This window comes from Sinohyriopsis cumingii, chromosome 5, assembly GCF_028554795.1.
Source record: "Sinohyriopsis cumingii isolate HCF-2022 chromosome 5, ASM2855479v2, whole genome shotgun sequence".
Taxonomy (NCBI): Eukaryota; Metazoa; Mollusca; class Bivalvia; order Unionida; family Unionidae; genus Sinohyriopsis; species Sinohyriopsis cumingii.
The window spans coordinates 34,924,910-35,146,849 of record NC_142965.1 but is presented as its reverse complement, the minus strand read 5'-3'; the positions used below and the strand labels follow the sequence as shown (position 1 = coordinate 35,146,849).

Below are 221,940 nucleotides of genomic sequence, written 5' to 3'. Positions count from 1 at the left end.
ATCAATTTTAGACTTGATTTGCCCTAATACACAGCAGTTTCTTATAATTCTATAGTATTTATTTTAGCTGAACAAAATTACTCAAATCACACTGTTTGAAAACTTAGGAAAGAAACAACTTATAGTTTACAAGATGAAAGCCAAAATTGTTCTTTACTTTAGAATGCTATAGCTCAAAGATGAAATGCAACTTATTTAAGAAGGAATAATAGCAATATCTACTGTAAATTTTTTTTCTTTATTTAAAATTTTTGTGAAAAAACTACACGCATTTCAAAATAATTTTACATAAAAATCAAGATATACAACATTCATAAAACATTCACATTTTTTATCTATGTAATAATAACATGTCATTAGTTGTACTGTAATAACATCTGTTGTGATTCTAATCATGCCTTATATATATATATATCCTCAAAACTGAAAACCCTTGGATCACCCTGAATAGTTTGGTTTTGAAAGTTTTTCAGTTTCCTAAGGGTTTTACAGATGTGATTTTTCTGAGTTATTTTTGATGAAAGAATGCAATTATGAGATAATATCAGAGTCTGTGTGTGTAAGACTGCACAAAATAAAAAAACTGTTTTTTCCAGAAATAATATTTATTCATCAATTACATGAAATCAGAACAACATATGTTCCTTCAGAAAATAAGCTAAGGATAACATACATTTACTTCTGAAAATTACATCTGTCACAGGAATAAATAGTTTGAAGTATAATTGTTAATCCATAATGTCTTTACTCGCAAATTCTATACCTATGAAGACAAAAGATAGTTTAAGTAGGCTACTTAAATACATATGTGTAATGAAAAGACAGTTAGAGCTACTTAAACATATGTGTAATCAAAAGACAGTTAGGGCTATTTAAATACATATGTGTAATGAAAAGACAGTTAAGGCTACTTAAATACATATGTGTAATGAAAAGACAGTTAGGGCTACTTAAATACATATGTGTAATGAAAAGACAGTTAGGGATAATTAAATACATATGTGTAATGACAAAAGACAGTTAGGGATACTTAAATACATATGTGTAATGACAAAAGACAGTTAGGGATACTTAAATACATATGTGTAATGACAAAAGACGGTTAGAGCTAATTAAATACGTATGTGTAATGATTTTTCTCCAACAAAAAATCATATGAGTAACTCTGACTTTTAGAAAACTATTTTGTCAGTCTCCGTTGGCAAAGCATCAAACATAAAGCCACAAGCCTGGTTAATAAAGCCCTTATCTTTTATTTAAAAAAAGTATATTGATCATGTATACAAATGATTAGCATCAATAACACTTAAATAATAAGCAGATAAGCATACCCTTTATTAAATGGCTTATCTGCAAGCATTTGGTTAAAAATTATTATTATTGGTTCCTTTTAATGGTGCAAAGACATCAAGTATTATTTTAACCTCACATGCCCTTGAGATATTTTTGGGTTTTTTTATCACAGATATGACTACTATAGTACTTGCTAACTGTAATTAAACTGTTCCAAAGTGTTTTCACTGTATATGAGACTTGAATACATCTCAGATACTCTCAATTCACTAAAGATTCATTTTTGCTATAAATTATGAATTTAAAGATGCAACAAGAAAGGTAGAACTGTTTTATTAAATATCAACAAGAATGCTGTAAATTTTGCACAGCCACAAAAACTAATACCCAGAAAAATAAATAAATTCACAGCAGTTGATGAGCTATGCTAATTACCGTTAACTACATCAATAAAGTGGAAGATAGTTAAGGTGATTACAATATGTCTTTAGTGTGAACAGTGGTTGTTTTTCTGCTATAATTATTTTGCTTTTCTGCTATAATTAAGATAAAAGTCTCTTGAACGGGCTTGCACTTTTCAGGCTTAAAAGATATTTTTGGAATTCATGATAAGACCATTTCAGTTTTTTACCTGCTGAGTATTTAAACCATTTCTGATAATCTTGTGCAGAATTTTAAATATGACCTTAGCAGTGGTCATAGTGATTGATTTAAGATTGGGCACTACATTCATTCAGGACATAACAAGTTTGTTGAGGTGACCATCCATTCAAAAGGATTTTCAGGATGGCCATCACAGCTGCTATATTGGATGCAGTATCATTACCATTTTTATTTAGAACCAACCTGTCATCAAAAATGTTTTCTGATGGAACCCTATGTCAATATGACTCTATTTTGGATTAGTAATAAGATTTTCAAGATGGTTGCCAAGGTGGCATTTACAGACTGGCATATTTTTATCTAAGTTCAATCAGACATTGTAAAATGTATTTTAGTGTAAAATGTATTCAATATGACCATCCATACTGGATGTTAGATTGACACCGTTTTCATAAAATACCTACTAGTAACCATAACAGGTCTTCTAGTGATAACCCCATGTTCATATGACCATTTGTGCAGGAAGATCACCTATTAACAAGATTTTCAAAATGGCTACTATGGCTGCCATACTGGATGTCAGAGCTGGACCATATTCCTTTAGGACCAACTAGACCTAGGATGAATGTGTGCAGTTTAATGACACTCTTCACAGTAGTTTAGGCTAAGTGGCAATAAACTTTGCTAACAGACAGATGATGGACAACAGGCTATCACATAAACTCCTCTGGCCTCTGACCAACAGAGTTAACATCAATAATGTTTTGCACTATAAAAACAGTCAAACAAAATTATCATCACGGCTGAAAATGAACAAATTCTTAGAAACACTAAGCAGACTTCTCTGAATCATCACAAAGTCGCAAGTAATCTTGTGAATGAGACACTTACACATACAACAGTTTGCCCAAGGCCCCATAACAGGGCATAGAATGGTGCCATTACAAAGTCTGAGGCCCTGTAACAGCCAGCTATAGCTGCGCTAGTTACCACACCTCCTGTTAGTGGAGATAAAACTCCCATGATGAAAATCCCTAGTGGAATCCAGCGCCCAATGCTGTGCTTTCGGAGTCTACATAGAGCAATCAGTGCTGCAACAGTATGTACAACCATTGAGGAGAAGAGAACCCAGAGAAAAACCTGATACCACATTTCTCCAAATCCATTCAATGGATCATTAGGGTTTAATCCTATGACATTAACAATTGAGTCCAATTCCTCAGCTTGAAAGTCACTCCCAGCAATTTCACTCATGATGACTCTTGGTATACCTGTGCCACCGATTTATGCTACATTGCAAACACGCTCAGCAAATGACATCATATGTCCATTAACATCTGTGGTCCAAATTTTTTAAATTAGGAAAACAAACTGCATGGTTAAGTCTTCCTGCATTATCAACCATTAGTCTGACTTCAAACATCGAATGTAAAATAAAAATTAACCATGGATATGAAGTAAAATACTAGCATCACTATCTTTTTGGGAGAATAAAAATTTGGAAAACCTTCCGGCAAAGTATCTCATAGCTTGTACATAAGTCTTCCATAAAATCATCTGAGGTAAACAAAAACAAAACAAAAACACGACTGTTCACTAAGTCTCCAGTGGCAAGTTAGGGCCTAGTCAAATATTTTCCCCCAAAATATTCACATTTCATACATAATACTGCATTAAAGAAGTCAAACCCACTATCCTGACTGTGAATAACTTTTGGAATGGATACCAGAACAACACTTTGAATCTGAATGGAAGCTTTCACAACATTTCCTCATTGCTTCTAGAACAACTTTGCAGGCAGATTCCTTGTAATTATGTGCTGGAAAAAAAAAGATGATTCTTCCAAATAATTACCAGAAATAACTAAAGTAAATTCATCAATGATAGTTTGATTATTTATCTTCATGCCAAATCATTTAGAAGCATAACCTCACTCATTTACACTATTCTGTAACATTTGTTTCTTTACTACTATTGTCTCCAATTTACTAACAGTGTTGATGTCAGAAACAACAATGATATATACTTATATTTGTGCAACATAAACTATATGTGTATGGTGGTGTGTAATAATTATCTAACGTAAAGATAAATAATTAGTATAGTGGCCTCTGCAAGTCTCATATTTCCATGTATCATTGGTTAAGAATATAGGCCACCAAATGCCACCCCCATGGTTTGGGACAGCAAACTTTACACTTTTCAACAGGCAATTGGCTAACATTACATATCACTTTAGTGATATCAAACTCTTTTGACGCATATTTACTGAGACTGATGACAATGTGCAAACTAGAACAATCCTGATTGTGCAAAAACCGCATGTCCACATGATTTTTGGTGCATGTTTCATAAAATCCTATCAGGAAAATAAGTTCTTTCCATTGTTTAAAATCTGACATATTAATCCTCAATGGGACTTCAGAAGTTATACCATGTGCCATAATTGTTTTGGTAATTATTTAATGTCACAATGTCATTTTCGCTCTGATAATGACATAACATAATAATTAATAAGCTTACTTTAATCTGACTATATTCTCATTAGTTTGCAATACGATCTTTTGACAGTAGTACTTGTCTACAGCACTTTCATGATGACTGATACAGTTTTAAGTGTTAAAAGTTAGCTGTCTCAGCATCAAAGTCTGTCAGAAGCTGACCTATTCTTTTCATACAACTGTAGTCCATTTCATCATCAATTGACAATAACAGTACAACACCAGAAGAAAAGTTGGCTTATCTCTTTCATGGATTAGGGTGTTGTAAAGGTATATATATATATATATGCCATATAATTCTGCCTCCCTATTCCATTTAAATGGACAACTTGCAATTAGGGCTCAATCTCCTGAGGTTATCAAATTACTGAAACACAGTATTGATTGATGTTGCAGCATAACAAGTGATGAAGCCTAGAAGCCATTTATATCATCTGAAGTTGATGTCAAAACAATGCCTGAAGCAATCAAAGAGATAAGCTAACTCTCCATCTGGTGCTGTTGTGTGTGACTAAATGCTGTGCACGAAATAATAAAAATTAAATCACCCGTTTTTTGTTTCATAAATATTATTACAAACTTTTACATTTTTGTTAAAAATATAGTTTTTTGGGGTGTAAAAACTAATTTTATGTATGCAGTCATTATCTGCCGCTATTGTGTAGCAATCCAATTTTCGTGTTGAAAACTAACCATCTGTTCAATGTGAATACATCCTCCCAAAGAGTGGAGAAAAAGTCAGAATGACCTTTTCCACTACACTCTCTTCTTTTGCACACCACTCTATATGTCACTTGGTTATATGCAGAAGGTAGATATCATGTGTCACCTTTTCATTGATGACAATTGTGCAAGACATCAGACTGGGGTGAGAGAAGGGCTTTCGGCAATAGTGGCAGGTAAGTATTGCATAAATAAAATTAGTTTTACCAAAAGAAAATACATTTTAATAGCAGCAATTACATATCCTGCCACTACTGCATAGCTGAATTTGTCAGTTAGGTGGGTAGGCTAATGCTCTAGTCAAATTGATCAAAACAGCATTCACCATAGAGGGATAGGTCCATCTGTAGAAGGTTGATGTTGATGTCTGAGCCCCATTTTGTGTTGTAACAATGGGCTCCACAGAGAAACACAAATATGAGATGTGTTGCAGTGCTCTTCCTCCCTAATGAGAAGGTGCAACCAATGGTTACAGTATTCCACCTCTCAACATGGTCTCATAATGTTCCACCTCCCTAAGAGAAGGGTGCAACCTGCCTTTGCCATGCACAACCTATCTAATGGGAAGGTGCAACCCACTAGAAACCAGAGGCAGCCAGTGTCAATAGACAAGGCATGAATCTCCCATCTTTGTCTTGCAGAAGGAAGCTTCACTCGGTGGTTCACACTGGGCTTGGTTAATGACCTTAAGAAACAAGAATCCATGTGGACGTAAGAAAGAGGGAGACAGGTCTCTGGAACCCAAAACACTAGATGAGTATCAAGGTGAGGGAAGCTCGATAACCCATGAGAGTGGATACTGAACATATTTTGGTCTTAAAAAAGATATGGATACTGAAAATCTTTTGGTCTTAAAAAGGAACAAAAGGAAATTAGCAATGAAATTAAGGTTGGCAGAGAGGATCAATGTGTTCCTACTGCAACAAATGCAGAAGATTCTCCGCCAGGCATCACAGACCTTGGAGGTAGAAGCTCTCTTGGTCTGAATGATGCAACTGGCAACTCTGCCCAAAAACCTGTTCTGGCAGAGAGAACGCTGGAGATGAGCCAGGCAGGAAGGTGGAGAATGTGTACTGTTTTGGAGGAGGGATCTTTGGTGTAGCAAAAAAGATCCCTCCAGTGAGGTAGAGACCTGGGTTGATCAATCAACAGGCTGAGGAGATCGATGGACCATGATTGCTGGGGCCACAAAGTGGTGATGAGAATGATCTGAGCAGAGAAATTTGGACTCATTGCAGAACTTGTGGTAGCAGTTGGAAGGGTGGGAAGGCATATGAGAATTGGCAATCCCACTGGAGGTCTTCCTCAGAATTAAAACAGGGAGTGGTGAAGAGACCATTCAGTTCAGGAATGCTCAATCCGTTCTGGATAGACTGTCCACTAACATGTTTATCTTGCCCGGAATATGGAGAACTTTGATTGTGACATTCTCTGAGGCTGCCCAGATGGTGAGATTCCAGACCTACATACAAAGAGAAAGAGCATGTGTGCCTCCTTGACAATGTAGATATGCTAAGACAGACTTATTGTCTGAGGATATTACGACACATCGGCCCCTTATGCTGATGCACCCTTGCAGTGCTAGAAATACTGCTTTCATTCTTAGGTTGTTGATGTGGAGGGACAATTCTGCCAGAGTCCAAAATCTGTGGAGAATTAGGCCCTCAAGCTCTAAATGAGCCCCCCCCAATTGGAATTTGATGCATCAGTGAACAGGTAGAGTGGGAATCGGGTGCATACATGGGAACCCCCATCAGGAATCTGTCTCAATTCATCCCACCAAGCAAATGGTGGTGAAAAACCTGTCCTAAGTGTATTGAGGTTGATGAGAATTTCTGTGAGGCTTCCAACCTGCGAAGCAAGAAATGTAGAGGACACAAGTGGCATTCAATGTTCAGAGTAGGGAAAGATAAAGGTGAGCAGACAATAAAGTTTGCTCGTAGCATCTCTAGGAGAACCAGGATTCAATCTACCCAATCCAGAGTTACCCAGACCAATTTTAAGTTGTGAGGAAGTCATCCCCACATCACAGAGACTTGTGATGGAACAAGTTCCGACTTCAAGGTAGGGTAGGACCCAACTGAGTTAAGGTGGTCCAAGATCAGAAAAGATCCCGATGAAGGGACTGAACTTTAACACTATTGATCAGCCAGACATCAAAATACTGGAGAATCCATGTTCCCTGTATTCAGAGGTAGTCCACTACCATTCCCATGATCTGGGTGAAGACAGTGCAAAGAGATTCCAAACAGCAGAACAACAAACCGAAAAACTTCCTGGTCAAGGCAAAAATGAAATAGTGGCAGTTTACAATGGAGAGGACCCACCCACTGTCTAGTAATGTTTGACCAAGCACCTAAAAGACCTGGGCATGCACCTTCTGGGATGTGTGAAGGGGATGCACAGCAGGAGAGGGGTTCATTTGTTAGGGCTGCCCCCTTCCCTTTCCTGCCAGTAGGAAAGTCACGAGGAAGTGGTCTAGCAGGAGTTAAGGACTGAACTGGGCTTGCACCTGCTTTGAAAATTTGCAGATGGCCCCTGATGGTAAATTGCCTGGTCTCATTTCCTGGTTGACTGTGATGGACCAAGAGTGGAGAGAAAAATCGATGTTGATGATCCAACAAGGCTAGATAAACCAAGGCAGGAATGATCTCAGCGTCTAGAGGAGCAGCCCTTAGGTCTTTACTATGTTTAAGCAAGACCTTCGAGGAGTCCAATGCATCATCTTAAAAGGACCAGCACTCCTCTTCCTCATCCATCTTAGCTGAAGGGAAGAGGCATCCAAAAGCGCTTAAATGAGAATGGAGTAGAGGCATTCAAAGGCACTTACATGAGGTAAAGGGTTAAGAGGAAAAGTCTTCAATAGATTTTTCTAGAAAATGGAACAGACAGTTATAACACTGAGACTAATTAAAAAACTGCTTAAGAAGACTGCTGTTTGCAGTAAGTTGCTACAGATGTAATTTCTCTGGTGACAGTTTTGGTAGATGCCTTATCTGTATGGCATCTATGAAACAAATGACAGACAATAGTAGCTACTGTATATAACCACGTGACATATAGTACTGTGCAAAATAAGAAAGTGGAGTGCACTAAAACTAAACACTTTATGCAGAAAATGTGAACACTGTAACTATTTACTTTATAAGTGAAGTCTGAACCAATGTTATTATATATATATATATATATATATATATATATATATATATATATATATATATATATATATATATATATTGTGTTTCTTGCTTTGCTCCTGCTTCTCCCTGTTCAACTCACTTCTACCTACTCTGTCCAAAAGAAGAAGTCAAATCTCCCTAAAACTGAATTCTAGCTTGAACCCTGTAGGTTCAGAGGTTCCTTTAGTCATGTGCCTTGCCATGCAATTGGTAAGCACCAAGTCAAATGTGTTCAATGCTGTAATTTTCGTCACTGGACTAAAGACAATCAATATTATAATCATTTATTTGGAGAAAATAAACCATATTCCTACCAATTTCATGCAGATATGGCTCAACCTAATGTCATTTCAGTTTGCTAGATCCACTAGTTAGCAGCTACTCAATGTAATTCGAACTTCTTTTAGACAGGCAATTGGCTTAGACCCCCCACCCCAACAATGTTAGAAAAATATCTAAAATGGTGTATTCAGGTCAGAGAAAACTTGTATGAGGGTTTACACTATTGTCATGGTGTTGATTTGTGATATCTTCTGCTATCAACACAGCTCTTGAAAAGGTCAGAAATGCATTTATTTTCTTTCACTAAAAGCTTCTTGCGGGTCGGTGGTACTTTCCGGGGTTTTCCCCGGGTTCTTCTCCACCATTAATACTGGCCACCATGTATAGCCTATCGTGTGCTGAAAAATGGCGTTAAACCCCACAACAACAACAACTTTCACTAAAGTATTGCTTACAATACAATTTTCCCCAATTTATGCAAAAGATAAACCATGCATTGATGATGGTGGCTTATAAGCATTTGTACCAATAAAATTTGGGCTTGTACTGACTTTTTCTGCCCTTCCCGTTAGATTTCATAATCAGTTCTTTGGAAAAATCCAAGCAAATGCAAATGTCACTGAATATTTTCTTAAATATGCTTTGAGGCACAGATATATCATACAAATTTGCTATTGCAGCAAGAACTTCTTACTGTTCACTCTTAAAATCTGTTAAATTTTCTTTCTGTCCTGTTTTGTGACAACTGACTCTTTCAAAGTGATGTTTGCCTTCTGCGTAACATGTCAAAGGAAGTCATTTAAAAAATATGAGAACTGTAGAGGGATGAATTCCTAGTAGTTGTATAACTTGTACAGATTTATGTACCCCCTGAATCACAGATACAATTACTTTCCATGACCTGCCATATTGAAATATACAACTGCCATGCTAAAATATACAACTGCTAACATATTGCAAATGACAATCTGACTTTTGGAATAGAGTGTAAGGCAATTTCAGCAAGGGAAGCATTGTACCATCTTGACAGTGAAACAACTTTGGCACTGGAGTGTACTTCTTTTTATTGTTATCATGATATTTACCAATTTCCATGCATCCATCAGATCCGAGGGAGATATGGTTACAGACAAATTGATGCACAGAGACAAAATTATGGATGGACAACAAAGTATTGGGTTAATAAAAACAGGTGAAGATGTGTCCTCAAGCAGATGCCAGTTAAAGAAGAATCAGAACATGTGACTCAAGGGTTAAATTTTATGACATATTTAGAAAGCAAGAAAATCTTATACATCTGAGATCATCTAATACCAGCCTTGGAACTACTGATGAATTCCTGCATCAGCATTTTAAAACTAACTCAATTTTATTACAAGTGGGGGGGGGCAGGCTAAAAATAGTGAGTAGAATCACCATGATAAAAAAATAACATTACAGAACTGAATAAAAGAAATCATTTGTTGCTGTTGTAGGGTTTAACGCCATTTTTCAGCACAAGATAGGCTATACATGGCGGCCAGTATAAATGGTGGAGGAAAAACCCCGAGAAAACCCTGGAAAGAACCACTGACCCATAAGAAGCTACTGGCAAGTTTTCTCACATAACCACATTAGCCGAATCCAAGACTTGAACCCACACAGACAGGTGAGATAGCAATGATCCGTAACAGTGAGCGCTTTTAGACCACTCTGCCACTTGAGGCCCCAAAATCATTTGTTAACATCTTAAGAAGGTTGGATTATACATATGTACTTAGGACCCATCAACCATGGAAATGTTCAAAGAAATTAGAAATCTATAATGATGTCGTTCTGCAAAGTCTTTTTCCTGTTAGTCTTATTATGTCAGTTTTGAATTGCTCTAAACAATAAGAACATTATTATCTGAATACCTTGAAGACATTTCTGGATTTCACATGCTTCTTTCTGACATGGATCTAATTCTGAACCTTTCTTTACCATTGCAAAGACTTTATTATAACCTGAAATAAAAAAATAAAACAAAACCTCAAATGAATTTGAATATCATTTTTCCATACCAAACCAATGAGTTTGAAAATCTTGCAAAGCAAAAAAACATGAAATCTTGTATTTCTCCCACACCTACATCCATTCAAACAAGGAGCAATATTTATTAAGAAAGTATAGATTTTAAAATAAATGTCTATTAAGTAGCCTTTCTTTGTCACCAGTACTGGAGAAGAATATTTTTGAGTAAGTGATCATATTCTTTTTATGTGCACTTAAAAACAGTGAATCTACCATGACACAAATACTTTTAAAGTTTGGATGTTTCTTATCATCATAAAATTCACAACATTACATAAAGATTTTGGATTAAAGTATAGAAAAAGTGTAAGAGAAATGAAATCAATCAATTCTTGCATTAATCAATTAACAAATATCAAAATAGTCGAGTCAGCAGATAGACAAATATTTTGATTTGTGTACTTGTGTTGTCATGTACAAACATATATACACTTAAATATGCTACAAAAACAATGGATTGTCTGTCAGTATATGCTAAGTTTTAGTATGCATATATTATCCTGATTTCACAGCATTAATCCAGTGTCTCTCTAAAATAGGCATACACATGGGTTGATTCAGCTAATTACTTGCCAGCCAGTGGCCTATGGGTTTTGAGGAGAATTGGATTTGGATTTGGATTTTTTTTTTTTTATGTAGCTTTAACAATTTTCCAGTCATATCGCTACGATGTCTGCAATGTGGCAGTTTATAGTGATGTCTAGCACTGGGGCATCATGCCACAGACATGTAGCATGATGTCCCACCCAGTCACATTATCCTGACACTGGGCCCACCAGTCCTAACACTAACTTCTTAATGCTGAGCGCCAAGCGAAGCAGCTGTTAGTACCATTTTTGTAAGTCTTTGGTATGACTCGGCCAGGGATCGAACCCATGACCTCCCGCATCCAAGGCGGGCGCTTGAGGAGAATTGGCTAATTCTGAAAGCCACAAGATTAAAGTGTCAGTTTTGATATTACATTTTATTAGGAAGGCCAGCTGATTTCCTTGTGATCTGGTCCTGTTGGCAAATGGGAAAATGTGCATTAAGCCATCTCCTGCAAACAGTAGTATCTATACCATTTTTCTTTAATAATCAATATGTCAGGTTTCTTTGTTTCTTTACAGACTTGCAAAAACAGTATTATGTATAGTAGTCTGTAGCATCTGTACTGTCATAACGTCAAAACTGTTAAAAAGCTGACGACACCATTCATATTCCAGACTGGCTGGTCAACTGAAAATGAGCATATCAACTTTTACTGTTATATAGTACACAAAACAAATTGCAAAACTTCACATTAGGTATTTAAAGATTGACTCTCTTTCCCTCTCTACACCCGCCGTGTCAGCCAATACTGCATGTCAGGTAGTTCTGTGCAATGATACAACATTCCTGTAAACATTGGATCACATTTTGTTTTTGGTCAAATATCCAATTTGTATCAAGAAAGAATGATCATCATATTCATAAAGTGTACACAAATATCCTACATTCCTATGCTAACTGCACATGAAAATGTGATTTCTAAATCTCAACATGAAGACCCACTCCACAACCTTCTTGAGCTTGTAATCCAGAAAATTCTATTTACTATGTATCTTTTAGAATCATACAAATAAATACATTACATAAAAGATAGAAATGTATACCTTAAAACAATACTGCCTTTTAATCCAAGTTACCAATTCTGCAAGAAGCTGTCCCACACATACAAAATTGTCTGCTATCCAAAATGTCAACTTGCCACTAGAACAGGATTCTCAAGAAATTACCTGGCATATAGTCTCTTTCTAAATTCTTTAGTAAATTTTTTACCCATAAACAAGATGTTGTAAACACATTGCATCATAATCACTGTTGGTTCTCTTCAACATAATAGCTTATTTTTTAAATAAAATGTTGAACTTTAAATTTAATAAGTTTTTACAAGATCAGTTTAGTTTGCTTAATATCTCTTGCCATTTATTGGCATTGTTACGTTGAATTTTGTAAAACCATCTATAAACCTGACCTAATTACTCAACCGAAATGCTGACAGAAACAATTTAAAGTAATGTATTTCATTTCCATAGCCAGATTAATAAACATTACATCTTTTCAAAGCTATGCGCATAATAGGTCGACATGTTGTGAGTCAAGAAAACACCGGGGTGTATCCCATGTGTGCAAAATTAATATTATTTTGAAGAGAATATTCTGGTAACAGCTGCCTCTTTTCAAATTGTAAGCACTGCAGTATCTTATTTTCGTCAATCGATCGAATTCGTTATTCGTTTTGCTTCAATATTGGCGAACGGAAACCTTGGATGCGCAGAAACCTTTGATGTGCAAAACTGTCCGACAGCATTGTATATAGAATGATATACGCAACATTCATTGAGCTCATTTCATATTTCATTCCACAGGGGTTCGTTACAAAGAAAATTAGGAGTATCCGTTTATGAATCAAGGGATGAGGGTCTGTTACAGGGTAGCCCCCCCCCCCCCCACGCTTGATTCATTGACGGATACTCCTAATTTTCTGTCACGATCCCCCGTGTGACTAAATGTTAGTATTCTTTTCGGTGATTTTAATTCAGTTTTGCTGAATTCCAAAATCGTTTTGGTGATTTCCAAATAAGACAGAGCGACGGCAACCAGAACAATATTAATTTTCCGTTTAACTCACCATCGTTGTAGACAAGACACGGTACTAATAATACTAAAAAAATGGGAACCAGCCTGGAAATGGATGAACATAAAAAAAAAGAGTAATTATGAGTATATATGGGTTTGGCTGACCAGGATTAGTTAATAATGTAAGTCATGTTTTAGGTAAAGGAATCTTTTGAGAGCTTAACCTAGTTGTAAGTGGAAAAAAACAAAATTGTTTTATTGATGGGATTTCAGTTCTTTAACAGTCGAGAGTTTGGAACACTCATTACTAAAATTAGAACCTGACTCTTTGGTGCGGAATTGAAAGCACATGTTTCAAACACACGCAGGTCCAGAAAATGTCGCGGCTTATATCCTTTCCTCTACACAAAAGCTGACATCCAGGTTTCAGTCTTACTGATAAATGTAGGTTCGATCATGAGCACTCAGAAATTTGAAGTTATTGAATTTTTAATATCATGGTGTTTGCATGGGTTTACTATGGAAACTGAACTTTAACACCTTAAATCGTTGGGTCTCCCTAAACGCAGTAATGTACAGTAATGGGCTGTAATGGACAGTAATGTGGACAAAAATACAATATTGCTTACAAAATTATAGTAATGTACACTAAATATTATAATTTCTATTGTACGGACTTAAATACATAGATCATAAATAGCAAATGTGGTTGTCATATTGCTATATTAGTGTTCATAATATGCTTTAATTAAAATAATACCAAAAATTGGAATAACTCTGTCTGCGCGCGTGTGTGTGTGTGTGTGTATATATATATATATATATATATATATATATATATATATATATATATATATATATATATATATATATATATTCTTAACTTAGACTGTCCACCTTTATTTAATTTTCTTCTCGTCTGACTCTAGTCACCTCTCATCCTTTTTCTCTGGTGACGTTTTTTCCCTCCTAAAGGTGTTTTGTGGTATAGTAATTTTACCATTTGTCGACCTTACTGTTAGCTTATTTGTATCCTTGTCTTTGAGAAACTTTCTAAATAACGCTTCACGTTCAATTTCTGTTCCTTGACACCACACGTCAATATACGACAGATGTATCCCTCATCAGTGGAAGACCAGGTCTTAAAGTGATAACCAGCAAGTAATCACCTTTGCCTCCGAACGAACGACACTGACAACAAATGTATCCCTCATCAATGAAAGACTAGGTCTTAAAGTCTTTGCTTGTCATCACTTCGCATGTAGAGTGGAGCCAATAATCACGTACCTGAATGAAAATGTATGGAGTCTACATTTCTCATAAGATGCAAACTGCCGGCAGTCGCAAATTGAAATGGGTAAACCAGTAACATTTATTTGTATGTAAAATAATAATAATAATAATATTAAATATTATAATAATAATAATAACTTTATTGTATAATAATAATACAGTTAGTTCTAGGATTGTGGTGGGTATATCTAATTTAGGTATATCAGATTGTTTTAGATTTGACATAAACATAATAAATTAATTTGTGAAGTGGGCTCTTAAAAGAATCGAGTATGTTGAAAATAATATATATATAATCTAGATATACATAAAGAATAAATGAGAAGATAGATAACCTTTTCTTGTAATATTTCCAACGGATAATTTTGGGAGTAGAAATATAAAACTCCATGAGAAAGATAAAAAATATGATTTATTTAACGGCCTCATTGAAAACAACAATTCAACATTAGTTCTAGGGAGCCTATTACCGACATCATTTTATTTTTTCAAAATTGAGTCGTTACAACATGGATGATTTGCAAAAAAAATACAGACATAGCATAATACATTAATACAGTAAAATACAGACACAGCAAAATATATTAATACAGTAAAATACAGACACAGCATAATACACTAATACAGCAAAATACAGACAAAGCAAAATACATTAATACAATAAAATACAGACACATGATAATACAATAATACAATAAAATACACGCACAGCATAATACATTAATACAGTAAAATACAGACACATGATAATACATTAATACAGTAAAATACTGACACAGCATAATACATTAATACAGACACAGCATAATGCATTAATACAGTAAAATACAGACACAGCATAATGCATTAATACAGTAAAATACAGAACAGCATAATACATTAATACAGTAAAATACAGACACATGATAATACATTAATACAGTAAAATACAGAACAGCATAATGCATTAATACAGTAAAATACAGACACATGATAATACATTAATACAGTAAAATACAGAACAGCATAATGCATTAATACAGTAAAATACAGAACAGCATAATGTATTAATACAGTAAAATACATACACAGCATACAACATTAATAAAGTAAAACACCTAATATGCTTATCATGCATCATCTGACAATAACGTTGCTGAGATGTATGAATGCTATTATGAGAGAGAGAGAGAGAGAGAGAGAGAGAGAGAGAGAGAGAGAACATGTATTATTGAGATAATGGAATTCATCACCCAAAATCTTATCATGACATTTAGTACATTTTCTTCCTTTAAATTGATTTTACTGCATTTCATTTACCATTTTCAAGATAAATATCGGTATGCAATCGGCAACAAATAACATCGAATTGGTCAAGTTTTCTTATCAAAGCCTCAGTTATAAGACGGGAAGATAGAATGCTAATTTAAAGACTTAAAATCATCATTTTGCGAAAAGTGACATACATTAATCAATCGGATAATAAAGCTAATGATAATTGCAATTAATATTGAAAAACATCTACTTTACCAATTTTAACTGAATTTAAGAAAGGTACTGTTATTAATTATATTTTTACATGTTTTAAGGGCCATGGTGTCACGCTTAATTTGGTTTTCGTTATCTAGGGGTTGACCGCCCTCGATGTTATTGCCCGGTTCGAGTAAATATAAATAGAAGTGGTGAAACTTATAGGTGGAATATATATAGATCAGAGCAGATATATAGAACAAACCAACACGAGCTCCCGTACATGTAAACAAACAATTTAATCAATTACATAAAACAACTGTGATAATTCATTACATCAGGAATATACTCTGTTTTTAGATATAAAATTTTCACCGAATTACAGTAAAGAAAATAAACACAAATATATTTAAATAAAAATAGCCGATATATTTACTGATAGATTTAGTTCATCATTGGACGAGTGAACAAGCGAAGTCAATGCCTTGTGCAATTGCATAACCTGTTTATTCGTTCACTCCACTTCCACTGTAGCTGTTCTTTCGATTCTGTCGGTCTTGCCTCTCTCGGTCCTCACTCTGTGCTTAGCACATATATTCACAGATACGTCACAGGATACGTCTCAGAATTCGTCTCAGAATTAACATGTCGTACCATACGTCGCAGAATTAATCCGTCGCACCATACGTCGCAGGAGCTATTTTCTCCCTTTGAGCTTTCAGTGTTCCTCGCTTCTACCGCCAAATTTGTTCGTCGTATTTTTCTCGACAACAGTTCTACGAGAGAATTTCTTCCAAATTCTCTCGGGGTCCTCTCGACTTGTTTTCTCTTGCAGAAAAGCTTAGACTGATTCAAATTTTCGATGTGGCGATATTAAAACTAGGAAATTTAGTGTGGGAAACACGCCCCTTATTTAGCGTAACCAATCCAAATCAAATATATCTGCCACCCGTTTATCCAGAGGCGCAAAAGTCTGGGGTCAACTTGACCTTCTACGTTGCGACTATGGGTCACTGGAAATTTTCAATTTGTGACAGTTTTACCATGAAATAAAAGTTTACCGTGTCCCTAATAGTCCGTCTGGCTGCTGTACAAACAAATGCTTAATTAAGAATAAAATTCCCCCCTCGAAAAGACATTACCGATCATGGCAGTATGGCGATTTAATACGCGCCTGTCCCCATAAATCTAATTAACTGTTCTCTGGTCTCGACTAATGGGTTCTTCATAGATCGCCAGAAAAATTTGCCCCTTCACACATGTGATGTTGTTAACATTACACAAACAGGACAAATATATACTTATTTATTTATTAAAATAATCGCTTCTTTCATCTGTCCTTTTCACATTTGATAGCAAATTATTAAAGCAGTGTGTTTATTATAAATGGCAACAATTAATACATTTTATTGGCAATTATGAATTTTGTGTGTGTGTGTGTGTGTGTGTGTGTGTGTGTAATTAGGATTTTGACATAGCTTTAACAATTTTTCAGTCATATTGCTACGATGTCTGCAGTGTAACAGTTTATAGTGATGTTTAGCACTCTGATATCATGCTGCATGCATGTAGCATGATGTCGAACCCAGTCACATTATCCTGACACCAGTTCGACCAGTCCTAACACTAACCTTTTAATGCTGAGCGCCTAGCGAGGCAGCTGTTAGTACCATTTTTATAAGTCTTTTGTATGACTCGGCCGGAATTCGAACCCACGACCTACTGCTTCAGAGGCTGACTCTCTAACCACTAGACCACGGACCGGTCTGAATTTTATGTAGATACTGTTTAATGTTAAACACAGATAACAGAGGGTTTGCATATTTAAACGAATGTTTGTACTGACAGCACAAAGAATTTGCAGGGAGAATATATTAATAATGGTAAAAATTAAAAATCGGTAAATAAAAACTTAACAATATTTTTAAGACAGATCCCCTCCCCCAATTTCCCCAAAAATTAAAAGTGTTGTTATATGTTTGTGTATCCCCCAAAGATATGTATGTTTGTATATTTTATTATGGGATTTTGATCAAAAATGTTTAAATTTAGAATTTTGGATGGGGTATTTGTATCCCAAGTGTGAACTATAGGGTTGTTCATCCGACTCGGGGGTGGGGTGGGGTGGGGTGGGGGGAGTGGCTGAGTGGTCTAAAGCGCTCTCAGTTACGGATCACTGCCATCTCACCTCTGTCTGAGTGGGTTCGAGTCTCGGATTCGGCTAATGTGGTTATGTGAGGAAGCTTGCCAGTAGCTTCTCGAGGGTCGGTGGTTCTTCCCGGAGTTTTCCCGGGTTCTTCCTCCACCATTAATACTGGCCGCCATGCATAGCCTGTCGTGTGCTGAAAAATGGCGTTAAAACCCACAACAACAACAACCAACTCTGGGTTTTAGTCCCCAGTGTCGGAGTTCCTTCCCCTTTTTGTTTGGTGATCTTTGCCAGAGATCTCCTTAGTCTCGTGTTTACTATATATGTTTGCTATATTGTGTGTGTGCTATATATTTCTATGTTGAGACGGCAGACATTATCAAAATATTCCCAGTTGTCTTATCATATAGTTATAGTTTTAGTTATTTGGAAATTATTTCCCAATTATTGACGTTTGTTTGGATTTTTAAATAGTTTAATTTAATTTACAAAGTTTTAATTTTGTAGAGAAAACGGTGTAATATATAGATTTAAAAAGAAACATTGTTTTAGATGAGTGATAATTGTGTGTCGTTTTCTCGCTATGTCTTAAGTACTTCAGACTGAGAGGCTACATCTGAATAACGATCCACATTGTTCTTTATTTGTTAATGTTTCTCCTTTTGCAGAATATAGCCTTCTTTATTCATAGAAAGGTTATAAAATTTCCAAAAGTATATTTTTATTTTTCTTCTTTTTATGGTGTTAGTCCATACAGGTTAATTTGGGTAGGTACTTATTTATTGTGATTTTTTTTTACTCCCCTTGTTATTTGTTCTGTTTGTCCATTTCCACCGTATGGGTTTTTATGTTGCTCTTTCGCAGGTCTGTTTACTTCGCGTAGCGCCTTGTAACATAGTCCTGCGACGTCTGTGCAACTTACATCACCCATATGGTGGTTCCCTGTTACCCTTACTTTATGTTATTTAGTGGAGAGAGTTGGGGGCTGGGCTCCAGCTCGCTTTTGCGCTACTCATCCCTAGCGAGCGGTATTACCGAAAATCCTCCCCCATCTCTCCTTCCGTATCGAAGCTTCACCTTATATAAAAAGTCCTTTAGACAAAAAAAGTTTTTAATAGTATTCATTGTTTGATAATTTTTATCACCTGGTTACAGGAAAGCATTGTTGTTATTATATAATCAATTATTTTTAAAACCACTTTATTTTCATAATCCACATCTATATATAATATATTGTTCCTCTGATATTTGTATTATTATTATTTTTAATACATATTTCCATTATCAGTAGTATCCTATTATTTTTTGTTTTATCACAATATATAAGCAATCCAAAAGAAGACAAATCTCATATAAAAGACAGCCCGACTCTCTAGCTTTCTTAAAGTCACCGCAAAAAAAATGTTTCTTGCTCTTTCCTTTTACCATTCTGATATTACAAATGTCCACAAAATTGAGAATTTTATCACAGTAAATAGAATTTGTTTTTGTTTTGTTTTTTTGATTTGACTACAACCTTCTTATACATATAAGGAATATATGTCTATTGGAGCCTTCTCATTCTTTTCATCTTGACACCAATTATTTACATTAAAAATCACTGTTTAAACATTAGCGAAAGTTGTCAACAAGCACTGTTGTTCATATATCAATTCAAGTCTGTAACAAATAATATTGTTGATGCCTCTATTAATGTTCATTGACCATTACATCTCAGTATGTCGTTAAACGATAATTATGTTATTTTAGGCCATACATGACACTGCCGACTCAACTTATTGGATTCTATGTGCAGCTAATGTGGACGTCAAAGACACCAAAGACACTTGCGACAGGTGTGAGTTTGGCATTTTATGAAAGCACACTATACTAGTTTTAGGTGAATATGCCATTGAAATGTCTCAGCCATTAGTCCTAAAATAGAAATCAGTTAACTATTTTTGTAAGGAAGTTTTAAAGAAACGAACACTTAAATGGAGTCTCTTTAAATGAAAACAGAAATAAAATCATAAATATATCAAGTTCCATAGCTATGCAACTCTGTGTTATTATTTGATAACATAGATTAGTATATACCGTTCACAAGTGCCAACATATATATTTTGTTTTGTTATACACATTTTATTCCCCAGAAGATCACGTGTGTGTATACAGAGCAAACGGATTGGACATACGTTTTTCAACTTACAAGTTTTACTCCATTATAAACATAATTAATGAACACACGGGCTTGAGGTCTCGAAAAAGAACCTAGACAGTTGACATACATACATAGAATTAAATGAGAGAGATGAAAGGATGATAAAGTCAGAGGGATAGTGATTCATGTCGTCTGGAATGTAAAATTTTAATTAACAATGGTGATGGAACAAAACGTAAATATGTTTCTGAATCTTTTTCTGTTAATAGTACATTTCTGCAGATAAATCTTATAAAACTAGTTCCATGAATTTACTCCATTCCTGTAACTTATCTTACGTTACAGTATTTTCATCTACATTACTGTCCATTACAGACCATTACTGTCCATCACAGTGTTTAGTGAGACCGAAACCGCTACACGCAGGGAGCATACTAATCTGGGAACCAGACTATTGGTTATGTCGTTATGTAGTCTGGTTCCCTGCTTAGAATGCTCCCTAGGTTGCCATCCCCTATGGCAATGCAGGGAGCATAATAAGCAGGGAACCAGACTAGTCGTTATGACGAAGAGTAAAGGAGTGGAGAAAGGTCAGGGAACCAGACTAGGCGCAATTGTTCTCGCCAGAGGTCGCGAGAGCCAGCGAGATTTGTTCGAACGTTTGGCGGCAGCGGTCCAAATTAAAGAAATATAGACATGTCCTCAAAGAAAAAGAATCCATTGAATGATGCCGTTAGTTATTTAGTAACGGGTATGGTTCTTGATTTGCGATGTACATATGTAAGCCTAAAACCATCTTGCTTCGGTGAACGGTGGGCGCGAGGGAATTCCCAACTGTCATAATATCGTAAATATTCGTTGGAAAACAGTCGCGGGGAGTTGTATAGCTGCGATTTACTCGTCACACACACACACACACACACACACACACACACACAGGTGCTCGACGCGAACGCGATGTTGATGAAAAAAAACAAACAAAAAAAAACCAATAATATGAAGGAAAGAAATCATACAGAGTGACAGATACCTTAGATTACCCCCATGACCCGTTCTGACACAGGACCCTCTCTATCATACTAAATAAGATCGAAGGTACGTAACTTTCAAATACTTCGTTCCACCCATGACCCTCGACTTCCTAATGCTATTTCCGTCTTTAAAGGCACACGACCATACTATATGGTTGTTTTACTCCTGAGATATTTTTCTATTCATCAAGCCATCATTGACCTCTCTGGGTTGTACCAAACTGAAGTTACGTGCACCGAAACGTGTGATTTTCGCGAATTTATACTGCCGAGAAAAATACATATACTGTATATAAAACTTCGGGAGCCACACCACCACCTTGTTATATCCCAATTTGTGTTATAATGGAGTATGCTATAGCAGGGTCACTCTGTACTTGTTGGTTAAAGAAAAAAAAACTTGTTCGAACTATTGATAAGTTGGGACGAATCGTCTTTGTTCCAGATTGACTATAATCCAGCATAAATGAAAAAGAATGAACTCTTTTGTCCTGGGATGGATTATCCAAAGGGCAAAGTGCCCAGTGCCCCCAAGGCTCAGTGGACCCCATGTATTATCTAATGATTTGAAAGTGTTGTTAATAGTACTGTAACCATCTTTAGGGACAAGACAGGATAGCTATGGGTCCCTATGTTGGCTATACCCAGGGCCCCCAAAAGCCTTAATCTGGCCCTGCTTTTGTCACATCATCACTCTTTTGGTTACATCCATATGCAACACAATGCACCATATTTGCTGTACAAAAGCATGATCATACAATATATCAGGGATTGTCCTGGGCTTCGCCAATGTCGCAAATTGCGATTTTTTTTCCTTATTGGCGACAAAAATATCCCATCTGGCGATGTTTTTGGCGACATACTTTTTGGTTATTTAATTTGTACATACAATCATGGATTTGGACTGGATAAATTAAAAGGGAGAACGAAAGGAAGCCACAAACTTGACTAAGCAATGCATTGGAATCAATCTGTTACGCAAACGATCCTTTGTTCTTATTGACAACCCCATCTTTACAGTGCATTGTTACATCATAATCTGCTTATGCTGACATCTGGGCTGAGTACTGTATGCTGCGATACAGTCAATCATGCTACCGCACAATACCTACAACTGACTGACTTCTGAAGACGCGAATAGAACAGATACATGGCTAATCCTTCTGGGTATTTTTTATACATACACCAATACAATAGTTTTGCTGAACCTTCATAGAAAACTGATAACCTTTGAAGTACCGACTACTGTGTATAAATACAAAGCAAATGGAAAAAATCTCAATCACAATTACATCTGTCGCCAGTGCAGCATTTTACTCATTGATCTTTTCCTTTTGCCATCAGTCCCGTGTTACGGCTGCAGAGACTTAAACTCCGCAACAAGAAATAGCAAAAAAAAAACAGTTTTGCATAATTAATAATAATTATTTATTTCTCAAAATACAGGAGTGAAAGAATCCCTAAATTGGGTGTGAATTTATGCTTATATATACGGTCCAATATTGCCAGGTGTTGACTAGTGTCAGTTTCATTGGTGGGAATGGAGATCCTATTTTTCTTGTCGAGAAAATTTATACAGCATTCAGTGATCATTCTTGGGATTTAGGAAGCAATTCGCTACAAGCTTTGTGAAGCTAGCCATAAAGGGGGAGGGGGCTGCTGAGAGACTACTGGTGTCACCTGTCAGCACTGAGGACTGTGAACGTGGATTCAGTAAGATGAACCTCATAAAAACTGACATCAGAAATAAGCTCTGCATCTCATCTCTCGAGAATTTAATGAGAATCAGCATGTACAGATGTGAAAAATTAGACTTTGAAATTGCATTCAACAAGTGGGCAGCCCTAAAATCGCGACGGATCTTCATGTAACACTTTGTAACATTTTGTTAATGCTTGTTGTAATTAAAGTATTAACTAATCCATCTTTTGTAATTTTCATTGCCTGTTACATTATAGACTAAATTAACACTTGGAAAAATGTACACTACTTTTTTGGCGACACTTTTGAAAATTGGCGACAAAATATTGAGGTTGGCGATTCTTTTGGCGACAGCTTTTTAAAAGCCAGGACCATCCCTGATATATCACATAGATATTTACATGGGGAAATTAAAAAACTTGAATGGGTAGGTTGAATAGAAGTGATAAATGTATGTCATATCCATATTTGGCATGCTGAAACTACTGATTGTTTACGGAGATTGTTGAATATTTTTTTCATTTTAAAAAGTGGATTTTTAAATCTAGTTAAACATTTGTAAGGTGTGCATACATAACAAATGCGTTTGTTTATAACTATAAAGATATCACACATTTGTACAATATAGGTGGCCAGTCCCTTTAAATCATTTGGACCAACCTACAGTAATTTATTTCCCAATGTAACCAGAACCACATATTTTTTTAATTTGACCTTATGGCTCATCCTCCTGAATGGAAAGTCATATCAACTTAAGGTTTACAGTATTATCTATGTGGTCAGAAATGGTGCAAATCTGACATCTGGACTGACTACCACAGCTGTCATCTTGAAAATCTTGTTATCGCTACTCCTGAACAGAAAGTCATATGGGGATTGGGTTTTCACCACAAGACACCTTAAGGTGGCGCTCTACAGTTTCGCATTTTGCAGAGGGTTAGAATTTTAAAGAAAAAGATTTTCCTCAGCTTTCCTCACAGGTTATACTGGCTATTTAAAAATGACCATGTATATCTTAGGTATAATTGAAAGGACCTTTAATTCCCTTTATTTTGGTGTATGACTGATGGGTGTAATATGGGTTATAGAGTATACAGTTTGGCCTTACGCCAGCTGTGCACCTTTCAAAAAAGTGCTAGCTCCACTTGGTCATTTTCACTTCCTGAACTTCAGAGGTAAATTGTAAAAAAAAGAGCCGATAACATTTTTTTGCATTTTATATATTTGGTAATTCATTCATTGCACTTTCATAAGCTGGTATTGTCTAGTCTGGCAAAATTCATTTTCCCTATTTTAATAGCTGCTATCTTGTACTTTAGACTAATTCAGGCTAATTATTTTAGCACAAGGGAGCAGTCATTTTAGTGAGCAGTGTGCTTAGATCATGTACATTTTCCAAAAGTAAAATATCCAAAGAAATATCATCCACATTACATTAATGTAGCATAGAGGTGTGCCAACATTCTCTCCATTGTGCATGTTTTAAATGCAAACAACTTCATCTTACATATGTCACTCCCTCAAAAGTACATAAGAACTGGTGAGCGCCCCCTAAGTTGTCTAGATGGCCCTAAATGAAAATGGTGCCTCTCAGAGATCAGTCCCCATAGCAGCCATCTTGATAGTCTTGTTATTACAACTTCAGAACTGGGAGCAATACCAGCATGAGGTTTTCAATGGACTACTTCTTAGTGTCTAGTTGGGTTTAAATAACAATTGTCCTGATATCCAGGATGGCCACAGTGGCCATCATGAAAAGTCCTGATATCCAGTATGGCCACAGTGGCCATCATGAAAAGTCCTGATATCCAGTATGGCCACAGTGGCCATCATGAAAAGTCCTGATATCCAGTATGGCCACAGTGGCCATCATGAAAATTTTATTGCTAATTTTTTTTTTATGAGAAGTCTTATCAACACTAGATTTTCACGAGAAGATCTTGTGATGTCTAGTTGGTACTAAGTGAAAATGATGCCAAACTGAAATCCAGTATGACCACAATGACAGCCATCTTAAAAATCTTGCTTTTCTTACTCTTCCTAAATGGAATGTCATAGCAGCATAGGGTTTTAACCAGGAGAATAATTGTGAAATCTAGTTGGTCCTAAATGAAAATAGTGCCAGAGTTTGACTTCAAGGACATAATCAAAGTCTACCACTAATTCTCATGATGGTCATATCAACATGGGTTTTTAAGAAAAGTATTCTAATGGTGGCTGTCTTGTTTTAAATGACACTGGTGCCAATTTTTCATCCAATATGTCTGCCACAGTTGCCATTTTGAAAATCTTATTGCTTAAGAATGTCAAAGATGGTTTTAAGTCTAAGAATATTTCTTCTTCCAACTACTAATAGACTGCTTTAGTGGCTCGAGCATCTGTCTCAGATGTGGGAGGTCGTGGGATCGATCCCTGGCCGAGTCATACCAAAGACTTGCAAAAATGGTACTAACACAGGGCTGAGCAAAATTTTTTTAACCACTAGTCCAGGACAAGTGGTTTCAGAAAATTCACTAGTCCCACCTTTCTCTTCACTAGTCCCACCTTACTTTTTTCACTGGTCCCAAAATGGTAATCATTTGCCGAGATTAGATGAGACGTATGTACTTAATCCATAGAAAAAAAAGTAATAATATACAACATAATTATTTCTTAAAAGAATTTAATTTTTCAAAAACATTGGTTGTTATACATTTGGCTTCTTCAGGTTCATGTATATATGTTTTAGCTGATGGATTTTAAAATATGTCCGTGTATATGTCTGCCACCTGCACCAGCACTAAGCCAGCAGTTGATAGCTGTGTCTGGGTTAAAGTCCTCAAGCTCTGGTCCATTTGCACAAATGTTCATTAGCATTTGTAAACTCTTTTGGCTTAAGGAATTCTTTAAAGAAGTCTTGATTAAGTTCATTGAACTAAATCCTCGTTCACACTCAGAAATAGCTACCGCACACTCAGTATCCGTCTTACGTTTTATCCCTCCATTTTCAAACAAATTTACCTTCGCCAAATCGCCGTTATTACCTTCCTTGCGAAAATAATTTAGCAAACTCATTTTATCCACAGAGTAACTATCAGCTTGCTTGACAACTACTTGTAAAGTGATCATAACATCAATTTTCTCTTTTAAATACATCAGTATAATCAGTTATAAATTAAAGAATCATTACTGTCATTTAATCAGTTCATAAAGGAAACCAACACTGATATCGGTAAGGTAACTTTCATTAATTTAATTACACTGACTCGCTGGATTAAAATCACAGTGAGCCGCTCGTTATGATCTAGATTGAGTAAACTCATTGCAACAAAACTGCTTACAACACTGCTAATTGATCATACTGGCTTTCTTTTGTTTGACATGTTTTGATTTGCCGATAATTTGGTCGCTTAGCCCAGTATGCAGTCAAGCATTAACAGGATGTAAATGTATACACGAAGAGAGGTAGAATCAAGTATTCAGTACACCCAGAGGGCATGATTGGCCAAATAAAGGTAGATATAGTGATTAAAGCACGAAAATAAGGACTAGCCCGACTTTTTTAAAAAGCACTTGTCCCGGACTAGCGACTTGGAAAATTTTACTTGTCCGACTTCAAACATGACTAGTCTGGGATGTTGGGCTATGGGATTTGCTCAGCCCTGTAACATCTCCCTTGCTTGGCGCTCTGTATTAAGAGGTTAGTGTTAGGACTGGTCAGCCTGGTGTCAGGGTAATGTGAATGGGTTCAACGTCATGCTACATGTCTGCGGCATGATGCCCCAATGCTGGACATCACTATAAACTGCCACATTGCTGACATCGTAGCAATATGACTGAAAAATTGTTTAAGCTGCATTAAAAATCCAGATCACACACAGTCACTCAAAAATGGTTTCAACTCATTGGTTGAGCATCGGGCTCGATGAAGTCAATCCTGCTCTACTCTTCGCTGATGAGTCCGATACAAGATGCGCATGTCCTGGAGCAGTGTTTACAAGGTTAAGTTAAAAGGTAGGAATGCTTCTATCTTGAATTCTTGGAAATTCTTTTTGGACAGTTGAGCATCAATTCTATTGAGGGACTCTTGTTATTTCATTCTTAATCTGTTTAAATTGATTATGGAAGGTCTGAGTCCTACATCTAAAATCTATGTATTTTTAAAAATAAAATTATGATATTGTGCTTAAGCAAAATTTCTCACCCCCTCCTGGCTTTTTACTCTCGAAAATTACAAAGTTGATCACACAAAATAATTGGTCCTCTGTAAGAATAATCTTGAAACTGTTGCAAAATGTTGCAAAAAAAATTGAAATGGGGGAGGCAATACATATATATTTAGGAACAAGTGTCTCACCAGTGTATCCCCCAGGGGGGTAAAATTGAGGGTAAAAAATACCCCTTGGTGTCAGAACTGGGGGTCAAATAAAAAATGTGGGGGTCAAAAATGTACTGACAAATATTCCTCTGACTCTTATTTTTTTTATAGCTTGAAGTAGGATAATGCAACTTGCGTAGCATACTCTCTCTCTCTCTCACTCTCTAAACATACAAATAAACCAACATGCACAATTAACAAACAAATGCATTGTCCATTCAAAGAATAATTTTATTGGTTCATTTTTCTTTTAAAGTCATACTTTTAACAGTGTCTTTATAATCTTTTTGAAGCAATATTATAGACCAACACATTACATACAAGCCTAATAAATCTTTTGTAACCAGATGGCAGTTAATTTACTGCCTGTCATAAAATGTGTGCTATCATTGGTTTCATTGTATTTCGTCTTTGAACAAATTTAGCAAGAAATCAAGGAGGCGAATGATTCATCTTGTTTCTAATAAGTTACACTTGAACTTTAAGATCTCTATTTTATTGCAGCAGAGTTAAAAACCAACAAAATCTGCACTGACCCCCTGACTTTATAATCCAAATAAACGCATTTTTCTCAGCAAGTTTACTGATTTCTTTTTTGTGAAAGAATGTCTTGGGTTATAATGTGTTCTCCAGATATCTTGTGGTGAATGAAGGCAGATTTTTTAAAATTTTTAAACCCTGTCATGAAAGGATTATTCACTTTTGCAGTCCTTGCAATGATGCGATCATAAGTCACACCGGTAATCCTAACAGATGTGCCATATTACAGTCAAGGGAATTATTTTCTCTATTTTTGATTAAAGTTAGATTCACAGTTATTCTTTTGTCTTCTGCTTCTTTCACTTCTTTGCTAATGATTCTTAGTGCACGATGTTTTAATCTGGAGGTCACTTTCTCGTCCAACAAACATTGAGATTATACATAAGGACGACATTTTGCTGAACTCGATGGAAATCACGCGAGAGCTCGTGAAAGTAGGGGAAGCTACTCCGTCATAACATTGCCTGTGCTAGTCTGGTTCCTTATTTCGAATGTGCCCTGCGTTGCACTTCACTTTATGAATAGAGGAGCGCAATGCAGGCAGTAAACAAAGCGGGGAACCAGTCAGTGCCTATGCTGGAAGTACACACGATGCCACCCTTGTCCAATGCATTGGATATTAAATAAATCCTGATTGCATTATGCAAATCCTTTGCGTCAAAAAAGCGCACGGCAAAAAAATGTGCGTCAATTTTCTCTAGCATGCGTCCCTGACGCACAAATGTGCGTAAAGGGAAACAGTCTCACAAAACAAACTGACTACATATATGATGTTCTTGTTTTGTATGCCAATCATGATAAACAGGCCATTTTTTGCTAGTGACCCACTGCTTTTACAGGTAACAGTAATGAAAGTATATTTTTCAGGAATATCTCACACAACTGGCAACCAATAATGATGCTTTTCTACAAAGTAAAGTTGGAAAGACTTTACTTACTCTGGTGCCTTTTCTTTAATAAATTCAAATTCTCACAAAAGAAATGGACATGGTTTAAAGTTTTGTTGGTCTAAATTTCATTTAGCTGGAAAGCAGTAAAAGCCAGGAATGTCAAAATGGGGTTCAGTTTAAATATTATTCTTTAATGAAACGATTAAAAGTATATTATGCCTATTGGAACTGTAAGCAACGTTTCGCTTCATTCAAGAAACGTATACCCCATATGAAACTACTTGAACGTACATCGGCATACCTTGACTACCGTAGCATTTCATCAAATTCAAATGTATGTCAGCATAACATGAAAAGGCATCCATTTACTAGTGTCAGATTTTGATTCCACCAGGATAAAAACAGCACAGTAAGTATATTAATTACATATCAATGTGTGGAAGCATGTCCATATCGGCTACCAAGTGTGTGAGATATTCCTGAAACTTTCACTACTCATTTCGATGTCAACCGACATCGGAACATGTTATACAAGGCCATTATTTGGGTTGTAAGACGCAACACTAAAACATAAATAACATGTGATATGTCTTACATTGTAAGACTAAGAAACAGCATGTGCATGAGTTGCATGAAATGGGCACCCAGATGGAATAGTGTGCCCAGTCAGAAGGTGCAAGAGTGCAGCACATGCATCTTTGACATTAAATACTTAAGTAAGGCAGGGATCGTCCTGGGCTTCGCCAATGTCGCAAATTGCAATTTTTTTTCCTTATTGGCGACAAAAATATCCCATCTGGCGATGTTTTTGGCGACATACTTTTTGGTTATTTAATTTGTACATACAATCATGGATTTGGACTGAATAAATTTAAAGCCAGAACGAAAGGAAGCCATAAACTTGACTAAGCAATGCATTGGAATCAATCTGTTACACAAACGATCCTTTGTTCTTATTGACAACCCTATCTTTACAGTGCATTGTTACATCATAATCTGCTTATGCTGACATCTGGGCTGAGTACTGTATGCTGCGATACAGTCAATCATGCTACCGCACTATACCTACAACTGACCGACTTCTGAAGACGCGAATAGAACAGATACAATTAATTGTATGGCTAATCCTTCTGTTTTTTTTTATACATATACCAATACAATAGTTTTGCTGAACCTTCATAGAAAACTGATAACCTTTGAAGTACCGACTACTGTGTATAAATACAAAGCAAATGGAAAAAATCTCAATCACAATTACATCTATCGCCAGTGCAGCATTTTACTCATTGATCTTTTTCTTTTGTCATCAGTCCCGTGTTACGGCTGCAGAGACTTAAACTCCGCAACAAGAAATAGCAACAAAAAAAAAACAGTTTTGCATAATTAATAATAATTATTTATTTCTCAAAATACAGGAGTGAAAGAATCCCTAAATTGGGTGTGAATTTACGCTTATATATACGGTCCTATGTTGCCAGGTGTTGACTTGTGTAAGTTTCATTCGTGGGAATGGAGATCCTATTTTTCTTGTCAAGAAAATTTATACAGCATTCAGTGATCATTCTTGGGATTTAGGAAGCAATTCGCTACAAGCTTTGTGAAGCTAGCCATGGGGGGGGGCTGCTGAGAGACTACTGGTGTCACCTGTCAGCACTGAGGACTGTGAACGTGGATTCAGTAAGATGAACCTCATAAAAACTGACATCAGAAATAAGCTCTGCATCTCATCTCTCGAGAATTTAATGAGAATCAGCATGTACAGATGTGAAAAATTAGACTTGGAAACTGCATTCAACAAGTGGGCAGCCCTAAAATCGCGACGGATCTTCATGTAACACTTTGTAACATTTTGTTAATGCTTGTTGTAATTAAAGTATTAACTAATCCATCTTTTGTAATTTTCATTGCCTGTTACATTAATAGACTAAATTAACACTTGGAAAAATGTACACTACTTTTTTTGGCGACACTTTTTGAAAATTGGCGACAAAATATTGAGGTTGGCGATTATTTTGGCAACAGCTTTTTAAAAGCCAGGACCATCCCTGAGTAAGGTATTGTCCAACTTTGGTGATTGTTGTAGATGTTGTAAATAGTTACATATGCATTAAAATGTTTTAAATCGGTATTTGTTCCTGAAAATCAGTACTTTTTTCATAATCAGTCAGTATTTTTATACTTAGGGGTTGGCAGCTATGATGGTTAAACTAAAAAATACAGATCTGGAAGAGGATGGCACCTGGAAAAAAGGCAGGGTCTCTGCTAGGCTTCGCAGTTGTTGCCTAATGCGAAAGAATTTTGGAAGTGGTGCTACTTTTTACTGGCTGGCAAAAGTTTCTAGCAACAAATTTTTATAAAGTAATTTTATTGTTTTATTGATATAAGCGACTCAGGCCACTTAATACTTGTTTTCACTATCTGCGTCAGTCACTGGATCATGTCGGTAGGTGATAAATAAGACGTTATTAGAACTTGATTGCAGCTAACTGCAAGTTATGTCAGTTTTGAGAAGCAGTTAAGTGTGATTGCTGTAGTAGCTAGTAAGGAATGACTAAGGGATATAATCCATTGTTGAACAGGTTGGTAAAAAGATATTATGTCATTTGTACATGTTGTTCATTCAGGTTTATTGAAAACTGAGTGTGAGACGCACTTGGGGCTGCTTAGTTTTTATGGGATTATTTATTTAGATAACACGTTTTTGTGGTCTGAACTTAATTGAGTAATGCAGAATGTCACTACAAGGATGAAGAATGTAAAATTTACTTTAAGAAACAAGTCTGTATCAGGTTCAAAGAATATGACTAATCTAGCTCTGAAAAATAGATTTACATCCAGCTGCATCTGAGACAGCTGCCAGGTTTCTTGTTGACCCTATTTCTACAGTAGACTGTGAGGGGGGTTGGTTCAATCAGCAGAATCTGGTCAAAACAAACTTTCAAAATTCTATTGATATATCTATGATGAAAAATTTAATGAGACTTTCTATAGATGGGCCCAGTGTTGCAGATTTTGATTTCTGGAAGACATTTAAGAAATGGTTTGGGGAAAAAATGAGGCGGATACTGATGAAGTGTCAGTCACATTGTTCATAAAGACAAGCAGTATTTTGTATTATCAATTATAAATAAACATTCTTATTCATTCTTGCTTTTCATATGCTGTACATTCAACTTCACGTGTATATAATGGTATTGTTATATTTATTAATAATTATTCTTGTGCTTTGAAATGTAATAAAAACATGTAAAAACTGTTATTGTCATGTTAAGTTGTTTATATAGATTAAAAATAGGGTGAATATAATGTTATGTATGTATTTAAGTCCCTGCATCATGGCATAAAATGACTCCTATGGCTGAAAAGTGGCTCCAGATTTTTTAATTTGATGAATTTCATAGCACAAAAATTTTTTTTTCAAGGGAGACCCTGAAAAGGCAGTACTTAAATCTTTTTAATGAAATTGGGATAAAACTTTTATCAGCAGGCACTTGTAGAGATGAAAAATATAATAGTCTGGGCATTTGACACTTTTTTAGGGAGAAGTGACTTCTTTTGGACAGAAATAGGGGGAAGTGGGAGCAAAGCAAGAAATTATATATATTTGTGTGTGTGTGTGTGTGTATGAGTGTTTTCTTTCTCTCTTTTTAATTTTAATTACGTCCTCTGTTTCTCAGTTTGCATTTAACTAAAATCTGTGTTTTATATTTCATACTCATTGTATTCATACGTGTATGTTTGGATTGAGATACATGCAGTGTATTTTGGCCATATGACTTAAGAAGTGCACAGCAGAATCTATACATTGTAATTAAATTTAACCGATAGGAATAACAAGATATGAGTCTTGTTATTTCTAGTTGGTAACAATGCTTAATGAACTAACTTTTTTTTCTAAAAGTTTTTAAAAAAATAAATAAAATCGCAGTAAAAAAAGATTTCTGAACTACTTTAAAATAACCCCTGTAATATTTACATTGGTGCAAATACACAAGTCACTTCATACCATGCTGTTCATCATAATTTCATTGTTATTGATAAAACATTGCTATAACTTTTCCGAGATAGCACAATGAAGCATTTAAGTCGATATATGACTGAATTAGACCCTTCTTTCCAACTGAATTGACATAGCCAAAAACACGTATTGCACTATGTGAATGCACTTATTTTCTTAATATTACCATCCACTCTCTAGCTTTGTTACAGTAATCCATGGATAGAACTGCATAAACTAACATCAGACTTCCGCATAAACTACAGTCTTCTAAAAAAAATCGCAAAGCAAATTTATTTTCACTTTCCTTATAGAAGAAAGTGAAGTTTACATTTTTCAGGTGATTTAGTCCCCCACTTTGCTGGCAGCACAATCCCTCATGAATACACAGAAGGAACTGAATATCACTGTAAATTTGTAAAGTTTGTTCAATAAAAGTGAGCTTCTGAATATTAATTAAATTAAAATTAAACTATGTCACACAACAGTTACTGTTTTATTTCTTTGTTTGTATGGACAAGCAGTACATTCTGCAGGACCTGTGATTTATCTGTCCTTTTTGGTTAAAAAAATCTTTGACGAACGTATATGTAAATAAAGACATTGATCCCCCCACCACCTAAGACTACATGGGAGGGATGAAAATTAATACTACAAGGGCGTATTGAATAATTGCACTGTTGTGAAATTTCACCTAGATTTGTATCATGGGGATAGGATAACTGATGATAAACAGAGGGTATCACAGTAATGGTGAAATTTGACCCATTAGTTATAAAGGATCCAGTAAAAGTGATGAACAGACAGAGTGTATGAAAACATCCCTAGCGTTATTTACAAATGTATGACAATGATTAACTATAGTCCCTAATTTTCAGCTGACAGTAAGCTGAGAATAAAAGGAAATGAAGCTCTACATATATCCCTAGAGGTGATAGAGAAGACTGCTACCAGTTTGGGCCTCTCCCCAGAACAAATATTACAACTAGTGGATGTAGCAGCCAGTGGGAAGCAAGGTACATAAAATTAAAGCTCTCTATAATTCATGCTTTTGGACTTGCACCTGGTACTGGTTAAAAATTTAGTCTAAAGTTTTCACTATTGTTTTTTTGGGAAAATGTGGACATGGATTTAGAGTTTAAAATTTTTATAGTTCTGTATGATAAGCCAACTGTAATTTTTTAGTTGGAGAATTCTTTATGGCATTCTGAAAATGAAAAGCTAGTATCACATTTTCAGCATGTCTCCATCCACAACATTTTCATTGAAAGTCTTTAGAAACTGATAGGCCAAATTTCGAAAATAGAATCAGGAATCAGGAATTGCAGGCCCTGAAATTAGGGACTGTCATTGTAGAACTATGTTCTTGAAAATGAAGACTATGGATCATGAATTGCCCATTTCATCTCACTTTTATCAAGATATTTATAGCTGCTTTCAAAGTCATTGGTATTTATCCTTTGAATATGTTCCCCAATCACATTTTGTTATAATTTTAGCAAGCTAACTTGCAGATCTACTAAAAGATAAAAATTGTTGTATCCTGTCTATTTCAAATAGACAAATGGCAGTAACTCTTGCCCTTTGCACCACCAGGTATTGCCTGTTTTTAGCTGTATGGAGCACATGTCGTTCAGTTCATCCTCAGATAAACATTTTTTATGTTTGTGTAGGCCCATCCAACATTCTTTTAGGATTTATTGTGTGGATTTATTGATCCACTGCAGGTTGTATACATTATTTCACAATTTCTACCAATTTTGAGTGATTTGTCATCTTTTGGGACTTTGTCTTTTAAGACCCCATCCCACCACGCTGCTTTTGACTTTGTTCGCTTACTCCGTCTGTTATGGAGGTCTTAATAGTGAAATTCTAAAGTGCTGCTTGATATCTTTGATAAAATGGTATTTCGTGCTGTTTTGATAGAATTATGGTTTGGTTATTAACTAAGCACAGAGGGCTCGGAAACGCTTAATCACGTGTATCTGGACGTAATTTTATAATCTGGGACGAAGAAAATCACTTAGAATGGAGTTTGTATGCTTGTAATAAATAGATGGGCAGCAAAATTCAAAGACTCGCCAGACTTGCTTTAGCCACCTGCTGAGTGGGGAAAATATGTTGATCATTTAACTGTGCTGATATTTACAATGACAGAATTCAGTGGTTGACAAACTCCCTGATGAGCATGCAGCCATTATAAGAGTATATCGAAAAAACATGAAGCATTAGCTGGGTGGGAAGTTCAAAGACCTTGGCTGCTGTGTGGGAAAATGTGCTGATATTTACAATGATTGTATTCAGATGTTGAAAGACCCAGAGATGTACATGTGGTCATTTATAAGAGTGCATAAAAAAAACATGATGCAATACTTGTGCAGCAAGTTCAGCAACTTTGTCTTGGTTGCTGGGTGGGAAAATGGGTTGATATTTACAGTGTTTGAAGTCAGAGACAGAAAGACCCAGATATGTACATGTGGTTATTTATAAAAGCACATCAAATAAACACTTTAGCTTTCATCATTGTGTTAAATTCCGAGTCTAGCTGATTAAATAGTACTTGTGACCTTGAAATCAAGACATATGAGACTTAGACAAAATGCCATTTGCAAATTAACTATTCTGGGGTTAAACAACAAACTGACGAAGACTGTAATGAAATTCAGAAGAGTGCTTAAGTTGCTGGAACTGATAGTTCAGACAGGACAGTAGCCAAGTATAAGGAAGTGTGTGATGCCTGGCTTAGTGTTTGGAATAAAACCTTTCCTTGGATTGATAAAACTGACAAAATTCAGTCTCACACTGATGGACAAACAAGAGCTATTTGTCAGTGTTATAAAGAATGTAGAAATTAAAGTCCATGGCAACCAGTAGTTCTTCTAATATGCAAAGTTCACATCTTTTGGGAGGGGACTTCAACTTTTGCTGGTGGGACTCCTATTGTTACCAAAATGGGAGTCCTGTACTCCTAGTTATACAATCCTAGTAAGACTTCTGAAGCATTGTGCATAAGTTCATAACAGTTACTGATATGACACTTTTACTTCTCTGTTAGTTATGACTGTTTTAGCAACTTAGTAATTTCAAAAACATTATTTGTTTCCACTTTAAATTTTCGTTTCCATTGTTCCCCCAGCAGAATGTCATTTAAATTCTATACATTAGGGCATAACCGATTAGCATTTTTCTACTGATTTCCGATTCCGGATTTTGGGCATGAAATTTTTCCGATTCCGGATATGATTCAATTAATCGGAAATGCTAAATTAAAAGGTTTTTCAAATTAACTTTTTAAACTGTGTTACACACGTTTTGCATATCACACCGATGTCACAAGGGGAAGGATATGGCAGGACTATAGCAAAATGCAACGAAGTTCAAAGCCACAAAGAATCCATGAAATTTTTTATTTTTTTGCCAGTTCCGACCCATTCTTTGTTCAACAATTAGTTGATCTTGCCGCCAGGCTTTTATTTTCCCGCCTTAATCATTTATGTCAGCAAGCGGCCAGTTCCATCCTGTACTTTATTCAACAATTAGTTGATCTTGCCGCCATGCTTTAATGTCGCGGTCAAATAAAAATAAAACAGGCTTTTGTTTGGTCCTATAAAGTTGGCCTCTTGCGGAATCATTTTCTTTTAATATCTCATTAGCATGTGTCAATGTATTCAATATTATGCCTTCATTATTGAGGATGTTGACATAAATGGGTAGGACTGTATTATATATTTTAATAAATTTAAATCTTTCGGTCTAACTCAAGTATTATCGTTTCACCCCGTTGTGTTGACCATATTGGACTTTTCTGACTTCTTATTTAACTTTATTAATGCACTATCGAATGACACGCAGTGTTAGACACGGTGCTGTAGAAATTCAACTTTATTATTTTTATTATCCGAATCGGTCGTTCCTGCCTTGTCCGACTCCGATTAATCGGAAGTTCATACTATCCGGTGGAATCCGATTTCCGGATCAAAAGTCGGTTATGCCCTACTATACATGCAACTTCAGAGCATGGAAGTCTACTGTAAATCTGGTTTATACTAAGTATACATAGCCTATGATATGTAGTATCTGTAATATGTAGTCAGAGGAAGTTACTCACCTACTAATTTGCTAATCTATGCAATGTTTCCTCATTGCAAGAAAGGCATGTTCAAAACAATAGTCCTTTTGTCATTGAAGAGAAGGAAAGATGAAATAAAAGGAGATATCCTATGGTTCATTGTTGGCAATATTGATTCATTGGGGAGTTTTCCCCATGTGGGCGTATGTCTCCCCCCCCCCCCCCCCCCCATGTACAAGCATGGCCTTTGGGCCAGTAAGTCAGGGCACATGGGGTTTATGCCAGATCCGTTGGAACCAACTCATAATGTATTACCATTACTGACCATCCCAACATCACCAATAGTCCATCTGTCCCAGCATGGTGATTGTTTTGTTTGAAATGGTCAAGCCAAATACTTCATACAGGGATTTTAATGGTAGATCTATCCATCTGGCTGTGCCATCAGCATCTTATCACTACTATATAGGGGATTTAAATGAAAAATCGTTTTGTTCATTTAAGCCTTCAGAGTGGCTAGTACCGGACATTGCTGGACTGTCATATATACCACCAGCACCTGGGCTGACCACACACCATTCACACCATGTCAGACTTTCGATTACTCACTTCCCACCCTCAAGAGAGAGCTACTGACATTGTCTGCAATTTTGTGGAGGAGGAAGAGACACTGGGTCGTTTCCCAATCAGCAAAGATTAAAGAGATTCACAATCAGCTTTCATGTTTGATTGGTGACGTGTGCAACTCTTTCCAGAAAACCCGGTTCCAGTGATTACCTTCACTAGAGTTATCACGTACACTCCATCACCATAACTGTGGACCTTGTGGTTCTTGACAGGAATTTTTTGCAGCCATCCACTTGTTGGCTCGATTGTACTACAAAGTGAATAAGAACGCGTTCCTTGCCATATCTAGTTCAGAACATCATGGCATTTAGATTTGGCCTCATTGGTGATCTTCTGTCTCACATAACAAATAATAGTCACACCCAGGACACAATGGCTAGGATTGCTTGGGTCCTAACTGAGCAGCTCACCATATTATGGTCAATGCCTTGACAGATTTAGCTAATTTAGACCTAATCTAACAGGATGCATGTCTGAGGTCATCGTCACTTAAACTGCACCATACTCTTGCAGTACAGATGACCCCATTTGAGTTTCCTCTGCTTTTTGGATGAAGGATCGATGAAGCTTGGAGGCAGGTACATCGGTAACTGCCCCTCCAACTTGCACACAAGCATTTGGACCCCCTCGGCTCCTACCAGTGGGGATGCTAAGTAGCCCTGAGACAGGATTTCCTCAGTCCAATATACACCAATAACCACAGCCGAAACAACATAGGTGATCATACAGACGACGTAAGAAACAGACTTTCTTTGCCTTCAAGCCTCTAAACCATATGCATTGATATACCCTCTCTACAGCATACCTGGATGACATCCTCCAGAAACACAGGGTAAGTTCTATCCTACTCTAAGGCAGGAAAAATTTCCTTTCTCTTTTAGATTATCTGGGGTTTTTAGTGAACTGGGAAAAGTCAGACCTCCCTCCATCCCAGAACTTTGTCCATCTGAGTATGGTGTTTTTACCCAACCGGAATCTGGTGTGGCTTCCTCAGGTTCACATAACCAGATTGTCAAACTTGTCGAGTCCGTTCCCAGCAGGACTTGGATTTCAGCGAGACAGTTCTTGTAACTACTCGGTTTATTCAATACATCTGATCCCACTTGGCCATCTTTTTGCCAACCGCTTTCAGATGACACTGTTGGCACTTATTTTCAAGTCCCCTCAATCAAGCAATCATGACCCCACATATTTGATCATTCCTGTGTCAGTAGAGCAAACCATGTTGACTGACCATGGGAATCCAACTGTAGAAGCCCCAAGCAGAAATAATGGTATTCACTGATGCCATTGTGTGCAGTTGGGGTACTCACCTGTTGCCATACTTCATTACTGTCAGCAACACTTGGGGGCCACGGGAACAGCCTCTGCACATCAGCGTCCTTAAAATGAAGGCTGTCATCAATGCCTTTCACTTCTGGAAAGATTGACTCTCAGGGAAAATGGTTGTTATATCCAGCAACATGGTTGTAATGCCATATGTCCTAAAATGGGGGCATCAAATAACCCGACCCTTGTGTTCTGGTTTGGCAGTTTCTACATTGGGGCGACAAAAAAAAATCTCCATATCAACATACAAATCATACATATTTCCAGCAGACTCAGTGTCTTGGCCAATATTCTGTCCAGGAGAGGTCAAGTCAGTCATATGGAATGGTCTCTCATTCAAGCTGTCTTGACTCGTATCTGCACTGCACACTATTGGGGACATCTGATGACTGACCTTTTTGTGACGAGGTGGAATCATGAGTTATCCCCCTTTGTCTCTCCCATTCCTGATCCAGAATCTTGGGCCATGGATGCTTTGTCAGTCAGTTGGGAGGGGTTGTGGGCCTTTGCCTACCCTTGAATGGATCTGATAATGAAAATAATCCAGAAGTTACAGGGTCAGAATTGCAAGATGCTTCTTATAGCTCCTCATAGATAGGACAAGTCCTGGTCCTAGTTTGCCAGTCTACTTGATCTAGCAACGGATCTGCCCATGAAGATTCCGCCCAACCCATATCTTCTCAAACAACAAACTGTTGCAGGTGTTCCATTCCTGCCCAGACTGTCTTCTGCATGCTTGGCTCTTATCTGGACAGTCTTGTGGGATGAACAATTTAAACCTTTGATTGTGCAGAGAATCTAGAGAGCAAGAAAACCTTCCACTTTGAAGGCTTACAAGGTTTTATCAATATAACTTGTGCATGTTATATGAGTGAAATGCTAACGGAGAGGGATCTTTTTAAACTTCAAAATGTGTTAGATCAGAAAAAAGACAAATCAGTCATGTTTTACACAGATAAAGAGAAACCTTTAAGAGTGATGTAATACAGCACTCAGTTTGGTCACATCATCAGCTTTTTGTAAAATTTGTGGATGTGACTTCAATCATCTAGAGAAAGTAAGACCTGTAGACAAGTTAATGTGAGTGTTGTATATAATTTCTTGATGTGCTTTGTGTTTGTATTCTTGTACTAGTCCATATGGATTTTGCCCATTTGTGTTTGTATTCTTGTACTAGTCCATATGGATTTTACCCATTTGTGTTTGTATTCTTGTACTAGTCCATATGGATTTTACCCATTTGTTTGTATTCTTGTACTATTCCATATGGATTTTGCCCGTTTGTGTTTGTGTTCTTGTACTAGTCCATATGGATTTTGCCCATTTGTGTTTGTATACTTGTACTAGTCCATGTGGATTTTGCCCATTTGTGTTTGTGTTCTTGTACTAGTCCATGTGGATTTTGCCCATTTGTGTTTGTATTCTTGTACTAGTCCATGTGGATTTTGCCCATTTGTGTTTGTATTCTTGTACTAGTCCATGTGGATTTTGCCCATTTGTGTTTGTATTCTTGTATTAGTCCATATGGATTTTGCCCATTTGTGTTTGTATTCTTGTACTAGTCCATGTGGATTTTGCCCATTTGTGTTTGTATTCTTGTACTAGTCCATATGGATTTTGTCCATTTGTGTTTGTATTCTTGTACTAGTCCATATGGATTTTGCCCATTTGTGTTTGTATTCTTGTACTAGTCCATATGGATTTTACCCATTTGTGTTTGTATTCTTGTACTAGTCCATATGGATTTTGCCCGTTTGTGTTTGTGTTCTTGTACTAGTCCATGTGGATTTTGCCCATGTGTTTGTATACTTGTACTAGTCCATGTGGATTTTGTCCATTTGTGTTTGTGTTCTTGTACTAGTCCATGTGGATTTTGCCCATTTGTGTTTGTATTCTTGTACTAGTCCATGTGGATTTTGCCCATTTGTGTTTGTATTCTTGTACTAGTCCATGTGGATTTTGCCCATTTGTGTTTGTATTCTTGTATTAGTCCATATGGATTTTGCCCATTTGTGTTTGTATTCTTGTACTAGTCCATGTGGATTTTGCCCATTTGTGTTTGTATTCTTGTACTAGTCCATATGGATTTTACCCATTTGTTTGTATTCTTGTACTAGTCCATATGGATTTTGCCCATTTGTGTTTGTATTCTTGTACTAGTCCGTATGGATTTTGCCCATTTGTGTTTGTATTCTTGTACCAGTCCATATGGATTTTGCCCATTTGTGTTTGTATTCTTGTACTAGTCCATATGGATTTTACCCATTTGTGTTTGTATTCTTGTACTAGTCCATATGGATTTTACCCATTTGTTTGTATTCTTGTACTAGTCCATATGGATTTTGCCCATTTGTGTTTGTATTCTTGTACTAGTCCGTATGGATTTTGCCCATTTGTGTTTGTATTCTTGTACCAGTCCATATGGATTTTGCCCATTTGTGTTTGTATTCTTGTACTAGTCCATATGGATTTTACCCATTTGTGTTTGTATTCTTGTACTAGTCAATATGGATTTTACCCATTTGTTTGTATTCTTGTACTAGTCCATATGGATTTTGCCCATTTGTGTTTGTATTCTTGTACTAGTCCGTATGGATTTTGCCCATTTGTGTTTGTATTCTTGTACTAGTCCATATGGATTTTGCCCATTTGTGTTTGTATACTTGTACTAGTCCATATGGATTTTGCCCATTTGTGTTTGTATTCTTGTACTAGTCCATGTGGATTTTGCCCATTTGTGTTTGTATTCTTGTACTAGTCCATATGGATTTTGTCTATTTGTGTTTGTATTCTTGTACTAGTCCATGTGGATTTTGCCCATTTGTGTTTGTATTTTTGTACTAGTCCATATGGATTTAGCCCATTTGTGATTAGAATTTTAAGCAGCTGTGGATTTAGGTTAGTGGCATAACTGAATGTACATTTTTCATACAGTTTATTGTTATTATGGCATGTAACATATAGATTACTTTTTATACTCTGATTACGCTTCTTGCCACTATGCTCTTGAAGCCTTTAAATGTTGCATTCATCTTGGTAAGGACTGTTCCATTAAAACATGCATGGGACCCAGAGAAGGCATTTTGAAGAAGAAAAAATCTTTGGGGTAGTTGGGGCAAAATGAATTTATGACCTTGAAAGTCATTTCTTTAGAGCTATGTTTGGAAGTTGAAAGAAGTGTAAGCTCTTTTTCGTTAGAGTGGTTTTGACTGAATTAAATATTTTAAAGTTGCTATACGTTTCACAGATTTGTTATTTCTAGTTAGATTAGTCATTTTATTCCTCTGTGGAGAAAAATAAATGTAAACATGTGTCTACTAAAGTTAAGTGTTCATCCAGTCATTGTTTCGGTCCTTATTTATTTAAAATTCTGTATGTTACTACAGTTAAGGAACTTGTGTTTGTAATCTATAACAAAGATATAAAAAAAGTTTAGGGTACAGTTTTGAAGTACATGTATACAGACATGATAATTTGCACAGTTGAAAGAATTTGAGGTAGAACGTGTCAATTTGTACTAGATACCCTGGATATATTTCAACTTGTACAGTTTGCTAAAGATTTAAAACAAAATAACATTACTACATTTACGTTTGTTTACTACAGTCCAGGCTCATTTGTATATGTATTTGTGATGTGTATCAAAGATCTAGAAAGAAGGACAAGATATTCTGCATCTTCTCTTTTGTGTTGGGTTTGTTTTAGCATTACTTTTGACCACTAAGATTTTTCAATAGGCCTATATCTACAATTACGTATTATGTCAGTGCATGTAGGGTGACCTAACCTATAAACAGGGTCCATTATAGACTAAACGTTTTGGGTGAAGTGATTACCCTGCCAGGAAAGGGTTGGATATTGTGGATAAGTGAGTGTAGAGAGATAAAATTTACAATGCTTAAAACAGACCTTTTTTGTTTCAGCCATGTGATGTAATTGAAGTTTATTAAAATTTAAACTTGTCCCTTAGTTTGCATCAGAATAATTCTTGTGTTACTGTTTTTTTGAAGACATTAGTATTGAAAATATTTACTGTATGAAATTGGTAACTGATGTCAAGGCACATGTCATCTCTTCATTCTTTACAGGAGAAATTATGAAATGAAACTTAAAATTATCTGTACTTGCAAATGGCTTCTAAACCGCCACAGTAATAACTTGCTCATGAGTGGGCTATAGGTCATACTTCATAACTTCATTTTCAAATTATTAGTGGCAGTAGTGTAGATTGACCTGTAATTGAAGACAAAGTCTCCTTCACTTGACACAAAAGTTTATCTAAACTCATGAAGATTACTATGTTGAAAACGTTTAGTGGTCAGAAAGAAGGGGATGGGTTTTGAACTTGACTTGAAACTTGATGAAAGTCACCATTTCTTTCTATGCTTATGTAGATGAAATGAGGGAACTATTTTGCCGTATATCGTACCCAGGTGTGGATAGTGTATAAGACAACACCTTTACAGCTTCTGCATACAGTAGTATTGTGAGTGATTAGTATACTACTGAAGACATAGTAAGTGTTTAGAGCAGTATTGAGAACTTCGTGAGAGATTAGTATCGAGGAGATTGTATTAAGGACATAGTAATTACTATTGAGGACATAACAGTGGCTGTCAATCATAATCAGCATGCAGAAGAAAAACAGATGTAAAGAAAGAAGGAAAGAACAAAGTATGATGCAGATTGAAATGTTTGTGTTTTTTGTCATATCATTTCATCTCTTGTTATTGCAGTACAAAATGTTGACACCTTGGCATGTTAAAGACTGTTTCTTGGCAACACTTACAGGTCATCACCCACTCAAAATGGGCACATGAATACCAACAAACTCATTTTTTTCATGACAAATTGTACCATAAAAAATACCAGTATATATCTGTGACTTTTCTGTTTTGCCTATGGCTTGTAACAATAAAAACTAAAAAGATCAAAGTATAACACAATCCAATTTCTTTTACGTTGAAACATCATCTTTTTTCTCCAGCAGAGACAGTCAGTAAGAAGTTGATAAAACTCCTGATCCCTGCCACCAAAGTGCCAGAATCGGCTGTCTTGAAAGCCATATCTTGGATATGCACCAGCAGACCTAGTATGACTATCCAGGTAAAATGTTGCAGACTTGTAGTAAATACTAATAGCTTTTATGTAGCGTAAAAAAGGCCATATGGTCAACAAAAAGGAAATTTTAAAATTTGTACAATGTACTTAACATGTGTAAATGTTTTCAGAGATCTCGGAAATGCTTAATTATGCTTATTTGGATGCCATTTTTTTTTTTCTGGGATGCAGAAAATCATGGAGGCGGGAGTCCTCTGTATGCATGTAATAGGTGTGCAGCAGAATTCAAAGACTTGTCAGTCCTGCTTCAGCCACCTGCTTTGTGGGAAAATGTGTTGATCAGTTAGCTGTGCTGATATTTACAATGACAGAATTCAATGACTGAAAGACCCCTTGATACCTGCATGTTGCCATTTTATAAGAGTACATAAAAAAGATAATGATGCAATAGTTTTGGCCCAAAACTTTCTTCTTGGACACTCACTAAATGAGATCGACAATATTCATTAAGACAATTTTTTCCACATGTGTGTCAATCCAATCATAAACCATTTACAAGTATTCTTTACTTGTGACATTAATATTTCAGGATAATGTTCAGTTTGAGAAAAATTTACCTTAATTATATAATGGGTAGGTTGACTGTAGCAAAACAATTGCAAGAACAGTATTATAATCTCAGTGGTGTTAGACAAGCCCTTTTTCAGTCAAATATTGACCTGGAAAATTTGTGAAATCAGATAAAATCGTTTGAAACCATGAGAGAAGAAATTGCTAGATTTTTCCAGCCTTGACCAGGTTTGATTTTGATAGAGCAGATAATATGAAAAAACATCCACTGTTTGATTTACAATTACACCAACATCAGAATGGCTAAGGAGGAGTTAAAGTGAAACATTGCAGTTCTTGTTTGGTCAACATTCTGTACAGATCACGACAGTATTTTCATTGATGCTACATTGAATGACCAACACTTGGGGACGATTATTGATCGTTTAGCTCATGATAAAAAGTACTTTTTAGAATTTATTGTTGAACACGATGGTGGGGATGGCCCAACATGGATTATCTGGGATAAACTAGACCCTGTTCAACAATCACAAGCACATGGCCTGCGAATTGCCGTTGCATATTATGAAAATTCATATCCTGCAACTGCTGTTTACATGCTTTATCGTTTATAAAAGCCCAATATTAATGCTATTCAACTGATGTGAACTGGTATCTTAAATTATGTAGTTGAGCTGGACACAGAATATTTTATGAGTGCCTGACAAGGAAAAGGATTAACAGAATCATGAATAAAAAAATAAACAAATGGGCAAAGCGTGTTAACAACAATGGAGCCCACATGGAAGACATTGCTGTGTTTGAAAAGTGATTGAAGTTTCCCATAGTTGTAAAACCCATAGTGAAAGTCGACCACAACTTTCATGCGTGGACCTCAAGTGTAACAAAATTTCCATCCCCCATAAAACAACTAGATTTTACCATGGTAATATTTTTGAAGAACTTTATGATATTAGCAGAGATATAAAAAAAATTCTGGTTGTTGTTGGAAATCTGGATTCTAATGCAGACCAATTTTCTTTTTTTTTTTGTAAAATTTCCAGTGCTATTTTTCCAGTTGCTTCAGTGGTCAGTTCCAGTGATGGAAGAGGACCTTTAGTAGCCCCTGTGACTGGTTTAAACAATTCTGCTGTGCCTTCTGTAAATTCCACTTGAGCTTCGTAATGTTGTAGTTGATATTTAATAGAATCATAGACAGGGGGATGTTTCTTAATAACCTCTAGTTATTGATCTGCTAGTTTAGATTCCATAGTTAGCACAGATTATTAGTACAACGACAACTTAATTACACATTGCTTCTCAGTGGATAGACAAGATTTTAGTATGTATTTTGATGTGCCATATACTTATTTTACCTACTAAACGACCCACCAGAAAGAGAGCTAAAAATAACAAATGATATTGGCAGCATAGTGTTATAGTCTGATACAAATGTACTGATAAAAGCCAGGTTGTATTTGAAAACAGTAATAAATCATAGTACACATGCATTTTGAGTAACATTGATATCTTAAGTGAATCACATTTGAAACGTGCTTGTTGTGTTGTTGATGCTGTGGATAGTTTTATATCTCAGTTTTAAAATATATTTCTTAATACTAGCTCAGTAGTCTAGAGGTTAACACAGTTGGAAGTTTGTTCAGTTGGTTATGAAGTGGAAATTTGTTCGGGTTCAAATCATGCGATGGACAATTTGTCTGTGTTTGCAGTCAGCTGAGAATATATTGAAATACCAATGAACAGGTAATTGTACAGAACATTACTTAACCCATGTAAAACTTGCCTTGGCCCCTCCCAACCCCCAAACCTACTAGGGTGTTTATTTTGCATCCTGGGTTCACCATGGAGTGTGCCTGATTTCAAATTAACAGTTATAACTATCAAAATTTGGCCTGGACAACCCTCTGAACCTTTAGGATTTTGTGTTGCACCTAGGGGTCCATCGTGTGTGTGTTCATGCACAGGGGAAGTTACCCATGTAATAGTATATAAAACATTCAGCTGGATGTGGTTATCTTGTTTTGGTAAAAAAAAAAATTGTGCCAACCAGGCTTATATACAAGATTCAGAATGGCTTTTGGCATTTAAAAAATCAACATTTTCCAAGGCCCGGATTGTGGAGGGGTTGTCATCCCCAAACAGATCAGCTGAACCCCCTTGCTGCCACAGTAATTTTATGGAGGAAGAAAGACGGAAATTTTATGGGGAAAAAATGGCTATTACAAACTTCTATACTGTAATTGTATGGGGGAAGAATGACAATGCAAACTTAATTTTAATTCATATCATTATTGCTTAATGTAATTGCCCCTTGACAGACATTGCTAGTTTTCCTGTTGTGGCTAAATGTCCAGATGAGAAGAACCAGTGGTTGTCATTAAGTTTAATTTTTCAAATTCTTTACACCACTGACATATAGCTTGTGTTTGTCCATTTTGTTCATTTGATGTATCCTTATAATGACCTCATGTACATCTTTGGGTCTTTCTGCCTCTGAATTCAGTCATTGTAAATACAGGGTTCCCACGCTACTGGGAAAAAGTCGGGAGAAATAATTTTTTTCCCGACTTTGAAAAGTCCTTGAATTTTGCAAATATTGATGAAAGTCAGGGAAAACCCCAGGAATTTTCCTCCACAATTTGACACCCAAAACAATTACCTAATTGAGTCGTAGCTGAACTGATTGTGAGTTAAATTTATCAAGTTCTAACCACTTGTGGTAGTGGAGTGATGGTACCTTCCACGCATGAGTCAGAAATTTAAAAAATGGTCAACGGGTGATAGAGATGCAGGTGCTCTGGTCTGATGACAGGAATTACTACAGAAAATGTGAGAGTTCAGATGGATTTAATTCAGAGTGAAAAGAAGAGGAATTTTACTTACCATCCACATACAAATCTCAGTCTATGTAAATATATTAATTACTAGTGTGCAGCCAAAAATCATATGAAAGATAGATTATGAGATAATGCCTCGTCTGGTTTTTCTCCGCTACCAGAAGTGTAAACAGCAAAAAAAGCTGATATCTCACAACATAGTTTGTCAATATGGACAAAGAATTTGTTTATGTAACAATAGATAAATTTCAGTACATTTTATATCAAGTTTTGCTGCTTCCTTTCATAGCGCCTCTGAATTTATTCACTCCAAACCAATGCTTGTATATGCAAGTTTAAATAGCCAACAATGTTGCCAGTAAAAAAAATCGCCAGATGGTATATTTTGCTGCCAATAAGGGGGAAAAAAATCACAATTTGCGACATTGGCCAAGGCCTGCGCGATCCCTGAATAAACTTTTACACGTTATTTTTCATACTTTTAAGAAGAAAAACTGTTTTTTATGTACAAGAAAAAAACAAAATTTCAGGAGCCATGGGACGTTCATCTTGTATTATTCATAGGCGATCTTTTCCCCAAAATGATAATAAACTTTTTTTTCTATTCTTCGTACTTTTAAGAAAGAATTGTTTTCATGTACGAGAAAAACACAAGTATTTGACATTTTGGGAGTCACGCTATGATCGTGTTAAATCCGAATTCATGTTATAATGGAACGTGCTATAGACCATTTCACTGTTATTATCTCCTTTGGAAACACCAGAGGGCATTTCCATACAACCCACTTCTTGATAGTTCAGTCAATAAAGATGGCTGATGTAGATCAAGAATATGTGACAGACCGCTCACATTCCGCAAGCAAGATCGATATCTCACTGTCTTAAAAAGAAATTCTATCAATATTTGATCAATTGTTTTTACATTCTTTTTTTCTCTTTACTAACTTGTGCTGTTCCCAGCTTTCAAATAAATCATTATCTTTCCAATACTACCTCATGCTCATATTATTTAATTGTGCGAAGGTGTATAACTGCATAAAAAGATTGTTATTGCAATTTATCTCGCTTGAAGAATAATGAAAATATGTTTATTTATTTACAGCTTTAATCATTGCAGTTAATGGAGGTTGACCAACAATGAGAAAAAAAATTCTTAAGGTTCTTTTATTATTCATTTAGACTTGCATTTCTATTAATGTTCATTATAATTTTCTTGAAATATCTTGAGTTATATCTAGAAAGGATATATTTTTTTCATAATGCACAAATGTCATCACGCCCGAATAACTCGCAATCCCACTTCTCAAGCGAAAGGCATACTCAGTGACTGAAAAACTGTGCATCATAGTTAGAGTTCATAATGGTGAAGCGAGAGCCAAAGTTTGTAATGAACTAAAAATTGCCAAGTCGACACTTCGAGGTTGGCTTAATGATGAGCAGAAACTTTGGTATTACTTATATGATGGGATTAAATGAAAACAAGCATGGACTGCACAAGATACCAAATTAGATTATGCTGTGTACATATGGTTCACACGGTAATGTGAACAAGATGTTCCCATCTCTGGAACAATTCTCAAGGCCCAAGCAGAGAAAATGGCAAAAATTATGGACAATGAATCTCATTTTAGGGCAAGTCAGTGATGGCTTTGGAGATTCCAGCGCCCACATGGAATTAAACAAAATTCGTTGTTGGGATAGATTCGCTTTGCGAATTTGGAAGCCACATGTAATTATCCAAACCAGCTCAGAGAGATAATCATCTGTGAACAATACACAGATGACCAAATCTTTTAATATGGCCATACGGTGGCTGGAGACCCAAAATGTTGACTATGTAAAAATCAAAGATCATACAGTTGAGAAATCTGTGGGATTTTGCTTGGTGTCAGAGAAATCAAGGAGTAACACACAAAAAATTCACTGATTTTTTTCAAAATGTGAAGTTATATTTGTCAAGCGTGTTACAATCTGCAGGTATTATCGTGTTCAAATTTACGTCATTTAAAATGTTTAGACCCATTAAATTCACGTTGGTAATGATTAACCCTTGTGATTTTTTTTTTCATTTTACTTCTACCACAATCAAATCTATCAATATCTATCGTTTGTTCGTTTGTTTTTTCCTTGAAAAGACTGTCGGTCATTTGTATTTTAAAAAAACCGTCTCAGTTGGATCAAACAATAAAACTAGAATGTATCCAATTCAACACACTGTAATTTATCCTGAAATTAATGTTGCTGTATGAGGAAAAAATAAACAAAGTACATCGTTATGAAGAGATATTTATTCACAGTTAATCTCAGCTCAATTATAAATTGAGTATTCAACACTATAACCTGCCAACCCACCCACCCTCCTTTTGCTGTTACATTGATCCCTTTACTGGTTTGGGCTTTTTTTTATAGGTCCCTTGATAACTCGCGCCTCACTTATAGTGTGGTCGAGGGAGAGGTGTACTATGTTCTATTTTTTTAAAAAAAATCTGGCTTAAAATATTCGGCATTTCAGGTCAGCTGACATATTGAACTCATGTTCTAATTTTCTTATCAGACTTTTCGTTAAAGTTATGTAGCCAAAATTGTGCAATAAATGTTTAAAATCAGAGAGCAAAGTGAAATGTTCCTACAAATGTATCTGAAATTATGGATAATGAATCTCTATTTCCTGGTATATTATAAATTCGGACAGTGTATTTAATTATTTGATATCATTTAAGTTTGAACAGTAAATATTATTTATTTGATATATTGTAAGTATGGACACCGAATCTAATTATCTGATGTAATGTCTATAATTATTCTCCTAATATGAACAAAAGATGTTAGACATATAATACTTTATTAATTGGTTTAATCATAATGAACTGTTTTCAGGGTTCTCACGCTATCGGGAAACGTTGGGAGAAATGATAATTTTTTTTTCGACCAGGAAGAGTGCTGGAATTTTGCTAATATTGATGAAAGTCAGGGAAAAACCTGGGAATTTTCTGCCACCACTTGATGCCCGAAACAATGACATAACTGAGTCATAATTAAACTGATCGTGAGTTTAAATTTGAATACTCAGAGGGTGCAGTATGTATCATTTGGTTGTTTGCAATAAATATATGCTGAGTCAGTCCAAATTTTCAGTGGATTAGATTCATCTAGTAGACTTTTATTTTCAAAGTTAGCTTGATATCCATATCTTACCTTACATGGAAGCTATGAAAGCCCCTCTAGCATCACAAGAAGCGAACATCGTGTTGGCAAAGCGTAGCCACTTACCAGATGGCCTAGCAAACTTTAAATGAAAATTACTTATTGTCTCTGAAATTTTGAATATTAAAATTGGAATTAATAAAATGTGACCTGGTACTCACATTTGGCATTGCTAGTCACATGAGTACACAAATCTTGCAACCCACATTTTCAAATGTTGTAGAGAAAAAATAAATATTACATGAAAGTCGTATAATGGTTGTTATCAAAATACAAAAAGGAAAGAACACTAAGTTTCCCATATTTATATACTCCGAGAACAACTTCTGGAGTTTGTTGCATCATGGGAATACCAGACTGGCCAGATTGCTGGTTTTTACAAAAAGTATCTGACTTTCATTTAATATAATTGAATTTCTTTACAGCATCATTAAAATGGTTGTTGTTGTTGATATAACGTGACTAATGGAAATCCGATGTTGTAATATGAGGTTCATGAAGTGACTAGTAATGCAAATGGCAAGTACCTGGTCAGGTTTCATCAATGCCGTAGTTTGGTCTAGTCTGTCGGCAAAATAAAGACATAACAAGAAAATACATAATTTTTCTATCGATTTCGTGCAGGTATAAGTCAATATAACACAAGTTTAAATTTTCTAGGCCCACTGGTAACTGACTACCATATGTCACTACCACACTGCACCAGCAAATTCCAAATTTTTTATATGCAATAGCAACTACCCCACACCCCAACCTAAATGTCCAAATATGAAAAATGGGGTGAGAATATTCAGAGGAAACCCGGATTAGAAAACGGACTGCTATTCGTTTTAATCCAGATTAGTAGTCCAAAATGTTGAATCTCAGAGCTGAAATGAGAAATTGTCATCCCTTGTATAATATATTAAAAAACTAAAAGTTTTCAGAAGAGAAATTTTCTTTCTGATGAAAATGCTATGCTAATTGGTAGGTATGGCTATTTTTGATTTTGCAAATCTGTGCCAATTTTAAAATCATTGGTTGCTTTCTTAGATTAATGTTTTCATTTTTGATAATCTGCTTTTCTAATTTTCTTTACAGTGTCTGTTGATTCGTTGGATAATTGTAGTTTATGATTACATAGACAGAAGAGACCGACTCCACGGATTGTATGGCTTACTTTTTCGCTTCCTTCACTTTCACTCACTGGTAAGTAGTTGTGCTTTACATATTCAGCAACTATTCAACAGAATTTTGCCAAATCCTGAAATGAAGTGCTTTAAATTTTGTACAAGTGATGCTCACCCTCCATCAGATGTCATTACTAAAAATAATGTGAAATAAACAGAATTTACCCAAATTTTTCAGAAAGCCTCTTGGCATTTTGGGCTTTCAGGTTCTGTACAGATGATGCTGATTTGTCATCGCATGTGGCCATCGTTACTGAAAATAGAAAAAGTATGAAACCACTCAAAACAGAACTTGACTGAAAGCATCATAGCATCAAGGGCTTTCAAGTTTAAACAACTGATGCAGATCTAGCATTAAATATGATTAGAAAAACCTTCAACAGCTTCCCAAAAACTGCTTAACATGCTAGTAGGGCATTTAAGTATTGTAAAATTATGGTGATTTGATATCAGATATGGCCATTATTATTAAAACAGAAAAACCTTTTAACTATTTGTCACAAAAAAACCAAAACAGAATTTAGCAACATTTTACAAAAAGCATCCTAGTTTGATGCCTTTTAAATTTATGCAGATGAAGTGGTTTTCCCTTTCAGGGGACCACGTAGTACTATTTGACCAACAGCATCCTGTCATATTGGACTCAGTAATGGACCTTGTGCCATTCCATATGGATGAAAATAAAACAGAAATTGAATCAATATTGAAAGTTTTCATAATGCAGGGGACATTATTAGGAAAACATCTATATAGTAAGCATACCACTCACCCAGGTTTCTTCTAGAACTACCTTGGCTATTGGGCAAATGACATCCAGGTGGTCAACCTCAGGTCCAGTTGAACATCATGTTCGTGTGGATGCATCTTGGTGACTAACACTCCAGCCCAACAAAAAGTCAGTTGTAAGATTTCCATTAAGATTTATAATCCTTTATTTAATTTTAAATTTGTGTAAGACAAATGTTTTGTTCCAAATGAGACACATCAGTCACTTTTTCAACAGTGGTAGCAACATCAACTATGTGTTAATATTTTGGTTAAAGTCATTTTCATTAGTATACATTTCCAAAATTCTTTCATAGGTTTTTGTCATACATGTGTGAATCATTATAAAGCTAAACCAACTCATTCTCCAACAGGTGTGCTTGCTCTTGAAGGTCACGGTCATAGAAATTTGCATAAAGGTGTGATTAAAATGTCTTCAGCTGATTTAATTTCCTAAACCTAACAGGTTTTCTTCATTGAGATGAACCATTGCTATGACAATTCATTCTGGGACATGCTGGCTCACCCCTTATTACTTTGGGGTCATTTTCACAGTTCGAGAAAATTTTCATTGAGGTTTTGAATAAAGTTGTGTATTTACCCGTTTCATAAATCCATGGATAGATTTTTATCATACTTTGTTTGAAACGTTATAAAGCTAAGACAATTCATTCTTTGAATACGTTCACCCTTTTGACCTTTAGGTCAAGGTCAAAGTCCTAGAAAAATTTGTTTAAGTTTTGATTAGTTTGTTTTGTTTGCTTATATATTCCATAAGTTAAAAACTCCTTGATAAATTTCTTCTTACATGAGATAAATTATGAACCGAAGACATTTTATTTTGAAACACTTTTTTTACCCCCATTTACCTTGGGTCAAGGTTGGTCTTTCAAAATTTAGCTTCAAGTGTTACGTTTTAGGCTCTTTGAAACAGTAACAAGAAAAGAGTGAAGACAACAAGCTTTGTAAAATTTAGCAAATAATTTGTTTCCCTAGAAAAACAAGGTAACAGTGAGAAAAAGAACTTAGTTTTACTCATGAAATCCAAAAATAATCCAAGAATTGAAAATAGAAGTCCTAGAAATAAAAGTTCCTAAATGAATCTGAGTTGGAGTTCTGAAAAAAAAATCCAAGATGGAGGACAATGACGTATGCAATAGTTGTCCTGATGTGTCAACAGTTCCTTGTTGAACCACTGAAAATAATATTCCAGTTTTGAATTCCCAATAAAATTTTAATAAATGACTTTGTCCAAGAATCCTGTATGAGCACTTAAAATTTCCAGGGAAAAGAATTAATAATTCCATAAAATAGTTTTTCAACTCAAACTGGTCACAACAAAACACCTTAAAGTGTCTATGGTTTATAGTCCAACTAAATTTTCTATAGAAAAAGGTTATACACTAATTTAAGATGCAAAACATATTCACTTATGAGGGTCACATGATCATGTTTCTAGAACAAAGTAGAAGCTTTTTACATGGCTAACATCACATATTTCCAGTATGGCCTTGACTAAAACCAATGTTTTTGCTCTGAGAAAGAATTATTTTAAAAAAAGTTGTTTACTTCATCTCTTACTGATTCTGAATCAGGGTCAGGAACTAGGTCACCATTAGATACAAAGTTTCTATTATTGGTGTTTACGAAAAAATGGTCAGATCAAACTAATTTCTGGAAATGACAAATCCAGTAAATAAAATTACAATACAATAGCATGTAATGGAATAAAAAAAATTTTAAACTAACAAATAGACAATTAAATTAAATGAAATATAAATTAAATCAAATATACATAACACTTTCCCCCATAAAGAAAATGAAAGATTTATATAATAAAGCTTTCTTTTTACCATAGATTTATTATATACAAGTTTTTTTTCTATCACTAAAACATGAGAAGAACTCTTATGAATTATACAAAGTGTACATGAAATAACATTACTATTCACGGGAAAGTGCATCTGCTATTAAATTCTCTTTTCCCTTGGTGTGCCTGATGTCAATATTAACTTCCTGTAACAACAAACTCCATCTTAGTAGTCTTTGATTTTTATTTTTTTATCTTGCTGATGAATGTAAGGGGGTTGTGATCACTAAACACAATAATCGAAGTAGCTGAACTAATGCAAACTTCAAAATGTTGTAATGCCAATATCAAAGCCAAACATTCCTTCTCGATTGTTGAGTAACTTTGGTGCTTATTTAGTTTCTTAGAAAAATAGCACACTGGATGATCAACACCATTTTTGTCTTCTTGAACCAATACTGCTCCAACCCTAACATCACTTACATCAAGAGACAGTTTAAATAATTGGCTGAAATCTGGAGCTGTAATAACTGGTGTGCTTTTAAGTATGGCTTTTAATTTATCGAAAGCCACTTGACATTTTTTCAGTCCAAAGGAACTTGTTTTTCTTGCTCAATAAATTTGTCAGGGGTTCAGCAAATCCAGTAAATAAAATTACATTACAATAGCATGTAATGGAATTTAAAAAAAGTTAAACTAACAAATAAACAATTAAATTAAATCAAAATAAATTAAATATACATAACAAGTTTTGGTGTTAGATTTTCACTGTTTTGAAAGTTTCTAAACCTTTTTATGAATTTTTTGTATGTATTGTTATGATGATACAATTCATTATATAGGATACTTTCTCAACTGTTGACCTTGGCCTCAAGGTCACATTTGATAGCGTGGTTTTGATCATGGGTTTGATATGTAAGCCCAGGTCCTTTGTTTTATACATTCTTTTATTCTTTTCTTTATTTTTTTATCATGACTGTTACAATGGTTCCCTATCCCCAGTATACTGATTCTCATTGTTTTCAGTAATTTGTAGATAGAGTGTGTATACAAATGTTTCTTTACATTAACTACTATGTAAAACAAATCTTAATTTTCAAAAGCAGCATATTTCAGCTATAAGATGGTAGATGGCCTTAAAAACAGTATTTTTGTCCTACTGCCAGTAGAATCACATATATGTTAAAGTCCGATGATCACTATAATTATAGCTATTCCTGATAATATTTAACCCATTCATAGGTTACATGCAGTGCATTGTACACAAAGCATAATGATTTTCATTGAAATACAGCAACTGGATGATCTTCATAAAATGGGAATAAATATTAATAATTTACTAGACTTTCCACAACTTGCAAATTTATGTTTCGTCAACACTGTTTTCTCAGGTAAATTAGACTTTTATTTTGGACAGACCTGGTGAACACTTCAATTCAGATTTTGAAAGCACTATGTGTGGCAAAGATATAATATGATCAGCTAATGTATTATTGGAAGAATCACTTGATGCAGACACTTGATATGTTTTTTTATTGTTTCAGTTGCCAAATATGTGTCAGCTGCTGTACTTTCTGACCAGAAGGGAAGATGTCAAGTTGTACAGAGTTAGGCAGCTTCTAGAACTGCAAAAGAATCTGGTATTGCTATTGAAGAAACTTTCTTCAGTTGATTTTGATGGCACATGCACAATTGTGCGCACGCCACTATAATTAAACTCAACAACAGTTGATTTTGATTTTAAGATCTTGAGTATTTTTGCACTTTTATTTATCCCCTTCGTATTTAATGCCCATCTCTCAATAATCCATCTGTTTGTTGGTAAACATGATTGTTTCTGGAGCACAGCTCAGAAGTGGTTCTAGATATCCTGGTGAAGCTTGATACACATTTTCAACTAGTGACCAGAATATTTATTTTGCTGTTCACAGTTCTGCAGTTTCAGTATCTTTTGTTTTTGTTAGTGTCCATCCATGCTTAGTTCCATGGAGAAAATTCCAAAACCTTTTAAGATATCTCTCTGAAACTTTTGTACACAGAATTTAGTTTTAAAATTGTTTGATATCACTATAATTTGGTACACATATTAAACTAGTAGTCCAAATGCGCCTTTTCCTTTTCACAGTTCATCAGTTTCAGTATTTTTTATGTTTTTGACCATCCATCAGTCCATCCTCACTTTTGTTTCTGATGCAAAACTAAAATACAGTTAACCCTTAAAGTGCTAGTCGCGACATTAGTTTTACAAATACTTGCTTTTGAGCACATGGTACCTAGAAAAATTAAAATGGCTGACGCTGAATATGATAGGGATTGCTTGCAACAAATACTGACTTCTGATAGTGATGATGACAGTGATTTTGAAGGATTTGAGGAGGATGAAATTATTGGAGCTGGCAAGTGTTGATGAAAATACCCATGAGTGATTTTGAGCCAGGAATTGACATGGAAATGGAGTCTGATGTACATGCTGGCTGAACAAGAAAAGATGGCATGCCTGTCAGCCCCCCCCCCCCCTTCACTGGTAATTCAAAATTAAATGTCGAGATGGCGAATACTGAACCTATGGACTATTTAAGACTTTTTTTATGATGAGTTATTGCTTATGATAGTAGATCAAACAAATCGTTATGCAGATCAGAGAGTTCATGAGGCAGACTTGAAGGAGAACAGTCACATGAAGAAATGGCAGCCTGTCACACCTGAGCAGCTAAAACTCTTTTTCGCATTGATTCTAACAACGGATTTGGTACATAAATCTGATCTCTATTCCTACTGGGCTACTGGATGCCCCGAGTGGTCTAAAGCGTTCTCTGTTACGAATCACTGCCATCTCACCCCTGTCTGCATATTTCGAGTCTAGGATTCGGCCAATGTGGGTATGTGAGGAAGCTTGCCAGTTGCATTTCATGGGTTGGTGGTTCTTCCTGGGGGGTTCCGGGTTCTTCCTCCACCATTAATACTGGCTGCCATGCATAGCCTATCGTGTGCTGAAAAATGGCGTGAAACCCCACAGCATCAACAACTGGGCTACTGATCATGTGATATCAACCCCAATACCTCAGCAAAAATTATGAGTATGGGATAGATTTCTAGCTATCCTAAGCAATTTACACCTGGCAGACGAGAACAATCAAGGTGACCCTTTACACAAGATCCGCCCAAACGATTGAAAAAAAATAAAGCATTTGCTGAGGTCTATATACCAGATGTGAACCTCAGTTTTGATGATAATAGAATAAATAACAAGTGAAAAGTTTTCATGAACATTTATTGCTGACTCTGGGGGCCTAAACTTACCTATGAGATTCAGGGAGTGGATGTTTACAAAACTGTTACCTTTTCTTTACCTGTGATTTTCACAATTTAGATATAACATTGTGACAGACATTACATGTACATGGTTGAACTACTAAAGAATATATATTTCTTAGATATATTTGAACATTTCATTAAAAAACAAAAATATAGATGAAATATAATTGTAACTTGTCATTTTACCTGTATTTGCACCTGTACATGCAAATATGTTAACTTACACATGTGCCTTGATGCTAATCTTAAAGTTTAGACATCCACCATCATTTTTCATATAGGGTTTTTGTATCTGTTGTGTATATTTATTGAAATACATGCAGTTTAAAAACTGCAGTTTTCTTTTTTTATTTCAAACAATTCAGCAATGAGGGATCTTGAACTGCAAAACAATATAGCACTTTAAGGGTTAAGGTATCTCTTTGGAATTTGGTACACAATAGGAACATGATATACATCAGTCTTCCCAGTCACATAAAAATTTATATGAATTACGCATTAACAGCACTTGGCACATACAAAACATCAGCATAATATATGCAGTTAAATAAAGTAATTAAAGCCTGATACATGTACAGAATTAAGCCTGATACATGTACAGAATTAAGCCTGATACATGTACAGAATTAAGCCTGATACATGTACAGAATTAAGTCGTTGAAACCATTATTAGTAGCTGTGTGTCAGTGTTACTCAAATTCTACCAGCTCCTTGGCAGTACCTAAAAATGCCAGATCATTTTGAGGAAAATTTAAAAAACTGGAAAACATTTATATTTCGAGCTATTTAAAAAAAAATATTACTAAAAATCCATTTGTCTGTGCATCATTCAACCACCATTTGTACATTCCTTTCTGGAATAAAACTCGTGATGTATATCACTTTCCTTTATACTTTGTAAACACTAACTTCCTATATGTATAAAATATTTGAGGAATCATTCTGTCTCACATCACTTCTTTTGGTCTCATGTCAGATCTTTTGGTCTCACATCACATCTTTTGGTCTCGTGTCAGATCTTTTGGTCTCGTATCACATATTTTGGTCTCATGTCAGATCTTTTGGTGGGGCATGGAGATAGAGATGACTCCTAGTTTTGTCCTCCACTACTGTTAACATCTGCTTGTCTGGTTCTTGTTTTGTTTATTTCTTCCATCCTCCACTACTGTCTGTTAACATTTACTTGTCTGGTCCTTGTTTTGTTTATTTCTTCCATCCTCCACTACTGTCTGTTAACATTTGTTTGTCTGGTCCTTAGCTTTATAATAGGTGAAGAGATTTCATGAAACTTTGCTAAAATATATATCCTGACTAGCTGGTATGCCATATATCATAGCCACTCTTTATGATAAGGTCATGGTCAAGACGGGGAAAATGTAATTCTTTGGTTAGTATCCTCGTTCAGAGTATAACATTTGGATCACTGAAGATGTTGTCCTCTGAAACTGACTGAATGTTATAGCTAAAATAAGCCATTCAAATACAGTTCTGCCATTGTGTACTGATCATTCACTTTTGAGCAATGATCTTATCTGGAACACTTCAGCTCTTTTGCTTATTCACCATTACAGACATTACCACTGGACCTGTAAATGGAAAAGTATGACTTTGAGAGTATTGTTGGATTAAGTGATACAGTTGTCAATATCATTATATGAGTCTTCTGAGGTTTCATAGTGATATTGTGTTTCCTTGGCCTCCCAATTTGTGTGGGGTGACTCTCAAACTTTCAAAGGAAAATAAAAATATTAAATAGTACTCAAAGCATTGGTAGTGGTTTAAAATGAAATGATATTCTGTGCCAGTTTTGCCACCTGACTTCTCTTGTCTGCGCTGCACTGTCATGTTTTCCTTTGACACTGATATTGTTATAACCTTTTGGCAAGTAAACAAACAATTGTATGTTTTAACAAAGGAACAAAGATTGCTTTCCATTGATAATATAAGAAGATAACATTGTTAATGGGAGACAATTGAAATCAACATGAATTTTTAACTAATCTGTTTTGGAACATCAGAGATTTCAGCTATTCTGAAGTTTTACAGAATCATTCCGATTTTTAACATTAAGATATGCCATTTATGTATGTTTAATTTAATGGATTGTTATGTTTTATTTTTTTTTACATACTATTGTTATGTGACATTGTATGTTGGACTTGACCTTGTCAAATTTGAGTTCATTTCTGCTTCACCTGATTGACCTTTTTTTACATTTAATTTTATGTAAACAACTAATACATAGTTAAATTATTCTCTCTGTGTATGGGCTTGATATCAGGATCATTATATAGTCTTGTGACTGTGAGGACCTGGTCATTTGTCCTTTAACATCTAACACTTTCAAGTTGTATTATGTTGTGACCAGTTGTACTGAATTTTATTTTCCTCAAAGTTTTTGAATTCATGTGTTTATTTTCTCTGGAAATACAGAATTGCTCTGATAAAATTCTTACATATGACATTTGCTGGAATTTATACTGAATTCAAACCTGGAATTATATTACTGTGATTCAACAAAGACTGTTGACACATCAACACTTTATAAGTTATAACAGACTCGTCATTGCTTTCAGATTTCTTCAGGACTTGTACTGAGTTTTATTCAGGACTTCAAATTACTAGGACTTGTGTCTGTAATTCTTAGATTTTGGGGGGATTTAATTTGCAATACTAGTGATTCTTTTTTCTCATTTTCACTTCGTATTCTAGGGAAATAAATTACATTAAGTTTTACAAAGCTTGTTGTCTTTCACACTTTTCAGTTACTTATTTTAAGAGCATTGACTTTCAGGTATTATTTCACATTTTAGAAATCTTTAGTGAAATATGAAAGCCTTTTACAATGTCACCTAAAGTGGAGATCTTTATTTCAAATCCTACCCAGGAACAGTTAGACTTCTTGAAAAAAGATGAATTGCTTCAGCTTGCCAGAAAATATGATATTTCTGAGGCAAAAATTTCTTTAACAAAGCAAGAAATAAAAAATATTTTGGTCCAATATTTGGTAGAAAAGAGTGTTTTGGATAAAACTGCTTTGGATTTAATTAAGAAGTCTGTATCAGACTCTAACATAAAAGTAAAGGAATTAAAATTAAAATACAAGATGTAATTCGTGTTAAGAAAGCTTGAGCTTCAGAAAGAGAAAGAAGAGAAACCATTGCAATTAGATAAAGAGGAAAGAGAGGAGAAAGCAATTGGAAAAAGAGGAGAAATGAATGCAAATGCAATTTCAGAAAGAGGAGAGATAAATGCAGTTAGAGAAAGAAGAAAAACATGCAAATGCAGTTGGAGAAAGAGGAGAGAAAGACAAATGCTTAAAGAAAAGGAAAAAAGTTGTATGGTTTAATGCCATTTTTCAGCACAAGATAGGCTATACATGGCAGCCAGTATAAATAGTAGAGGAAAATCCCAGAAAGAACCACAAGCCACAAGAAGCTACTGGCAAGCATTCTTACATTCCCACATTGGCCAAATCCGAGACTCAAACCCACACAGACAGAGATGAGAGGGCAGTGATCTGTAATGGTGAGCACTTTAGACCACTTGGCCACTTGGGGTAAGGAAAAAAGAATTTCAGTTCAGATTAAAAGAATTAGAGCTGGCAAGTGAAAAGCACATCCCCACTTTACATACAAATTCTAGTTTTGATGTTACTAAGAATATTTGGTTAGTGCCCCCTTTTAAAGAAAAAGAAGTAGAAAAATATTTTTCTCATTTTGAAAAAATTGCTGAAAATTCAAAATGGACAAGAGAGCATTGGACTCTATTATTACAGAGTGCACTTTTTGGAAAAGCCTGAGATATCTGTACTTCCCTGTCAGTACAGCAAAGTGCTGACTGATCTGGTTAAGGTTTATCAGAAGTCCTTATCTCTTCCTACATGTACCGATTGCAAAAAGAAAGGACATGTTATTTCTGATTGCTACAAATTTAAAAATAAGCATCAGAATCAAGACAGACCTATTCCAAAGGCTCTTATTTCTAAGAGGTCAAGGTCATGGTCATGTATTGAAAGCAATACATTTGGTGAGTCTAGTAAACCCCCATCTGATTTTATTAGGGAGAGTTATGAACCGTTCATATCGAAGAGTTCTATATCACTGAGTGATTCAGCCAATCCTATCCCTATTAAAATTTTACAAAGTTGTTTACTTCTTACTGAAATCATTTGTTTTACAGGGTCCACAGCCATACCTTACTGGACTGTTACTAATATACAAACATTATCAGCCGGGACTCCTGTCAGTTGTTATCAACAGGAATTACAAGGTAATTTAATTTGTAGTTGCATGAAAGTTTTGTCTTAATGATTATGAAATAGTATTTGCAGTCATATATGTATCAGTGGAAAACTGTCTTCTGTCCGAACAAATACATGCCAACCATTATGCTTTTGGCTTAATCACTATTTTTGACTAAATTATGTCTTATACTTGCTCATCTATGGATTACGCTTTTTCGGTGGATCCACTCCCCACCCCCAAAAAAAGTTGTTTTCTCATTTGCATTAACAGCCCATTAATTCCACAGATCATATTCTAGAAAAGACAGCTTCTTCATAACTTCGGCATAAGAGTACACTTATCCATTGACTTGCATGCACTTTCCTTACATTATTAATATGTTTCATTTATAGTAGCAGTGCTGTTTCCAAGAAACACTGGTTTTCTTTTTTCAAACCTTTGACCTTGGATTCATTGTTATGATTTCATATTTGTTAGAGAACCATTCTGTAGTGAGCCAAAGCAGTCATGTCTGATGGATTTTGTACAAGATTACAATAGACCTGCATGTATATACACTTTTCTGACAGTCTCATATTCTTAACTGATTCGGCCCCAATCCTGTCTGTAGGCGTGATGAGGCTGTACCTTATTTCCGAGCACTGCAGCGTCAAGGTCATTTAAGATACACCAGCGTGGGTGGTATTACAGAAAAGCAGACAGATATTATAGCTCTAAAATGATACCAAATAATGTGGAAGTTCTAGTTGCACTACAAAATACAGAGGGAAAAGCCTCATTTTTTGGACCCGTTGTTTTCTTCACCCAAAATTCGCTCGTGGTTGGAATGCGAGTTTGTGTCCGGATTTTAGACCTTTTGGTTCAGATCTTTCAGTTGATGCCACTAAAACACTTGTGTGTTCATTAGTACTTTCAAGACTGGACTATTGTAACTCATTTCTGTCTGGTTCATCTCAATATCTACTCCAGAAACTTCAAAAAGTTCAAAAACACAGCTGCTCGGATCATACTTAGAGTACCACGATCAGAGCACACCTCCCCGCTGCTCTGTACCCTACACTGGCTATCCATTCGATCCAGATTCAAACACAAAATTTGTTTTGTGTGCTACATTTCACTGACGGACTCCAGTACAACATACCTATCCAACCTCACCCATGTGTACACACCAGCACGATACTTATGCTCCTCTTCTGGTAATCGTATACTCATTACTCCCACTATGAAAACAAAGTCATATGGACAGCGTTCTTTTGCATACCAGGGCTCAGCAACGTGGAATGAATTGCCCACTGAACTTGGACTCAAAGACACAGTGATCCTATTCAAGAGTGCTCTCAAAACTCACTTATTTCGACTGCAAGAACAAACTTAAAGACCTAATAATGTTTCCTACCTTAAATATTCTCAGCATGTTTTTTATGTTTTCTAATTTCTTGGTGTTTGTTTTTGTAATCATATCATTATATGTTTTTTATCTTATATGTGTTGTCTAATGTTGTAAAGTGCTTAGAGCTTCTAAAGATAGGCGCTATACAAAGTCCTCATTATTATTATTATTATTATTATTATTATCTACCAATGACTGTAAAGAGCAAAAGACCAACAAGTTGATATGCATATCAATAATGTGTAGAATTGTAGGCTGTGTATTGTGAATCATATCAATATGTGGCACTTTTTTATCGTTTCACACTTAATAATAGTGAATATGTATTACCAACCATATAATATATATTTGTGTTTTGCAGTCCTTTTTTCCAACTTACGACAGAAAATGGAGTGCTATGGTACGCCTGATTCAGGAGAAGAGCAATCCACTGGAAAGAAGTCAGAATGATACTGTATTGGAAAGACTTCAACCAAAATTGGATACATCATACATGGCAGCTGTGAGTAACCATCTGGACATATTTACTTTAAAGAATGAGACAAATATTGTTCACATTAAAGAACTTTTTTCATTTTCTTTTAGACCGCTCTTACGAAAATTATCCTTAAAATATGGACTTGTGGCATACTAGCAAAAACTACGGAAAAATGATCGTTGTGAAAAAGTCTGGATAATTGGTTCATCTGTGTTTTATTTCGATCCAGGTTTCATCTTAGAATTAGTGAAATTAGTCAGGGAACCAGACTAACTTCTATAGCAGAACCCCAGATGCTTGAAACTGCACCTATTTCTTCATGCGAAGCATCTGCATGATCAAACTGTTGATTATATAATTTTTAAAAATGGCGTCCAGAAAGCGATGCATTGTTAAGACAAAAGGGAAAATAAGCTTCTAGAAAAGTGTTAATAATCAACACATAAGAATAAAAAAGAGTATTTAGATTCTTGTGAATAAAAGCTGGAAAGGACACAATTACGCTTATTGGACAGCATGTGCCAATTTGAGTATGTCTCGTGGCAGGAAATATGATTGTTGTCATCTTGAAATGGAAAAGAATTTCCAAGAATTATGTCAAGTTGAGAGATAGCAACAAGCCATTGAGCTGCATAGGGCTTGGAACTAGAGTTTGTGCAGCTGTACTAGTGGTAAATAAAATACGCATACTTTACAAACTTTTCAGTTGAACATAATGTTTATCATTGATGTGTCAAACTTTTAATTACATTTTCCAGCTTTACAATAGCAGTTATTGATCTTTTGTTACACCTTGCTGAAAACTGGTCAATCTTACGGAAAAAATCAACTGCCTCACTGAGACAGACTCGTCAGGGTTGGCAGGTCTGGGTTGTGGATTTGAACCCTGGCCAAGTCATACCAAAGACTTATAAAAATGGTACTGTCATCTGTCTTGCTTGGTGCTCAGTATTAAGAGGTTAGTGCTTGGACTGGTCAGCCTGGTGTTAGGATAATTTGATTGGATGGGACATGATGCTACATGTCTGCAGCATGATGCCCCAGTTCTAGACATCATTATTAACTGCCTCAATGCAGACATCGTAGCAATATGACTGAAAAATTGTTAAAGCTACGTTAATATCCAAATCACAGACACCTTTTTCATTATTATAAGTTTTCTATAATACCTAAAAATTTTATGACATTCATTTCCCGTTCAAATGAAGAAACGAAAAAGAATATTATATATAATCCGTTTGATTACTGAAAGATAGATCCAGATATTCAAATCAGTTTTAAAAACAAATGCAAAATAATACCATTTATTAAAGTTTTTGGACATCAACAAGAGATTACTATCCTAACTATCTAGGTATTTTATTGTGCAAATGAAAATCAGTTTTTTTTTAGAAGATGTTTTCTGATAAAGTAATATCTCTTGTGTTAAGGTGCACACATTAAGTTGAAGGCTGATGGAAATGGGCTTATTAATCTAGATTATTTTGTATCCTTGCTTGCAAATGAAAAACAACTAAAGTGTTCCAGATTATAAGAATCACCACATCTTTTTGAATTTTTTTCAGTCTTGTGCATAATTTCCTATTCAAAGAATTTATTCAACATAAAACACATCCAGTAAAAAAATTGGTTTGGATCATAGACTTATGTCATGTACAGTTAACTATGTATACATTAGATCAAAAAGAATGTTCTTAGTTTGCCAACTGTCCCTGTTTATCATTGCTGACCTTAGCACCTTTTGCCCCATGGTTACCCCCCCCATAAAAAAAACGGAGCTACCTACCCTAATTTTAGAACCAGTACAGTATGAAACACACCTAATTGGTGGGGGGGCCTTAAAGGAGACAGAACTATTGCTTATATCATCGCATTTTAAGAAAGTCTTCTTGAAGTAAGAGCCAAGCCAAACATATAAAGTGTCAGCCCAGATTTATTTTTCAAAACCACAGTAAACTGTGGAACACTGTTTCTACTATGTACATGTTTTCATCCTTATTTTTATGTTCTCCCAGCATTTGGCATAATATTGCTTGAAATTTCTGATCCAGCTGAATGTCTTAAATGGAATAGTGTCAGATGTATTAAGATTACTGGCTAAAGGATTAAACACTTGCGGTCATCTGTAAATATTATATCAACATTAATATTGAATGAAGTTCTTTTGTTTACCATTATATATGCAAACCTGGCAACTGATACGATTTGACCCTTAAAATATAGACCTTAAGAATGAAAGAAACAATTATGGAGATATGATTGTTGCAGTAAAATCCAGAAAATGGCTCGTCCATGTTCAGTGGAGTAAATCCGGGAACCAGACTATCATTACATGAATACTTCAGATACTTGAAATTGCATAAATTTTTTCTTGCGAAATGTCTACATGATCAAGCTGTTGCTCATAGAATTTTTAAAAAAGGAGTTTAAACAAGTTATACATGTTCAAGATGAAATGGAAAAGAAACCTAAAAAAGTTTTAATAGTACAGAAAAATAATAAGGAATATTCAGATTTTTGTAGAAAAAAATAAAAGACAAGAATTTGTTTTTTGAAGATCATAAAATTGAAGAAAAAAAACATGGATTGCATGAAGCTGGGAGATAGCAAAAATACATTGAGCTTCAAAGGCTTTTAGAAGCACATTTTGGGAAATTTTATTGTAGGTTGTTATGGTCTAAGTATACTTTACAAACCTTTCGTTGAACATGATGTTTATTGTCAGTGCATCAATCTCGAATCATACTTTGAACTTTTAAAATGTGTGTTTTCCATCTTGACAATAGTGGCAAATGATATATTGTTACCTTACTGAAAACCTTAAAAATTTGAATTCAGGAGGAACTCAGAGCTGTTTGTTCTGATTGGAATGATTTTGTATTAAAAAGGCAGTTTGGCACCCATGCAGCTGAGAAATGGTCAGTGTGTTTAATATGACAATGTGCAAAATCAAAATCAAACACGCACGTGGAATGACAAACCCCTCCTCATTTGCGATCCACCATTGCTGCACTGCATGATATAAACCCATGCAATACAACTGAAGGTTCCAGTAAAGACATGAATGTTTCAGATCGACAACCAACAATTGTGAGTACACTAGTTGAGAACTATCACTTGTGTCATTGCAAGTTTCATCGTTCATGACTTGCAGCCATACAATATTGTTGAAAAAATGTGATTCTTATACATGGCATCAATGGTTGATCAGCGATATATTGTTGTTCTAGTGTTTAACGCCATTTTTCAGCACAAGATAGGCTATACATGGCGGCCAGTGTAACTGGTGGAGGAAGAACCTTGGAAAACCCAGGGAAGAACCACCGGCCCACAGGAAGCTACTGGCAGGCATTCCCACGTACCCACGCTAGCCGAGCCTGAGACTCGGATCAGCGATATGTTGTGCCATTATTGGTGTTCTTAAAATTCTATAAACAACTAGTAAGTGAGTATGTGTTTAGTATTAGGATCATAATTAATTGAACTAAACATATTTATCTTGGTTAAGGACATTGTGTTTTCCACATTCTTTATTATAATTGTAGTGACTGACCTTCTAATTATAGACATCACTATGAACTGCCACATTGCAGACATCATAGCGATATGACTAAAAAATTGTTAAAGCTATGTTAAAAATCCAAATCACACACACAAACACACACTCTAATTAAAGCTGAGATTTTATATTTTAAACATTTGGAACTTTCCAGAATGATATTTTCCATTATGTAATAGGCCTTTTTAAAAAAAATAGAATATGCTAATTGTAACTAGATGTCAGGTAGAGGATTATATAGTCTTGTTACTGGATAAAATTATTTATTCATGCTGTAAGAATTGAGCAGAATCAGGGTATTATTGTTGTGTCCAGTATTTAATTTGGGCTGAAATTTATTTAATTCAAACATTTTATTCACTGGAAATGCAAAAGGGTCATCACTGATACATTTTTGGAAATAGAAACATGGTTTTATAGTGAAACCCAAATATGGATATATTCTTGAATTGTATTACTGTGATTAAACAAAAGACTATCTCAGGCACATCAACACTTCCAGCATTGTATTTATTTTGGATACCACAAAAAAGTTTATTTAGAACTGTAGTCATCATAGCTGGTGTTAGGAATTCTGTGATTATTTGGGATATAATTTGCAATACCATAATTTTTTTTTTTTGTTGTTGACATTTTCACTTTGTAATCTAGGGATATAAATGATTGAATTTTAGAAAGCTCACTATTCTATTGCTTATTTTAAGACCATATATCTATATATATATATATATATATATATATATATATATATATATATATATATATATATATATATATATATATATATATATTTTCATTCATTTTTAAAATCAAAGCAAGACATTCATTAATGTGAAAATTTATGAATGAAATGCAGCTTTACTTATTTTTTTCCCTGTCTTGATTGTACTGCAGCATATGAGCATTTTAATCATTTTAAACTCTTCTGCAAATTTTTTTATGTATCTGGTAGAAGCTTTCACTCATAAATGTTGTTAACGGCCAATTGTATTGATATGTCTTGAAGTATAAACATGCTATATTGCAATATGTTTTTTACTGGCATTACTCAACCCAGTTAAAATGTCCTAGTAAATGGGCATTGTTTAAAAACCTTACATTATGTTTCTTAATTGTAATATTTAGGAAGAATTCAGAATAGTCTTGATTCTCAACCTATTATCAGTCATTATCTTAGAGAATAAATTAATATAGTTTTTAATAATAACTACTAATTCTTGGACAGAGCATTTATATTTTAATGCTTTTTTAAAATTTGTTTCTTTACAGGCCTGTAAGAGGAGGAAGTTGGATTGTATTCCAGATATTTACTCCAATGCATCAAGGGCTGACTTTGTCAAAGGAGGCCTAAGTAAATTGAATTTACTCAATGGGACTGTTATACCATTTGTTCATATCTCCACTTTTGGAAAGTTGCTTGAAAGCATTGATAATATAGAAGTAGGTGTCCAAGTTATACTTGAATACTTGTATTATTTTGACTTTATATTTTAGCCTGCCTTGGCATAAACTTGCCATAGCAATTACTTGTGAATGCACATGCATGTCCTTTGATCTATACTTACATGTGCCTTTCCATTAATATCAGACCTGCCAACCCTTACAATTTTGCCATAAGTCTTATGAAAATGACCCTAAAATTACAGACTTACGTCATAAAAGCAAAAACTACGAAGAAATGATTGTTCCAGAAAAATCCAGACAATTGGTTCATCCATGTTTGATTTGGATCTGGTTTCATATTAGAAATTGTAGAATAAGTCAGGGAACCAGACTAACTTTACACCAGTACCTCAGATACTTTAAACTGCACATATTTTTCATGCATAGTGTCTGTATGATCAAACTGTTGATTATAGAATTTTTTAAAATGGCATCCAAGTGATGCATGTTGAAGACAAAAGAGAAAATAAGTCTCATAACAAGTGTTAATAATCAACATAGAAGAATAAAAAGGAATATTCAGGTTCTTGTGAAGGGACACAATTACATTTATTGCACATCACATACCAGTTTGAGTATGTTTTGTAGCAGGAGATATGATTGCCGTCATCATGTGGAATGGAAAAGAAATTCCAAGAGTTACATCAGGTTGAGAGATAGCAACAAGCCATTGAGTTGATTAGGGTTTGGAACTGAAGTTTGTGCAACTATACTAGTGGTAAATAAGGTCTCTGTGTACTTTACAAATTTTTCAGTTGATAATAATGTTTACTGTTGCTGCATGTGTTGAATACTGAGCTTTTAAATACTTTTTCCAGTGTTACAATAGCAGTTTATGATATTTTGTTACACCTACTGAAAACTTGTCAAACTTATGGAAAAAATTGAACTGCTTTACTGAGACAGTGTCATCAGGGTTGGCAGGTCTGTAATACACATGACCATCCGGTCACATGTCCACACATTAGATTAACCTTTTCTTTTGTTGCCATTTTGTCCTACCCTCTAGATTTGGAATGTAGTTTTAGTATACACTTATCTTTATCCAGCAGAGCTTTTTACTGCTATGATTTCACTATAGTTTCTATGGACTATTTCAGAAAAATATGGGCTACTGTTCAGTATATCGATTTTACTGGCAGTCTTCTCCAGCAGAGATGCTTATTCCAGTGTTATGATTATTTATGAAGCTTTTTAGGTCTATCACTTGTGGACTTAAGAATCTTATAGTGCACTCAAATCAAGCATTCTTGATTATGAGTTAGACTTTAAAATGTGAATCCTGTGAGTTAGATGTTGTGACTAGTGATGCTAGAAATAGCTACAGATGTAATTATTAATTTCTCTGGCACAATACATTACCTGATCACATTACATTAGGATTACTTCTTTTGCTATCTGCGAATCCCACCCTCCTGGGAAGATGGAAAAATGTCTTTCGGTCTATATCTCAAAGTACTGGCTTAGCCACTGGGCAAAATTGCCTCATAACCCAAGCTTTTTTCAGGGTTTAAACGATTAACTGGCCTTGATTGCTGTTGGGAAACAAATGACAAATCTGCCAATTATTAGCAACGGAGATGGCAAAACAGCCAGCTCCATTGTATGGAAAATTGTGATTTTGTTTGGCCAAAACACAAAACTAAAAAAGATCAGTGATGATCTTTTGTCAGTCTCTGTTCAAAATTTTAACCTTTAATATTATCATTCTTTGATGAACATGTAACAGTTATGTTAATTCACTCTGGCTATGTGCCTCATGCAGTTAAAAGTGTGTACCTTTCATAATTGTAGGATTGCTTATATCATTGATAAAGAGTAACTCATGAGCACATAGGTCAAAGTATCTATGTTCCTCTAGCTGAAATGTAATATGGAAGAATGTGATTTGGTAAACACAATGAATAAAGAAAAGTCTGCGTTGCCCTCACGTTTTTGGCGTGAATTTCACAACTCTTGATAGCAATTCACAGATTCATGCCGAACGCACACAAAAAAATCATGAATTCCCCAATTCTGAAGCATTTAAATCAGGAATAAAATAACTTTTACCACGTTAAGTGCTATTCAAATCAGCATGCCAATAACGTTCCTGTATTGCTAGCCGCAGAGTTAGTAGAACTATATCCAGTTGTTAGTTTGCCCTGTAGCAAGCATTGCAGAGTATATAATCTATATTTAAAGTAGAAGTTTTACAAATGCTCATTGAGAAAACTGGAACCTGACTGTTTTTTTATATAAAAATGGCACATGTACATATTCATAGCAACTTTGTAGTGTTTTTTTTAAAACATAAAAATGGGGAGTTTTTTCAAGTGTAGGAATTTTTGAGATATTGAAAGATTAGCATACATCATAATTTGCTTGAGTTCATATATTTCTGTGAATGCACTGACACTACTAACCATTAACCATTCGACATTTCATCTTCTGGATTGGTACCATTTTGTAATTAAGCTATACTAATGTTTTCCTTCAACAGAAAAATATATGATTGTATTCGACAGAAAGTGAAATATAGATTGGAGTACACCAAAACTTGGCCTTGCATTCAGCCACCAAACATTGATGTATATTATCCTTTTTGCACAGTAGTGTGCCACGAATTTTATAATTGGGAATGTACACAGGGGCTTGTGTTGTTGTATCTGTCTTACATGTACTATATAATAATATTATTAATATTAGGCAGTGATAATAATATTATATATGCAAGTATGATAGGTAAATTGTAAGCAACAATACGAGCATGCAGCAGAATGATATGAAAAATCAAACTGCTAGCAAAAGGCATATAGAAAATTAAGAGCATCCCATTTCAGCTCTGGAATACTTTAAGTCTTGACCACTCCAGTGGCCTAGTGATTAGTGCATCCGCCTTGAATGCAGGAGGTTGTGGGTTTGAACCCCGGCCGAATCATACCAAAGACTTATAAAAATGGTACTAACAGCTGCCTCCATTGGCACTCAGCATTAAGAGGTTAGTGTTGGGACTGGTCGGCCTGGTGTCAGGATAATGTGTCTGAGTGGGACATGATGATACATATCTGCAGCATGATGCCCCAGTGCTAGACATCACTATAAACTTTCACTCTGTAGACATTGCAGCGATATGGCAGAAATGTTTTAAAAGCTACATTAAAAATCCAAATCACACATGCACACTTTAAGTCTCCTACTCAAGTTCTCCAAACTACCAATGTTGAAACATCGTTTGTGAGTTTTCTTGTTGAACTTAACCTACCTTTCTCAGTTGGAGATCAGCATAATAATGTGTTGTTTTTTTTATTTTGGGATTTTAATATAATACAGTACTGACCATCAGAGTGGATGGAACTTGTGTTGTGGTATAATGTTTCACTAATTGTGTTAAATATTCACTAATTATGAGTCTTTAGGGTTGACAGCTCTGAATAAGCAAGGCTATAAGTGACACTGCACAGTTTGCATTGGTAAGTACTGTACATTATATTACAGCCTAGTCTACCGGGTAAACTCTAATGAATATTATCAAGTCTCTATATACCTTTATTTAATTTCAAGATAGAGAAATCAGAAAATATGCACATATAAAATAATAACAAAAACAATTTTAGAAGTTTATAACAGTTATTGAAGTTATTATTGAAAGAGCTTGACTGTAATTTGAGCAGGTAATGTATATACCAGAGAAAGTACATATTTTAGTAAATTCTGTTTTATTTATTATACTTAACTGTGTTACAACTCAAAGTCTTAAAACATGTAACAAAAGTGAAACCGACAAGTTCAGTAAAATTCAACAAACATTTTATTTCCCACGAATACAAAGTGAAAATTAAAAGACACTTAGTATTGTGAATTAAATTGCAAATAATCCAAAATGTCCAATTGCAGTCCAAAGTATTGGATGTTCTGAATGGATTCCAATAGTCTTGAATGCCTTGATGTACAAAGAGTCTACACTGTTCTGATGTACCAATACTTTTGACTGTTCTGTTATACCAACGCTGCAGTCTAGAATGTCTTTGAATGAATTCACAAAAATAATGTTGCATAATAAATCACGGTCAGTGAGCACTTAAAAATTCGAAAGAATGGTTTAAATAAATAATCTGTCTAGAATTATATATGAAGACAATTATTAACTCTGATAACAGATGGAAAATGGATTCCAGATACAGATCTTAAGATGGGAATAAATTATTTGTCAACCCCTTTATATACATAAATCCCCACTTGACCTACACCATAACATGATATTCTACATAATTTCAGTGTTAAATTCCACTAACTTTTAAACAAGTTCATGCCTTGAAATGAAATTTTAGTAAACATCATGTTTTCTTCTTACCAATCTGATTAAAATCAGATCTCCGCTATTATACATGATCTGACAGCAACTGCTTAGAGGTCATATTCTGGTAACCTATGTTATTACCATCATTGCTAATTTTATCAGCCAATCAGACAGTCTTATAACTTCATGATTGGAGACAGAGCACTGTGGATGAAGAGGTTGAATGTGTGTCAAACGATTTGATTCACTTTCAGCTTTTTGAAAGCTGCATTTCTATTGGCTAATTCAAAGGTTACCAGGATATGACCCTTAAGTGGTTGTCATCAGATCTTCACGTAAGACAGGTGTGCAGAATCTCAATCCACAACCTTCAGCCATGGAAAAAAAAATTAAGCATGCAGTATAGATGTATATAGCACCTGATCACAATAAAAATTATCCATCCCACCATTGCACATAATGTGAACATCCTTTTGGCTGTCACTCAAGTAAATGGTCTAAATTGGGTATGATATATGGACAGATGGATGTTTTTCTGTCTTTCTGGGAGAGCTGGATTTGAGGTAGCAAAGAAAATGATAATATTGTAATGTGATCAGGTATTTTAGGAAAAACATAATTCACCCAAAACTTTGATTAAAAGCTATTGATGTTAACTTAGCAAACATTTTTGGTATTGATATGTATATTCAGTTTGTATTGTTTGTTGTGTTTTTTATAATTCATTATATGCTAAATTGACCTTATGCCAGAAGGTAGATTGCTCCGCCTACCGAACACGTGACTTGACAAACTCTTAACCTCCAACAAACATTCTGTGAAAATGGCGGGTGTGATAACATTAAAAGATATACCAGACGATATTGGTGAGTAATATTTGCCATATGAAACAACATTGAGACAGAGACAGAAAGCGAGAGCATTTAGCCATCGCTTGCACTTCTCTAAGTTACGTCGGTATGCGGAGAACACGCCCCATGGAGAACTCGCCCCCACGTATCTGGAGAAGTCGCCCCAGAGTGGTTGGAGAAGTCGCCCCAAATTGGTTGGAGAAGTCATCCCAAAACTTGTCACCCAAATAACCTTTTTATAACAGAATTAAGTCATCTTTTATGTGATTCATATATATATATATTTTATATATACGCGATCACAAAAGAGATATTAACTAAATTAAAGCAATATCATAGTAATATTTATAAGGAGGAAATTAAATCTGTATATAATCTAATGAATGACGACAGTATAGTGATTAAAAAGGATGATAAGTCAAACACTATTATTATTGTGAATCAAGATGATTATGTTAAAGAAATTGAACGTCAATTAGAAATTAAATAAAAAAATTCAACATGCATTAATGAGATCGCTAAAAATAATAATTCCGTATGTGAGGAATTTGATATTTTCCCTCTTTAACATACGTACACCTCAAAAATAATAATTCTGTATATGAGGAATTTGATACTTTCCCTCTTAACATGCGTACACCTCAGTTCTACATATTACCCAAAACTCGTACAAATCCTGACCATAATTTACCATAAATTTTCCAGGACGACCCATTATATCAGGTTGTAATTCATATACTGAAAACCTATCCAAATGTATTGATAGTGTTTTACAACCTTTAATGAAATCACTTCCTTCATACATTAAAGATACAACTACTTTCATTAAAAAGTCGAAGTCTATTCCACATCTGATAATTTCAATCCTGGTATCATTAGAAGTAACATCACTATATACCAACATTCTGACTGCAGATGGTATTGAAGCATGCAAATATTTTCATGATAACAATCCTAATAATAACACACCATCTTGCAAAGATATTTGTAAAATAATAATAACTTATCTTGGAAAATAATTATTTTCAATTTAATAATACGAATTACATACAGATAATGGGTACTAATATGGCTCCTATATACTCTTCCCTTTCATGGGTAAATTAGAAAAGGATTTTATTCAAAAAGAAAAGTTTAATCCATCTCTTTGGTTCAGATTTTTAGATGACATAGTTATGATCTGGAAGCATTCAACTGAAGAACTGAAAAAATTATTGATCACCTAAATCATTTTCACCAGACGATTAAATTTACTTATATTGCATCTAGTATGCATGTTTCATTTTTAGATGTAAATGTAATAAAAAATATAGTTAATACTATCTCTACAAGTATTATTAAAGCCCCCACTGACACCTCTTCACCATTGTGAATCGAAAAATTGCAGAACCGTTGCAAAATTAGTAAATATATACAATATCCGAGTTGATATCGACAGAAGCAGCTTGTCGGAGGAAAGTGGCAGACGTAAACAGTGCCTGGAGGTGTGTATAATAGCGCTCGCTGATTGGTCAGTCGAGCAGAATGATTGACAACTGGCGATAGGTCAATTGTTTCTAAAATTGTACTTTATAGCTGACCCTGTCCAAAATCAAGTTCATTTTATACCAGACCAGAATCATTGATTTTGGTTTTGTAAACAACATGTTTATCTCAATCTGAGTCCAGAACATTGGAATTTTCCCATGAAATTCTGGATCTAACTAATGTTTGCCACATTCTTTATTTTAATTTTAGTAACAGACCATGTCTAACTATTGTTCTGGATATGAACTTTTGTACCGCATCCTGGCTTCTCTTTTGTGTCTTAGCTTTTTTATATAATCTTGTTTATCTAGAAATTATTTATTTGTGCTACATCCATTCATTCTACAGGCAGAATCATTTGCTGTGTTCAGTGCTTGAAATTTATATTATTCTTCTCTGGCAATACAAAGTGCTCTGTAATATGCTTTGAAGAGACATTAACTGGGAATTTTTGTGAATTCAAACAAGGAAATCTTGGATTATATTATTGTGATTCAACAAAAGACTGTTGGCACATCAGTACAATTCATGTTATTGGTACATTATTAGTACATTAGAGACTACTGGCCACTAAAGGCACATCAACACCTTCAACATTGGAATTTATTTGGAATACCACACTTAAGTTTAGTCAGAACTTTATTCGTTAGGACTTATGTTACTAATTCTAGCATTATTTGGGATTTGATTTTGCAATGATGTAAATGATTTTTACATTTTCACTTTGTATTCTAGGAAGATAAATTATGGGTTGAATTTTACTAAACTTGTTGGTTTTCGCTCTACTCTATTACTTATTTTAAGACTATAGAGTCATAATAGTATGGCAGACATTTGACAGGCAGATAAAATTACTGACTGGGCTTCAGGGAACTGCTGATTTACATATTTTAGGTATTACTGAACAGGTTTGATCTTGCTAAATAAATACCCATATTATCAATTCTCAGGCAATGGGTCTGTTTGTCACCATGACTAACTTCTCATTTTTTGCTCATCTGGTTATAGTTCAAAAGAACTTATGGATAGTCTGTTTGTTATCCATTGTCAGCCTGTCTGTTAGCTCAAGTTTATTATCGCGACTTCACCAAAACTACTTTCAAATTGTGTTGAAACTGTACAGACATTTATCCCGTAGTCTCTTGGGTCTCTTATGAAAATTGTGCTGCTCAGATATACACCATAGCTGCTGTCTTGTAAATCTTGTTATAACTTATTCCTCCTGAATTGATGGTACTATGAACATGGTTTTTTTTTTGGAAAAGACTTCTTACAATGTGTAGTTGATCCTTAATGAAAATGGTACCAATCTGAAGTCCAATAAGGACACCATGACAGCTGTCTTGAAAATCTTATCACTACTTCCGAATTAATGGTCATATCAACATGGGAGCTTTCACTGAAAGACTTCTATATGATGTGCAGTGGATGCTAAATAAACGCGACACTGATTTGACATCTAATTTAGACACCACAATTGGTGATATTAAAAATCTCCTGCTTGCTGAATGGCTGGTCATATAAGCATTGGATTTCTACTCAAAGACTAAATAAACATGGGATTTCCAATGTTTATTTATTAAACATGGGATTTCAACTCAAAGACTTCCTATGGTATCAACACCACCCATGATAACTTGCACACATCAGGGTCCAAAACAAACACTAAGCAAGGGTGCAAGTTACCAAGGGACCTCCAAAAAAATAAAAAGTGATGCCATCCCTGCTGGACATGAAGAAAAACAGGAGGGAATGCAACTGCGCTGTTTATTGGCTGAATAATCATGTTATGAATATTTGTCTGTGGAGTGTTTTTCTAACAAATACGTCAGCTTTTCTTTAAAAATTACCTTTATTTTCAAGATGCCCAACCCATGAAAGATCGTTAACATTATTCCAACTGGTTTTAATAGCCTTCACTTCTACATGAAAACATTGTGTATCACATCAATGCTTTTTTGTTGTTGTTTGATTCACAGCTAAATGATTTCCTCTTTTAAAAATTAGGGACATTTATTTTGTGAAAAAACTGTCAATGTCAAAATATTTTTACTAGGAATTTTGTTTGGAAATTTTAAAAAATTTGTCACTTATTAAAAGTTGAGGGTGTCATAATATTAATTTTTCAAGTACTGTCTGCCTTTTTTGACAGTAAAACTAGTGATATATCAAGGTGCCAGTTATCAGTTTTGATTACACTTTTCGATATGTTCAACAAATTGGGGTCAGTTTTAGGGAATTTTCTAGTTGAAAAAATGGGATCCATGCCAGACCCTGCATTTTAAGCTGCTTCATGAGTTATTGTGAGAATAGTGTAGTTGTTGCTATATAAAGGGTGCCAGTCTGACATCCAATTATGCCACCACATCAGTCATCTTTCAAATCTAGTTATTATTACAGCTCCTGAATATAATGTTTTATCAAGATGGAATTTTCACTGAAAGACTTCTTATGAGGCCTAACTGGTCCTAAATTATTAAAAAAATGATGCCATTTTGACATTCAATATGGCAACCATGTTAAACTCTTGTTATCACAACTCTGCGTGAACATATAGTCATATAAACATGGGAAATCCTAAATGAAAATAAAGCCAGTCATGCATCTGATAGGACTGCCACCCCAACTAACTTAAAAATCATCTTGTCACAACTCCCCCTGAAGTGAATGAATGATCATTATGGCATGGGGTTTTCACCAAAACACTTATGGCGCCAAACTGGCATACAGTATGTGTACCACAGTAGCTAATTTGAAAATGTTTAATTGGATGAAGACTATCATAGTTGGTTTCAACATCCATCTGTTAAAAGGAACAAATGGTCCTATTTTGAATTCCTAGAAGAAGAAAAAAATTAACTCAGCAGAGCATCACTCCCTTCAAGGGTCTCTTGTTTTAAAGTAAATTGTACAACCTGTGACAAATAAATATTGATAACATCTATCAAGATTATAGGTTTGGGTTTTCTTTTCAGTCCAGACAAAGACCTGAGTTTTTTTTAAATTGTCTTATGCTCAAACTCCAACCCTATTCAAAATTCTAGCATTTGATAATTCGTGGCTTGGATAGTCAGATGCCACTATCTTAAGTATTGTTAGAGCTTGAGGATGAAAGTGTTTTATTGTATTATCTCCAGGTCTGGGGAAAAAAATAAATCTTTTTTCAGGTATATGTTTATAAGCATAAAAGTTATCTTTGTTTAGTTCTTTCAGACATTTATTATTCTTAGATTTTAAAGTCAGGTAATTGTGTGACTTCAAATATCCTAAGAATTTGACATCTGATTAAATTGTAGTCACATCTGGTTGATATGAATTTGGTCAAGGAGTGTCTGTCTGGTCACAGGTTACAGGTTATATTAAAGTAAACTGCTGTCTTTCATTCTTTCTTGGGTGTAAATAATTTTCTGAAACAAATGGAAAGGAATACAGAACATGCCAAGGGTATTGGCCATACTGCACATGAGCGGTTGTAGTGAATCTCTACATAGAAATGAGTTTGTGCATGAAAATTATATGGATAATTTGCAGTGAGCATAAAGGAAGCTTTAACCATAATATTAGTTTATATAAATCATGTAAGGGCTTAATTACTAGATCAACTACCAAACTCAAGCATTTACTGAAATGTTTTATTTGAGCAATGACTCATTTATTAATTTTCTAGTTATTTTTAGCTTTTCAGAAACTACACATGGCATGGTTTTACAGTGAATGTAATAGTTACTGGTATGGTTTCATAAATGTTTGGACTGTTCTGGCATTGGTTGGTTTTCATATGCTGGAATTACACTCAGCTTGAAAAATGGAGATGGGGGCTAGTTTCATTTGTGGGTTATATTTATAGGATTTACAGCAGATGAAAAGTCAGTAATAGTCTACATCTGTTTGCACAACATAAAGTGGTCTTGATCACACCTACAGCTTGAAATTAGTCAGGCCTGAGATTTTGTATCAACCAGTCACAGAGAATTTTATTTTTGAAGATCGCTTTTGATTTGTTGCAAGTGAAAACTCAATTTGAAACTCAAACTCTGAGTTTTGTGATCTATAGGCCTGGATATTACACATTATAGAAGATTTAAACTCATAACGCTCATACCAGCATGATTGAAAGATTTTCTTGAATGCATTAATGTTAATTCATTCTTCATTGTTCTTGAACCTCTGTTTTTTTTAAAAATATGTATCCTTTTAGTTTCCCAATCAGATGGGAGCTGTGCTGAAGAGTAGACTCTTGCAGCATGTGATATCTTACAGTTCTGACAAAGTGGCTACTACTCGTTTCCAGTTTTGGTTACAAGCCACTCTACATGAGGGTAAGTAAGCTAATGAACACACCTCACAATACCTCTTAAACTGACACCTTGTGGTGGGCAGTAAGCCATTTAGACTTTATTTTAAAGTTATTTGACCACAGGTATGTAAATTTAAAATCATTATAGGCCTGATTACCTATTTACTGTCCAAGCTTAAGTGTCTTAATTAATTTATGAAATACATTCTTTCCTGACTATAATATGCATTTTATATAAAATTACTGCATGTTTCGTTTGAGTTTTTGTGTACATTGCAGGAGATGGAAAGTTACCTAACTGATAGTACAGTCCTACATGCTTATATTGACAAGCTGCCTTTGTTGACAAAAATATAAGAGTCCTGGGCCCATGATCTATTGTTACTACCAAATTTGCTATGGTTTTGTTGATGTTGAGATAAAAAAATAAATGTATATGTCAACAGAAGCCTAGGTACAACTTGAACAAATCCTGTTTTATAATCGTTTATGTCAAGTAGCTGCCATTTCCAACCCATACTTTGTCGTACAATTTTTATGTTGCTTCCAGGCTTTAAATCTTGCTATTGCAGTAACATGCAAACATTTGTTTGTTCCTCCAAAGTTGGCCTGTCATGGTGACTTAATAACATGTGCACCCTTATCAAAGTAATCTGTCTACAACCTTCAGTAAAAACAGTGCACCCTTTTTCAAATGAAGTAAGCACCAAATGCAAAAAAAAAGCAATGGAATCAGATCAGCTGTTCCATTTTACAGTGATTGTTGATTGAAACATATTTACTGTGCCATGAAAGTTTCCTTTTCATTAAGATAAAGCTAACTGTACGCTTACGATTGCTATCAACAGCGACATAAAATGCAAATTAATTTACAATCTCTTGAAACTAAATATCTGGCCATTAGGGAAGTTGAAGATAGGGCATCTTTCAAACATGTTCACTTCTTGACAGGTTTTTGTTTGCCAATGAGTAACCTCATCCCTTTGGTAGCCTCAGCAAGATGATTACATTTTTTTCTGAGGCAAACCAAAATTTAGGAAAATTTAAGTATATTTACCATGTAAACAACAACTATACATCAGTGTGTTACTGGTGACAATAAATATTGTAGTGAATTGTTTGGTGGCATGTGTTTGTTGACAGTGGGATAAAGATCAAACACAGACTCATTGTGTTGTTTTTTTTCTAACTTGTGACTGATACATGAATTTTTAACATGTGACCTGTACTTGGATTCATGGATTTTTCCTATACATGTGCAGTAGTTAACACATTATGGATTATATTACACAAAGGTAACAAACCTGTAAGTTGTCAGTACACAGTTGTTTTTCAAACTGATTTTACCTTCATTTAATCAAAATTTCAATTGTTTATTATCTCAAAGTGTACAGGGTTTGAAAATAGTGTTGACGGGTGGCAGGTCCAGGACCTGTCACCCTCTGAGGGAAACACATGCATCATGCAAATAAACAGGTCCCAGTTGCTTTAACTGTTGTGAAGAACATTAAATTCAATACAGAAGCATCACTACATATATGAGCTTTACTAAGTAAACAAGGTAGTTTTTTTTAAACAGTATAGTTTTATCTCTTTACTTGTCTTAAAATGTCCATTAGTCTTAAATTGTCTTTGTTCTCACTGTCACAGGACTCAGAATAAATTAGACTAATGTCAGATCAGAATCTTTAAGATGATAAAATCTGAAACACATTTACACATTACATAATGTAGTCTCGTAGACCATTCAGACTTACTTTTCAGATTCTACCAGTCTATCCTTATGTGTGATCTCCTTCAGCTTTTGTCCATTTCATGACTTGGTCAAGTGCATTGCATTCTGAAGAAAGCAACCATTCTGTTTTCAGCGATCCACAGATTCACGTTGCATGCAAAAACTCGCAAATTCCCCAATTCTCAATTATTTTAAATCTTTAATAAAATAACCGATTTCTCGTTAAGAGCTAGTCGTCAAATACCAATAGACATCATGCTTTTTGCACACAGTGTGCCACAAATTTTAGCATTGGGCATGGTGGCAGAAACAATGTGAGGAAGCACATTGATAGTAAAAAGCACATAGAGGTTGGTAAAATTAAGAACTCGCAGCAGATTTCAGCTCTCGACAGAAGACCTGCAAGCTACCAACACTGAAGCATTGTTTGTGAGTTTTCTTCTTGAACACAATCTACCTTTATCAGCTGGAGACCATGCTAAACATTTGTTCCGATAAATATTCCCGGACTCGAAGATCGCTTCACAAATTCATGTCAAAATTGAATAATTTGTATTCCTATTTTCACTAATTGCAAGCCTGGAAGGTTGACAGCTATGATTCATGCCATGTAGAACAAAGGACCTGGTGGCTAAAGTGGGTTAAATGGAGCTACCATTAAATGGCTCTAACATTAAATAAAACTCACTAACAACCAACAGGTAGTCTGCTTGAAAGTATATTTAGTATCTTGTCATTGATGTGAATTGCATATAAATATATGGTAACTATATGTCTATCAGTAATCTGCATACTGGATGTACAACTTGACTGATATCTAGTTCATATATGTGTATCAAAATGTATCGAATTGCAGGCTGTGTATCATATCGATACATGTCAGTGGTGTGTCATTTCACCCCCTTCAGATCACTGACATATGGCCTGTTTGCTTGGGTTTGAATCTCAGGCTTGGCTAATGTGAAGACGTGAGACTTTCTATTGGTTGATGATTCTTCTCAGGGTGTTTCCAGGCTCTTCCTCCCTTCAGATATACTGGCTGGCATGTACTGCCTTTCTTGTGCTGATAAGTGGCATTAAAACCCCTTAGAACATGCTGTTGCCATTTCAAATTACCAGGCTACAACGGATAAAGGGCTATTTTGTAGTATCAAGGAGTCAATTAGATGTGACTTTTGCTCATTTTGAAATGGTTGTTTTGATGACTGAAGGATTGAGTATTTGTCTTTTGACTCTTGAATATCTACTCATGAGATTTTCATGGTTCTACACCACTCCAGTGGCCTAGTGTTTAGAGCATCTGCCTCGGATGCGGGAGGTCGTGGGTTCGATCCCCGGCTGAGTCATACCAAAGACTTACAAAAATGGTGCTAACAGCTGTCTCGCTTGGCACTCAGCATTAAGAGGTTAGTGTTAGGACTGGTGGGCCTGGTGTAAGGATAATGTGACTGTGTGGGACATCATACTGCATGTCTGCGGCATGATGCCCCAGTGTTCGACTTCACTATAAACTGCCACACTGCAGACATCGTAGCGATATGACTGAAAATTGTTAAAGCTATGTTAAAAACCTAAATCACACACACACACATCATGGTTCAACAACTTGTCAAACTGCAGATTACTTAGAACTGCTGCCATACACAGTTGAGTCATTTTGATAGCGTTGTGTTAAGCAATTAAGTTAATTTTATATTCATGACCTGGTGAAAAATTGCATTTGTGACTGCTTCATTTTCTGGATTTGCAAACAAGTTCTATTGTTTTCATTGAAAAATCACTGTTCTTGTGCCTTAAAATTCATGGATGGTAAAAGCCACAAAATCCACTGAAATTGTTGCCTATAAAAGATAGTGAATTCACAGTATCCTATGTAGCTGCTAATTCCATGCTTTCAGTAGGGATGGTTCTGCAACCCCCAATGCCAACATAACTATAGTTAGTACTGGGTGAGATGACACTAAGTCAAAACTGACATGATTAATTAAACAGGATTGGATGATGATAAGAACATTATGTACCACTAGGACATATTATTTCAAACCTATGAGGCATTCCTGTGAATAAAAAGTCATATCAGTGTCAATTATTATTTTCAAATAACATTTTCAGTTTGATGGCTGGAAGGGAAAGTCTGAGACTTCTGATACATCTCTCTTTACTTATGTTCATACTTTTATATGTGATGTGGTATAACTCATCCAACAGAAATTGAGATAGATCAAACTTTGGTTATGGTTTGAGGATTATGTTTAGATATGTACAACAGTTCCTTTGGACATAGTTTAATTAAAGCAGTATTCTACCTGAAAAATGTTCCTCTGCCAGCTTTTCATATAAGAATTCCCAAGTTTAACGTTTAAAGTTGTTTACTTTGCCTCCTGTTGCAAATATTGTTGCTATCAATTCAGAATTATAGCAAAGAGATAATAAATAATTGAGAAAGTTTATGGATTTTCTGAATGGCCAAGTTTAGTAATGTTCTTCATAGCAAAGTTTAATAATATTTTAATGCCAGATAGCTAGTTTATGCACCACTGAGCATATGTGTGACCTGTGAATGAATTTTGTAATGTGTTTCTGAAAAATTTATCTTTTCTTTCTTATAATGTTTGGAATCTATTCATTTTTTATAATGCACTATTCATGCTGCTTTTTTCTTTTTTCAGTTCTTTTAGATTATCCTTTAGAAAATGGGCCTGAATACACTGCCAGATTGTTAAGATTGTTGAAAAGTCTTGTAGATTTTTTACAGGTAAGTTCACCAACAGGTTACATAGTAGTACAGCTTGTTCTTTACTTTGCTCTCATACCTTTGTTATTTTTCTTTTTAATATTGTGGTCAAGTTGAACAAAGCACAAAATGGGAAATGCTTTCCACTCTCTGAGTAAATTATGAACTTAACCTATTCACATTTTTTTGTTTCTTTTGTTGGAGTTGTTAAGCAAAATGTAATGATAAAATTTAATATTTCATGTCTAGACTACATGTCTTTCTTTCATAAAAGAGGCTCCAACATACCTCAGCTATAGTTGAATGAACAGGGTAGACATGAATCATAATTGACTGGATGTTGTCACACTGGAGACTGATAGTGACTGGCTGTATGTCACAAAATGCTGAGGACTAATAGAGTAAAGTCAGTGACATGTCAGATGTATGACTGGAGACTGGTAGGATAAGTCAGATCAGTAACCACTTAGGTGCCATTTCTTTGAATTGTTGGAGATGGTGTATGCAAATTTTTTAAATCTTTGTACCAGGTTATGGTTGAGATAAGCACATTCAGTCAGACATACTCAATTTTACGATCCAGTTTATGAACAGTATGTTTTAAATCAAGTTTATTTTTGTTTTTTTCTTAGGAAGGTATTCCTGTATTAGATGCAGTTTTAAGCAGCTACCTTTGTCAGTGGAATGGTTTAGACAACCGATGTTTGATTTTAAAGCTGCTAGCAAGGTGTCATCTCCATCAGTTTTCAGGTAGGTGACATTCTGTGTAAGTGTAATGTTTTTGCTCGAGCTTTAAGAGATCTCTTAATGTGCCATCTTAATTGGTTTTCATCCAACTGACATTTTATGTTAAGATTAATTTTTTTTATTCAAGCTTTGGAGGCTGTCTTAATCTGTCTGTCATTGTATCATTATGACATTGTCATGAGTACCAGTCTGATAGATCAGAAATTAAATTAGAACATTTGGAAAGGGCTTCCTTCTTACCCAGTTAACCTTGTAATTAAACCTGGTGTGTTTTGTTCATTATATTCTCAGTTTAATATATTTACATTATTTATTTATGGCCATATTGTCACAGACTATCTGAGAATATAATGTCAATTTAAGGTTGAGGAATTTCACTTACTGGCAATTTAAGGTTGAGGAAATCAATCACATGTCCTGCCTTGCCTGCACACAGTGCTTAACACCAGCAAGTGTGCTTCCTCTGTGGTTAAAAGATACCTGGTCCAATGTTCTTCAAAAAAGCAGACCTGCTAACTCCTATGATTTTGTCGTAAGTCTTACGAAAATTATCCTTAAAATACAGACTTAGGGTATACCAGCCAAAACTATGAAAAAAATGATCGCTGCCACAAAATCCGGATAATTGGTTCATCCGTGTTTTATTTGGATACAGGTTTCATCTTAGAATTAGTGAAATTAGGGAACCAGACTAACTTTACTTTGTTCATGCTGAGCGTCTGCATTTCAAACTGTTGATTATAAAATTTTTAAAAATGGTGTCCAGAAAGCGATGCACGTTTAAGACAAAAGGGAAAATAAGCTTCTAGAAAAGTGTTAATAATTGACACAGAAGAATAAAAAGGAGTGTTCAGATTCTTATGAATAAAAGCTGGAGAGGACACGATTACGTTTAATTGACATCACGTGCCAATTTGAGTATGACTCATAGCGGGAGATATGATTGCCGTCATCATGTGAAACGGAAAAGAATTTCCAAGAATTATGTCAAGTTGAGAGATAGCAACAAGCCATTGAGCTGCATAGGGTTTGGAACTAGAGTTTGTGCAACTGTACTAGAGGTAAATAAAGTCTGTGCTTACTTTACAAACTTTTCAGTTGAACATAATGTTTATCGTTGATGCATCAAACTTTTAATTATGTTTTCCAGCTTTACAGTAGCAGTTATTGATATTTTGTTACACCTTACTGAAAACTGGTAAATCTTACGGAAAAAAATCAACTGCCTTTCTGAGATGGACTTGTCAGGGTTGGCAGGTCTGAAAAAGATATTTTAAGTTTGAACCCTATCAATACCTCTTTATCCAGTATAGATAGGGATATGTGATTATGTCCCTCTCCACCTGTTAAATTGCCTCGTACAGAAGAAAAATTGTAGCTGGTTGCCAACAAAGATCTTGAATCAAGGATGATCAGTATGATTTATAAAGTTTTGTCATCAGAATATTGACAAACAACTGCAATAAAGTCGTGTGGTACATATCTTGGCAACCCGCTGGTTATGCATAACTCCCCACCCTGAAATATTATAGATGACAAAGCCAGGCATATGGAACTTTTGCAATTTCACTTGCTGACACAGCCATCTTATGAATCTGAAAGATATTGCTTGACTTGTAGAGATATTTAGCAAATGTATCTGGATGTATTCAGCATTTAAGAAAAGATATATCTTTTGTATTCTTCTGTTTCCTTTTCAGATGTTAGAGAATCCATTCTCAATCCACTTGGAAAACTGTTTTTCAGTTCAGCATTGTACTTTAAGGTGGGTATGTAAACAGTATTTCTGGAAATCATAGTTCTGTACCATGACAGAAGATGTGCAAGTTTGAAATTAGTCTGATTTTACTAGTTTTTGTAATCTTAATTATTTAGTTAATGACATCTTATGAAGAATGTATGGTATTCACTTCATTGAATTTCAGTGAAAACAGATTGGTTTATTATGCAGGTTATTCAGTCCTTTCAAGTCTGTTTCACTTGTTTAATGTTTGAATTTGTCCAATTTCCAGACAGTTGCAGCTTAAATATGTGGGTATCAATTTGCATGGTTTTGTGAAAAATTACATTTTTTGGCAGTACTTGTAATCATGGATTGGTGAAGAAGCCCTTATGTTTCCATATATTATTGTTCATTAGGTCTATTAGCGATTGGGGCAACTACAAAATATGCATGAAAATTGGTATCCAATGAAAAGTAGTCAAGTTACAATATATGGAAGCGTATATGGTGAATGCATATCATAATTTTAGTTGCAAAATTACATGCTTGGACCTGTAATTTGTAAAAGAAGCCATATTGTTTACCCCAAACTCAAGAGCTTTCTTTGCCATAGCTCTGTTAACTGCACAAGCTGGGTATAAATTAGGGAATTCTTTTTCAATAGGATCAACTTTCTGATCCAAACAAAGCTTGTCAGTTACAAGTGGATTAACCACAACCTTATCTCCAGCTAAGTCGTTGCGTAGTAATAAATGAATGTCCTCAACGGGTAAAACATACACTGTTCCGACTGTTACTGGTGCTGAGACCAAGTCTGATGACAAATTTGCACAATGGAGAGGAACATTAACCAAGTCGCACTCTACTCCCTGAATAAGAATACTCTCATTAGAAGAGGACTTCTCAGAAAAAGGCAAAGTACCTGATAATAAAAGATTCGGAGAGGCTCCCGTGTCCCTTAAAATTTTAATAGGGATAGGATTGACTGAATCACCCAAGAATAATATAGAACCCTTCGACATGAATGGTTCATAATTCTCCATTATAAAATCAGACTGGGATTTATTAAACCCAACAAATGTATTGCTTTCAGTACATGACCATGACCATGACCTTGACCTCTTACAAATAAGAGCATTTGGAATAGGTCTGTCTTGATTCTGATGCTTAATTTTTAATTTGTGGCAATCAGAAATAAGGTGATCTTTCTTCTTGCAATAGGTACACATAGGAAGAGACAAGGAATTTGACCAAGCTTACCTTGTTCCAAAATAAGTGACATTTTTGGTAAACAACTTTTTTTGAATTTTTTTATATATCTTTCTCAGAGTAAGAATCATTCAGTTGAGTCAAGATCATACAGAGACTACGTGATTTTTATCATGTGCCAATTGGTAACAAACTTTTATTTTTTCCAGAAGAATGATCTTTTGACTCTGATCCAGGAATCTGTTTTGCATCTTAGTCGTATAACTGATGTTTTGATAAAGAATTGTCAATTGGGCTTAAAACACTTGACACGTTAAGTTGTATTATGTTGTGTCTAGTTTGGGCTGAATTTATTTTTTATTCAAATTATTGATTTGAAGTGATTATTTTCCCTGGAAATACAAAAGTGCTCTGACAAAATTCTTGGACAAAGATATTCATTGGAATTTATACTGAATTAAAAACTGGAGTAATATTTTGTGAGATTCAACAAGAGACTGTTGACACATCTGCACTTCGTTGGTTATTACAGATGTCATCGCCTTCCATCTTGAATTTCATCAGGATTTGAACTGAGAGTCACTTAGAACTTTTCATTGATAGGACTTGTGTTTTAACTCTTAGTCTACAATTTGGATTTAATTTTCAATACTGTAAGTTCTTTTTTTCTTAATTTTCACTTTGTAATCTAGGGAAATAAATTATTTGTTAAATTTTAAAAAGCTTGTTTTCACTCTTTTCTGTTACTTATTTGAAGAACATAGACTTGTATCATTACATAGCATCTTTTTGATAATTACAATTGAAAGAGTTCCTATTTTTCCCACATTATGATTCCAAACATTCGATTACAGACCAGAAACATGGATGCAGCTGAGTCAAGATATATAAATTTGTGACTGTATGATCTCTGATGTCAATGACATGTAGGTTGCGAGAGTTGTATAGTCTTCATGACTAGAAATGCAAATGGTCAGATCCAGGTCAAATTTCAGTAACGTTGTACTTTCGCCTCATCTGTCATTAGATTAACGACAAAACGAATGCTATGATTGCATTTTCTGAGAAAATAAATCATATTCATATTGATTTCATACAGGTATATCTTGATGAAAGGTCATTCAAGTTTTATGGGCCGGCTAGTAAGCGGCTACCCCATGCCGACACCAAAATGGTGTTGGCAAATTCCAGCTTTTCGATATGGAATGGACTCTGACCCTACACCCGAACATAAATATCCAAATATCAAAATTGGGGTGATAAGGGTCAGAAAAAACTCGGACTCAGACCAATGATGTTTGGGATCTGGCCAAGAATCGTTTCACTTATAAGGTGTGGAAGAAATGCCCAATACTCCCCAATCCCATGAGAGTATGGGATCTTTATCTTCTAGACCCCAAGAGGGCATGTGAACCTTCTTGGTGTCCTGTGGGAGTAAGGCTCCTCCATTCCAGTAGGGTATGGAATCTAATCCAGAACTATTAGGGTCAGCTATCCTCAGTCCCATGAGCATATGGGATTTGTCTTGTGAAATCAAGAGAAGTAATACTCTTAAAGAGTCACAGATATCTATCTCAGTAGGCACTCCTCAATCCCAGGAGTTTATGGGATTTATTTTTTGCAGAACAGAGATGTAATGTTCCTGAAGAATTGCAGCACTCTATCAGGGTCAGAGGCACAGTGAAGGCACCAGAGAAGGGAAAGCAGATTTATCACTCTTGATTGTCTGATGGAGGCTCATTGATCAGATTATTGTTGCCTGACCGGTGACCAGTCCATGAATATCAGTCAGTGGAGTTCCATCATTGATAAAGGAACAAGGATAGGACTGATATTTCTCTCCAACCCTCATTCTTTTTCCCCAGCAAAATAGAATGGATGTCAAATGACCAGATTACACCTATCTATGCCTGGATTTTCCTGGTTTAAAAATGTTGAGGCTTGTCATCAGTCTTTGTGCCCTATACATGTTTCTCCAGCAAATACATTACCTTTTCATATTACATTAGAATACCTTTCTTTGCTATCTCTGAATCCAGCCCTCCTGGAAAGACAGAAATATGTCTTAGTGTCTCTGTATTATATAAACAACAGGAAGCAATTCTTACAGGTAACTCCCCTTTCTACCCACTAGGTGGCCACCAGTATATCCTTTTTAAGCTAGTTTTTCATGTTTGCTTCATGTGGATGAAATAGAAATACCTGAATCATTTGATTTGACATTGGAACAGATGGAATTCAGCTTTAAGGCAGCAACAGAAGAAAGCTGTTATATTCTGCAACCATCCAAATGTCTGCCTCCACCTACTGTCATCCCTGCCTACAATGTCATAGCCTCTTTGGATACAGATGTTTGTGATAGTCCATCATTAAGAAGATTACATCAAAAATTGCAGAAATCAATTGTATTGATGTCTTGTATTTAATAAATAGTGTAGAACGCCTTCTGCAATTATTTTTCAATAACAAAAACAAGGCCTAAAAAATCCCTGAGTTTATGTCACAATTTCATTATTTTTTAATTCAGTTTCCTTACTTGGCTTTTGAAAGGTTGACAGTTATGAGCCCCAATGTGGTCTCAAAGATTGTGGTTCAGCAATATACTCTACCAGTTGATAGACCTACCTATGACATTACCTCTTGGGGGTTAAGTTGCTGTTGCAGTACATAGAATCTTTTCTGCACAACAGTCCAGAGATTTTTAACCATCATGCTTGCCTTATCTCAAGTGATCTATCTGCCTGGACAAGTTTTCAAGCGCAGACTACCAACGGCTAGGAGATTGTCCATATTGAAAGTTTACAATGCAAAGTGGAGAATCTTTTGTAATTGTTGCATTAGGAAGAGTATTAGTCCTCCATGTCCCATTGAGTGCAGTGGCAGAGAATGTTCGGTTTCAGCTATTAAGGGCTCTTCTGATCGTATAAAGTATTTTAAGCTGTAGAGACTGTTATTGCACTCACTGATGTCCAGATGGAATTTCCCATGCATGTTGTGGACTTTGTCAAAACCACCCTAGTAACCATTGGATGAGCTTCCTATTGAAAACCTTACCCTTAAAACTTTTCCTCATTTCTTTAGCATCTTCGAGAAGAATGAGTGAGCTTTTTGCTTTATTTATAGAAAGAGTTTGTTGACAGTACAGTGTTAATAATGAGTCTGTTTCTTTCCTTTGTCAGCCTGGGTTGTTGGGGAAAAACCAGCTTCTTTGCTAGTTTTGTTTCCTATTGAGATCACTGGTTCCAGTTGTATCTTTGCTGTGGATGATTAAGACAGACTTCTTTGCCCAGTGAGTGCTTTACAGTTCTGTGGCATCTCTTCCTTTTTCTTAAGGGCCCTGCTGATATTTTTGCATCCACCATTTCCAGATGGATTGTCCTCACTTTCAAGACAACTTACCAGTCTCTCACTTACAGGGAGTTTTTGTTCATGAGAATTAATGCTCATGAAGTTAGGGCTGTTTCTCTTCATGGGTGTATCTTAATCATTCGTCATTGCAAGATGTTATGAGAGCCATATTTTGGTAGTTGCACTCTACTTTCTCCTCCTATTATCTCTGATCTTTGGTGCACCAGAAAAGGCATTTTTTCCTTGGTTTTTTCCTTGGTTCCAATAGTCAGGAGCACAAAAAGTGTCTAAATCTGCTACCAGCTTACAGTAGGGTGAGTATATCATATTTATAATAGTTGTTTGAAGCCATCACCCTCTCAGGGCTGACAAATTCTCGAAGCAATAGTTTTAGGTAACATAGTACTGCTATCAAAAAGTAGTGGTGGGGAGGCTAATTTTAATAATTTATACTAAACGGTCACTATTGCAAGATTACCTTCTCTCCCACACTGCATTGATTGGCCAAGTGTTTTCTGGGTTCAAGTCACATAGGAAGTTTTTATTGCATGAGCCTATGACATGGTCATCAGGCTAGTTCTGGGTTCTCTCTGTTCTATATTTATGAATTTGGATGAAGGGATTCTTATCCCAATAGAGGTAAGCCAGACAGTAGTGACAGGTAAGTATTACATTATTAAAATTACTTTTACACCACCTACACACCCCAACCAAGCTTAAAGCTCAATGTTTTGTTTTTATCTAGGTAAGTAAAAGCTGAGCTTGATGATAAAGGAGGTCTCATGTAGAATAATTACGAAAGATAGATTAATCTTTACAGTGAAGAAATTGGAAAATCTTCAGTACAATTTGCTCTTCCATACTTGAATGCTAGAACTAGTGAGGGCATCATGAATGGCAAGGAGAGTATTGTACTCTAATCTATAATTGTATAATTCAAAGTCTTAACGTGATATTTTTTCTGATCTGGAGAAAGAATCGTGAAGTTGGGTTTTAGGGGCACCTTTGTTTTATCACCTTAATAGCCACATTTACTAATTTTTTTAGTCTCAAAAAAACTGAAAGGAAAGGATTTATTACATTCAAAAGTATAAGTTTAATGCAACAGTTGTGTAAATTAGACATCTGAAAATTGAAATTTGCATCAGGTTCACAAGAAAATCCAATAAATTGATTGACTTTACATCTTTGTTGATGAACAGCAGATTTCATCCTGGAAATTCAGTGACTCAATTAAGTTTTGTCTCAATCTTTTTGCAAAACACAGGGGATGTGGTATTTGCATTTCCATTCATTTGTCCCTTCAAGTTCTTTTGTTTTAGCCTACCCAGTCATAAGGCTAAACGTGTTTCTTTATCCCTTGTTCATGATCTGGATAAGGTTTTACAGGAAGTTTTGTTGCATCAAGGCCTTTCAAATTTTGTTTGGACGATATTGATTCATCATTTACAAAAAATGGAAACAATATCATACAACCTGTTTTCAAAAACCACTGAAAATAATTTGACCAAATTTGGTAAATAGCACTCTGGCATGAGAGCATTTCAAATTGTTACAAATGGTGTCTGTCCACCGACAAATATGGTAAACATTACTAGAAATAGCGTGGTAGATTTGTTCTCTCTTAAATTTTGATAGAACGCATTCAGGCATAAAGTCAGCCATCAGCCATGTTCAGCATTTCAATAAGTCAAATAAGTTTTAAATGATTTCTTACCTAAAAGCATTCAATAGAATTTGATCAAATTTTTTAGAAGACACCTTTCAACAACTTCTTTCAGAACACACTTAACAAAATTGATTGAACGCATATAGACATAAAAGCTTTCCTTTTTTCTTCAAGTGATGCCAGTACACATTCAAATATGGCTACCATCAAATATTTAAAAATACGAAATTAATTTATGTAACAAAAATGTTCCTCAGAATTTTTACCAATTTTGACAGTATCCTGGCATAAAGGCCTTTCAGTATTCGATAAATGATGCCATCAGATGTTGATGAAAATAGAAAACATTGAAATATTTGTTTTCATAAGTTGTGTGATTAACAGCATTGGAAAGAATTTCTACAGAAAGCAATTTACTGTCCCAGATTTATTGGTCAGCATTTAGCTGTTAGGCAGCTGTCATCCAATCTCAGGCACATGTTGGCATCTTTGTTCCATCTTTCTTTCTTTTCTGCTTTGTTACTTTGATACAGTTTGAGATAAATTAGTGAAACTTTGCATTTTTATGTAACATCACAAGATTTGTTGCTGATTTTATCTGGGTTCCTATAAAAGATCAGGCTCAAAGTAGGTTCAATTTACAACAGACATGGTACATGAATTGCGTGAATTTACCCGTTATTCTTGCTTTGTTTTCATTGCAGTGCCAAACAATACAAGCATTGACAGACATGCTACAGAATCAGGTGGCTGTAGAGAGATTACATCATGAGGAGCTTGTGTCATATCAGACATCTGCACAGTCTGATATCAACACTATCAAGAACAAACCCATGTAAGTATTACAAGGCTTGCAAAATGTGGAAATGATTAAGGTTACACTCCACAGTTGTCATAGAATTAAGCTTTCTGACATGTACCATATTTTTTTGTGTACAGCATGTACCCAGATTTTTGACCCAGGATGAGTTAAAAATTAATTCTGCCATATAACACACATGTGATATATTTTAAATTTATAATATCACTCCATTTGCAGCAAAAGGTGGCCATGTCGGATAGTGCACTGATCATTGTTACAAAATGTTTGAATTGTTTACAGTAAATCAGTACTTGATTGTTTCTCAAGTCTTCTCTGTTTGTACATAGCATACAGTCATGACCAGTATTTATTTTTTAAAGATATAAAAGAAAGAATGATAAAAAAAAGTGGAATATGGACAGGATTTTTTGTTGGTCTTTAAAGGGCCGTTTTAAATTTGGCCTTATTGATAGAGTTTAATCATTTGCATCAAATTCCTCAAATTGCTCAGCATTGTTGTTACTCTCAAAAGCAATTGTACGTCTTCATCTATCATTCTCCACCACTCCCAAGCAGACGACTCCATCCCAGTGGTTCTATTACCATGTACTTTTGCATAGGTGATGATGGCAACCTGTCTTGCACAGTGTACAATTTTCTTGTACAACCCATGTTGATCCTTTTTCTGCCTATATTCATTTAGATTCAAGATCAAATAGTTCATGCTATGTAACAGTTAAGGCCCAGTATTGATACTTATTTGGCCTATGACACTTCTGAAATTTATCTAAGTGTTTGAGCTTGAATTTAGATAAGACATGGATTTGTAATTATGTTTTGCACATAAACACTTTAGCTTTGTTGATTACCTATACAAACCCTGCACCAAATTGATTAATCGTTACTCCCTGTATTGTAACAAAGAAGTATCAAAAACTGTGGTCATGGATGAGAAGTAAAACAAAGAACCAAGTTTATTTTCTGAAGAAAAGTAAATGAATTGCAAATTTAACTAGACAAAGCAATGTAATTATGTTTATCACATCACTGCTTTAGCTGTCACTGATTACATTGAAACGACCATGGCGAGTCGGTGAAGTTGTGGCAATTGAATAGGAACAAAGAAATATTAAATGCCATGATATAAGATGGGGAAATAAAATTAATAACCAAAACTTATTTTCCATGGTAGAGAACACTGCTCATAGTTTAATCTATTCTATTTGTGAAAAGTTTTGACTATTTCTCTTACATTTGTTTTTTGAAATTTTCATTTGTTTGCTTCTTTGTAAGCTTCATATATGACTCACTGAACTCATCCACATCATTATCTTTATCATCTCTTTTTTCATATGGACAAAATGACTTGTTTAGTTCACCTACAAACAAATCAGATTCCAAAAGCTAAACATGTACTACATGAACTTACATTGTTTGCTTACAAAGTAGTTCCTAATACACTATACTATATCTAAACACGTGTTGTGCAATATGACGCTATGTATTATGAAAAATGCTGCTGCATGATTCTGACAATGTAAAGTTAATGGAGCAAAACATGAGCATACAATAATCATATTTGTTCCACTGGAATGTGGTACTTTGAAGTCATATGTATGTATATGTGTGTGTGTGTATATATGTATATATGTGTGTGTGTGTGTATGTATATATATATATATATATATATATATATATTTATATTTATATATATATATATATCTGTCTGGTTGAATAACAGCAAACAGCTACACAGTGATGTGAAATGAAATAAGCTTATTAACAGAAACTGTCGAAGAACAAGGATACTGAGGCTTTTAAGCATTATTTAATATAGGTAGTAAACAATTTAGTTACAGTGTAATGGATTTAATATTTCATAATGAATTAATGTAACATGTGTAGACAGCTTTAGTGCCTTGATCCTTTTGTCAGGACAACCAAGATTTTTTCTATCTTCCTCTTCTGTGAAACATGCGGCCTGCTGAAAATAAGAAATGAGGTAAAATAAGTGCATCTTACACCAAAATATGGTATGTCATCAGCTTAAGGTTCATTTTTGGCATTGATAAATGTCCACTGCTGAGATTTTTCTATATCATTCTGTGTAAAATAATTCTGTTTTATCAGTGTAGATGCCTAGCTGTCAATTTTGTTAATGGAATTTTTGTCAAACTTGTTATGCACCTGTTTTAATCTTACTTGATAACTATTAAGAATGCTTTAAATATAGCCAAGATCCTGCATTTTTACTCAGTGTTCTTGCAAGCAAAGAAAAACCTACTATGATATCCATACCTCCAAGGGTACTGTTAATGCATACATTGTTCAGGCTTTTGAGAAAAAATATTTAATATAGTACATAATACATAATTTAATATAGTACATAATACATTTTTTAATATAGTACATAATACAGGATTTAATATAGTACATAATACAGGATTTAGATATGTGCAGAAGTTTACGTAACAAGGTAATTCAGTACATTGGTGATTCAATACCATGAATTTCCTATCCCAATTTAGCGCCAAAATATATTCTGCTGATATGGTCCATTATCCCCAATGACCATGACTTTGTACATCCTTAAAATATGACACTTACAAAAATTTCAAGTCAGAATCTTGATTTTGAATGTACACTGCTGTAAAGTCCTAAATAGTAAAACAAATTTTTTCTGTTTGATAAAGTGACCTTTAAAGCCTTAAGGTTATGCTTCACAGTTTTATAACATTCACTTTCAGGCATGTGTCTCATCAGCATGAGGTCCAGTCTTTGCATTGAAAATCAGCAAACTGGAAATTAATTAATTGATTAATGAAGTGACTAAGTTGTGAGCAAACTGGGTGTTATTGATATTAATAGATTAATTCAAAATAAAACAGTTAAGCAGTTGTTATCATAAAACAAAAAACTTGCAAAATTCTTCCTTACCTTTTTAACAGTTGGTGGCTTTCCAGAAGAAGAAAAAAAGTTAATCACTATATTGATGCTGCTACCACTACACCAAACTTCAGCCTTGCAATGTCTCACTCTTTCTCCAAGAAACAAAACTATGAGAAGAAAGAAGAACAGAAATTAATTTGTATCCATATCACATTTATTTATAGATTGGGGGTCCACTATCAAAGAAGCAGATTTCCCCTTCTCTCCAGAATTTAGCACTCATTGAGAAAACATTCTCCTTATCCTGGTCTGATTGACATTGAAAACTACCTGAGTGTTGTAGACAGGTGAATCTTAATATCTGATTAACCTCCTGTCAGTGCTAATTGGTTATGGAGATAGGCTGACAAATTGCCAGAGCCAATATAACCCAAATTATTCTTTAGCATAATGTTTTCTTTATAATCCTTTAATCTTGGATTTTCCTTTGATATTTTTTTAACTTTATCGGAGGCATACTTTTGGTTGATAGTGAAATTTTTTCGCTAAAATGAAATATAATTATTATAATGGTTAATTGAATTATGTATGTTATGCAGTGCAAGCTGCCTAGGTGTTTGACCATTAGAACAGGTAGAACAGTAAAACCTGTTATGAGAGACCGCCCCTTCTGCCAACCAAAAGCGGTCTCTCAAGAAAGGTGGTCTCTCATAAGAGGTGTGTGAAAATGGACTGGTTTTCAGGGTCAATAGTTTAGCATTGTTGAAAAATAAATAATACCCATACTCACTGTACATGTATCATATCCTTTATTCATAAATCTTGTTAAATATTGCATGCATTCCTCTCAAAATATCTTTATATAATAAAGATATACATCTATCAAACAACGAGAATAAAATTTATATTTCAACATCACATTAATATGTACAAAAAATGAACAGTTAGATATGATGTATATATCTTATTCTATACACTTATTCACTTGTTTTTTTAAGAAATCCATTATACTTCTTTGTTGACATGTTTTACTCAGATGTTTGGTCTGAACATGTATCTCCATTTCTGAGCAAAGAGGCAAAATTTTGGGATCACCATGTTGTAAAGCATCTTCTTTAATCTCTTTTAAATGTTCTATGGCTGTAGAATGTGAAATAACCTGACGCAGAATTTCACCAACAGATGACTCATTGTCACTATCACTGTCTGCAGTTGGAGAAGTACCAGATTTACTTCTCTGAAGAATATCCTTCTCCCAGTCTGGCCCTGAGAATACATTAGAAGTTTCTAGACTGTGATCCATATTGGCATACATTTTGAACTTGCGTTTTACCGACGCTTAAGCTGACTGCTACTTTCAAGCGGACTCCCCTTTTTCATTTCTTTCAATGACATTAATCCTTTCTTCCAGTGTTAAAATTTTTCTTTTTTTCAGCAGAGATTCTGCCATTGTTATTAGTGTTGACGTTATAAAGACTATTGGTTTTGATCAGGTTTTGGGGAAATGTGGAATAAATATATATTATGTACCAATGAATGAAACCAAAAGACATAATTAACTCATCAAGAAACAATACATTTATTCTGAGACGAAGTTTAAATCAACAGCGTTATAGCTCGATAAACAAAGGTTGCGACCATCTGCACCCAGGTAAACAGATGGTGGCTTGGTGAAACACCAACAAAAGAAAGAAAAAAATAATTAAAAAAAAATCCGGAAATGATTCTCACTTACTAGTATTAAAGACAGTGAGCTCATTCACCCTCCAGGCATTATGGATTAACTGGAAAGACAAACGATGTACTCAAACCTACACTGAAGCCCTTTTAAATGATTTCTCACTGGGACATAAGGACTACCGGCGTTTTGTGAGTTTTCATAAAGATAAAGTACAAACCTCTAAATTGACTGCGTATATCCATCATTACTCCCTTTGAAGTTACTCTTACTGGCTATTCACATGACTTTGGCACTACAATGGCGGTTAGTGACATGTACTTTAGTCTGGTTTACTGCAGTTTACAAATGACACCGTATGCTGGAGTTGTAAATTTCACAAAACTGGTACTGTAGGAAGACAAATTCTTTTTAAATACTATATTAGAGCAATCTTTACTATTTATGCAGTCTTTGTTACAAAGGATTAAATGATGGTTAGAGGTGTTTATCTCGGTATATGGTTGTTCAACTTTAGTGTTATTTAATGTGCACTTTGTTTGCATACTACATTTATCCCAAGCTCTAGTGTTTACAAAGGATTAAGTTAAGGTCAGTGGTGTCAATCTGTTTTGTTTTTTTGGCAATGCGGTCGTTCATAGCAGTGTCAAAATGCATATTTTGCCAAGAAATCGCGCTCGCTGGTCGCGTTCAGCAGGTGGTCATTCATAACAGAGCGTTTATGTAGTAAAATCGATCTGTGCATTACGATTGTGGTCGGAAATGACAGGTGGTCGCTCATAGTAGAGGTCGCTCAGGACAGGTTTTACTGTATATGTAAAGGAGCAGCATTTCCTGTAATAAGTATAGTTTGGTGTAGTTGTTTGGAATTACAAATAAACAACAATTAAATGACAAATGTTGGTAGATAGGTGGAATTTTGGTAATACAGCTGTTAGTAGATAGGTGAAATTTTGGTAGTTCATCAGTTATTAACTTATCTTCTGTTCAGTTCACCATGATAGTAACCACTTGACAGAATACATATTTTGGTTGATAGTGAAATTTTTCTTATTATACCCATTTTATAAGGACAAATGAGATTGTGGTATGACCTTGTCTCTGTCATGCATTGTGCATGCATCTGTCCGTCAGCGCTCTCTGGAGTTCATATTTCTGATCTAGTTTCAATAAAACTTGGAATATGGATTTGTATAATATAAATCTCAGACAGGCTGGATAATGGGCAACACTTTTACAATTATAAAGTGATTCTGCATCTGATTGGTTTTCCTTATTGACACTGGAGGTCACATTTCTGATATATTGTGATCAAACTTGATATATGTTTAGATCATTGGTAAAGCTGTACCGGTGTCACCTTTTGCCGATTATGCCGATACCGCAATTATGAGACCGATTATTTCATTATTATTTGTTTTATAACAATGACTAGTTTAGAAACATAAACCTATTAGTATTAAGGTATTTTCTCATGTGAGTTATAACAAGGTTATTTATGTGGCAAGTGAATTTGAACTTCTATACAAAAACAAACAGAAACCGGATAAGACATACATTGCAATTTATAGAAAACAAAGATCACACAAACATAAAACTTGAAAAACTTGAAAACTAACACTGATAAAACTTATGGTTTGCCAATTGAAAATGTATTAAGCTAGTCTTTTAACTTACTTTCAGTGATGCAGGTCGCCATTACTAGATTTAAATAAATAACTAAAAAAATGTTAATAACGATAGCCCAATAATAATTAAAATTAATAATATGCATACTTTAAGATTAAAGTTAGACATCATTGTACGCTGGCTGCAGCTAATACTGAAAGAATAGTCGAGGTAGGTTGTATTTAAGCAACAGTAACATTTCTCTTTTCTTGCCAAGTAACGATCCCAAAAAATCGGAATGCTTGAAGCTGGTGCAGACAGATACCATCTAGCTAATTTGGCCAAGTAGGGGAACTGAAACCTGTGAGCACTCCACCAGCCGTATGTCTTTTTCTCGTGGCAACAGAGAACTGGCCAGATACAATAAAAGCATTGCGTCAATGGCGTCATTCAAGTGGGTTGTATTGTTGATGGTATGGACAGGTTTGTCACAGGCCACAGAAGACAAATCCCGGAGACGCGATGGTCCAGTGGCATGTGTTTCAGTTTCAGTTTTTCTTTTTTTGTGCTGGGGGGGTTCCTCCTGCTAGTCAGCTGACGCAACTATGATGCAATCTGCTCTAAGCCATTCTTTTGATCTGGTCACAAGTAATTCTTCGCTGAATAGGCAATGTTTGAATCATGAATCCAAGTTGGTAGCCATGACAAGCTTCTTGTTGCTGGCAATGTCAGCAAAATGTGTTTAATGACACATCAACATGTCACGGCGCATTGTCTGAATACCTTGACTTGCTTCTTCTCTCGAGCCAGCAACATTTGCGAGTATTTTCAGCATAGGAAGAAAGACGGATAATTGTGTTATGCTATCACTTACTTCCTTGGTAATGTCCGCGAATGGGCCTAACGTGTCCACAATATTGTTAGTCAAGACCAACTGTTGAACTGTTCGGCTAGGCAGGTCACAGAGAGTAGCGTAGGCCCCAAGGACTTGTTTTCGTTCATATAATGAAACCAACATATTGCATGTAGAATTTTAGCATGTCTGGACATCCTGGACGAGTATCTTATGGGCAACACCAAATTTTTCCTGCTGCTCTTTGAGCTGCTTTTGTGCCAGGATGGAGTGCCGGAACTTGCTGACTATGGATTGCGAAATCGCCAAAACATCTTTGACAGCTCATTGCAACAGAATGCCATCACTGACAATGAGCTGCAGTGTGTATGCAAAACAGCTGATACTGTCGATTTCAGCCAGATGCATTGCTTTAACCATGTTTGCACCTCTGTCACACAGAACATGTATCTGAGTTTTGGGAATGTTGTATTCCTCGCATAATTTGTCCATATATTCTCCTGTGTGTGATTCATTGAGAGGCGTTGCTGCTAAAATTACCTGTTTCTGCTGAAAGTCTTTCATCAGCCAGTGTGCCGTAAGAGTCAACAAGGCTATGCTGATGGGCAGGTCTGACCATGCATCAGAGGTCAAACTAAGGTCAGATTGCGCAGAAACTAAATCGTGCAATTTTATAGCGTGGTTCTGCCTTGGCCATCAGATGTTAAAATCCAATGTCTTCAACAATGGAACATGGTTGCACATCTACTGCCATAAGCTCTGCAATACCTTTGCACCAGTTAATAGCTCTCGGGTCATCATATGCAAATGGCTGCTTCAGGTGCAGCATGGTGTCAATAGTCAGAGTATGAGGAGTTACTCGTGGCTACTGAGGTTAACTGTGCAGCATCCTTTTCCTTTTTTATGTGCCAGAAACAGGCTATGTTCGACAATGTGCATGCAGCGCAAGTGCTTGACAAGATTTTATGTCGTATAGTTTTTAGAATTCTTTCCACCTCTGGAAATGCATGCTTTGTAAAGTGTACAATTTGCTTTGGACTCATCAACTGCATTTACTTTGAAGTAATTCCAGGCTAAACTGGAGTGTTTCGAGTTTGAAATTATGCATAATCTTGATAGTATATTCAATAGTGTACAGTCGCTAATCAATATTAATAATCCAGTCGATTTGCTCTCTTGAAACAATGCTTTAAATCAAGTAAGATACTACTAAGTTGTCCACGTGGCTGGATGGATGGGTTGTGTACAGACAAAAAGCTGTAGTTTACAGTAAATGTGTTAAAAGGTATTTACTTTTAAGAATATATTGTCTTTCAATTAACCCCCAAATCAAATGTTTATTCCTTAATTTCCACTATATAATTCTGATTTAAAATTCAAGCCATGTCAAGATGAATGTTACGATTAAATTTATATTTTGGAAATTTGTTTACATCAGCACTGATTATTTCTGCTGATACCGATTATACTGATTGTTCTAATAATCGGGCTGATTATGAGTATGGCCGATTAATCGGTACAGCTTTAATCATTGGGGTCTTGAAAAAGTTTGATGATGAGATAGATCCACACGTATGATTATATATGTAATTAGCTGAACTTGCCACCATTTACATTCTGCATATCTTTCTGATTTTTATCAAATTTGGAATATTAGCTTATACCATTATGCTCTCTGAAATTCTGGATAATGGTCGAGATCAGCATCTTCTAATAAGGTGATCCTGCATCTAATTGGGTGAGCTTGTTACCACTCTGGAAGCCATATTTCTGATCTGAGTTTGATCCTACTTTAAATGTGGGTTTATATCATCAAGATCTTGGATGGTTTTAATAAAGAGAGAGATCTATGCATATTAGTGAAGTAATCTTGCATCAGATTGGCTGACCTTGCTACCACTGTGGATGTTTTGGTTTAATTTTGTGTGTTTAATGCCATCTTTCAGCACATGATAGGCTATACATATCAGCCGGAATATCTGGTAGAGGAAGAACCTGAAAACTTTCTCAAATGTCTTGGTCACATGAAGATTCAAACCCATATGGATAGATATCAGAGTTTGCACAGTCCATTGAAAAGTACTTGAAAATAAGCCTCAATCCTTAAAAAATATAAAATAACTCAATAAACGAATGTACGAAAGTTTCTTTTCATATCATTACATCATGTAAATGAAATAAAACTTTGCTTTTGGGTGGTTTGCAACATGTGACCAATCCGATATTTATAAATCATGGTGAATCAGCTGTTCAAACTCGAGAAACAAAAGATACTGAATAATATACACAAAAATGGTCACAATTTGTTCTTATTGTACATCCAGTCTTCTGATTTTTGGTGTAGGATCTAAAATTCAGAAGTCTGCTGGAAGTCTATTATTGACATGTTTTAGCGTCGCCACCAAACTCTGTGCATAAATTACAGCCCATGTGCCTCTTAACAGAAAGGCTGCTTTCTACACAATGTACATGTACTTACATCTAGGTATAAATGTACCTGTACAATTTTTATGAGCTTTCGTGCGACAGCAGATATAAAAAATTAGCCGCGGCAACACATGGCATACTTTAGCCTCAGACAATTTTAAGAAGCCACATGAATGCATCATATCATACATCGAAGTTATTCAAGAAATCAGTTTTGTCCGTCATGGACAACTTCAGGTGTGCAGATTATGTATTTGAATGTAAAATTTAAAAACAAGATTGTGACTATTCTACATTGTCTACTTTTTATCCTTCCATTGTATTTTGTTGTTCATATGATGATTTGTGACTGTCATACAAGCAGACTCTGATCTCCAGTAGATGTATTTGTGTTGGAGTTAAGAATTTATAGAACTGTTGAACCTAGTGTACCTTATTTGCTTTGTAATCTAGAGGTTTTTTTTTTCATTCTTCATATAAAGATCTGAATTCATTAGTTTTTTTTTTAGAAATAAAGAGTTGTTATTCTCCTAAGATTTTTTTATATATTCTCTATTATAAAGTCTCAAGTCTGTTGCACAAATATTAGGAAGCCCCTATAAATGACCATTGATAAATATACCTAAAGTGCAGTGGACATCAGGGTTCTTGAAAAAATGTGATAATGTTCTTTAAAAGTCCTTGAATTTTGTCACACCAAAGGTGTATGAACCCTGGAGATGAGTGATCTATAAAGGCAAGTGCCTTAGTCAACTAGGCCACCTGTAGCCCCCCTTCCATTGTGGTGGCCAGAATAGCAGTTTGCATATTAAAGCAAGGGAAGTAACCTGTAATGAGGCCTATTGTGAATCACAGATTTTGTTTTGCGAAGGGAGTTCTCACCTTTGTAATAATAATAATAATAATAATGAGGACTTTGTATAGCACCTAACCTTTAGAAGCTCTAAGCACTTTACAACATTAGACAACACCTATAAGATTAAAAAAACATATATAATGATATGATTACAAAAACAAACACCATGAAATTAGAAATAATAAAAAACATGCTGAGAATATTTAAGGTAGGAAACATTATTAGATCTTTAAGTTTGTTCTTGCAGTCGAAATAAGTGAGTTTTGAGAGCCCTCTTGAATGGGATCACTGTGTCTTTGTGTCTAAGTTCAGTGGGCAGTTTATTCCACATTGCTGGGCCCTGGAATGCAAAAGAACGCTGTCCATATGACTTTGTTTTCATAGTGGGAATAATGAGTACACGATTGTCAGATGAGGAACGTAAGTATCTTGCTGGTGTGTACACATGTTTGAGGTCGGATAGGTATGTTGGACTAGAGTCTATCAGTGAAACGTAGCACAGAGAACAAATTTTGTGTTTGATTCTGGATCAGATGGATAGCCAGTGTAGGGTACAGAGCAGTGGGGAGGTGTGCTCTGATCGTGGTAGTCTAAGTATGATCCTAGCATCTGTGCTTTGAACTTTTTGAGGTTTCTGGAGTAGATATTGAGATGAACCAGACAGAATTGAGTTACAATAGTCAGTCTTGAAAGTACTAATGAACACACAAGTGTTTTAGTGGCATCACCTGAAAGATATTTGCAAATAGAGCTGATGCGTTTCAGCTCAAGATATGCAGCCTTGCATATGTTCATGACATGTTGGTGCAATGTGAGAGTACTGTCCAGAGTAACACCTTGGTTTCGTACTGATTGTGTGAATTTAATGTTGGTGTTACTGATATTTATTGTTTGGGGTAAAGGATGTGAATGAGAAAGTCATTTTGTTGTGATCAGAATGGCCTCAGTTTTATCATCATTCATCTGCAGCTTGTTACATGTCATCCATGATTTCACATCAGAAATGCACCTCTCTACACCTTGGATGGTAGCATCAACTTCAGTTGGGTGGCTAGATTTGTATATTTGGGTGTCATCAGCGTACAATTGGTGAGACACTGGATGATGATCTATGACACCTGAGAGCGGCTGAGTGTATAGAATGAAGAGAACAGGTCCAAGAACAGACCCCTGTGGAACACCACAACATAGATCAACTGGGCTGGAGTTTATTCCATTTGCACTTGAAAATAATATTAAAATACGGATAACATAAATTTCAGTTAAACATGATATTATTAATTTGCAAAATTGCAAACCTTTGGGATTAACTTGAATAATTTGTAATTTAAAGCTAGAAAATATATTTAAAGGAAATATGAATAGAAACTAAAAAGAAGTTGTAAGTAAACTAATATTTTATAATAATGATTGACATGAATATGCTGTTTTGAGCTTAAATAGCACGTAGGTATTGAATGAGGGTTTCTCGAAATCCTTATTATCCAAGTCTACACAAGGTGGTTTTTTAAATAAAAGACTCGGAATTTAAATCAAGTGTTGCCCAATCAAACCTAGTGTTGACTGTGTTTCTGCAAAATGCACACCAATTAACATTAGATTTACATTAGTAACCTCATTGCAAAACAAAACTTTAAAGTCACTAATGCCTGAAAATGGTATTGCTGTATTAAAATACCTGCAATATTTTGTTTTATGTTATCACCTACATTTGTATTAATTTATGGCATTTCATGTATTAAATAGTATTAGTTACATAATATTTTTGATTTATATTTAGTCAAAATAAAATAAAATGACCCGATGTGCTTTTGTCCTCAACTACTTCTAGATTTAATTACCATCATGAACCCAGCTTTACAGATCCTAAAGTTTTCAAGAGTGTTGATCCTAGAAATTTTCTAAACATAATGGCTAGATAACATTCCATTATAAGTAACACTATCAGGGGTCATATTTCCACCAATATTTTTAACACCTAATGGAGATAAGGCTTAGGAATACGTCAAGGCCTTCAGTTCTTTCTTTAACTTGGAACATATCACTTATGTGGTTTTGCTCCACTCCATTGGCCTAGTGCCTAGTGCTTACACTTGCCTGGGATGTGGGAGGTCATGGGTTCAAACCATGGCCGAGTCATACCAGAGACTTATAAAAATGGTACTTGCAGCTGCTTGGTGCTCAGCATTAAGAGGTTAGTATTAGGACTGGTCGGACTGGTGTCAGGATAATGTGCCTGGGTGGGACATCAGCTACATGTCTGCGGTATGATGCCCAGTTGCTAGACATCACTATAAACTGTCACATTTGTTATGTATATTTGATTTAATTTGATTGTTTGTTTGTTAGTTTTAATTTTTTAAACTCCATTGCATGCTATTGTAATGTAACTTTATTCTGACTAATTTTTTAAATATTTTTTATGTAAACAACTTTACAGAAATATTGTATCTAATGCTTACCTAGTTCCTGACATTGATTCAGAGCCAGTGATAGTTTTTAGTAAACAACTGTTTTTAATTTTTTTTAATTTTTTTTTTCAGATTAAGACTTAAAGTGGAATTGAGGCCATACCTGGCCTACATTTCAAATAACATAGCAATTGTTACAAACTGGTTTTTCCAGAGTATTGACCCAAATCCGGGCATCTGTTTTTCTTGTTATGTTTTGTATCAGCCTGAACATGTAACACATTGCAGATATCTTAGCCTTATTACTGAATTTTTTTGAAAGCTTCATTAAAAATCCAAAACACACATGCATTTATTGCATATCCCCATTTATTCATACATTCTTTTCAATTTCTTTTAATGTATAGTCACAAAAACAACTAATTAGGCATTTGGCATTTCATGGAAGACATACAATCTGCTTAAAATTCCACTTGTACATAACCGGAGCTAGACCTATGTATATATGTGACATTTTCTATTCAAAGGATTTATTTGTGATTGGAAAGTCCAGAATGAAAATTAATATTGTATTTGTCGATCTCTTCCAGCTTTGCCCTTTCAATTTGACATGAAGAATATTTTATTCTTTGATGTAGAGTACATAAAGCAGAGAGCTCTAGTGTTGCTGTAATATTGCAGCTGTACACATTTTTCTAAAATAACTGACCCATTGATTGACAGCTTGCCACTGTTCAAATACTTATGGTGCCCTGTGAGTTGTGTGTGCTGTGAATCTTGGGTGTAGATTAATTTCTAATCCTAGAGCAATTTCCCCTTTAGGCCACACTCTTGGCAGTAATCAGATACCTTTAGGTCACACTCTTGGCAGTAACACTGGTCAACAGTGAAATCATTACTGACTTGAAAAGGCCCTAATCTGTAGTATTTTGGTGTGCCGAACACGAATATAACCGTGAAAAATTTGTATTGGCTCTCGTTTTGAAGATATTCATATACCTCATTTTCTATGTTTCACTGTGTAAATTTCTCCAGTAGGACTGCAGCAACATCCGGAATAATGATGTAACATTGCATAATACCATCATGCTCACATCATCCACAGTTGATTGCATCATTTTCTGATGCAATGCAATACTAATGCCATGCGGCTGCTGAAGTAAGTTGACGTCAGCAGTGTACTATACATGTGTAGGCCTATTATACTAATGCCAGGCGGCTGCTGAAGCTGACGTAAGCAGTGTACTATATAAAGCCCAATCAGATAGGTTCAGCATTTAAAATATTTTAGACGTTGTGCGAGACAGTTCAAGCTACTGTTACATAAAACTTATTATTTTATCCATTTACGTACAATAAAGAACAGTAATGCCTCGAAAGTGTGTTAATACCGCGGACAATTTTTGCTATATTTGTGGGGAAGTGACATTTGCCAACCAGAAGAAAAGTATCAATTCTCAAGTGAAGAAGGCATATCATCTTTACTTCGGATGCAAGGTTGGTGACCAAGACAAGCCTTGGGCTCCGCATATATGCTGTGCTACATGTACAACACAGCTTTCACAGTGGTTGAATTGCAAAAGGTCATCAATACCGTTTGCAGTCCCAATGGTGTGGAGAGAGCCAAGCAACCACCTAAATGACTGTTACTTCTGCTTGGTTCCTCCTCTTTCCGGCGGAATAACGAAGCGAAAGAAGTCGAGAATAGTCTACCCAAACATTCCGTCTGCATTGAGACCAGTTCCACATGGTGAGGGACTTCCTATTCCAGAACCTCCAGCAGAATATTCTCTTGATTCATCTGACGAAGACAAAGGTGAGTCGACCTGTTCTTCTCCTGGTCTATCAGCATGCAGTGATCCAGATTTTCACTGTGGTGCATCATCAACCCCACACAGAATAACACAGGAAGAACTAAATGACCTGATTCGTGATTTGGACTTATCAAAGAACAAGGCAGAATTGCTAGGATCAAGACTCCAACAATGGAATCTTCTAGAAGAAGATGTCACAATTACTGCATATCGAAAGCGCCACCAGCAATTGGAGCCTTTCTTCAGAAAGGAAAGTAATCTGATATTCTGTTCCGATATTGAGGGCCTCATGAATGCTTTAAAAATCACTCATGACCCACAAGAATGGAGACTATTTGTGGACTCTTCGAAACTGAGTCTCAAGGCTGTGCTTTTGCACAATGGAAACATTCTTCCATCTATTCCAGTAGCGTATGCTGTCCACATGAAAGAGACATACGATAACTTAAGGCAGCTACTGAATTCCATTGAGTATAACAAGTACAGCTGGCACCTCTGTGGTGATTTGAAGGTAGTTGCCCTTTTAATGGGACTGCAGCAAGGATATACAAAATACATGTGTTTCTTATGCGAGTGGGATAGCCGAGCAAGGGAAATGAGGAAGGAATGGACTCACAGGCAGAATGTAGCCATTGGAGAGAAGAATATCCAACACCCAGCTCTGGTTGAGGCTCAGAAAATCTTGCTACCACCCCTTCACATCAAACTAGGTTTGATGAAGAACTTCATGAAAGCCATCGACCGAACTTTGCCAGCATTCCGATACCTGCATGAAAAATTCCCTCGACTCAGCGAAGCAAAGATTAAAGAGGGAGTTTTTGTGGGTCCTCAGATTCGAGAGCTTTTCAAAGATGACCGGTTCAACAACTTGCTGGAAGGTGACGCGAAACAAGCATGGAATGCTTTTCGCCTAGTTTCTACAAACTTCCTCGGAAATGTTAGGGCAGAAAACTATAAGGAACTAGTAGAAGACATGTTGATGAAGTATAAGAAACTTGGCTGCAATATGTCTCTAAAGATTCACTTCCTTCATTCCCATTTGGATTTCTTTCCTAGCAACTGTGGTATTGTTAGTGATGAACACGGCGAACGTTTTCATCAAGATATCGCAACAATGGAACAAAGATACCAGGGAAAATGGTCCACTACAATGCTGGCTGACTACTGCTGGACACTCCTCAGAGATGCTCCCGAACAGCTGTACAAGAGACAGGCGAAGAAATCTAAGATGTAGTCAATGACTTGATTTTTTATAGGTAGGCTATTACAGTTGACCTTTTACTATTGGAATGCATTTCGTTATGTAAACATTAATTTCTTGCAGATTACAAAAAAACTAGAGCCAATTTTGCAAGTTGACTGTCATATTCGTGTTCAGCACATAAAAATTGATAAGAATTGACTAATTTTATTTCAGTAACATGACTTTTGTAAAAATTTGTTGTCCAGTGTAATCAGATACCTTTAGGTCACACTCTTGGCAGTAATCAGATACCTTTAGGTCACACTCTTGGCAGTAATCAGATACCTTTAGGTCACACTCTTGGCAGTAATCAGATACCTTTAGGTCACATTCTTGGCAGTAATCAGATACCTTTAGGTCACACTCTTGGCAGTAATCAGATACCTTTAGGCCACACTCTTGGCAGTAATCAGATACCTTTAGGCCACACTCTTGGCAGTAATCAGATACCTTTAGGCCACACTCTTGGCAGTAATCAGATACCTTTAGGTCACACTCTTGGCAGTAATCAGATACCTTTAGGTCACACTCTTGGCAGTAATCAGATACCTTTAGGTCACATTCTTGGCAGTAATCAGATACCTTTAGGCCACACTCTTGGCAGTAATCAGATACCTTTAGGCCACACTCTTGGCAGTAATCAGATACCTTTAGGCCACACTCTTGGCAGTAATCAGATACCTTTAGGTCACACTCTTGGCAGTAATCAGATACCTTTAGGTCACACTCTTGGCAGTAATCAGATACCTTTAGGCCACACTCTTGGCAGTAATCAGATACCTTTAGGCCACACTCTTGGCAGTAATCAGATACCTTTAGGCCACACTCTTGGCAGTAATCAGATACCTTTAGGTCACATTCTTGGCAGTAATCAGATACCTTTAGGTCACATTCTTGGCAGTAATCATATACCTTTTTTAATTTCACATATTTGGAAAGAAGTTTTCTTGCTTCTTTATAAAGCGGAATTGATTGTGGCCAGGTTTTTTGGATACATAAAGATATATAATTTAAAGAGGGGTATAAAAAAAAGAAATCAGTAGCAAACTCTAAGAATAATTATTTTGATTTACAGAAACTTTGTTCTTCTGTTATAATACCAAAAAGTTGATTTCTGCAATGCAAAACATCAAATTGCCATGCTATTGTATAAATCATCATCAAAAGTGAAGTCCACCGGAGTATCGAATTGATTATTGATTAAAAGTCCTTGCAGAATCTTGAGGTTATCAGTGGGGTTTGCATACGTTTGGTATATGATTTCATCTTACTCTAATATAGTTCCACAAGGCTTACTTTCTTGTTCAATATATTGATATGTGCTAATTCCACTAGGCTTACTTTCTTTTTCAGTATATTGATGTGTGCTAGTTCCACTAGGCTTACTTTCTTGTTCAATATATTGATGTGTGTTAGATCCACTAGGCTTACTTTCTTGTTCAGTATATTGATGTGTGCTAGTTCCACTAGGCTTACTTTCTTGTTCAATATATTGATGTGTGTTAGTTCCACTAGGCTTACTTTCTTGTTCAATATATGATGCATGCTAGATCCACTAGGCTTACTTTCTTTTTCAGTATATTGATGTGTGCTAGTTCCACTAGGCTTACTTTCTTTTTCAGTATATTGATATGTGCTAGTTCCACTAGGCTTACTTTCTTGTTCAATATATTGATGCAAGCTAGTTCCACTAGGCTTACTTTCTTGTTCAGGATATTGATGCATGCTAGTTCCACTAAGCTTACCTACTTTTTCAGTATATTGATGTGTGCTAGTTACACTAGGCTTACTTTCTTGTTCAGTATATTGATGTGTGCTAGTTACACTAGGCTTACTTTCTTGTTCAGTATATTGATGTGTGCTAGTTACACTATGCTTACTTTCTTGTTCAGTATATTGATGTGTGCTAGATCCACTAGACTTACTTTCTTGTTCAATATATTGATGTGTGCTTACTTTCTTGTTCAGTATATTGATGCGTGCTAATTCCACTAAGCTTACTTTCTTTTTCAGTATATTGATGTGTGATAGTTCCACTAGGCTTACTTTCTTGTTCAATATATTGATGTGTGCTAGTTCCACTGTGCTTACTTTCTTGTTCAGTATATTGATGTGTGCTAGATCACTAGGCTTACTTGTTCAATATATTAATGCGTGCTAGTTCCACTAGGCTTACTTTCTTGTTCAGTATATTGATGTGTGCTAGTTCCACTAGGCTTATTTTCTTGTTCTGTATATTGATGTGTGTTGGGGTCAAGATGACTTAAGCTACAACCCAGTCTGAATAAGAAATATTTTCAAACTTCATTTGACTTGTAAATCCTTATTCAGTAATTTGGTTTGTTCATTTGTCAGTATAGTCCAATCTGTTTATTCGGTTCAAGGGGTCCTCGATAACATGCTGATCCATTGCAAACAATGCAGGGGTATTTCCTCCTGTCAGTATCGATGGGCAATGTTTATTAATTATTCTGATTTTTCTGTATGTTACCTTTTGGATTCTTGTGGAGGTAGACAAAGAGCATTGTGGTATATGATGAGATCAATCTTCTTATACTTTAAAGATTTTTTCCAGAGCTACTGCAAGTCACTCTGATGCTGATATACCTGGTATGTGGTCTCCAATACCAGAAAGGTCAACCAAAAAAAATAAAAAAAACAGCATACAGTACTCAGGTCATATGTCAGAATAAGCGGATTATGATATAACCATGCACTGTTAAGATCTCTTGTCAATATGAATAGAGAATTTGTTTATCTAACAATAAATAAATTCCATTGCATTTTATATCAAGTTTGCAGTTTCCTTTCATGGTGTCTCTGAATTTCATTACTCCATACTCAAGGTAGTATATACAAGTTTAAACTGCCAATATTGTCACAAAAAACTCTCCAGATGGTATATTTTGTCACCAGTAAGAAAAATAAATCACAATTTGTGACATTGGCAAAGCCAGCATCTTCACTGAATAAACTTATTACACGCTATTTTTTGTACTTTTAAGAAGAATAAACTTTTTCTGTGTACGAGAAAAAACATGTATGTGAAATTGCATGAGCCATCCCATGATCATCTTGTATTAGAATTCATACATAATCTCTTCCCCAAAATGATAATGAACTTTTTGCATGTTACTTTTCGTACTTTTAAGAAAACAAAAAATTTCATGTATGTGAAAAATACATGTACATGAAATTTCAGGAGCCACGACAAAACCGTGTTATATCTGAATACGTGTTATAACAGAGCGTGCTGTAGCAGGGTCACACTGTATCAACTTGAAGGTCTTGTCAGTGGTAGGGTAGTACCATTTCAGATGTGTCTATGTATTGAATGTGTATCCATTAAGCAGATTGCTGACAGACCTAGAGGTGTCATCTGTTCATAAGCCATTCTCACTCTCAAGGTAACAAAAACAGACTGCTAGTCATCATGGATTTGAAGTCAGCCTCACTGGTCATTTCAGGCTGTTCCTTTTGATTGGATGCAGGACACCACACCCTTTGATTTGCATTTTATTAATGCTTTAAAAATGTGTCTTACTACCAATGTTGTCTTAAATTTGGAAGGCATTATGATGTTATCTTGAAAACAGATGAAATAGTGTAGTTTCCTCATGTAATGAAAATCTTATGTAGAATAGGTCCAGATGCCTAACAAGTGATTCCTCACAGTGTATTTATGTGGATACAAAACAACTGATGCAATCACAGTTTCTTTGAGTGAAAAATGAATACAAAGTGACAACATCAACCCCCCCCCTTGTAAATTAACATATTGTGACTGACTCCAACAGTTTGTGTAATCTACCCTTGTGCCTATAGCCGATTGTGCCTGATAAGTGACTTATAACATATAACAGAGTATTCCAACCTTGTATGATTTAAGTACTTTATTGACCATTTAGTAGCATATGACGTTTCTTTCTTGCTTTATATCTACTTGGATTGAGTTTAGCTCGCTACACCTCTGATATATTACACGATGAATAAGCTGCAATCAGAATTGAACGTAGTAATTTTCACGGAGTGACACACTGGAAGTAAAAATTTGATCAAAGTAGACACAGTCTAAAACAACGGAAATTTAGTGAAAAAGTGGCTATTAAATAATCAGTAAAGTGTTTAATTCATGCATGATGGAGAACAAGTTTGGAATGTCTCTGTTACATTGATATATCTTGATGGGGGGGGGGCTGATTTTAAAGCACACAAGTTAGTCATCTTGTGTTCGTTTGTCAGAGAGTGGGTGTCAATAGTTTCATTTTTACTGATAGAAATATGTGCCTATGCACAATAGTTCCCTGAATTCTGAATTTAAATAATAAATAGGCAAACAACTAACAATTATTCATGACTGCTGATGTTTAAAGTAATTGCTACATGTATCATTTTGTATGGATTCTTCACTTATTTTAATTGATATGTGTATCAATATGGCAAAATTATCGATGCATCAATGAATCGTTTCACTCCTAGTAATTATTAATCTCAAGTACCATCTGACAAAAATGACATGATGGGAAATGCTTGTGGTCAGTATTAAATCCATTCCAAAAAAGGTATTCATGTTAAAATTGCATTTTCAGTGTTCCACTACCATTTTGATACAAAACATCAGCATGTGTGTTTGAATTCACATTAATTCAAGGGTATTGGGTTCAATACCTGTCCAGGCCAGCCTGGGTTAGCTGCGTTGGTTTTTCATTGTGAAATGCACTTGGCTTTTATTTACATGGCATGTTAGTGCCATTAATTGATTTCCCCTTCGAATACATTCCCAAAATGACATTATATTAGGAATATTAGCCTGCTACCTTGCAAATCCACCCCCTACTTTAGTCTAAAAAGATGCAAATCATCTTATCCTGTCTATTTCAAATAGACAAAGGGCAGTAACTCTTGACAGGTACCTCCCCTTGGCACTACCAGGTGATGCTAGCTTTTGGCTTCGCTGCTGTACAGAAAACATGCACAGCTCATCCTATGAAAATCCAGCCGTTTTTGTTCCTATAGACCCGTCTAACGTTCCTTTTGGATTTATTGTGTGCATTTATCAATCTACTTCAGGTTATATGCATTATTTTACAATTTCTGCCCATTTTTGAGTGATTTTGTCACCATTTGGGACTTTGTATTTTAAGACCCCATTCCAGCACGCTATCATTGACTAGTACAAGGTCATTATGAGTTAGTATAACTATGACTTTTTTCACTTACTTTGTCCATTATGGAGCTGTTATTGCAAAACTCTGAAGCGCTGCTTGATGTTTATACTTTATTTGTATCTCATGCTGTTTTGATAGAATTGTGGTTTAATTATTAACTAAGCATAGTGCATAAGTTCATAACAGGGTCATCGGTTTCTGATATGACACTTTCACTTCTGTTAGTTAGAACAGTGTTTTAGCAACTTAGTAATTTCAAATACATTGCTAGTTTCTGCTTCAACATTTGTTTTTGTGTTGTTACAGTGGAAAGAAATGAGGTCTAAAGCAAGCTCTGATATCCTCAGCCTTCATCCCAAATCCATTTCCATTGCAAGCCTTATGGGGGATGCTGGGGTTACTCCCCACTCCAAAGTTTGACATGCAAAAAGGTCCATGTTAACACCTAAACCTACTGCTACTAAAGAGGACAGGTTCAGACAAGACTTAGATTTCAGCGGTTCAAACCCCGGCCAAGTCATACCAAAGACTTATAAAAATGGTACTTACAGCTGCCTCACTTGGCCCTCAGCACTAAGAGGTTAGTGTTAGGACTGGTCTGTCTGGTGTCAGAATAATGTGACTGGGTGGGACATGATGCTGCATGTCTGCGGCATGATGCCCCAGTGCTAGACATCACTATAAACTGTCACACTGCAGATATCATAGCGATATGACTGAAAAATTGTTAAAGCTAAATTAAAAATCCAATCACACACATCCCAAGCAGAAATAACAGTATGCACTGACACTAGTGTGTACGGTTGGGGTTCTCACCTGTTGCCAGACTTCATTACCATCAGCAACAACCTTCACATCAGTGTACAAATCAGACACATTCCCAGCTGACTCATTGTCTTGGCTGACACTCTATCCAGGAGAGGTCAAGTCCTTCACACATTGGGGATGTTTGATGATTAACCTTTTTGCAGTGACGTTGAATCACAAGTCCTGTCTTTGTCTCCCATTCCAGACCCAGAATCTTGGGCTGTGGATGTGTTGTCAATCAGTTGGGAGGGGTTGTGGGCCTTTGCCTACTCTCTCTCAGTTCTGATATTGAAACTAATCCAGAAGTTATGGGGTCATAATTGCAAAATGATTCTGTTAGCCCATCTCAGATAAGACAAATCCTGGATCACTAATCTACTCATTCTTGCAATAGATCTGCCCAGGAATATCCCAGTCAACCCAAGTTTCCTCAGGCAACCACAGACATGGGTGTTCCATCCCTGTCCAGAGCATACTTCTGTAGGCTTGGCTCTTATCTGGACAGCCTTGGAAGATGAACAATTGAAACCTTCAGTTGTGGAGAAAATATCGAGAGCAAGAAGGCCTTCCACTCTGAAGACTTATAAGGGAAAGAGATGCATTTTCAGGGACTGGTGTCAGACCAGTAACATTGCCTCTCCTTAACTGACAAATACTTTTCTCTGGCTCTTTGAGGAGAAACAGTTGGCCCCCTCACTATCAAAGGCTACTGCTCTATTATATCGGACACATTCTGGCTTCATGGCAGATATGACATTGGGCATGATAAGGACCTTGCAGATCTTTTAGCAAATTTTATCTCAATCGACAAAAATCCCTCACCTTGTTTTCAAAATGGAACCTGTCCTGGGTTTTAACATGGCTCAGTTTGAGTCAGTTGAAGCCTCCGGCGCACACTTCACTAAAGTTTCTATCATACAAGACATGTTTCCTGATAGCTTTAGCCTCTGCATGAAGGGTGAGCAAGCTATATGTCCTTTCCATCAACCCATACTATTTTCAGTTCAAATCAGATGTTTCAGTGGTCTTCTTGACACAACAAGCCTTTGTAGCCAAAAACAGGTTATGATCCGTCAGTAACCAAAGTCGTCATTTGCTCCCTCTGTTCCATAGACAGGTTGTGAACAGCAGCCATGCAAGATCCTGTTCATGCTCTCAAGCACTACTTGAAACGCATAGAAACAAGTCGTGGCACATTCAAACGCCTCTTCATTCTGGTGAATGCTGGGAAATAGGATATTACTCGTCAAGCCCTTGCTTCAAGGCTGAAGTGGTTCATACGCTCAGCATACTGTAAGATTTCACAAAACCGGATCCGCCTTTCAAATATCACAGCACATGAGATTTGAGCCATCTCTGCAAGCTTTCATTTTAGTGCAGTGTTTCAATCTGAGATTAGTCAAAGTTTTTAGCTGGCATGCAGAGCCAACCTTCTTTAGTGTCTATGTCAGACATTTAGATGCACAGAGGCAAATCTTGGATCTGGTCAGGCCATTGGCAGAAACAGATGACCATCAGACCCAACTAAATCGATCAACACAGCCAGTTACCTTCGCTGAATTCACCAGTGAAATTTGTAGGTAAAGAAATTTCAACATCATCATCTTAATTATAGATAAGAGTCACAGGTCAAGGGACCCCAAGCTGTGTTGCTTTTGTAATAATGAGAATGATGATCGTTTACATGGGGAATGAAGCTGTTCTTTCCCAGAAGGATACCTGAGGTAGAGGTCAGATGCTCAGCGTTCTTTCCTCCAATGACCACTCCAGTGGCTTAATGGTTAGAGCGTCTGCCTCAGATGCAGAAGTTTGTGGGCTTGATTCCCACCCGAGTCATACCAAAGACTTATAAGATGGGTACTAACATCTCTCTCGCTTTTTGCTTAGCATTAAGAGGTTAGTGGTCAGATGTTGGGATAATGTGACTGGGTGGGACATCATGCTACATGTCTGTGGCATGATGCCCCAGTGCTAGACCTCACTATAAATGGTCACACTGCAGACATCGTAGCGATATGACTGAAAAATTGTTAAAGCTACCTTAAAAATCTAAATCACGCACACACTCACTTTCCTCCTATTACTTAATCTCCTTATGTAATATGATAGGAGAATGTATTCAAAGGAGAAAGAAAACTTTTATGTAAATTATCTTTCTCTGAGAATAATTACCCAATCACATTACTTAAAAATCCTCCAGACCAACCCACCATGCAAGCATCCTTGTTAGCAACTTGCTCAGGTAAAAACTAGTGACACCTGGGGGTGCCAAGGTGAGGTAAATAGCAAGAGTTACTGTCCTTTGTTTAAAATAGACAGGATAAGTAAATTTTTGTCTTTTGGTATGGCTAGATTTGCGAGATAGCAGGCTATTATTCCTAACATAATGTGATTGTGTAAGTATTCTCAGAGAAGCATAATTTACTGAAAAATTTGCCTTTTTTGAAGTTTCTTAGAAATTTTAAAGTTAGGCAGTTTTTGTAATTTCTTTGCAATAGTAATGTGCAAATAGGCAAGGAATATACAACTTTGGTGACTTTCAAATTCACTCATTATCTGAATGACCACTGGAGACTGTTTATTTGTAGCCAGAATTGGGGGTAGGAAACACATTTTTGGAATTATTTCTGAAAGCATCCAATCGCATGCTTCTGAGAAATTTTTGTTTAGCTGGATGCTTAGATGTATAAAAGATGTTTCCATTGGCAGTTTCCCTCTCAGATAAGGATCATACTTCGACTTATATTTTTGCATATTGGATCCATGATTTTCGTGCCCTAGTCCATTTTTACTCTTGCTATCAAACTTTTGCAGAGTTTCCTCTGCGTGCACTGTGGACTGGTCTCCTTTAAAACTAAGGTCAATAAGTTCGAATTATGGGCATGAACTCTGGTTTGAAAACTAAGACTTTTCGACCTAAAATAAAATGGGTCTCAAATTTATTTTTTTTTCTGCTGTATTTTTTAATAAGTAGTCTGTTTGGTATCATTATACAACTACCTCTTTTTCCTTTTCTATAATACCATCTACTTTGGTATATACTTTTTGATGTTGATAGTATAGGGCATAAGAGTAAGGTACAACCTCATGACATAAATATGGGGTAATTAGTTAAAACCAAAAAACTTGACTCCTATTTCTATTTTAACATTTTATGACAGATGAAAATATAGTTTGTACAAAATGTTAGGATCATTTAGAGGGTGATGTGAACCTAGTCGTTTAACCCTATGCTAAATGCAAACCTTGACTGGAAACTAAACACAACATCTCAGTTTCATATGAAATGAACATTTGTGTAAGATTTTTTATTTTCGTTTCCTTAAGATAATCCATATTATAGTTTTCCTAATTTTTCCAAGTCTCATCCCTACGTCCTGCTTAATTTGTCATTGCATGAGTGGATATTTGGAAATGTTAATGATTCTTTTTTTTCCTGCAGCTTGTAAATTTTCAAGGAAGATTTAATGTTATTACTAGAAAATTAATGAAAATTTTATCAGTAGTACACCTACAAACCTGGGGGGAGGGAACTCTGTCCCCTTGTCTTCCAAATCTGAGTGACACAAAGAAAATATGCTAAAAAATACTTGAGACACTAGAATAAAAATTAGATTTTGTTTTGGAGAGGAGGTTTTGTTATACTTTACTACCATCTTTTCCATGGATGCTTACACAAGTTTTGTCCACTGTTACTGTATGCATAGCAAAATATTTACATGATGTTTAAATGCATAGTGTACCTCAAAAAGCTCACTGAAAATATGTTAATTACCATCAGTGACTTTACTTTGAATCTGAAGCAGACAAATGAATAAATATTTAATATTGGTGATTTTCATTGAAATACTCACCATCTGAAAGTTTGATCACCTTTCATGATTTTGTAATTGCTAGCACTAAGATAGATACCCACCAAAGAAAAGTTTTGAGCAGATTTTGTTTCCACCCACCCCCTTTAGTGAATAAAAAACAAAATGAGGGAAAAAAGTGCAGTGTGACCTGGCTATAACATGGTAGTTGGGAGACATAGTACCTGACCATGTTATAGACCAAACCATGTTGTAAACAACCAGGTCATTTAGCTGAAGAAAATGACGCATGTACCCCAGAAAATTTGCAGGGGGTGTAGGTAGTAAATGTGGGCGGTAAAATAATTGTTTCATCGGCACAGTTACTATCTTAAATCGATGCATATTAAATGAGACATACACCTGTAATGAAAACAGAATGCATATATAATAGTTTACTTTATTTAGAGAACCACAAATTGGTACATATACATGAATACTGTGTATATATACATGTCTAATGTATAGCATGAATAGAGTATCAACACCGTGTATTCATCTGTGAATCTTATCATATGCATTGAATCCACAATACAAGTGATTCCATTGAAAATATGCACACACAGGATATAAAATATTCAATATTTTGTCACAGGTCATATTGGTCTGAATTCGAGGGGAAAATGTTGCACAATCACGTAATGAATGACGAAGCCCTTTTGCTTTCAGTATGTCCCAAGTCAGTAAAAGTTAGTTTGCGTTTTAAGCTGCCATTGGTAGCATTCATAAGCATAAATTTTTCCCTGCAAAAAGGAAACTTTCATGGCACAGTTAATGTGCTCCAGTCACATTGGAAAATCCAAAATAATAATAATGAGGACTTTGTGTAGAGCCTAATTTTTAGAAGCTCTAAGTGCTTTACAACATTAGACAACACCTATAAGATAAAAAACACATAATGATATGATTACAAACACAAACACCATGAAATTAGAAAACATAGAAAAAACATGCTGAGAATATTTAAGGTAGGAAACATTATTAAGTCTTTAAGTTTGTTCTTGCAGTCAAAATAAGTGAGTTTTGAGAGCACTCTTGAATGTGATCACTGTGTCTTTGTGTATAAGTTCAGTGGGCAATTCATTCCACATTGCTGGGCCCTGGTATGCAAAAGAACGCTGTCCATATCAGATTCCATTACTTTTAGTTTGGTACTGACTTCCTTCGAAAAAAAGTTCTTTGTTTTTATTGAAGATTGTAGTTGGTTTTCTTATTGTGGCAGCAGCATCAAATAATTGTATTGCATGATTTTGTTTCTCCATTGCTGAGTACATTTTCATAACAATCAGTGCTTCAAAGGTAATCTGTTTCCTTTGAAATTTCAGCAAACTATTTTATCTGTGTACATTTTTAAAAGGGAATTGTCCGTCGTTTGGTCTATTCTAGTTACTGTTCCTCCCTGCCTGTTGAATAAATCAATGTTTTTTCTTTTCTCGCTTTTTTTTTTTATTTTTTATATTTGTGGTAGCAGCATGATGCTGCCTTCCACACATGCATCAGAAATTTAACAAAGGGTCAACGGACGATAGAGACACAGATGTTCTGATCTGATGACAGGGATTATGACAGAAAATGTGAGTGTTCTGAAGGATTTAATTCTGAGTGAAAAGAAGCGGAATTTTACTTACCATCCACATACAAATGTCAGTCTGTGTAAATATATTAATTACTAGCGAGCGGCCAAAAATCCAACGAAAGATAGATTAGGTGATAATGCCTCATCCAGTTTGTCTCCGTTACCAGAAATGTCAACAAGAAAAAAGTGTTTATCTCACAACATACAGCACTCATGCTATGTCAAGATAAGTGGATTATGATATAACAATGCACTGTTTAGATGGTTTATCAATATGGACAAAGAATTTGTTCAGGTAACAATAGATAACTTTAAGAGCTTTTTATATCCAGTTTGTGGCTTCCTTTCATGGGGCCTCTGAATTTCTCCACTCCAAACCAATGGCTGTATATACAAGTTTAAACAGCCAACAATGTAGCCATTAAAAATAATTGCCAGATGGTATATTTTGCCGCCAATAAGGAAACAAATCAAAGTTTGTGACATTGGCAAAGCCCTACGCGATCCCAGAATAAGCTTTTTACACATTATTTTTCATACTTTTAAGAAGAAAAACTACTTTTTCGTGTATGAGAAAAATACATTTAAAATTTCAGGAGCTATGTCACGATCATCTTGTATTTTTCATACGCAATCTCTTCCCTAAAATGATAATAAACCTTTACATTTTTTGGTACTTTTTAGAAAGAATTCTTTTTCATGTACAAAAAAAATACATGTATATGAAATTTCAGGACCCACACCATGTCTGTGTTATATCTGAATTCGTGTTATAACGGAGCATACTATAGTGGGGTCACACTGTTCTCATGGTGTGGGGGGCAGAGGAGTAAAGTTGGGGGGGGGCACAAGACAAACTGTTGGAGGAAAATGTGCCCACCCACTGATGCAACACTGAAATGGTTTACAGAAGCAGAACTTACCCAATATTAGCTTTTGATTTTGTATTCTGTATGCTTTTTGCAGGTGCCATGACACTCAGCATTCATGAATATATAATGAATGTTTCTTATATTTGTAGGTCAGTATTGTTTTGGGATGAGGAAGGTGAGGAGGACTTCAGGACAGCAGATGTTGTGAGAGAGTTTGTTCAGTTTGTCAGCCAGCTGTGCCTTGTAGCCCTACAATGTGGAAAGAGTCATCCAATATTGGAGCACTGCATACTTAACTTCCTGGAAATGGTTGGTGCTTCTTAGAGCTGTCATTTATAGGAAATCTTACTATCAATAGATTACTGGGAAAATTTCTGGCTATTTAGTGATTACAAAACAAACTTTTTGGGCTCAGAATCAATGGTAAAAAAAAATGTATTAAAAAAACAAACTTTTGTATGATTTATTAATCTGCTTTATAAAATTGTGTACAATTATATCATAATTCCTTATGTTCTATTATGCAAATGATGTAAACCCACAGTTACTTATATTTACAATATATTCCAAATCTGTACTCATCATTGTATTGGTGGAGGAATTTGCATACAATTTTTTCATTTCTTTTATAATTATGTGTATTATACATTTGATAAAATATTAAATATTATGTTACATTTTAAATATTAAATATAACTTTGTATGTATTATACATATGCTTGGATTTAACAAAGCAACAGTTTAAGTAAAAACTTAATAAAAACTATCAGTTCAGGTGGGTGTGCAATCACTCACCTTGCTGATATCTGCCATATGTATGAGCGGTTGGCCAAGAAATCTGGGTTAGATGGCTGCCTCTTGTAGAAATTTCTTCCAGTGCTGCTGACTTCACATGTTATGAAAACCTCTATTTCAAACCTAGGTAATCTACCTTAGTGTGTATATTCATTAGGAAAGGCACTTTATTGGAATTGAATAACTCCCTGAGGAGGAGCTGTGCTGTAAGACCCCAAACCCAAACCAATTAGTAATGGTGGCCACTTTTAATGTTGGCTTGGCATCATTTATAAAAGCTTGAAAATCCACTATATTTGAAAACCCACTATGTAAAAATGTTTTCTGTTTCACACACACACACATTCATCCCATGATGTAATTGATACTAAATGAAAATGGTGCTGCTCGAACATCCAGTATGGCCACCACAGTGGGCATCTTCAAAATCTTGTTATCACAGTTCCTCTGAAATTGATGATCACATCATGGAGTTCTCACTGTAAGACATTTTATGGTGTCTAATTGCTTCTAAATAAAAATGGTGCTTATCTGAAGTCCAATATGGCTGGTACAACAGCTCTCCTGAAAATCCTATTGTCACCTTTCCTCTTAAATGAAGTCACATTGGCATGGAGTTTTTGCCAGAAGCTTTTATGATGTCTAATTGGTCCTTTATGATGTTGAATTGGTTCTTTTATGATGTTGAATTGGGGTTTTCACCAGAAGACATCTGAACAAGTTGATCCTAAATAAAAAATGGTTGCATTCTGATGTCCAATAATGCTGCCACAGTGTCCATCTTCAAAATCTTGTTATTGCTACTCCTCCTGAATGGATGGTCTTGACAACATTGATCTTCTTGGAAAGACTTCTTATGATGTCTAGTTTGTCCTAAATGAAAATGGTGCTGATCTTTCGTACAGTAGTCACCACAGCAGCCATCTTGAAAATCTTGCAGGCATTGTTGAAATGGTGCTTATTTGCATTAGTGTTGTTTTCAGATTGATTTTTGTAATTGTATAATTCATTTTTCTTAAGACTATCTGAAACGCTAAATTATTTTATGCCAATTGTTTCCCTTAGTTTCATAGTATAGATTTATATTGATCAGATTAATGTTATCCTTTATGGATAGTTCAATCCTTTGATGTTTAACCAATTATTCTGACATCTGGACATGTAATTGAAGACAGATGCCAGTCATTGCAACTATATGTAGACACACACACACACACACACACACCATGTACATTAAAAATAGCATGGCATTTAAAGGGTTGGTATAAAGCAAATTGATATAACAATACTACTGGTATATCAAATTGTGATCCAGCCATGGCACAATGATATGAATATATAAACATTCTTTCAACTGCAGGCTTATAGATCAATGATGAATTTCCACTCATTAATCAATAATAACATATGTAAATAGCAATAAAAGGTATTAACAGTCCCCGTTTTCTAAATGAATTTAAAATGGTACACAATTTCATTACAATCCTTTCTTTTTTCCATTCTGCTCTCCCCAGTCATGCATAAGTAGCAACATACAGTGTGACCCTGCTATAACATGGTAGTAGGGAGCCATAGACCCGACTGTGTTATAGACAAAACCATGTTATAAGCAACCAGGTCAGTTAACTAAAGAAAATGATACATGTACCCCAAAACATTTGCAGGGGGTGGGGAGTTAGGTAATAAATGCATGCAGTAATATATGTGTGTGTGTGTATATATATATATATATATATATATATATATATATATATATATTCATTTAAAATCCATTGATCTGAATTTTAGAAGATTGCTTTGTCTCCATTGGCAAAGCATCAAATGGAACGCCACATGCTTGGTTAATAAAGCCCAGGTATATCATTTTTGAAAGGAAACAAAAAAGTTCTATTGATCATGTTTAGAAAAATGAATAGCATCACACACAAAATTAAGGTTCTATCTGCAAGCATTTGGTTATGAATAATTCGTCTTAAAAGCTGGCTCTTTTTATGGCATTAAGATTTTATATTCAGATTCACCTGTAGTCATCCCTAATCTGTTGGCATGCATGTCAAGTATTGTTTTAACCTCAGATTTCCTTGGACCATTTTCTGGGTCTTTGTCTCACAGATAGACGAACTACTGTGCTTACTAACCCTAACTAATCTTTTCTAATGTATGTCAGGAATTTAGCAGCTAAAATACAATTCCAGGTTTGTAATGAACTAATGAACTTTGGTTTTAGGAATGATTTTTTTGTACATTGTGAAATTTAAAAAAAAAATATTGTTTCATTATTACTGTGGAAAAAATGATGATCTTAAAGAAATATTCAAGTTTCTAAAAACATTTCAGAATTACAGGAATTCCAGCACTCATAGGTTTCAATTTTGATGAGTTTCATTTCATTGTATTTGAGACAAAACTTAGGCATGCAAATAATCTAGATGGCTAGTTTTATGCTTCTATTGTAGCATGTTGCGATTGAATATGTGCACCCTTTATAATTTATTTGAAAAAGGGCACAAGTTAACAGCCTGAAGAAAACATTGTTGCAAGCAACATTATGAATAAAAAAAATAATAAAATGTAGAAACTTTATGGTTTTTTTTTTTCTCTCCTTGTACTTTTAGGCCAGTTTTCTTCACAAATGTTACCAGGTTCCATTTGTGGTGTTCCCACCTGCCAGTCTGTTTGTACGACTCTTGTTTAGCACTAATCCATACACTGTCTCTCGGCTGTGCTCCGTTGTTTCTAGGTAGGTACATGAACATTTAATTTTTTGTTTTACTTCTTTTGCACAGACCTAAATTTTTATTTCTTTGATTTAAAAAAATAGTTATTTATTTTGAGTCCATATCTTGCATTATATTTATCTTGATATAGTGAGATGCTGGAATCTAAGGGCAAACTCAGAATTCAAGGAGAAAAACTATGTGCATTACTGCTTCACCATCCATGCATGTTATTGTTTTTTAAACCCAACCCCTAGAGCTGAAATTACAAGTTATTGAAATGCATTACTTCTTTTTGACACTGTTCATGGGAGTCATATATTTCTACCATTTTTTAAGTGTGGGTACATCATACACAATGATGTAACAAATAAAATGAAGTGATATAAAATAGGTTTTGATGGTAGAAGCAAATGAAGCCAAATAAATCCAATCCATGCCCATACTCCCATTATCTGAGGGACATCATTTCACTATTAGGGCTTTATAGCAAGAAACCACTTTATTTCTGCAGGTTCAAGTCAGCGTTTCAGTCATTGAAGATGCAACAGAGTACTGGTCAGCTAGAAGGAGGGAGAAATGACAGTTTTGAGTCAGTTACTGAAGTAAATAAAACTATCCTGTGTTTGATCAATGCTTTGTGGAGATGTAAAGCCTTTGACCCCTCAGAGACTAGACAAATGGAAGAACTGTCCTTTAGCCCAGAACTCATGGATCAAAGAATTGGGGTGGACTGTGATGAAATGCTGTCAATATTCCATCATCAAGCTTTCAGCTGCTTTACGTACAAGTTTATAAAAGAGGTATGTAACTAGCAGCAAAAATTTCAAAATGCTTTTTAAAAAAATGCAGGATTGAATTTATGCTGTATTTGCAATCACTTTTTTGCACAAATAAAACCGGCATGATTATTCCATTAAAAATTTGCATAATGAGAGGTCAGTAAAAAACGGTGTAATGTCTGATAGCCAGCAGTGCAGAATTTGGCCAAAAAGTTGATGAAGCATAGGTAGTGTTAGCTGTATCATTCTTAAGTATTTTGATTTTCAGGGGCATCTTGTCAGAGTGTTATCTGTATCATTAAGTATTCAATTTCCAAGGGTATAGTGTCAGAGTGTTAGTTGTATTAGATTGCACATATCTTTTTATTTAATCTGTGAACCTCATTTAAAGGTTAAAGGTGAAAACAACATATGATTCCAATACTTGGTAGAGTATTAATGGTTATTTTAAGCAAAACTGACAGAAGACGTATGACCAAAATTCTTAAAAATTTGCTCACTGGCAAGGGAAAAAACCCACCTGATCCAAATCCAGTGACCAAGAAATAAAATTGGTTATAAAATAGGTCAATATGTCCCAAGACCATCCTTTGTAGCTTTCCTGAGATTTCTGATCCTACCATAAAAAGAACTGAATTCAGTTTCAATGCTGCCTTAAACAAAAATTTCTATCCTACCCAATATGGAGTGTCCTCCACTGCTATTTACATATGCAACATGCAAAGTCAAGGATGTGGAAGATAAAGATATGATGACTTCCATCAGAGTTTTACCCCAATCTTTAAAGGTTGCGGAAATAGCTGGTTGCATATCCTTAAAAAAATCAGCGATTTAGGTGTTAACATGGACCTTTTTTGCATGTCAATTTCCAGCCTCCTTTTCTCCATATTGATACAGGTCACACAGGAACGCCTATCATGGGGATGTTCCTTGCCTTGATGATTTCAGTGCCATCAGTATGCCATCCCTTGTGTTAAAAGGTTGACAAGTTTTCAACACACATCAAAACTTTTGTTGAATGTGGTTTCTATTTCCTCCCTTTTCTACCACATAGCAGAGATGGGAAAGAGCAATCATACTTTGGATGTGGTCAGTCGCATATCTCTCCAAAGTCATTAGTAATGCAATCCATCACACTATGGCTAATGTCCTAACAGTTTCCTCTAACTTAGATGTAATGAGAAGGGATACTCTATTTCACTCTATATCACTCAAATTACACCAAGTAGTGACTGTGCTGCCATCCTTTTGGGTCCCCCTTGTGTTTGGGGGATGTATTCAGGTAACCAGAAAACAGGAGTTGCCACTTAGGCATAGTGGGGAGAGAGTAAATGGGTTTTCTCCTCCTCTAGGCCTCCCAGTTCCAAACAATGGCTTATCTCCAACTGCTTCCAGGCAAAACAAAGGTGGAGGCTAGGCTCTTCTGTTTCACAGGTCATGGACTAGTTTATTCCCTCATGTTTTGGAGCGGTTCTACATCTCATTCAGCCACCCCACTTCCCTCATGTCGGTCACCTTCATGATGGAGACACTGACCAACCCCATTAATGCCAACACATTGCAGAAGGAGATAAAGACATTACTGGGGCAAAAGAGCAGTAGAGATCGTTCAAAAACCGGCACCCCCAGGCTTCTGTTCCAGGCTTGTTAAAGAAAGCCTTGAGGAAATTGGGCTTAATAATAGATTTAAGCAAAGTCAGCATTTTCATAAAACTCCAAAATTCAGAATGGAAACGGCAGCAACCCTCTGTTTTTGTCTGTCCAAGCCATCAAATACACAGTAAGCATCATCCTTTTGTAGGCATTCTTCCATATTCTGATCAATGCAGCATCAAGAAAATACCTGCATTTTGCATACAGCAAAGCAGTATATCAGTTTCGTACCCCACCTTTTCGGCCTCAACATCAGCCCCTTGGGCCTTTACCTTTATCCAGACAATGGACTCCATCATCTCCCTTTTCCAGACATCATCCTTATCAGGGAAATCAGCATACCTAGACAACTTCCTACAGAAACACTTAGTAAGATTGGTTTTGCCTTACAAGATGCACAACTGTCTCATTTGAAGTTAAGGGTGGATAGTATATATGGATAAGTCTTCAAATGTCCCTTCCCAACATTTTATTCATTTGGAGCTTTTTACCTCTATGAACCTAGTCCATCTTTCTCTTATGTGCATCAGCTGTATTTTCCTTGCATCGGAGAGAGAACTGCTTCCAAAGAAAACATTTATCATGAGAGAGAGTTCCTTCAACTCCTAGGCCTCTTAAGTGCAGCATTGGATCTCATGAATCTTGGCCATTTCTACATGATCCCTTTGCAGAAGGACCTCCTCACAGTGACATCCAGTTTCTTGTCCATTAAATATGTAGATAAAGATCTAAATACAGATCAGGCAATTCTGATTCAATAGCAGAACAGAGAATGTCTGTCATTGGGAGTGCCACTGGAATCCCTGCAACCATGGGTCACAACCTACTCAAGCTTATCAGGTTACAGGTTACAACTGGACTTTGAGATGGTCAATGGCAAGTGGACACAACAAGAGAGAACCTTCCACATCAATCTTTTGGAATGAAGGCAGCCATCAAGGCCCTGATATTTGGTGGGACTGTATTCATTTGAAGACAATTCTAATAATGTTGGACAATTCAGTGGTGGTCATTTTCCTTCAGAAACAAAGTGTAATGAAATTGACACAATTATGCTCATTAATATGGGACTAGCATCATTGTGTTCCCAACATCAAATAAGCATTCAGTGCTGGCTCAGTATGCTGGCCAATTATCTATCAAGGAGGGGACAGCTACTACGCACAGTGGTCCATCTATCCATCTATTCAACACTGAGTTTGCAACATGTGGGGTTGACTGATGGTAGATCTCTCTATGGCAAAGTGAACAACAAGCTTCCCACCTATGTCTTTCCATTCCTAGATCTAAATTCATGGGCTCTCAATGCTCTTTTAATAGGCTGGGAGGAAATCAGGGCCTATGCCTTGCCTCCTGTAGTTCAGACCCCGAAGATAATCCAGAAAATGAGGGGCTCATATTGCAGGATGGTCCTGATTTTACCTCCGATGGGACAAGTCATGGGTCAGTGATCTGTTCAGCTTAGGAAAATCCTAGCAGCCCAAAGCTTCTCAAATCTAGTTTTTCATCTATGTCCAGAAAAGCTTGTACCTCAAACATGACTTTTGTCCAGCAGGCCTTGCAAAGGAAAATCTTCCAGTCCTCATTTGTGGAAGGAATCTCTTCAGCTAGATGGCCTTCCACTTTAAAGCTGTACGAGGGGCAGTGACACATTTTTTGTGACTGGTACCATGTGAATGATGTTCCCTGTTGATAACTTCTTTCTTTTCCTCTATGAAAGTAAAAAGCTGTCACTAATAAAACTTGATAACCAACTCTGATCTATCCAGACCTCATTTGCTAACCCAATTTGTTGTGGGTCCTGACATGGTTCAAATTTGCCAAGTGTAAACCATTGTCCACAGTCCGGCTAAAACAACTGTTATACAAGTCATGCTTCCTGATAGCCCTTGCTTCAGCTCCATGCTCTCTCCATGGACCCAAACTATGTTCAGTTTCATTCCGCCAGTTCAGTCATTTTAATGACACATCTAGGTTTCATCACTAGGAAAAGGCTTCTGTCTACTGGCAGTCAGAAAATAATTTTATGGCCATTCTTGTTGATCAGTCCATGGAAAGACGCAAGGTAACAGGACCTGGTACATGCTCTCTGAATCCATCAGAAGTGCACAAAGTCCATCAGGTCCAGACACCAGAGGCTTTTCCTCCCACTAAAACCTGGGAAACAGGACATGACCCCACAAGCATTATTCTCCTGGTTAAAGGGAATTATCCCATCAGCATACTCTGATCTCTAACAGGAACAGTCTTTTGTTTACTATTTTATAGCTATTTCTCTGAGCCTCCCCTTTCAATGCAATGTCTCAATTAAAGATAGAATAGATTCAGTTGGTTGACATGCCCAGTCCACATTTTCCTCTTTCTGTTTCCATGACATGGCCTAACAAAACACGGAGTTGAATATTGTTCTTCCATGGTAGCTGCCCAAATAGTCACTAGACCATGCCACTCCTGACATGATTGCATTCTCAGGTAATACCTTTCAACTTTCACTGAATTCACCCAAGAAATGCCTTTCTTTTAAATTATTTATCAAGTGTAGGAGCCCACAGGGTATGTACTGTTATGTTTAGTTGTGTCATCTATCATTAGAAGAATCTTGCCTTTAAGAGAGTTCTTTTGATGCTACAGGGTATTTTTAGGTAGAGTTCTGATGCTCATCATTTCCTCCTCCTCGTACGTATTCTCTTAATGTTAATGTGATTGTGTAATGATTTGAGAGAGAAAGGAAATTTTAGAGTAAATTATGTAATTATATGCTCATTTGCTTCTCCATTAACTTTACATTGTCAGAATTGTGCAGTATTTTATGATACTGAACACCTTCATATTTCATGCACATGCATGACACATGTGCCTAAAGTATAGTGTATTAGGAACTCTTTTGTAAATAAACAATGTGCACTCATGTAATTGACGTTATAGGTTTTGGTTGATTACATTTGCCCATACGATATTGTCCATATGGACTGGATATGGAATCCATATGTACTTTTACAGAAATATCCGTATGGATATTTTTATTCTATAGCTGAACCACTCTTATGGATTTCATTGTATCCATATGGAAATGTTATGAATTCCTTATGTACTCATTATGGAATATGCAAATTAGTCCATGAGATCTGTAGGTTGTCCATGTGGAATAAAATTAAAATTCCATATGGAATTTGGTAATAGTCCATCCCATACAAAATTTTCCAGACGTACTTCAGGCAGATTTCAGACGGGTTTTTAAAGTGCTTTCTGCCTAAACCATAAAAAAATCTGCTTCAGATTTCTATTGAACTGCCTAATGATTCTTAGACATTATTGGGAATCAATGATAAATATTCAGAATAATTTTTAAAATGGATCATAAATTTTATTTTGACAGACATTATCAAATAAGATTTAGGTTTTTCTTATCCTCATTTTCTTTCTTGCATACAAAACCTAATCCATGATGGCATTATCTAAATCTTTTACATTTCACTTAAAAGTTTGGTGAGATTTCACAAATATTTGGATAAAACTTTAATTGAAATTGTGGTGAGATCTCACTAAAATTTCACTGAAATATTTGTGAGGTTTCACAAAAAAATTGACTAAAACTTTTGTGAGATTTCACTAAAATTTTGATCATTACATAGTATTTTACTGAAGTTTCAGTAGTTTTTCAGACATTTCAGAAGGTTTCAAATAAATAATGGATATGAATTAAACAGGTCTTTATTAACCAAGGTGATATTTAAGTCTGCATGAAAAAAAATATACAGATGTAATTATATGACATCCAGGGCAAGAGATATGGGAGCTAATAATAATAATATTAATAATAGACTTAATTTAGAGAAGGTGATTCAATTAGTTACAGAACTAATCTACTTGAGGCCTTCTGTCTGTTATGTACAATATATACAGTATATACAACATGATATGAAGAATCTGGATTGACACTAAATAATTAAGTAATTTTAAAAATCAAAAAGTATCAAGCCTGGAACATATGCTCAGGCATTTGTGAACACATAAACATATATAAAATGTAAAATATTAATCTGCATTGAAAAATACAACTGTGAAAATAATGCAAAATTACAGAAAAGCATCCATTTGAGACATTACAGAAAAGCATCCATTTGAGACATTACAGAAAAGCATCCATTTGAGACATTGGTTATAAAAAGAAGAATTGTTAGGAGCCTGCCTTATGTCATTTGTACTGCAGACTAGATTTTTGATTAATGTACAAATTATGATGCTGTTGTGGTCTCTTGAATTAGTCCTTGTTCCAAAAGCAGCTGTGACAAACGTTTAACATGATATAATTACTCTTATTTTATACTGAATTCTAACACACCTAGAATATTTTGATAATATACACAATAATGCCTCACGATATTGAAAGTAGATTCTAATTTTCAGCCAAGAAAATTTTGCAAAGATGTGACTATCTTTGATAGACATGGATATCTGGCAACAATTTCCACCAGTGATCTTTATGTTGTCCCTCCTTAAATTCTGGAAGTTAATCAGTTTGGAGTTGTATAACTTCAAAATCATCCTGATTCCTGGTTCAATTCCTTGTCCTATTTAGCACATTAGCCGCTACTGTAAAGCTGTTTATGGCACAAAAAGCAAAATGCTTGTCCTGGTGTTCAGTTTTCATACAGATTGATGAATTACGTTCCCATTGACTCTGCATTCAAGCTATTCTCATTGCCACACATTTTTCAAATGGTTATTCAATCTCGTATCCCACTTGACTATTCAAATTGCCATGTTTAGCAAACATGCTCATTCCCATCAGTTTCCAGTATGTGATGATTCATTGGGCAAATACAAAGTTTTGACCAATCAGAAAGCTCTTTACAGCAATCATCTATTAAATATAAAATGGAACAAATACTTATTAGAAAGCTCATTTTGGAATGGGAGCAAATGGAGCATTATTAAAATAAAGTTTTGGAGACGATATTAAAAAAAGGGTCCATATAGAGGAAAATCAGATTCAGGTGAGGAGAAAAGCAAAATTCTGTTTTTAAACAGAAAACAAGAAAACTTGTTTGAGGGCATTTAAATCCTGTTGAAGTTATACAAAAATACAACAAATTTGAAAAAGAAATATTACAAGGAAAGATGTGGAAAGAAGTTATTGTGCTTAAAATGAACAATAAAATTCAGCTATCAGAAACAGGAAATATAATTGCTACTGAAAATCATTCAAATTGTACAAGAAACAAAATAAATTTTATTATATATTACTGATATTTTTTTATTGAAATGTCAGTGATATTACAATGGAATGAACTAAAAAAGCTGTTCTGTCCATTTGAAAATATAGATGAACAAATTAATGATGTGGACAAGTTCACTGAGTCAGAAATGAAATTTCAAATAAGCAAACAAATGAACATGATACTTGCAATGTCAGCAACAAATGTGAAAGATGCAGTAATTGAAAATACTGTTCTGATCATTGAAACAATTATTTTTAATAATATTTCACAAATAGAATACTGCTCTGGTGGCCTAGTGGTTAGAGTGTCCACCTCGGATGTGGGAGGTCGCGGGTTGGATCCCCGGCCGCGTCATACCAAAGACTTATAAAAATGGTGCTAACAGCTGCCTCGCTTGGCGCTCAGCATTTAGAGGATAGTGTTTGAACTGGTTGGCCTGGTGTCAGAATAATGTGATTGGTGGGACATCATGCTAGATGTCTGTGGCATGATGCCCCAGTGCATGACATCACTATAAACTGCCACACTGCAGACATCATAGACTGCTCCGGTGGTCTAGTGGTTAGAGCGTCTGCCTTGGATGCGGGGGGGTCATGGGTTCACACACACACACAAATAGAATAGTTAAAGCTTTCACAAGTGCTCTCTAGGGCCTATACAAATATAGCATAGAAGGGCTGTCACATATTAGACATGTATCATTTTATAAGCCTGTCAAAATACTAGATTTGAAGGCTTTTGGTAGGAAACTGAGAGCTTCAGAGCCAGTAATCCAGGACAATGAAAAAGTATTATTTTTGCTGGGTAGATGGAAGGTCACAAAACAGCTGCTTTGATATTTTCCCCGTGTAACTGTTTTGATACAATGTTAGGCTAGCAATAGAAGACACACTGTATGTTACAGATCATAGCTGGGTACCTCCAACAGTGTCAGTGAGGTGCAAGTGGCAGGGCATAAGCATATTTTCTTTAGATGGTAATAAAAATCGTAATAAATATTTTTACATATATGCATCTTGAATTTCCTCAAATTTTACTCTCTTATTTCTTTAGATCCAACGGACATGTCCTTCAAAACCTGATATGCATAGAAACTGTACTGGAATTTTGAGACTATGTTTCCAGCTGAAATCCATTTTCCATAATGCTCTGAACTGACCCAATAACCTTGTCTCTCATAATCACAAAATCAGAATTGGGATGGAATCAAAATCCATGCACATTCATTCACAATATGACTTTAAATTTTAATTTTAAGTAAACCAAAATGACAGTTCTTTTTTAAACTGATGTAGAGCACACGACTAAGTTAAGAGGTTACTGGACAGAGTTATGTGCGCATGAATACTGGTATTGTGTATTGATGAATCTTTGGTTGTGAATTTATTTTGGAATAAAGCCTAAATTCAGTTTCATTGTTTCTTTTAATGTCTTTTATTATTAAGCCTTAGGTAGTTAAACAAAATGAGCATATTATAAAAAGGTTACTACATTTGTATGGGAAAATTTGTACAATATTTAGGTCATGCAAAAATTTTTAAAAAACAACTTTTTCTTATTTTCCCATACAAATGCAGTAATCTAATATTTACTTAATCACATTACTATAAATCCGTCCCACAATGTGAGCATCGTGTATCAGAAAGTGCTCAAGTTATCCAATATATGGAGAGCCACTGGCACCTGGCACAGTAATGGGAGTTAATCTGTAAGTTACATCCCTTTACATAAACTTAGACTTTTCAGATCGATGGTTGGGCTGGATTCAGGAGTTAGCAGAAGTAATTCCTAACAATAATATGAGTGGATAAGTTTTTTTTCCTGATAATTTACTATAAAATTTCCATTTTTAACATTTTGACACATTTTTTGACTTGATAAAAGGTTTTTAAGGCAATTAAGCAAAGCAGCTTGAAATAAACAACTGAAATTTGGTAGACATTTTCGTATGCATATGCAGAGGACCTGATTATAGCAATTCTTACATCTCAAGTCCTTGCAGCTGTGGCATCATGATCGGTCCCATCTGTGCATTCATCTGTCCTGATAGGCTTATTAGCAAAATAGAAGTTCAAATTAGACAAATACTTGCTAGACATAATTCTATTAGTTTACAAATGACCTGGTTCGATTTTCAGGTTATTACAATGATTTAACACTTTTTGCATATTTGATACTTGCGACTTTTTTGACCCCAAAAAAACCTTTTAGAATGATTAGGCAAAAACCACACAAGACAGATGAAATGTTGGCATACGTTTTTTTTTTTTGTCAGTTCAATATTTTACACAGTTCTTATGTGGGGGGTTTTGGACTTCAGCCTCCATTGTGAGCACAATTATGTAAAACTATTGAGGTTCACAAATGAAATATGGTATGCATTTATGAATATATAGATGACCTGATTAGATTTTCATGCAGTTATTGCAACTTTTCAAATTTGTTTCAATTTTAGGATTTTTGTAAATTATACTTTGTGGTCTTCATGTTTAATTTGAAGATTTTTTTACTTTTTTGGACAGACTTTATCTTCTGAGGTGGGGGCATATGTGTTTTACATGTACAAATCTAGGTTCCTCTAAATTTGCAATACGTGCACAAAAGCATTCTGTTTATTACATGTTCTCTATTTTCTACAGTTCATTCAAATTTTGACATTTAAAAGAAACACATAAAAGAGAAAGCAGGCAGTTACTTGCTCAAAAACGTACTATGAACAATCGACCATCTCATCCATGTAAAATATCTTAAAATATGCAGCACACAGTTAACCCAGTGCACTAATTTATATGCTGAAATAAACAATCACATTTCTTTTTTTTGCAGAACACAATGGGAATAAAGCATCCAAATGAAATTAAGGTAATAACTTATTCTCTATCTGTGTGCCACATATAATCATAATGACATCATAAGAGACACTGTGCAATAAGATTATTTATGTTTTAAGCACCATTTTAGAAAAATCACATTCAAAATAACTGATCTTTGATGCAAAAAATGTTAGATTTTCAGCTTAAGAACTTTCATAAATGATTTTGTTGTACCAGTTTCTTAGTAACATAAAATTCACACAGACGTTTTTATACAAAGGTGCAGTTGTTTAGATGCCTCTGGTTCTGGTAACAGTGGAAATAATAGGGTAGGAAAGTCAGCACATATTTTTTTATTACTTTTTTATCCAGCTGATATTTATGTCACAGTTGCCAGGCTAAAATAACCAGTTCAGATAATGTGAAAATAATTGTTTTGTATATTAATTTGCTTTCTTTGTTAGCTAGTTTTATTTTATTTACTTCATTATATTGTATTGTAACATTGTTATGTTGGACTTGACCAAATTGACTTTCTTTTATTTTATTCATTGTAAGCAGCTAATATATAGCAAAATTATTCTCTTTGTTTGGGTTTAAAATCAGTATTATTATTAATAGAAGAAGTAAATATGTTTATTTTGGTCTAAGTTTTGGAATTCCTGAGTGTAATCAAGGCTAATTGGGAATGTTAAATTCACTGACTGAACATAGAATAATTATTTCCTTAGATGAGCATTTACCAAATGTGTAGTGAACTATCCTACAGGAAACAAAGAACTCTTTTCATTGGGGGATCAAAAGGTCCAAGGTCATGAGTCACTGGCTGACCTAGAAAAATGGCTTTCATACAGTAGCTTGAGTTCTGCTTGATATACCATATATACTCGCGTATAAGCCTCTTCGCGTATAAGCCGACCCCCAAACTGAACTGGTACAAACACTAAAAGGTGCATGTCCCACGTATAAGCCGACTTACAACTCTGAGACAGCTCAAGATGCACGAGGTAAGTTCTAAATGCATTTATTTAGGCAAACTTATATTTAAAAAAATTACATGTATACTTATCTTGAGTTTGCGTGCGTGCTTATTAAACTTGTTTGAAATGTAATTTATTTAATTTTCTGTTTTTTTAAATAAAGTTTTGGAAATAATGCTTCAAAACTTATGCTAACAAAAGCTGAGTTTTAGTTTGCTTTGATGTAAGCGACCTTACACCATAACTGTCAACTTTCACGCCGGGAAGAAAAAACAAATTCCCAATTTTTTGGGTTGCTCCACGCCTACCTTCTGATTTCATATCTTCCGATTTTTGTAGAGAACTCCTGATTATTACATTATGTCTTCGATTTATATTTCTTCTAAACAAGAAAAGTCCTACATGTTCTGTTGTATCACCTGTGAATTATTGTTGTGACAAAATAATTACTTTAGTATAAAGCATTCACTTCTTCAGTAAATAGAATGTTAAGTTTAAACATTATTCACGTAAATTAATGATTATTTTTACCTCTACTATAATACAAAAATAAAAAATAAACCTGAACAAAAAGATACACCACAACAGTAACATCGTCCACAATTAATTTCAATCCCAAGAATGATCACTACAAATGCTGTAACTCCATATGCTATAGCTCCATTCCCATGAAAGAAACTTACATGAGTAACTTGGCATTTTTATACCATATATACCAATGTTAAACTGGTATAGTTATCGGTCAAAATTCTCTCTTATCACAAGCCAGTTTCAGGGTTTTAATTATTAACTAGCCTGTTCTGCTGTCGCAGATTGAAAGACAAAAATAGTAGACACAGAAACATCAAGCTTTCCATCATGTGGAAAGTTATGTTTGTTCAGCTAAAACACAAAACTAAAATTAATTGATGTTGATCTTAGTTGATCTCTATGAGAATTTTAGCCTTTATTATTACCACTCTTCGTAAACATGTAAATTATGATGGTTATGTGCTTTGCACAAATAAACGTTTGTACCTTTTTATAAATATTACCTCAATTTGTAGGCTCGCTTATATCATTGAAAATGAGTAACTCATGAGTGCATGATTCAACGTAAATAAAACAGCTATTAAGGACTCGCTGAAATGTTTTCTGGAAGAATGCAATTTGGTAGAAACAATGAATAAAGCAAAATCTGCATCATTGTTTGGGAATAAGTAAGGATTTAAATGACGCTATGCACGCTTTGCACTGCGTAAATACTGTACATTATAGTTCAGTATGGTCTCCCTGGTAAACTCAACTGGCTGTATTTACCCTTATTTAACTTCGTGTTGGAGAAATCAGAAAATATACACATGCAAAATAATAACAAAACCAATCATAGTACTTTGTAACAGTTTAATAATTGTCAGGTCACCAAAAGATATGTTTTTACATGCCTGTGTCTTAGGACACGGAAAAAATTATTGTTTTGTGCCCGAAGATTTATAGCAGTTACAGTAGTCAACAAAAAGACCTAAAAACTGTCAAGTTTACACATTGGCCCGTGGATAAGCTGATGTCCCCTTCTTCCAGGCCTTTACTTTTTCCTAAATTATTTGGCTTATATGTGAGTATATACAGTACCTTTACCGAACTTTGTGAGGTAAAGAAGTCTTTTGATTTGGGTGTCTGGAGATCAAAGATCAAATTCACCATGAAATGAGGAAGAAATGGTTTCTAGTCAGTAATTTCACATACCTGCAATAAAACTTGCAAATATATTGTCCTTGAAGATACCAGAAACCCATTGATCCATTTTATATTTCATTGTCAAAAGTCAGGGTCACTGAAGCTTGATAAAGAGTTTTTGTGGGTTTATTTGTAAATTTTTAATCTAGCTTTAACATTTTAGTCGTATCACTGCGGTGTGGCAGTTTATAGTGATGTCTAGCACTGGGGCATAATGTAACATGTAGCATGATGTCCTAGTCAGTCAACTTATCCTTACACCAGGCTGACCAGTCCTAACACTAACATATTAAAGCTGAGCACCAGGTGAGGCAGCTGTTAGTACCATTTTTATAAGTCTTTGATATGACTTAGTGGGGTTGAAACCTGCGACCTCCCGAATCTGAGGTGGATGCTTTAACCACTTAGACCACTATGGCAGTCAAACAAACTTGATAGAGAGAAAAATGTTCTAGCATAATGACTTGAGTGAACTGAATAATCCTTACTCTTAATTTATTGGTAGATTGACTATGATGAGATAAAAAGTTTGATTTCAGGGTTACATGTCAAGTTTGTTGCTACACTGAGTCTTGTCATTTTTCTTTAGTCACATCATTTTACAGTTTAGGATGGATAGTGTAGTTTTGAATAATTATACATGTAGTTTTCATTTTAAATTTGTCTATTTCAGGTTTGTAAAAGAGAATTCTTGGGATACCTCGAGCAGCACAGTCTAAAGGGCCTCAGTGAATTTGTCAATTCAGTCATCATTAGGAGTAAGCCATCCACAACAAAATAGATCCAAGATTTTGCATGCTTTAATTGAATCAGTAAACACAAATAAATGTAATTGGAAAATTTGTACAGTATAATGGTACATTAAATACATCATTATTGCAGGACAGAACCACTTGCTGACATCCAGGAACTAAAGCACTTAAGCAGAGAGAAATACAGGCCATGTTAAGTTTGGAAGGCTTTATATTCTACAGGTTTTATACTCTGCAAAAAGCATTTTTATGTGGTGTTTATACATACCACTTTCTTTTTTGTTAAATAAATTCCTGCAGTTTCATTCATCTGTCAAACCTTTATATTTCAAGATACTGTTAAAGTCCATCATTAGCATCATCTTGTCAGTGTTAAAATCGCTAACATTTTCTTGTCCAGGCATTTTAATGTAAATGCTTAGTATCTTAAAGCAACAAAGAGGGAATGGGAATTTTTATCTCAGCTTGTTACCGGTTAGTCAAAATTATATTGGATTCTCTGACCGTTACAGACCTGCCAACCGTTATGATTTAGATGTTAAGTCTTATGAAAATTACCCTTAAAATACACGCTTATGGCATACAAGCAAAAACTACAGAAAAATGATCGTTGCCAAAAAATCTGGAAAATTGGTTCATCTTTGTTTTATTTGGAGCCTGGTTTCATATTAGAATTAGTGCAATTTGGGAACCAGACTAACTTGACAGCAGCACCCCAAATGCTTTAAACTGCACCTATTTGTTCATGCCCAAAACGTCTGCATGATCAAACCGTTGATTATAGAATTTTTTTAAAACAGTGTCCCAGAAGTGATGCATGTTTAAGACAAAAGGGAAAATAATCCTCAATACAGAAAAATAAAAAGAAATATTCAGATTCTTGTAGATAAAAGATGGAAAGGACACCATTACATTTATTGGACATCACATGCCAATTTGAGTATGTTTCATGGTGGGAGATACGATTACTGTTGCCATATGAAATGGTAAAAGCATTTCCAAGAATTTTAGAGATAGCAACAAACCATTGAGCTGCATAGGGTTTGGGACTAAAGTTTGTACAACTGTACTAGTGGTAAATAAAGTCTGTGTACTTTATAAACGTTTCAGTTGAACATAATGTTATTGTTGCTGTGTCGAACTTTTGATTATATTTTCCAGCTTTACAATAGCAGTTATTGACATTTTGTTACACCTTAATGAAAACTGGTCAATCTTACGAGAAAAAAAATCAGCTGCCTTACTAAGACAGACTCATCATGGTTGGCAGGTCTGCCATTATATATTAACCCAGCATAGGCAGTGGATGGATAAGCTTCTCCATCATCATTATGCTAGCTATTGAAACTGTGGACCAACTTTCTGGTACAAGCTTACTATCTCTCAATAGTCTTTTTGATGCACGTTGCCGATTTCATGGGGACTAGGCACAGATTTTTAATGACATATCTCTTGAGATGTACTAGGCACTCATCTTGAATTTTTAGCTGCATATGTTTCTCTAAAAGCAGGATTGGTGTATGGAAACATCTATCACCAACAAGTGATGTTTATCATCAAATTTTTACTACACCGCTCTGGTGACCTAGTGGTTAGAGCATCCGCCTTGGATGCGGGAGTTCGTGGGTTCGATCTCCACCTTAGTCATACCAAAGACTTACAAAAATGGTACTAACAGCTGTCTTGCTTGGCACTCAGCATCAAGAGAATAGTGTTAGGACTGGTCTCCCTGGTGTCAGGATAATGTGACTGTGTGGGACATCCTGCAGCATGATGCCCCAGTGCTAGACATCACTATAAACTGTCACACTGCAGACATCGTAGTGATATGACTGAAAAATTGTTAAAGCTACGTTAAAAATCCAAATCACACACACACACACAAATTTTTACTTAAAAATGACATACATGCCAACCATTACACTTTTGGCATAATCCTTATGTTTTTTTTTTCTTCATCAAATTACATTTTCTGCAAGACTGCATATGGATTACGCTTCTTTGTTACATTCAAAAAATTAAAAATATCTTAAAATATGTAATAATTAGGGTAAATAAAAAAAGTTCTTCTTAAAAATGCATTAGTCAAAATACCCTGAGCATAATTACATATTGCCTTATAAAGGTTCATATAAATTTAATAAATAACCTAAAAATAAAATCAGGAAGTAAATATATTTATTTGATCAAAATACCACTGTGTGAACAAGCAGACTATGGCATTAATAGACTTGAAATACTAATACAGCATTATTGAACAGGTAGGAAATCCCGCATAATAGTCAGTAAATTACAGATTCAAGAAAGTGAACTTAAGCAAAGCTTATGTTAGTGAAAAATCTTATTTTGGAACCAAAGTATCCAAAAGACATTATCAAGAGCAGTGAAAAAATGTACATAATAAACATAAGGAACAGGTTCCAAACTTGTTCCATCTGGCTAAGCTAGCTATGTATATGCCCCATCAGCAGGAGAATCTCAGCATAGAACAATATTCATACACTGGTGAGGAACAGATTAAGCTTAGAAAAATCAACAGATTAATGTGCATACAACTAGAGGCAGCATCTTTTAAAGATGAAGTATTAAGTACATAGTGAACTATGGCCATTTCCTCCTCCCTTTTTGTTCTTCCCCCATAATTTCATAACAAGTGGAATCCCCCTCCCATGAGATAAAATCCTGGCATCATCTCTAAGTGAAAACACTGGAGAAGAAAGTATAGAGAAATGGTTATTATCTGGGTTACAATGATTTTCTTTTTAAATATCATTTCCCTTTCATATTACATCTATTTATTTCTGTATTGTTTTTGTATTTGTTTCTTGTATTTAAATAACTAACTGGTGCAGAACATTTTATAAAGTGAATAGTCATTGAAAAGTAATTGAATTTCAGCTATCCTGATCTGCATGAACCCTGTGTAAAGATAACTGTATCATAACAACAACAAAAAAAACAACCTTACAATGTTTCCACAAATTACACAAACAAATCTGATCTAGCTGACACTGCAGAAAATAACTATTGAGTCTGTTATCCTTTGCACTTGTAGGTATCTATTGAATCCATTCTCCATCTACGAGTTTAAACCTTTTTTCTCATCTACATATATGTCAGTATATTATTACATACATCTCTTATAATAACTTTAATGATTGACATAACATTTTATAAACAATTATGCAAAAATAAGCTGTTTTGTGTACAGTTTGAAAAAGAACATACTGTTGTTGTTACCTATTTTTTGTTGTTGTGATAGTCATATTTTTTAGCAAGTTCAAATCTCGCAAGACCTGTTCAGTTCTAGTCATTTTGCCAAAATCAAACCATTAAAAGTTTTGCTAATTCATTTTACTTTCTAATGGCAACATTACATTAATACAAATTTTGTGTTTAACAGCAATTTGTTAACTTGTTTAGTGGCATTTTTTTGTACTGTTGATAACTCCGGGGGGGGGGGGGGGGGGTCAGTATTCCATTATTGTTTAAGGGATGATTGTATTAGCTATATGGTTCTTTTTTGTTATGTTTCCTACCATATTCATTGATAGGGCATGTGGTGTTATCTATGTGTGACATTCTGTTTTGTTTGTGCTCAGTAGATTTTTAAGTACTTTATGGATTGAAATCACATTTGGTATTCTGCCTGAGATATGGCTTCTTTTGATTTAGAACATTGCATTATATTGGTAATTGATGGACTCATTTCTAGGTTGGCATTACTTCATTTATTATTCTGTTGATGCTATATTTGTAAACAGATCTTCCATGTGTTCCTTGTCAATACCATGCAATATTTACAGTATATACTCGCGTATAAGCCCATTCACCTATAAACCGACACCCACCCCCAGCTGAATAAGTATAAACACTAAAAAGTGCGTGACCCATGTGTAAACTGAACCACAACTCCGAGACATCACAAGATGTATGCGATAACTTCTAAATGCATTTATTTAAGCAAACTTATATTTAAAAAAAAATTACACATATACTTCTCTTGGGGCTGGCATTATTAAAAAGAGATGGTATAAACTTGTTTGAAACGTAATTTATTTAATTTTCTGTTTTCTTGTTACTCTCTAATTTAGATTTGTGTATAACTTGATTGAACAATGATAGGAACTGAGCATTCATGAGTTGCTGTAACACTACCTGTCACTTTTGACTCTATTATTGTTTGTTTATGCATTATTGCATTTGACATTTTATATCATTGCACCAGTGATTACGTTTTCATTTGGCCTTGAAATTGTAAATACCTAACTAATTACAGTGTGATCCCAGTATGACAACACAATGAACAACAGTACGGTTTGATTCAATGTTTGCATTTAGGATATTGAACATATATACGTAAATGCTCTACTGCGTGTACATCGTAGGTTTGAACACTTGCTGAATGAAATACATCCCTTGTAGTCAAATCATGGGCACCACTGCACTAAACTTTAATGATATGCTAATGCTGTCAAATCTGAGTTGTAAGCTACCAGATCTTCCATGTGTTCCTTGTCAATACCACCTGTGAACTGGAGGAAGAAAAAAACTCCAAGTTTTGGGCTCCCTATTTAGGCACCTTTAGTTCAACAAAATTGGGAATCCTTTAGTTGCCAATCAATTGCCAGTGCTTGTATAACACAGTAGTGTAGAGCATGGTTTCATTGAATTATCATGGAGGACTAGTCAATTTCACAAGATAGTTGCATCGATAAAGATTAACTTTTTATTAGTTGCACTGGCTTTCGTACATATTTGTTTAAAACTAACGTTTAGCTATTGTGCAATTTAGCCACAACTGACCAGAATATGAAAATAGGGCATGTCCTGGGGGGAATAATGGACATCACAGGGAGAAACGGTGCGTCCTTTGCAAAATTCACGCATATTGGACCTGGAAGATCAGTCGATGTTTAGTGAAACAGGGCTTTAAAAACGCCATGAAAAACGTCCTGATTTTAGGTCCCAATCTCCTTAATACAGTAATCATGCTGATATTATGGGATGAAAGGCAATAATACGTCAATGTACTAGTATAGTTTCCGGTCAAAATTCCCTCTTAACAAGCCAGTTTCAGGGTTTAATGATTAACTAGCCTGTATTACTGTTGAAAAATGAAAGACAAATTAGGTCAACTATCAACAAAGGAGATGCCAAAACAACAAGCTTTCCATTTCTGTGGACAGTTAAGATGTTTAGCCAAAACAAACTTAAAGTAGATTGATGATGATTAGTTGATTATAATGAGAATTTTAGCCTTTATTTTTACCACTCTTCCAAGTTATGCTGGTTATGTGCCTTGTACAATTAAACATAAATACCTTATATCATCTCAGTTTGTAGGATCGCTTATGTCATTGAAAATGAGTAACTCGTGAGCGTGTGATTCAACGTAAATGAACAGCTATTAAGACCATTTTTTTATGTCCCAAGATTTACAGCCATTACAGTAGCCAACAAAAGACTGAAAAACTGTCAAGTTGAGGCATTGGCCCACAGATAAGCCGACCCCCCCCCCCCATTCTTTTAGGCATTTATTTTTTCCTAAATTATTTGGCTTATATGCGAGTATATACGGTACTCAACATTCTCAGTATATATGGATCTGGGTTTTTTAATAAAGATTTTTAATGGGCCTAACATAAATCCTTCCTCCCACCATCCACATTTATCACTTTCTCCTCAAAATTTAATTCAGTGCAATAGTCATTCTCCATGACCTGAGATAAAGTGCAGCAGTTTATAAACCGTAAAAGAACTAAAAGAGAAGAACATGCAATCATTTATCTAAAATGAGACAAAATTTATGTGCATGTCATACATGTCTCTGTATGTTGTAAATAGAATTATGAATATCTATAGATAAAGTAAATTTATATCTTTAATGCAACAATGTACATACTAGGTGGGTTTTTTATAGCTATTCTTTTAAAGAAATGTTTTAGATATAACTGCTGTCTTATGTGTAAATTGTATGTCGTTTATTTATAAATAATACTCTTCATAGTTCAGCCTCATAGAGTATAAAAATACATTTATGCTTTTATTAAAATATTCATGTTTATATGGACTTGTTTAGTTTGTTGGTAAAATGTTGGAAAAAAAGCAAGACATGTCTACAAGATTTCAGATGTCATCAGTTATCTGCAAGTTGATAGTGACACAAAAATAAATAAGGTGTGATATGTGACTGCAAAAATTTTAATGTTGTAGGTTTGGAAAAGAACTGATGAAACCGTGTATGCATCTCATCTGGAATGGACTTTACAAAGGCAAGACATTTTGGTCATAATACATGTCCTTCCATCTGTGCTGTATCAACACTTAAACAAATATATTATCTCCCGCTGTAAGATCATGTCAACAGTTAAATCAAAGAGCAATAATGATCTCTTTATGTTACAAACTTGAAAGGTAAAAGTCAGTCACATAGGTTGGAAAAGGACATGGGGCAAGCCAAACCCTTGAAAGGTATTTATTTATCGTATGCACTGCATGCCCAGCCATTTAGCAGAGTCAACAACAGCAAGGTGTAGAGCGTGCAGTCCACTGGGGAACTTTGTCAGTGGACAGTTGTTCACAGTGTGTGACATGGTTTGTAGAGCACCACATGTACAGGAAGTGTCAGTTGCCTGACCCCATCGGATCAGTCTGACTGCACAACGACCCTGACCTGTCTAGAAATGGTTCAGCTTGGTCTGCATATGTCATGGAAGGTTGAAACCAGGAGGGCAGATAGATGGCTTAGCTATGAGGAGTGGTTTACAACATCTGTTGAAGACCACTCATCACTCCATGCCAAAATAGCTTCTTAATCCAATTGGATGTCTCGAAGTCAAGCGGACTGCTGAATAAGAGGTGATGTCCATGTACGTTGCAAGTTTTTCACTGGCATAAACCTAAGCCAGCAGTTTTGTGGTTGCTTCCTGGAGACAGATATGGAGGAGGAATGGCGCTGAGTACCGTCAGCCATGGTAAAGGAATAGAACGTAGTGTTCCAGAGATATGCACATTGTTGTGTTGAGCTGGACATCATTTAGCTTGGTATGGGACGATTGAACCCAGATAGGATTGCAATACTCACCTGTTGAATAACAGAGGGCCAGTGCTAATGTCTTGAGTGTCTGAGCACTAGCTCCCCAGGTTGAGCCAGCCAGTTTGCAGAGTAGATTGTTTGGAGTGCTTGGTTTTGCTGCAGTTTTCTCCAGGTGATTATAGAAAGTCAGTGATCTGTCCAGAGTCACATCAAGGTATGTTGGTGTCAGGTCGTGTTTTATTTGCTGCCCATTGAGGAGGATGCAAAGCTCATGGTTTGTATTTGCATTGTTAAGGCGGAAGACGCTGCAGTCTGTCTTTGTTGTGGTTGGCTGTAGGCGCCATTTCATGAAGAAGTCTGTCATTTCGTCCAGGTCTTTGTTCAGTTGCTCCTCACGCTCAGTAAACGAGCGGCCTTGGGTCCCGAGAGCAATGTCGTCTGTATACATGAACTTACACGACTGTGTTTCATGCAGGTCATTCATATAAACATTGAACAGACTGTGCGAAAGAACAGACCCGTGTGGGAGTCCATTAGTCTGATGTCTCCATGAACTGCAGCTCTCTCTCGGTTGTGCACTATAAAGTGCCTGTCGCGTAGAAATAGTTCGATAGTCTCAACTATCCAGCGCGGCAATACTCTGGAAATGTTCAACAACAGCCCTGCATGCAAGACCGTGTCATATGCTGCTGTTAGATCAAGGAAAACACTTGAAAGATGAAAGTCGGTCACAAAGGATGGGATGGAACTAGTGGCAAACCAAACCCTTTATGTTACAAACTTGAAAGGTGAAAGTCAGTCACAGGATGGGACAGGACCAGAGGGCAAACCGAACCCACTTTGTTCTAGACTTTAGGTGAAATTCGGTCAAATAGGATGGGATAGGACTAGGGGCAAACCAAACCCTTTTTATCTTGCAGTAACGTATGTTACCATTAATGGTTTTGAATGAATCTAAGATTTAGACAGAAGTTTAACATGGGATATAGAAAATCTTTACTGGTTTCAGGGTAAATTCTCATGGTCAGTGTGTTCATTTAGTTAATATTTTGATGACCTTATGTAATAGTAATACAACCCTGCATATATATATATATATATATATATATATATATATATATATATATATATATATATATATATATATATAATGAGGACTTTGTATAGCGCCTAATCTTTAGAAGCTCTAAGCGCTTTACAACATTACACAACACCTATAAGATAAAAAACATATCATGATATGATTACAAAAACAAACACCATAAAATTAGGAAACATTAAAAAAAAAAACATGCTGAGAATATTTAAGGTAGGAAACATTATTAGGTCTTTACGTTTGTTCTTGCAGTCGAAATAAGTGAGTTTTGAGAGCCCTCTTGAATGTGATCACTGTGTCTTTGTGTCTAAGTTCAATGGGCAATTCATTCCACTTTGCTGGGCCCTGGTATGCAAAAGAACGCTGTGTGTGTGTGTGTGTGTGTGTATGTATGTGTATATATATATATATATATATATATATATATATATATATATATATATATATATATATATATATATTCACCAAGTTTGCATGTTACATCAGTAGTCATCATGGATCAAAAAGTTAAAGGTCAATGAAACAAGATAGTTTAAAGCATTATGAGGAAAAGTTAGAAACAATTTTTTTTTAGTTTGCAAAGTTTCTAAAATCGTCTGGTTGTCATCCGATTTTTGACCCACATGCAACATAAGTATCATCCCTTGTGTAGAGTATCTGGATACACAGTATATGCGTCATACATGCCTTTAACTTCGCAGAGCAAGAAGGTGTACCTGAGTCGCGTATACCGCATGATTTGAAGTAATTTGTCATGACCATCTTTCTCCACATGAGGTTAGCAGATTAGATTTTGACCCTACGTTAATAAGAAAGCAAGACAGCAATGACTTTTTCAGCGGTTGGTGGCAGCAGATCCAATCATTAGTTAAAGCCCCAATGACACCGTTTATCGTAAATTTCACCATTCTTCCAGTCCAACTGAAATTTAAAAGGAAGGAAATGGTTTGTTAAAAAAAAGTTATGTGATATAGACCGTTCTTTGAAAAAAAAATCTAGAGTTTAGGCTTAAACGACATTCAGATATTCAGTTTAGATTTAACAGTTGCCATTCCTTAATTCAATCGACCAAGTTGCTTGTAATTCCGATCTTCTTCCAGAGTTAGATACGATGTCGTTGTCTCAACTTAATTTGTTGTGGTCGAGGCTACAAACTGACGACATATCATGTAATGGAGCACCAAAAAAAAAAATCATCACTCAAATCTACTACATAAGTTTAGTCATGTTGTGAGAGAAGTTTGGCTTATTTTGAATTTATTAAGCCCTTACACAATAAAATAAATTGGCATGGTTACACTAACCGCACATTGTCTGCCATCACTGATAACGCGAGACTCTCGACGTGATCCCTTTTCTATGTAAGGCTTGCCAGACCATATTTAGATATTCTAAGCTATGTTATTATCAATCAAGTGGCGAATAATAGCTTCTTGGTGGAATTTCAAAGTTGCTGATAAGCTGTAATTACTTTAATGCGCAGAATTTCTGACTCGGACCGCGCCACATTTTTACTATGATTTATTTACGTTTCCAAAGAAGGCCTCAATTTCCTTATATGGCACACAAACAAACGAGGCTGAGAAAGGAAATAATCATTATTTGAACTAATATGGCGGACGATTTTAACGAAAATATCGGATAAAAAAGGTAAACGAGATTTTACAACTGTTTCTACAATGATTTTTGCGATACTTCCGGTATTAAATAAGAGGGCTACTCAATTTATTGCATTATATGCAAGGAATATGTTCAAATTGTTGATATTAGGTTAAAAGAGCGCCGGGTATGTTAGTATCCCGTCCATGAGGTAGGAGATGGGGTACAAATATTAGTACTACTTCCGGAGTATTCCAAAAGTACCGGTAGTGATGTGATAAATTGACAAATTCCGTTAGTGACTAAGCTAATAACATGCGCGGGTGCGCACAAATGACTTGAGAGTGAATGAAGAAAGGCACGCCTGCTTGTTTTCTTTAAAGGGGATCTTAGAAGAATAAGGTTAATTAGATATTTAAAAAAAAGTTAAACTGGTATATATTGGTGATCAGCTGGGGCGCTGGAATATATATATATATATATATATATATATATATATATATATATATATATATATATATATATATATATATATATATATTGAAGGGCGAACTTGGGCTGAAGAGAATTCGAAGTAGCGTTGTATTAATTTCTTGTATTTACGAAGGTGACTTCATCAAATTGTGTGTACTTAGCTTTCGACTGAAATATGTTGACCCATGGATATCGCCGATCAATACCGGATTAATTCGTACACGTGTGGAAAATGGCAGGGTATCTCAGTTCGAGGGAGAAATTACATGTCTCATAACCCAATCAGCCTATAACAGTCCTAAGATAACTAAAAGTTTCAGCGGCAAAGAGCTGTTCGAGATTACGAACAAAGTAATGTCAAGGGGGAAAAAAGTCTCAGTAAAGTGTTACATAAGCGGTCTTAAAATTAATTTTAAAACTTAAGCATAGAATCTTATTTTAGAGGACTTTGTAAACTGCAATATGATTAGAAGTAATTTTCCAGGTATTTTCAGTACCTGTTTAACAGTTTCTATTTTATTTGTGGATTGATCATTGATTGTGGATCAATGCCAATATTTTGTAACCATTTCCGACTCGTCCGTAGTCATTATTTTGCAACTTATGTTGCATGTGGGTCGAAAATTCGAGTCATCCACTGGTTGCTATGTTGCAATCATTTTTGAGTCATTCCCATGTTGTTATGTTGCAATCATTTTCGAGTCATCCTCTAGTTGTTATGTTGCAATCATTTTCGAGTCATCCCTAGTTATTGTGTTGCAGTAACTTTCGAGTCATCCCCAAGTTATTGTGTTGCAATCATTTTCGAGTCATCAAGTTGCAATAATTTTCGAGTCACCTCCTAGTTACTATGTTGCAATAATTTTCCTAGTCATCCCTAGTTATTATGTTACAATCATTTCGAGTCATCTCCTAGTTATTATGTTGCACTTATTTTCGAGTCACTCCTAGTTATTATGTTGCAAAAGAAGATTCTTTCAACTCGCAAAAATGAAGTTTGTTTTCATTTGTGCTAGTTTATATTATAATTCAGTGTTTCCCTTTACGCACATTTGTGCGTCAGGGACGCACGCTGGAGAAAATTGACGCACACATTTTGTTACCGTGCGTTTTTTTTTGACGCAAAGGATTTTCATAATATGATCATGATTTATTTAATACCCAATGCATTGGACGATGGATAGCATCGTATATACTTCACGTACAAGGCATTGACTAGTTCCCCACTTTGTTTGCTCCCTGCCTTGCGCTCCTCTATTCGTATAGCAAAGTGCAACGCAGGGAACATATAAAACAATGAACCAGACTAGCATAGGCAATGTTGTGACGGAGTAGCTTCCCCTAATCTCGCGAGCTTCTCGCGATTTCCATCGAGCTCAGCAAGCTGTTCTAGATATTTAACATCAAGGCTCGTTGCACTAGAAAGTGATCTCCAGATTAAAACGTCATGCACTAAAAAGCATTAGCGAAGAAAGTGAAAGAAGCAGAACACAAAAGAGTAAATGTGGATCTAACTTTAATGAAAAATGGAGAAAATTATTCCCTTGACTGGAATATTCATTATGATTACCGGTGTGACTTCTGATCGCGTGATTTCAAAGACTGCAAAAGTGAATAATCCTTTCGTGACAGGATTTTAACATTTTTAAAAATAGGCCCTTGTTCGCCATAAGATATCTGGAGAACACATTATAACCTAAGACATTACTTCACAACAAAGAAATCAGTAAACTTGCAGAGACAAATGCGTTATTTGGATTACAGAGTCAGTGGGTTATTGCAGATTTTGTTTGTTTTTAACTTTTACTGCAATAAAAGAAAGATCTTAAAGTTCAAGTGTAACTTATTAGAAAGAAGATGAATCAGTACCCTCCTTGATATTTGGATAAATGTGTTCTAGGACGAAGTACAATGAAACCTATGATAGTACATATTTGACGAAAGGCAGTAAATTAATTCCCATTTGGTTAGAAAGATTTATTTGGCTTTTTGTATTGGCTTATATGTAATGTGCTGGGCTATAATATTGTTGAGGAGACTGTTAAAAGTACGACTTTAAAAGAAAAATGAAATAATAAAATTATTCTTTGAATGGACAATGCATTTGTTTGTTAACTGTGCATGTTGGTGTATTTGTATGTTTAGAGAGAGAGAGAGTATGTTGTGCAAGTTGCAATATCCTATTTCAAGCTGAAAAAGTACGAGTCTTATGAAAATTTGTCAGTACATTTTTGACCCCCACATTTTTATTTGACCCCAGTTTTGACACCTAGGTTTTTTTTTTTACCCTCAATTTTACACCCCTGGGGGATGCACTGTTAATTATATTGTATTACCTTTAATGGAAAATTTGTCTATTTGAACGTGGGATAGGGAAATTGAGACAAATAAGGAGAAAAAATCACCATTAAATTTAAAATATTATCCTTTAAACGTGTGACTCGTGTGTCAAAATCAAATACAAACCAGTATCTTACAAATGAAATATCGTTTTCACATGAATAGAACAACATTGTTTCAACTTTAAAATTAACTCGCCATTTAAGCCTTCCATCAAGCCGTTTGTACTTTTACACTAAAGGTTTTGTATGTCCCATAAATGATTTCATATCGTCTTTTATAAGATTTGTCCTTCCAAAATAAAACATCTAATAATGTAATACGTAATGAATCACAAAGCAGAGTACAACATATAAACATGATAAGCACCGTTTACACGATCGGAATGAACTCATTTAATAATAAAATATTGTATTGAATTAAACGTAAAGCTACATCTGAAAAAATTGTGTGTCTAAGATACAATTGTCTTTTTATAGTCCTCGGGAATATTTAAAAACGCAATACATATATTTAACTGGAACTATAAAACTCTTTTGAGATAAGTCCACATAAATATAAACTTTCATATGAACTGTCGACTTAAGAATGTGAATTTTCAGTTGTCCCGTAAATGACCAAATGATTACCCGATATAGTTTTTCGTGAACAGAGTAATCTCTTCTGGCACAGTGAACACTCTACATGTTTTTTCAGTTGTCTTTGGCTCTGAAATGACCTTCAATATGTAATCTCTGTTCCACCATATTTTATCTTCGAATTGAGGCCATTTAAACCGCCCCTCAGTTTTACGGCACTCTTACATACAGGCTACTTCGACTTCACTGACCTCATGATCGAAGTCAACAATTTTCCCGATGTAGTTTTTCGTTTCATACAATACCACTATGTAAACATTTTCTATGAGTTCTGGTTGTGGTTTTTTTTTTCAGATCTGCTATCCACTTTATCATTTGTCTCTTGTTCTTGAGTTTCATTCATTTCTCTAACTGGTTCCTTATTTTCCATTGTCTTTTTCAGCAAGCTATGTTTTCTCCGTGTGCAGTTTGTATGTTCATGTAAACGGCTTTCTATATAGCAGTTTGCACAGACACGTGTTGTTTCTCATGTCATAATTTACTGGTCAGATATCTCCCCAATACTACACTATACAATATCTTAGTACAATTAACGTGCTTTATTTCTCTGTTTTGCAATTCAACAATGTTGCTGCTTTGGTCAAACTCATGCTATGTAACTAGCTGATACAGAACTACTGTTCAGAACCTGTTGCCCATGAAAAGAAATCTTGTGCGTCTTAAATGACTGCTTTTCCTTATTTGATGACATTGTCTGCGCTTCTTTTTATCGTTCAGCCAATTCCATCGCATGGTCCTTTACCATGGCCTGTTTCAAAGTAATGCCACGAAGCACGAACGCCATAATCATTTTCAAATTGATTGATCAAATGAAATATAGTCTTATTCCTATATCGTGATGTGGGCTAATCTGTCCAAAAATGTATACCTTTTAGATCTGTTACGTTCTCTTTAATTATTTTGAAGATCTTATGTTCAATAGCTATCACGATTGATGGATTGTGTTGTAGAACTGCAAATACAAAAAAAAAAACCAACTTTAGTGGTTCATTTAATCATTTCGGGTTTGAAATATATTATGGTTGGATGCAATGTGACAGTTGTTGCATTCCAATAAGCCGATTTTTTTTCTCTCCCTACTTTGACAAGCACAAGTCTCACTGAAGTCCATCTGTACTATGGCGTGATTTACAGGAAGCGTTTCATCTCTTTCACTGATGAGAATTGCTCCATGACTTCACGGATATGTTCAACGAACTTTGGACATGACTTCTTCATCACATCAATAGATTCACCCTTTGGCAATTCTAGATCTATTCTTTTTACTGTTCTTATCCTTTTTTCCCCATCTATCATTTTCACACGCTTCCGCCCTTGATGCCTTACGATTCAATTTAGTGTGTTGTCCTACATTGCTCTAAGCATTATCTCGTCATGACCTTTCCAGTCACAACACGCATAACAAGCGGATGCTAATTTCACCTCTTCACTTAAACATTCTTCAAAACATGTATTCTTCCTCATTTGCGGAAGTCTACTCGGATTGACCGCCTGCCTCTTTCAGTAATGTGTCTGTTTTGCTTCTTGGTGTCGATGTTCGTTGCTTCTGTTCTATTCTTTGTAGCCTTTTTCCAGCGTTATCTAACATTCGCTTCAGCAGCAGGGAGGGTGAACAGACCACTTGCTTAATAGTCCATTTATGAAAATAAAACTTTATACGAAGAAGAAAAAAAAATTAAAAATACAAGCGTAATAACGTCAAACCGAAGCCTGTAACCAAAACCGAGAGTTTATTTTGTTTACTTTATGTTTGTCGTTCGTGTTTTTCAAATGTTTAATGCGTGTTTGTTTACCCGTCGGACACTCATTTGTGATCGCACCCTTCCTGCTGCTGTTTAGATAAAGAATTTGAAATAAGAATTATTATAATGTCTCTTAATCCCGAACGTGAATCAGGAAATAAATTTAAAACATTTATAGAAGAAGAAAGAGAAAATCGTATAAATGAAATAATACGAATCTAAAATGATTCTAGATCAGAGTTAGAGCTAATCGGCTTATAAAGATACTGATGAGAAATCTAAATATAATGAAAAATTAATGTATTTTTATCTAAAGATTTTATCAAGACCTATGCGATATCGCGACCGAGGATCATGCAAATTTATTGTTATAAATCCGTGTGGGTAGCTTGTGCTTTCGAAAAGAAGTGTTTGAACTTAATCACGTCCATATCCCCTGAATGTTTCGCAGAGTATGTGTATCGACTCCATTAAACACAACTAAAATATTGCAGTTATCTCTGATCACTTTAGGTATTCGTACATATCGCTGAGTAACATAAACCATAGTTTGAAAACTATCTCTGAATTTGCTTGACTTGTTTACTGTTTAAAACAGACGTTATTCCTGCTTTCAAAACATTGCGCTGAGAAAACACACAGACTAATTGAAGATGGCGGACTGTTCAGATGGACGTTGCAGTGCTTATGTGGAAATCATGGATAATTCTGTTTATGAGACTCGCTCCAGGAAGAAATATACTGAACTGGAAACAGAAAATGAAGGTGATTGTACTGTACATGGGAATTGTGGTTTAAATGCTTTTTATGACGCAGATTTGGTGAGTGATGAGCCTGACAATGCAAACAAGGCAGATCTATGCTCGCAACCTCAGTACACGAGTACACAGAATGTTGATAATACATGTTTTGACAGAGATGCCCAAGATTCGAGTCACCGTTGTAACAGCCCAACATATCAAGATGTCATATCTCAGGTTCCCAATCAGGACTATATTAGAAGACTTGATCAGGAACTAGATAATCTACCCAGAGACATGTATATTGAGAAATTGCTAGAGGTTTCACACGACAGTGAAGATATTGTAACCTGGTACAGGTCAGTTTTATTTAGTAGAGCACGAGGTTTTCCTGGCTGTCCATCTGGATATTTGGTTGTTAGAAAAAACAGAAATGGTGTAAGTAGTTTAATAAAATATGCAAGGGATTGTTATTCTTTAGCTATATTTATAAAAGGGGATCCTTGCGAGATCGATTCTATTTTTAGCAAGAAGAAATCAAACCCTAATGTACAAGCTGAACATTGTGAACATGACGATGAACATAGCTCAGGGCAAGCAGAACAAGTGATTAATTCAGCAAGACTCTCGCTAGCGGAAATCAAGAGTGATTGCGGTCATCTACAACAAACTGTCGTTTCGCTCAGAGAAGAGATTATATCTCTGAAGGCAACCCAAATCACATTGGTGAATATGAATGACCTTAATGCATTCCGTGCTGATGTAAACAATAAGGTACAGGCACAATCTCAAACAATAGAACTGCTCCGTAATGAGATTACGTCACTGAAAACTACTCAAAGCGTGTTGATGAAAGAAAATGAAACTCTCCACACCATCACCGAGCAACTTAGAGTTAAGCTGATGAAATCTTTGAGTAAACCCATGTCTTATGCGGATGTCGTTCGCACGAATAGTCCAGCTGTAAGTAACCTATCATGTAGTCCCAATGGATGTGGTGATAGCTCTCCATCAGTTGCTGCTCAGAACAAGATTCATGTGTCTAACTGTTCATCTTCCGTCTTGATCGACTCTAACAAAACTGGTTGCGATACACACTGCCGCCTATCAAGTGAATCTCAGAACAGAACTGCAGTGTCCAACTGTTTGTCTCCCGTGTTGGTTGAGGCTGACGACTCTACACCAGGTACAACGGCAGTGGAGTCACGAACCGGTGTAACGGCCCAAACAACTATGGAAAAGAGTGGGGTCAGTGCTCTGCAAACTCTGGTTTCAAAAAGTTCGGATATAATTTCACAGACTTTCGTTAGAAGACATATCGCCCCCTTCGATGGAAATATCCCACAGATTTATAAAGCCAGTGTTCATCCTGATGTGACAAATGTTGTACGCACATCCATTCAGAATCAAAATAAACTGTTAACTTCGACTTCGACCAGGATAGAGAACGCTAGGCATCCGATTACTAGCAACAGTAATGTGAAAGGTATAGACTTGAAAACCCCTCCTAGCAAGATACCTACCGTTATTGGGGGTCAGGTAGAAAGACCTAGATCATTTGGTAAATCAGGTTTAGAAATAGGTTCAGAGAGTATTGTTGGACATGAGGATGTTGATGACAAAAATGAGAATGTTGTATTTGAAGGTGTAGTTAGACGTAGAACAAGGCGCTTTTATGTGGGTGGCATTGGCGTCAAATCTACTGCTGAAGGCCTCGGTAAATTCTTGAAAGAATACGATATAGATCCGTTATCCATAAAGTTTATCCACAGTAGACGTAATTGTCTATCGGCCAAGCTGACTGTATATAATTCAGACTGCGACACTGTTGAAAATGATGTAACATGGCCAAAAGGTGTTTATGTAAGAAGGTGGTATGGGAATCAATCTTGGCGAGACAGGTTTAGCAATCGCGATCAGGAGGCAAATGAAGGTGCAGGATGCGATATTCTGTGACTAGGGTGACAGTTAATTGTTCATAAATTTGCCATTATGTTCTGTCGTAAGTTAATGTGTTTTGTCATCTTTGTCATTTTAGTCCTGCTTTCACGATGCATAAGTATTAATATGCCTATATTGCAAGTTAATATGAATCTTAATATACTGACCTGGAATGTTAGAGGAATTATGTCCTCTGCTCTTAGCTTTAGTGCAATGCTGGATAAATATAATGTTGACGTAGCTTGCGTAACTGAACATAAACTATTACAGCACATACTTCCATTTTGCGATACTATTCGTTCTGATTATAAATGCACTGCTAAGGCAGAGGATATTTCCTCTAATTGTATGTTAATAAAATGTGGTAAAGGAGGAGTTGCAATCTTCTGCAAAACTTCTCTCATGAGATATGCTAACTTTATAGATGAAGTTAATAGTGACAGAGTTGTTGGCATAGAATTCAAATTTCCTGATATGCAAAATGTATATATTTTTTGTGTATATATGCCGACCCTATTATATGGCATAGATTGTTACAAAGCGCAAATTGAGTTGATTCAAAATCTCTATGATCAGTACTCACAGCTGGGGGACGTGTATTTTACTGGTGATTTCAATGCAGTAGCTGAACCAGCCACTTTCAGAGATTACAAAGATAGAGTATTTCATGAGTTCTTGCGATATAATAATCTAGTGAGTGCTGGACATTTAATAATATGCACTGGTTCCCGCTATACGTTCACCCCAGCAAGAACGATGATTGATCATTTTGTACTGTCGGATCAATGCATAGGTAGATTACGAAGTGTGCACATTGTTTCAGATCACGAAGAGCACGCGATATCTGACCACCTCCCTATCCTTACTTCCCTTCGTACAGTGACCTGTGGGAGAGACTTCAGACAGTCTATGAAGAGAAACAACATAGCCTGGAATAAATTAAACGCTGATATCTTGAAAAACTATCAATCTGAGCTGGACCTTCGCCTGAAAACTTTAGATATAGATACTATTTCGGACAATGTTGATAGCTTTTACCAGCACATTGTTAATGCAATACAGCAGTCAAGCGACATCGCGCTTCCAAAGTCTAAATTCAATTATCATGCCAAACCATATTGGTCAAATGAACTCAAAGAAGCACATAAACTTCAAAGACAAGCTAGGTATACTTGGATAAATGAGGGAAGACCGAGGGGTAGTCAATTTAATTCTTACAGAGAATATAAAGATAAGAAGAGAGACTTTAGAAACGTTCAAAAACTGGCTGTGGAAAAATATATGGGGGAGGTGTATGAAGAAATTGAAAAAGCACATGAATGCGATGTAAGATACTTTTGGAAAATGATCAACATTAAGAGAGGGAACAATACAAATTTTTGTCAGGAACTATCAACTGATGGAGTTTGTGTCCGTGATGATGATTCCATCGCAAATGGCTTTGCTAGATACTATGAGGACATTCACACGCCGAATTTAAACCATAGTTTTGACGGAAACTTTTATGAATTTATAGAGAGAGAATTAAATCGGGGTCTACAGGACGAAGTAAGCCATATCGAGGCCTTACAGACCAGTATCAGTTTAAATGAAGTAAGAGAAATCATTAAAGGTCTAAAGAAATCAAAAGCATCGGGCCATGATCAAATTTGCAATGAACATTTGATCTATGGCAGCGACTACCTCATCGAGTGTATGACAATTTTATTTACTCGGATGATTGATCAATCTTACATACCTGTAGATTGCAAAAAAGGGTTAGTAATACCACTGTACAAAGGTAACAGAAAATCAAAGAACTCCCTCGAAAGTTACAGGCCTGTTACTTTACTGCCTGTTATCTACAAAACCTTTGAGAAAATTATTCATGAACGTTTGGTAACTTGGCTCAAAGATACTAATTCTAGTATACCCAGTTCACAACAACATGGTTACCAAAAAGGTTTAGGCTGCACAACAGCGAGTTTTGTGCTGTTGCAATCAGTACAATATAATGTAAACATGGGTTCACGGGTTTTTGCTGCTTTTCTTGATACAAAAAAGGCATTTGATACCGTGTGGCACGAAGGACTGCTTTTTAAATTATTCACGTTGGGAATTACGGGTAAATCCCTTTTGATATTTTTTAACATGTATACAAATTTACAGAGTAAAGTTCTTGTAAATGGGCAATTTTCAGATTGGTTCTCAATTGGCCAAGGAGTGAGACAAGGGGGTGTTTTGTCAACCTTGATGTACACAATATTTATAAATGACTTGCTGCTACAGTTAGAAAATAGTGGATTTGGAGCAAAGATTGGATCCTTAGCTGTGGGAAATCCAACCCTAGCTGATGATATTTCACTTTTGGCTATATATCCTAGCAATCTACAAAAGCTGTTAGATATAGCATACGACTACAGTAATAAGTGGCGATTCGAGCTTAGTGTTACAAAGTCATACATTATCATTTTCGGACCCCAATACAAGAATTTTATCAATATGAAATGGTATCTTGGCCCGTCATGTTTGCCGGTCACCGATTCGGCAACACACCTGGGTCACCGGATTAACTCAAAGCTGACGTCGCATGATGCAATACTCGATGCATGCAAGAAAGGGAAAAAATCTTTTCACGGTCTGTTTGGTATTGGCATTAAACCGAATGGTTTAAATCCTTTGGTTGCTGCAAATGTAATTAAAAAGGTAATTTTCCCTTCAATGTTTTATGGAAGTGAATTATGGTGTAACATTTCAAAAAGTGACCTCGCTTTATTGGATAAAACTCTGAGGTATTTTGCCAAACATTTACAAGGTTTTCCAATACATACAAGATCAGACATTGCCCTGGGAATGCTAGGATGGACATCAGCGCAGTCCGAAATTGATAGAAGAAAATTGATGTTTTTACACAGATTGTGTTTGATGCCTAACAATGTACATACTAAACGTGTGTTTAACGTTGCGTTATTTCACTTCATTCTGAGCGGATGCATGTCAAGCTGCGGGTTAATTTCAAATTTATATTATACCTCAAAGAAGTTTGACTTGCTCGGGTATCTAACTGATTATTTACATCATTCTGAAATTCCAGATAAACATAATTGGAAAGAAATTGTAAGGTCAAAAATTTTTGGTCTTGAAAATAGCCTCTGGAGAGTTCGTATGTCTAATCAAGCAGATTTTGATAGATTCTCTTCGATACACGAATACTTACGACCTGCCTCAGTGTGGCAGTCGGCTAAAACTAGACAACACACTAAGGTATTTACATATGTAGCTAAACTATGGGCTGCTGTTCCACAAACACAGCTTGATATGTGTATTAGATGTGGGAATGTTTATACAGACTTGATACTTCATTGTTGTGTTAGTTGTCCTTATATGTCGAACTTTCGAAATTCTTTCTGGGATTTCCTTACTGATAAATTTCCCCTGAGCCTGCACATTACGTTATTTAATGCAGAAGATGAGCTGCAACTACAATATCTTTTAGGTAAAAGGTTACCATCAGGAGTAATCGACAAAGAAAACTCCAAGCTATTCGTCCTGTATGCAGCATACTTTGTCATGCAGTGTGCAGCTATCTTCTGTAAATAAGGTACTGAAACTTGCAACTTATGAGTTGACGAACACTTTGTTGATTGATATTGTGTAAGAATTTGTATTCCAATATAGAATATTTTTTTTTATTTTTTTTTATTTTTTTATATTTATTGATTGTATTCAGATGATTTATTCTTATATCATGTAATCTTCCATGGAAGGAAATAAAGATGATGATGATGATAACTAAAATATTGCAGTTATCTCTGATCACTTTAGGTATTCGTACATATCGCTGAGTAACATAAATCACGTATGTGTTTTTATGCCTGCCTCGGGAAAATATCAGAGCTGGATTTGATTGTTTGTACAGCATTACATCATCGTATGCTACGAGATTATTAATAGATCCATCGAGGTAATCTATGGATGGGGCTTCATCAATATCAGTGATAAAATCAATAAAATCATTGCGCCATCCTCGTCCAACAATTTTGCGTTTTCATTAAAATCTTTAAGCACATAGTGGCATCTCTGATCATCTACGAATGGTGCCACTAAATCTAACTTATCCCAGGCGCTGTCACAATTTGGGTCACTTTACTCAGGAAGTAATGTGTATAAAAACAACAAATACGGAAATAATCTGCTTAAATATACCAAGGAGACAAATTATAAAATTCGAATCCGAAAGAGAGACGGTCAAAAAACTAACTTTGTCATATATTTTATCGTAATTATTTTCATATGCTGGACGGGTCGTTCTGGATTGATCTTCACAATAACGAAAAGTTCGAAATTTGGATGTCTAATCCTTTCACTGATATATCTGAGCACGTGGCAGGAAATCTTAAAATATTATTGTGATCTCTGACATCATACAATATTTATTTTATCATTTTGATGCCTCTATCGTCGATGTTACAATGATACAAATTACTATATAATTATTAATTTTGTGTACTTGTACCAGTCATGAATAATATGTGAATACTGTTCATATAAATAGCGGTGCAAACCTTGACAGCTACAGAAAGTGCAAGACAGTACATTATGGTTACCATTTTGTTCCCATATTTAGTACGTTAAGTCTAAAATATGCTACTTTGTCATGATGTAAACAGCTCTCACATTGAGGCACAACACACAGTTACCTCCCTCTCCAAAGAGCGTTATATAAAACACTAAGTGATGAAACAAGATGGCCGCTATTGCTTAAACAGCTTGAAGCAGCTGTTCCGTTTTTTAGTGCCGTTTTCATGATATTTGTGCTTGTTACCTGTTTTCATTTACGTTATTGTGTTCATTATGTATTGGCTGTTAAATTCGTATATGTTTCTTCATCTCCTTGTTTTGGAAATGAGAACAATTAGACTTTTTCTCAGCTGTCTTGCTCCACTGTTTTTGAACAAACTGCCATCACGTGATACCCGCCAGTCTTAACCACACGACATTCAATTTCGACCACAAGTCGTTTGAACTAGTCCAAACCACACTCACACTGGAGCAAAGGTCAGTCCATTTTTTCTGCCTCTACCGCCCTCCTCCTAGTAGAAAAAACAAGCTGGCTGACTCTTTCTTTTTGGAGCAGTTTCCGAATCTCCTGGACTATGGAAATTCGATAGGTGGCAACCTGATTATTCTTGGAGATTTCAACTTTCACTTTGACTGCCCCGAAACCCAAATATATAAAAACTCATAGATTCCATTAATGTTTTCAACCTCAAACAGTCAGTTAACCAACCCACCCATAGACATGGTCACATTTTAGACTGGGTTCTTCATAGACTTGATAATAACATTCTACGGTCCTCCCTGGTATCCCATGACTTTGCATCAGATCACATCTGCATTATATGCCATCTTGACGTATCAGTCCCTAACCCTCCACCTTTATCTGCTACTAAGAGAAACCTCCGTGCTTAGGATGAGTTTGACCAAAGCAGCAATATTGTTGCGTTAATTACTTGACAAACATGTCCCAGCTACCAAGTGCAGCGTATCAATTCAAAAGTGTTCTCCATGGTATAGCAGTGTTAGGGACCAGCTTCGCACTGCTAAAAGAGACCGCCGTAAAGCTGAGAGGCTTTGGCTTTCCACCAGGCTCACTATTCATAAGCAAATCTATGAAGCCGCTAAGAAGAATGTCACAAATATAGTCCATGCAACGAAATCAGCCCACTACACTGCTAAGATCATGGAAAGTTCCAGCTGCAAAGAGCTTTTCGAGATTACTAACAAGCTAATGTCAAGGAACAAATCTACACCACTTCCAACTACCTTCTCTCCAGTTGACCTTCCGGACATTTTTGCAAATTTCTTCCGTGACAAAGTACAAACCATTAGAGATAAACTTGACACCACAATTTCAATTGACTCGTCGTCACCATACAGTTGGGATACAGAATTTGAGCGGCAACCATTAGCAACATTTGAACCTGTCTCTATGGATTTTGTACGTACAATCCTGATGAAGAGTGCACCAAAGTCATGTGAACTTGATCCAATTCCAACATCACTGCTGCTTGAGTGCTTAGATCTAGTATTGCCTTCACTAACTGATGTTATTAATACCTCTCTCTCATCCGGGGAAATCCCATCATTTTTCAAAACTGCCATTGTAAAGCCTCTGCTAAAGAAACCAACACTAGACCATAATGATTTAAAGAACTACCACCCAGTTTCTAATCTCCCATTCATATCAAAACTCTTAGAAAAGGTTGTTCTTTCCTAGCTTGTATCTCATCCAAATTCAAACAGTCTTTTAGCAATGCACAATCTGCATATCGCCCTTGCCACAGTACTGAAACTACTCTTCTAAAAGTAGTTAATGACATTCTCTCTGCGTTGGATAGCGGAAAGATTACACACCTCACCCTCCCTGATTTGTCTGCAGTATTTGACACGATAGACCATGATCTATTACTTCACCGTCTCCAGCATGTATTTGGCATTCATGATACAGCCTTACCGTGGTTCAAGTCCTACTTGGTCAACAGGACACAAATTGTATCTGCAAATGGAATACACTCCAGCCCAGTTGATCTATGTTGTGGTGTTCCACAGGGGTCTGTTCTTGGACCTGTTCTTGGACCTGTTCTCTTCATTCTGTACACTCAGTCGCTCAGTGTCATAGATCATCATCCAGTGTCTCACCAATTGTACGCTGATGACACCCAAATATACAAATCTAGCAACCCAACTGAAGTTGATGCTACCATCCAAGGTGTAGAGAGGTGCATTTCTGATGTGAAATCATGGATGACATGTAACAAGCTGCAGATGAATGATGATAAAACTGAGGCCATTCTGATCACAACAAAAAGACTTTCTCATTCACATCCTTTACCTCAAACAATAAATATCAGCAACACCAACATTAAATTCACACAATTAGTACGAAACCTATGTGTTACTCTGGACAGTACTCTCACATTGCACCAACATGTCATGAACATATGCAAGGCTGCATATCTTGAGCTGAGACGCATCAGCTCAATTCGCAAATATCTTTCAGTTGATGCCACTAAAAGAATTGTGTGTTCATTAGTACTTTCAAGACTGGACTATTGTAACTCAATTCTGTCTGGTTCATCTCAATATCTGCTCCAGAAACTTCAAAAAGTTCAAAACACAGTTGCTCGGATCATACTTAGAGTACCACGATCAGAGCACACCTCCCCGCTGCTCTGTACCCTACACTGGCTATCCATTCGATCCAGAATCAAACACAACATTTGTTCTCTGTGTTACGTTTCACTGTCGGACTCTAGTCCAACATACCTATCCGACCTCACCCATGTGTACACACCAGCAATATACTTACGCTCCTCTTCTGACAATCGTATACTCATTATTCCCACCATGAAAACAAAGTCATATGGACAGCGTTCTTTTGCATACCAGGGCCCAGCAACGTGGAATGAATTGCCCACTGAACTTAGACACAAAGACACAGTGATCCCATTCCAGAGTGCTCTCAAAACTCACTTATTTCGACTGCAAGAACAAACTTAAAGACCTAATAATGTTTCCTACTTTAAATATTCTCAGCATGTTTTTTAATGTTTTCTAATTTCATGTTGTTTGTTTTTGTAATAATATTATTGTTTCTTATCTTATAGATGTTGTCTAATGTTGTAAAGAGCTTAGAGTTTCTAAAGATTCGGCGCTATACAAAGTCCTGATTATTATTATTATTATTATTATGAAAAAAGGAGGGAAATATAATGAAGGTAATGCATAAAAAATTAATTAAATATGCACAAAGAAACAGAAAAGTATAATAGATGTGGCTGACTGCACACAAAAAATTATAAGTTTTCCTTAAGGGGCCAGGGGCCAGTATTTATGTACAAATTTAATGCTGCAATCATCGATCTAGTATTACAAAAATCATTAAAAAAAATCAAACACACAAGTGAGGTCAAAAAGGTCCATATTTTTGGATACCTATATTTATATATATTTGTTTTAAAAAAAGCATAAGAATATTATCTACTTGACCAAAGAAGTTAGTGGCAGTTGATAGCAGAAGAGACAAAATAAGGCAATGGCAGTTGATAGCAGAAGAAGTTTATGCACCCCAACCCCAAATTGATACCTGCAATGTTCATGTCAGAAGGTCAGTTTTGACACCATGTAATGATACCAGTGCAAACACAAGCCCTTTCCTTAGATGACAGTTCTGCAAAAAGTGTGTACTAAACATGCTGATACAACTGATAATATCCGTCATCCAAGCCATTTAAAAATATTCTACTTGCCCAAAACCCATGTGTTTACTGCTATGGGAGGCTAGCTTTTCTTCCTAGCTGACTATTGGTATTTCACTATCAACATAACTGCAGAGTAAGTATGGAACAGGTACATGCCTGACTTCAATTTCAAGAACAACACAAGCCCAAAACACTAGTTCACAAATATATCCATATCTTTAAATAGTAAATAACAATAGCTGAAAAAGTCACACCATAGCCTTAAGTTAAGAAATTTGCCAGGAGCCAATTTACGAAACTGGACCCTGCCACCATACGAATTTGGCTGAAATTGGTTTATTCAAAAATTGTGTACATATCGCATATTTAGACATAATCTTTTAAAATGGAATAAAGAAAAATATTTTGTAAGCAAAACTAAAAATGTAATACGCTTTTAGAAAAGTGACTACTCTGGCAAAAAGCACTGCATTATTTATGTTGTGAGTTATGACTGACTGCTTTTCTTAAAAGATTTCAAATTGTTTGCAACATACATTACTTTTTGGTCTTTGTTTACCACCATAGCATCGGGACAGAATCAAAATTCCTTTACAGTGTTTCATGAATGTCAAGAAGAGATTTGGAAGTTATAAATATTAAGAGGAATGACAGAAATGCTATGTTAGTTCTCAGTGACAGAAGTAAAAAGTTTCTATAGACTCTTCTAGTTAACTTAATGATATCACACAAATATGTAAATAACGTGCTTTAGAAATACTTTTAGACTGATGTAAAACAAGCAGTCCCTAACCTTTCATTATTGTTGTTGTTGAGTTTAATTATAGTGGCGTGCGCACAATTGTGCATGTGCCACTTTTTTCTGACTGCACCGCAGCCTGCTAGTTATTCCTGGGGAAGGGAATGGTGCCACCTCCCCCAGGCTTTTATGGGTTCAAGGAACCCTGATAGTTTGGCCTCAATCTGTGGGTCCATAAAGGTCCCTTACAATTGAATGGTTGGCTGTTATTAGTGGGAAGGAGAGCTCGGGAACGGTCCTGGTTGCTTTACATCGCTGGTTTCTTGTTGCATTTGCCTGGTGGTTCTTGCGATTTTTTAAAAATTTTTTTTTTTAAATTTTTTTTTTTTCGTCTTCAAAATGTTCTAAAAAGGGAGTGAATGTTCTATTCTGTTTATAGAGGTTGTTAGTAGAAATCATGTATGAAGAGAGATTTTCAAGGTTATTATGGTATTACTAGTCGAGGTGTTTAGGGTGTACTTCCTACGTTATGTTATTTATAAGTTTTTAGATATTGCCTCTTTAAGTTATTTATTTATTAATGCTTTTAGAGATTTAATGTTATTTATATTTTATTTACAAGAGATCGGAGTCCTAGCCGATTACACGGTTCGTTAAGGACATCTAGGACCAGAGTCCTAGCTGATTATTCGGTTCGTTAAGGACATATAGGACATCCGATTTTGCGGTTTCCTTAGTTTTTGATAGGTGCTTCGTAAGTGAATTATTTATTAATATTTTTATAAAATTTAATGATATGTTATGGGTTTTTATGTGGTGGCTTCTAAATTTATTTAGCTAGTTACTGGGTCTTTTGGTTTTGTGGGGATAGTAATTATATTGTGTTCCTAAGTCCTGCTGAGTCTATAAATTTATTTATATTTTTATATGCTGATTGTTTATTTTTATTAGAGTCCATAAGAAACTCTGGGTATGTGTGTGATGATCCAATCTCTTTTTGGTTTTTGACTGCACTGCACGAATAAAAATTATCAGTTTTCCTTAAGGGGGCAGGGGCCAGTTTTATGCACAAATTCACTGCCGCAATCAGCAACCTAGTATAAAAAAATCATAAAAAATCAAATAAACAAGTGAGGTAAAAAGGTCCATACTTTTGGATACCTATCTTAAAATAAAGCATAAAATAGTATCCACTTGACCAAAGAAGTAAATGGCAGTTCATAGCAGAAGACGTTTATGCACCCGAATCCAAATTTATACCTGCAATTTTCATGTCCGAAGGTAATTTGTGACACCATGTGATGTTCACGGTACAAACACAAGCCTAGTCCGAGTTTCCTCTAACCCTTGCCACCCCATTTTTGATATTTTGACATTTATGTTGGGGTGTAAGGCCAGACTACATTCCCTATCGAAAAGTTGGAATTCGCAGACAACATTTGGTGTCGGCATGGGGTAGCCGCTTACTAGCAGGCCTAGCAAACCTGAACGAACATCGCTGACACGTGCTCGGTACTCCTTGAAAATGATTTTCTCCACCTTGCTTCGATGCTGACAGTTTTCTGGTTGTTGTTCTCAGAATAAATATGTTGAGAATTAGGTGTGCATTATATTTATTTACAAACATTAAGTGACTTCTTTATAATATGTCCAAATTCTATTTACAACAGTTTTGGAAAATTGTTTAATGTCGATATCAAGTGACTATATGACCACTGATGTCATTGACATGTTGGTTGCGTGATGTGACTCGGGAGCAAATGGCCAGATCCAGGTCAGATTTCAGCAAAGACGTACTTTCGTCTCGTCTGTCAGTGGATTAAAAACACGACGAATGCTGTGCTCACGATTTTCTTTTTTATATAGAAAATAAATCATATTCCTATCGATTTCATGCAGGTATAACTTAATGAAATCTCGTTCAAGTTTGCTGGGCCGGCTAGTAAGCAGCTTCCTCATGCCGACACCAAATGTTGTCTGCGAGTTCCAACTTTTCGATATAGAATGGACCTTACACCCCAACAAATATATGCGAATATCAAAAATTGGGTGACAATGGTCAGAAGATACTCGGACTAATTTACGCTGTATATTTGTGATGCAAGTCCGACTCAAAAAAGGTATTTGTGTACGTCTTCTGTACAATCTAATGTTACAAATCCAATACTGCAAATATCTGGTCACAAACACATTACAGTAAATAGGGGTATTTCTGCATCCAGTAATCCTCTTTTCGCAAAAATATCGCAACAATGTAATGTTTAGTTGTGATGTGGAATTTCACTGTGTTGTGTAGCCAGCTCAAATCGGTACTGTGCACCGTATCAAATAATGTGACATTACACGCATTGGACATTTTGTGTTGACACATCTTGTCTGTTGTAAATATTCTGTTTATTTGGATGGACGCATATTTTTTGAGTTCTAGTTATCAACAATGTATAAAATACTTTTACTATTTCAAGCTTGTTTGGGACTACTTTTACGCACACCAAATGAAAGGTACAGCGTCTATCAGAATGAACGACATTATTCGTTCTTCTTTCTATCTAAATAATTTCTACTGAAATAAAACTGATAAAAAGAATCTCAGATGGGTAATGATATAATATTAAATTTATGAAACTCGTTTAAAATAAAATGTCCAGCTTTTGCCAGCCTTGGCGAGAAAAAGCTGAACATTATTCAGCTCGTTTCATAATTTTAATATTTAATGGTTACCCATTAGAGATCCTCCATTTATTAGTCCAATAATAGGAGACAAGCCAGGCGTTGTCACGTCATGACGTTGTCTTTTATGAAGTCATCACGTCACCATAGTATCGTACTTTCCCTTAATCTTTGGTGCTATTCGCATGAGAAATTGCTGATAAAGAATCAGGATTATCCAAGACTATGTTAGCAGCAGATGAACGAGAAAATTCCCCTTTCAAAGAACGGGGTCATGATTTAGTAGTCAACTCCGGACTGAGATTTCATGAAGGAACTAGGCAAGTAAATAAATCATATAGGAGTACAAGGAATGTCGTGAATAATTCCCCGATACACATTGCTTGCTAAACTGCATTTCTTTTTACCTGGCTTGTCCTATTGCCGCGTTCTTTTTCTTTACTGTTCTTTTACTGTATAACAACACATAGACTGGGCTTGACCCTTGATAAAGATTTATTCCCATTCTATCATATACATGTATTTCATAACACAGATATTAGCTTTTGGTGCAATCAATAAAAGACAGCCGTTCAATCCATGGGACGAATACTATACTGGGTACTTCGTGCATTTTCTAACTCACTTGTGTTTCATATTGACAGATATAAATTGTAATGACCATGCACATAAGGTTACGGTTAACAACTGTTCTCGATATCGGATTCAACTATTATATGTATATATTTAAGCGTTGTCATAGTCCGGTAAGTGTTTGCTGTATAACATGTTGCTTGGAACTTTGAAGGAAACTCGTGCCCGTGTTAATTTATCCTGATTGTAACCACCTACTCTTATCACGTATGGCTTTCAACAGTTTGGGAAGCACATAAATATTTATATCGCGGTATTTTTGAACATACCGTGATAAGTACCACGGTATACCGCCATTATATTAGGAACTAACTATTCAGTTTTCTGGGGCAGGGACCAGGCACTTTTGTGAAGAAAATAAATTACGATTGTCAATGGCCAGAAAAATTATTTTGCTCTGATTTATAGTAAAATATCATATAATATCCATTATAATTTTTTGAAAAAATGTTATCTTCAGATAAAATAAAATAAAATATCTCAGCTCAGAAGAAACTCGCAGTCCCCGCCCGAACATTAAATAGTTAGTACTTTATAGTAAATTAATTTGATATGTGTATGATAATTTTTAATAATACGTTCTAATCTAAAAACTAAATGTGGATGAGTGAGCTTATACTATAGATGATACCATGTGAAAGACTGCTGATATTATATAGCTTGATAAAAAAGGGAGTGTTGACACTAAAGCTTACAATTTACTAGCTACACTGTTGATTGAATAGCCAGGGAAACTTGGAGTGGGATGCCATCACCCCGGCAAGTTATTTATCAGAGATGGTAAACAAACGAGAAAATATTCAGTAGTCTTGAGAAATGACGTAAACTTCAAACATAAAACAACTGCTCTCCTGAGAAACATAAGACGATTCGCAGGCTTACACAGAAATACACGTTGTTGTTGTTGTAGGGTTTAACGCCATTTTTCAGCACACGATAGGCTATACATGGCGGCCAGTATCAATGGTGGAGGAAGAACCAGGGAAAACCCCAGAAAGAACCACTGACCCATGAGAAGCTAGTGGCAAGCTTTCTCACATACCCACATTGGACAAATCCAAGACTCGAACCGAGATGGCAGTGATCCGTAACGGAGAGCGCTCTAGACCACTCGGCCACCCGGGGCCCCCAGAAATGCACGTACTTAACATATTGATATACGCTGGTAATTAACAACCAAAAATGACATTTTTTTTGGTTTTCTTCATTTGAATGTTTTCCAAAAGTTAGATATATTCCACAACATCCCATCTGGCCACCACAATGGTACAGGTGACACGTGTCAAACATTTAATTAAACGATAATATTCAATATTAAGTTTTGACAAATAAAACTATTTTGTAACAAATTTCTCAGATTAATTTGTAATTAATAACGAAAGCATGAGGTTAATACAATTAAATTAGTAACAAGGTTACTCGGGGAATTTCCATAGATTTCATACTAACGGGTACTAGCGAAGTACCAGTACGGTAAAAAAAAGGCCCGTGATATAACACCGTCGGAATAAAATACAGTGGTATACCAGTATACCTGTAATTAACCTGTCGCCACTTGTATCACAAGACGGTTTTTATTCGGACTACAATGACATAATTATTTCATTTTTTAACAGATGAGCACAAAACATTTTATTCAGACAGACAAACAAATAAACCGACTTATTGACATGACTGACAAACTTATTTTCTAACCGAAAAAGGTGGTTTTGGTGGTTGTTGTTGGGAATTTATTGCGATATTATTTTTCTTCTTCAACCTTTAAGATATATTATAATTTCTTTAAACAAATGGAATTAATACTTTTGTCTTTCAATAAATTCGAGTAAGAATAATCGTAACAACTATGTGTTGTTATACAGTAAAAGAACAGTATTTGAGGGTCGGAATTATCTTTTTCTTCAAAAATGTCCCAAACGAAATAGTCGGTCTCTTACATTATAACTTGCAGACTATATGATTGTTCCACTCATATTTTAAATGACTATCTTTATTTATACAATTGAGGTAGGATTGTCGAGTTCAACGGCAAGCTGGATACACTGATTTAGTTCGTTAGCATGAAGCTCACTCGTAGTACACATTATAACAACAGTGACCTTTGCCCTCTAATATCCGTGATCACAGACTGTTAACGTGGAATAAAAAACGGCAACATGGTACCATTGTTGTTGTTATGGTGTTAACGCCATTTCCCCAGCTATACATGAGGCCTGTAAAACTAGTACAGGATGGGTCAACGAAGGTGATAACCACCTACCCACGAGAAGCTCCGGGCTAGCTTTCTCACATACCCACACTTGCCGAGCCCGATACGCAGAATCACGTGTACAGGGGTGAGACGGCAGTGCTTGGTAAAGGCAAGCATTTCGGACCACCTGGTATTGTCTATCATCACTAAAATTTTCTATGACAAGCCAAACAGTTGTTAGTCTGATGGGGAAACCCTGCAAACAAAAACACATACCTCCGACACTGTATAGGCTGTATTATAAACTAATAAACCATATTAATTATGTCAAATTTTATAACATATTTTATCAAATAAACTAGATATCTTATAATAAACTTTCAGATTCTCATATACTTTATAAAATATGTTATATCTTTATAAAATATGATAACAGAATTATCAAGTTTGAGACATAAGTTATGTAAGAAATCTTAAAAAATTGTATCTGAATTAAAGCTTAATATAATGGTAAGACTCCAGGGGTCAAAAACCAGCTCAAGACCGTCCGAAAAAAAAGCATAATGTAACACTCCAGGGGTCTAAAACCAGCTCAAGACCGTCCGAAAAAAGCATAACATTATCGAACGCTCATCATGAATTTGGCTTGGGGTCAATGATTCCCAAATTTCCATGGATCTCAAGACTCAAGACAACAACCATTGTCAACTGAAGGGTTCTTAAATGCGGTAATAACATTAAAAACGTTTCTGTAAACAAACTAAGGACCATACTCGCAAGCCTCTAATTTCACACTGGTACATCTCATCTTGCTAGACACGTGGTATGACTTACCAGTATGTCATTTGAAGCCGTTGATCAAAATTCCACTCCATGTGCCACATAAACAGACCCTAAACACCTAACATACAGAATTATTGTTATCCTTTATTGCTATACACTTACACGTGAAAGTATCTAAGTAAATTCCTAATATTAAGGAATTTTATTACGGGGGCTTTTATACGAAACTAATATGTGCTACCATAAAGTCTTGTGACGGTTCTCGACAAAACTTCATTATGAATCAAGCACTTGGTAATTTGATCATTTACTCAGTTTGAGAAACACCATCCCATAGTCAACAGAACACAAATTGTATCTGCAAATGGAATAGACTCCAGCCCAGTTGATCTATGTTGTGGTGTTCCACAGGGGTCTGTTCTTGGACCTGTTCTCTTCATTCTGTACACTCAGTCGCTCTCAAGTGTCATAGATCATCATCCAGTGTCTCACCAATTGTATGCTGATGACACCCAAATATACAAATCTAGCCACCCAACTGAAGTTGATGCTACCATCCAAGGTGTAGAGAGGTGCATTTCTGATGTGAAATCATGGATGACTTGTAACAAGCTGCAGATGAATGATGATAAAACTGACGCCATTCTGATCACAACAAAAACAATACCTCAAACAATAAATATCAGTAACACCAACATTAAATTCACACAGTCAGTATGAAACCTAGGTGTTACTCTGGACAGTACTCTCACATTGCACCAACATGTCATGAACATATGCAAGGCTGCATATCTTGAGCTGAGACGCATCAGCTCAATTCGCAAATATCTTTCAGTTGATGCCACTAAAACACTTGTCTGTTCATTAGTACGTTCATGACTGGACTATTGTAACTCAATTCTGTCTGGTTCATCTCAATATCTGATCCAGAAACTTCAAAAAGTTCAAAACACAGCTGCTCGGATCATACTTAGAGTACCACGATCAGAGCACACCTCCCCGCTGCCCTGTACCCTACACTGGCTATCCATTCGATCCAGAATCAAACACAACATTTGTTCTCTGTGTTACGTTTCACTGTCGGACTCTAGTCCAACATACCTATCCGACCTCACCCATGTGTACACACCAGCAAGATACTTACGCTCCTCTTCTGAAAATCGTATACTCATTATTCCCACCATGAAAACAAAGTCATATGGACAGCGTTCTTTTGCATACCAGGGCCCAGCAACGTGGAATGAATTGCCCACTGAACTTAAACACAAAGACACAGTGATCCCATTCAAGAGTGCTCTCAAAACTCACTTATTTCGACTGCAAGAACAAACTTAAAGACCTAATAATGTTTCCTACTTTAAATATTCTCAGCATGTTTTCTTATGTTTTCTAATTTCATGGTGTTTGTTTTTGTAATCATATCATTATATGTTTTTTTAGCTTATAGGTGTTGTCTAATGTTGTAAAGCGCTTAGAGCTTCTAAAGATTAGGCGCTATACAAAGTCCTCATTATTATTATGATTATTATTATTATCATCATCAAGACCTAATAACTATATAAACGGATAAGTAAGTACAAATAGTAGATACTCTTGTCTTGTTCCAATAAGATACATTCAGAGGAATGTAACATATCTTATAAAGTATAATATACAATGTTCGTAAGATGTCCTACACAAGTGTATGAGATAGCTTATAAAGGCTGTATCTTCAATGTAACATGCGATGTCTTGTTTTTTTAAAAAAAATAATAATATATGGTAATGTGGGCTGCGCTAATCTTCTGATGTTATTGTGGGTTTAATGCCATTTTTCAAAACGTGCTAGGCTATAATATATATGACGGTCCGTATAATTGGTGGAGGAAGAATCCAACCGACCCAAAGCTTTCTAAAATACCCACCTTGGTCAAGCTCCAAACTCAAATCCACGTGGATAGAGGTTATATGGCAAAGATCGGTAAATGAATGTGCTTTATAACACTCGGCCACTCAGGGCCCCGATAATCTTCTATAAAATATCTTCTATGTTGTGTGTGAGGTTGAACCCGAAACATTCGAACTGAGTAATCATTCTTCTGTGCAAAAGTTTAACCCTGTCGGCTAATCACACACACACACACACACACACACACACACACACACCCGTAGTTGACAGCTTGTATCATTCTTTTTCTTACTGCCCTAAATTTCCATCATATTACTTACAGGACAACCGCACACTCTTATTTTTGTATTTGTATATCACTTTTCCTTGTTATATCTGACAAAAATGTGAGAAAAGACTGGACCGATTTTCTTTCTTGTTGTATGTCTATACAATTTTATAGTTATTAACGCATTTGGCAAAAATACAGAACCCACGAGAACCAGTTTTGCATTACTATTCTTTTGTTTGACCAAAACTATGGACAACTGGACGCTGGATTTTATACTTTTTTGCTTTTTTACAGGTCTGTCTCCATGATAGTGGAAATGTTAGAAAGTCGTATCAATACAGCGATCGAGAGGTCGAAGAAGTTCCAGGAATTGTCCTGCAGATGGACAAAAAAGTTAGGAAGTATTGCCTTGCTAGGGGATGGAGGTGAGATTGGTATCAGTATAGTCATTAAAAATGTATTTGTAAAGATGTCCAAGCCAACTAGATTTTTAAAGCTGCAACCACTCACTAAAACTCGGACAGTGATATTCACGGCATGACTTGATAGCGTGGCACGTCATGATGTCATGGCATAACATGGTAGTGTGGCGTTCTTAATGCGAAGAATATTATGGAGTAATTTTGCAATAAATACACGCAAGACTTAGGAAAAGAACGGTAAATTAGTGGTGGGGTGAGGACTGTGGCATTGGGGAGTAGAGATAACATGGGGTGAATGCCAGTATGTTATTCGTCATGTACGTGTATTAACATGACAGTAAATTAGTCAAAATTCAGCGCAATATATGCAACTGGATATAGCCTAGTCTAGTCTCCTCTAACCAGACTTCTCGCTGGCTCCGTGAGATCTAAAATCTATCAGACGACCTGCACTGAGGGGCCCTGAGTGGCCGAGTGGTCTAAAGCGCTCTCCGTTACGGATCACTGCCATCTCACCTCTGTCTGCGTTGGTTCGAGTCTCGGATTTAGCCAATGTGGGTATGTGAGAAAGCTTGCCAGTAGCTTCTCGTGGGTCGGTGGTTCTTTCTGGGGTTTTCCCGGGCTCTTCCTCCACCATTAATGCTGGCCGCCATGTATAGCCTATCGTGTGCTGAAAAATGGCGTTAAACCTTACAACAACAACAACCTGCTCTGAATAAAGCTTTATGTGACGTTAGGTTGGCGTTTTCAATCAGTCTTACTAAATGTGCTGCCAGTGAATGGCGCTAATTGGCTAAAGCTAACGGTCAAGAGAGATTCCTTGCTGCAAGCAATGCGTGCATCATTTTGTTTCACACAATTTTCGAGCAAACTGGAACATGTAAACTGTGGCTTAGAGAACCCAGATACATGGTTATGGGCTGTTGGTGATGGATAACTCAGTATAGGTGGGTGGGGGGTGGTACTGTAATTGGAAGAAATGGCTACAGATGAAGGTAATAGTAATGTCCCATTTCTTTCAGTTAAGTAGTCTGTAATATTTAGAAAGAATAACATATAATAACAAAAATCTGTATCTTTTTGTCCACAGACCTTGGTGTAATGTACAGCAATATAGAGTTGTATGCAGTGAAAATTATATGCCACTGACACTTACGAATAATCCATTGAGTGGCAAGAAAAGGTGAACTTTGTATAAAACTTGGATAAAATGAACATGTGCTGTTTTTTTCAGATGCTGTTTGTGTAAATAAAATAGTTTCTGCCCAGTCCTAAACAACCTTGACAGTAGTTGCTAAAAAAAGGTGGAAAGGGCTATAACAGCAATAAACAGCATTTTATGATAAAGACGACAACATAATTATTCGTATATTTTGGTAGCAATAATAATAATGGCACACAATTAGTAGTGCGAAATTGTCGTCATGACTAGCAGTGTCAAGAGCCTTCCTTAATGAATTCCGCTTAGGTAAAGATCTCTACATAAGACAGTAATGTTTCAAAATGCTACTTCCTAAAACTCGGATGGTGTGGCGGAGGGTTGTGTGTGCGTAAAATCACTGGTTGGTTGGCAGGTTAGTTGGCGTACATAACCAATAGTTAGATCTTATATATATGCAATTGTTATTTTTCGGTTTATTTTTGGAACCGATACAATATGCACAGGTGATACAAATTTTTTGTTGTTAGATTTTAAAAAAATGCAATTCATCAGACTTTAACACTAATATATCAAAGAACATCATAACAACATTTATACTTATCGCTTATGCATACATTGTTGATAGACTTTACGGTATAGACGAATGTCACGATCCCGCAACCGTATTATCAATAATACTGCAGAAAATGTGAACTATCGAATTCAGAGACCCTTAACACTTAAAACATCTCAAGATTCAATAGATATACATTATATGAAATGTAAAACATCAAATTAATAAATGTATTCAACATAAAGTCTTCACTTTTTGCTCAATATAATTGACATAGTTATCGACCTGGTTAATCAAAATACCATTGAACACATTAGTTCATCATCAAAATTTCACGCTTTGTAAAAGAGTCACTATTCTTCGTGTTGTTCTTCTACTAATCTGCTTCATTTTTTCTTCCCTTGTTCCTCCTTTCGCTTTCCACCTCCTCCTTCATCTCCTTTCCTTCTTCCTTCTTTCTATTTTCGCCCACTTCATCCTCCTTTTTTCTAATCTTGTGCTGCATCATGCATTTACCCTGGAAGCTTCCTGGAGGAATACAAGGGACATAATTGCAAGCATCCCGGAAATTCATCAATCTCTTACAGTATTTACATCAAAATAATGGGCGACATACCTTACAAGGTCCTATTTACAACCACAAATTTCTGTTTACATAACTTAAACAAGCCTTGCGCTACAATGTACGAATTCTATTACTTCTATGAATATGGAAAATCACACTCCGTCTAAAAGTTGATATGTTCCTATGCAGTAATCTAAAACATAGTTAATGAAGTAATCATTATACTGCATGCGTCATAAGAATTTAAGAAATATCTATCAAACTCGGGGTATAGCTTCACATAACCATCAATCTACGCTTGTTACATTCTAATAAATGCAAACCAACATCCTAACTCAATATTCTAATAAATGCAAATACACGTCATAACTCAGTTTGATAACTACACCTAACTAAATGCAACCGATCAACTTAACTGGAACCAATTATGAAATGAGGCCAAGATATCGTCTTACCTTTCGAAACTCTCAAATTTCAAATTCCAGATCGCTTTTACCAGATAAGCCACCATAAATCTTGGAGAAACCTTCTTTTATAATTAATTTCCACTATACAGTTTCCGTTTCTTAGAAGACTGTGATGTAACCCAAGTGCACACATCTGTACTCGTACAGAATTCTCAGCACACCGAAAGTCTCAGTGTAGTTTTCCTTTACGAATGCTGCACGTTTCCCGCTTACGTTTTTTTTTTTTTTTTTGGGGGGGGGTGGGGGAGGCATCAGACAGATGCCTCCCCCACAACTTATCCCCCCAAAAATGTTGTTTTATGTGTTTCTGTATACCCCAAAGGTGTGTTGTTTGTTTAATTTTATTAAAAAAAATTTGAATTAAAAATTTAATTAGAAATATTTTGGTTGGGGTATTTCTAAAGTTCCCTAGTGTTTCTATAGGGTTGTTCATCCGGGTCAGGTTTCTCTCACCTACTCGGAATTCCTTCCCAGGTTTCCATAGTTGACCTTTGCTAGAGGTCGCCTACGTCCCTTGTGTGCTATGTGTATGTGCTATATTGTGTGTATGCTATATATTGTTTGCGTGTTGGGACAGCATTTAGATGTCAAATTTTTTACCCAGTTTTCCTATCATTTTCCATTGGGTACAATCTCCAATGATGTATATTTTAGTTTTCATTTTGATTTTGAATTTTGGCGAGTAAAACGGTGCAATAATTATGATAATAAAATAAAATCCTTAGTGTATTACGTGTGTGCGTTCTGTGTCGTTTCCTCGCATTATTTGAGTGAGATTGACTGTACTCGAAATGGGGTTTATACTTTCTTTATTTGCATGTACTTCTCTTATCTCGAGCAGGTCTTCTCTTATTTATTTAACAGCCAAAGCTACCAAATTATTTTAAAGTATCCCTCGAGAGTGAGGTTTAGTAAATATCCAGTACGGGAGTTGTATGTTTAGGAAATGGTGGAAGAGGTAGAAGATATTTATAGATTAAAATCCTATTTCCTTATATCCTAACCCGTGTTTCGTGTGTACCTGTTCTTTCATGGGCCTGTTCACTTCGCGTAGCGCCCTGTGACATAGCTCAATGACGTCCTCGACCTGTACTTACCCCATACAGATCCCCTGTTCCTCCCTCTAAATTCTCTACGTTATGTTTCTTTAAGAGTAACGCTATATTTACGCTAGATTTAGAATTCATGAAATGGAGGTAAGGCACTGTCTGCTGCGGGATCCAAGTCGGGGGTCGAGTATGAGGGCAAAGGTCCGTTTTCGGTAATCTAATCTTCCCTTGCCCCCTACCTCCCCTCTTCTTTTCACCCTTTCGTCAGTCCCGTCCAATAGCAATTACCTGTCCACACACTTTCATCGTATCTACTATGAAATTCGTAATTTGGTATAAAGTTTTCTTATTATAATTCCCGTCTAAGTATAGGATGTTTTGCGGTTTGTATATCTCATTTTTTTTTACTTATTTCATTCATTATTTTTAATCTTTGAGTTTTCCTACCTTCGCATTGGGTTATAGTGTGAACTTTGGTAAATGTAGTTTTTTTTGCACAGTGGACATTGCGGCGGTACTCTGACCATATGCCGCCTCACTGCTACCTCTCCTGTCAACCACGCATCATGCATGTATTTGAAGCAGAGGCTTTGAATTTTAAGGGAGCCTAGTTTTACCCAGTGCCCCCACGCTCTTTTCCAGTTCACATACATTTTCTCCATCTCTACTTTGCTTTTTATCTTACTAGTAATTTCTTCTCTTATCCATTTGTAGGTGTTTTTTTCATCAGATTTCCACAGTTCTTTATTGTCTCTATATTTAACTAATAGGTATTTGATACTCCTAAATCTTCTTGGTATTTCTAGTTGTTTTACTAGTTTATTATTTTAATATATCTCTTTTATGTCTCATTGAAAACCCAAACCAATATATATACAATCCCTCCCATGGTCTTTTTGGCTCTGCTTGTATCCTTTAAAACCTGTTAATTATATTTGCACATTTAATAATTAAACGGCCAGGTATTGCTAGCCCTCCCTTTTTCTCTTGCTCTATAAATTGTTTCCTTGTTAACATAGCGGGTTTTAAAATGCCATACATAGTCAATAATACGGCTATCAGATTTGTGCAGTGTCTCATTTTTAATGATTATATATTTTAAAATATAGTTTATATTAGCATACATGTATGTTTTGGCCACCTGGGCCCGTTCCATGAGGCATAGTGGCGTAAGCGCCCAAATGTTCACATTTTCATTTACTTTAATTTTCATTTTGGTTACAGTTTTCCTTTTCTTCATCTTTACCAAAGTATATTCCTAAAGCTTTAACCTTTTCCTTAATTTGTTTTGGTGGGAAACCAGAGTGGTTCCCCCGCCAGTTCCCTATTTTTAAAATTTCTGTTTTGTCATGGTTGATTTGGGATCCTGAGGCTTTACCGAATCCTTCGAATTCCTTCATAAGGTGTTTAAAGGAATTGGGATCCTTGATAAAGTTTGTGCAATCTTCTGCGTGCTGCAGCATTTTCACCTCTTCTCTGATGTTTGGAACTTTGATACCGTCGATTTTGTTGTTTAGTCTTATTGTTATACTTAGAATTTCTATTGCTATTACATATAATAGCATTGATAGGGGGCACCCTTGCCTCACCGATCTTTCAATATCGAATTCCCCTGTATTGGCTCCATTTACCTGTACTCTTGAAGTTATTCCGCTGTACAGGATTTTAGTCCATTTTGGAAATTATTTCCAAATCCAAATTTTTCCAAGACCTTCTGTATATAGTTGTGTTATAACACTGGTCAACAGTGAAATCATTACTGACTTGAAAAGGCCCTAATCTGTAGTATTTTGGTGTGCCGAACACGAATATAACCGTGAAAAATTTGTATTGGCTCTCGTTTTGAAGATATTCATATACCTCATTTTCTATGTTTCACTGTGTAAATTTCTCCAGTAGGACTGCAGCAACATCCGGAATAATGATGTAACATTGCATAATACCATCATGCTCACATCATCCACAGTTGATTGCATCATTTTCTGATGCAATGCAATACTAATGCCATGCGGCTGCTGAAGTAAGTTGACGTCAGCAGTGTACTATACATGTGTAGGCCTATTATACTAATGCCAGGCGGCTGCTGAAGCTGACGTAAGCAGTGTACTATATAAAGCCCAATCAGATAGGTTCAGCATTTAAAATATTTTAGACGTTGTGCGAGACAGTTCAAGCTACTGTTACATAAAACTTATTATTTTATCCATTTACGTACAATAAAGAACAGTAATGCCTCGAAAGTGTGTTAATACCGCGGACAATTTTTGCTATATTTGTGGGGAAGTGACATTTGCCAACCAGAAGAAAAGTATCAATTCTCAAGTGAAGAAGGCATATCATCTTTACTTCGGATGCAAGGTTGGTGACCAAGACAAGCCTTGGGCTCCGCATATATGCTGTGCTACATGTACAACACAGCTTTCACAGTGGTTGAATTGCAAAAGGTCATCAATGCCGTTTGCAGTCCCAATGGTGTGGAGAGAGCCAAGCAACCACCTAAATGACTGTTACTTCTGCTTGGTTCCTCCTCTTTCCGGCGGAATAACGAAGCGAAAGAAGTCGAGAATAGTCTACCCAAACATTCCGTCTGCATTGAGACCAGTTCCACATGGTGAGGGACTTCCTATTCCAGAACCTCCAGCAGAATATTCTCTTGATTCATCTGACGAAGACAAAGGTGAGTCGACCTGTTCTTCTCCTGGTCCATCAGCATGCAGTGATCCAGATTTTCACTGTGGTGTATCATCAACCCCACACAGAATAACACAGGAAGAACTAAATAACCTGATTCGTGATTTGGACTTATCAAAGAACAAGGCAGAATTGCTAGGATCAAGACTCCAACAATGGAATCTTCTAGAAGAAGATGTCACAATTACTGCATATCGAAAGCGCCACCAGCAATTGGAGCCTTTCTTCAGAAAGGAAAGTAATCTGATATTCTGTTCCGATATTGAGGGCCTCATGAATGCTTTAAAAATCACTCATGACCCACAAGAATGGAGACTATTTGTGGACTCTTCGAAACTGAGTCTCAAGGCTGTGCTTTTGCACAATGGAAACATTCTTCCATCTATTCCAGTAGCGTATGCTGTCCACATGAAAGAGACATACGATAACTTAAGGCAGCTACTGAATTCCATTGAGTATAACAAGTACAGCTGGCACCTCTGTGGTGATTTGAAGGTAGTTGCCCTTTTAATGGGACTGCAGCAAGGATATACAAAATACATGTGTTTCTTATGCGAGTGGGATAGCCGAGCAAGGGAAATGCACTACATGAGGAAGGAATGGACTCACAGGCAGAATGTAGCCATTGGAGAGAAGAATATCCAACACCCAGCTCTGGTTGAGGCTCAGAAAATCTTGCTACCACCCCTTCACATCAAACTAGGTTTGATGAAGAACTTCGTGAAAGCCATTGACCGGACTTTGCCAGCATTCCGATACCTGCATGAAAAATTCCCTCGACTCAGCGAAGCAAAGATTAAAGAGGGAGTTTTTGTGGGTCCTCAGATTCGAGAGCTTTTCAAAGATGACCGGTTCAACAACTTGCTGGAAGGTGACGCGAAACAAGCATGGAATGCTTTTCGCCTAGTTTCTACAAACTTCCTCGGAAATGTTAGGGCAGAAAACTATAAGGAACTAGTAGAAGACATGTTGATGAAGTATAAGAAACTTGGCTGCAATATGTCTCTAAAGATTCACTTCCTTCATCCCCACTTGGATTTCTTTCCTAGCAACTGTGGTATTGTTAGTGATGAACACGGCGAACGTTTTCATCAAGATATCGCAACAATGGAACAAAGATACCAGGGAAAATGGTCCACTACAATGCTGGCTGACTACTGCTGGACACTCCTCAGAGATGCTCCCGAACAGCTGTACAAGAGACAGGCGAAGAAATCTAAGATGTAGTCAATGACTTGATTTTTTATAGGTAGGCTATTACAGTTGACCTTTTACTATTGGAATGCATTTCGTTATGTAAACATTAATTTCTTGCAGATTACAAAAAAACTAGAGCCAATTTTGCAATTTGACTGTCATATTCGTGTTCAGCACATAAAAATTGATAAGAATTGACTAATTTTATTTCAGTAACATGACTTTTGTAAAAATTTGTTGTCCAGTGTAATCTATCAAAGGCTTTTTCCTGGTCGAACCATAGCACCTTTCTGTCCAGAATCATTTATAAAGTCTATTATTGTCTTAATGCTTAAAATAATATTTTGAATGTCTCTCCGTTTTGCCCCACATGTCTGATTTATGATGATTATTTTGTCCATTCCTTTTTTAACGCGCTCTGCTAATATCTTACTTAACATTTTATAATCTGTATTTAAGAGGGAGATGGGCCTCCAATTTTTTAAAAATCTTCCCTATCTTCTTTCCCTTTATATATCAATTTAATTATCCCTTTCCTCATACTGTTTGTCATTGTGTCGTTTCTTAGTAGTACATTATCATACAACCATTCTAGTATGGGCGACAACTCCCCGCAGAACTTAATATAAAATTCCGCGGTGAGTCCATCTCTACCTGGTGATTTCCCTTTAGATAAATTTTTAATTACACTTGTAATTTCATGTGTCGAGATGAAATCATCACATAAGGTTTTATGTTCTGATGATATCATCTCGCATTTTATTCCTTGTAAATATTCATCTATCGCAGTATTGTCTATTTCTTGAGATTGGTATAATTTGGTGTAGCATTCCTTAATGTGATCTAAAATTTTATTTTTGTCGGATGTTTTCTCGTTTTTTCCTAATTTTAATCTGTCTAAATTTTTCCCCTCCCCTCCCCTCCTCAATTCCTCTCTTTTATACAGTCCATCTGCTTTCTTTAATATAAAGTTGGGTAAATTTCCCAGCTTTTATTTCTCTTCCTTTTCCTACATCCTCTAATATCTTACTTAACTTCTCTTTTAAACTGTTTTCTCTTTCTGGCGTCAGACCCTTTTTTTTAAAAATTTTCAATTCCTTCTTTTTCCATTTTAATTCTAAATATCCCCATTCTTGAGAATATAATTGCTTTCCTTTTAAACATTTTCTTTAAATTATCCCATTCTTCAATTATGTCCCGGTTCCCCTAGTTTATAAACTTGTTTATATCCCCTTTAATTTCCTTGATAAATTCTGCCTCTTCTAAAATTTTATTATTTAATTTCCACTCCCCCTTACCCCATTTAGTTCTACTCTTAATCTCGAAGTCCAAGTAAATAAGTTTATGATCTGATATTTTATAATTAAAGATACCTGTATCTTTATACATATTTTTCTCAAAGTGTGTTCCATAAAATTTGTCCAGTCTGCTCCCATTTCCTATTTTGTATTCATAGGTAAATTCCCTTTTAGGCATATTCAATTTCCTATATATATCTGTAAATTTATGATTTTTCAACAAAAATTCCATTTCAGGTTTAAATCTCATTTCATTTGTTGTTAAGGGCCCTATCCTATCAATGGAATCCCCCACCCAATTGAAATCTCCCCCTAAAACAGGATCCTCCATAGTATATTTCTCTAAATATTTAGATAGTTTTTCTATAAATTGCTGTTTTTGATACTTATTTGCTGGTATATAAACATTAATAAAATTTACACCTTCGATAACTATATGTAATAATCTCCCTTTAAAAAATTCTCCCTCCTCTCTTCTCTCCCATTTATACCCTTTTTATTATTTATCATTACCGCCACCCCACCCCCCTCTTGTGTCTTTTCCGACATAATTATTTAAAATCACAATCCCATTCATTTTCTCTTCACATAAGGATATTAATTCCTTTGTGAAACCATTGTGTGACTCATGTATAAAAATCATATCATATTGGGTTATATTGCTAAAATTAAATTTTTTACCCCTATTAATTCCATTAACATTTATTGACAAAAGACGGAAGTTTTTTCCTTCCATTTTTGTCATTTCCCCAGGTTGCCGCTATTTGGTTGTCTATACATTATAATTTAGTGAGGTAAATGCTAAATATGTTAAAATAATGGTTGTAGGTATTTCTGGTTAATTAATTAATTTAAATCTAATTGAGGGGGCACTGAGTCTCCCTCTGTTATGCTTTCTGTCGGTGTCTCTAACGTTTCTTCATCGGTTTTGTTTGTTTGATCAGTCAAGTTCTCAGTTTCCATTTCGGTTTCCGTTTCCGTTTTCCATTGTTCGTTTCATATCGTCCGTAACACTATCGTATTCCGTCCCTGTTTCAAAGTCTTCACTGTCACCGTCGTTCCCGTCGTCACTTTCATCCGTTGTGTTTTCGTCATCGCTCATATTGTCAGATTCGTCACTGTGTTCCAGTCTTTTCTTTTTCATCCTTAATTTCATTAGAATGACTTAATTTCTATCATGTGCAGTTTTCGGGGTGTCATCTTTTGTCTCATCAAGAGTTCCCTCTTGCGATGATGGGGACCCCGATGCAGTTTTCCTCTTTTTCAATTTTTTGTTTAGTAGAGGTGTGGAGCATGTTAAAGGGGCAAGGCCAGACGTGTCTGTCTTTTCCGCCTTCCCTCCTCCTCCTGTATGGACTCTCCCTCCTGCTGTAGGAGGGTATATTTGTTACTTGTTGTCACAGTTTCTTTGCTAGGGGTCTTCATTTTCCCTGTTTTATTTGGACTCAAGAATTGACCCCACCCCTGATCTATTTGAGATTCATCTACAATTGTGATGTTTTGGTCCTGTTGTGTTGTTGGTGTTATCTGTATTTGCTCTTCCCCTTGTTTAGAAACTTCTTGCACGGTGTTCATGTTTTCCATTCTTATCTGCGCAAGTAAGTTCCCTATCTGTTGATTTTTTTTATCAATTTCGCTCGTTTTGGGGAACATATTGTTGCTTGGTGCAGCCTTACTTGCATATGTTGCTGCAGCTGATGCTGTTGGCTGATCAGCAGGCTGCTATTTACAATATTTTGGGGCATGCCCTGTTTAGTTACATATGGGGCATTTCCTATCGTTTTCACTTCCCCTATACCAGCTCTTCAAACGAAACCTCATTACATAAAAGAAGGTAGGTAACTTCTTGGCTTCTTCTCTTGTCATAATCAAGATCCGCACCCCTGACTTTATGGGGCTAAAGCCCCAGACAGTCGCCATTTTGTGCGTGGTTACTTTTGCCTTCAGTCAGTTTGTTTTCTACTTTCCTTACTAACTCTTGAATTTCTATTTCTAGGGGGAGTCCTGACACATTTACTTCTACTAACTTCGCCTTTATTTCCCTATTAAAGGGGGGGGGTCCCTAATTTGGGCCACCAGCCCTTTAACCTCTATAGAGTCCACTGTCAGTAGGGGTGTGTCGTGTTGGCGGGGATACAACATATACTTGTTGTATCCCGCATTTTGCAAGCCTTCTTACTTTCCTATATCTACCCCCATTGCATTTAATACTGAGAGTATTTCTCTTGAATGGGGACATTTGGCGCTGTGCCAAAGTCTAAAACCTGGCATCCTAGTGGGTTGTATGCCATCAACACCCTATCTACTACCTGGGTTTTAAAATGTGTACTTAATTTTGTCCCTTTGGGGTGACTGTTGATAATTCCCAGCTCCTGCTCCATTCTAATCCTTTTGTCTGAGTATTTCTCAGTATGTGGGTCTCACACTACTAGATACTTTCCTCACTCTTAAAACTGAATTAGCTAATTCAGAGGGCGGTTAATCCCCCTAGACGTGTACACGTCATAATGAAAAATTCTGTCAAAAATCACAATAGACTTAACCCCCTTCGGAGATAAAGTCCCAAAATGCAAAAAATGCAAATAATGATCAAAAGACATAATACATAGGAAATCCCACAAGGGAAAAAAGGAAACAAATGAAACAAATTAAAAAAGGTGTAAAGGTTCAAAGGTGCTTACAGTTAGATGTGATCAATCTCCACTTTTCTTGGTTTGCTTTGTACTTGTTTTTTTTGGGAGGGTGATTTCTCCGGTTGATCTTTACAGACCAGCTGGAGAGGCCCTCCTGCACTACTTGTAAGTGTTTGCTATATTGTATTGTTTATACAATGGTAGTGGTTTGCTGTATTTACTGGTTTATAGAATAAGATAGTTTATTATACTTGTAAGTGTTTGTCCCTTTTTTTTGGTGTTGAATTGCTAATTATAAATTTTTTTTATTAATATTTTTTTTTAAATACTTTTTTTTTCTAATCTAGAAATTCATCCAGTGCTAAGAAATATTCTTTGCTTTGTACGTGCCATTGCAACAACAGACTCAATACCTTATCTGCTGTCAGAACTTTCAGCTGTTTGGTTTGGCGCCAAAAATCTTACATTTTAGAACCCGCGCCCCATTCAGTTTTAGCCCTCCAATCACCTATAATTGAATGGTCCGCGCCCATGATTGGAATTTATCTCAGTGGCAACATTCTAACACTTCACAACTTTAACATTGGGTGTATAAAATGTCTGCTATGCTCACGGTAATAATCAAAGCTAATGAGAGGTTTATGTTCCTTTGAAGCAATCTTGGCGGCTCCAGATTGCTTAACGTCTAAGTAAACTGTCCTGTTCTCAGGTATGTGCGAAGCCCAAATTCTGCTACGAACATGGTTTGTTACACTGGTGTACTTTTGTTCACAGGGGAAACAACAGAGAAATGAGCGATATCTATCGGTAACAATTAATTGTACAGACATTGACCAGAGTCTCGGTTGGCATAGATCTCTCGGAGTTACATTAGTCTGGTTAGAGAGACTAAACGTACCCATAATTAAACACAAGATAAAAATTGTATTTTAGAAAAAAGGACTCAAGTGTATTGTATGATACATACATTCAATTCGAATGAAACAATTTCTCTTCATTTACGTTTCAAAATTATCAGAAACAAATTTGAAGGTCTGTGCTTAGAATGAACAAACATTAATTTGTTTTGAATGACGTCATGCCTGCTTTGCCTGTACAGAACATAATCACAATTAGCAATAAAAGTAGTTCATTACAACATCAATTTACCATTGAATAAAAGCATGAAAATGCATGACCATGCATGCAACAGTTGCTAGGAAACTGATCGATAAGTGATACCGGCATGCTCTGCCTGCATCTGTGTGTGTGTGTGTGTGTGTGTGTGTGTGTGAGAGAGAGAGAGAGAGAGAGAGAGAGAGAGAGAGAGAGAGAGAGATTAGGATTTTTAAAGTAGCTTTAACATATTTTTTTTTAGTCATATCGCTACGATGTTTGCAGTGTGGCAGTTTATAGTGATGTCTAGCACTGGAGCATCATGCCACAGACATATAGCATGATGTCCCACTATCAATGAGTTCTTAGATGAAGATGGTATACAAAGTGACACCAAACGTGTGTGTGTGTGTATGTGTGTATGTGTGTGTGTGTGTGTGTGTGAGAGAGAGAGAGAGAGTTGTTGTTGTTGTTGTTGGGTTTAACGCCATTTTTCAGCACACGATGGCTATGCATGGCGGCCAGTATTAATGGTGGAGGAAGAACCCTGGAAAACCCCGGGAAGAACCACCGACCCACGAGAAGCTACTGGCAAGCTTTCTCACATACCCACATTGGCTGATTCCTTGACTCGAACCCACGCAGACATAGGTGAGATGGCAGTGATCCACTCGGCCACTCGGGGCCCGGAGAGCGAGAGAGTAGTACCATGAACTAGATATTCTTAATAGCTACAGCTATAGACTGTTAATTAGGGAACAGCAATAGGGCTTCAACGGTGGAACTTAAAATGAGTTTGCTAATGGATACAAAACACTGAATTCTGAACAAAAAGACCTTAATTAAAAAGGTCTAAGAAATCAAAGAACGTAAATTTCCGAACCGTGCACCCGTTCATCTCATTTCCAGCTACAGCAATGTGGACACAGAGAAGAGAAATTCCAAAAATATAAATCATCTAAAATACCAAACTTTTCCTAAACCCGTTTCAACTTCAGAGTTTCAAAATTATAGTCTGTGGATTTATTTTTAAGGAACATCCTTAACTTAAGGAACTTTCAATTTGTCTATTAGTATTAAAGTATTACTGAGGGATCAAATTTGTTTAGCAAATCTGAGGTCAAAAGTGACAAACGTTTTCAACATAAAGAAGGCAGATATATATATATATATATATATATATATATATATATATATATATATATATATATATATATATATATATATATATACACACACACACACATTGCTAAATTGTCTTACATGTATATGTGCAGATTTGTGTCACTCTAGTTGTAAACTGTCGCGTGACATTTGAGAAAAATGTCTACAGGTAAAATGTTTAGTGAATTTGCATTGTGAATCTGTCGGCCTCTATGATATTACATATAAATGGTTTTCTTTGCAATTCAAATTAGGTGATTGCCTGGTTTGAGCAAGATTTGAACGCCGGCACAACACCCCTTGGTACCCATGTTTAGCGAGGGGTTAGGGAGAGTGCTATGCAATATTAATATGGCAAGCTGTCTATTCTAGACCATCTAGTTTATTTTATGGAATTTTTAAAAATCTTTTTCAGATTTTGATCATGGCACATTGTATAGTGCAATTACCAAGTTACTCCTTGAGCCATTAGAGGAGGCTAAAATCCAAACTAGATTGAGGAATGAGATGATGGAGTTAGATGGACCATTGGAAATATTACGCATGTGAGAGTTTTTCCTTTATATTGTATAGAATGTTGCGTCTACTATCTTACGACCTTTTTACAGCATTTTTCCCCTTTCCTTTGGTATGACATGATTGTTTCTTAATTTCTGTTATTTTTATTTATTTATTTACTTATTTATTTATTTATTTATTTATTTATTTATTTATTATTATTATTATTATTATTATTATTATTATAATAACTTTTTTGAAATTTTAGGGCTATTTTGTATTCATGGAGGACTGGATGATCACAAATATAGTATTCAATTGATTTCCAATGCATATATTTAACACTCTGGTAAGTGCATATCTAAAACTGCTGTTTGCAACTCGAGGACGATCGCTTGAGGACTGTTGAAGTATTTCACCAAAATCCTTCAACAAAATTAATAAGTTGTCAAAATACGTATAGAGTACTGAATATAGGAACCGATGTTATCGGAGAGTGGACCCCACGAGCGACCAAGATTTGCACCTAAGTATGTGTCTCTAATTGTGCTTTTATTGACAAACGTCAGAGTTATATACAGTCGCATTTGAGATGCCTTAATTGGATAGTCTCTTCTTTGACTAATATCATTCACTGATTGAGATTTTATGGCATACCAGCACTGTAAAGCTATATAGTGCAAGAAAAAAGGTCATATTATATTTACTTTATTCATGAAAAGTCGTTATAGATCAACGAGTGGCATAAAACAAAAAACAAATTAGTCGGTGAATATAATATGTGAATGTTCCCTGATAAACGGGTAATGTAAATGGTATGCATAAGGGCTACTTAGACAATATACAATCGACGGGTAATGTGAATAGTATGCATACGTTCTACTTAGATAATACACAATCGACGGGTAATGTAAATGGTATGCATACATTCTACTTAAATAATATCCAATCGACGGGTAATGTAAATGGTATGCATACGGGCTACTTAGATAATATGCAATCGACGGGTAATGTAAATGGTATGCATTGGGGCTACTTAGATAATGTGCAATAAACGGGTAATGTAAATGGTATGCGTACGGGCTACTTAGATAATATGCAATCAACAGGTAATGTAAATGGTATGCATACGTTCTACTTAGATAATATGCAATCAACGGGTAATGTAAATACTATGCATTGGGGCTACTTAGATAATATGCAATCAACAGGTAATGTAAATGGTATGCATACGTTCTACTTAGATAATATACAATCAACGGGTAATGTAAATGCTATGCATAAAGGCTACTTAGATAATATACATTTAATGGTTAATGTAAATGGTATGCATAAGGACTACTTAAATAATATACAATCAACGGGTAATGTAAATGCTATGCATACGTTCTACTTAGATAATATAAAATCAACGGGTAATGTAAATGCTATGCATAATGGCTACTAATATAATATACAATCAACGGGTAATGTAAATGCTATGCATAAGGGCTGCTTAGATAATATACATTCAACGGGTAATATATAAGGGCACTCAGATGTTTCCTCTAATATGTAAGAGTGGGTTATGCAAATACGACCAAGTCTTACTTCCTCCAAATATGCCTGCCACTTACTAAATAAGGCCATTTGTATGCTAAGTCTAAAATCAGTGTATGATACATAGCCATTTTAACAGCGCGGTATGCTCTATCATTACCTCTAAACCTGGCATGACTGGGTAAATACATTATTTTATATTGTGAGAGGTACAAAACTCGGTATCTTTGATGAGAATGTTGGTCAATAGCTGGCTTTTCTATTGTGAAGTGATTGCAATAATGGTAGTGGATCGGAGAAGCTGGTTGAAATAGAAATATTTTTGGTTTCGATATTGTTCAAGACAAGATGTATTACCCTGATTTCTGATGAAACTATTGAACATTCCTCAAATAAGGTCCTGTTCTGTGATTTCCACTGATTAAGGCTGCAGCAGCCGTCTCACCATCCTTTGAGCCATCTGTATAAATTCGTTTCTAAATCTTAATTTTGGAGAGAAGTTCCCTATAAGAGTTACGAAAAATAGATGGGTTTGTCTCTCATTATTTTCCTTCATGCAGCATAAAATGTACTTTGGGTTGTTTTAGAAGCCAAGGAGAAGTTACAGAAATAAACTACTTTTTGTTTTTTGCAAGGTCAATTATTTATTGTCAGTGCAGAAAGATATTGAAATGCCAAACGTAAGCATACCATTTGGCTCATTTTCATATAACGTTTTCTAGTTGGGTTGGAAAACATTCACAAAAGCAGGGTTTGGAGTGCTGGATCTTAATTTTAGGGCATTTTGTAAAGATAATGTTTCTCTGCAATGTTATGGATGTGGCTCATTCTCTTCAGCCTATGGACTTTCAACCTGTGGATGTTCTAAACGTTCTCAACGCTATTCAAATTGCCGGATGGTCATTTGGATTAAGCATCTTTAAATATAACGTATTGACCGAACCATAAAGAACGCAGCCATAGTCCAGTTTGGGTATAATAAAGTTTCTGTATAGATTAAGAACAACTTTTTAGTCAGAAGCCAAGTCAAGTCAGTGAGCGCTACTTGTCATGTATATTTGATTTAATTTATATTTGATTTAATTTAATTGTGTGTAACTTTCCCAAAAAATTATTACATGTTAAAGTAATGTAATTTTGTTTACTGGAATTTGATATTTTCCAGAATATAGTTTGACCTGACTGTTCTGTCGAAAACGCCCAAAAATATAACTTTGTATCCTTATGCTGACATAGTTCCTGACCTTGATTGAGAATCAAGTAAACAACTTTTTTAAATTATTCGTTCTTAATGTGTTGTTGATATTAGTGAAATCGAGGCTGCCTGGAACTACGTGACTTTAGACGTAAATAACTTCTACGATGTTTTAGAAATTCTGGTTTTACCGGAGGGCTGATCCTCATCCGGGTATCTCTTTTCGCATTATTCAGATTTTATACCGATGTCTATAGAGAATTCAGTCCATTTGGCGTTTAAATACTTAATGTCACTGTATTCGTTTTGTTGTGACACGTTTGCAGTTACCTTTTAATTTTTATTCAAATTATTTGGATTCTAAAAGATTCGTGTTTGTGGAAATATTGTAGTGCTCATACATAATTCTTCGACAAAGACTTTTCTATAAATTGTATTCGGAATTCAAACACCTGGATATTATTGTGTTTGGAACAACAAAGAACTGTATACACAATATAACTATACTAGCTACAGCATACATCATCGCCTTCCATTTCGGATTTTCGTCGGGACTCGAACTCAAATTTCATTAGAACATTTTATTATTAGGACTTCTAATTTAATAATTCTTGGAATATTTTTGGATTAATTTTGGATTAGATTCTTGAAACCGTAAATTCTTTTCATCATTTTTACATTGCTTTACAGGGAAATAAACTATTTGTTAAATTTTGCAAAGCTTGTTGCCTTCACTTTTTCTTTGTCACTGTTTGTTAGAGCCTAAACACGTAACAAAGAAATAATATACATAACATACTACTTCGAGTAAGTCAAGGGATTTCAAGCAATTTGCTTTAAATGTTTTAGTGTGTGAAATGAAGGTGAGTTTTCTGTCAAAGACAATACCCAAATCTTTATTTCCTCAACATCTGGTATAGGTGTTCCTTTCAATGTGAGTTGATGATCATCATGTTCTCTTTTTAGCTGGCAGAAATGCATTCAACTGATTTTTTTTTGTATTTTGAGAATTTAAACCTTTTGTAATGAACAGTTTTGGATATTATTTATATTTTTTTGCAATTTTCTTTCAAGTGTCTGCATATAAATAAGTTTGGATTGAAATTATATTTGGAAATTATCAACATATAGGGAACATTCCACACTAGGAGACAAACACTTGGTGATGTCATTTATTTTGATGTTTTAATTACTTTCAAGCACTCAGTATATTTTCACGAAGGATTGTCAAATATGATTGTGTCTGCTCTTTCAGTCCACTTCAAAGGATGCATTTTTGGCCACAGTGTGTTCATATGTCAATGACTGAACAATGTATCTACAAAGGTCCTAGGAGAATATTTTTCATTGATATATTTTAAGATATCGTTTTACAGATTTTACTCAATGAGTCACCAAGCAATGACAACAACCACTGGCTCAGTCTCATGGAAGTAAATGGCACGTTCTCTTTCTCCAATGCTCCAGTAACATATATGTATGTGTGTATGTGTGTGTGTTTCAGGTGGCTGTCGGAAACGACTGAATCAACAGTATCCCATGATGCTCTTCAGCTTTATTACCAAGCTGATAAGAAACAGAAAAAAATAGAAGAGGAGATAGGTCTAGCCATGACGGTAAATGTACTTGTTTTACCATTCAGTTACATATACTAGATTCAAGAATGCTACTAAATAATACATTTTACTTTTAACGCTAGTTTCAGGATCATGTGATGAATGGAATTTTGAAATAATCAGGTGTGTAAGATATGATTTGTTATATGATACTGTCATCTGTTATATGACCTTTCACAACAATATCACCATAACACTCAACAGAACTCCATCACTTTCTTATTATTATTATTATTATTGCAGAAATATCACTACAGAATGTATAAGCTAGGCAAGATTCGTCAGTTTTTGGAGAACCATCCTATTCCTATCCCCGTAGCAAAGAAAGTCAAGCTCCAAAGAAAATATGCTCTTTACTCTGCCAAAGCAGACAGGTCTAAACAGAAATACTTGGGCCTTCTGTCGCAAGAAAGAGAAGACCGTGAGTCATATCTAGAGGTAAAGGACATTAGATGAAACATAAAAGCACGAAAAAACATATAGGTGTCAGATCACTTACGAAAGCTTTCAGACCGAGAGGTCTATGTCTAAATGTTGATGAATATTTTTACTAGTATCACAAATGTTTTGTACCCTTAAATATCTTGAATTTTTGTGTGACGGTGGAAGTCCCATTTTATCTTTCCTGTATTCTAAATTCGTGTAATCCATGGCTAGTCTGTGCTCTATTCATTGATGAATGATTAAACGTGGAGCACGAACTAGCCATGGTTATGCTGTGTTCTATTCAGTAATGAATGATTAAACGTGGAGCACGAACTAGCCATGGTTATGCTGTGCTCTATTCAGTAATGAATGATTAAACGTGGAGCACGAACTAGCCATGGTTATGCTGTGCTCTATTCAGTAATGAATGATTAAACGTGGAGCACGAACTAGCCATGGTTATGCTGTGCTCTGTTAAGTAATGAATGATTAAGCTTAGAGCACCGCCTAGCCATGGTTAGACTGCCCTGTTCATTGATGAATGATAAACTTAGAGCATATACTAGCCATGGTTAGTTTGTGCTCTTTTAATTGATAAATGTTAAACTTAAAGCACAGACTAACCAAAGTTAGGCTGTATTCTATTCTATTCTATTCTATTCCATTCATCGATGAGTGATTAAACTTAGAGCACGGATTAGATATGGCTATGCTGTACTCAATTAATTGATGAGTGATTAAACTTAGTGCACAGACAAGCCATAGGTTACACGAATTTAATGCACAAGAAAGATCAAACTAAAAGCAACCGTTATATAAAAAATCAGCTGTGCAATAATCCGTTCTCTGATTATATGCATATCGTTTGGTGGCAGACTCCAAGTGAATGGAAAGAGAGATTTGGGCTCCAATGCCTGTTTCGTTACTCCACCATGCAGTACATGGTTTTACTAACACGTTAACTTTAACATTATCCAGTTTTCACTAAATTTGCAAATGTACCCTTAAGCAATAAATCTTAGAGATGTATGTGTACAATATTGTGTTGAATCTGTGTTATTAGTAGCTCAAGGAAAGTTGTAAACCTTATGAATGTTTACCTGCATCAGCTGTTACCTCTGTAAGGTGAGTTTACACTGATTTATCATCATCATCATCCTCACATTCTTTAACATTTTCATTGACACCATCCTCATCGTCATTGTCATTATTATTGTCCTTCTTCTTGTTCTTGTTCTTGTTCTTGTTCTTGTTCTTCTTCTTATTATTATTATTATTTCTTCAAGGATGTCAGAGAATCGAAGAGACAGTTTGACTGGTTTGAGCAAAATCGCCTTCTTGTCCTCAAGAGAGCCCTGAAGAAGTATTTCACGATAATGAAGATAATTGATCTTCAGAGGTAATTAACACTCTAAAACTTTCCTAAAAGCACAAAGTTCAAAACAAGTGAGTAAATCAATTAACAAACTTAATGTTGTTGGTTGCCTGCGTGTATTTTCGTCTTTTAATGTTTTTAATGTTTCTAATTGCAATTGTAACTATGCTAAAGAACAATGATAATTTTCACAAGAATCTTATCATCAAATAAACTGTTTGACACTGAAGGTGCTTGGGGCGTCTTAGTCATAATATTCTTGCATAGTTCTCACGCATTCAGAGACAAACGAGGTTCAGCTCGGTACTGTCCATTTGAACTGTTAAATGATGCATCTGATGATCAAAGTATTACAAGATTAATTGATGGCCACATCGTTGTTTAATACGAGATCAAGAAAAGTCGCTTAAATAAATTATTAACAACGCAGACAACTAGGAAAATGCAAAGTTATTTCAACTTGGGACTCTTTCTACAGGTATTATGCTTGAGTCATTTCTGTCCCAAACATCTTGATTTCAAGGTAGTTTCAGATTTATTTACCATTATTTTAAGCTTTTGTATCTAAAATATATTTAATGAAAAATTTCTTGCAGTTTACAGTTAGAAAGGTTGAGGTAATTCTCTAGTGTTCCGAGCTGAGGTGTCAGTTGAACTCGACAGTCCAACAGACAGACAGGCATACAATAGCTTTTTCAGTATTCATTATATACTGAAAAAAGCTATTGCATTATTTATATATATATATATATATATATATATATATATATATATATATATATATATATATATATATATATATATATATATATATATATATATATATATATATATCAAACACCGGAGACCGCATTAAAGATAGCCGTGTATTGATATGAAGCTAAACTTGGTAGCTTGTATTCATCTATTATGCTGTCAGCCAGTACATCTGCTTGTTATTAATTTTATTTCTGCACAATAGCTAAAATTGCTCCATCATGAGCAGTTACCAAACTTTGTTTTTGGCTTGCACTTGATATAAGGAAGAAGCCTGTCCATTTAGGGGTAACAATTTCCCAGGTCAAGAAAGAGGTTTTATGGCCACTGGGACTGAAAGAAAAATAGTTTATGCACAATATCATTATTTCTACAGCAGCTATCTAGACCAAACTTAGTAGATGGCTTGTACCGGGGCAAGGAAGAAGTTGGTTTCAAAAGGTCAAAGGCCAAGGCTACTCTGACTTGAAGAATAAAATGGTTTCTGCGTAATACATCAGTTCTACATAGTATACTTGAACAAACATTTGCGGATAACTTGCACTTCAGGCACGGAAGAATCCTATTGATTAGAAGGTCATTCAGGCAACGGCCATGGTCATTTATTTAAAGGAAAACGTCTCTGCACAATACCACTAATTTTACAACACAGACCTGTGCCAGACGTTGTGGATGACTTGCAAATTGGTAAGGAAAAGTCTATTGATTTGGGGTCAAAATATCATAGGTGAAGATTATTGGGATCAAAGGAAGAACTATGGTTTCTCATAATAAAATCCTGCATGTTTACATTCATTTTAAATTTACTACGTTAATCACAATTTTAAAAGTTACACTTACAGTTTTATGAATTTTTTGGCAATGGTATTCAATGTCTTCTCACGATTTACTCATGTCCTATTTGTTGTTTTGTCTGTCAATATGTATCACTTTCCGACGGTGTCCTCTCTGATGTTAGTTCTGCGTCAAAAATATTTTGAAAGTTGTATATCGTCTTCTATGGCTGCTGTATTCAACTAACGAATATTACAGGTAACTAAGAGGTTTTTTATATACTGATATGCCAAGATTTCATATATCACCTTAGTAAGCAGAAAACAGCGTTCTTGAAATATTATCTACTAGTGAGACCGTTGACTTTATATAAATTGGTTATTCTTGATTTTGTTTCTGTGTAATTCAGAGCTGAACACATGAAGATTTCGAAGGAGATCAGGGGCATACTAGCCAAGATGGACGTCGATGAAGAAGTAGCAAATCTCATTGAGAAATTCAAGATTAAGATTCCATTTCCGGTTTACGAGGTACATCTATCTTTTCTACACACTGTTCAGAGTGGGTGTTTTGTGTTGGGCTGCACTATCCACATCGGTTGGGCTGGATTATTTTCCATTCGTTTTAGTTTAGTTTTTTTTTCCTTCTCTGTTAGTATAAAGCACATACTTGTAGCGAGCCCTTTCTTTTAATCTAAATGACTAGCCTGGATCATTTCATCTTCTACCATTATCACTTCGTAAGGGTGTTGTGTTTCCTGTTTTTTCTTTTCTGCTGTTTTCCGTGTTCCTATGTAATAGGTCAGCGAACCATCTACGTCAGGAAAAGGTCATGGTTTTATTTCGTTCCGGTACCGATTTTCTTGCCTTGTATTACTTTTTATTAAAAATCTTATTTTTCTTTTTAAAATAATATAGAATATTTAACTTAGTAACATGTAGTATCTCAAAAAGAAATAATGCTATTTCATAATTTTAGTATAGGCAGCAGTCTAATTCAGTCCTAATGAAGTGGAACCTTTAGGATTATGTCATGAGTAATTGCGTACCTGAATATATTAATATATAGAATATATTTAACAAGGTTTCATCTAACGATTCAGATGGAAATAGAAACCACTTGATGGATATTTAGTTATATTTAAGTTGATATGTAGATGGATCGAAAGAGAGATAGATAACACTAGAATTAGGCTGAACAGTATCTTCTTTAATATGTCAATATCTTTTATAACTGTTCTTGAATTTCTTTAGGAATTTGATGAGAGCATCTTCAATAGTTCGCGTCCACACATTCCACCTAGGACAAACAAGGAAGCCACAGTTCCACGGAAAAAAAAATCTTTACTAAAAAAGAAAGGAGGAAAAATCAAACCATGTCCCGAAACGTCAAGATCAGATGATGTCAGGAAAACTATTCTGTCGGTTGATGACTATCTTGATGACAGTGATAATAGAGACGTTAAAACGTGAGTATTAGAACACCGACGTTATTCTGCCAGGGTCGCTCATTTGTAGTGAGTTGTGCCGTTGTCATATATATTACCTTCAACTGAATTATCATTCTTAGCACATAAAGTACAAAACTGAAAACTTCTCATGTTTTTCGAAAGAGTCTGGCGTGCCACAGGTTGCCGACACCTGTTCTTTACTGTTAACATAAAATGACCGAAAGAAAACGAATAGGGTAGATGCGGCACCTTTTACATCAATTGATCTTGGTTCGCACGATGAACAATTTGAGTAGACAAATACAGCGGAGCAAAAGTGACGTTGTAATGCTCACAGATAATATCACATGACTTCTCATTTCATACTTTATAAACGACTTTAAAGGTTTCTATACTTTGAGCTGAAAAATATATATAATAAAATCTGACAAGTTTCTCAAATAAATATAAACTTAAGAATCGCGAATGCTGGACTCTATTTACCACATTACCATTTGCCAAAATTTCTTAGTTGCATTGAGTCACATTCTGATGTTTGAGACAGTAATGTTGTACGCCTTCTGATGACTTCAACACATCACGCACGACATACTAGATATCACTGGGTCACAAGTCATCATGTATCAGTCTTCTTTATCAACAGGGCGTTTTGTGATGAGAGGGATGGAGTTTCCACAATTAAATCAAACTCAAGCCAGCCACAGCAGCAGGAGAAATCCAAGACTAAAGGTACACATAAAAACAAAATGATATATTCTTAACCTATTGAAAAACTGGATATACAATAGACTGTGAGAAGTAGCGCGTGTTTTTCAACGAATAAAAAGGTTATCAAAGGAATAATTGTGATATCTTCCAAAGATACTGTGACATTCACATAATAAATTATTTATTTAGACTTTACATTCATTGACTTTTAACGAATTTAACAGAAAAAAGTATCAAACTACGTTTCCAGGTATATAACAACCAGACAGGTGATTTGCACCTGCCTGTTAACCTTTATAGCCAATAAAATTTGATATATATATGCCTAGAGGATAATCGTGGAACGCTTTGAATTATGGTACAGCTTGATCATGAGAGATGGAAAAAATGTATTTATATAAGACCGTTTGTGTGATGCCGGGTTTGACACAATATTCAAGCACGTTCCAGGATACCTGGTCGCCCATCAAATTCCATTACTTTTGTACAGTTTCGTTCAGCTTCCTCTTCTTTTGTCCTAATGCAATTATTTTAAATGCTTTAACATCAGATATGTCGTCACTTACTTCATGTGTTATTTAGATCTTTGCATATTTATCCTTTATTTCATGTGTTATTTAGATCTTTGCATATTTATCCTTTATTTCATGTGTTATTTAGATCTTTGCATATTTATCCCTTATTTCATGTGTTATTTAGATCTTTGCATATTTATCCTTTATTTCATGTGTTATTTAGATCTTTGCATAATGATCACTTATTTCATGTGTTATTTAGATCTTTGCATAATTTTAGTAAACTCATAATTTATATGATTACTGATTGTAATAGGCGTAATTTTTTGTTCTCACAGATTCTGGCATCGACACTCATGAGGGGGAATTTAAAACTACCATACTTTCACGAAAAGCTTGTAACTGGGATAAGACCGAGCAGGGCGAAGTTGCAGAGTTCTTGCCAGAGAGTTCCGATGCTGCTAATAACTCTGAAGTACCTTCTCCAGCTGAAGTAACTACTTTAGCTAACATTAAGGTCGTCGCTTCCCAATCCTATAAAGCACAAGCTGTAAACGAGCTTAGTTTTAGACAAGGTGAGATTCCGATTACACTATCGAGTTACATAATTGATATATCTTTAATGTACAATGCGCATCAACACGTACACAACATACACTTTGATATGCCAGCCTCCTCCTCCACCTAAGTCTTGGTTTCAGTTTCATTTTATTTCCCTTCTTCTTTTTCTCATCATCAGTCTTCTTTTGTCTACTGTCAATCAATGTCTGTCAAGATCTCATGATTTTCTGAGATAACATTAAGCTTCTGTATCAAGATATGTTCTTTTTCCTATCACTTTAGGCCAAAATATTAAGCAAAAAGTGCCAGCGAATTCAAAGGGAATGGCATATGGATGGACTAAGTCTAGCAAGTTCTCCCGGAAGCAATATGGATTTTATCCAGCATCCCTGGTCCAGCTGAAACATAAGAAGCAATCTGCCAGAGGAGGTGGTGAGTTAATCTCAGAGAATTCTGACAGTGATGATGGTTCGAAGTCTCCTTCACCAGCCGACATCTCTACCTGGGCAAACGTCAATGTCGTTGCTGTAGAATCCCATCAGGCACAGACTGCAGATGAACTGAGTCTTCGAAAAGGTGAGACTCGGAATACACTCTCGAGTTATACTAGTAATTACTATATTTATTTGTGTATAAAATGCACCCAGCTGAGAACAACACAGAATCAGATCTGAAAGCGGATACTTTACCAGCTCATCTTTGGCTACCATGGGGATAGAGTGTTCAAAATGGTGGGATGGGGGTGTTGGCAGTGTTCTACATACTAAATAATCTCATAATAATCTCATGTATGTATGTATGTATGTATGTATGTATGTATGTATGTATGTATGTATGTATGTACGTACGTACGTATGTATGTATATATGTATGTATGTATGTATCAATGTATGTATGTATGTATGTATGTATGTATATATGTATGTATGTATGTATGAATGTATGTATGTATGTATGTATCAATGTATGTATGTATGTATGTATGTATGTATGTATGTATGTATGTACGTACGTACGTACGTATGTACGTATGTATGTATGTATGTATATATGTATGTATGTATGTATCAATGTATGTATGTATGTATATGTATGTATGTATGTATGTATGTACGTATGTATGCATGTATCAATATGTATGTATGTATGTATGTCCGTCTGTCTGTCTGTCTGTCTGTCTGTATGTATGTATGTATGTATGTATGTATGTATGTATGTATCAATATATGTATGTATGTATGTATGTATGTATGTATGTATGTATGTATGTTTACGGTTTAGAACCCCGAGTTATTTAAGTGTCATCATTCGAGGTATTCTTCAACTATATCCACACACTGGGATTGATAAAAATCATGCACACTTGAATGAGTTATCATGCTCACAGACAGTCATGGAAAAATTCAGAGTCAAGAGATTATAACTTAAAATCCACGAGAGAGTGCAAACTAACAATTTGCATATTTAAATGCGCTTGAATGAAGTGTCTCATCAGCGTACAATTGAAATGGAAGTCATTTTGATCATACTGGAGATCAAATCGGCACATTGTTAATTAGGGCCAACCAGATATAATATGAAGTCTTGAGTGAAAGCCTGATGTGAATGTTACTATTCATTCAGGAGGAATAGCGGTAACAAGATTCCCCAAATGACCGCAATGGTGCTAATGTTGGCCATTAGATCGACACCACTTTCACTTAGGACGAATTACATATTAGAAAAAAAATATGTTTGTGCAATCCGCGCCAAAATGGCCATCCATTCAAGAGGAATGGGAATAGAGTTTTTCAAGAAGGCAACTACATTTTAAGTCAGTTCCATTTAGAACTATCTGCATATTATTTGAAGTCTTATAAGGAAAACACATGTTAACTTGATCATCAGCCCAGAAGACATAGCTATAGAAAGATTCTGAAGATTGTCACGCACCGCTTAAGCGGCCATAGAGCTAGCAGTTTCATTTAGGACCAACTAAACCTGAGGATGATACTGTGTCTTATGCTTCATGACTTTCCTTCAAATTCTATTGGCAAGTGTCGATACAAAAATACTGCTAACAGATTGCCTGATGATGGCTGCAGGACCATATCATACGTTTTTAGGAGTTTTCGGCCAGTAGAGCTAAAATCAATCAGATAGATTTCATCATCTTCGATTACTTCCACGCATTCAGCCATGTAATGCAACCCGCACTGGTTTTCCGCCATCTTCTTTCCTTCTCCTTCGTCTCAAGTCTACTATCAATAACTGGACGTTCAAATGCTTATCAAAGTCTTGAGATATTTTTCGTCTAAATATTTCTCTTTACAGCATGTTCACCATATATATTTTCTTTTTCCTATCATTATAGGTCAAATTATTAAGCAAAAACTTCCTGCGAATTCTGATGGGATGTCATTTGGATGGACGAAGGCTAGCACATTCTCCCGCAAGCAGTATGGATTTTATCCGGCATCCATTGTCCAGCTGAAACCTAAACAAACTGGTCTCCGTAGTCTTTTGTATAAGAAAAGTGCTCCCTTGATTTTCAACTAAGATTTTTGCATATTGTGAGTAGTTTATTGAGCGTGTGTGGTGGTGAATGGCTTGGTATGGCGGTCATGGGAATTTGGCATTAAGCTGCTATCTCAAATCGGGTTGCCGGTATTAATGTTAAAAAAAATTATAGGTTTGACATTGGGGCTGGTTGTGTGCCTTACAAGAATTTAATACTGTGGGCCACTGTGCGGTCCTATATAGAATTTAACATTTAACCCAACACAGCACGATGATGCAATACAAGGTTGGTATCACTTTATCTACTATCATACAACTGCGTGACTTTTAAATCTATGATAGTCATCAAAATCCTAAGTCTATTGGCTGATAGTCTAATGTGACATATATCCCAGGATGCACTTGATGTAAGATGGAGTTAGGAGAGACATTCTACCATATCTTGTGTGCGTAAATGCTTACAATGTTTGCACATGAGCACTTAAATTTTTTTTTATAAACCTTTGCGCATGCTCACTTAAAAAGTCAATATCAAACTAAACAGAAATCGCAAAAGTAAAAAATTACAATTTACATTACAAATTTAAATAATGTTTAAAAGAGTGAAGAAATAAAACGACACCAATTTTAAAACGTTTGCATATAAAAGCACTTTTTAACTCTCAAAAATTTCATGAAAGATTAAATAAATTACATAAAGGGAATAAAACATTAATTCACCATTTTTAACAAAGAAAATAAATACGATTTAAAATAAATGAAGTCTAATAAAAATTTTAAATTGCAAATTTTTTTTGACATCTTACACATGTACTTATATTACAAACGCAAATAATTTTTGTGTTTTTCAGTATTGAGTATTATTTTATTTTTTTATAGAAACGTGGGTGGCCTGAACATTACTGTCGGCAACTCCCAAGCCAGTGTTTGCAGGTTGTATATATATGCATGTATTGGATTCCACTCCAACGGTTAATGGAGACGGATAGGTTAAAATCAAGCTGACTATCCTTACTTTCTCTCTTCTGCCATTGGGATTAGGAGTTCTTCTTCTGGTGGTCACTGTTGCTTCTGCTGCTTCCATTGCAGCCATTTCCTGGAACAGCTTCCACTGCTCTTGCTGGAGTTGTTGTTTTCCTTGCTGCTGCCATTCAAGACTTAACCTCTTCGGATCCCTCCCCATGTCTGTTTCTTTCTCTTACTTAAATACATCTCCCACCAGTTCTCTGACTATTTGAGAAAAGATTTCAGTCTTCACTAGTTTCCTTTTCTTGTGGAAACAGCTCCACTTCCTCTACCAGGTCTAGGGGGTGCTTGATGTGTTCTATTGGACCCCTTTCACAATATGTGTTTCAGACGAGTTTCCATTCATGATAGCGAGCGCTAAAAATCAAAACAAGGCTATCACTGCTGGATGAATGTTCTTTATATTGACTTTGAAGTGGAGATCGGCTTTGGAAAGTTTGATAATATCATGACATCATGTACATGTTCAAATATGAGCATTGATGATAATAATAATAATAATAATAATAATAATAATAATAATAAATAATAAATAATATTCCACAGTATTTTTGTGAATATAAATAAATACACACATAGAAAGCAAATGAAAAATTTCTCTCAGAAATTGCTTTTATACTAAAAAATTTGTTTAAAAATGTATTTTATCTTATTTTGCACTAAACCAATTCATGCCAGTTTTTCTGGTTTTAATAATATATGTTAAATCATGTTTAGAGGTATATACAGTTTAGCTATCAAAGCATGTTTACTATAATCTGTGGAAACACAATCACTATCTTTTCAGAGTTAGTAGGTAGTAGCCGTCCTCGCCCTTTCTGTCGAATTTAAATATAAAATAAAATTTTCCTTAGTCACATTAGACTAATTACCAAATTTACATATTTTAGTACGTAGGGAAATATACTAGTCTCTTATTAATGGGTTATTGTTAGTTTCAGACCATGCAAATGAATAAAAAAAACCATTTTCAGAATCCTAAATCTACGTCTGATAACTATCTAATCAATTCTAAATTAAAATGACCGTATTATATTGTTTTGGCATTTTAATTTAAGTAACATAGTTCCGTAGTTTTGCTATTTTATTTTAAATAACATTATTCTTGAGTTTGTGTATTTTATTTTCAATAATATTATTCTATAGTTTAGGGATTTTAGTCATAAATAACATTATGCAGTTTTAGCATTTTATTTTTCATGGATGCAATCACTTTTCACATATACAAAATATTCCTTGAAACTTTATTCTCTGTGGCATGTCTTTCAGCGAAAAATGTGAATTCAGTATCTTTTTTTTTCTTCAAAATTTGTTCCCGTCATTAAAATTTTCGAATTCTCTACTAAATAATCATAAATCTGATGGAAATTCATTGTGGATAATTCTTTTTAAAATCCCCAGTCCGCTGTACGTGTTAGGAGAGCCGTAACAGATTTTGAAATGTTGGATGTCAACATCACACTTACACCTATTATTCTAACTGCGAATCATTTTTGTCCCTTCAAATTAGGGTGTAGGTGCGAGATACTAGCATGGCCGTTTCTCCGCCGCTGACACTATTGTTGTTCAGATTTAAGATTTCTTTGGATTTTTCGACTGTTAACCAATGTAAATCATCTAGTCTATGAAATATATGCTAGTCATGTTCTGACATTTTGATTCTTTGTAAATGTCCTAGCAGTGAGAGCTTTGTTTTGAAATTGCGAAATTTTGCAAGATAACCCAAGAGCATTATTTTCAGGTATTGTGAAACTGGTCCATTGACCTAAAGCAGTTTCCGATGCTTAACTCATAGTTGTTGTCTGTTCATCGATGAAATGTAAATTGTGAAAACAAGAATAAAAAAGAACATTTGAAATAACAATAACATTTTTAAAGCAACTTTTAAAAACTGAAGAAAAATAATATAAAATATTATTGACAAAATGCAAGCTTTATCAGAAAACGATAAAATATATACCGATTGGGAAAATTTTAAATATAAATTACAAATAAAACAAATCTGATACCTTCTTTGTTTAGGAAATAAAAACTTATACAAAATATATTTTAAAAAGTTGCAGAAAAAATACGAATTCTGAAAGATCAACCATTTTGTTTAAAATAACAATTGAACAGTCTAAAAGATCAATAATTATTTTTAAAAAGTTTATAAAATGTTAAAAATGTAAATAATCATAAAATACTTTTAAAATTGTCAAGTTCTTGAATGAAAATGAAATAGAAGAAAAAAATAAAAATGCATAAAATAAATAAAAGACGTTCTAAATTTGAAACAAAAAAAAGATGAAGGAACGTTTGCCCTTCCCTTTCGTTTTAGTTTCTCATGTTTATTTTCTTTCCTTGCGATAACATTTTACGATGATATAATGAAACGCAATATGATGTAGTGCCGTGCGAATGGAAGAAGAAAGGATGGACGAAAGAAATAAAGGCATGTCTGAAGGAAGGAAGATAAAGGAAAGAGCAAATAAGTAATAGGGACGAAATAGTAAGGAATGGAGAAAAGAGAATGGAGGGAAGAAAGACAAATGAAAGAATAAGTGATGAATAAAAGAAGACAGGAAGAGAGAAAGGAAGTGAAGGTAGTATGAGGTGAGATGAGATGAATTGTCTGTTTAGCATTTGTTTTCATTTTCCTGACATCGCCTGAATGGGAACGTTTACGGGATTTTTGTGGGATAATCTCATGCCAGTTGATCACTATTATTTATCTAATACCATGTGATTTAATTGTCTCTGATAGCAACTGCACTATGTTTATAACAATGATGCAAAACCTTTTCCATTTGGTCCTTAGGCAGCGCTCTGCATTGACCTATACCACTGGATCACCCCCAACTAATCGCATAACATTCGTTAATGACCCACTGAGAAAAACCTTTGACATCTAATATACAATCAGCGAGAACGACGGAAGCTTAATGCTAATATTTAGAAACAGTCAGCCTTGTTTAAACAATCTAATACGTCAGAAGCACATAATTTCAAAATTATTTTCTAGCAGTTTACAAAACCAGGTTAGTTAGAATGATTGAATTAGTATTCAAATAACTTGTCAGGAATCAACAAAATGCTGCTAATTGCTGTGTGGGTTCACATTGTCTATTTATAGCAATTTCTGATTCTCCAAAAGAAATTAGAATTTGTCGTTTAACACTGACTTGATTTAGGATGTGTCTGATTTGTAATTAAGATAAACCAATGAAATGCGTTGCCAAAAAAAAACAAAAAAAAACAACCAAACTACAAAATCTACTTCATAATTTCAAGCTATATTTGATCTATGAAAAGATTGCTGTGCTGTAATGTGGTAACATAAAGTATTTAATGCTATACTTTGCTGCATTGTACCCAATTTATGAATCACAACAAATTGGATCTTTCAAATCGTAAGAACCCCTACGCTTAACAATAGGTATTCCGCCTTTATTTGACTAGATTCATTACAAAATTTGCTTACATAAACTCTTTTTGTCACTTATTGCGACTTTAGTTTTTGAGTAGTTTAAGTAAAGGTTTGGAAGGAATAAGAAAAATTTGTTCTAGCTTCCAGCCACAAAAATAGTAAAAACCAATTCATCATTATACTGGTGAGAAATTTATGTAAACAATTGTTCATTCACAGTAATCAAAGTTATGCAAATGCAAATTCAATATTACTTTTTCATTATTTCTTATAGCTAGTGGCAATACATATATTCACTGAATATACCATAATATGAAATCACGTGCTTGTCTGAGTGAAATGAAATTAAAACTGCTATTCAGCAATGAAGTTGAAACTGCTAATCAGCAGTACAGACTGTTGGAACTGCTAATCAGTAGTGCAGACTGTGGGAACTGTTAATCAGCAGTGCAGACTGTAGGAACTGTTAATCAACAGTGCAGACTGTGAGAACTGCCAATCAGCAGTGCAGACTGTTGGAACTGCTAATCAGCAGTGCAGACTGTGGGAACTGCTAATCAGCAGTGCAGACTGGAAACTGTTAATCAGCAGTGCAGACTGTAGGAACTGCTAATTAACAGTGCAGACTGTAGGAACTGCTAATTAACAGTGCAGACTGTAGGAACTGCTAATCAGCAGTGCAGACTGTAGGGACTGCTAATCAGCAGTGCAGACTGTGGGAACTGTTAAACAGCAGTGCAGACTGTAGGAACTGCTAATCGGCAGTGCAGACTGTAGGAACTGCTAATCGGCAGTGCAGACTGTAGGAACTGCTAATCAGCAGTGCAGACTGTAGGAACTGCTAATCGACAGTGCAGACTGTAGGAACTGCTAATTAACAGTGCAGACTGTAGGAACTGCTAATCAGCAGTGCAGACTGTAGGGACTGCTAATCAGCAGTGCAGACTGTGGGAACTGTTAATCAGCAGTGCAGACTGTGGGAACTGCTAATCAGCAGTGCAGACTGGAAACTGTTAATCAGCAGTGCAGACTGTAGGAACTGCTAATCGGCAGTGCAGACTGTAGGAACTGCTAATCAGCAGTGGAAATATAAAAAGGCTACTATTCAGCAGCTTAATGAGCTATTTAGAAATCTGAAGTTTCTTACACGTAACCAGGGTATGTTATTTTGAGATCAATTATTGATTCTATTCACTATTCAGTGAATTGAAAATCTCCTAATTTTTTTTAATAAAAATCGAGCACGAAAGTAAGAAAACTACTCTCTAGAATAAAGTGTAAGTAGGCATAAGCAGTTTGAATTTCAAAATAATTGATAAATCGGGACAAAATTCATTCTGGAGGTTGCCATTTACCTAAAACTGCTCAATGCTCACACCAAAAACTATTTTTTACCTAAATTTTCTTCATAAAATTTCCTATATTTTAAAGATTTTCAAGCCATTGTGAGGAGCGATTCGTCCCTCCGCTGCCCCTCCCATTTATTCATGTCACGTTTGCTTGCTTCTTGTAAGAAATTTATTTATAAATATTTATATGGAATCTTCAATCATGAAGTGATTCAACTGTATTTTGTACTGTCTTTCATATGTTAAGGCTCTCTGCTTTTAGCGGCTATACAATCTCTGTCGAACCAAGACTGATGTTTAGAATGTTTTCTTATTGATGTCACGGCGGGTTTTGCTTTCCATTGACTGCTTTCATTGGGTTTTGCTGTGTTTTAGTAAATATCAATAATTCTTTCGACGCATTCATTGAGTTTATTAAAGCTGCTATAATTTAAAATTGCATTCACATTTTGGGATAATAGATCCTTGAAATGCTGGATAAAAGACAGTAATTTTTCTTTGTTCCATATTTATTTACCCGCAAAATAGTTTTGCAGCTTTCTGTTTTAATTTTTCCATGAAGTCAATGGAAATTAACGGTGTAATTAAGGCCATATGTATAACTTCCAATCTATATCAAAGGAAAATATATATTTTTTAGAACATATGTCAGCTAAAACATAATCTGTTGCTGAGAAAGAGTTGCCATGAATACATGAAAAAATTCTCTATGCCTTTATCTGATCCACATCTGCCATAGCAATTCTTAATTCAGTCATCTGCCATAGCAATCCTTAATCCAGTCATATGCCATATCAATCCTTAATTCAGTCATCTGCCATAGCAATTCTTAACTCAATCATCTGCCATAGCAATCCTTAACTCAATCATCTGCCATAGCAATCCTTAACTCATTCATCTGCCATAGCAATCCTTAATTCAGTCATCTGCCATAGCAATCATTAACTCAGTCATCTGCCATAGCAATCCTTAACTCAGTCATCTGCCATAGCAATTCTTAACTCAGTCATCTGCCATAGCAATCCTTAACTCAGTCATCTGCCATAGCAATCCTAAACTCAGTCATCTGCCATAGCAATCCTTAACTCAGTCATCTGTCATAGCAATCCTTAACTCGGTCATCTGCCATAGCAATCCTTAACTCAAGTCATCTGTCATAGCAATCCTTAGCTCAGTCATCTGTCATAGCAATCCTTAACTCAGTCATCTGACATAAATTTAGAAGTTTTTCTCCATAATGATTTATCTCCCATACGTTTTGATTAGCCCAACCATACATGTCTTCGTCTTCTGTATAATTACATTCTTAAAGTAGGCCGTTATCATATTTGATTGAATTTGGTTTAATATCTGTACATGCATTATTATGATGTTATAGTCAGCATGCGTCGGTTTTAGATGAGCTATTTCATTTTCTACAGCTGATATACATTTTCTTCAGAATGAATAGAGGAGTATTCAGGTCACATATAGACAAAACCAAAAACTGAGTTACACTTCAGCATGCTTGCGTGAAATACTTGTTTCTCTTGATTTATTGAAATGCGTGAAGAGGGATTCGCGGACAAAGACCGAGATCCCACCTGAATTTCCTTTAGCTATTTTTGATTTAGTTTTTACTATATCAAAGTTTTGATGATGATCATCATAAAAATAAATAAATAAATAAATAAATAAATAAATAAATAAATAAATAAATTAATAATAATAATAATAATAATAATAATAATAATAATAATAATAAACAAATGAAGTCATTTTTTATTTTCACTTAGGGTTTGTATATTCTCATGAAATAGGAATCGCAATGAAATTTTAATGATATGATAAAAAGAACGGTTGGTTTTGTTAGTGTTTTACATTCGAATATCTTAGAGGTAAAGGTTATTTTGTTTCTTCTTCTCTTTTTCGTCCTTTTCTCTTAATTTTCCTTTTTAGTGGAATATAAGCCAATGTCCTTGCTCGCAACACACAAAACATTTATCGTGTTTTTTTTTCGGGACTTGGTGTATCCGCTAGTAGGATAACTGGTTGACTGTTCTTTGACATTGTGGACATTCTGGGTTCTTGTACCATATCTCTTGACACACAGTACAGGTACATTTATCTCAGCTTGTTTTGGGGAGAATTGTTGAGTTTCCCAACATGGTTTGTTTGATTTGTGTGTTTTCGAATAATTCTATGTACACTTTCACCAGAAGTGTGATCTTTTGTTTTTGTCCCCCATTTACATGTTAGAAATTTATGTCGAACTGGACAACTGGAGAGAGAGAGAGAGAGAGAGAGAGAGAGAGAGAGAGAGAGAGAGAGAGAGAGAGAGAGAGAGAGAGAGAGAGAGAGAATAAAATAATATTTTTGGCATGTCAAGCCAACAACGACGAAGTTCTGTGTCGACTGATTTTGAGAGAAGTATGTACATATAAGGAAAGAAAAGCAAAGAAAAGTCACCAAAAAGTACAAAATATTTACCACTAATTTAAAAATAAGAAAATGCAATAAATTTAAATTTAAAACAAAATTAAAATCATAAAAAATTAAAAATAATTTGTCAAATACATAAAAAGATTCTCCAAAATATAAAAATGCTAAAACTACAGAATTTTAAACAAATTGCAAATTTTGTAAACAGAATGTAATAAATTAACAACAATTGGAACTTACAAAAAATATTTATACAAATGTAACAACACAAAGTTTTACCTGCAAATACAAATTAAGGAAATGACAGAGAAATTGCATGTCTGTATTTGTAAAAGAAAAAGCGAAAGGAAAAAAGATTATCATTAGTTGTAGTTTAAAAAGGTAGGAGATAGATATTGCATGTGAAGCGTGAAAAGGGAAACATTATCGTTTTGTGAAAAATAACACCAAATATTGCTGATCGACACACATTCTTATTGATACGACATTCTTTTTTTAACCAACAATCATCGTTACTGACCAACACATCCTTTATGATCAATACTCATTCTTAGTGTCTAACCCTTACTAACACACACACGCATACAACCTCGTGTACAATGGATGTAAAGTATGCGGAGAGCTATGAGAACTAATATCTATTCCTACAGAAACACATATGTTCTTAAAGACAAACATAAACAAACAAATTGAGGAAGGAACGGAGAGTTAATTGATGGCCAAAAACACACATAATGACAATTCAATACCCACCTTTACTATCCAATACCCATCCCGCAAATGGATGACTAGCTATTACTTTACTACCCTTTCTCTCGTCTGTTTTTATGTATTGGTGTTGAATGGTAAATAGGAGTGTTATTAGTCATCACCTCTCCACTATCTTCCCTCATCGTTTGATTCTATTGGAATGGTTGGACTGTAATCATGAGTGTCAGTAACCATTAAATAATTGTTATGCATTGAACTTTTGTCGTGAATGCAGATTGTAAACGTCATTTGTTTCAATGACTGTGTGTTGTACTTTAAGATATTATATGGCCTTTTGACCTTAGGAGTTTCTACAAATTTTCTTATTTACGAAACTGACATACATCCCAGTCATCTTATTGTGTCCTAGGTTTTAATATAGGATTGAAGTTGTAAATAAAGTCTTTATTGTTTTCTTAATATCAGTCTTTTAGTGTGCAAAGTTATAATTTGACAGTAATTGTTTAATTAAATCATTAATTGGAATTACAAAATGCTCACTGATATTGTGAACTAAAACTCCATTTTGGGAACATTTTTTTATTCATTTGAAGACATTTTGGAATATAATATTGTAATACATCAGGACTGTTAGGAAATCGGCACATTTAAGACTTTGGTACATCAACACATTCAAGATTAGAATTCAATCGTAACATCACCGGAATTCATTGGAAACTTTATAATTTGGACTTGTGATAGATCTTTTATGATTATTTGGTATTTAATTCACAGTACTGTAAGCTCCTCTTAAATGTTAATTGTAACTTAGAGAAAGAAATTATTTGTTGAATTTTACGAAACTTGTTGGGTTCGCTTTCTTCTGTTACTTAGTTTACGACCGAGTCGTAACATAAATGGGGGGCGGGGGGAGAAGGCGCTCCTCCGTGATCCGCATTACTTTAAAATATTTCAGAGATATAAAAACTGCTTTTAAATTTAAATTGACATTGTTTCTGAATTGTATTCGTTATCGATAAAAATTTTAATAATTTGACATATTTGAGAAATCTTTAGTGAAACCCACAAACATTGACAACGTCATATAATGTAGTAAACTTTGTTTCAAATCCTACACAGGAAGGATTAGTCTTTGAACAAGGATGAATTGCTTGAGCCTGCCAGACATTATACTATTGCTGAAGTAAAAGCAACTTTGGCAAAACAAGAAAGAAAATAATTTTTGGTCCAGTGTTTGGTGGAAAAAAATTTGTAACATATTATGCAGCTGACTTTTGTCCATGATTGAAGGTTACATTTTATGATAATATCTGTAAACATGTTTACAAGGCCTTTTATCTTAGATGTTTCTACAAGTGAACTTCTTTACAAATTTAATGGGCAAATGATCCACATCCTGATCTTCTTAATGTGTCTTATGTTTGTATTAAAGCTGAAGTTGTAAACAAAGTCATTATTCCGATTTTAATAATATTCTTTAGTTGTGCACAGTTATAACTTGACAACAATTATTAAATTAAATTATTCATTGGAATTATAAAGTGTTCACTGACATTTTGGGCTAAAACACCATTTTGGGATTATTAATAATTCATTTAAAGACATGGATTATATCATTGTGATACATCAAGACTTTTATCAGATTGGCACATTCAAGACTATTGGTACATCAGCACACTGGAATTCATTCGGAAAAATCTTGGAATTCATTCAGAACTCTCTATTCTCTTGACTTGTGATAGAATCTTTTGGATTGTTTGGGATTTAATTCGCAATACTGTTGGTTCCACTAAAATTTTCATTTCTTAGAGAATGAAATTATTTTATTGAATTTTACTAAGCTTGCTCCTTACGCTTTCTCTGTTACTTAGTTTAAGACCATAAAGTCGTTGCTTAATTCTTGTCCGTTTTGTTCGTTTCTTTATCTGGGTGGGTCTTTGTGTTTAAGAACGTGCGTGGGTCTCTAGGAATAGGTGTTAGTCCTCATAACCCTCCACATACTGCACCATCTAGGCTAGGTAATGAAAATGGAGCTATATCTACGAAAAAGGGGACTATCTGAATACCACAGGAATTTGTTTTCATATGGTCAAATAACTGGAGGGGGTGTATTGATGAAGGAGACAGAAATGGAGAAACAGGCAGAAGAGGTTGCATCTTGAACATCAGCAGCAGGAACAACAACAAACTCCAACAAGAGCAGTCGGAGCTATTCTAGGAATGGCTTTATGGAAGCAGCAGAAGCGACAGCAGCCAACACAAGATGAACCCTGATCTCAAGGTTGGAAGATTGAGAAAGTGAGGATAATCAGCTTCACTTTCGCCCGTCCATCTCCATTAGCCCTCGGTGTGCAAACTAATGCATGTATATATGTACTGCAGGAAGATCCCAGCCTGGGAGTTGCTGGCACTAACCAGAGAACCCTTCTCCATTATATCTTTCAATGATTCAGGGCCACACATGTTTCTAGAAATAGAAACACTGGTAATGTTTTCTTTAAAATCAAAAAGTATATTTATACTTTTTATGTAGGTGCATTTATGAGTGTCTTAACAACTTCTGAAATATTTTTTAAAAAACTATTCCTTTTTAGTTTGTTTTTGTAAAATAATTTTGTTGTTTTGGTGGGTAGATAAGTAAATTATTGTTGAATATTTAGATTTCATTGTAAATTTATTGTAATTTATTTAAAATATACTTTTATTTAATTTTTAAAATATTTTTATATGTTTAAATGTTGATTTTTTTAAGTGCGCATATCCATGGGTTGTTTATTATAAAAAAGAAGCATTCGACGTATACAATTAGAAAAATGTTTCAAATGCGATGGAATATCACAATTTATTTTACCTTCCTATAGTGCATCTTTGGATATCTCTACTGACGGCTCCATGTTAAACCGGAATAACTCCTTACACTATACTTTTCAGCGTCATCTTGGAGTGAGAAGGTTATATGGTTTTTCATGCTAAGTATATACACGCCAGACATCATTGCAGTTAAAGTGTGTGTCAGATTCGATGTTATATTCTAGCACGACTCCATAATAGTTCACAGTGTTGAATTTCTTGTAACCTCAATTCTAGCCCAAATGTTAAACCTATTGACGTTTTTTGACATTGAATTCCCGTATCAGCACGCTCGAAGACGGCGGCGTAGTGTTAAATTCCCAAAACCCTATAACCAGCCTGTTTACCATTATAAATTCCGCTTTGCACTTTCGTACAGAATTTTCTTTTTAAGGGAAACAAATTTACCAGCTTTTTCTTACTGGTCATCGTGATTACGTTTTCTTTGGCATTGTTAAAATAACTTTTAATTCCCTTTATTCTGGTGCATGATTTATAAATACAATTTTGGATTATAGAGTATACAGCTTGGCCTTACGTCAGATGTGCATTTCAAACGACTGATAGAACCGCTTGGTCACATTCACTTCCTGGACTTCCGATGAAAAATTGGGGGATAAAGCTTATAACTTTTCAGTTTATTTTTACATACATAATTCGTTCATTGCACTTTCAGATGTTATTATTGTATACTTTGTGAAAATTCAAATCTCCTATTTTAATCACTGCCAAAGATAGTGTACTTTGGACAGATTCATTTCTCGAGCATCATTTCAATCAGATATGTGTTTTAAGCAGTGCATTTTTTCACAGATACCATATATTAAGAAATTTCAGCCAAAGTACATGAAAGTAGGATAGAGATATGTCTACCTTACCTCTAATGCGCTTGTTGCAAATGCATACAACGTCAGGCTGCACTTGTCACGCTTTCGGAACTACTTAACAGCTGTAGAGCGGTACTCTCAGGGCAAAGCAAATGTTATAATTTAATGATTTAGTTTGGCTGTGTAACTAACATTTAAGCCCCATGCACAGGGCTGGATTGAGACTTGGCGAGGCCCTAAGCTATGGGAAGCTGTAGAGGCCATATTTGGTAAGTGTTAACAGAGAATATTGCTGTGTAACAACTGAACCTGGCAAACGTTTGCTAATTATTACAATGTAAATTATATTATTTATATAAAATATTTTGCATAGATAATTATAGTGAACATATTATGCAAACAGTCACAGGTTAAATTATTATTTAAATATAAATTGTAATAAAACTAAAGCATTTTAAAAATAATTCAGAATTTTGATAGGCCCCTTTTTACTCTGAGGCCCTAAGCTACAGGCTTGTTTAGCTTATGTCTAAATCCGGCCCTGCCCATCCCATGCATCTAAACAGCCCGAAGAAATGAATGTGTCAGTACAAAAGTAGCAGACTTGTCCAAGTTAATGAAAGAATAAATACCAAGCAGATTCGCATGCTTCTGTATACTGAATTTAAATTATCAACAATCTGACTCGGTAAACATCGTTATTCACTGAAATAAATGAAACAATTTTGCTATATTTTCTTTCACTTAATCCAACAGTTTTAAGTTTAAGTTGATTCGTATTTTCTGTTCCAAGACTTTCAATTTCCCCATAATTAATGAAATCTCGCACATAATAGATTGCATGAACGACAACAAAATATGCAAAATAAGCTAATTGTCATACATAATATCAATGACAGTGTATCATTATACTGAGAAAATCATACACAGTGATATAAAAAAAGAGAAAAGTAATTGTTCATATTTCTCTTAGGATTCTACTCTGCAGTTTCGTACTTGATACAAGAGTTGATTTGTTTTTCTTTTAAAAATGACTTTCCCAGTTTTTAATCATTGCTTATGCTGGTTCTTAAAAAGACCTTGTATATCCTATGTATTGTTTGAATAGTTTTTTAGTTGCCTCTTTTGGTGCATGAATGATGAGCGTAATGTGAGTTATATACAACTTTGAGTTAAATAAGACTGCTAGAACTGCTTGATTATTTGATTATTTACATGTCCTGGAGATAAATTGGAGAAAAAAAATCATCGCCGGAAATTTTGTTTTCTTTTTTTATTACTTTAAAAAAAAGGTTCATATATTGATCTTTAGTAGTTATTATTATCTACTGTAGAAAAATTGATTTTACCTATTTTAATCATTCTAAAGTTACTGTAATTTTGACACATTCAACTTTATTGCTTTGCACATGGGAGCAACCGTTTCGATTAGATCTCTGCTATAGGTAGCGAGTTGCTTCCTTAAAATTCAGTCTCAGTACATGAAAGTGTCATAGAGGTATGCCAGCATTATCTCCACTGTGCTTTGTTGCAAACACAAACTTTAACCTGTCCCGCATTCAGAGGTACTTAGTAGTTGCAGAGTAGAACCGTACCTATCTCTTTGACTACTGATGTGGATTTTATGAACATGTACAGTATGTTAATGCAAAAACAATGCACTTCTTTAAATGCGTAGTATTCCCATTATGACAACAGAAACAGTTTTTCAAATCTTTACTTTAGCAATGTATTGAACTGTAATACCATGTAATAAATTCCTTGTATATGTATCATCGTCTATGACAGATTTATACCTGGTTTTATTTGTTTTCCTTTGTTTTGAGAAATATCTATTAAGCATATCTATCTAGTAAGTCATCTAGTGTGTGTGTGATTTGTAAGTCCATATTGTAACGGATAGGGTGAGGTGGGGTGAAGGATATTGCTAACTTATATAAATGTAATAATAAGTTTGAAGAAAGGCGTCAATTTAGCGTCTTTTTTTTGAACTGTTATAAAATTATAATAAAATGCCTAATAAAAGAAAATACGACCAAAATATGAATATTTATGATTACTTGTAATGTGTGTGATGCACATAATCTATTATATGCTGGCATTCGGAACACCAATCAAATCATTCAGCATGTAAAGGACTGCCTACAGGGTACGCATTTTGTAAGTTAGCCTTAAAGGTTTTGTGTAGCGGGAGATATCTGCTTATATTTAGTATGGCACAATATTACTTTTGCGTTAAGCGTAAATCGATAGCAGTGAATCGAATTTGATTGAATTGAATTGATTTCAATTATTTTACTGCATATTTAAGTTCAGTATGTTTTAATAATAAAGTTTCACAAGCTTCAAGTACTTGGGATCAATTATCACAAATGAGGGCTCCAAACCAGAACTACTTTGCAGGATTGCCCAGACAACAGCAGTAATAACAAGGCTGAGACCAATATGGAAAGATACCAACATTGTTCTTGATTCCAAAATAAGGTTGATGCGCTTGATTGTCATATCCATCTTCTTGTTTGCCTGTGAAACATGGACGCTCACATCAGATCTACAAAGAAGGATTCAAACCTTCAAAATGTGTGATGTGATGAAATAAGGAATTTAACGTAGCTTCAACAAATTTTCAGCCATATCGCTACGATGACTGCAGTGTGGCAGTTTATAGTGATGTCTAGCACTGGGGCATCATGCCGCAGACATGTAGCATGATGTCCCACCCAGTCACATTATCCTGACACCAGGCCGGCCAGTCCTAACACTAACCTGTTAATGCTGAGCGCCAAGCGAGGCAGATGTTAGTACCATTTTTGTAAGTCTTTGGTATGACTCAGCCGGGGATCGAACCCACGACCTCCCGCATCCGAGGCGGACGCTCTAACGAATAGGCCACCGGAGCGGTCCTTCAAAATGAGATGCTACCGGAAGATCTTGGGCATCTCTTACATTGACCATGTAACCAACAAAGAGGTCCACAACAGGATCCAAGGAGCCATCGGATCCTAAGAAGACCTCTTGACCACTGTAAAAAGCGCAAACTGAAGTGGTACGGTCATGTCTCAAGATCATCAGGACTGGCAAAAACAATCTTGCAGGACACACGGTACTAATTATACGGAAGAACTGTGAACCAGTCTAGAAATGGGTGAAGAAATGATAGAGTATTTACAGGTTTGGTGGTCCATAATTGGTTAATGATGAAAATTAAAATTTTAGGAAAAATATCTTTTGAGAGCTTATCCTATATGTAATGTAAAAAAAATATTGACAAATTTCTACTGATGCAATTTTAGCATTTTTACAGGCTTGACTCAGGAGTACTCAATACTGAAAGTAGCACCTGATTCATTTGGTGCAGAATCAATAACACGTGTTTCATGCACATGTATGTAAACAAATTGCCGCGGGTCATATGGTGTTCTCCACACATAAGCTTGCACCAAGGTTAGATGTGCACGAAAAATTATAGGTGTCATTATCAGCACCCATAAATTTTAAGTTACTGAATTTTTAATATGACAGTGTTTCCATATGTTTACCATTGGAGTGGAATTAGTACCGTGAGTCCTGCAAGGCACAGTGCGAGGGTGCAGAAGAAGAGGCAGACAAAAAAGAGCTGTGAAGACAACATTAAGGAGTGGACTGACATGGAATTTGGAGACTCCAAAGGGCAGTAGAGAACAGGGAAAGATGGAAGAGACATGGTTGTAAAGTCAACTGTGGCGCCCCTACGACCTCTTTGGATGTGGGATTGATGATGATGATGATAATGATGATGATGATGATGATGATGATGATTATAATGATGATGCTGACAAGTTCAAAACATACTCATACTTGTATAAAACAAGGCCAGTATTTATAATGAACAAGTTAAATGTAATTTAAAAAATGAGAAAGTTGTCAAATTTAGTGTCTGGAACCGGTCATGTGATCTAGCATCGGCCATCATGGCTGCATACGTATTTTATAGTGTCAGAGATAAAGTCGCCGAGCTTAGTACTATTCAAATGCTGATTTGGACTGGGATTTAGGGGTACTGAACATGTTTCTGGGTGTGATAAATTCACATGCGTTAAAATTCTAGAAGATTTTATGAGTATTTAACAGTGTGCAAGGTCGAACTTGATGACAGTGTAGTTGCAACCACATGCCCGGCAATCACACTTGACATATATAACATTAATAACTCCATGCATATTTCGGGGTAAGTCACGATTTCTACAAATCCAGTCACATTGCAATGTTCAAATTCATTATATGAGCAGTAAATAATCATCAACTTTAAACAATTAATTTATGACATGAGAAAAACACCCCTGTATCCATCATATTAAAGAGCCCCCATGTCTGTTATAATATTGGGGTATCTTAATTACTGACCTTAAATCGGACAGATGGCAAGGCCAGGAAACAGTCACACACACACACACACACACACAAATACTCACAGTTACACTTAGGAGTAGATATAAATTGCAGAGAATCCTTTTAATACCCCTTTCGTAATCCATCAATGATAATATCCAAAATTATTTTCAATGAATATATTTTAAGGATGCACATAGCATTGCTTCAAGAGTTCTGTGAATAGGAGAAAATAATATAATTACTACGTAGCCCAAAAGTCATCCATGCATGAAACTGAACTACAGAGGCAAGGTTGTTTTGTAATTCTATTCAATGGTTTCATTTTGATATTTAAAAAGAACTCATCGATCAATTTGGAGTGTTTGGAACCACTGACATTTTGCATTATATTTGATATTTATGTAGATTGATAATATTTGAATGACAAAACCACGTTTTTCGAATCACTTATATAACATACTCTTCGCAAGACAAGCGTTGCATCAATCTAGTAAAGTCTGAGATACTTCCTTAATGAGTTAGAGACTATGTACCACGGTTGATCGAAAAGTTCTAGCATGAATGTAATATCCACTAAACAAGCAACCCAAATTCATGAAAATATTAGCTTATTGATAACTAAAAAAGTCCGAATAAGGATATGATACTTTTCTACATTGTTGACGTCACACGCATATTACCGTCATTTTTCTATGTCAGATACGGAACATGGCAGACAAATCAGTTTTCGAATAAGGAGTGGCTATAAAGTTTTATGCAAATTTAGAAAAATCCTTTTCCCTGATTAAAGCTGATTTGGATGATATTTATTGACTTTAAGCTCTTGATAATTCTGAAATCAGTAGAAGCATGAAGTGTTTTAGTGATGGTATCATGAACGTCAGCCGAGGTGGGGGTGGGGAGGTGGGGCAGCAAGAGAGTATTATATACATTGCCCCCCCCCCCATTTACCCGGGCCAAAATGATCTCATTGAAAGGGAATAATAATCGATTCTATTTATGTATATGTGACGGAAGACAGACATATTACTGCCCTAGCATAGCAAACAATTTTATTTTTTCATTTGGAAATGTACAAGGGTTTCTGACCAAGGAGTTAGGAATGCACAGGGCAAAGATCTGCAGAGAATAAGTATATAGGTACAGAACAGAACATAATGGTTTCTTAATCAAGATCATTACATGCAACGAAACTTGGATCACAAATTCGAACCCGAGAGTAAGAGACCAAGTATGTATGAAAGCATCCAAGTTTATATTCGCCTATAAAACATATCTTTTCAAATCTGCTTCAAAATTTATGCTTCATCATGGTTTTCAACACAGCATGAATAATTCCGAACCACATGGTTGAAGACCGCCACCTTGAAAATAAAAAATACTGACCTAAAGTTATCAAATCAGTTGTAATTTGCGTGAGGCTATTTGCAAAATATTTCCAGACGCTCTGACTAGTCTGAAGGGTGACTACATTCTTCACATGAATAAATCCTCCACACGCAATGGAAAGATTTAATGTAGATCTTACAGAAACATGGCGTAGAAACATTAAATCAACTCTTCCCAGATTTAGATTTTTGCGATTTTGGCATTTTCCAAAAATTAAAAGATTCTTAACGAAATCAGAGAAGAACTAAAGAACTGACGGTACTAATTCAGCTCCCATGGCAATCCTACTGAAACACCATGATAATAAATATTTAGTAACTTTTAATTTCTGATTGCTCATGATTAAACCTATATAGATCAGTATAGACCCATCCTTGATGCAAACTTCTTTATAGAGAAAATAATATCAGCCGCGGCATTTTCTAGATCACCATCTTTTTGAAACATTGGTTTTCAATTCCGCACCAGAGAATCGGCTGTTAATTTCAGTTCCATCAATAAAAATTGTCTCTATTTTAACAGGTACAACTAGGGTAAACTCTGAAAAGACTCTTTTCATTACAATTTTACATTCATTATCAACCAATCCTGGCCAGCCAGCCGAATTTCTATTTTATATACACCCATTTCTCGACTGGTTCCAGTTCTTCGTTATCAGTATTTGAGTCCAAAGGATGCAATGGCTGTGTATAAAAATTGTTATAAGACAGACTCATAACTTTTACTGATCATAAATACAATGTTAATTCCTGTTCTAATACTTAATTCTGAAGTAGTTTATCAAAGTCCGTTTATTACTGATTGTTGAGTAATCTCCACCTTCGTTATTCATGACAAAACTTCCAGAAAAATTATCCACTGCTAGCGACTTTGACAATGGCTCACTATTACTAAATTGGGTCAAGGAAAACGGACGTTGAGTGTAATGAATACCAGTACAGAGGTTCTTCAAATTATTTCCAATATGCGCCACTTTCATTGTGACATCAATTTAGTTTACACTTGATCATAACTTTTGGTTGGCCTCGTCTTAAAATGCCGACGTTATTAAACATCGATTTGGTCGTAAGTATTTCTCAGGGCGTTTATATAATGATCTTCCAAGGAATATTGACTGAAGAGGAGCAAAATAAATGAGTAAAGGTAAGCGAAGTTGAATTCTAAAGAATAACACCTATAGCTGAAATAGCCGGTACCAACGCCTACATGATATGCTTGACGTGTTCCTTAATTTACATAATCACAAAGAGGTCACGTTGCGTGTTTTCCATTGATTGTATAGAATACTTCCTTA

The 221,940-nt window shown here is 35.4% G+C and overlaps 3 protein-coding genes and 1 long non-coding RNA gene across 5 annotated transcripts; 2 read left to right on the top strand and 2 right to left on the bottom strand.

Moving 5' to 3' along the window:
- Positions 1-586: 586 nt before the first annotated feature.
- LOC149798927 (transmembrane protein 170A-like) lies at positions 587-13,364 on the bottom strand. 2 transcript variants are annotated; one of them, XM_089957841.1, is made up of 3 exons: positions 13,287-13,364; positions 10,477-10,566; positions 587-3,715 (listed from the first exon to the last, which is right to left on the bottom strand). In XM_089957841.1, exon 3 carries the CDS (start codon positions 3,148-3,150, stop codon positions 2,749-2,751), a length of 402 nt encoding a protein of 133 aa, XP_089813967.1. In that variant the 5' UTR covers positions 3,151-3,715; positions 10,477-10,566; positions 13,287-13,364; the 3' UTR covers positions 587-2,748. The 2 variants fall into 2 exon arrangements, with proteins under 2 accessions (XP_089813967.1, XP_089813968.1); XM_089957842.1 differs by lacking the exon at positions 13,287-13,364 and adding an exon at positions 12,268-13,064.
- Positions 13,365-20,916: 7,552 nt separating this feature from the next.
- Positions 20,917-125,203, top strand: LOC149798926 (centromere protein I-like). Its single transcript, XM_089957004.1, has 15 exons — positions 20,917-21,016; positions 33,660-33,797; positions 43,794-43,912; positions 51,559-51,666; positions 55,767-55,862; positions 61,720-61,809; positions 63,536-63,676; positions 68,481-68,651; positions 79,510-79,630; positions 84,013-84,098; positions 84,710-84,827; positions 86,525-86,589; positions 93,478-93,608; positions 121,778-121,937; positions 125,039-125,203. Exons 1-15 carry the CDS (start codon positions 20,962-20,964, stop codon positions 125,165-125,167), a joined length of 1,728 nt encoding a protein of 575 aa, XP_089813130.1. The 5' UTR covers positions 20,917-20,961; the 3' UTR covers positions 125,168-125,203.
- Positions 125,204-125,658: 455 nt separating this feature from the next.
- Positions 125,659-145,125, top strand: LOC149798925 (uncharacterized). Its single transcript, XM_089957837.1, has 3 exons — positions 125,659-125,943; positions 135,624-135,659; positions 138,980-145,125. Exons 1-3 carry the CDS (start codon positions 125,683-125,685, stop codon positions 139,085-139,087), a joined length of 405 nt encoding a protein of 134 aa, XP_089813963.1. The 5' UTR covers positions 125,659-125,682; the 3' UTR covers positions 139,088-145,125.
- A 31,002-nt stretch (positions 145,126-176,127) lies between these two features.
- LOC149798924 (uncharacterized) lies at positions 176,128-177,377 on the bottom strand. Its single transcript, XR_016420849.1, has 2 exons — positions 177,243-177,377; positions 176,128-176,750 (listed from the first exon to the last, which is right to left on the bottom strand). It is a non-coding gene; the product is annotated as an uncharacterized LOC149798924 (long non-coding RNA).
- Positions 177,378-221,940: the final 44,563 nt, after the last annotated feature.

What these genes read in the sequence shown, in the direction of transcription:
- LOC149798927 (XM_089957841.1), bottom strand. Translation starts at nt 3,150, where the DNA reads ATGAGTGAAATTGCTGGGAGTGACTTTCAAGCTGAGGAATTGGACTCA.
- LOC149798926 (XM_089957004.1), top strand. Translation starts at nt 20,962, where the DNA reads ATGTCCTCAAAGAAAAAGAATCCATTGAATGATGCCGTTAGTTATTTA. An exon ending in ACTATCAAGAACAAACCCAT is followed by an intron (nt 93,609 to 121,777) that starts GTAAGTATTACA and finishes TTATATTTGTAG; the next exon opens with GTCAGTATTGTTTTGGGATG. An exon ending in TACTTAACTTCCTGGAAATG is followed by an intron (nt 121,938 to 125,038) that starts GTTGGTGCTTCT and finishes TTGTACTTTTAG; the next exon opens with GCCAGTTTTCTTCACAAATG.
- LOC149798925 (XM_089957837.1), top strand. Translation starts at nt 125,683, where the DNA reads ATGCAACAGAGTACTGGTCAGCTAGAAGGAGGGAGAAATGACAGTTTT. An exon ending in CGTACAAGTTTATAAAAGAG is followed by an intron (nt 125,944 to 135,623) that starts GTATGTAACTAG and finishes TTTTTTTTGCAG; the next exon opens with AACACAATGGGAATAAAGCA. An exon ending in AGCATCCAAATGAAATTAAG is followed by an intron (nt 135,660 to 138,979) that starts GTAATAACTTAT and finishes TGTCTATTTCAG; the next exon opens with GTTTGTAAAAGAGAATTCTT.